The sequence below is a fragment of the Phodopus roborovskii genome, unplaced genomic scaffold (genome assembly GCF_943737965.1).
Source record: "Phodopus roborovskii unplaced genomic scaffold, PHOROB, whole genome shotgun sequence".
Classification (NCBI taxonomy): domain Eukaryota; kingdom Metazoa; phylum Chordata; class Mammalia; order Rodentia; family Cricetidae; genus Phodopus; species Phodopus roborovskii.
Window position 1 is genome coordinate 14,490,282 of NW_026126416.1, and position 288,358 is coordinate 14,778,639.

General features: G+C 38.7%; 1 protein-coding gene across 5 annotated transcripts; it reads left to right on the top strand.

The window, feature by feature from the left end:
* The first annotated feature begins 14,345 nt into the window (after positions 1-14,345).
* On the top strand, positions 14,346-215,907 carry Tasp1 (taspase 1). 5 transcript variants are annotated; one of them, XM_051183284.1, is made up of 14 exons: positions 14,346-14,402; positions 20,139-20,352; positions 24,729-24,796; positions 28,020-28,088; positions 50,633-50,753; positions 62,956-63,040; positions 72,016-72,095; positions 83,250-83,356; positions 115,009-115,128; positions 123,942-124,020; positions 157,664-157,774; positions 172,837-172,947; positions 190,284-190,357; positions 214,903-215,907. In XM_051183284.1, the coding sequence occupies exons 2-14, from the start codon at positions 20,208-20,210 to the stop codon at positions 214,993-214,995; spliced, it is 1,263 nt and encodes a 420-aa protein (XP_051039241.1). In that variant the 5' UTR covers positions 14,346-14,402; positions 20,139-20,207; the 3' UTR covers positions 214,996-215,907. The 5 variants fall into 5 exon arrangements, 4 of the variants coding, with proteins under 4 accessions (XP_051039241.1, XP_051039240.1, XP_051039239.1 ...); XM_051183283.1 differs by having other exon boundaries at positions 14,348-14,402; positions 20,134-20,352; XM_051183282.1 differs by lacking the exon at positions 14,346-14,402 and adding an exon at positions 14,839-14,903 and having other exon boundaries at positions 20,134-20,352.
* Positions 215,908-288,358: the final 72,451 nt, after the last annotated feature.

Sequence of the window (288,358 nt, forward strand, 5' to 3'; positions counted from 1 at the left end):
AATCAGTTGTAACTGATCTTTAAAAAGAATGATAGGTTTATGATTGCATACACAAATGGCTAAGCTGATGGACATGTTACAAAGCAAGTCAATTTCATTTATGTGAAAGGTATTACCATATGCTATGGTCTGATTGGAAACTTCATTCCTAGTGAACAAAATTGAAAGGTAGTTAGGTCATGGTGACTCAGTCTTAAGGGTGTCATTTTGGTAGTACATTAGTTACCGGGGGACTATGTTCCTGATAAAAACCATGAGTTCATTTTTTTCTTCTTCTTCTTCAATCTTCATATACAGTCTCATTATGTAGTCTGGCTAGTCTGGAACTCAATGTGTAGAGTAGCCTAGTCTAGAAGTTGTCATAATCTTCTTGCCTCTGCCTTCCAAGTGTTGGACTTACATGCTTGTAGCACCACTCTCAGAATCTTACTTTCAAGTGGTCTAGATGTTTGGAACTTTTTCAGCGTATAGAGCTAGGAAAAGAATAAAGGTAAGTGAACTAGCCTAGGAGTTAGGAATTCAATGACCGGGTCCCAGCTCTGCTACTCACTAAGTATTTAATCTTGCACAAATCTCAAATTCTGAACCATGTGAGAATAAATATCCTTAGAGTAAAATTTAAAAGGCTCACCCATAATCCCAGAACACGGGGGCCAAAATAGAAGGTAGTTCCAATTTAGGCTACATAGCAAGTTAAGGCTAGCCTGTGCTACGCAGGCTCTCACCACACAAAATGGCAGGGCTGGGGCTGGGGGTTGGCTAGCATAGAGGAGCTTCATAAGGCCATAGAAATATTGTTTTGTATGACACTTTTCCAGCAGGCCTAACTTCCTTGTGACTACTAGGTAAATCCTTTTGGAATATACAAACAGACTCCTAACTTCTACCAACCCAAAGTCTAAAAATGCCATCATATAGCATTTGAGGCCTATTAGAAAAGGTTTTCCCTACTTTTCTGTAATCCATATATCTCATGATGAAAAGTGCCCTTTTCATCATGTTATGACAGAGACATTATGAACCTGTTACCACACTGGAATGTGGTGCTTGAGGTAACCTGTTCTTGGGTAATAGGCATTCATACTTGGTTACAGAATAAACACTCCCTTTGAGATGAAAACTGTGTTGCTTTGTTTTTTTTTTTTGAATCAAGAACTTGATCCTTCATTTTACATATAAAGGAAAATGAGACCCAAAGATATGAAATGCTAGTTCAGAGAGGATGGTAGCTACTTCTAGAACTCAAGCATCCTGGCTTCTTGTTGCTCTTTCTACCTCCCAAGTGCTGAGATTACAGGCATGTACCACTATGACCAGTTTATATGTGGTATTGGGGTGGAGGGGTCAAACCCTGAGATCTCTTTAGTGCTTTCTGATTTCACATAGATTTCCTTTGCCCCAACTTTCAGTGGATTAAGCCTCTGCTAACTTTGCAGCAGTAACCCTGATGGTGAAGAAAATGCTAAAAATTACAAAGTAAATGAAAAGAGGTAGGGGGAATCTCTGTATAATTGTTATTCTTTTTTTCTTTCTTTTTTTATTTTATTTAATTTTATATAACAAAGTCCAATTAAATGAAAACAAACATTTATACACAATATTTGGGAATTTGGGCGTCGTTCTTTCCAAACTACTTCCTGCCGGTAAGGGGCGCTGTTTTGGGGGGATTCAAAGAAGATTCAGGTATCCTGGCTGTAGTCTGTAGGGCTGTTTTGTCCAGCTGTTTTGAATGTAGGATCAGCTTGTACTCTGTTTCAGGCGGTCTGGCGTGATCAAACCACATTAGTCTGGAAGGAATCCACATCTTTTCATTTTCTGTGGAAACAAAAATAGAAATCCTTTTCCCCAGTAACTTGTCCTTAAACTTAAATTTTGGAGTCAAAGCATTTTTTTTAATTTAATTTATTATTTTACATGTCGATCCCAGTTCCCTCTCCCTCCCTCCCTCCCTCCCTCCCTCCAGCCCTCCCTCCCTTCTTCCTTCCCTTTTACCCTCTCTGCCCTCTCACATGCACTCTAAACACCCTTCCCTCCCATCCCCCCACCCCAATTCCATATGTAGGGGAATGCCATCCAGTTGGGGTCATGTAGATTTGAAGTAGGGACTAGGGCTTCTCTCCTGTCTCTAGATTAAGGCAGTTATCCCTCCATGGGGGATATGTTCACAAAGTCCTTTTGTGCACCAGGGATACATCCTGGCTCCACTGTCTGAGGTCTCTTAGACTGCTCAGTCCTTCTGGCTGAGACCCATATTCAGGGGGGCCTGAGTCAGTCCCATGCTGGCTTCCCAGCTATCAGTCTAGTGGCTGTTAGCTCCTCCTATGGAGCCCTCAACTAATGCCTGTTGAAAATAGGAGCAAACACCCATAAACACTGAGTGGAACTAGAACCCAGAAGCAGATGGAGAGGACAAGACCATGCAGCAGATGTATAATTGTTATTCTAATGAGTTAAACTTTGAAGTCAACACAGCCTAGCTCTCCTAACAGAAAAGAAGACATCTGTTGGCTGCTCCCATAAGTGTATGGATAAAAGTTTGTTTATACAGCTGGATCGTCTGAAAGGAACCAGGGTTGAAAACATGAGGTGAGCAGGCAGATGGCAGGTGACAGTTGGAAGCATCTGGTTCCCATTAGAGATAGTAGGCTACAAAGGGCTGCCGTCTGACCTCTGAGTCCAGCTTCCCTGGGGACCTAGGTGTGCTCTCAAGTCTCAAGGTGCTGACAGCCAATTCACCCATAGCTAGAATGGTGGCCGAACAAGAACTTGGAAATAAGCTAGGAAATCAGGTAGGCTGGGTGAAGTTATTAACATTTAGTTCCTAAAGCACATGTTAATTCTTTAGTAATAGTTGTCAGAAAAACAGCCTACCCTTTTCCTTTCCCCATCTCCTCTACATTTTTAGATAATCAGTGTTCGACTAAAATTCCTATCTCTGAAATAAAAAGGGTTCATTATGTTATGGCAGACATTAGACAGAGAGAGAGAGAGAGAGAGAGAGAGAGAGAGAGAGAGAGAGAGAGAGGAGGAGGAGACCAGATTCTAGGATAAGTTTCAACAACTTAAAAACCAAAACAACAACAAAAGACCAAGGCTAGATAGCAGTTGGGAAATTATCCAAAGGTTCTAAAACTAAGAGGATTTGTTTGTTTTGGTTTTCTTCCTCTTTTTTTCTTCCTTCGTTCCTTTGTTCTTTCCTTCCTTCCTTCCTTCCTTCCTTCCTTCCTTTCTTTCTTCCAATGGAAATGCAGGAGGGAGGACACAGGTTACTTAAGCTGAGCCTATATTGTGATGGGCAACAATGATGGGAACTTACAGGAAGTGAGGAGAGCAGGCCAGAGATGAGTACCTATTTGGTTTGTGAGCTGGCTGGGATGAGCAGGATGCAAGGTTTATCTATAGACTGTCCCGTCAGTGCTGTGGCTGTCCTGAAGATGTGATGGCACTGAGTCAAGACAGTGGCATTGGAAGCTTTTTTGGGTTGTATTTGTTCTTTAGCTTTGTTTTGTGTGGTTATGGATCCTTACAAGGCCCCACAAGCCATGGCTTCATGCATGCTAGGTAAGTGTGTTATTACAGAGCCACCTCAGACCTGGAACAATCTTTTTCTTGGTTTGCTCTACAGCTATTAACTGTTTTCCCATATCCCCCCCCCCCATTCCATCATCTTGCTTTTGTAAATCAAATAATCAGAATGATTACCAGAAAGACCGTGCAGATTAAATCTCTACAACAGTAGTCACACTGGCCAGCAATCTCAAAATGTTTAGCCTTTGTCACTAAAAGCTATGACAGGACAAACAATGCCAGCATTAATTTGGGTCCTTTCTTGCAATACAGACACAGTAGGTGCAGGGAACATTTGGATAGGTTGTTTTAGGAAGGACATTTGAGAACTTTGAAATCCAAGGTAGGGAGGAAGTAAAAGCCTATATAAAGGATGTATCTTTACTGTGGGAAGTTTATATGAAACCTCTTGCAATTAGCTTAAAGGACAGACATTTCAACTCCTTGGACCATAGATCGCCTTTGGGGAAATGTTTACTTCCAAGTTCTTTAGCCTGTGCCTGGGCATTGAGGTTGAACAAGCTACTGCACACTGAGGATGGTGGGTGCTGAGCCAGGAAACAAAACTGCAGGCAAGCTGACTGTGCAAGTTAGAATGGCCTGGAATGCCTGGGAGCGGAGGGAGCCAAGATGAGATCTGGACACCAGAAGCTTCTGTTAACAAAGTGTGAGCAGCATAATAAACTCAGAGAAAGTGCGGATTAACTGGGGTCCAACATGCCAGAAAACTATCCCCACTGCTTTAGAAAATGTCTAGAATAAAAGGGGTTTTAAAAATTAGTTAAATATGAAAAGTATCCTTTCAATGACATCCCCACACTCAACAGAAACATTAAAATAAAATTTTATTTTTATCAGAACTCTTCCCTGTATTACAGAAAATGAACAAATGTTATTACTTTTTAAAAATAGCATAATTCTTTATTGATTCTTTGAGAATTTCACATCATGCACACTAATCTTGTTCAGGTCCCCATCCCTCCATATCATCCCCTCACCCTTGCAGCATCACCCCCAAAAAAAACCTCCCTCCAAATCAATTAAAAACAAAATAAAAACCCCACCTAACTCTTCTGTCTTTCCAACACCTCTTCATTCATCTTAGTGTCATTAGGTGTTGTAGTGTTGATTGTCCTCGAACTCAAGAGTTCTGCTTGCCTCTGCCTCCCTCTAGAGTGCCTAGATTAAAGGCACACTGCCTGCCTCAGACAACTTTATTGGCATTCAAAAAAAGAAAATAACAGGTCAGGCGTGTATGGTGTAAGGTTTTTCCACCTGCCACCGAGTCTTGTCCAGCCACCGCGCCAGCCCCAAATAACACACTGAGACTCTGTATTAGATATAATTCTGTAGGCCCGGTTACTAGTTTCTTATCAATCGGCTAGCTCTGTCTTCATTATTAACCCATTTCTATGTATTTCCACATGGTCTTACCAAGAGCTGAGGAATGGCAGTTCTGTTCTCTCTGGTCTCTCCATGCTGACTCCTCCTTACTACTTCCTATTTCCTCCTTGTCTCCTAGTCTCTCCTATCTTTCTTTCCTATTGGCCAACAATGCTTTATTTATTAACCAGTATGAGAAACATATACAGAATGACATCTCCCATCACAGGCGAGCTGAATTCTCTTAGCCAATGAGAGGAGCATGGAGATGGGAGAGGGAAAAATAGAGTCAGGTTTTCCCAGAGGTGAAGAAATCAGGTAGGGTGGGGTGGTGGCACATGCCTTTAATCCCAGTACTCCACAGGCACAGGCAATTGGATCTCTGAGAGTTCTAGGTCAGAGTAGTCTATGGAGCTAGTTCCAGAATAACCAAGACTACACAAAGAAACCCATCCTTCTGCTGCATACAAGAAACACACCTAAGCTTCAAAGATAGACATTACCTCAGGGTAAAGGGTTGGGAAAAGATTTTCCAATCAAATGGAAATAAGAAGCAAGCAGGCGTAGCTATCCTAATTTCTAACAAGTTAGACTTCAAACCAAAATTAGTCAAAAGAGATGAAGACAGTCATTTCATATTCATTGCAGGAGAAATCCATCAACACAAAGTCTCAGTTCTGAACATCTATGCCCCTAATACAAAGTCACCCACATTCGTAAAAGAAACACTACTAAACTCAAAGCTCATATAAAACCTCACACACTTAGAGTGGGAGACTTCAATACACCACTCTCAACACTAGACAGGACCACACATCAGAAACTCAACAAAGAAACAAAAGAATTAACAGAAGTTATGTCTCAACTGGGGTTAACAGACATCTATAGAACATTCCATCCAAAGACAAAAGAATATACCTTCTTCTCTGCTCCACATGGAACCTTCTCTAAAACTGACCACATACTAGGTGACATAACAAACCTCAACAGATACAAGAGAATAGGAATAGTCCCCTGTATCTTATCGGACCACCATACTTTAAAATTGGAATTCAACAACAACACAAATAGCAGAAAACCTGCAAACTCATGGAAACTGAACAATGTGCAATTGCACCACTCCTGGGTCAAAGAAGAAATAAAGAAGGAAATTAAGGACTTTCTAATATTCAACGAGAATGAGGATACAACATACCTGAACTTATGGGACACCTTGAAAGCAGTGCTACGAGGGAAGTTCATTGCACTAAGTGCCCATATGAAGAAAATAGAGGATAGTCACATAAGAGAATTAACAGCGCAACTGAAAGCCCTAGAACAGAGAGAAGCAAATTCACCCCGTAGGAGTAGATGCCAGGAAATAATCAACTTGAGGGCTGAAATCAACAAAATAGAAACCAGGAAAACAATACAAAAAAAATCAATGCCAACAAAGAGTTGTTTTTTTGAGAAAATCAACAAGATAGACAAACCTTTATCCAAATTAACGAAAAAGCAGAGAGAGAACATGCAAATTAACAAAATCAGAAATGAAAAGGGGAACATAACAACAGACACAGAGGAAATCCAGACAATTTTCAGGTCATACTTTGAAAATCTGTATTCCACAAAAATTGAAAATTCAAAGGAAATGGACAAGTTTCTGGATAACTATCACTTACCAAAATTAAATCAAGAACAGACAAACAACTTAAATAGACCTATAACCCGCAATGAAATGGAAGCAGTCATTGAAAGCCTTCCAACCAAAAAAAGTCCAGGGCCAGATGAATTCAGTGCAGAATTCTACCAGACATTCAAGGAAGAACTAATACCACTACTCCTCAAACTGTTCCACAAGATAGAAACAGAAGGTTCATTGCCAGACTCTTTTTATGAGGCCACAATAACTTTGGTACCCACGCCTCACAAAGACACAACTAAGAAAGAAAACTACATACCAATATCTCTGATGAACATCGTTGCAAAAATACTCAATAAAATACTGGCAAACCGAATTCAAGAATCCATCAGAGAAATCATCCACCACGACCAAGTAGGCTTCATCCCTGGAATGCAGGGATAGTTTAACATATGAAAATCTATCAACATGATCCACCATATAAACAAACAGAAAAAGAAAAACCATATGATTATCTCCCTAGAAGCGGAAAAAGCCTTCGGCAAAATTCAACACCCTTTCATGATAAAGGTCTTGGAGAGGTCAGGGATAACAGGAACATACCTAAACATAATAAGAGCAATATACAGCAAACCAACTGCCAACATCAAACTGAATGGAGAGAAACTTAAGCCAATTCCTCTAAAATCAGGAACAAGACAAGGCTGCCCTCTCTCTCCATATCTCTTCAATATCATACTAGAAGTTCTAGCTAATGCTATAAGACAACAAAAGGAGATCAAGGGGATCCAAATTGGAAAGGAAGAAGTCAAACTGTCTCTATTTGCAGATGATATGATAGTTTACATAAGTGACCCAATAAAGTCTACCAGGGAACTCCTACAGCTGATAAACACATTCAGCAAACTAGCAGGATACAAGATAAACTCAAAAAAATCAGTAGCCCTACTTTTTTCAGACGACAAAGAGACAGAGAAAGAAATCAGAGAAACATCACCTTTTACAATAGCCACAAGCAACATAAAGTATCTTGGTGTAATGCTTACCAAACAAGTAAAAGACCTATATAATAAGAACTTTGTGGCTCTAAAGAAAGAAATTAAAGAAGATACCAGAAAATGGAAAGATCTCCCATGCTCTTGGATAAGTAGGATAAACATAGTAAAAATGGCAATCTTGCCAAAAGCAATCTACAGATTCAATGCAATCCCCATTAAAATCCCCCACAGTTCTTTACTGACCTTGAAAGGATAATAATCAACTTTATATGAAGAAACCAAAGACCCAGGATAGCCAAAACAACCCTATACAATAAAAGAACTTCAGGAGGCATCACCATTCCTGACTTTAAGCTCTACTACAGAGCTATAGTTCTGAAAACAGCCTGGTATTGGTAGACAGGTAGACCAATGGAATCGAATGGAAAATCCTGATATAAACCCACATACCTATGAACACCTGATTTTCGACAAACAGCTAAAAGAATACAATGGGGCGAGGACAGCATCTTCTACAAATAGTGCTGCCACAATTGGATGATGGTGTGTAGAAGACTGCAGATAGACCCATGTCTGTTGCCATGCACAAAACTCAAGTCCAAATGGATCAAAGACCTCAACATCAATCCAGCCACATTGAACCTCTTAGAAGAGAAAGTAAGAGGTACCCTTGAACAAATTGGTATAGGAGACTGCTTCCTGAACATAACTCCAGGGCACAGACACTGAGAACAACAATTAATAAATGGACCTCTTCAAACTTAGAAGCTTCTGTAAGGCAAAGGACACAGTGGACAAGACCAAACGGCAGCCCACAGACTGGGAAAAGATTTTCACCAATTCTACATCTGACAAAGGGCTGATCTCCAAAATATACAAAGAACTCAAGAAATTAGTCAACAAAACACCAAATAACCCTATTAAAAATGGGGTACAGAACTGAAGAAAGAATTCTCAACAGAGGAAATCAAAAAGGCTGAAAGACACTGAAGAAAATGCTCAACATCCTTAGCTATCAGGGAAATGCAAATCAAAACAACTTTGAGATACCATCTTACCCCTGCCAGAATGGCTAAAATTAGAAACACCAGTGATGACTTATGTTGGAGAGGATGTGGAGAAAGTGGAACACTCCTCCACTGCTGGTGGGAATGCAAACTCATACAGCCATTTTGGAGATCAGTATGGCGGTTCCTCAGGAAAATGGGAATTAGTTTACCACAGGACCTGGCAATCCCCCTCTTAGGCATATACCCAAAGCATTCACATCCATGCAACAAAGACATCTGTTCAACTATGTTCATAGCAGCACTATTTGCAATAGCAAGAACCTGGAAGCAACCTAGATGCCCCTCAATTGAAGAATGGTTAATGAAGATGTGGCACATCTACACAATGGAATACTACTCTGCAGAAAAAAATAATGGTATCTTGAAATTCGCAGGCAAGTGGATGGCACTTGAAGAAACCATCCTGAATGAGGTAACCCAGTCACAAAAAGAGGAACATGGTATGTACTCACTCATATATGGATTTTAGACCTAGAGCAAAGGATCACCAGCCTATAATTCACACCACCAGAGGAACTAGGATACAAGGTGTATTCTAAGAGATTCATATAAAGTCCCTCACAGAACTGGGAAGGGACAAGTCCCTCAGAGCTCAGGGGAAGTGGGGGGGGGCAGCGAATGGAGAGAGAAGTAGGAGAAAACGAGGGGGAGGAAAGGAAAACATGTGCGACCAGGAAGATTGAGCCTGGTTAGGAATAGAAGACAGAGAGAGAGAGAGAGAGAGAGAGAGAGAGAGAGAGAGAGAGAGAGAGAGAGAGAGAGAGAGAGAGAGAGAGACGGAGAGAGAGAACATAAAAGAGGGAGCCAATATTGGTTTGAAGATAAAATTGAACACAAAGAAAGGTCTAGAGAACTACAAGACTAACAATTTGAGCTTCCGTGGAAAGGCTATCATAAATGCCCTTCCCGGAGAGTGAGATCAACAACTAACTTATCCATGGAGCCCTCAACTAATGCCTGTTGGAAACAGGATCAAATACCCATACATAAACACTGAGTCGAACTAGAACCCAGATGCAGATGGAGAGGACAAGACCATGTGGCAGAAACACATACAGACAGCTTACCTGAACAAGGAGGAGCTAATGGCCACTAGATTGATAGCTGGGAAGCCAGCATGGGACTGACTCAGGCCCCCTGAATATGGGTCTCAGCCAGAAGGACTGAGCAGTCTAAGAGACCTCAGACAGTGGAGCCAGGATGTATCCCTGGTGCACAAAAGGACTTTGTGAACATATCCCCCATGGAGGGATAACTGCCTTAATCTAGAGACAGGAGAGAAGCCCTAGTCCCTACTTCAAATGACCTTTCAGATCTACATGACCCCAACTGGATGGCATTCCCCTACATATGGAATTGGGGTGGAGGGTGGGAGGGGAGGGTGTTTAGAGTGCATGTGAGAGGGCAGAGAGGGTAAAAGGGAGGGAGGGAGGGAAGGAGGGAAGGAGAGAAGGAGGGAGGGTGGGAAGAAGGGAGGGAGGGAGGGAGGGAGAGGGAACTGGGATCGACATGTAAAATAACAAATTAAATTAAAAAAATGCTTTGACTCCAAAATTTAAGTTCAAGGACAAGTTACTGGGGAAAAGGATTTCTATTTTTGTTTCCACAGAAAATGAAAAGATGTGGATTCCTTCCAGACTAATGTGGTTTGATCAAGCCAGACTGCCTGAAACAGAGTACAAGGTGATCCTACATTCAAAACAGCTGGACAAAGCAGCCTTACAGACTACAGCCAGGATTTCTGAATCTTCTTCGAATCCCCCATGACAGCGCCCCTTACCAGCAGGAAGTAGTTTGGAAAGACGCCCAAATTCCCAAATATTGTCTATAGATGTTTGTTTTCATTTAAATGGACTTTGTTATATAAAATAAATTAATAAAAATAAAACCAGCCCTACTAAGTTATTTTGAGTCCCACATGAGGACCATTGCATGTGTGCATCATGTCCACACTCCCTTTTTGAGCATCTTTCATCCTGAATGAGAATGAAAAATATAAACAAATGTATGTTATCAGAACCAGTTTAAAATCAGTAAACATCCCACTAATGAAATGGCCTGGGGTTTCTAGCATGAACTCTGCCTAAACTTGAACTGCTGCAGTGTCTGTTTTTATATAAGCTGGTCTTTAGTCTTAAACTGTGCATTGTGTTGGTGTTCAGTGTGGTGGCTGATTTGTGGGACTGACTGGTTTGATCTCCAATTTCCCTTTCAAACCATCATTCTCCCAGCACTTTTGTTTTATGTAAAGCATAATTATCTGTTAAATAAATGAATCATCACTTTCCAGTTAGAAAGGAAGAATAATTTCTGTATCCCAGGTATCCCAGGAAGGAAAAGTCTAGCAAAACAAATGTAGCTTGGCAAGGCAATTCTCTCTCTCTCTCTCTCTCTCTCTCTCTCTCTCTGTCTTTGAGACAGGGTTTCTGTGTCTAGCCTTGGCTGTCCTGGAACTCACTCAGTAGACCAGGCTGGCCTTGAACTCACATAGTTATGCCTTCCTGTGCCTCCCAAGTGATTTCTGACATAGGTAGTGACTGTGTCTCAGCCTATCTGTCTGGCCCCACTTCACAATCTGAAGTAATTGTCTAATAATGTCAAAGAGGGAGGGGAAATATCCAGAAACATGAGTCCTTGCTAGGCTTTCTTTGATAGAGAAAAACAACAAAAATAAAAAAAAAAAAAAACTTTTCTCAGTTATACAATGCTTACTTATTTTCCCAGTTTTGATGATCACTTACAGACAATTTTGGTTTATTAAATGTTTGTATGCTAGTTGAGAAAGAAGTTTGGTTCTGTGCAAACTTCTTGGTAACAAGTATGTACTTAATGGATATTTTCTTTTCTTTTCTTTTTCTTTTTTGAGACAGAGTTTCTCTGTGTAGTCCTGGATTTCTTGGAACCTCACTCTGTCTGGCCTTGAACTCAGAGATCTATTTGCCTCTGCCTCCTTTGTGCTGGCATTAAAGGCATGCACCACCATCATACACATTATTTTATTATCTTACATTAATATGTCTGTGCACCATATGCATGCTTAGTACCCATGGAAGCCAGAAGAGAGCACTGAATCCACTCTAACTGGAGCTACTGGGTCTGGGACTCAATCTCGTTCTCTGGAAGAGCAGACAGTGCTCTTAATTGCTGAGTCATCTTTCCAGCTCAAGCTTTTCTTTCTTTTAAAATTACTGTTTATTGAGGTTGGTTCTATAGTTCAGTAGGTAAAGGTGGTTGCTACAAGCTTGATAAGTTTGAACTCTAGGATCCACACAGTAGAAAGAGAGATTGAACTCTCACAAGTTGTCATCTGACTAACACATGAGCATGCTGTGGCATGTGTGTTCCCATCACCGTGTGAGCTTGTGCAGGCATGGGTGAATAAACACACACAATGTGGAAAAAAAGGATATTTAAAAATTTTCACATTTATTAAATCAGGCATGGTGACACATGTAATCCCAACACTTGGGAAGGTGATGTAGGAACCAGTCAGGTCATTGGCTACATTTGAGACTCTGTTTCAAAAACAAAGAAATAAACAATTAGCATTTATAGATTACTCACTATGGGGCTGATATTTTCTAAAGTGCTTCTTATATTGTTGTAGGAATTTAGCAGAGTTCTGTATCTGGGTTTTAGATTTTAGAATTTAGATTTTAGAATGAACAACCATTTTTTTTAGAAGTACTTTGATTCTGAAGAATTATGTGGAAAACAGTGATTATTTCCTGTGAGTTGTAGAACTGTTTGGCTGAAGGGGCATTGTAGCCATCCCATGACTTTGATCACAAAACTCAGGCATACCTGAGATACTTGTATTATTGTGCATTGTAAATGATACACAATTAAGAACTGGAGTCTTGAAGGTATGTGGTGCTCTCCTTCAGTAAGACATGTAAGTTAGATTAGGGAACTTGGTATGAGTTAATGCTTTGTGTAACAATCAATAAATACACCTTTGTATGGCTGATCAGGTTCAGTCCACGGAGTGCTTTGTTTCTTCTACCAACCTTAGCTACACAGAGCACCTCATCATATATTTATTTTTTACACAATAATTTTTATTTTAATTTTACAAGTGTGGAAATTAATAGAAGGATTAATCAAATTGTTCAATGTGACAGTTAAGTAGTAGAACAGAGAGATAAGCACCGATTCTTTTGTTTCTAGAATCTTTGCTGTTAACCTTTACTGTATGGCCACCATTCACTGATGTAACCATTGAACACTTCCCCTCCCACTTATCCAAACAGCTCATTTTAATACTAGTCTCTACATTCCCTTTCCTATCTAATTTTTGCTTAAATTGATAAATTTTTAAAGCTGTCTCTTAATTTCTTCCCATAGAAGAAAATATTACAGAAAGGTATCCTGGACTGGGATGGAGAGATGGCTGGGCTCACAACCAAAAATATAAGATATCCTGGACAATATAAAAATTATTAATTATATATCTGGGATTGCCATCAGTTGAAAGAAAAAAAACACTTTTTCTTTACAATTCATATACTTTAATCTAGAATATCAGGATGGAAATCAAGACTTTGTTTCATCTTAGCCCTAGACTGCCTTCTTGTATCTCGTTCTTGATCACTCTAAAACCTTAAGTATTGGTTGTTCTCCTCTTCTGAGTGATTGGGCTTATCCTCCTTCCTGCTCTGAAAGGATGAAAATACACCTCTAAGATTCAGTCAAGAAATCCTACAGTCCAGACTCTCAAGCTCTAGGCACTAGAATTACCTAGTTAATTGTTAAAAGATGGATTTAGGTGGGTTCTAAGAATTTGTACTTTTAGAAGAGCTCTGGTGATCCTAAACTGGTTTGGGACCTCACATAGGAAAAAGTGCATGCTAACCTAAAAATCCCAAACCTCAACTGCTCCCACACCATGCACAAAATTATAAAATTCTTTACAAAATCACCTTTAGGCTCTGTGTGTAAAGTCTATATGAAATACAACTGAGTATTTCTTTTTGTAACTGGTGTCCCATCCCCAGGAAGTCTTATTATGAATAGCAAGTATTTTAAAATTTGAAAAAAAAATTGAAAAAACCCCAAATGTTTTTCATCCAAGTATTTCAGATGAGTGATACTTAACTTGCCCTGTTCTATTCTTTCCAGTATCTGCTTTCCTAAGCATGCTGTTAAAGGATTCGTGATATTATCTAGCTGCAAGGAAACAATGCAATTGCTACTGGATCTTGGTCTTTGATCCTGGACAATTAAATAAGGCTAACTGCATTTTCCTTCTTCCTAGGGTAAGGTTGACTCCCACTATACACAATCCAGGTAGAATCCTAGTTTTCCACAGAAGTCAGGTTGCAAGGATGACGGAAGAAGCAACCCCTTAATCAATGATGGCAAGTATTTTCATTTCCTGCCACTGCACCAGTCCCCTAAACACGTGGGTAAGAAGTAGACGCATCCTGCAAGCTAATAACAGGGCACAGTATAGCTGAGGTGGGTAACGGCGACTGCATAGCTACGACAACAAACAAGCCCAAATATGGCAAAAAATAAAAAATAAACAAATAAAAGCAATGCTCAAAGATCAGAAGCCAGAGAGAGACCAGTGTGCCCCGGCTCTTAAGCCATAAAACCCATTCCAGACTAGAGAGCAGAGACACAGCCTCACCGGGCGGCTACTTCCGGCCACGTGCGCTCCCTCAGCCAATGGAAAGGCTTCACTCCACTCCCGCTTCCTCACCCTGGCAACGGGCGAGCGACGATTTCCGGTGTAAGGAGTGCTCTGCGCTGACGCGGGTGAGTGTCCCTCGTTCTCACGCTGTCCGCGTCGCCGCCGCCGAGCCTCGGTCTCCGTGTGGCCCCGCAGGCCCGCGCGGCATCCTCTCCCGACCGCACGGGACGGCGCGCGCGGCGCCACCTGCCTGCCTGTCGTGGGTCAGGGGCCCACGGAGTCCCAGGCTCCGGGTCACGCTCACGCGTGGGGCCCGCCTGTTTCCTTGGCTGCAGAGTTCTCGTAGCGCTTCGCGCTCTGTGCAGTCACAGGCTGCAGGGAGCTCGCGGCCCCCGGGTTCGCGCAGGGCCGGGGATGTGTGTGCCCCATGCCGGTGTCGCGGTGGGGCCAGAGCTTCCCGCAGTATCTTACAGGCCTGGTTGGAGTCCCGAGGGACATTAGCATCCAGTGCAGAGCCCGAGGAGGCTAGGACTGAGTAGATGAATCCCAGGAGAGGCGGGCATTTTGAAGTAGAGGGCACAGTGATTCTGAGTTCAACGTAATTCTGCTGGGGAGAGGAAAGAAAGGTTTGTTGGGGGACGTTGGACTAAGATCTTTGGAAAAGAAACTAAGGAAGTTTAACTTACACACTTGGCGTTTAATAATTTCCCTTTTTGTTTGATGTAAATAAACTCCTTTCCTCTTGCTACTTCAGAAAGCAGTTGTCGTCAGAAAACGTTTGGGAACTGCAGAAATAATTAAGAGATTAACATAGGTGCCTCAACTAAGGATTCTGTTCTTTATTTCATAGGTGTTTTAAGCTATTACCTGTGTGTGTACAATATGGTTAACACTAAAAATTGCAGTTTGTGTATGTTGCACCCATTGCATGAATAGATAGGTTATGCTTTGTCTTTATTTTATTATTTTACGTGTGTGAGTGCTTGCTTTATAATGTCTGTGCACCACGCGTATATCCATGGAGGCCAGAAGAGGGCATCCTATTTCCCGGAACTGGAATTGTGGATGGTTATAAACCAGCATGTGGTGCTAGCAACAACTCAGGTCCCCTGCAAGAGAAGCAAGTGCTCTTTTCTGCTGAGCCATGGTTCCAGCCCAGGTTATGGTTTTTTTGTTTGTTTGTTTTTTTCTTATTGAGGTGTAATCATCACAGTACAAGAATCCATCCTTTTAAATTGTAAATTTCTCTCTCTGTGCATGTGTTTTAAGCATTCAGAAGTTTTATATTTTGCTGTCTAGTTCCTGAACATTTTTATCACCTTCACCAGAAATCTTGTACCCAGTATAGTTAACCCTCCTTCAGCTGCACCCTCCCCCATGTACAACTTCTGATCCATTGTTCAGTAAGCATCTTCCTGTTTTGTGCATTTTAAGTACATGGAATCATGTATCAAGTGTCCTTTTGTGTGTAGCCTCTTTGAGTTAGCATAATGTTTGCAGGGTTTGTTTATGACCATATAACAATACATTACTCTTTTTATTTATTTTCCATTGTTATGGGGATGGACCTCATGCATGCTAGCTAAGAATTCTACCATTGACCTACAAAACTACCTCCCCCCTTTTATGAATAATGTAGTTGTATTGTTTTGTATTTTGGGCTATTTGGAATAATTCTACACCTGTGATTTTTTGTGTGGATATTGTTTTTAGTTTTTCCTTCTGTTTTTTTTTTTTTTTTTTTTTTTTTTTGTATGTACCTAGAAGTGGAGCTTATGGGTCACGTGTTTTGAGAACTGAGCAGATATTTTATAAAGTGGGTATAGCATATTGAGTCCCAGATTATGAAGGTCAACCTACTTCTCTAACTCTTGGCAAAGACCTGTTGTTTTGATTATATACATCTTAGTTGTACTATTGCAATAATATCTCATTGTTGTTTTCATCTTTATGATTAGTAATCTTGAGCATGTTTTCATGTACTAATTGATCATTACATAGTTTTGGTGAAATGTCTAATGTTCAACTAGTTTATTTTATTTAATTTTATTTACCTTATGTCCTGTGTGCCTGTTATTAACAGAGGTCAGAGCTACATAATAGACTCCGTATCAAACAGAGAGATCCTGTTTTTAAAACCTAAACAAACAAACAAAAGCCACTACCACCACAGAAAATACTGCTGAATCTAGAGGCACAAATGTTTACCCCTTATAACTTCTGGTAACTCTGCATGTTTTTATAGTTTCCACTCTTGGTTTTGATGTGCTTAATTTTGGTGTATACTAGCAGAGAGGACCACAGCCTTACCTTTTGCCTTCTGGCTATCTAATTTTCATCACCTTTGGTGACTTTCCTTTTCCTACTAACTGGCTTAGGCATCCATCTTGAAAGTCAGTTGGCCACAATAATGTGAGTTATAACCATTCCTCTCAGTTGAACTCTTAGGTTGCAATATGTTTTTAAAGTTCTATATTTTATATCAAGCATAGCATAAAATATGTAAACTAACCAGGAGTGGTGGTATACGCATGGAATCTGAGAACTTGGGAAGTAAAGGGAGGAGCATCAGGAATTTAAGGTCAGCCTGGTCTCCATGAGACCCTGTCTCACAGAACAAAACAAATCATTCTCAACAACACAGACCAACCTAAGAAAGACTAAATCTTTTGTGTTTACAATTTAGATAGAAGATGTGCTCAGAAGTCTGATAATTACTGTCTCAGATGAATTTAAGTTTGTTCTGGAACTCATTCATTTAATGAAGCATTGCAGTCTCAGCATCTTGATACTAAAAGCCAGTATACTGTGTTTTGTCATTTAAAATGAGAGCTTCTCACCTCATATCTCAGAATGGCCTATAACCCATTATGTAGACCAGCCTGGCCTTAAGCTTGCAGTGATTTTCTCCTGTCAGTACCTTTCTTAAGAGCTAGTATTACAGTCATGTGCTATTATGGCTAACAACATATTTTGTTTGTTTGCTTTTCAAGACAGAGTTTCTCTGTGTTACAGCTGGGGCTATCATGGAACTTTGTGGAACAGGCTGGCCTCAAATTCACAGACATCTGTCTGCCTGTGCCTCCAGTGCTGGGATCCAAGGTGTGTGTTACCACTGCCTGGCTAACAATGTGGTTCTTTATTATCAATGGCAATAGCTTAAGGGCTAGATTTCTTCTATAAAGGAATCTTTTATTATCAGATAGATAAACGAATTGACTATCTTCCTGTACTGCTTTGGAAAGATTAAACAGGACACGTAATACTTTTCTGAATTGTATAATTAAAAAACAAGTGTCATTTTTTTTTTTTGAGAGATCCAAGGTCAAGATTTAGACCTTAAATTAGTACCTAGAAAGTAAAAGTTAATATTTTATTTTGAGAACCCCTTCTGGTTTTGATGATTAGTGAATTAGCATTCATCTCAGCCCCTAAAATGGTCAAATAAAGAGTCTCTTCAGTGGCTAGTACTGAATAAAACAAGTTCCAATATGAAGGGTAGAGAACACAGGATTTTCTCAGTTCTTTTCTCCAACAAGGCCACGCCTCCCAACAATGCCAGTCTCTATGGGTCTAGCATTCATACATGTGGAACTGTCAGGGCTATATTCCTATTCAAACCACCATATTGTATATATATGTAAATACATATGTATATTTTTATATATATTTAAAATGTGGATTTATTAGAGTGACTTGTAGCTTGTGGTCCCACTAGTACAACAGTGGCTGTCTCTTAAAGGCCAAAAATCTGTTAATTCTTTAGTCTAGGAGATGGATATCTCAGCTGCTCTTCAGTCTAAGCTGGAACCCTAAAGTAGGTTCTAATGTCAATGAAGGAATACCTCTGCACAATAGATGAACAACAGCAAGAGTAAGAGTAAGCAGGCAGAAAGGAAAAGCTTCCTTCTTCCATGTCCTTTTCTGGGGCCAGCTACCAGAAGGCATGTCTCAGATTTAGGGTGGGTCTTCCCACCTCAAATTGAGAAAATCCTTCACAGGCATGCCTGGCTGCTTAGGTTTTAGTTGATTAAGAGTGTAGTGAAGTTGACAAACGAGATTAGTTCCTGTGTGTGTGTGTGTGTGTGTGTGAGAGAGAGAGAGAGAGAGAGAGAGAGAGAGACAGACAGAGACAGAGAGAGACAGACAGAGAGGTGGAGAGATGTATTTAGATATGTAATTAGATGTTTTAAATTCACAATGGTTTTGGAACTCATTGTATAGCCAGGGATGGTCTCAAACGTCTGACTGAGTTGACTATTTGTATGTGCCTTACAATAATTTTTTAATGTTTGACTTCCATGTCTATATATGAAGAACTTCTTCATTCCTTCTAGTGGCTGCTTTTAATGTAACTGAATTAACTGATTTTTGACTCAGGTTTTAACTGTGTAGCCACTGTTGACCTTTAGTTTGTGATCCTTCTGTCTTAGCTTTATCAGTGCTAAACTGTAGACATGCCACCATGTCTGACCCCTTCTTTCTTCAGTTTCATATGAATTGAATGTTTTTACTTAACGCTGCCATTTAAGAAGTTTTGACCACCTCACTGTCATGTTTTCTCTAAATCTCTTTGTTGCTTTTAAAGTATGTTTATTCCTAATTTAGAATGTATTCTGACCTCTTTGTTGTTATTAAACCTGGATTGTGTAATGGTTTTCAGTGTTTAATGCATAGTGGGAAAAATTAAAAGTAGCATTGGCTGCTTGAAAATTGGTTTATTAAATTTTATGTCTCATTATTTACCTGTGGGTAACTTTATGCTTTTCATAATGACAGCTGTTTGGAGTGCTTCTTTAATTTTTGGGTTAGACATAATTTTGTTAGCATTTGTTTTTCATGGTTGATTCATGGTTTAGACATAACTTTGTTAACATTTATGCTTCACAATTGCTCTGAGCAGCATTGAACTGGTGATCTTGAGAATCCTAAGAATTTCTTTGTAAGTGGGAATAGTGGTGTTACACTCTGTAATCCCAGTACTCACTCAGGAGGCTGTGGCAGGATAGTTATGAGGTGGGGTTCAGGCCAGTTGAGCCACATAGTGAGAGCCTGTGCCAACAAACAAACATTCAAGCTGCTGAGATGGCTCAGCTGGTAATGGTGCTTGCTCTGTAAGTTTGATTCTCTGAACCCATGTAAAGGTGGAGGGAGAGAGCCGACTCCACAGTGTTGTCCTCTCTGTGTCCCCATCGTGTACACAATACAATAATACTAAATAAAAACTAGTAAGTTCTTCACTTGTAAGTGTGAACTTGTTGCATTAAACAGAAAGCTAGGATTTATATCAGTTTTGTGTGCCAGTGGTGCTTGTGATTTCAAATTGTTCCAGAGATCAGCTGGTGTGCAGGGAAAATAAAGTGATAGTTATACTATGTTGAGGTTTACTTCAGTATGGGTAATACAGAGACAAAATTTGGATTAGGTTGAGTTTTTTCCTTGTCTCCCTCCCTCCCTCCCTTTCTCTCTGTTTCTCTTTGTCTCTCTCTTTTTTTTTTTTTCCTAAGGATCTAACTATGTAGCCCTGGATAGGCTGGAACTGGCTATATAGATCAGGCTAGCCTCAAACTCTGATCCTCCTGCCTCTGACTCTCAAGAGCTGTAGTAAAGGTGTAGTAAAGGTGCCACACTCAGCCAAGTTGAAATCTTTTTATATATTAAGTTTTTTTGTTTATATGTCTTCAGACAAGTACTGTATGTCTCTGGACAAGACAGGAATTTAAATTTTAAACCTCTTGTGTTGTTCTGTTATTGCTATCCAGTTCAATAATTTTAGAAACACTTTAAAAAGACTTTGTAAGTGACGTGCATGTGGGTAGAAAGAAATGGAGGTAATCTCTTCCTGTTTTTCTCTAGGGTAGCTCCTCTTGTGCAGGTGTTTTTGAATGGAAGGATGCTCTTTTCCTGGTAGAAGATGATCACCCTGGAGAATGACCATGGAGAAGGGGATGAGTTCTGGAGAAGGACTGCCTTCCAGATCGCCTCAGGCGTCTGCTGCTAAAGGAACGGTCAAGGAATCAGAAACAAGGCAGCCCTGTGAGGAGAAACGAGGGGGCTTTGTGCTGGTGCATGCAGGTGAGACCTTGTGGGTGAGCTTCAATGGAAGCTGAAAAAAATGTTTTCCATTTCTTGCTTTGAAGCTGGGTGTTGGTGGCGCATGCCTTTAATCCCTTTAATCCCAGCACTCGGGAGGCAGAGGCAGGTGAATCTCTGTGAGTGTGGTCAGTGTGGTCTACAGAGTGAGTTCCAGGACAGGTTCCAAAGCTCCATAGAGAAACCCTGTCTTGGGGGGAGGGGAGGAGAAGGAGGAGGAGGAGGAAAAAAAAAAGAAATAAATTGTGAACAAATATCTTATTATGGAGAGATGATCTCCCAGGTTACAGTAATCAGAAGACTGTGTCATCCTGAGACAATATTTTGACAAGGATCATTTGATAGGATCTTTCCTAGATGTGAAGAAAACAGGTCAGGGGACTTCAGAATAATCTTGCTTACATAGTGATATAGATGTCTTGTGTAGTACAAATCTCCTTTCTTTAGTCTTCTGTCTGCAGTCCTCTTGAATGGGCCACCTTATATTATGCTAAAGAAGTATTTTTTAAATAATGGTGAACCGGTTTAGTGGGTAAAGGCACTTGCCATCAAGCTTTACAACCTGAGTTAGATCTTGGAATCCACATGTGTACCTCTGTGTGTGCTTGGGTGTACACATCCACATATCCACAAAATAATGTGGAAAACAAGTTTAGATAGATAGTTTGAGGTAAATCATTTTACTGGCTCTTACTTTCCTAGTGTTATAAGTGAAGAACCTCAGCACTCGACACCAAGTGGCTTAAATGACTCTAGTTGCACTGATAAGCTGGGCTGAGAAACCCTTAATTGACCCTAACTTCTGGCACTGTCTTATCCTATGATGTCTACTTAAAAGGACCATGAGTACAGATAGACTAAAGCTTAATTCCTAAATCCCCCCTTGAGGAGGCATGGCTTTGAGGTCAGGTCTACTCAGCAGGCTTTTTATATTTTGGCCATTTTCATTTTCTTGCATTTAGAATATAAACTCCATGACACCTGCAGAGAAAGAATGACAAGTCTCCTTTTAGCTTTGCCCAGAGTATCCCTATTTCTCATTAAACTTGTGTCTTGTCTGACCATTAACCTTTGGCTGTTTTTTAGACTGGACAATTTGGAAGTCCTTTAGAATGTAATCTAAAATAAAATATAGGCAATTTCTCTATCTCTTCTGGTCCCCTGTCACATCTATCATACCCTGTCTTTCTCCTGTGTGTGCCAGGTGAGTGCCTGGTCACAGAGGTGTATTGTCAGCCTTTGCCTTTTTTTGTTTTTAGTTGTAAAAATGGTTATTATTGGATGCTTGTGCTGTGGTGCATGTGTCAAAGGACAATTTTGTGAGATAGATGGTTATGTCCTTCCACCTTTACATGGCTTCTGGAGATTTAACTCAGATTGCTAGGCTTGCAATAGGTACTTATTTCTTGAGCCATCTAGGTGCACTTCCCCACATTCTTTTTTTTTTTTAAACACTGTCTCATTCTATAGCCCAGGCTGGCCCAGAACTGACTTTGTAGCCTAAGCTGGCCTGGACCTCAGGGCAGCTCTGCAGCTTAGCTTTCAGTGTTGAGACTGGGGACATGAGCTGCCATATGCAGTTATGTTGCTTATCTTCAAGACAGAGTCCTGTTAGACAGCACAGGCTTGCCACTATACTGGTTAATTCCCTTTTCTTTTGTCACATTCCCCTCTTTTACAACGAGAGATGAGGGGGCTGAAGAAATTGCTCAGTGGTTAAGAACTATTGCTGCTCCCAGAGAACCGAGTCCAGTTCCTAGCAACCACACGAGGCAGCTTAGAACTTCCTGTAGTTCTAGTTCCAGTTCCTTTGGTACTCCACACATGTGAGGCACACACTACACACATACACATGCAACATGCATACTCAAACCCACAAAGATGAAAAGGATCATTAAAAAGAAATGGTGAGATGAGGCAAATGTATGGAAATGTTTGTACTTTTACTTAGTTAAAAGTAGACCTGGGATTCTTATCCCACTTCTGAATCTCTGGTTCATCATCATTGTTACTGCACCATGCCAGCAGTGCATCCGTAATACCAGTGAGTAACTCTTTAAAGTTAGCAGTAAAACATACGAGAAACATCTCGGACTTGGACAGGTAGTAACAGGGTCAGGTTACTTTGGAAACATTGCTTGTTTTGACTGTCATGATTTCTGTTCTTCCTCTCTCAGACACACACTTGATGATAATGCCTCCCAGTTAAAGACTGCTAGAGCCCAGAATGAGTAGGGATCAGTCTGGGCTATGGCATGAAATGGTGTGATCATGGGCAACCTCTGCTTCTCCCTTCCAAGTACTGGCCAGGCCTGACCCTACTTAGCTTCTGAGATCAGCTGGGATTGGGTCAGTTGGGGGTGGCATGGCCATAGGCTCCTTTCCTTTCCTTTCCTTTCCTTTCCTTTCCTTTCCTTTCCTTCCCTTCCCTTCCCTTCCCTTCCCTTCCCTTCCCTTCCCTTCCCTTCCCTTCCCTTCCCCTTCCCCCTTCCCCTTCCCCTTCCCCTTCCCCTTCCCCTTCCCCTTCCCCTTCCCCTTCCCCTTCCCCTTCCCCTTCCCCTTCCCTTCCCCTTCCCCTTCCCCTTCCCCTTCCCCTTCCCCTTCCCCTTCCCCTTCCCCTTCCCCTTCCCCTTCCCCTTCCCCTTCCCCTTCCCTTCCCTTCCCTTCCCTTCCCTTCCCTTCCCTTCCCTTCCCTTCTTTTCTCTTTTCTGTAAAGCATGGTTTAAGAGAACTGTGAAGATAGATTTGACAAGGACTGATGGAAGCTCTTTGAACTTTTAGCTTCCTCTTGTGAAAGAGAATTACTTAGGGACTCCAGTTGCTTAGCATCATTTCTGTTGACTCAGGTTCCTGTAACATTGTGGATCAGGTTTCTCTCAGTCTTGAGAAAAGTTGTGTTCGGTTTCCACTAGATCCACAGGAGAGTTAGAGGCTTAGACATGTAACTTTAATCTTACTTAGCTTTGACCTATATGGAATCTAGTGAAAGGCCTTTAATAAGAACCTTATTTATCACGAGTTTAGCATTCTTGTCTCTCCTCCTCCTCTTGCTCCCCTTTCTCTTTCTACTCCCATCCCTAGCTCAATTAATTAAAAACAAGGGGCTGGAGAAATGGCTCAGTGTTTAAGAGCACTGCCTGCTCTTCTAGAGGACTGGAATCCAATTCCCGGCATCTATGTAGTGGTTAACAACTGCCTGTAACTCCAGTTCAAGGGGATCTAGTGCCCTCTTCTGGCCTCTTGGGACACTGCATGCAAGAGGTGCACAGACATTCTTTCAGGCAAAACACCCAAACATGTAAAATAAAAATATATAAATCTTAAAAGACATCAGAAAGCACTTGCTCTTGAATAGGACACAAGTTCACATTCCAGCACTGATGTTGGGCTGCTCAGAGTCAAATGTAACTCTACCTTCAAAGGATGGAACACTTTCTTCTGGTTTCCTTGGAAACTTATATGAATATACACATATTATACAGACAGATATCAATAGTAATAAAATAAATGTTTAAAATTTTCATATGTATTGTGTCTGTGTGTGTGACACATGTGTGCACTTGTGGAGACCAGAAGAAGATATTGGAGTTAGGTGGTTGGTTGTAAGCCACCTAATGTGGGTCCTGGGAACTGAGCTGGCTTTCTTTGGAAGAGCAGCAAGTGTTCTTAACCACTGAGCCATTTCTCTAGTTGTAAGAATAAATTTCCTTAAGGAAGCTAGTTTATTTGGAGCCAAATTTTTAAGTAACTTTCTGGGTACTTGTTTAAATGACAGGCCATCAGGATTTTTGGACAATTCTTTAGAATTTTAGATTTTTAATAATAATTTCCTAAATAGTGGGGCTTTTAAGAGATCACTAGAGAGGGACTTTAAAGTTCTTTAATCCTGGCACCACCTGCATTATCAACCATACCAGAGGAACTCCTGAGTTTACTATTCTTTAAAATAATAAATTAGAGTTATCAGTTACATCTCTCTGTCTGTCTGTCTGTCTGTCTGTCATGTGTGGTGGTGGTAAAGGGTCTGTGCCACAGGAAATTTATGGAGATCATTACACTTATGGAGATCAGAGAATAACTTGTGTGAGTGGGCATCTTTTGAAATAGAGCTTAAGTTGTCTGGTAGAGGTTCTTGAGGTGGGGAATGACCATGTGAAGGATCTTTGGAGGCATGAGCTATTCTTAGGAGCTCTGACAGGACACTTTTTTGAATGAGAAAAGCATTATATCAACTGTTAAATAGAGTCTAGAATCCCATACAGTCAAGGCACTAGAATTATGTGTGTAGACTACTTTTCTAGTTGGAGGGTCACTGGTATTTTAGCTATAACTAACATTTTTTTTTTTTTCCCCTGTAGGTGCAGGTTATCATTCTGAATCCAAAGCCAAGGAATATAAACATGTATGCAAACGAGCTTGTCAGAAGGTATGAGCAGAGTGGGTATAATGCTTGTGATTTTCCATATGAAACTTTACCTTGAGATTTAATGTTTTATGTTTCATTTTCCAGTGAAGTTTGGCTTGATCCCAGAGTTACTTTATTCATATTTGTAGGATCTTTATCCTCAGTTTTTAGTTTAATCTGTGTTTTTAATTCTTTGAATGATGTTTAACTTTTTCCTCTCCTTCCCCAGATTAAAGTGTGTGCTTTTATAGTAATGGGCACATATAACCATATCTTTTTAAACATTCCCACATTGATTGAACTCTTTGGAAAGGTGGGAAAAAGTGTTCATGTTAAGTAGTTTCTTCCTTTAAAATTTTTTTTTTTTTTTTAAATTTGGAGAACACACACACACACACACACACACACACACACACACACACACACACACACACTCTTACACTTGTTTTTTTGAGACAGGGTCTGACTTTGTAGCTCTGGCTGTCCTCAGACTCACCTGCCTTTGCCTTCTTGTGAATAAATGCTTAATGTTTTCTTTCTTGATGTGAAGTCATTAAAAAAAAAAAAAAGAGAGAGAGAGAGAGAGAGAGAGAGAGAAAGAAAGGAAAGAAAGAAAAGCCTGGCTGTGGTGGTGTACACCTTTAATCCTAGCACTTGGGAAGCAAAGGCAGGTGGATCTCTGTGAGTTTGAGGGTAGCCTGGTCTACAGAGCGACTTCCAGGACAACCAATGCTACAGAGAAAGCCTGTCTCAAACAACAACCAAAAAAAAAAAAAAAAAAAGAAAAGAAAGAGGTCAAATGCCAGTGTCTTCTCAAATGACTGTGGGCCCTGCACTGCTCTTTAGCACGGGCACAGCAGACACCTGTCTTCCTAGTGCCCTGAGCTCTGTCCTGTTCACTTGTGTGCCTTTGACTTCTGAGGTTTGCTAAATTGTTGAATAATTAGTTTGGGGGCAGGAATGATCTCAGAAAAAATATTGTTTGTTTTTATTTTGATTTGGACTATATAAGTCTTGTAGGCAAACTTTCTATTACTTTTTATGCAATTAGAAGCTGCCAATCAGGTAAACATGGATATTTTTCCTTTCATTCATATTTAAGTGCCATTTACAAGAAAGATACTGTATCAGAGTTAGGAGCTTTTTTTCTTATTAATAGATTACTTGCTGTTCTTAGAGAGAGGCCAGGTTCAGTTGCCAGCACCTACATGACAGCTCATAACTATCTGTTAACTGCAGTCCTGGGGGAATCTGACATCCTCTTATGACTTCTGAGGGCACCAGGCACATAAGTTGTACACATCCAGACGTGCAAGCAAAACATTCATACATACAATAAAATAATAAAACATTTAATTAGAAATAGATTATTAGTTTTTGGGCTTTGTCTTTGCTAATTGAATTAGAGTTTTAATAATGTATTTAAAAGCCATTTTTAAAGAAAGTAATTTATTTTTATTTCATTTATTTTGCCTGTATATGTCTGTGTGAGGGTGTCGGACTCCCTGGAACAGGAGTTATAAACAGCTGTGATCTTCCATGTGGGTGCTGGGAATTGAACCCAGGTCCTTTGGAAGAGCAGCCAGTGTTTTCAACTGCTGAGCTACCTCTCCAGCCCCTAAAAGCCATTTTTTTTTTTTTTTTTAAAAATAACATAATTCTTTATTGACTCTTTGGCACTTTCACATCATGCATACCGATCCCATTCACCTCCCATATCCTCTATATCCTCCCCATTACCCCTGCAGCATCCCTCCCCTAAAAGAATTTCCCCCTCAAAAATCAATTAAAAACAAAACAAAGCAAAACAAAATACCCCACTTCATGTCTTTTCAACACCTCTTTATTCATTCTAGAGGCATTCGGTACTGTGGTGTGTCTTGTAGTGTATCCTTTTGTTCAATCAGGTGCACTCAATTGTCTACTGCAATGAGCCATTGGTCTGGTTCAAGATTTGTGACACACCATCATTATTGGACTTTCACTGAAATTCCTCTTGGATATCCTGCTATTTCCTTGAGTCCTGGGGATCCTGCATTTATCGTACTGCAGGACCAATCCCTTCATGATCTTTAACAGGTCATAGATATGGTAAGTGTTAGGGTAGGCCAAACCAAGGCTCTGAGTGCTAGCTGAGCTGTTTGGTCTGGGTCACTGGTACTGTCCCTCTCAGGTTACCCATGCTATCAGTCAAGACCAGTTCTCCCTTGTCCACATTGAGGGGTGGGACCATCTATCACGAAGGCTGGGAGAGCCAGCTTTCCCATGGTGGGTGGAGGGACCAGTTCTCCCACTGCAGTGACTAGTGAGGGACAGGGTTAGCTATTCCAGGGCCAGTGAGGGGTGGGACCAGCTCAGCACATGGTTCCTGTGATCCCCTGAGGCAACACCAGCCATGGACATCTTCAGAGACCCCCTCTGCAGACATGGTCTAGACATTATTATGGCCCTGGCAGCCATAACTGGTTTATCAGAAGATTTTGTGAGTTAGAAACAATTAACTGTTTTTGATATGCATGTATGGGGAGAGTAGAAATAGTGGTAGTGTTAGCTGGGTCTGAGATGCAGTTCTCTATGTGAAATATAAATTGTCAGGGTATCTTTACTGAACTGACCCATCATTTCTGTGGCTCTTTTGAAGTACTCTGAACAATGAAGCTCTTTCACTTACTCAACTTCTTATACTTCACATTTAGCAGCTAATTTTTTTTTTTTTAAAAAGATGCATTTACTTATTATGTATGTAGTGTTATGCCTGCATGCCAGAAGAGAGCACCAGATCTCATTATAGATGGTTGTGAGTAACCCTGTGGTTGTTGGGAATGAACTCAGGTCCTCTGGAAGAGCAGCTGGTGCTCTTAACCTCTGAGCCATCTCCCCAGCTTCCTTAGTTGTTAATTTTCAGTCATTGTTTTAATTTGGATAATATTAAGAATGATAATTAGTCTGAGTAATGAATAGTACTTTTTTTTTTTTTTTTTTAAATCTGAGAAATGTATGTCTTAAAGTAGCCTTGTCCAACTTGCAGCCTACAGGTCACATGTATCCAGGAATGACACCCAACATTACCACATCTTAATGACATAGTGTCAGCAGGTCAGACGCTTTGCCTTCAAGTGTGAAATGGAAATGCTGACCAATTTTTACTAACTTGAGCTGTCATACTTTTTAAGTCTTTGACATGCCAATAATATGTTTGAGCAGCTAGTTTCACAGTGAGTAATTTCTTCTCTTCGCTTCACAGGCAATTGAGAAGCTACAGGCTGGTGCTCTTGCGACAGATGCAGTGACTGCTGCTCTGGTGGAACTTGAGGTATTTCTTTTCTCTTTTTATGTTTTATTTAAAATAATTGAATTTACATTCCTTATTTTTAAATGGCATGAAGATGCTGAATTAGTCAGCCACAAGTCATGTACCCAATGTTTTCCGACCAATATTACCAAAGCTATATAAAGATTTTGAGATTAAAACAACAATTTTTAAAAATATTTTCCTTGGTGACTTTTCCTGAGTAATAAAAAAGTTGGTCAGTCCCTTCTTCCTCTTGTTTTTGTAGGATTCATAGTTATAAAAGTCATTGGTGATAGATATTTTCAGTAGAACATTTTGAGATATGCCTTTAACAGACACATATTTTCAGTTCTCTAGAAGTGTCTAAAGTGGAAAGACAAGTTTTATCACAGATGTAACCGATGTAGGACCAGAAGCTATAGGTTGTTTGTTCCAGTGGGATTTCCAGGACAGCCAGAGGTTTACAGTGGGCACTCAGTTGAGTCGGGGAGGCTCTTGGTATTCCATAGTTTCTCTTACTCTGGAGTGTTGATGTGTTTGAGGCCTTGGAGAAGACTTAAATGTGGAGAGGATAGATTTGTTAGTGAGTTGACCAGGTTACTAGAGATGACTATTTTACTGGATATGAAGACTTCTTGGAGTGGAAAGTTAAAACATGGCGATGAGTAGCAATGAGTGTGAAGGAGGAGGTGTTAGGTAAAGTAGACATTCTCAAGCTGATATCAGGGCATCAGTCAAATACTGCCCCCTGGGAAAGTAGCTCTGGAGTTGACTGAAAGTCCTAGCCATGTTTTCTGTATATTCCCTCTCTTTTAACTATAGAGCTGTACTTTGATCTTTTAACTATAGAGCTGTACTTTGAATTAGATATAGACTAGGGACAGAAGTTAAAATTTAGAAACTTAAAGGCAAATACTACATTTTCAATTTCAGGCCCATAGTCCTAGTAGTTGGGGAAGGAGAGGAGCCAAGACCAGGAGAAGGGTGAGGGGGAGAGGGAGGATCATCCTCAGGAATAGACAGGTGGGGAAACTTAGGCTATACTTATCTGGAGTTCTTTGACCTGTGAAGTAGATCCAAATATTATGACTCACTTGATTTCTTTCTTTCTTCTTCTTTTTCTTTTTTGGTATTTCAAAATAGGGTTTTTCTGGGTAGCTTCGGAGCCTGTCCTGCAACTTGCTCTGTAGACTATGCTGGCCTGGAACTCACAGAGATCTCACTTGTCTCTGCCTCCTGAGTGATGGAATTAAAGGCATGTGCCACCACTGCCTGACTTAACATGATTTTTTTTTTTAGTTTACAAAAAGACATAAAAGGTTTTAGATACATTAGCATTACCAATCTGTAATGAAAACTACATTGTAGAATAGAAAGGCGATAGGTGTCTGTAAACAGTTGGAGTAGACTCACATCTTTAAGTTCTAGAAGATTATAGATTTGGGTTAAGAAGCATGAACATTTTTCCTCTGTCTAGAGAGCTAAATGTAGATTGGACAGAGAGATGTCTTTAGCCTGATGAAAAGTGCCTTTAAGTCTATACTTAGAATACAACCAAAGAAAATTTAAAATCTTGAACTTGTGACTAAACAAGTAGTCACTGCTCTACCAGCTTATCAGAACTCCATTGATTAGTGATAAAACTCTGAACTTTTAAATCTTCTTGTAACAATAGCATAGAAGGGGAAGGAAATCTGAAACATTTCCCATTTCCACATAGCATAAATCACTTATTTATACCTTTACCACTTGCATTTACATCTTAAATCACTTTCTGAGACCCTCAGAACTTACTTAAGCTTTCACATCTTCAGACCTTTATATATCTTAAACACTTTCTTAGACCCTCAAAACTTGCATAGATTTTAGTGCTTTTCCTTTTCATCTAATCATTTATCAGAGACGTAAGCAGTTATTACTGAGAATAGTCATTTCACATTACGTTCCTTTAGTTTAAAGTTACATCTTGAAACCTGTTTCTCTTTTAATACGAAGCTTGTTAGCAGGGCAAACCTGCCTACTTTTTTCTCAGAAGGATACTTAGTAGCTCTAGAAAAAAAGCAAGGCTGAATTTTTATATCTGAAATTAACTAAAAAGGCAAGGCTGAATTTTTATATCTGAAATTAAAAAGGTAGCTGCAGCCTTGGGGAAGAATTTGGTTGCCTGCTGCTGCTAAGCTATAGTTAGCCTAGCTGTCAATACCATCAGAGATCTGGGAAGAATACATTATAGCATGAAGATAATCCAAATGGTCTGTGTATCATTTAAAATGTAGAGACTAGTTCATTACCTAGATGCATCCCGGCCTCCTGTGGTAGGCATTGGGGGCAGAGGTATCAGGACAAAATCGGTCTTTGGCCACCAGGCCCAGAAGCTGAGAGGTTTTTCTGTGGAGGAGAAACATGGGGAAGACTGACCTTACTTTGTCTAGGCAAAGTGGGGCAGTCAACTCTCCAGTGTCCTGCTTGTTTGGGTAGGATCCTGATGTTAGGTGCAGCATTGAGGCATCGTTATCCAGTGGTTAGTGTTATCACAATCCAGGTGGAGTCGACTTGGTGTCCCATCATCTTCTTCGGAGACCTTGGAGTTACTGCTAGGGGCTGGGGCTCTCTGTCTTAGTAAACTTTTCTGTTAAATATTTTAAATGTCATATTCCTCAGATCACTGACAAGTTTGAGGACCATTGTTTATTAAGTATATCTGAGCTAGACAAATCTAGGCTTAACCTTGAAAACACATATAGGCTAAATAAATAAGTAATTAATCACATTAAAACTTAGCATGACTACAAGTACAGTTCTGAACACTTTCAAGAATTTGATCATTTATAAGGTGACTGACCATTAACTCGTATTTCTTAATTGTCTGTGAACTGAAAGTGGCCTTGGAGCCTTGGAATGTCTCAAGGCACTTGCCTCCTGAAGCGGCTCCTCAGCCCCAGAGTTCCCATGTGAAGGTCCAGCTTTAGAATTTGGGTGGGTGGTATGAACCTTGCTGGGACCTCCAGAAAATGTTAATCCCCCTAGTCAAGAATAAGACCACTACCACAATTTAAGCCAAATTTGTAGCAAGCTTTAATTTCATTTTGTCCATGGTGTTTATCACGTCAACAGTGAAGCAAACTAGGACTAGGTATATTATATCTTTTATTGAAATGTATGTTCATACTTTAAATTACAACTGGAAGGGTTTTTCCTGTATCTTAAGAATTATATGGTCATTTCCTTTACTGTCTCCTAAAGTCTCTGTCACCTAAGTGTTTGAAATGCATTACATTAAATCAAGGATAGATTTTCCTATGAAGAGTTTAGTTTGGGTCATTGGAAAGAATAAGAAAATTGGATTATGTTTTCCCTGCTTAGATGAATATGTCATTCTCAGTCCTTTGGGCCTATTGGAATGGGAAAAACCACAAAATCTGATTTATATAGTTTTACATTCAAGAGTAACATCCATCTTTAAGGTTAGTCATCTTTTTCACTTATCTCTCATCCTAGATGTACCTTATCCTTTGGACTTAGGAGGGTGCTTTTTTTTTTTTTTTTTTTTAGTGTGATGGGAGGAGATAAGGCCTCTCTAGAGTAGTTCAGGCTGTCCTTGAACTTGTGATTCTTCTGCTTCAGGCACCCAAGAACTAGAATCGCAGGTAATGTAGCATCAGGCCTGACTCATTGCAGAGAGGGCAAAAGGGCTTGTGCTGGTGTGTGTGTGTGTGTGTGTGTGTGTGTGTGTGTTTATATTTTGGTTTTTCTTTTTATGGTTTTTGAGGTCGTTTCTCTGTAGCTTTGGAGTCTGTCCTGGAACTCGCTCTGGAGACTAGGCTATTCTCAGACTCATAGAGATCTGCCTGCCTTTGCTCCCTGAGTGCTGGGTTTAAAGGTGTGTGCCAACACTGCCATTGGTTTTTCAATACAGGGTATATCTGTCTAGCCCTGGCTGTCCTGGAATTTGATTTGTAGACTGGGCTGGCCTTATAGAGATCTACCTGCCTCTGCCTTCTGGAGTGCTGGGATTAAAGGTGTGTGCTACCATATCCAGCTATGGTTATCTTGAAATCACTGTAGACCAGGTTGGCCTCAAACTCAAAGAGATCCTTCTGTGTCAGCCTAAAATTAAGTTTTTTAAAAAGTGATTTTTTTTTTTTATTTTAAAGATAAAGTCTTGTTATTGTAGTCCATGCTAGCTTGAATTTATAATTCTCCTGTTTCCATAGTCTTAGTGCTGGGATTATGCTTTTTTTTTTTTTTTAAATTTATTTTTATGGATATTTGAGGCAAGGTCTCACTATTTAGTCCTCACTGGCCTGGAACTTGCTATGTAGTCCAGGTTGGCCCCAAACTGGCAGAGTATGCCTCTCTCTGGGCTTACCTTTTCCTTCCCAGTGATGGGAATTAAAGACTTGTGTTATCACACCTGGGTAGGGATATACGTTTTGATTAAATAAATGATAAACTTGCCTGTTGTTTTTCTTTGCCAGTTATAGAATTGGTATGAATTCCTTGAGCACATTCCTAAACACAGACTGAAGTAATTGTTATGAAATGGTTTAATGGTTCTTACTGGCTAGAAAGATACCTAGCCGTGTGCTTAAGAAGGTGTGATCATTTGTGTTTTTCCAAATAGTATATATTTTAATACTAGTATCAAGTTTATATAGTAGAGGAGGAAAAGACAGGGTGACAAATGGGGTATTTCACACACACCTTTCTCACCTTGGTGTACACTCTTACACTTTAGTTTTTCTTTTCTTAAAAACTTTTTTTTTTTTTTGAGGTAGGGTCCTAATGTAACAGGGGCAGGATTCAGACTTGCTACTTAGCCATAGCTCCTTTTGAACCCTTAATCTGCTTGATTTTACTTACCCAGTACTAGGGTTCCAAGCATGTGCCATTGTGTTTGGCTCTTCTTTTAAGCTCCCCTGAAACTGTTTGGTTAGCACACAAGGAAGCAAGATTTATTGTGACATTTCTGTAATTACTTATGCAGTGGCCAGGTCTGGATCTGGTGTTTCTTGGTCTTGGACCTTTACACAAAGAAGCAAGATAATTTAATTTGGATTCAAGAGAGGTACAAGATTGACAAGGGCCGCATGAGTGATGATACCCAAGGGCTCTTTTTATAGGGTAAAAGGGGAGTGGCTGGTTACTAAGCTGCAGAATTTGGGTGGTTCTCTATTTTGATTGATAGCTTAGGTTATATAATCATTTTTTTACTGTGTGTGTTCCCCTGCACAGTGCGTTTGGTTTTAGTCCTATGCTTATCCATAGGAATAAGATGGCAAAATAAGGTTATCGAGGACACAGTTTTGCTTTACTTCTTAGGCACCCAAAACCACTTCAGGTTACATTGGTTCTTCTATTTTTCATACATGGATATATTGGGAGCATATCTAAATAGAAATTGTCTAACTTTGATAGTTACCAGAGGTTGCTAGGTGCATTGTTTGGAGAGAGATGTCTTTATACAGTACTGGCGGGTAGGCAAACTAGGCTTCCAAATGCATTATTACAAGAATGGAGGTGTGTGTGCATACCCAAAATCAAATATGTGTTCTAGGATTCTACACTGTATGCTGTGCTTGTCTGCCTCAAGTAATCATCCTTCCCCATTTCTTCTTAAACAAAACTAAAACAAAAAACAAAACAAAACAAAAAAACCAAAAACCGAAACAAAAAAAACCTATTGTATGACCGTTTCATACATGAGCATGTTGAATTTTGGTTATTTCCCCCCCCCCCCACTTCACTTTTTCATTTTATCCCTAAGATCCTTCCCAATAACTCCCCTTTGTTTTTGGTGTGTGTGTGTGTGTGTGTGTGTGTGTGTGTTAGATAAACCCACTAAATTTGGGTGTGGTTGTTTGCATGAACATGAGTGAGAAGTAATACTGTACTTTGTTCTTATTCATATACAGTTCACACAAGCCACCTAGACCCATAATTTTCCAGATTTTCTTAGAAATGGATGATTTAGTCTACTACAATTACAATCGTTGTCATCTTAAAATCACCAGTTTTGTTCACAAGAGGTGGTATTTTTCCTTTAAATAATGTTTGGGCAGTGGCATTCAGTCCTCACCTAGTATGCTGACCAGTTTCTCCCTCCCAGGTTTTGGTAGGGAAGGTGGCTCACTCCTGTGTGATGTGTCCTGTGATGTGAAAAGGCTGGTGCCTTCAAATACATTGTAGAGTGCAGGTTGATGTTGAATTTATGTGGCATGTTGTTTTATAGCTTTTCCTGATTTTCTGTAGAGCAAATGGGAAAATGGATTCTGTTTATTGGGTATTACATCTCTGATTCTGTTGTACCAGAGAAAATAATATTTGAAGCAATCTGGTGTTTACATCTGGGGTAATACATTTGGGTGTTAACTGTTTTTCTAGACTGCTTTAAATTTGTTTTGGTTCAGTAGATTAAAAATGCTAGACCATTACTTTGTACATTTTATATAGTGTAGCATCTGATAATATTTTTTCTTTGAGAAAATTGGATAGAGTTCTGAGTGATTCATAGGCTACCACTTTCTTAGAATTGTTCCCAAAGTAAAAAGTCATGTTTCATATGTTTTTGGGTGAAAATGAACTACTCATGAAACATTGTCATTCTGTTTTCATGGATTCATTATTATAAAAGTTAAGACCTGGTTTAAAAAGATTAATGAAGACTAATGGATGAACTATGAGTGATAAACTTTTGGGAGGCTACTTTCAGTTCTATGTGAAAAAAATTTCTCATGAATCTGACAAGAGATTTTCATTTTGTTAGAACCTATAGTGCATGTTGGTCAGTTCATTTGACTATGGACCCAGAACTATAGGCAACTAAATTGCTATGTGGGAGAACTAGTCTTCTCCAGGAATGAGTCCCCTAAGTGTTATCCAGTACCAGATATCAGCTTTGAAATCATATGCGTACAAGTAACACTAACAGGGCTGAGCAGGTTGTATGTATATATTTATTTGTTTATATATGTATAACAATAACAAAAAAAGAGTCTATGATATGAGAAGGGGGTGGACTTGAGTTGGAGGAAAGGGAAGGAGAAAATGATGTAATTATATCTTAATTAAAAGTAAAACTTAAGCTGGGTAGTAGTGGCACATGCCTTTAGTCCCAGCACTCTGGAGGCAGAGGCAGGCCGATCTCTGTGAGTTTGAGACCAGCCTGGTCTACAAGAGGTAGTTCCAGGACAGCCTTCAAAGCCACAGAGAAGCAAGACAAAACAAAACAAAAAAAGTAAAAATTAAATTAAAAAGTAGTGATAATACTAACTTAAATTCATGTAACAAAAGATAAGTTACATAGGTTCTTTTGTTTAAAGTATTCTGTTTGGCTGGGATGTTGATCAGTGCTAAAGCATATTTAATGTGCACGAATTCCTGAGTTCGATCCTTAGCACTGCAGAAAAACTAGAAACTAAATTGACCAACCAACCAAGAAAGCCAAACAATATAAGAAAATCTCCAGCCGGGCAGTGGTGGTTCATGCCTTTAATCCCAGCTCTCAAGAGGCAGAGGCTGCAGATCTCTGAGTTTGAGGCCAGTCTGACCTACAAGAGTTCTAGGACAGGCTCCAAAACTACAGAGAACCCTGTCTTCAAAACAAAACAAAACAAAATCTCCAAAATATTCTGCTTGAATTATGTGAACCTCTAGTTTTCTGGATGACTTGTTTATCCTTAAATGCTTCCTATGGGAAGGAAAAATCTTAATTTATGTCTGAAACTGATTTATTGTCTAAATCAGTGATTCTCAACCCCTCAGGGAGTGTCGAGTGATTCTTTTAGAGGGGTAAGACCTTTGGAAAACATAGATATGTACATTACAATTCATCATAACAGCAAAATTACAGTTATGAAGTGGCAATGAAAATAATTATATGGTTTGTGTGGGGGGGATCTCTGCAACATGAGGAACTTTATTAAAGGGTCACAGCATTAGGGAAGTTGAGAATCACTAAATCCTTTATGGAGAAGATAACATTTGGCATAGTTTCTTGCCCTTGAGTCTTTGTACATCCAGTGGATTGTGTGCTTATAAACTTGAAGTCCTTTATGAAATTTCTTATCCAGATGGTTGGCATTTTGTGGTAAAGAAGAAAGTAGATATTGTATTATTACTGTATATTGTTACTATATTTAATATTCTTATACATTTGTGTGTCTTTAGATCCTCTTGTGCCAGAAACGCATTGCATGCATCTGTAGGAACCTGAGAATGCCAGCACCTTTGAGTAGTCTGTTGTTGGGAGATCCCACTTCAGGCATCTGTTCACCTGGAGGAGATGGCTACACTCCTTTCCCTGGGCACTGTACATTTCTGACTGAAATTGTCTGTGTGCCTCAGGCAATGGGGAAATACAATTCCTGAAGAATACTCATGCTGGAAATGTGTAGTGATCATGAAGATGGTGTGGCTTGCAGTTAGCGGAAGGCATACCTGGATGGAAGAGCACATTGATAAGGGCTGATATATAATATGACAAGTTTGTGTGAGGGCTCCTCTGGGGTCAGATGTTTTCTGTAACCTGTTATATACATGACTTCAGTTGTTTGTTTGTTTATTTATTTATTTATTTATTTAGTTTTTAGTTTTTTGAGACAAGATTTCTCTGTGGCTTTGGAGCCTGTCCTGGAACTAGCTCTTGTAGACCAGGCTGGTCTCGAACTCACAAAGATCCATCTGCCTCTGCTTCTCAAGTGCTGGGATTAAAGGCGTGTGCTACCACTGCCCGGCTTATTTTTTATTTTTTAAAAATATTTTTCTTATGTATATGTGTGTTTTCTGTGTGTAGGTATGTGCATGTCAGGTGGCTGGAAGCTAGAAGTATATCTCCTGAGCTGGAGATAGTGGCAGTTATGATCTACCTGACGTTGGTGCTGGGAACTGAACTCTCCCCTCCCCCTCCCCTCCCCTCCCCTCCCCTCCCCTCCCCCTCCCCTCCCCCCCTCCCCTCCTCCCCCTCCCTTCTTCTCCTCACCCCAGCAGGGATGCTGGACACATTGCCAATCAGCTTGATGTAGTCAGGTCATGAATACATAAGCATTGCCAATCAGCTTGATGTAGTCAGGTCATGAATACATAAGCAACTATTAACTGTACTGTGGCTGGTGATGCATTTGCAACTCCTGCCCTTCAAAGTCCAAGTTTTTCTCTTTCACTGATGATGTCTTTTATGCTTTGTAATGCAGGAGGGGGAAATCAAGCTTTTTATTTATGTGGAATAAAAGATTTATCTTTAACAAATGATTGCTTTTTTACCTCATAGTGCTTGCAGTATATTCATTGAATGGGATTTTAGTTTTAACTTGAGGTGTTCTTCTCTTTCCTTTTAAAAAAGTTGTTATCTCTAGTGACTTCAGAGTCCCAATTGTGCCTGTCTCTCTAGCAGAATTTCCAGTGGTGCTTCATTATTTCTGTGTGTTCCAGCTGCTTATGGAGTCTTTATGTTTCTCTGCATTTTTTGTTTTATATTTTGAGGTGTGTACACACCGTTACACTTCATGGAGTTGCATCCAGCCAAGTCTCTAAGTTCTTCTTGTGAAGGGGCAGAAAATCACCTCTCCCAAGAATTTCCATCTTCTGGCCAAGGGAACTGTGTCCTGAAGAGCTGTACACAGACGGGAGGCACCTTGTTTGCTTGCTCTGCTGCTAGAGCATTGATTTAATTAGAAGACAGGCTGTGGGTGGCCATGTGCAGACAAAGAAGCACCAGACAGAGCCCACTTAGCCTGGGACGGTAAAAGTAAGTTACATTCGTTTAAACACTTCTTGGAGTACTAATGCTGATTCTTGCCTTTAGTACTGAGGACCAACTTGTAACTTACTGTGTTTACACATTAGGTAGGCACATCTGTTCTCTTTCCAAGACTCTAGAAATCATGTCTGCTTCCAGCACACAGTACATGCTTAGTGGAAAAGTAATATGTGTGTTTTTTTTTTTTTTTCTTTTCCCTCACAAGTGACAACACAACTACAGACCACGTCAGGATTTGCTCTGTACTGATGGTTACATGAAGACTTTCTTTAGCCTTTTGTAGCCATTCTTGATGAGCTCTGTGGACACTATCAGATGTGTTCTAAGATTAGACCTAGCAGTTTTTGAGAAGCATGTAACTTCATGTATGAGCTTTCATTTTTCTCTGGGCATTGTTAGTCTCAAGAATATGGTTCATTTGATATTCAGTTTTGAGATATCTAAAACAACCTAATGGTATGATGGTAGAGTTGGTATTTCTGTGTTTTAAGTATGTGGAAGTAATTTATTTGATCTTGAGTATTAAAACATATTGTAGCTCTCTATTCACGGATATAAGTAGATTTATTGGTTCTGAGAATTGCAGTTTTATCATTTTTGAACCATTGCATTTTTATTTGCAGATACTTGATTTATCATATCAGACATCAGTTTTATAAAATTTTTATAGTTTTACAACTTTTTCCCCCTTTTGTTAATGAAGGATTGAAGCTAAAACTTTTCTTGCATACTTCATTTCTTTGTAACCATAAAGTATATAATTTGAATGACCACCTTTCTTTTCTTCTTGGGGGAAGGGATGTGTTGGGTATCAAAACCAGGGCTAAGTTAGGGTTTCTTTTGCTGTGATAAAACACCGTGACCAAAAGCATCTGGGGTAGAAGGAGTTTATTTTAGCCTCTGGTTCTATAGCACAGTCTATTGTCATCTCAAAACAAGTCAGGGCAGGAACTCAAACAGGACAGGAACCTGGAGATAGGAGCTGATGCAGAAGCCATGGGGGATTGCTGCTTACTGGCTGTCTCCCCGTGGTTTGGTCAGCTTGTTTTCTTATAGTATCCTGACCATCAGCCCAGGGGGTGGCATTGCCCACAATGAGCTGGGCCTTCCAAATCAATCACCAATCAAGGAAATGCCCCTGAGGCTTGCCCACAAACCAGTGTGTCAGAACATTTTCTCAGTTGAGGTTAATTCTTCCAAAATGACTCTTATCTTGTATCATGTTGCTAAAATCCTAACTAGAACAGTTGATCTCTTATCAACTTGACACTTATCACTTATCGAGCTATAACTTTTTCTTTTTTGTCCCTAAGATGTCATGTTAATATTAATATGATGATATAAAACATTCCAACTTTTAAAAGTTCCACAGTCTTTAGAATTTAAACACTTTAAAAGTTCAGTGTCTTCAAAAATATTCAAGGTCTCTTTTAAAATTCAAAGTTTTTCTAAAACATCCAAAGTCTTTGTAAAATTCCTAAGTCTCTTAACTATAGGCTTCAGTAAAAGAATAAAACAAAACAAAACAAAAAAAAAACCCAAACAACTTATATATGTTCTTACTCCAAAAGGGAATAATCAAGGCATAGACACAATCAAATCAAAGTAAAACCAACTTCAAAGTGGAAATATCTCTGTCAGACTTCTGGGACCCATTCATGATCCTCTGGGCTCCAAAGGGCTACATTTCTCCATCTCTGTTGTCTGCTGCACACACAGCTTGTCTCCTAGGTTAAGTAAGACCAGTTCCACTTCACAGCTGCTGCTATCCTTGGTGGTAGTCCCATAGCACGGGAATCTCCAAAATGTTGAGATATCTGCAACTAGGATACACTTCCACCAATACTTTCTCCTGGGCTCTTTTCAGGCACTCTGACCTTGTCACACAGTACCAAGCTTTCCATGATTCCTCTAATCCCGGACCTTCTACATTATGAGTGTGTATTTTCACTAGTGGTCTGTCATCAAAGATTCCAGCCCTGCTGCACAGTGCCAGGCCTCAGCTGCTCTTTATACCTTCAAAACCAGTACTACTTTAGAAACTGGTAACATTAAAACAAATTTAGTTGCCAGCACAAGCTATAGCCTAGTTTCCTGGTGGAGTACAGCTTCAGTGTCTTGATTCCGTGGAAATACTTCCAAAGATTTCACTTCAGTCATACTGGTCTCTTCTTAAGTATGGCTGGCTCTTCAGCCCTAGCTGGCCAGTATCAGCTGACCCAGTGAAGCAAAGGTTTTACTTTAAAGGTTTACGTCTCTTCTTAATGACAGCTGATATTTCAGCCTCAGCTGACCAGAACCGTAGAATTTTAAAACTCAAAATGTCAAACAGCCCCAATGTAAGTCTTTAAGGACTCCCCAAACTTCCTCTGAAACTTCTTAAGCCAAGCTTCAGTTTTTGGACTGCTCTCAGCATTCTTATCTTCAAAGTTCTCACAGCATCCTACTAAGCTCCTAATACTCAATGAGCTCTTAGTTCAAAGTTCCAAAATCCTACTGTTCTCCTGTAAACATGACCAAGTCTATCATAGTAATACCCCGCTTCTGGTACCAGTTTTTGTCTTGATTAGGTTTTCTATTGTTGTGATAAAATGTTGTGACTGAAAGCAGCTTTTGGAGAAGTGTTTATTTCTTCATACAGTTATACATCATAGTCCATCATCAAAGGAAATCAGAGTGGGAACACAAACAGAGCAGGAACCTAGAGACAAGGACCATGGAGGACAAGACTGCTGTCTACTGGCTTGCTTTCCATGGCCTTTTGCATCATGCTTTCTTATAGTACTCAGGGCCACCAGCTCCCGTGTAGCACTGCCTAATCAAGAATCACCATAGAGCCTTACTTTTTTTTTTTTTTTAATATGTATGTATACCGTGTGTGTGTGTGTGTGTGTGTGTGTGTGTATGTGTATGTATGTATGTATGTATGTATGTATGTGCCTAGTCCATGCTTGTACATACTTGTAAAGGTCAGAATGCAACTCACATGTTTTCCTCTAATGTGCTCCACTATATATTTTGAGAAGGGTCTGTCACTTACTCTGGCTCACTAAGGATAGAGAATCTCAGCCTCTCAATGCTAGAGTTACAGACAAGTGTGGCAAGTTATGCCACACATATTTTGTTTTGCTTCAAAGATTTATTTTTAATTATGTGTGTCTACATGTTCATGTGAGTGCAGGTGTGATCTACCCAATGTGATTTCTGGTAGTGGAACTCAGGTCCTCTGGAAGAGTAGTATGTACCATCTTTCCAGCCTCTACATCTGTGTTTTTTTTTTTTTTTTTTTTTTTTTTTTTTTTTTTTTTTTATGTGGGTGCTGAAGATCTGAACTTCAGTCTTAATATTTGGGCAGTGATCACTTTACCCCCTTGAACCATCTCCCCAGTCCCAAATTACTTCCCTTTGATTTTCAGTTTTTGTGTATCCAAAACAAACAACACCAAAGATGGGTGTAGCAATGCATTTCTTTTAATCCCTTTACTCAGGAGGCAGAGACAAGCAGATCTCTGAGTTTGAGGTCAGCCTTGTCTACATGGTGAGTTCTAGGGCAGCTAGAACTCCATAGTGGGATTCTCTCTTTAAAAAAAAGAAAAAGTTTTTTTTTTTTTTTTGTGTGTCTCTTAAATTGTACAGCCACTGTGGAAATCAGTATGGTGATTCTCAGAAAATTAGGGATCAGCCTTTCTCAAGACCCTGCAATACCACTGTTGGGCATATACCCAAAGGAGGCAAATTCACACTACTAGGACATTTGCTCAACTATGTTCATAGCAACATTATTTGTAATAGCCAGATCTTGGAAATAGCCTACATGCTCCTTTGTTGAAGAATGAATAAAGAAAATGTGGTGTATCTACACAATGCAGTACTACTTATTGGTAAGAAACAATAACATCCTAAAATTCAAAGGCAAATGGGCAGAACTAGAAAAAAACATCCTAAGTGATGTAACCCAAAACCAGAAAGACAAAATAGTATGTACTCACTTGTAAGTAGATATCAGAAGTAAAGCAAAAGGTACCCAGCCTACAATCCATAACCCTAGAGAAGCTTGAACCCTCTTCCAGAAACAGATGGAAGCAGATGCAGAAATCCACAACTAACCAATGGGCCAAGCTCCTGAAGTATAATTAAAATGAGGGAGGAGCAAAAATATGAACAAAGAAGTCAAGATCATGATGGTCAAACCCATAGAGTCAGCTGACTAGCGCTAGTGAGAGACCACTGAGTCAGGTCTGACCTAAGGGAAATCTGCATAAGACCAAACTAGATTCCCTTAATACAGGTGACAATGGTGTGACTGGAACAATATATGAGGCCACTGGCAGTGGGTCCAAGACCTAACACTAATGCACAAACTGACTTAGTGGAGCCTGTTCTACATGGAGAGACACCATGCCCAGCCTAGACATAGGTGTGTGGGGGTGGAGATGTGCCGTGGTCCTGCCTCAACTAGATGATGGCACAGACTTAGTACTTACTTCCTAGGGGAGGCCTTACTTTCTCAGCGGAGCAGATAGAAGGAGGAGTGAGTGGAGGTAGTGGGAGGAAAGGAGGGAGATGGCGCTGGGATTGGGACTTAAGAAATAAATAAAAAAACTTTCAATCTTAATTCAGAATCTGGGAAAGAATGAAGAAATATGGCACATAATTTTTCAGGCTCTCGAGAATACCATATAATATTGCTTCAAAATTGTGCAAAATATTGACAAAAATTTCCTGTTTGTTTATCTTCTAATTTTTAGTGTGAGAACTTCAGTGAAGGATCGTATGTCACTATGAAAACCAACTTCAAATTGTGAACATTCTGGTTGACAAAAGTTCTTTGGTCATCTTTACTGCTAAAGTGTATTTACTGGCAATACTTTTCACTTCATATCTAGCCTCTCGCATGATTGATGTGTACATTTCCTGACAGTAGCATCCTATCTCTTGGCACAGGGCATCAACACTATATACAATGCACTACGCTTCTGACAGAATTCAGAATGGGAAGTTCGTTTATACTTCCCTCTTCTGGCATATATCTAGAGGTCAACAACATTTTGTAGTAGGCTAGAAATCTTTTTAATAAAAACAAATGTACTTAGTAGAGGACTTAAAAGTTAACCCTCCCACCCCCATTGTAAGTCTTGAAAGAAGGATGGTGTAAATACTATAATTCCATGATCTGTCATTAGAGTTCTATTTGAGTGATATTTCCGTATTATTGTCAACATGGCTAAAAGGTACAATGACTTAAGTTGAAGGGAAGTGTAGGTGGGCTGCCAAATCTGGCAGTGTTGGGGAAATAGCTGCATTTGTCTTTTTATTGTAGCTCATGTGGAAAGAACAGTTTCAGGTACTGTGTGTGTGTGCTAACTTCCTCCTGGACATCGTAATGAATCCAACTAAAACACTTTAAAACTATTTCAGATGTGCAAATCTTGAAGCCAGTATTTTAGTTTAGAGATGTTTGTTGTGTTTGACAAGTAACTCTTTGTACTGTAGCTTTGTGACTTTCAGTTAAAAATGTGGAAAAAACCTACCATGATGTCATTTTTTTCTGAATAATTATATTATTAGGCAAATTAATCATAAAGAGGTAAATACAATGATTTTTGTTAAATATTTTAACTAACAAAAATAAGACTATATTTTTGTCAGACTATGTCAGGTTAACAAATGCTCTAATGAACAAATATCAGGATTCCATTTTTTTTCTGACATTTTCAAAAGATCTTAGATAGTTTAGGATTCTAAGAGTTTTCTTAGTGCATATTGCTCCCAGCCAAAATATATTGTCTTTTGTATAGTTGGGCCGTTTTAACAAATGAACTGTCATTAATATTAAGCCTTAGTATTCACAGAGTGTGATGCAAACAAATGTTCTTTCAACTTAAATCCAGGACATCTAAGATATTACTTTAACACATGTTTAAGTAGAGCACTCTATTTGGCTGGATGCAATTCCAGACTGTCTAATTGAGTAATTTCCTCAGGCATTCCAACTTTGATCAACCACAGCAAGAACTTTTAGCATGTCTGTAAAGCAGCCAGTGCATCTGCAAGTATGTCCTGAGGAAGAGAGGAAAGAGAGAATGCCAAAAAAGAAAGACTACTCTGTCGTTAGGAGTTATGGAATGAAGATGGAAAGTTTTTGTAGTGCATTAAGAACCCTTCTAGATAATTGAATCTCTTCTTTAAAAGTATGTAGTGTTGTTTAGTATTAATGAATGAAAAAGACTTCAGTTAGGCCTAATTAAAATGTTTTCTGGCTAACTCTGGGGCTTTATCAAAATCCACTAATTTTTGAGCTTTCTACTCTTTAAAAATTGTACCTTAGTGTCTTCATTACTTCTAATTGGCTGTTTTTTTTTTTTTTTGTTTTTTTGTAGAAATGTTGGTATATAACTGAATATTCATGAATGTCTTGAAAACTAGAATAACTGAGAACAGGCATCATAGGAATACCTCAGGCCTCAGGTGCCTTTTCCATACATGCAGTAAAGCTGTTTGCTCTCTGACCTTGTTTTCTGTAGTCCTGTGATACTAGATAGGAGTTATTTAGTCCCAGTTCTTCAGTTATTTTGTTCTGTTGTTGTTTTGTTCCTTTTCCCTCCTGGTGCTGGGGATTAAACCCAAGGTATGTGAATGTATGATAGGCAAGTACTGAACACTTGATTAGTTTCAGTTTATTAATGTTTATGGGAAGTTCATATTCTTCTTGTGACTTGCCTATGTAGATTTTTGTCATTGCCTTCCTTCTCAATTATCATGGAAAGGAAGGTTAGCACAGTTAAATAAAGTTTATTTAAAACAGAAGTTTTGACATATTTTCACTGAATGTTTATTTAAAATTGAACAAAGGACAGTAAAATTTGCACACTTTCACCCATCAAGTCTACCTCCTGTACCCTAAAGAGTATGCAGAGAAATGGTAAATTGGCAAGCTGAAGAGAAGATGGAGGGCAAATCCCAGGTCCACTGTGATGTTTTGTATAGGAGTATAAGCAGACATCTGAGTTGATCACTGTGTTAGCCTTTTCCGATTGTAATGAAACGACACTTCTTAGAGAAACTATTAAAGTCAAGTGTTTGGAAGTTCAGTGGTATGGTACCTTAATTAGCTGAGTTCTGGTCATGGTGAGTGGCAGATAGTGGGAAGGTGTGTTGGAATAACTGACCACGTCTCAAACCAAGAAACAGAAACCTGAGCCAGGCCAAACTCAGAGTTTTATATACAGTTTTCTCTGAGAACTCCCAGAGAATCTTGTGAGATCTGCCTTTGAAGTCATGACCTCAGTTATCTAAGGTTCAAGGTACTACTTCTGCAAAAGCATGAGACTTAAACGTTTATAACATGTCAGAGGTTAAAAAAGAGACAGCACACAAATGTGTATGGGTGGGTCCATATGTTGGAGGGGGTAGAGAGGTGGCTTAGTCGTTAAGATCCCTTATTGCTCTTGCAGAAGACCCACATTAGGTTCCCATCACCATCATGACAGCTCATAATACCTGCCTGTAACTGCAGATCAAGTGGTTTGCTTGTCTCCCTGTTTGTATTATAGTTTTCTGATTATGACCTATTTTCTATTTTAGATTTGCATTATTATATTTACTATTGTCTAATATGCCATCCAATTTATCATCAGTAGTTGCAGATCAAAAATATTCCAACTGAAATTTGCATCTATATTGAACTTGTGCATTTTTTTCTTGTCAGTTCTTAAATGGTACAGTGCAACAACTATATTATATTGTGTAGCTAAGCTATCTTTGAACTCATGGAGATCTTTCTGCCTCACTTTCCAGTGGGCCACTATGCTTGATATTAGTTTTGATTTTTTTGAGACAGTTCACTGTGTAACCCAGTCTGGCTTTTTTTTTTTTTTTCCCTCCCTTTTTTCTTTTAACACACACACACACACACACACACACACACACACACACACACACACACACACACACACACACACACAGACTATTTGCCTGTATGTATATATGTGTATTATGTGCATATGGGATTCCCTGGAACTAGAGATACAGACGGTTTTGTGAACTGCCATGTGGGTGTTGAAACTCAACCCAAATCCTCTGCAAGAGCATCAATTTCTCTTAATTACTGAGCTGTTTCTCCAGCTCTCTCAGTCTGTTTTTAAATATGTGTGTGTCTCTGTCTCAGCCTTCTGAGTATTGCAAGCAGGAATCAACTTGACTAACAAATATGTTACCCAAGGTTCATAAACTTTTCCTTTTTTTCCTAATACTAGGTGATACTGGGGATTGAACCCAAGACCTCATGCATGCTAGGCACACATTTTACCACTGAATTTACCACGTTTCTATAAGGGTTTAGTGTAGTGGCGGTGTTCTGAAACTTATCCTATTTAGATACTAAAGGACATCTGTATTTCATTCCCTTCCCTGCCCTGCCAACTTCTTCCCTTTCTTGGTACTGGATATGGAATCCAGTGCCTTGATGGTGTTAAACGTATGCTCTGCTACTGAAGGCATCTGCCTCTTATAGCTGGAATTTAGGCTACTTTGTTGGGAAGACTATATTTTGTTTTGGGTATTGCTATAAGCCCCATGATTTACCTCACTGTTTAGCAAATTTGGGTCAAACACCAAATGGGCTTTCTGCTTATTTTTGATGGTCTGTAAACTTGTAATAGATTTTAGTTTTTAAGATGATTGAAATAAAATCAAAAGGAACCTAATATTTCATGATACTAGAAAATTATATGAAATTCAAATTTCAGGGTATAAAATGTAACTTGTTTGGGATACAGCCATGCTCACTCATTTGTGTATTTTTCCTGGCTGCTTTTGTACCTCAGTGGTAGAGTTGAGTAGCTGAAGCATTGTGTGGTCCACAAGTCTGAATCATTTAATATATTTGACCTTTTACAGGAAAAAAATGCCTGGCAATAGGTATCCAATAAATATTTGTTGAATGAATGAATCCTAACATATACTACCACCAAAGAATTTAAATGGGAAAACCTTCAGTCATTTAGCTCTTGGTCGTTGAGCTTTATTGGTGATAAATGTTAAATATGTCCCCAGATGTGTATGTGTGTTGATTGTTTTTTTGTCAGTTACTCAGTTTTGTTGGCCACCCTTCAACCTGTAGATACTATGGACCAATAAGTTAGTAATTCTTGGGACAGTGTTGGCTAAGATAGGCATACTTTATTTTTCCTTTTATGTTTTTGTTCATCCCCCAACCCCCTCCCTTGTGATTGGTTCTCACTATGTAGCTCAGGCTAATCTGGAGCTGCATTTTTCTTGTTTTAATTTGAACAAAGCAATGATGGAAAATGCACCTCCCCTTTTTTTTTCTTTACTTTTTTCTTTTTTCTGTCTTGGGGATCAAATCCAGGGTCTTCTACACACTAGGTAAGTTCTATGAAACTGAGCTACATTTATACACCCTATTACTCTTACCTAGAAGATTCATGAAAGTTTGTTTTAAGGCTATTTCCCACTTGTTCCTTTAATGTGAATAAAGCTACTTGTCAATGGAAGCAGTAATTAAAATAATTCCAACAGAATACTTAAGTATGGGTAAAAGTTATATATTCTCCCATGTTTCATTCATCTTATTGTTGAAGGAAAGAAATACCTTGATAGAGGGAGCCATTATGGGATTATCGAGAAACCTGGCCCTAGAGAAATTCTCTGGAATATATAAGGATAACCCCAGATAAAACTCTAAGCAGTAGTGGATATGGTGCCTGAACTGGCCTTTCCCTATAATCAGATTGAGGACTACCATATAGAGCCTTGAGCCAGTAACCAATGGAAGTTGATGTAGAGATCCACAACTAACCACTGGGCTGAGCTCCCAGAGTCTAGTCTAAAAGAGAGGGGAGTGATAATATGAGCAAACGTATCAAGACTATGATGGGAGAGACCCATAGAAACAGCTCACCTGAGCCAGTAGGAGCTCACAGACTCCAGACTAATGGCTGGAGAACCTGCATAGGACCAAACTAGAGCCCCTGGAATGCAGGTGGCAGTGGATGGTTTGGGCATTTGTGGAGCCACTGTCAGTGGGACTGGGATCTGTCCGTAGTTCATGAACTGGCTTTTTGGAGCCCATTTCTGTTATGAGCATGTTTTTCTGCCAGCCTGGTCCCACAGCCACACCAGCCCCAAATAACACACAGAGACTTAATTAGTTATAATGTTATTGGCCTGTTAATAACATTTCTTATTGGCCAGCTCTGTCTTAAATATTAACCCACTTCTGTTAATTCAGGTGGTCTTATTTTACGGAGAGAGGATCCAGAGTTTTACCCTGTTGGTCCTACATGTTGAAACTCCCTCCTACCTCTCCCCGAATCCTCCATGTCTCCTAGTCCCGCCTATCTTGCTTTCCTATTGGCCAACAGTGTTTTATTTATTAACCAATATAAGAAACATATTTACAGAATGCCATCTCCCATCACATTTTGATGGAGAGATACCTTGCTCAGCCTTGACACAGTTAGGAGGGCCTTGGTTATGCTTCAATGTGGCAATGGGACAGACTTTGTTGACTCCCCTTAACTCTCTCTGAGGATCTAATGGAGGTGTGGGTGGGGGAAGGTGCGGGTGTAGGAGGAGGGGAGAGGAGGGAATTGGAACTGGTATGTAAAATAAAATATAGGATGTGCTTATTGAATTTGCACTTGAGCCAGTGTGAACATTAATGCATTAGTGATTTATCAGTAGACATCTGACTTACTCAAAGGAATATTGGAGCTTGGAGAGAGAAAATAATTTTATATAAAATGATTGTATATTATGCTAGTTTGGTTTTCATGAGCAAGAGATGCTTATAGAGGTTCCATAATCCCCCAAGCTACAAGTAAACCTTGTAGCTGTGAAAACTGTCCTTACTTTATGCTTTTTATCAAACGACGCTAAGCGGGTAATGCAGCTTGTGATTTCTAGTGAAAAAGTAAAGCATGCAACTCTTTGCCTTGGCTGGATGCTCAGATTTTACTGTAGGAAAAGCTTCCATGTTATGGTAGTAGAGTAGATCCTGGATCAACACTTCTTCCATTTTTTCCTTTCAAAGGAATACTACTATTTGAAGACTTGGTTCCCCTCGCCCCCTGCAAGAATTAGTGTCTACATGGGGGAGGCCCCTAGGCCCTGCCCCAAATGATATGACAGACTTTGATGGTCCCTCATGGGAGGCCTCACCCTCCCTGGGGAGATGATGGGGGATGGGATGGGCAGTTGGTGGGGAGCATGGGAGGACAGGAGGGAGAGGGAACAGAGATTGGTGCATAAAATAAGATTGTTTTTTAATTTAAATAAAAAGAATTAGTATTTAGCTGGCTTAAGGGGCTGATAGTTTACAATAACAATTATTCTATTTTACCTAGTTATAATTAACTGCTGTTTAGTCATTTTACAAATATTTACCACATATGAATGAAACATTGCTTTCAACTGTGGGCTACAACATGTAAAAAGACAAAGGGGCTTATGTCCTGTGGGATAAATTGATAACAGAAATTAAGATGTAAGCTGAGTGTGGTGATGCACACTGGCTTAGTTAGGTTTGTCTTAGTCAGGGTTACTGTTGCTGGGATGAAACAACATGACCAAAGCAACTTGGGGAAGAAGGGGTTTATTTGGCTAACTGTTCATTACTGAAGGAGGTCAGGACAGGAACTCAAACATGAGAGGGACCTGGAGGCAGGAGGTGATTCAGAGGCCAGGGAAGGGTTCTTACCAGCTTGGTCTTTATGGCTTTGTTATCGTGCTTTCTCCCAGGACCAGCTGCCTCAGGAATGGCACCACCCACAAAGGGCTGAGTCCTCCCCCATTAATTATTAGTGAAGAAAATGCCTACAACCCTGTTTATGGAGGCATTTTCTCAATTGAGGCACCCTCCTTTCCAATGGCTGGAGTTAATAGTTGTGAACCAGTGTGTTGGGTCTAGGCATCTAACCTAGGTATTTTGGAAGAGCAACAAGTGCTCTTAACCACTGAGCCACCACTCCAGATTACCTATACTTATTTTCATTATGGCAGTATTTTAACATTTTTCTCACCCTTTAGAGACAGGGTTTCATGTAGCTCAAGATACATGCCCTTAGAGAACCCATTATTTTGTACAGGTAACTCATGCTAAAAAGATCATGTTTTCTTCTCCCTCCTCTCCCTCCCTCCTTCTCTCCCTCTCTCTGTCCCTTTAAAAGAGATGTTACTTGATTCTTTCTAGTACAGTTGCTCTTTCTTTTCCTTGTCTAATTGTCTTGGTATGGTTGTTCTGCACGTTGTTGATAAGAAGTATCTAGAATGGATATTCCTGTTGTGTTTTGACTTTAGGGAAAATTATTCAGTCTTTTCCCTTTGGACTTTTTGTAGGTTAACTTTATTATGGTAAGGATTTTTTTTTTTTTTCTAGGTTTCTAGTTACTTTGGTTTTTTGTTTTGGATTTCATGAAAGGGTGTTGTAGTTTGTCCAATGCCTTTACCCTATGTCTCTTGACAAGATTATTTTATTAGCATGGGGGTATTTTGATTGATGTTTTTCAGATATTAAACTAGCCTTGCTTTCCTGAGATCCCTTTTGTTCATGATATGAATCCTTGTTATATTCTATTGGATTTGTTTTGCTTTATTTTCTTCAATGATTTTAATGTTAGTATCTACAAACTAATTAGTATCTACAAACTGGTCTTTTTTTTTTGTCTTTTGTCATCAGAGAAGTATGATAATGCATGAGTCTTAGGAAGTGTTCTATTCTAGTTTTTAGATGGTTTATGAAGGATTGACTTTTTTTTTAAAGACTAATAGTATTTTTGTTTTTTAGGACTCTCCCTTTACAAATGCAGGAATGGGATCTAATCTGAATCTCTTAGGAGAAATTGAGTGTGATGCCAGCATAATGGATGGAAAATCTTTAAATTTTGGAGCAGTTGGAGCACTGAGTGGTATGTAGACATTATGATATAGTCCTATATGTTTTATTTTTAAAATATCTATTATGTATACAGTGTTCTGCCTGCATGTATACCTGCATACCAGAAAAGGGCACCAGATCTTGTTATAGATGGTTGTGAGCCACCACATGGTTGCTGTGACTTGAACTCAGGCCCTTTGGAAGAGCAGCTAGTGCACTTAACCTCTAAGCCATATCTCTAGCCCATTTGAAGAACTGAAGCTGTTACCATTTCATACCTTCTGAAAACTTATTCCCATATATTTAATCATTTTTGTTTGGAGGCATGCTGAAACAGTTATTATTCCTCCTTTACTAAATTAAGAACATATAATCTTACATATAAATAGTTTTAAAGAACACCTCCAATGCTAGAGATGTAGCTTTCTTGGTAGATCACTTGCTGGCTATGAACAAAAAAGCAAACATGAGAAAACTAAACAGAGCATTCTATTCCAAGTTGATTAGAAGTACATTACTCTTTTCTAGTCCTTAAAGAGATTATGGACATTTAACACTTATTTCAGAATAGTCTATTAACTTTGCAATTTGAAATATATTAACATTAATACATTTCAGGTGATATAAGTAAGCTTTACTTTCAATTCGTAAATCTCTCCTTTCCATTCCCCTTCCCCCCCCCCTCCAGGTTATTAACCATGAAAAATATGGGTTATTTATATAGCTGATAAGTATTCTGTAAATACGGCTATTTCTAAAAAGTGAACTAAACATGGAGTTTCTTTGATGCCTATCATCTTCTCTGAAGTAGATTGGTACTTCCAGCAGCAGCCATGTCTCATTATCATAAAAAGCTTTATATTATGAAAACATCTTAAATGCCAGATTCTGTAGATCTCTGAAGTGTTTGAAGACCACCCATCTGTCTAAAATATATCTGTTTGACCTTGAAAACACACCTAACATGACTGCCTGCATTTCTTTATTATTCTAAATGGTTTGTAATAGTAACTTCCAAGGACTAGATATTAATATTACATTGTTAAATGAGCTATATTGGTACAATACCTTAAAAAGGTAGAAACATATACAGTATGTTCTAACAAAAAATAACCTTTAATTTTTATCAATATACAAAACTATCTTAAAGAGTAGAAATGTATGTACATTATAACACAAATAACCTTAAATTTGCATCAACATACAAAAATCTATACCAATGTAAAATATTTAAGACTTATAGTTGTTCTTTTAGTTTAAAAGTAGATTCAGTAATCTACTCTTATCCTATCCCCCTCTTTCTTTTTAGAATGAGATCCCTTAATCTGATTTCATTTTTCAGTTTTTTCCTGACCATTTCCAGTACCAACTTGTAACCAACTCCCCTCAATGATGACATATATCCATAACCCTCTGAATGACCAAAAACCACCCACCCCATGTCTTAGGAATGTGTGTTTTCTGTTCTCTATATTGCTTTCTGCTGTCTGTGCTGTGGGGTGACTGCTTCTTTAGGGGACCCTGAGAAAAATGAGATAATGGTCAAGGCCTGGGAGAGCATGTGTATCATTTGCTGCCAGTCTCTGTGTAATGGGAAAGTGTAGGTTTTATCTGAAGTCCTGGATGGAGTAGTGCATGAGGCTGGACCTTCACATCTAGCTTCTTTGAAATTGCCCTGAGCAGTTTGTAGTCCAAAGCTGATCTTTGTGTGGTCTTTGTCATTCTAGTGTTGTTACCACAATCTAGGTGGGATTATTGTGAGACCCCATCATCTTTTTGAATACTCCTAAAGTCACTGTTAGGGATATGGGCATGGTTCACTGCAGAAAACTAAAACATTTTAAATGTCATATGCAGTAGATCTCGGAGAGAGCAAAGGACACTAATTTGTTAAGTAAGTGCATTTGGAGTACACAAACTTAATTTTTAGTCACGTGATTCATACTGAAGCCCAAAATCAGGTATAGGAAGCTAGATTAAACCTTTTTCTAGAATTGGTACTCTATATGACCATTAATATCATAACAGAAAGTTTAAAATACATATATGTATATGGTTGTATATTAATTTTCTAATTTTGAGATAATATACCTTATGAAAAGTTTCCAAAATTCAAAATAATACCAAAAGAATATGAGATTAGTGGCAATAGAACAGTGTCTTAATTTTGGATTTTCTGTCCCATACCAAGTGGCTCTTCTGACATGAGACAGAGATTTTGGGTTTCCTTTAACAAGCATGCTTGGGTTTAGAGAAGGAGAGAGCCACATTCCAACTACAAAGCCAGCTTTAATTTTTAATTGAACTGTGGCTACAAAAAGACCATTTGCCTTATATGTCTATAAAAACAGCACAGCAGAAAAAAACATGTTGGAAAATATGTGAAATTTTTCTTGTTGAAAACGTGGTATACTGTTAGGTCAATTTACTCCTTTTCTTGGGACATTTTTCTCTGGATGATTCATCCTTTTTCTTCAGATGTCTCATTTGTTCAGTGGTCTTCGGATTCATTAGTTGGATACTTTCATTCTCATGGAAAGAAAAAAATAAAACCCCATCCAACCCTAAGTTTGCAGAATTTCCATTTGGCAGGTTAAATCTGATCAAATGAAAGGCATTTGTTTATCTTATACATTAGTTTGGATTGAATGTTCACACAGTTTGATACATTATTGCCTGTTCTAATCAAGAGGTCTCTTGTTAAAATCTGATCTTCATCAATTTTGATAATTTCATAGCTTTTCTTCTCTGGAAAAAAAAAAGCAAAACCTCTTCCCCAATATTACACATATTCTGGTTTCCATTTTGAGGTCAACAACATCCTTAAAGTATACAGACTGATTCAATTAATCAGTTTCATGGTCTTTCTGCAGCTGTTAGTCTTTTGTCATAGTATTTAAAAATTTTAAAATTAGTAAAGCATTGTGCAATCTATCTCTTCGGGTCTTTATTACTTCTTTTGTTTACTAAGCATATCTTTTAGAGTGTGATTAGATCTTCTGTCACTGCTTGACCTATAGGATTATGTGGTGTGCTTGTAATATTATGCTGTAGTATATATAAAGACAAAACAAAACAAACAAAAACCTGTTTCATTTTATTAGAGACATATGTGGAGCATTGTCAGTTTTATTTTGTACAGGTATTCCCATGATGGCCATAACTTCTAATAAATGTTAATTACAGAATCATTCTTCAAAACTCAAAGCAGTTGCCCATTGAAATACTGAATATGCATCTGAAGTATGATGCACATATTTTAATTTTCCAAACTCTGCAAAATGAAACAGGCTTGGTAGACCTGTGTGGGATCTTATATGTGTTATATACAAGGGATGATTTCTATTTCTGATTATTTTAATTGAATAACAAATTTAATTCTGAATCAACTGGAAAAAAGTCCAGCAGTTTCAATATGTAAAACAACTCTTTTTTGCATATTGAAAGTATTCTGACTTTTGAACAGAATCATAAGAGCTTTGAGCTACCTTACTTAAATTTCCTGACTTATAACCTGCTTTTCCTGATTTGTTTATTTAAGTATAGGAAGGAGGGGTTATGGGTGTTCCCCATACAGTGTGAGAGAAGATCCAATTAGTTCTCTTCATAAACTGAAGTCTCTTGCTTTGGGGATCTTTGATGTTAATCTCTTTCAAAAATTACTGTAAGCTCTTTGCCAATGTTCACTTTCTACCCATAATGAAGAAATTTCATGATTAGTAAAAGGTATACAATTTCTGCTAGGTTTATTCCTGCTAGTTGACAAATTCTTAACTTTTCTTTCAGAATCAATTCAGAAACCTTTGCTATATAGGTCTTTAATTTTTTACTCTGTGCATTAAATATATCCATTCTAAGATATTATCTTATCTCTGCATTAGGATTCCAGTAGGAGAATACATAGAAGGTAAAATAACCAGAATACAATGAGGCTCTGGATGCAAGTGATCCATATGTGCACCTTGTAATTTCTTTTCTACAAAGCCAATTCTTTCTCAGCCTCAGTTGATAATTTTCTTGGACTATTTAAGTCTTTATTACCTTGTAAAGTTTGAAGTAAGTTGTTTAGTTTTTCAGTTGTCAATCCAGTTGTGGGCCATGGCCAGTTAATATCTCCCAGCAATTTTTAAAAATCGTTAATTATTTGTAATTGATCTCTCGTGATTTGTACTCGTGTTGAGTTTTTTGTAAACCTATCTTATATTCTAGGTAATTAGTAGAATCTCCTCTTTGTGTTTTTTCGGGAGCAATTTGTAATTCCCAACAAGACAAATTTTTCTTTACTTCAAACATTTTCTCTAAGGTATCTGCATCTGAATCAGCTAGTAAGATATCATCCATATAATGGTAAAATTATGGATTGAGGAAACTGATTATGAATTACTTCCAATGGCTGTTGTACAAAATGTTGACAGCTGTTTTACATTCTTTTGGAGGAATTCTCCATTGATATCTCTTAACAGGCTGGGAATTATTATAAGTAGGCAACGTGAAGGCAAATTTTTCTCTATCCTATTCTTGCAAAGGTATAGTAAAAAAGCAGCCTTTTAAAACAATCAGTATAATAGGCAATCCTTTTGATAATAGAGAAAGTAAGGGAATTCCAGGCTGTAATGAGCCCATTGGCAGAATCACCTTTTAATAGCTCTTAGATCTGTTTTCAGTCTTCCATTTTCCAGATTCCCTTTTAATGACAAATGTAGTAGAATTCCAAGGACTGTTCTATTCTTTTGGTGATATTTTGTTTGTGCTGTAACAAATAAAAGCCTGCTTGAAGATCAGAGTGGGGAGATAGCCTACAATCCCTTTTACTACAACTAAGATATCTAATCTTTTTATTTTTCTTGACATTTTTAGAAGTCATTTTTATCTAAGTATCATCATAAGCATGAGATCCAGTTCTAATTCATTCATCTATGGGTGCTGATCTTTATTTTAAAGGCCTGATTACTCTTTTATAGTCTGAATTAGCATTTTCAAAAGGCAAAGATTCAATTAACATTTGTCTAACTTCTGAATCTGATAACATTTTATTTACAGCTGAAGTCAATCTTTGTAAAAAAAAAAATCACTGAATGGTTTTTGGGGGCCTTGCATTATTTTTGTAAGTGGCTCAGTCCTCTTTCCTGGTTCTTCACTATTATCTCAAGCATTCAAAATTTTTGTACAAGGTGTAATCATCAAACGTAATCTGTTTTTCCAAATTGGCATTATGGCCCTCCCTGAGTATTTTGATCTTGGGAAATCTCATAACCTCTAGCCCTGCCTTGTTGTTCAATGACCCTAGCTTTGTCTCTCTACTAGGTTCTCCACTGTAATTGAGGAGCAGGTTCTAATACTGCTATAACTAAACTTTTACAGTCTTGGGGAATAATTCTGTTCTGAGTGGCCCATGAATTTGATATCTGCTTCACAAAAGGCACATGCATACCATATGAAATTATTGTTTCTGAAATCTCTTCAAATCTAATTCTTCTGTAGGATCCCAATTAACTTTTGAATAGCCTTGGGGATGCCTATCATCTGGTGGTCTTTCTTATATGGGTAACTGGCTAAATTAAGGTTGGTTTTCTAATAATCTTTGGCTGCTTCTCTTTATTTTCATAGTACAATGGTGCAGTACTTGCTGCTCTTAACTCCTCTGTCTGTGTATAAATATTTTTCTTAGTTTCATTATATCTTACCAGTCAAGGTTTGGTGTTTGGCACTGATAACAAACAATGTTTTTAGGGATAAAACATGAATTACCAAACTGATAATGAATATAATTGACATTATGTAAATCCCAGCTAAGTTAATTGTTCCATTTTCAGACCATCTATTGTGGAATCATATAGAGCTCTAACTCCCTCCGTTTTAATATTTCCCATTTTTCATGTGCGAAAAAAATTTTTTTTTAATAACCCTTCTAGTTGTCTCACCAGATCTGCTGAAGATGACAGTGAAGTCTGAGGCTGATTGTTTCTGTGTAGCATGTCTGGGCAAAGGACACAGGCAGTGTATAGCCTGTCCAAGGGTGGCTGCAGCTGCTTACCCGTAGCTGTGAGCTGAGTGTGTGTTGCAGTTGCAGCAACATTAGAAGCCTGAATGGGTGTCAAGGCAGATGACCTGGTGTGGCAGCAGCTGGAGGAGGGCGTCCAGGGGAAGCTGTCAGCACATGGGGAGAAGGAGCTAGTGTTCTGAAAAGTAGACAATTAATGTGTAGAAGAAGCATGTGTGGCATGGAAGTGATTTGCTGCGGCTTCCCGTGGGCGATGAAACACAAACTACTAAACTCAACAAACTCACATGGAGGAAAAGGGAGCAAAGGGAGAGGAGTAGGTGTTAACCGGTCATTAGCAGAAATGGAAAGAGAAAGTACAGGCAGGAGGTGCTTGCTTAAAAAGGGAAAGGGAGCAGTTTAGAACGAGGCTCAGCCATTTGGGCCTTTGAAATGCCTTTGGCCTCTGCGTGCAAAGTCCTTATGCAGTCACAAGCATGCAACCTTTGACAGCCTTTGAGCTGTCAGGGAGGAGCAATCACCCAGTGAAGACAGATTTCAGGGTGAGGGAAGGTCGCCTGGAAAAGAGTGATCCTGGTGTGGGAAGAGGACCCTAGGATTAGAGACCAGGAAAGGTTCCTTAAGAAGAAGGCCCAGGCCCAGGCAGATGCTGAAGAGAAACCACTGGAGCAGGAGAAGGAGAGGAGTTGGGAGCAGGAACAGGGCCAGGTTACCCAGGGCCCAGGAAGAGAGAGGGAGAAGCCAGGCTATCAACAGTGAGAGCATAGCTTTTCCTGAAGCCAGAGCAGGTGGCTAACCCTGGCATTTAGAGTTAGGCACTTGTGGAGTGAGTTTGGGAAGCAGCGGGAGACCCTTGTAGAGAGTCTGCAAAAGGAGACTCCCAGACTTGCTCAGAGGGTTTGGGTCAAAGAAGGAAAAGCCAGCCATCTTCAGTGGATGTAAAGCCAGGGGCGAGCAGCTTTCTTGTGATTTTTGTGTCCCAATTGATACCAGATGATGTGTTTATCTAATTATTCTTTATCAATAAAAATTAGAAGTCAAATATTGGGATAATAGCCTGAATGATTAGAGAAGCGATGGAGAGGCCACCAGTGACCTCCTGTCTCTTCCATTCCTCCTACCAAAAGGACAGATCCTAAGCCTTGCCTTACTACTCCTGTCTATCTGTCCTCAGTTCTCCAAAACCTCTATGGCTAATTTTCGTCAGCTAGTGATTAGTTCTGCCCTCTGATTCAAAGCAAGCTTTATTGTCAGAATGTGATCAATACCACACAGCATCCATGCATAGGGCATTTGCACGATTACTGCTAGTCCACACTTACTGTTCATTTCCCACCTTCATAGTTTAATTTTGGACTAATTTGTTTGCTCCTGAAGTTGCTGTTAGTGGAATGCGACAACTCTGTATCTGTTTTTGATTCTTCTTAACATTGTTTTTTCTATTGCTTATCATTTCATTGCTTAGACATTCTGTAATTTATTTCACCTACTATTCCTTGGGACATTTGCACCGTTTCTAGTTTTAGACTGTTCTCAATAAAGTTGTAATCAGTGTCCTTTTACATGTGATTTGGAAAAATATGTACTCATTTTTCTTGAATATATTCTAGGGGTTGCCATAAAGTGTTTAGGTATGATGGGAGATGCCATTATGTATATATGTTGCTCATACTGGTTAATGAATAAAGCACTGTTGGCCAATAGGAAAGGAAGATAGAAGGGACTAGGAGATGAGGAGGAAAGAGGAAGTAGTAAGCAGGGCCAAGATGGAGAATCTGGAGAGAATAGAACTACCAGCTGCCTCTCGCTGGTAAGACCACGTGGAAATACATAGAAATGGGTTAATAATTATGACAGAGCTAGCCAATAAGAAACTAGTAACTGGCCAACAGAATTATATCATATACAGAGTGTGTGTTAATTGGGGCTGGCGCGGTGGCGGGACAAGACCAGCGGCGGTGGGCAGAAAAACCGTACTCCTTAAATAGGTATGCTAATGATTTGCTAGTGTCTGCTGCTAGTTTTCAAAGTAGATGCTGCATTTATATTCCTATTAGTAGTGTATGAACATTTCAATAACTACATCTTTTGTGATTTTCTTAATTTTCCTTATTATTCTTCAGTAATTTTAATTAAAGTCATTTTAGTATTTCTATAAAATATTATTTTGTGTTTTCTTATGACTAGCAATACTAAGTGCCTTTTCGTCTATCCATTGAACCTTTAGAAATCCTTGTTGTAAAGTTTTCATTTATAACTTCTTAACATTTTTATTGGTTATTCTTTTTTATTGTTTTGTATATTTTGTATATTTAATTAAAAATCCCTTTTCAGATACATATATGATGGGTAATTTCCTTCTAAGCTGTTACTTTTTTTTCACTCCCTTAGTGCTATCTTTGAGTCAGCAGGTTTTCTATGATAATGCATCTAAGCTGTCAACTTTTTTTTTAAGTTTTATTTTTATTTTATGTGTATGGGTATTTTGACTGCCCATATGTGTGTGTGTGTGTGTGTGTGTGATGTGTGCAATGCCTACAGTGGCCAGAAGAGGGCATTCCTGTGATTGGAATTAAAGATGGTTATGAGTTATATGGGATGGAACCCAGGTCCACAGAAAGATCAGTGTTCTTACCTGCTGAGCCATCTCTCAGCCCCTACTTCTTTCTTCCCCTTCCCTCCCCTCCTCTCCCCTCCCCTCCCCTCCCTCCCCTCATTCCCTCCCTCCCTCTCTCTGTCTTACCACTATTACTTATATTTTTAAGAAGAAGTACTTGATGGGTGGTGGTGGTATATACCTTTAATCCCAGCACTCAGGAGGGAAAGGCAGGTGGATCTTTGTGAGTTCCAGGCCAGCCTGGCTTCTAGAGCAAGTTCCAGGACAGGCTCCAAAGCTGCAGAGAAACCTTATCTGGGGAAAACAAAACAAAACAAAACAAAAAAAAAAAAAAAAAAAAAAAAAAAGTTGTACTTATCCAACGTTAGGAAGCCAGTCTCCCTTAGTTTTCTTACTTTTTGTTGTTTTTACCTTGAGCATTTAGTTTTCTTACCAAGTTCACAATAACTTTTGTATGTGTTAGGGGTTAACATTTACTTTTTTTTTTTTTTTTTTTTTTGGTGTGTGTGTGGGAGGGGATTGAAATGGCTTATTGCCCTTTATTAAAAAGATATTCCCTTCCTTACAAGATTTTATTGGCAGATTCAGTGTAGTTCATGAGAAATGTCTTTTTAATGTCTTTTTAGTGTATCCGGTCATAGCTGGCCTCATACTCCAGACTAGCGACTGTTTTCTGTATTTGAAAGTGTTTGCATATCATTGAAATAATTTTGTTGGGATTACTCCACAATATTAACTTTTTCCCTCTGAGTGTCTCATTATGTAGGCCTAGCTATCTTAGAACTTACTATGTAGACTTGACATTCTTGGTTGGCAGTTTTTTGATTTCAGGGCTTGATGAATATCATTCTTTGAATTCCTGTCAGAACTATTAGGAGATCCAGCATTCATATATGTTTGTTTTTGTGAGTCTCTTATAACTGCTTTTAATATTATTTCTTTGTTTTTGTAGTTTTGACAATTGTAATAAATTTCAGAGAAGACAATAATAATCAAAAAGAGAAAGGGAATGAGGATAGGGACCAAGAAGGAATAAAGTATGAAAAACGGGAAAGTGTATGAATTAGAGATATGAGAATAATAGAGAAAATGTCATAGAATAGTTGCAAAGATCAGCTTTGAATGCTATGAAGCAAGATGAATGCTAAATGTATAAACAAATTCAAATATAAAAGTTAAAATTTTTAAAAAATTTAGGATTATGAAATAAGAGAGAATAATATTTCATGATGAATAGGATTTTCCCTGGCCCATTATCATCTTTTTGTGTACATGAGTGCATGTTCATATATGTATTAAACACCTGTGTGTGAATGTGTGGGTTCATATATGGAACTCAGAGCTTTAACTTGGGTATCATTTCTCAGGTACCCTCTAACATCTTTTTGAGACAAGGTCTTGTACTGGCTTGGAACTTGCTGGGGATACTAGGGTATGGCCATGGAACTCTTGAGTATTTGCCTGCCTAGACCTCCCAGTACTACCATGACAGGCATTTTAAAAGTGTGGGTTCTAGAAATTGAGTTCAGGTTCTTGTTCAGGGTGGCAAACATGATATGGTCTGAACTAGTTCCTAAGTTACTTCTTACAACTGATATAACTTAGGAAGAGGATTGTAAATATTTAAGCATATGAAAAATAAATGGCTCCAGAATGTCTTTCCTTTTGGTTAAGGTTCCTGCACAAGGATCAGCTCTCTCTAAGAGTTTCTCAGTCCTAGATGTGGATTGCTACACCTCCCCTGTACAGAAATGTTTTTATTTCATGCAGTCCCATTTCTTGAGACTTGGGGTCAGTTTCCATGTAGCTAAGTGTTTACTACTCTAAAGGTGGTGGGACCTGGGAGAATGCAGCCTAAATTGAGGTGGACTAAGTCTCAGGAAATAACCAACTTTATTTAGAGCCTTAGACAATTTATACTCTGAAGCTTAAAAATCCCATGAGTAAAGTGTATAATCACCAGGACAAGCTGAATGTGGAAAAAATGTTTTTCCATAGAGGCTTATAAGCAATAACAATAGCCAGTTGTAATGAATAATCAGTTTAAAGAAAACTCATTTCTATCTGCTGCACCTGGGAGGGACATGAAGGCATATTCCAAGAACAATTATGTGTTTTTGAAAAACTGAGGTCACAAGACTGTCTTAGGGTTTTTGTTGCTATGAAGAGACACCGTAACCATAGCAGCTTTTACAAAGGAAAACATTTAATTGCGTGGCTTACAGTCCAGAGGTTCTGTCCATTAGGACCATGGCAGGAGATGGCAGTGTGCAGGTGGGCATGTGCTGCTGAAGGAGCTGAGAGCTAATACAACTTGACTTGAATGCAGCAGGAACTGGTGTTAGACATTGGATATTGCTGGAACACATATGAAACCTCAGAGTCTGCCTCTATAATAACTCACTTCCTCCATCAAGGCCACACCTCCTAATGGGGGCCATTTTTTTTTAAACCACCACACAAGACTTTTGTTTAGTTTTCACAGAGTTTTCTAACAAGCATTCAGCATTCTTTTTACATGACTCCATTCTTGGACTTTGTTGAATAGCTTTAACAGCCCACAGAATGATAATGTTTTTTTTTTTTCTTCCTCCCTCCTCTTTTTTTTTTTTTTTTTTAAATATGAGACAGGGTTTCTCTTTGTAGCCCTGGCTGTCCTGGAACTCATTCTGTCGCTCTGTAGACCACAGAGATCTGCTTGCCATTGCCTCCCAAGTGCTGGGATCAAAGGCATTCTGCTGATTAGCAGAATGGTTAAAAAAGTCTTTATCTGCTGCACTTTGACACTGGGCTAATCTCAGCATATACAAAGAATTGAAGAATTTAAATAAAGGAATAAAGTCACTGTCAACAAATGAACCAAAGAGACAGTTTTCAAAAAAGAAATACAAATGCCCAATAGCTTTCTGTTCAATATCCCTAGCCATGAGGGAAATGCAAAATTAAATGCCTTTAAGATATTACCTCACTACAACCAACACGACTATCGTCCAAATTATTACAGTAAATGTTGGAGAGGACGTGGAGAGAAAGAAACCCTTAATCACAGTAGGTGTGCAAACTAATACAACCATTGTAGAAATCAATATGGAGAGCTCTCAAATGACCCAGCAATTCTTGCCTGAATGTATGTTAGATGTATACCATATCACCAGTGTGTTTAAAAATTAAAACACTTCTTAGTTTCAGGTCAGAGTTCCCCAAGACCAGTGATTCTCAATCTTTCTAATGCTGCAAGTCTTTAATAGTGTCCCTCCTGTTGTGGCGACCCCCCCCCCCAGCATAACATTATTTTTGTTGCTGCCTCATAACTGTAATTTTGCTATTGTTAATGAATTGTTATGTAAGTATCTGACATGCAGATGGTCTTAGGTGACCACTGTGGAAGACTCATTTAACACCCAAAGGGATCATGACCCACAGGTTGCAAACTGCTGCTATAGACTACTTCATAAGTTTTTATTGTGTATATGTTAAATTTGTGTTGATACATTTGGTGTCTGTAAAGAATTTCCAAGGTCTTTTAAAGTTGTCTTATTGAAACAGCACAAAACAAACAATGGAGAAGTGTGAATACATTTTTGATTTCTTTTTTATGCCAATTTTATTTTGTAGGAATCAAGAATCCAGTCTCAGTTGCAAACAGACTCTTGTGTGAAGGGCAGAAGGGCAAGCTCTCTGCAGGCAGAATTCCTCCCTGGTAACCACTTTGTTCCTCTACTTCTGTCTTGGGTTGTTAGTGTTGAAGGCTGCTTTAATCCTTAGGGGGCTAGATTGATACTATTGGTTCTGTACCATTGGGTCACATATCTTTAGACTAAGAGGTACTTTGTTTTGTAATGGTAGAACACTCTACAGTTTATCAGCTCCAGATAGAATAGAATCTCATGGATCAAAGGAGATCAGAGTTAACTTCTGTGCATGTCGTTAATTCTTGAGAGGATTTTTGTGTCACTGAATGATCAGTTAGGGTTATTTTGTTGTGAAATTCATAACCGGTCATATGTACTGGAGCCCAGTTTTTAAAGTGATTACTCTTGGGACATTCTTAGAAAAATATACATTGCATATTGTAAATAGTCATGATGCAACTATTATCTAGTACTAATAATTAACAATGTCTTTTAACTTATTCACTGAGAGGAGATAAAAAGGATAAAAAGGTCAGTAGGACAGACCTGCAAGTTAAGGGGATTCAGTCTTTGAATGTTTTTATGTTTTAGTAGACAGGATATAGCTAAATTATTTAAAAAGTTTGGTCCTTTTCAAGTCTTTCTTTAGATTTTCTCAAGCCTAGAGAATACATTAGCCTGGAGCTAATTTTGCCTTATTATAAGGCAAAAGTCTTACGAATACTATAGCAGATAGTGAGAGTGAGGAAGTTACCTCTGGTTGGTGGGAGCCTAAGGTGTTCATGGCTCTGTCTGAACTTGGGTTGTTTCCTTTACAATTGGCAGGTTGTATGTTTCAGGGCTTTGGATAATTTCCTTCCTTAGGCTGTGATCTCCATTCAGCAAACTACTACAGAGGTGCTTTCTTCAGCTCTCTGGAGCCTTCTCTCTGCAGTTGTTTTCTCTGTTGAACTTTGCCTTTTGACCTCTGGCCACTTTGGCTTCGGGTGGTCCTGTTCCTTGCATCTCTTTGCTTTACAGACTGCTGGGCCACTGGACTGTTGGCCTAGAACTCTGGAACTCATACAAGTGAGCTCTCTGAGTCCAGTAAGGTGGTTTTTATGTTTTTCTTTCCTTTTCTACAGGGTAACAGTACTTTGTTGCCTGGTATCTAATAAAACTATTATTTTCTTATTTGCTTCTTTTCCTCATTGATTCAGACAAGATGGTAAGTTTATTCTGTTACTCTATTTTGCCTAGTAGTGAAAAATCTTTAGCTACTGGGAAGCTTACCTGTATAACTATAATAGTTTAAAAATAGATTCTTCCAATCCCCTATGTTAATTTAACCAGATTTATCTTATATTTTGTTATTTTGAATTTCATTCTTTTAAAGGAAAGGTGCTTCTAAGATTTTTTTTTTAAAATTATTCTTATCCCATTTACATCTTTACCACAGTTTTCCCTTCCTCTCCCCATCATCTCCCCTGTCCCCCTGATCCACACAACCTCTCACTCCCCTAAGAGAAGAGCAGGCCTCCCAGGGACATCAAATACGGCATAATATAAGACCAGGTACACACCATCACATCAAGGGTGGATAAGGCAACCCAGTAGGAGGAAAAGGGTCCCATAAGTAGTCAAGAGAGTTTGTGACTGCCCCTGCTTCCACTGTAAGGAATCCTACAAGACCACCAAGCTACTCAACCATAACATATATGCAGAGGACCTAGGTCAGACCTATACCGGCTCCCAGGTCTATGCGAGCCCCCATGAATCCTGGCCAGTTAATTCTGTGTACCCTGTTCTTGTGGTGTCCCTGATACCTTAGATTTCTCTGATCCTTCCTGCCTCTCCTCCACAAGATTCCCAAGTTCCACCTAATGTTTGGCTGTGGGACTCTGCATCTGCTCACATTGGCTGCTGGATTAAGTCTCTCTGGTCTCTTTGAGGACACTTCTGCTAGGCTTTGGTCCCAGAACACTGCAGGCAGGACAGACTGTAGGTAGGTCGAAGTTTTTGTGACTGGATTGGTGTCCCAGTCCCTCCACTTGAGACCTTGCCTGGTTACAGAATATGGCTGGTTCAAACTTGTGTCCTCCTTTACTAGGAGTCTTTGCTACGGTTACTCTGATAGATTCTATTGCACTCGGTTCTACTTCATCCCCCAAATGTTTCCCAATTCAGTAATTTCTCTCAGTATTCTGTCTACTCCCCATGTTGAGCCTTCCTGTCTGTTCCCAACCCCATCTATCCCTAGTTAATCCACAATTGCACCATAGCATGATTAACCTTTACTGTACATCTAATGAACACTTATAAGTGAGTACATACTTTGTGTTTCTAGGTCTGGGTTACCTCACACAGAATGATTTTCTTTTCAAGTTCCATCCATTTTCCTGCAAATCTCATAATGTCATTGCTTTTAACAGCTGAGTAATACTCCATTGTGTACATGTACCACATTTTCTTTATTGATTGTTTGGTTGAGGGACATTTAGGTTATTTTCCATTTTTTGGTTATTATGAGTAATGCTACTGTGAGTATAGTTAAGGAAGTGTCCTTGTGATAGGATGGAGCATCCTTTGAGAATATGCCTATGAGTGGTATAGCTGGGTCGTGAAGTATATGAATTCCCAATTTTCTGAGAATTTCCCAATTTTCTTTGTTGAATTTTTCTGTCTTTAGCCATCAGAGTGTCTGTGGCCTTATAAAATGAATTTGGAATGTTCCTTTTGTTTCTATTTTGTAGAATAATTGAGGAATATTGGTATTGGTTTTCTTTGAAAGTCTGGTAGGACTCTGTGCTAAAATCATCTATCTAGGCTTTTTTTTTGGGGGGGGGGTTTACTGCACTTTTAATGGATGCTTCTATTTCCTGAGGTTTTCTAGCTTTATTTAATTAATTTATCTGATTTTGATTTAACTTTCATAAGTGGAATCTATCCAAAAAGCTGTCCATTTCTTTTAGTTTTTCCAATTCTGTGGAGTACAAATTATTCTCTGGGTTTATTCTGTATCTGCTGTTATATCCCACTTTTTGTTTAGGATTTTTTTTTTTTTAAAATTTGGATATTCTCTCTTTGTCTTTTAGTTAGTTTGGATAAGGGTTTGTCTATCTTGTTGATTCTCTCAAAGAACCAACTCCTTGTTTCATTGATTCTTTGTATTGTTCTCTGTTTCTACTTTATTGATTTCACCCTCAGGTTATTTTCTCCAGTCTACTTCTCTTGGATTTATTTTGCTTCTTTTGTTCAGGAGCTTTTAGGAGTGCTGTTAAGTTGCCAGTATGAGATCTCTGATTTCTTTATGAAGACACTATATCTTTTTTGGGGGGGCATTCTTTAAGTGATTAATTGATTTCCTCTAACTTTTTGTCTTGTCCTTGACTGCTTTAAGGACCTCTGTCATCTTCATAGAGTTGAATTTAAGGTCTTTTTCTTGTGCTTCAGCTGTGTTGGAATATTCAGGTCTTGCTGGACTCTGTCTTATTGGACTCTGCTGTTGCCATATCGTTCTGACTTTTGTTTATTGTGTTCTTACACTGGCATTTAGGCATCTGGGTTTGGGATGATAATAGGTATAGGTGCTGACTTGAGTTTGTCCTTGTGGGATGGGTGTTTTGTTCCTCAGTTTCTGTTTCCTCTTTGGTCTTCTGGTCTTTGTACCTGAATTTCTGGTGATCGAGTCAGAAATCTCTGAGTTGGGAGTGAGCCTTCTGGCAGTTAGCTTGGCCTTTGGTGCAGCTGTGGGTCTCTGTTCTTCTGAATGCTGTGGCCTGCATCTGTTTTTCCATCTGGTGTAGCCAGCTGTCTGGTAGGTCACTAGCACTTCTGACTGCTGTGGCCTGCACCCATGTAGGGGAAGTACAAAAAGGTGCATTCTATTAATTTGATCCATAGAAATCCATTCACTCTCACCTAGTCCCCATAATATTTTATAGTATGATTTATATCTTCTTACATACTGATGTGACACTTCCCAGTCATGCAATATGCTCCTTAGTGAAAGAGTTAGGACCTCAAGTTTAGTACTTAATCTGTGTAATGATAATTGGCTGATACTACATGTTCCTGCATTCTTGCATGTGACATAAAGACTAGGGGTCAATGGCAGGTGTCTCCCTCTATCACTTTTTTTTCTTCATTTTTGAGTCAAGGTCTTTCAGTGAACTACCACCTCATCATTTAAAAATGACTAATCATCCAGCCAGGAATTAATTTGTTTCTGTGCCCTTCCCCCAGAGTAAGGATTACAGGCATGTAGTACCATACTGGCCTTTCACTTGAATGTTCTGACTCAAAACTTTACTTACTGAGCTAACTGCTGAGGATGCTTCATTATTTTTTAAAAATAACAAAAATTTTCAAAATTATGTGATCAATTTGATTTGAAATTTTATGTCCTCCAAATCTGAAAAAAAATTATATTCTGAAATCCAATTCTGAACAGTTTTAGGATGGTGTTAGGAGGTGTGGCCTATGAAGGGATGATTAGGTGATTAGGCCCAGAGAGCACCCTAGGAGGGTCCAATGGACTGCTTTGCCCTCTCATCATACAATACAGCCAACAGGTTCTACACCAGAAAACTAAACCCTTACTACACACTACAAATTCTAACTTCTTGACCTTAAATTCTTTAGCTTTAAAACTGTAAGAAATACATTATTGTTTTAAGCTACGTACTCTATGACATTTTATTATAGCACTGAAATTAATAAATCACTGTATGCTTTAGTAATTATGAATATATTGCCATTTTTACTCATGTACAACACTTACACATTTACCTTGAAAGAAACCCAAGATATTATTATATAATTTCAACTATAAATATCTTAGTATGTATCTCAAAAAAGTTAATACAGGATCTCTCCATGTACCCTAGGCTGGCCTTAACTCACAACCCTATTGACCTAGTCTCCCAAGTGATGAACATATTACAACATTTCACATTTCACACATACCTAACACATTACATACCACGTAGACATAATAGATATTACATTCACATTACACACATCGCATGCATTATATGTACATCACATATATACTACACACACATTACATATACACATTACATATACATTATATATACACATCACATACATTACATACACATTGTGCACACTACGTACATTATACATGTATTACACATATATACATCACCCTCTTACACAAGTTCAGTTTTTGTTAGGTTAGTGCATGTTCCTAGTGCAGTGAGCTCTTTCACTTTATGTTCCTGAGCTTTAACTAGTTAGTAGCCTAATTTATCTTCAATTACTTGTATTTATAATGCACAATGAAATGATAGAAATCATTTTTTAAATTCAATGCCTAGTATTTTCTCTTGTCCCTTTATTTTATTATTGAGAATTTCATATATGACTAATGTGTTTTAATCTATTTCTCCTTCTATTCCCTTCCCTTCATCCCACTCTCCCCCATTTCCTCCCAATCTCATGTGTTTTCTTTAAACTCACGGAGTCCACATCTACTAGAACATAGATAGCCTCCCAGGGACCATAACCCTTTACAGAACTGATTTGCCCTTTCAAGTAGCTATGAGTTGCCAGTAGCTTCTCAGCTAGGGGTGGGATTTCCTGATTATCTCCCTCCTTCGTGCTTGAATTTTGTCTGGCTTGCTTTTGTGAAGATCCCATGCATGCTGTCACAGTTGCTGTCATTTCATATGTACAACTGCTATACTACTGTCCAGAAAACAGTTTCACTGTAGTCATCCATCCCATCTGGCTCCTTATACTCCTTCCATTCCCTCTTCTGAGATAATGCCTGATCCTTAAAACAAAAGAGTATGACATAGATGTTGCATTTAGGGATGAACACCTTGCTATCTTGTAGTAGCTGCATGGTGACCAGTGTGGGTTATTGCATTAATTGCTATCTATTGCAAAAAGAAGCTTTTCTGATGAGGGTTGAGAGGTGCACTTGTCTGTGGGTGTAGTGATAAGTCCTTGCCTATTAGTTTAATACTATATTCATCTAGCAGAATAATAAATAGTGGTAGGTTTTCTCTTAGGTCCTGTAAACTACCTCATTTCAGGTTCTTGGCCTTGTTAACAGTGCTAGATATGAGTTATGATTTGTGTTTTGCAAGGACTTTAATGTCTGGTTTGTTTGAGAATTGACTGGAATGGGCTTGGGGTGGGTGCAGCCACAGCAGTGCAAGCAAAACAAACAAAACGAATACAAAACAGTTCCAGTGATATCAGTGCAACTCTAGGAAAGTTGAGGTTTAGTGGAAGAAATAACAGTAGTGGGCATGTTTTGCTCTGGTAGTATTAATGGGTTTACATGAATCTCCTTTAAAGTTTTCTCTTTGGAGATTCAGAAAAAAATCTCAAAGGAAATGTATGTTGGTACTTACTATTCTAGGAAGTGATATTTTTCTTTCTACATGTCATTATATATGTATATGTATTGCATATGTAATGATATACATAAATATTTTGCAAAAGTTTTACATTGAGATATCAAGCGCATTAATATGACATTTCATGTGATGGTGAATTCCTAGACAGCTTTGCTGGTAAGCAAAGACTACCATTTAGTATGCTTATAAATCTACAAATGAATTCTATATATTAATATTTTAAAAGGTCTAAAATATTTAAGAATTACATAAGTTATGTCAAAGTTTGAGACAAGTTCTCATGCATTCCATGCTGGCCTCATGTGGATCAAGGAATCAAACTCAGAACTTCATGCATGCTAGGTATACTATTTAGGGTTACTACTGCTGTGAAACACCACGACCAAAAGCAGCTTGGTGAAAAAGGCTTATATTTCAACATCATAGTCTGTAATATAGGAAGTCAGGACAGGAACTCAAACAGGGCAGGGACCTGGAGGCAGGAGCTGATGCAGAAGACATGGAGGAGTGCTTCTTACTTGCTTACTCTCTCCATGGCTTGCTCAGCCTACTTTCTTATTAGAATCCAGGACTAGTAGCCCAGGGATGGCATCATCCACGATGAGGAGGGCCCTTCCCCATTAATTACTAATTAAGAAAATGCCCTCCAGGTTTGTCTATAGCCTGATCTAATGGGGGCATTTTCTCAGTGGTGGTTCCCTCCTCTCAGGTGGCTATAGCTTGACATAAAACTATCCGGCATTGTCGGTAAGCACTTTACCAACTGAGTCACATTCCCATGTTCTATCTAGATTGGTTTTATTTGTCAAAATTATGAATGGTGACAGAATGAAAAGTTAAGAACTGTATACAAATGACAGTGATTTTAGACACTGAGATTGAATCCTAGATGACTATCTGAAGTGTTGAAAACTTACTAGGTTCAGCCCAAAACTTCTGCTTAATTGCTTAATATTTCACCATCTGGTTTACATTTTAACATTAGTAGAAGGACTTAAACAAATCAAGTTCTTTTTTTCCTGTAGAAGAAGGAAGAGCTTAAGGTGGCATAATGATAGCTCAAATCTTAATCTAAGTTTTTGTTTTAGTTACTCTGAATTTTATGTGACAGCTTTTATTTCCAGTGACGACTGTGGCACAAATTTGATAATTTCAGTTGGCTCTCTTCTCTTTTTCTTCAGTGTTGTCTCCAGTGTAGTCTCATTGTAAAGAAAATAGCTACTGGAATTAATCACTTAATTTTTTCTTTGACACCATTTGTTGTATTTCTGGGTTCCTACTGATATTTCTTATCATTTTAATCTCTGTAGATTTTTAAGTATCTCAGGCATTTAAAAGTATTTATAGCAAAATGAGTATTTGGATCATTTTTGTGGATACCATAAGTTTTCTAAATGTGACCTTTTTATATTATCAGACATTGCTTGCATGCTCAATATATTTATTTATTTATTTTAATTTTTTGTTTTGGCTTGTTGAGAGATGGTTTATCTGTGTGTTACCCTGGCTGTCCTAGAACTTGTTTTGTAGACCAGGTTGGCCTCAAACTCATAGATGCTCCTGTCTCTGCTTCCTGAGTCACCACTGCCTAGCACAGAAGTTGCTTTCTGATAGTTATCATTGCATGGAAATGCTGAATTTCTTACTAGTGTTAAGTAATAACTGAAAACAAAGACTTCAATAATCACTATTCTTGATGCTTGTTTTAATATTTTTTTAAAAATTATATTTATATATGTCTGTTTGTGTGGAAGTGTGTGCACATGAATTCAGGTGCATATAAAGGTCAGAAGATAGAGTTAGAACTCTTGGAAGTGGAGTTATAGGTAGTTGTAAGACTCTGGGCATAGATTCTGGGAAATGAGCATGGGTCATTTGCAAGAGCAGTAGGTGCTTGTCAACATTGATTTCTCCAGCCCCTGCTCTTGAGTTTTAATGTGGGAACGATTAGAAACAAAAAAATAGAGAATAGGAGACTAACAACCAGGCATATATTCAAGGGCTTCGTTACTAGCTGGCTGGGATCTTTAAGTAGTTGGCTATGGAAGAAAATGAAGTGGTTGTTACAGTTTGCAGCTTACAATTACTGTTTACCCCATGCCATACTTAAGAGAATAGGGTTGTTCCTTGTGTTGGCATGCTTTTTGAAGTCAGTGGAAATTAGTCTTCCATAAATCAAAAGTGCCCTGTCCCTTTTTAATATTAAAAATTGCAGTATAGGGCTGAAAAACCCCTTTGGGATGTATTTCAGTATTTACTAACCAGAGTGAAAGTGATTCTGAGCATTCTGTGTGCCTTCTTGCTGTAGTATGTGAGCATGCCAATGAGTTTGTACAGATCTAGTTCTAGACTAGAATAATAAGTCTGAAGACATTCATTTAGACTCTCAACCTGGTTGAATAGATTATATAAAATAAACTTTACAACATGTGAATCGAAGAGAAATCTTATTTCTATTAGGAAGTTACTTTCACTTTTTATTGTGTTAATCTTTCCCAATTTCTACATCAGTTACTTCTAATGAGGAAAAATTTAAAAGAAACTTTGATTTTGCGTCAACTCTAGATTTACTTGTATTTATCAGACTTTGTCATATGATATACTTCTATAACTTACTGACTGTAGAAGATGCCACTGTATTTTTAAAAGAATAACTTTTTTGTTGTTAGCTTTTTAGTTGGAGAAGGAGCCTACAGATGGGCAGTGGATCATGGGATACCCTCTTGCCCTCCTAGCATCATGACCACAAGTGAGTAAATCCTTCATGAGTTAAGCTGTATAAACAACAAGCCTAAAGTGTTACATTACTTTCTGATGCATAGGTAGAACACTTTTATGTTGAAATACTTCTAGGTAAAAGATAGGTCAAGTTTACTGACTTTTTTTTTTTAAATCAATTTTTAATTCTGGAGGTTTCCTCTTTGCATTTTGTATTGAGGCAGTCTTATTCTGTAACCCAGGTTAGTCTGGAACTTCCTATGTAGCTTTGACTGGCCCTGTGCTTGTGGAAGTCCTACTAAGTGCTAGGGTTGCAGGTGTGAATCACTGTCAGGTTTGTAAAAGTATTCCTGAAGTACCATTTTTAGGTTACTTCAAGTAATTGTGAATAGTAAAACCATAGCGCTTTCTCTGGAGGACATTGGGAGGAAGGAGGGGGAGGGTGTTTAACTGCTTTTGAGCTGAGGAGGGATTTCTTGTTTTTTACTTTTAAAGACTAGTTTGTTGTTGTTGTTGTTGTTATTATTATTATTATTGTGTGTGAATGGGTGTTTTGCCTGCATTTGTATGTGCAGTGGGCCAGAACTGGAATTACAGCTGGTTGTAAGCTATCACTTGGGTGCTGGACATGGAAACTGGGCCCACAGGAAGATCAGCAAAGGCTCTCTCTTAACCTCTGAGCTATCTCTTCAGCCCCTTGCTTTGTATTTTAGTCAGAAATTCATTCACTTTTTTTTATGAAGATGGCCTGAAACTTACTATGGAACTTTGGTATTTGCAGTGAGAAGGGCCCCGTAGGTGCATATATTTAGACATTTGTTTTAGGGGTGTGGCCTTATTGGTGGAAGTCTGTCACTAGGAGTGGGTTTTGAGTATTCAGAAATCCCTTCCAGGCTCAGTCTTGCTGTCTCTTGGCTTCCGTCGTGTTGAGCAGATGTAAGCAATCAGCTCCTGCTCCAGTGCCATGCATGCTTGCTGCCATATTCCCACCGTGATGGCCATGGACTAAGAACCCCCTGAAACTGGAGGAAAGCCCCCAATAATATTCTTTCTTCTGAGCTGGGTGTGGTGGCACACACCTTTGATCCCAGCACTCGGGAGGCAGAGACAGGTGGATCTCTGTGAATTCAAGTCCAGCCTGGTCTACAGAGCAAGCTCCAGGACACCAGGTATATATAAACAGAGAAACCCTGTCTTGAAAAACTGGAAAAAAAATTTCTTCTGTTAAGTTGCTTTGGTTATAGTGTCTATAGCTAAAGCAGTAACCCACACTGGCCCCAAACTTGATTCTTCTACCTTTGCTGCCTAATTGCTCAGATTATAGGTATAGGGGTACCATGCCTGACCCCGAGTAATCAGCAACAATGAAAAAGCCACATGAGAAACTGAGAAATATAAGTAAGATAGAGGGCTGTTCTGCTAACTTCAGAACCATAGTATACAAGTAATACCCTAGTAGAAAAATGGTCAAGTCATGGTAGGTAATAGGAAAACTGAAATTAAATGAGTACCTGCTTAATTTATTCTCTTAATTTATGGAAAAGTTAAAAGAGACTACAGTACTCCTGGTGAGTTCATGCAGTGAACAGAAATCACAGGCAGAGATTTTGGAGGATGGCTAAATCATGGAGCTCACAAGTCTTAAACTCATATTCTAATAATCTTTCATTGTAGAGAGAGAGAGACGGATGGATGGATACACACACAAACGTGGGGGGTGCCGGATGGAGATACAGAGACAGACAGATCGTGGTGGGCAAGAGATGGAGATAAATGAGTGTGTGTGTGTGTGTGTGTGTGTGTGTGTGTGTGTGTGTGAGAGAGAGAGAGAGAGAGAGATGTAGATTGAATCTTAGTGAATATTCAAACCATAAAAACAACCAGAGAAACATTCTATGTCCAACCCAGAGGACATAGTATATTCTTATAGTAACAATGTTACAAAATACCTAGAAATCCTATGAAAACTCCTTTCTGATAGTACATTTTATGATTTTGAAGGGAGTGAAAAATGGAGTTACAAATTAAAAACAAACTTGTTATTCTTTTTTTTTTTTTAAAACATTTCTGATAGTGTGTGTGGGTATCACTGTGTAGTTCTGGCTGTCCTGGAACTGTAGTTTGGGCTGGCCTTGTTCCCCTTTCTTCTGCTTCCCAGTGCTGGGATTTAAGGAGAGTGTCTCTATGCTCTCGCATGTGCAAAAGTTCCCATTTTTTATTTTCTCAAAAAGATTTCATGTTTACTTTAAAAATATATTATTAATTAGCTAAAGACTTCTAGGTTTATTTTTAAAAATGTTTTTCCCATTTATTACTTAAAATATCTGTATCACAAATTATTAAACGTTTTATTTTGTCTACTTATTTACTTACTGTGTATATGACTGTATGTATGTATGTGTATGTATGTATGTATGGGAATTTGCTTGCTGTGGAGCATATGTGGAATGCAGAGGACAACTTGGAGGAGTTGGCTGTCTGCTTCAACCTTGTTAATCCTGGGCATTAAACTCAGCTGCACTGAGCTCCACTCCCCTCTTTCATTATTCCAAACAGAACTTTTCAACTGTTTGCTTGCTCCCTTCTTGCTAGTTGCTTGTGGTCCTGCTTTTTCTTCCTGTCTTTATGAACTTGCCTTACCTTATATAATTGGAGTAAAACTTATCCTTTATGTATGCCTTATCTCATTTAATATAATTTCTTCACAGTTTAACCATGTTGTTGAGTAGCTCAGAAATTTGTTTCTGTTTCATGGCTGGATAATATTCCATTGTGTTCTTTTGTAATTTTTTTCTGTGGTGCTGGTAACAAGTACAGGACCTTGTGCATGTTGTCAGGCATTCTTCCCCTGCGCTAAATACTTCTAGCTTTTTTGTGTTCCCTTATCATTTAAAAAATGTTACATTGTCTCGGGATTGCATTATTTCCTGAAGAAATTCAATTCCTGTTTATTATTTTTTTTTAACACTTTCCTGTAAAAATGTAACTTCTTTCTCTGATTTTGAATAAACTTTATACTTGCTTTCCTCAGTGGAACCATGCTATGCCAGGTGTGGTGTTCTTTGTGCATAGTCTGCTAGAGCTGTGGATTCGTTTTACTTTATTTTAAAACATTTATTTGTGGTTTGTAATATTATTGGCATGTAGGTTGTTACCACTGTAGAGGCGGTGGGCCCTGGGAGAATGGATCTGATAAACGAAGCTGATTAAAGTCTTGTGAAATAGCCAACTCTTCTCAGAGCCAGAGGGTTAAGAGAGGTCATGTAACAGATTCTCATGTGTTTAAGCTGTATACCATCACAAGCACAAAGCACACATGACAAAAGCTTTTTTTTTATAGAGGCATATAAAAGATAATGTAAGCATTTAATTGAGTAGCAACAGTGAGTAAGTGGAAGGAAACTCACTCCTATCCTTTATACCTAGGAGGAACGTGGAAACAGTTCAAGTACAATTCTGCATTTTGAGGAAACTGAGGTCATAAGGCTATTGTCTTTCTTTCTTTATGTTTTCACAAGCCCTCAGAATTCTCCCTTGACTCCATTCCTGGACCTCTTCTGACACATGGGTTGTTTTAGTGTAATTGCCTTCTTCATTACCAGGAGGTAGAAGCTCAGCTTTCTTAGTATATGGTCTTAATAAATACAGTGTGAATAATAAGATGTTGATAATAACAATTATAATGCATCAGTTATTTGTTTCATTACTGTGGAAAAATACTTGCTAAAGCACATTTTGAAGGGGAAGGTTTATTTTGGTGTATAGTTCTATGGTTCATAGTTCGTTATGGCAGGGAAGTTATGATGGCGTGAACAGAAGGTGTCTGGTCATATTGTCACCCAGGTTGGAAGCAGAGAGTAATGAGCTTATATTTAAGTTGCTTTTTCCTTTTTATTCAGTCCATGATTCCAGTTCATGGAATGGTGCCACCCAAATCTAGTCTGGGTCTTTCTATTTCATTTAACCTAATCTACACGGCCCCTCATAGACATGCTTTTGAAGTGTTTTTATAGTGATTCTAAGTTCCATCAAGTTGACAATACAGATTAATCACAAATAATAGTAATAATTTATATTAATTTATATGATAGGAAACATTAGCAAATACAGCAAATGTATATTATAAAATTATATTATTTAAACATTTATTATTTTTAAAGTTAAAAAGTGTGACACATCTTTATATATTTATGGTACATTGTAATGCTTTGATTCTGTATGCTTTGTGTGATGATGAGATCAGGCTAATTAGCTTTTATGTGTTGCATGTGTGTGTGTGTGTATGAGTGCACATGCAGTACTTCCAGCTTTCAGTGTTTTCTAGCAATGTATCAGTTAGGATGTTACTGTTAGTTCTAGCAATGTTTCTGTTAGGATGCTGCTATTAGAGCTGAGATTCAAGAATACTGTTGTATTCAAATAGGCCTTTCATCTTGACTTTTTATGTTGTCACTTACTTTCTTCTGCTTTCACTCCTAGTATACTATTCATTTGTATAATTTTGTCATCTGAAAAATGCTATCAAGTAAAGCCACTTGCTGCCAAAGCTGATGACCTGAGTTTGATTACATGGACTCACATGGTAGAAAGAGAGAACCAACTTCTGGAATTTGTCCTCTGACCTCAATACACATGCCATAACATGTACATGCTATTGTGTATACATTGATTGTTACATTTAGACTAGCTCTTGCTATTAATTTTTATGTTTTCTAGTGTATGCTCCTCATTTCTTTTATGTATTTGGGTTTTGTTTTCTTCGATAGTGAAATGATTTTAATCTCATCTTAAACTATACAGATAGTTTTTGCTATTTTCTTTGTGGTTGTTGATACTGTGGAGATTAAATTTAATACTTTTAAGATTATGGCTTAATTAGAATTTATGCTATCTTAGTGGGACCATATTAAGAAGAAGCTTTTTGTTAGGCACCTCTGTCATCATTTCCTTTCAGTTAATATGCCACAAAATTTCATACTAGTCAGAGATAGTTTAGCATATATAGTGGCTGTCACCAAGTCTGACAGCTTCATGACCCAAGTTCTGTCTTAGATACACATGTTGCAAGGAAAGAATTGTTCCTGAATGTTGTCTTTTGACCTCTATATGTGTCATGCCATGTGCACAAACAAACACATACTTGATTAAATGTAAAAAACATGCATATATAGACTAACCTTTTCCATTTCTTGGTTCTAAAATTATGCGTAAATAAGCAATTAGAAATAAAGATTAGAATAGTAATAGGTTTTATAATTGTGCATTTACCTTATAATTAGATCTTTATTGTTGGGTGTATCTTTTATGTTTTTGCTTGGCATCCTTTTGTTTTTGACTCATGATTTCCTTTAGTCTCTCTTGTAGGTAGATCTGGTGGTGATCATCTGTATGTTTTCCATATTCTGACACTATCTTAATCCTGTCCTCAGTTTTGAAACATAGCTAGTCAGTTTTGGGGTTTATGACTCACATTCCTTTTTCAGTGCTGTGAACATGTGAATCCATAACTTGTGGCTTCAAAGATTTGGATGAGAAATCTGTTCATAATCCTTTGTTGATCCTTAGTGTTTGACTATTGACTTTTAACATCATTGTCTTTGGTTGCTAAAAAGGGAAATCAAAGCATTATAAATTGACATAATGTTTGTATGTATTCATGATTCAGAATTTTATGCATGTTTGCACTTTGTGAGGATGAAATTAGGGTGAGCATTGTGCCGGTCTCTGAAGGCCTTAAACTTGTCAGAGCTGCTGATTTCCCATTATTGTGCTTCATGTTTTCAGTTCCAAGCTGCAGGCTCCCTATTGTGCTATAAAGCACCACAACTGCTGCCTGCTTCCCGTCTTATCCAGATTCTCTTCCTTCTTACCCCTCTGAGTCTCTACTGACTACTACTGTTTTTATTGATGACTTGTTTAGCTTCCACAAAGAGCAAGAAAGAAAACATGTTGAATTTGTCTTTCTTCGCTTGCCTTATTTCATTAGACTGAATGTCTCCCATATCTACCCATGGTGCAAATGACAAACTGTCTTTTTCATGACTCAGTAATATTCCACCTTTTCTTACCTTCTTTTATCCACTGATGAGTACCTTGGTTAATTTTATGCCTTGGGATCTATGGCTGATGCTACAGTAAAGACTGCATTGCATTTATTCCTATGATGTAATAGTTCCTTTCTTTTAGACATATACTGTTTTATAAAGGGTTTGCTAGGCTATGTGGTATTTTTAAAGGGAAATTTGTATTATTTTCACAATGACTGTTAATTTATGTTCTCACTGATAAGCATTGGAGCTCTTCTCTCCTCTTCCTATTGACATTTGCTATTTCTGTTTCTTTGATAATGGCCATTCTACTATTCTACTTGGATGAAGTGACAGCTCATTGTACTTCTGATTTGCTTTATCCTAATGGTTAGATATGGTTAGCTATGCATTGTTTCATGTACTTGTGGGCCATTTGTATGTTTTCTTTGAGAAATGCATATTTAAGTAATTTTTCCTACATCCTTTGTCCTTTGTAACTTCTGGATTCCTTTTCTTTCTTTCTTCTTCTTTCTTTCTTTATTTTTTTTTGTTGAACTTTTGAATTTATTGCTTGCTCGCTCTACATAACATTCTTCTTGTTATCTACCCTGTTGTTTACCTTCCCCTGTATATGCATCTAAGTTTGAAGTTTGACATAATAATGGCTATTTAATTCTCCTTTATATGATTACCTTCTGTGTGTGTGTTGCTGGGGGGGTTGAATACTAGTGTTTTGAAGGGTTTCATTGTTTTAATGCTAGTGTATCAGTTTCAGGTCTTTCCCTACCCTTTTATTGAGAATAGTTGTTTTTTTTTTTCCTCACATAATATATTCTGATGATGGCTTTCCCTTCTTCTGCTCCTTCTAGTTCCTTCTTAATTCTCCTCTTAACCAGATCCATTCCCTTTCTGTCTCATTAGAAAACAAACAGGCTTCTAAGGGAAAATAATAATAAAATAGAGTATAATAAGATAAAACAACAACTAACACATTGGAATAGGACAAAACAAACAGAAGGAAAAGAGTTCAAGAAAAGGCAGAAGAAACAGATATCTACACAGAGACCAACTTATTAACATACTCAGGAATTTCATAAAAACACACACTGGAAGCCATAACATATATGCAAAGGACTATATTTGTCTTTCTGGGTTTGGGTTACCTCACTTAGGACAATTTTTCAAGTTCTATCTATTTACCTGCAAATTTCATGTTGTCATTGCTTTTTACAGCTGAGTACTGATCCATTGTGTAAATGCGCCACGTTTCTTTATCCATTCTTGAAGCGAGGGACATCTAGGTTGTGGGTTCTCTTATCTGCTTCTTTGGTGCGCGCACATGCGTGCTTGCTCTTTGTTTTGGACATTAGCATCCTATTCTGGTTATTGTGGTTTTGTGATGTGTTTTTCAGGTGAGGTTTTTCAGGCAAAACTGTATGCCTACAGTTTTATTTTTGCCAAAGATTACTAGAACAGATCTTGAGGATCTGTCAATAGTTATAGATGAATTTTATAATTGTTTTCTCTATTTATGTGAAAAATGTTTTTGGTTTTTTTCATGCAGATTGTTGAAATCTATGGAGTTGTTTTATGTAGTGTAGATATTTTGAAAATATTGGCATGTGGATTTCCATTTCTTGTGTATGTATGTGTCCTTTGAAATTTCTTTTCAGTGTTTTGTAATTGTCACTATAGCAATCACTCATTCCCTTCCTCAAATAGATATTTGACTTTTATGGTAATTGTAAATATAATTATTTTTATTTTATTTATTCCTTGATATGATTAAAATAAATATTTATTCTTTATAACTTGCTTTAATAATTCTGTCATGGTACAAAAAGCCCAAGACTGTAGTTAACAAATAACATATAGAATGTGTGTGTGTGTGTGTGTGTGTGTGTGTGTGTTTGTGTGTGTGATTTAAAAATGTTTTTCTTATATTTTTGTTTGTGAGCCTAGCCATTACAACTGAGCCATCTTTCCAGCCCCAAAATATGTTTTTTATTATCTTTTTTAGAATAAGACTTAATTAATAAAATAGATAATTTATTAGTTCCTGAGACTTCACTTAGTTATTACAGAAGAGATTGACTTTTGTTACACAGAAACTTCCTTTCACTTATGAATTCTACTATTCCCATATGGCTTTCTCACTTCTTTCTGTTCAGTATGCTCACTGGTAAGCTGGGCAGCATAAAACACACATCTCACTTGATGCTCACTAACTTTTCAAAGACAAACAAACAAGGCCCTTCTAAAGGCACTAAACATCCTAGATCATGAAGATATCGTGTCACAGTACATTATGATATAATCAAAAAGGACAATTACTAGATGAGAGTGATGGAGAGCTATCTCAGTTGTTAAGAGTGCTTGATGCTCTTGTGGGCGACCTGGGTTTTGTTCCAGGCTGCCTTGGGATATAACATTTTTTTCTTAAAAGAAAGTTATTTGTACACAGCATACTTGGTGTTATTACTTTTTTAAAAATCTGTCTGTCTGTATGTCTGTCCATAGGTACCAGTGTGTCTGCATGCATGCATTCATATCATTGTCTGACCATGGTGTGTATGTAGAGGTCAGAGGACCTGTGCTTCCACCATGTGGGGCCTGGGAATGGGACTCAGTTCATCAGGGTTAGTGGCAAAAAGTCTAAGACATCTTGCTGGCTTTGGTACTGTTCATTTTATACCAAACTCTGCTCTAGATCTCATCATTTCTAGTGGTTGGAACCTTTCTGTATAAAGTTTTGCTATCTTTGCTGCAGGTGATCTGACTTCCTTCTTTTGAATTTGGTACATTTTATTCGTTTAATGTTTTAATTTCTCTGTCCCAAATAGTGTGGTGATAAGACAGGTGTAAGGAGACATATATCCAGATCTTTTCATGCACTAGATATGAAATTGACACTCATTACAGCCCTTATTTGGTTGAGGCATGTTGATGCTATATCTAATCTTGTCAGGGTATTTGTCATGAAGGGGTGCTGAATGTTTTCTTTCAAAGATCACGTTTTTGTTTTTCTCTTGATGTGATGTTGGTATGTTTGGTTTGTTCTTGCATCATTGGGGTAAATTTTACTTGACATTTTGGAGCTGTGGCAGTTGACATTTTACTGTTAGGTTGATAATTTTGCTATCTGTTCATCAGGGATGTTAATGTGTAGGTTGTAGTTGTATATGATTCATGTTTCAGGGTATGGTGACCTAGTTGAATAAGCTTAGTAGACTTTCTTCTTTTATTTTAAGTTTCTATTTAGAATAGTTTGAGAAGAATTAAAGTTTAGTTTTTCTTGTAATACTTTATAGAATTCATCAGTGAAACTCAAGTTATGGATCTTTCTTTGGTGAGAGACTCCTCCATATGTTTGTATGTTAAGGAACAAATTCAGATCTCATGCATGCTGTACAAGTGCTTCATCACAAATCTGCATCTATTTTCAGACCATTAAGGAGTACTGATCAACCACCTCTATTTCATTACTTGTTTTAGACTGCTTTATATTTTTCCATTGTCTTGAACCAGTCTGGTGTATTGCCCAGGGCTTATCTGCATCATATAGATTTTTCAGTTTGCAGCCATGTGATCATCATGGCAGTTTTTCTGGTTGTTTGTATTACCACTTTGTAAGTTTCTCCTTTTTCATATCTAATTTTCTTCCTTTAATTGTCAATAGGTTTGTTGGTTTTTATCTTTCAAAAAATCAGCTATCAATTTGATTATTAGTAGTTTATTTCTAGTCTCTATTTTACTTATTTCTGCTCTGATTTTCACTATTTCCTTGAGTTTGGATATTTTCCTAGACCCACTCTTTGACAAAGGAATTAGCTATTTCCAGTTGCTTTTATTGTACTACGTTTGGTGAATAAACAGTCTTTGAGAACTTGCTGTGGAACTCTGAGATCTGCCTGCCTCTGCCTCCTGAGTGCTGGGATTAAAGGCATGTGCAGCCACCTATTGGCTGTTCCTGAGCATATTGCTCAATTTTCATGAATTAGTTTATTTTGTTTTTGTTTGTTGATTTCTAAATTTTGCCCTGACATTTTATAGATTTGTGATAAGATTCTAGTTTTTAAAATATTGAGACTTATTTTGGTGCCTAATATATATATATATATATTCTAGGTTGGAAAGTATCCTAGTGAGTGTTGATGGGTATAAAGTTCCAGGGAATCTTTTTTTTGAGGACGTTTCATTCCATAGTTCAGGTTGGTCTTGAACCCATAAAAGTTCTTTTTCTCAGCTTCTTGAGTGCTGTAATGATAGTGTGAGCCACTATACCAGGTTTCCTCAGTGTTTTTTTTTTTAATTGCCTTCTTTCTCTCTGAATAGTCTTTGGCCAAACAGTGAAGAAGAAACTTAAAAGAGGAGTGTGTTTTGGCTACAGTTTGAGAGGCAATGTCCACTGATCCATAGTTAAGAAACAGAGAGACACGAAGATTGGTGCTCAGCTTGCTTTCTTATTTTTAGTGAGTTCAGTACCCCATACCATGGAATGGTCTACCAGCATTTCAGGCGAGTCTCAGTTAAACCTCTCCAGAAGTCCCTGTAAAGACTCAGACAGGGGCATTTCCCTGGTGACTCCAAATCCAGTCCAGTTGGCAGTGAAGATTAAGCTTGCTGAGGTCACCTTTTCTTCCCTTAGATGATACAGATAATATGGACTCTTCCCTACTCACCCATCAGTGCCCCTTTTTAGAATTTCCTGTGAAAACTTTCCTTTCCATCCAGGGACAAGGTTGAAACTTGCAGCCTTATTTGTTAGTTTGTGACAGCTTGTTTTGCCTTTCCTAGGGGTCTATCAACCACTGGGATGCCCTTCTTTTCTTGTAGCTCATCTCTAGTATGCTTTCTAGTACTTTGTTACAAAATTTCATCTCTTCTGCCAATGTATGAGCTGACCATGGGTCACCTGGTGCCCCTGGGCCCTGTCTACCTTAAGAACTTAATTGTTTCCTTGATTTGATCTTTTCCTAAAGTTTATAAACTTTTTGTTTCATTTTCCTATTTTGTCAGGGTACATTGAAAAACTTTAAAACCAACAGTTCAACAGTCTTAAGTGCTTTTTTTCTGGGAAGACTAATCAAGATAATCTCACTTGCCTTCTTGCTTCATTAATTCTCAAGTAGTATTTTTGCTCTTCCCTTTTGTAGGATTCAGCTTAGCTGCATTTAAAAGGAACAAGAGGAAACTAGAACTGGCAGAAAGGGTGGAAACAGACTTCATTCAGCTAAAGAAAAGACGACAATCAAGTGCAAAGGTCAGGAGGTGTCTCCACTATTTGATGATGTGTGACAGCGATACTGCTGACCTGCCTTTAGAACAGTACAGTCCATTTGAAATACAACACATGCTATAAATGTATTTTAAAACAAAGTGGAGCTGGTGGGGTTCATTAAGCAAATACCTATCTCCAACTCTGACAACCCCAGTTCCTTCCCTAAAACCCACGTGCAAGGAGAGAGCTGACTCCTGTAAGTTGTCCTCTGACTTTCACACATGTAACATTCACTTGAGCATGTGCATACATGCATACATAATACATGTATAAAAATGTAACTTAAAAAGTAAAATTTGAGTTCGGTGTGGTGGTGCACACCTTTAATCCCAGGACTCAGGAGGCAGAGGCAGGTAGATATCTGAGTTCAAGGACAACCTGGTCTGTAGAGAGAATTCTATGACAGCCAGAGCTACACAGAGAAAGTCTGTCTCAAAGTAAAAACAAACAACAACAAAAACAAAAGTAGAGTTTGATTGTGAAAAGAAACAGTTGAAATTAATTTTAAAATGTAAACAACTAAAATTGATTTTGGTAATATATTTTGTTATTCAAGTGAAATATCTTTTGAAATACAATCAGTGGGAAAATTAACAGCGAGCTATTTTGATGTTTTGTTGAGGGATGGTAGTTTGGTTCAGTGTAAAGGCACTTGTTGCCAAACATGGTGACCTGAGCTTGATCCCCAAGGTCTACATGGTAGAAGGGCAGAGTAGACTTGTGAAAGTTGTCCTTTGATATTAGAATCATACTTTGCATTGCCTGAAAATGTTTTAAAATGAAACTTAATTCAAATTGAGTAAAATAAGAAATTCAACTTCTCATTTGCTCATTCTTTGTTTCACTCCCTCAGTGGACACAAAATGCTGCATGACTGTTGTATTGTTTTGGTCCTGCTGTACTTGCTTTTGAGTGTAGAGTGAAATTGGAAGGTATAGCATTCTTCTTCAGCCTATGGCTTCAGCTCATGGTTGGTGTGTCAGGTCACATATTCCTTTGGGGTACCTTATCTGTATCTAGCTGTTCTTTAATGCCTCATGAACTGGTTCATGTTTTCTATCAAAGTTTTGTTTGGTTACAGTAAATGAAAAATAAACCATTTTTCATAGTGATGGGCATTTTCTCTATGTTTCCTCATGGGATAATGCATTAACTATTTTGGTTCAATTCTCCTTGTATGTGCCTCACAATAATGGGTTTTAGGAAGCAAATGAACAAATTATTATGTAAATTTTGATGAAAACGGGTATAGGCTGGTTCTCTTATTTTGTGTTCCTGCATCCTTTGAGATACCTAGGTAGACAATTAGGGGTATCTGACTTGTCTGTCTGTAAGCCAAGTTAAGTATTTGGGAGGTTGAGTAGATAGGTCACAGGGCATAGAGTATATTACCTTTTTTCAAAAACAAAATGCATGTAGTAGACAGTTTCATTTGTTTTAATAACTGTATATACTCTTGCAGCCCAAGTCATTTCAAGACATAGAACATTTCAGGTTTTGTTGGCCTGCAGTTAACATATAACCTAAATAGTAGGCATTATTCCATTTTTGTCCTGCCATAGATGTTTTGTGTTGTTTTGTGTTGCTGCTATGTGGAATGCATTCTCTTCTGTTGACCTTCTTTCACAGAATATTTTTAGATGTCCTGTTATTGGTTCCTTAAAACAAATAGATAAAAACAAAAATCGTACTAAGTAATATTTCCTAATGTGCATATACTATAATTTATTTGCTTATACATTTCTCCTGTTGGAGATTGGCTGTTTTGGATGTTTACTATTAAGAGTAATACTACTGTGAAATTTTTACAGTTCTTTTTGTGGTTATTAGTTGAGAATTTTATGCATAGAAATATCAATATTTTACAGAGGCTATTTTTAGCTGGGTATTACCAATTCAGATCATTCATATTTTTTCCTCAGAAAATGATTGTATGCTAGCTTATAAGAAATCAGTGGTGAAACTGTGGTCAGGTTATAAAATAAATGAAAAGAAGTAGTGGTGAAAAAAATGTTCTAGTGAGACTTTGTTTTAGTGAAGAGACATAAAAGTGTGTGTGTGTAATTACAATTATTATTTTATAATATTAATTAATTAATTCCCCCACTCCCCTCCTCTCATTCCTCCTCCTTTCCCTCCCCCTAAACCCATTCCTCCTCTTTTTCTGTTCAGAAAGGGACAGGCCTTCCATGGGTATCAGTAAAGCAAGGTCTATCAAGTTGCCCCAAGACTAGGCACTTCCTCTTGTATTTAGGTTGGACAAAGCAATCCAGTTTGAGGAATAGGTTCCCAAGAGCCAGCCAAAGCATTAGGCACAGCTCCTGCTTCCATTGTTAGGAGTCCCACAAAAATGTAAGCTATACAAGTGTCACATATGTCACATGCAGGCTCACTGGTGTGTTGGTTCAGACTCAGTGAGTTCCTATGAGCCAGGTTAGTTATTTCTGTGGGTTTTTTTGTAACATCCTTGATCCTCTGGTTCCTATAATCCTTCCTCCTTCTCTTCAGCAGGATTCCCTGAGCTTGGCCAAATGTTTGACTATGGATCTCTGTATCTGTTTCTCTCTGATGACAATTATGCAGTCACCAGTCTGATCACAGGGGATGGCCAGTTCATGCTATGTATCCACTATTGCTAAAAGTCATCCTTATAGATTTGTGTGAGTTTTCCTTGCACTAGGTTTCTACTTGACCTGAAATGACACCCCCTTCCAGTCATCTCTTTCACTACTCTCACACTCCTCCTATCCCCCAACCCAATCCCTCAAGTTTCCATACCCACATACCCCCAGCCTACCAAGGAGATCTCTTCTGTTTCTCCTTCCCAGAAAGATCCATGTATCTCCTCCTCCCCCTTGGTCCCTCCTTATCACCTAGCCTCTCTGGGTCTGTAGATTGTTTCCTGTTTATCTTTTACAGTCAATATACACTTATGAGTGAGTACATACCATGTCTGTCTTTCTGGGTCTGGGTTACCTCACTCAGCGTGTTTTTTTTTCTTTTTTTTCTAGTTCCATTAGTTGGCCCTCAGATTTCCTGATGTCATTATTTTTTAATAGTTGAGTAATGTAGTGATATATTGTTTATGATTTATTAAAGCTTTACTGAGGATTCAGAAATGCAGAGTCAGCCTCAAGCTATAGGAATCAGGCAGAGGTGGTGGTACACATCTTTAATCCTAGCACTCAGGATTAAGATATAGACAGATCTCTGAGTTCAAGGCCACCCATATCTACACAAGAGTAAATCAGTCTAAAAGAGAATTGTAGCTCATACCTTTAATCCCAGGACTCATGAGAGGTATATAAATCAGTATCAGGAGTCAGCATGAGGCCTTCATTCTCCAGCCACACTAAGGAGAGGTTACATTCTGAGACTTGGTGAGAGCTAGTGGAGACAGGATCAGTCCATTCAGCCTGAGGCAGAGGTAAGAATATGGTGGCCAACTTGAAGTTTGAACTCCAATATTAGTCTCTGGGTTATTTATTAATTCATATTACAGAGTAATACTTCACTGTGTAATGTACCATATTTTCTTTATTCATTCTTTAGTTGTTTCCAGGTTCTGGCTATTACAAATAAAGGTACTAAGAACATATGTGAGCAAGGGTCCTTGAGCATCCTTTGGGTATATGCTCAAGAATGGTATAGCCGGGTCTTGAGGTAGATTGATTCCCAGTTTTCTGAGAAATTGCTATATTGATTTCCAAAGTGGCTGTACAAGTTTTCACTGCCCCCCCCCAGCATTGGAGGACTGTTCTTGCTTCATATCCTCCCCAGCATAAGTTGGCATTTGTGTATTTGATCTTAGCCATTTTGACAGGTGTAAGATGAAATCTCATAGTCATTTTGATTTGCATTTTTCCAGTGGTTAAGGTTGATGAACATTTCTTTAAGTGTTTCCCTGTCATTTGAGATTCTTCTGTTGAGGAGTCTCTATTTAGGTCTGTACCCCATTTTTAAATTGGTTTATTTTTGATGTCTAGTTTCTTGAGTTCTTTATATATTTTGGAGACCAGCCCTCTGTTAGATGTGGGGTATGTTTTATAATTGTTAAGGAGGATTTAAAAAAAGCACACAATGATATGCTCTAGTAGCCTAGATGTGAGAATCTGAAGATAAGATTCTCTTCATTAGGATGCTAGTAGAGTCTCACTTGAGTTGACATGTGAGAAATATAATCAGTCAGCAGAAGAATGTAATACTCAGAACCAAGTGGGTATCCAGAGCCATTGGGAGAATGAAGAAGAGAGGCATTGTGGACAGGGGAGAGTGGTATGTGATGAAGCTGAAGAGGCAGGAGAGGACTAGATCTTTCTGGATGGAATGCATGTGGAAAGGAATTTCAGCTTTATTTCAAGAGCTACCTTGTAGTGTGCTATGCTCCTTTGTTCCTTTTAGCTGAATGCATCAATATCCTCATTGTGCTCATTACTTTTTATTATTAAAGTTACATAATGTATTGTTTCATGTTAAACAAGAATAATGAGTTTAAAAAGAGAATTGTCTATTTGAAACCTAATAATTGAATATTGAGTGCTCTTCTGGAAAAATAAATTGAAAAAACAGAACTGGTTTCTAAAAAATTTTTATAATTATGGGTAAGTGGGCTAGAAAGATTGATTAAAAACCAAAAAATCTATACATTATTCAGAGTGTTTTGTTATAATCTATTTAATATTCTCTTTTACATAATGTGAAACTCAAAATCATAAGGCATTTTTTTTCTGTTTATTAAGAAAAACAGTATAGAACATTGTCTTCAGACCTGCATTCAAAGAAAAGACTTTGGTTCTATCAAAAAGTCAGGGCTATGCATGACTATCAGTGGTAGAACCTTTGCTTAAAGTGTAGAAGAACCTGGGTTCAATCCTTAGCAGTATGGAAAACAAAAACAAAAACAAAAAACAAGAAGACATAAAGATATTTTTGTTAAGTTTTTCATCACCGGCAAAATACCTGAAATGATTTGCTTACAAGGAGGAGTGTAGTGAGGTAGTCCTTCTGTAGCACTGACCACGCCCATTGGGGGGTGGAGTGATGGGCGGAGGTGACCTGAGGAAGGAGGTCGGAGGGGGCCAGGAAGGCGCTCTCTCTTGCTGGCGTGACTCGGACAGGAGAGGATCGGGTTGAATTTCCTGGTGTTCATCTGTCTAGGTTGTAAGTTATTTCTCCCTGAATAAACATCTATTCGGCCTATTTGTTTATCCTGATCCTTATTTACCGCAATATCTGGTGTCAGAAGTGGGATTTACATGTAGGTATATGTAAATAGTTATATTGTTTAAGTATTTGTTCCTGCTTTACTCAGGAAAGTTTTAATCAGTCTTTTTAGCTAAGTTCCCGAGTATTACAGATTATCTTCACTCACATTTCCTGTACCCATGAGATTAGTCAGATATAGATGCTTAATCTTCAATCACTTCATAGACATGCAGAACATGGCATTTAAATGTTTTAATATTAGTACTCCATTGACATGAGACACTGTTGCTCCTGACAGCACCGTGCACCTTCCCGAAAATATGTTGGACACTGTTGTTGCTCCTGCTGGAGTTCAATCTTGCCTCAGCTAATGGCCTGTTGGGCATAGAATTGCCCCCACCTTGACCACTGATTTGGATATGCAGTCCTATGTGCTTGCAGGAGACAAATATAGAAGACTGCTTGACCTTGCCAAGTCAGGGTAAGACAGCCATTCTATTTCCCTGCTGTTGTTGTGGTCTGTCAAGTTCTCTTGGCCTTAGCCAAATCTGGGTGTACCAACGTCGCTGTGAGACCTAGGGTGACTGTTCAGGTGGCTTGCTGTTTCTGTCCTTGCTGCACCTTTTGGAAGTTGTCCATCCACATTTCCTGTCTACTCTAGTATTGTTATTTTCCTTCTCAGGTCTTGATGAGTTTGAAGATTAAACTATCACAACTATTATTCTCTCTTCCTAGTTAGATATATTAGGTACTAGACTTACGTTTTCCAGCTTTGGACAACTCTATTGTAAACTCCATTATGCCCTCACCCTAGGACTAGATATGTAGGTCATTTTGTTCTCGATTTTCCTTTTCTTAGAGCACACTTGTTATTCACTGTTTTGTATATAGTTTTGTATTAAGCCTAAATCTTTTCTTTAGACTAAAAGGGGAATTGTAGTGAGGTAGTCCTTCTGTAGCACTGACCACGCCCATTGGGGGGTGGAGCGATGGGCGGAGGTGACCTGAGGAAGGAGGTCGGAGGGGGCCAGGAAGGCGCTCTCTCTTGCTGGCGTGACTCGGACAGGAGAGGATCGGGTTGAATTTCCTGGTGTTCATCTGTCTAGGTTGTAAGTTATTTCTCCCTGAATAAACATCTATTCGGCCTATTTGTTTATCCTGATCCTTATTTACCGCGATAGAGGAGAGCTTCATTTTGGCTTTCAAAGGTTTCATGTGGCCATTTGGGCTATTGCTGCCATGCCTTGGATGAAGCAGTATATTCTGGCTGTGGCCAAGATAAAGGAAACCTGCCCACTTCATGGCAGGCAAGAAGCAAAAATAGTGGGCTAGGGTCTCCATATCTCTTTCCGGTGTACTCTGCAGAGACCTAGTTTCCTCAGTTTTCTTCCCATCTTTTAATGGTTCCACAGCCTTCCCAGTAGTGTGCCAGGCTCTCAACCAAGCATGTGACACCAAAAGACATTATAGCAAATACACATTTAAAAATATGCACATCTGCTTTTCCTAGAGTATTTTCAACTTTTGAAAATTTGAACCAACCCGTCCTCATTATTATTGGAAAGCTTGCTGTGATAGGGAGAAATATTAGCTGTGAAGTTGGTTATATGAGCACATACATGTTCATGGACAGGAGCTTTGTTCCACATGAGCAAGGTGGGAGGATGATATCTATGATGAAATTGGTGACGTTAAAGGGAATATGTGTCCACATTGATGCATTCCCTGGAGAGTAAGGCTACAGGAGAGATTTGCATCTGACTCTCAAGCCAGGTTAAGATGTAGAAACTGGGAGAACAAGGAACTACCTGAAGAAAAAGGAGACAAAGGTACCTGGACTCACATGTGTTCATGCATGCATTCGTATGAGAGAGGGGGTGGGATAGTGCTAAGGGAGGAACATTTATTTCAAGGAAAGTCTTTGCTCGGTCACATGCTCCCGAGGAGTGGCTGTTGGGTTTGGCATCTGGAGACTGTTGTGGATGGATTGTATTTGTGACATAATGGATGGCAGATGGGCATGGCATGGGTTGGTCAGCGAGAAGAAGGGTCATTGTAGCTCTTGAGAGGTTTTGTCATGGAGGTGAAAGAGACCACAAGGAAGAGTTGATGGCATGCTCATTAATTTCTGTGAACCAACTCAGTCTTATGAACTTATTTTCTAGATATAGAGTTTGTAGGTTTTAAGCTGTAATATTTTAAAGTCAGAAATACAGGTTTTTGGTAATTATCTATTTTTAGATATTGGTATTTCTGGTTTTTTATCGTTGCTTAATTTTTTTGTGACTTATATGGTAGAGACAGGAAAGATTACTATTTAACTGTTGTATTTTTGTTATTTGTTGTTGTATTATAGTTTAATATAAAAATAGTAGTAAACACTTGGCTCTGTTCTCTCTAGGTGGGCTTAGCTCTTGGTTTTTCTTCAATCTCTAATTGTGTATAGGTATCTGTGCTTGCTGTGTTCTGAGACAAAAAGCAAAAGGTAATTTAGTCAGTACTAATCTTTATCACATCTGGGAGAAGAAACAATCCTCTTGGAAGGACACAATCAGCTGATTGGTCTGGTGCTATACGTGCTTGTGCCACAGGAAGACTGAGTTCATGGTGAAGAGAAGACCTTTATTCTTAGAAAATAGACATGGTGCACACCATAGTTTAGATTTCATAAATATCACTTTCAAGCAGCAAGTCTTGGATATGATTGGAAAGGACTCGTATTCTTAGAGTATTAAAAGAAGTTGGGGATATTGTTTGATCTCAACATTTTTGATGTTTCAAATCCCCCCTTTTCCTTTTTGTTCTTCACAAGCATATTGCCTAAATAGTTTCCATCTCCTTTTTTTGTAGTTGAATGTGTATTGTTATCCTCATCCCACCACGTGCATAAAGTAATTTAAGCTCTTGGTTAATTCTATTGGCTTTTACGTAAAGCAACTCTTATGTAGGACAGTGTGGCAAATGCTCGTTAGACCTTGTCCATTGTGCAAGTGTGTTTTCGTCAGTGTCTAAGAAACAAAATCAGAAAATAAGCACTGCTTTTTGTGCTTTCATACCATGTTGTGTGTTCAAAACCACTCTAAAGAGATGCTACAACTTTTAATTTTGGTTCTTTAGCCACCACACAGGGACATTAAATTGGCCACATGTTTCAGAAAGGAAATGTTGGGACTTGCTTTGTGTGCTTCATATAAATATATTCTATTCTTTTGAAGTATATTGTGGGTAATGTTTTCCCCTTTTCCCCTCCATCTTGAAGTTATTATGTAAGCGCTTAACTGCATCATACTAAATCACTGTATTTTTTTGGGTGAGAGGTAGGTTAACATCAAAGAAAATGAGTGCCCCCCAAACAACATATTTTCTTCAGATTGTTCCCTTTGTACACACGTCTGCATTTTGTGTGCAAGAAAGAGTATCATTATTATTTTCTTGAACTTTACTTTGCTTCATCTGATGCTTTGTTTTTCTGAGTTAATAGAAATGTGGCCTTCTATCACTTTTGAAAAGAGACATATATTACGTATTAGCTCTGTAAAATAGGAAATTCCCCCAGTAAAGTGATTACCTTCCTTTTGAAACCATTGCTGTGAATGCCAGATATTAAAAATTGCAACAACCCCATCTAAGAAAATCTTTATTACTTGATGAGCCTACTCTACAGGGTTTTCCATGTTAACTGGCATTAGGTTGGTCCGTCATTAAATCTGTTCCTATGTCATATGTTTATTTACATGGGTTTTGGACCTGATGATCAGTATTTTTCATTTTAACTTCATAGTGATGCTTTTATTTTTATTACATTTATGTATTCATTTTGTGTGCATGTGCATGGGCTTATGTATGCCATGCCATGCTTGTGGAGACCAGACACAACTTGTGTTTTTCTGTTTTTTTTCCTTCTACCTCGTGGGCCCTGGGGCTAGACTCAGGTAGTCAGGTTTAGTGGCAAGCACCTTTACCCACTGAGCCATCTCTCACTGATCGGATGGTGATCCTTTAGTCTATAGTTTGTGCTGTTTTATGGTAATTCATTCATATTTAAAACCTTTAACGATAGATGGTGGAGTAGCTTTTACTGTACTAGCTTTTACTCATTTCAGGAAAAGCTTCTAAGTACATGTATTCAGTTGTTATGGAGATTGGGCTTCTAACTAGAGCTAAGTTTTAAAACTATAGTTATCTAATTATATACACTTGAAAATTATGGATAAAGCAAAATTCCTGCAAAAGCAGTGTTAATAAATTTAACTGTTCATTTATTTTGTAATGGAAGTAACCAGTGGTATTCTTGAATACTTATTAAAAGTTAACATCAGATATCATCAGCCTTGTAAATTTTTCTTAGTTTTGTATGAGAAACCAAGAATTTTTTTATACACTGCTAATTAACTCAGAAACTAAATGTGAAACCACTTTCAACTTTACTTTCCTCTGTGATAAAGTGGCATGTTGAACCACATGGTTACTGTGCTGTAGATAATTTTGTTAAGTTTTTGTTGGTAACAGTTTGTTCATGTTCACCTGTTTCTCTCATGAAAGTTTTTGTTTGTTTGTTTTTTTTTTAATTATTCTAGTGAATCTTAAATCTGACTGACATTAGATACAGCTGAGGAGCTAAACACTGTAGATTGTTAGAGGCTCTGCTACTGTTGGGTAAGCTAGTGGGCCAACACTTGAGGTCATTGCTTCTGTTTTTTTTTTTTTTTTTTTTTTTTTTTTTAACATTTAAGTTAGCGTGTAAAGCAGTGGGTTTTGTTATGGCGTATTCCGTATTCATATCTATATAATCATTAAAACAATTACTTATTGATTCTCTGTGTGTGGGTGGGGTGGGGTGCACATGCCATGGTGCACATATGTGTGGAGGTTGGAGAACAACTGTGAGAGTTGGTTCTCTCCTAGCATGTGGATTCTGGGGATCAAATTTTAGGATGTCTGGCTTAGTTGTATTTTTACCTTCTGGCCATCTCAAAGACCCTACTGTTACTTTATACCCTGTTCTTAGTCATTCCTCAATTCTAGTGCTCCTCCTGTCCTCTCATTGTGCTGGTCGCATACCTTTTCAGTCACATGCACCCCATTGTTCTCGGTTTAACCCCCTCCTGAGATCTCTTCCCCTTCTCATTGTCTCCTTTCTGTTTTCAGAACCCCCCCCCCTTATAAATTTAAACCTAGACTCCTCAGCTGAAAGAAAACATGCCATAGTTGCCTTTTGTGAGTATGAGCTACTTAATTTGAATATAATCTTCATTTGCATATATTTTCCAACAAATTTCATCTTTCTTTCCTGCTTAGTAAAATTTTATGTGTGACTGTAGGGGATAGCTTAGGTGATAGAGCGCTTGCTATACAAAATTTGTGGACCTGCCTTTGATCCTCAGAACTCCTATAAAAGGTGGGGATTTGGTGATCAGGCACTTGCAGTTTCACTGCTGGGAAGCAGAGACAGGCAGATCTTTACAACTTTTTGGTCAGCAAACTCTTAAGTCAATGAGAGACTCTCATTTAAAAAAAAAATAAAAAAATAAAAAAGGTGGATAGCACTGGAAATCAACTTCTGGCTTCCACCCATGTTTGTACCATGTAAGCACGTACACTCCATTGTAAATATAATCTCTTTATTCACTTGTTGATTGGCATCTAATCTAGACTTGATTACATTGTTTTCTTTATTCCTTCCTCCTTCCCTTCCTCCCTCCCTCCCTTTCCTTTTTCCCTCTGTGATAGGTCTCTCTGTAGCTCAGGCTGTCAATTAGGCTGGCCTTAAATTTAAGAAGAATCCATGAATCATCCTGCCCCAGTCTCCTGATCTGCCATGCTCAGTATTGGCTTCTCTCTCTCTCAGCTTTTATAAGTAGTACAGCAACAATATTTTTGTCTGGTTGACCTGGTCTTTTGAGTGTATACCCAGGAGGTTCTAGTTAGCTTCATTTGTTAGCACCATTTCTAGCTTTTTTAGGAACTTCTATGCTGACATCCTTAGTTACATTCTCACCAGTAGCAAATATAGGTTCCCCTTTGCTCTCATCCTCACTAGCATTTGTTGCTTGTCATTCTTTGGTAATGGTTCTGATTAGGATGAAATGCAATCTTAAAGCAGATGTAGTTCACATTTCCTTGCTGGCCAAGAATGTTAACACTTTTCCAGACTTTTATTGGCCATTTGAACATCTTTTGAGAACTCTCCATTTCATTAGGCCACTTATTGATAGGGTGAGCTGGGTATTTATAGATTCTAGATATTAATTTCCTGTCTATTATATGATTGGTAAAGATATTGCTAGGGTATCTTCACTGTGGTGATTGCTTGCTGTGCAGAAACTTAAAACATTATTTCCTTTGAGACTTATTCAGAAAACCCTTGTATTGAGGCTATGCCCTCAATGGTTGCCTGCAGCAGTTTTAAGTTTTAGGTCTTCCCTTTGGGTCTCAGATTCATTTTGAATTGAGGTTTTTTTTTTTTTTTTTTTTTTTTTTTTTTTTTTTTGTATTCGTGTACCATTTAGAAACACACACACACACACCTTGTTTTGTTTTTCTAAAGGTGCATAATCTAGTTTTGCAAGCACCATGTATTGAAGAGGCTTTTCCCCCTCCCCACAGTGTGAATTTTGACACTTTTGTTGAGCATTGGTGGTAGCTATGAGCTGATGTCTGCATCTTTTATTTTGCTTTGTTTCTGTTATGTGTTTATCACTATGGTTCTGTAGTATAGTTTGAGACCAGGTTCTTTCCCCCTGGGAATTGAATCTAGAGTCTCTCACATGCTCTTCGCCACTGGGCTACAATCCTAGTTCTTTATCATGGGAGAGTATGTTACATTTAGGTGGCAAGGGCCCTTACCCCAGGAGCTATCTGCCCAGTTCAAGATCAGGTATCTTTTAAAAAGAGTATTTATGACTCATATATTATTGTCATTTTTAAAAAAACTTTGATTCTTTACAGCTTTCATATTGTGCATCCCTATCTCACTCATCTCCTTGTCCCATGTTGCCCTCTGCCCTTGCAACCTCTCCTCCAGCTTTCTCAATAGCTTCAGGTTGCAAGGGTTATTGGCCCCTGCAGTGAATCTAGCCAGTCCTGTGCTTTCTTTGTGGGGTGAATGTTTTCAGATAGGATTTCTCTCTGTGGGCTTGGGGGCTCTGGAACTTGATGTGTAGATCATAGAAGTACCTGGTTATGCCTCCCAAGTGCTGGCATCAAAGCCTTGTGCTACCATGCTCATCATGGCAACATTTTTTTTTTTTTTTTTTTTTTTTTTTTGTAAATGGTTTTAGTGTCATTTTTGTTGTGAATCTGTTAAAGATAAAATTTTTTTTTGTTTGTTTGTTTTTGGAGACAGATTTTCTCTATGTAGCTTTGGAGCCTGTCCTGGCACTCGCTCTGTAGACCAGACTGGCCTTGAACTCACAGAGATCTGCCTGCCTTTGCCTCCCCAGTGCTGGGATTAAAGGCATGCAGTACCACTGCCTGCCTGGCAAGATAGTATCTTTTAAATGTGATTTGGTAGGCCATGTGTGCCTAAGAATTTATCCATTTCTGTTAAACATCCCAGTTTTTAAGATTAGAAGTTTAAAAATATTCCCTGATCTCCTTTAGGTTTTATAGGAGTATTGTGGTTTAATAAAGATCTGGAAAAACAAATAGGCTGAATAGATGCTTATTCAGGGAAATAACTTACAACAGAGACAGATGAACAACAGTAGGTTCCTCATTCCAAGAATGCCTCAGGATGCTATTCTGTCCCAGTACTACAAGCAAGAGAGAGCTCTGGGTGGGTGGGGAGCTTCCTCAGACCTAGTTCCCCCAGGTAACATCTGCCCCTGACCCCACCCCTAATAGTCGTGGTCAGTGCCACAGGTGCGGACAAAGTGTATATTTCAGTACAATTCCCCTTTTAGTCTAAAGAAAAGATTTAGGCTTGATACAAAACTATATACAAAATAGTGAATAACAAGTGTGCTCTAAGAAAAGGAAATTTGAGAACATACAAACTTAAAACCTACATATCTAGTCCTAGGGTGAAGGCATAATGGAGTTTACAATAGAGTTGTCCTAAGCTGGAAAGCTTAATTCTAGTACCTAATATATCTAACTAAGAAGACAGCATCTCTGTATATTGTTTGAGGCTGAATTGGCTCTGGGACTAGGCTGAGGGAAAACTGCTCGTAACATAGGAGTCTGTTAATTTATCTTTTGTTCATCCCTAATTTTGTTAAGTTTATTTGGATAGGAGTTTGTTAATCTTGTTTACCTTTTCCAAGAATCAACATATCAACATTTTTTTTTTTTTTTTTGGTTTTGATCTATACATTTTTTCCCCCTACTCACCTTCCTTCCTTTCCTTTCCCACCCTCTTCCTCCTGACCCCACTCTCCCAATTTACTCAGGAGATCTTGTCTTTTTCCCTTTCCTAGGCAGATCCATGTATGTCTCTCTTAGGGTCCTCTTTGTTACCTAGGTTCTTTGGGGTTTGGGGTTGTGGCCTGTAGGCTGGTTGTCCTTTGCTTTATGTCTAATGTCCATTTATGAGTGAGTACATATTATATTTGTCTGTCTGGGTCTGGGTTACCTCACTCAGAATGGCTTTTTCTAGTTCCATCCCATTTGCCTGCAAATTTTAAGATTTCATTGTTTTTGTTTTTTTACTGCTGAGAAGTACTCTTGTGTAAAATGTACCACATTTTCCTTATCCATTCAAGAATCAACTTTTTTAAAAGATTAATTCTATGTTGGTTTTTTAAGCTTCCATTTAATTAATTTTGATCTTTATTATTTTCATCTGCCACCATTTAGTGTGGCTTGTTCTTATCTTTCTAACATGGTATGCTGTATATAATGGTATGCTTTTATATAATCCTTTAGCACTACACAGAATTTTCTCTTAGTACTGTCTTCTCTGTATCCTAAAAGTTCACCTAAGCTTTTCCTTCATTATCATTGTTTCTATAAGTTTTTCATTTTCTCGATGATGAATTAAGACATTTAAGTGTATTTTTTCAATTTTCCAAATACATGTTCTTTATTTTTGTGCACTGTTGATTTCTATTATGCTGTGATACAAGGATTCATGAATTTATATAGATTCTTTTGTGTTAAGACTTGCTTGGTGACCTAAAATGTGTTCTATTTTTGAGCAGGTTCCATGGGGTATTGTGAAGATTGTATATCCCATTTATGGTAGATGGAGTATTCTGTAGATATTTGTTATGTCTATTTGATAGTAGTTGTTTAACTATGAAAGCTTTTTTGCTGTTGTTAATTTTTAATTCTGGGATAGTGAAGTCTCCCAATATTATTGCTCTATTATCATATAAGGACCAATTGGACTTTGATGCCCATTAGTGTTTGTTTTCAGTATTAACCTATTACAGCTGTTATATGTTGTTGGTGAAATGTCATTTTGTTAATATGTAATAGCCTTTTAAAAATATATTTATTTATGTGTTTGGGTATTTTGCCTGCATATTTATCTGTTCCATTTGTATGCCTGATGCTTGAGGAGACTAGAAGAGATTGTTGGGTCCCCTGGGACTGGATTTATAGCCATCATGTAGGTCCTGGGAAAATGAAAGAGCAGCCCTTCCCAATGATTAGTATTGCCCTTCTTATGCTATAGTGTTCCTTCAAGAATCTTCTGCAGTTTAATTTGGTTTCTACAACCTGCCTTAGTGTGTATTCATCTTGAAATGCCCTTATTTGATTGGTGATTAAAAAAAAAGTTTTGTTGGATATACCAATGTTGGTTAGCATTGTATTGTTGTTATATACTTTCTTGGCTTTTTATCATGGTAAAATTTTATCTCATATCTTTCTTTTTTAAAAGTCAGTTAGAAATGTCTCCATCCATACATACATACATCCATCCACCCACCCACCCACCCACCCATTTAAATATAAGCCTTGCAGCTCTGATGGAAAGGTATCTTGGCAGCTGGGAGCCAAGGAATACCACGAAGTATTTTAAGTGTAGCAGCTTACAGCTCTGCTCCAGGGAAAGGCTAAGGCAGGGGAAGGTTTCCCCAGAGAAGTTGTTACAACTCTGCTCCAGCTCTGCTCTGGAGAAGTGTCATGGCTCTGCTTAGGACTGGCAAAATGTTAGCTAGGGGAAAGTTTTTCCAGGGAAAGTGTTACAGCTCTGCTCAAGTCATATTTACCCCCTACCCCTCTATGATACAAATGTCATGGGACATGTGGAGGTCAATTCTCTGCCATATGAGTCTTGGGCTCCAACTTAAGTTATCTCTGATTTGACAGCAAGCATCTTCAGCCTGCTGAGCTATATCACTGGCTCTTATTTCTTGCATCTTTTGGTATTATTTGTTTTGTATTTTTGACATTTGACTATGTTGTAAGTATCTTCTCTGGTTATGTCTTTTTAGGGATTCAAATGTCTTGCATTTGAATATCCTTTTATTACTCTAGATTTGGGAAATTTTATGCTACAATTTTAGTGGATATATTCTCCGTGACTTTATAATCTCAGTTTTCAATTCCATGATTTCTTAGGTTAGTTTCTTGATGATAACCCAGAGTATCCTATTGTAGTGATAGATGCCCAGTTATTTTTTCTTGATTTTTAATTACAATATTTCCTTAACTATGTTATCTATCCCTAATAAAGTTTTCATTTCTGTTTGATAGTGATCTATTGATCATATTGTCCAGTATAATTTAAAACATTTTTAAAATGTCATCAGTGAGCTTTTAAATTTCTAACATTTAATTTGTCTCTCTTCTTAAAAATTTAAATTTTCTTGGTTTAACTTTTCTTCTATGTTAGTAACTTTTTCATCCATGTTTCTGATTTTCTCATATGGATTCGTACAGAAGTAATTGGAAGTTTTGCATTGTTGACATTTGACATGATATTGGAATGTATTATTAATAAATGTGGTTATGTTATACATCATTTTAATATACATTTCTCATTTTTTTATCTTTTTGCTAATGACTTATTTGCTATTTATTTTATGGGGATTATTTTAGACCGATACCAAATTGAAGCAGTTTTCCTGTCTGAGTTAAAGTAAGGTGTAAAGCAGTTTGGACAACTTGGTATGCCACTAATGTATGGGTCTTAGGAGGTGCTAATGAATATATAGTGCAGTGGTCCAGGGAGCCTGTGTCCTAGAGGAAATGGTAAGAGCCCTGCTTAATACAAACAAACTCAGGGCATTGGCATTATAAAGAGAGAAAAAAAAAAGTGAGAGAAAATTTGCATACAACAGCAGAAGAGACATCAAGTAATCTCATAACTCAACTGGAAGAATTGAAATTTGGCATTAAAAATAGTGACACCAGTTTCCCCTGCCTTGCTGAATTGTTGCTTGGTAATCCCAGATTCTTCATGAATTATATATAATCTTAGGAAACTCAAAGCAAGTGTCACAGGACTATATACTGAAAGCTGGCCAGCAGAATATATGTAGACTGCAAGGAAGAATCTTTGAATCTGAACTATTCAGTAGTTAGAAAGATGGATACTTTGTTGGAGTTAGAATATGAAAAGTGATGTAGGTGATATTAAGCAGTGCACTAATATCAAGTGAATTGCCTAGTGATGGAACTAGCATTGTTAACCATTCTCACTGTCCTGGTTACCTTCAGTTGTCAGTTTGACATTATCTGAGAAGATTGACATTAGCTGAGGATTTGTCTATATCAGATTAGGCTGTTGGTATGTCTGTGAGGTATTATTTGATTGCCACTTCTTGTAGGATGGTCCGTCCCATTGAGGGTGCTACCCACTGGATATAGCATTGTTTGTTAGTGGAACATAACTTTACCAGGTGTGTGTGGGTTTGTTTTGTGTTTCTTTGTTTTTGTTTGCTTTTGGTGCACTTCTTTGGCTGTGAAGTGATTTCATTTGTCAGAGGTAATGCTGTGTGGGATGGCATGTAGATTCTGTCTCAGCTTTCTGCCTTGATGTCTCAGTTATTTGGTAACCTAAGTTCCATCCTCAGGACCCATATGGTAGAAGGAGAGAACTGAAACTTGCAAGTTTCAGTGCCCCTGGTGTGCATTGACTCCAGCATGTATGATACCCCACCCGTAAATAAATGTAATTTTTAGAGTTCAAACAAAGAATGACCTGATAAGTGAATATTAAGTCGTGAAAAGAGTATTCTAGATTTGTAGGGTACTGTGAAAAGACCAAATCTACAAATTATGGATGTAGAAGAATTCCATGCTTACGATAGAAAATAGTTGGAATAAAATCATAGCAATATTTCCTAAATCTAGGAAAAGAAATATTTATATAGCTATCGGAGGCATTTAAACACCAGTCAAGACCAGAAAAGAAGTTTCCCTTACTGAAGTTAAAATACAGTGAGCACAGTGAAGTACCAGATTACATACAAAGGCTTTGAGAACAGTCACACCTTAACAGAACAGTAACAGTCAAGAGGACTTAGAATGCTGTACTTATTTTTCTATCTAGCTTTTTTTATGACTTTGTTTCAGTATCTCAATTCTGTTTTTGCTCATGGTTCTGTATATATAGAATAATAATTAGTGACAAAGCTAATCTGCTATTTCTTTGCCTCTTAACATTTCAGATCTAGCCCTACTTTAAGGACTAGTTTCAGTTCCTCTGCAATCAGAATACATCTTTTTTTTTTTTTTTTAGTTTTTTCTACTAAATAGATGAATTAAGCAGGAAGTACTTGTCAGATTGGATTAGTGATATATTTTATACCTGTCACTTTGAGATTTCTGTATATGGTTATTTTATCATACTTGTGTTAACTCATGAATGGATGAGTCTTCAACTTATTTTTATGCTTTTTATAGTCCTAGAAAGTGCCATTGAATTCAGTTAGCACTAATAATCTGTAATTGATCCTTATATTAACCTCAAAGGGAAAAAACATGTCTAGTTTTGTAGTCTCATAAAAAGGTTTGAATTTGTAAGACTGTTAAATATACACTAGTTCAAAATCCATACTTAGATAATAATAATTGTAATAATGTTTAATATCTATATAAACTTGTATATAGGGATTAACAACAAAAGGTGTAATTTAGGTTAATTGAAATATTAAATAATATTATTATTTCTTCAGTGTTATAGCTGTTAAGGGGGGTGATATTAAAAAATAAATAAGCAGATGAGGGAAATGAGTATTAGGAAAGACTTGAGGTGTCTAAAAAGGTAACTGTGGAAATGCCCACAAGGGGGCGTGCTCATCCAGAGAAATTTGAGCAAGTAACTTTCCTGTTACTCAGGGTGAAAAATGCCTTTTTTTTTTTTTTTTTTTTTTTTGCATATGTACTTCCAGGCCATGTCCCCCACATCCTGGGAAAGAATTCTTAACACAGCAAGAATTCCCATTCATTTCCTGGAGCATATTTATTTTGATATGTCATTTTCCAAGTGTGAACAAAGGTCTTATAGAATGAAAATGTGAATTCCCTTGTAAACATAGGCAAATTTATAATTGTCTGAGCATCTGTAAAATTATAAGTTGTGAATGTGCCTTTCTTTGGGGATATTATTAGTAGCTTAGTTTTATAGGCACCATCACCTTTTCTGTGAAGAAGTGTTAAGGTTCATAAAATACTTAATGAATCATTAGCCCTTTTAAAATACAGGTGCTGCTGCTATGTTTGTTTTCTGTCCATCTGTTTGTTTGAGGGTTTCATCAGGAGTTTATATTGAGAAATGCAGAGGCCTTGAGTACATGGCCTCTTGTGATCTGTAATTTTTTTTTTTTTTTGTTCAATGCATTTTATTTTTACTTTTGCACTTAGTATTATAGCCAGCAAGAAACTGTTGAATATTTTTCTAAAGTTTGAAAGGTAGGTTTTAGTTATAGGCTCTGAGGTATTAAGCAAATATCATTTGATGTGTGTCACAACGATGAAATACCAGCGAGAGCTACAGGACTGAATGGAGAAGTCTTATTGAGTTCTGCTGAGTTCCTCTTGGCAAGGTTATGGAAAGAGAGGAATTTAAGCAGAATCAAAGATGGAAAAGTTCTAGGGTCAGCCGCCTACAGGTGAAGAGCTTGATTGAACCATAGGATCTGCACAGGAACAAGGTGCAAGGCTGATTGGCAGGGTTGCTCCATTTCAGTATTAACCAGAACTGTAAAGTGCTGTCTATCAAAACTCTGCTGCTTAACATTTGTCTTCAGTCGGGAATGTTAGTTCACTAAGTTAAATTGTCTCCAGAATTTAGCAAAATACAAAGGCCCTAGAGAAAATAAGCCCACATCCAGAGGTGTTTCCCCACCTTCAGTGCCTCTCTAATTTGTTCTAACTGTGCTTATCACCAAATGAGGAAAATGTTTCAAAATATGTATGAATTGGACCTATTCGAGGAATTATTTGCTTTAATGTCAGTTTTTTAGTGTTATAAGCCTCTGGAAACATCATTGAGCTTAAGTTGAAAGACATTTGACCCTAGAATATACTTTGTTCTTTGGTCATTTCTTGAGTTCTTTTGACTTATCTTTATTTTCTAATAGGATTTTAATCTATTGGTGTACAAAAAGAGAAAGAGCAATGAACAGTTTGCTTTTTTACTTTTTAATATGCTTGCTTTTAAGTTGTTAAATTCTTGTGAGTTTGAATAATTTTTGTTTTTCTCATAATTAACTGGCCAAACAGATAGTGGTATGCTTTTAAAATCTCATGGCATATAAAGCAACTTATTAGTGTTTTATAAGTCAGTGTAAATATTATTCTTCAATGTGGAGAGGGTCCCACTTAAAGCCAGGTTAAGTGGCCCATCCTAATTATTACAGTGTTTCTCTGGCAAGAATAAAATCCAGATTGTCTGTGTTACTTTCTAGTCCTTTATCTGTTATTCCCCACTGCTTTAAGACTCAGTTCAAAGGCCAGTGGAGTTCTGGCATTTAAAAGTGTAATTTTATCCAGAGAAAGTGAGGGTATGCCTAAAATGAAAGGAAGTCCTATGTTCCAGGCTGCGGCCAGGTGTTCCTTAAAAGAGCTAAATTGAACACCTAAATTGAAAAGCATTTCCCACCCTTATAAAGATTTTGTTGCCATTTATTTAATTAACAAAGCTTCAGCTTGCTTATTTATGTGTCTTTTAATCTTTCCGGGTATTGAATTCATATCCCATTAGTATGTTGTACTGTGGCTGTCAGGGAAGGGTATGATGCATGTGCCTCTATGAAATGAATGTCCCTTTCTCCTTTATGTCTCATATTGACTATAGTGAAAGATAACTATCTTTTCAGTGGAGAAAATACAGTTGAAGCAAAACTGGTATGACTGTTATTTTTTAGGGTTTTTAGGAACTAAGAAATTTTGGAGTTAAAGAAATGGACTCAAAAATGATAAGAGTATGATCCAGTGTCAGATGATCTCACAGGGTAAAAAGGGAGTAAAGAGGACAAATACAACGTTGAATATAGGACTGTATGGTCAAAATCATGACATCATTTCTTGATAAAGTGAGAGGAATAATGCTTAATGGGCAAATCTTTAGACATATTTTGAACTGTAGACTAAAGGGCATGTAAAATGTCCTGAAATAAAGACCACCCTCATGTTGTGAGAAATGGATCTGGACTTGAGTGTAGTGAGTATGAAGGCAGCCTAAGAGTCGGGGCAGTCACATGTAAGGCTGTGCTTTGGGGACAGGCCCCATGGAGACGGTGTGCAGAAACCTTACATTTGGGGAAGATCTACATGTACCTTAACTAGAAAATGCACCTCAGTCTGTAACAAGGAAACAGCTTTAGGTATGCTGAGCTTTCATTGTGCTTTTTCAGAGGGTTATTGGTGAGGTTCCATTAAAATTGTCATTTCATAGTATTTGTTTTCTTTTGCTTATAGGTACACTAGGGGCACAATAACCCCCAAACTAGCCTAGAATAAACTAAGGTATAGTGTTCTTGGAGTAGGAAGAGTACGTGTTTACTGAGTTTAAAAGTGGAGACTTATCTGGGAAATGACTGAGGAAACCTTTTCTGGAGAGTGTTGAGTCTGCAGGATTTTAAGACAGAGTGGAGGGTAGGGGTATTTGCATTTATGATTGGAAAAAACTCTGGTTGATGTTGGAGAAGCTGAAGGGTGGGGTGGGCTTTTGATGAGATTTCAGTGGTAGAGAAAACGGTTCATTCAGTTTACTTAACAAATGTTTGTCATCCCCCTCCCCCCCCACATCCTGCTCAAGAACCAACTTTATTTGTTTTGATCTCTATATAGTGTTAATTTCTTTTTTCATCTTATCTCCAACTTCTTTTTCTAGGTAATTTGTTTAACCTGTTCTTTTTCTGACTTCTTCAATTGGCCATTTAATATTAGTTTTCCAAAATAATATTTTGTATATAAATTTCCTCCCTTCTGGTATTACACAGTTTTGAAAGTATTCTATTATTATCATTCATTGTGTTTTGTTTCCATTTAGTTTTATATGATCTACAAATTCTTCAGAAGTGTTCTACTTTTATTTTTCAAATTTTATTGATTCCTGTGTTGTTTTATAGTCAGTGTGTATTCTTTTTGATGTTGCTTCTTGAAATTTGTTGTGATTTATAGTTTAATGAATGATAACTTGTAAACATGCATGTATGTTTTAAGGTTGTGTTTCTTGTGTAATTGCTGAGCACAGCTCATGGACACCTGTTGAATCCTGCTTTTAATGTGCTGTTCATGTCTGTGCTTTACTGACTTTTTTTTTTTCTTATTTGATCTACTTATGAATGTAGGAAATGTGTTAAAATATCTCATGGATTATGGTTTATTGATTTTTCCTTTGTGATTTTTTTTATTTTACATAAGATTTAAAAGTACACATGAATTGAGAATTATTTTCTCTTCTCAGTGGAGCTTGATTTTAAGTATTTATATATTATCTTTCTTTCTGTTGATGCTCTTTGTATGAAAAGCATGGTATTAAAATACCTTCACTGTTTAGGTTGATATTTGCCCAGTATATCTAAATCCCCTACCCATTGTTTTATTTTTAACTTGTCTGTATCTTTAATTTTTACATATATTCTTATAACTAACATATACCCAGGTCTGAGGCCAGAACACACTGGTGTAGCACCTGCATAACATATAGGAAGCCCTTGGTTTAGAACTCATCACTGCAAACAAAAACAAAATAAATAAATAAAAAAAAAAACTCAAAAAAAAAAGAACAGCAAGATTTTAAAAAACACATCCTTAATAAAAAATATTTAAGGATAGTATTACTTTTATTCAATATGTAGATTTTCAAATTTTATTTACTTCTTCATTTTAAGTTCATGATGACCCTTCTTGGATTTTTTAAAAATTTAAAAAAAATTTTTTTTTTTTTCTTAGTGGGTGCTGTGCTAGGGATTGGGTCCTAAGACCTCATTCATACTAGGCACATATTCTGTCACTGGGCTATATGGCAACCTCTTTTGAAATCTTTCATCTGTTTATTTATTCATTCATCCATTCATTCAGGAAATACCTTAGAGATATCAACTGCTCTTTTGAGTATTAACATGCATTAATGAAATACATAAAAGTTCCTGCCCTCATAAGACTTATAGTCTTGTGGTAGATATAGGCAATTTAGGGGCTGGAGATATAGCTCAGCAGGCTTTAAGAACATTTGACTGCCTTTCCAGATGACCCAGATTTGATTCACAGCACCCACATGGTTCCTTACAACCATCTTGTATCTTCAGTCTTTGGGGACCTAACTTTCTCTAGAGGCACTAGGTGTGCACACAGTGCACAGGCATATTAGCAGGCAAAACACATATACACATAAAATAGATAAATTAAAAGATTTAAAAGAAATAGTTTACATTAAAAATAGTTTAAATAATTGAATATAATATTATGCAGCTTAAATCTGTTAAAGGTTAATATTTGAGACAATAGTATTATAGAAAGAAGATGAAATAGAGCAAAGAAAGTGAAACAATGGCTGGGTGAGTGTGTGGGGGAGGGGATGTGTGAGTACTTAAGATGGACTGCAGTTTTATAGAGAATGACTTCTCAGGGTCCCTTTATGGGAAGATTGCCTATTTGTATATTCACACGTATATTTATTTAGTTTTGCTTTTTAAAATATAGTTTTATTGGTTATCTATTTAGATTTGCTTCTTATTTGGGGAAGACACCATACCAACCAGTAATTAAGTTCCTAGACTTCATTTGAGTCATATTCTCATTAAATATTTTCCTCTTTACTACACTGTTGTTCTGAGTTAGATGTAGATTAGACATTGTTTTATCTGTATCTCCTCCTTTATTTTTAAAAATTCCATGGTATCTTTACAATTTTGCTTACAATTGCTATGAAATGGAAAAGTTGGATCTAATTTTAAGATGGTACATCTAAAGTGTGTAATTCAATGAATCTTGACATACGTGTATAATCATGTAGCCCATAAAGAATATTCCCATTACTTGATAACATTTCCTCATGCTTCTAGAAGTTCATGTGACTTTGACCTAAGGCACTTCTCAGTTGCTTTCCTCATATTCTGACCGGTTCCCAAAACTTCACACAATGGAGACATCATTGCTGTTTTGTATCTTGTAGCTCTTTCTCTGCCTTTGTCTGAAGCATATTTGTATGTGTCTTATTAATTACAGTTGCTGAGTTTTCTGCTAATGATGGCATCATAATTTGTCTAATATTCTTTTGTTGATAGACAATTGAGTCATTTGCAGCTTTTGGTTCTTGCAGATCAAAACAGTCTGAATAGCAGGGTTCAAACTACACAGTCTTCCTTTCTCAGTCTATTGAGTGCTGGGATTACAGGTGCTTCCACATTCAGCTGTGCACTAATATGTCTTTGAGATATACTTTATCATTGTTTTATAAGTATAATTTATGATCTAATTTGTATCATCCTCGATAACTCATCAAAATTAACATTTACTAGATATTTTTTCAACTCTCAGTATTTTAGGTCTACTGCCTATGCATATATATTAAGTATTATTAAATAGCACATGAGTAAGAATACAAGTGATTTAAAATTGTATTAAATGATTTTTTAGTGAGAGAGAAAGCTATAAAATGTCAAGAGAAAAACCACTCCTAAGCATTTTCCTTTGACCTCCATACTGGCATTAGTTCATTTCTGCATGTGCATATGTGTACACACACACACACACACACACACACACACACACACACACACACATTCACACATTGAGTGAGGCAACTTTACTAGTGTTTTCTGCAGTTACTTGTTTAGTAATTTACGCCCTGTTTTATGAATATAGTCCTTGGTTCTACCGTAATCTCCACATGCTCATTGGACATATACAGTGAGGCTCATGAATTGCTTAATTTTACAGAGGAAAGAAAAGCCCACAGAATTCATTATTTCAAAGATGTTTTCCAATACCAAGACTAAGACCATCACTTTTCTACTTTAATATGTTTAACATTTTTATTAGTTTTTTGAAAATTTCATTCAACATATTTTGATCATATCCATCCTCCTTCCTACTCCCTTCAGATCTACTCTCCCCTTCCTTTCCCACCCAACTCTGTGAGTGTGTTTAACCCATCAAGGTCAGTTTGTGCTGCCTCTATACTCTCTTGTGTGTGTGGTCATCCATTGAAATCTGGTTCATTTATTAGGGGTTTTCAGCAGCTATCAATTGTTAGTAGCTCCTCTTAGGAGTGGGGATTTCATGATCACCTTCCCTCTTTGTGGGATTCTGCCTGTCTTGAGCTTGTGTAGGTCATATGCCTACTGTTACAGTGGCTATGGCACATATGTGCAACTGCCCTCCTGTGTTCAGAAGATACTATTTCCTTGTAGTCATCTACTGCTTCTGGCTCATCCATTCTTTCTGTCCCCTCTTATGAAATGGTCCCTGAGCCTTGGTTGCAGGATTGGTACATATGTCTCATTTAGTTCTGAGCATTTCATACCGTCTTTTTCTGCATATTGACCAGTTGTAGGTTTCTGTGTTGATCATCATCTGCTACAAACAGAAGCTTCTGATAAGGGTTGAGAGATGCACTGATCTGTGTATTTAAGACAAGTAATTAGGGGTCAGCTTAATATTGTGCTCATTTAGGAGAATAGCAGGTTTTACTCTAGGGCCTTTGTATATGACCTGTCTAATCCTAATATCTCAGCTCTGATAATAGTGCCGTGTATGGGTTCAACTTGTGTAGCAGACTTTAAATTCAATCAAAAAGTGATTGGTTACTCTCATGGTATTCATGCCGCTATTGCACCTTTGGTCTTACCTTGCCAGGACAGTTACTGTTGTAGGTTATGGGGTTTACATCTGGGTGAGATTGATTACTTTTCTTCTCTGGTAGTGTAACAAGTAATTTTCAGCACTATAAAAGCTGGCCAACAGTGATGAGGTTTCCAGGTCAGTACCAGGTTGATAACCTCCATAGTCTATGTCTCAAACATATAGTGTCTTCAGCAGAAGAGGTCTATGGGACCTCACTGGCCAACAGTTTCAAAAGTTGTTAATCCATTCTTGACTGTAGGCTTTTTATTTGTTAGCCTGTGGTGTCTAGTAGGGACAACAATTTTGCCCCATCTACTCATTCATGTTCATTACTATTCTATTTACAATAGCCAGGCAATGGTAGCAATATAGGTGTCCCTCAACTGATGGATAGATAGTAAAAATGGCATTCTTTTGCACAATGGAGAATTATTCAGCTCTTAAGAAAAAATGGAAATATGAAATTTCCAGGTAAATAGATGAATATGGAAACAGTTATTTTCAGTGAGGTAACCCAAACCCAGAAAGACAGATGTTGCATGTTTTCCTCATTTGTGAATGTTAGCTTTGAATTTCCAGGTATGTGTATTCCATTTGGAATCTCCATGGAAGTCAGGAAGGGCTAGTAAGGGGCCATAGGGGCAAGGGCTTTCAAGAGAGGACAGTTTGAATGCAGAGGTATAAAGGGTTCCAGTGAGAATAGTGGAACATGAAGGCTTAAATGGGGTTAGTTATGGAAGGAAGGAGAGGGAGAGGAGGGAATTCATAGAGTGATAACCAGCAGTGGAAACCTTTAAAAAAGCATCACAAGGAAATCTGCTAAGGTTCCTAAAATATATAACGTGTGTATGAAAGAAGTTTAAAGTGAGTTAGTTTTATTTTAATATTTTTTTTTGTTTTTTGAGAATTTCATAAAATACAATGTAATTTTATTATATTCACCCCACCATTCTTTTATACAGCTCCTTTTGTACCCACCTCCCCATCTTAATGTCTGTCTTTCTGTAACCCACCCAGTTCAACTTGTACTGCTCTTACAGGTATTTGTGTAGGGCCAGCCATTGGAGCACGGTAGACCTCCAAGGGACCACATCCCTATAGAAAACTCATTTCCTCCTCTTTCATAGCAGCCATCATTGGTTACTTAGTAGCCTGTTACTTAGTTCTAATTTTCCAACCCCAGAGCATTCTACAGAGATCCTACCTTTGTGAAAACATTGTCCTTTGCACCTTTCAGAATTTGTAATTCTCAGGATAATCTTGTGGAGCTTCCCTGTGATATGAACTTATAATTAGCATAATCCCTGTCATATTAAATTTCCTTAAAAATTCACTTTACCTAATATATTTTAAGTTGAAAATTTCCAACTTCTGTTGATTAATTTTTAGTTTTGTATACTACACAACTCTTTGTGTGTCCTAAATGTTTATATGAATTCACTTGGTACTGCGGAGACATGTAATGCATCTCAGTTAGAGGGAAGAAGGGAGCACAAGAGTTCCTGTCTACAATTTATAAGAATCATTATTTAGTTTTTGCAGCAAAAGATAGTTTTCTTTTCTTCTCTATCCCTCTCCTTTCATGTTTGGATCAAACCCAGTGCCCTAAGCAGGTGCTGTTCCACTGAGCTATACCCAGCTCAGAGGATGGCTTCTGCAGAGAAAGATCATTGGATATTCTGTGCCTAGACTTTTCCTTGGTTGTGGCCTGTCTTCATATGTGCAGGTAGCTAATATGGACTTTGTTCATGTGAACTTAAACTTACAGTACCTGCTCCACAGTGGCAACTGTTAGAGGATGATTTGTGGGGGGGGGGCAATATTGAATGAGGTTTAGATCCCCTGTGGCCAGAGCCATCTTTCCCAGATACTCAAAGATGGTAATGCTAATGGTGATGAGGCTCAATAGCAGTTAAGGGCATTTGCTGCTCTTTCAGAGGACCCAGGTTTGGTCCCCTTACTCTCATGGTAGCACACAACCATTTGTAACTCTACTTCTAAGGGATGCCTTCTGACATACTTGACAAATGCATTCTTGCAGAAAAAAATTCTTATACACATAATTAAATCTAATAAAAAAGACCTTATGATGGCATTGCTTTATTGTTTTGTAGGACATAGAGACTTTTCATTAAGGGGAAGTTTTTACTGGCCAAGATGATGTTCTTAGATCTAATAATTATTGTTGGGAGGGTTTAATGTTTTTAATGCTACCTTGATTGCCTATCACCTTCATCCTTACTATTAGGCTAATTCCATGGTATACCAACTTCCAGATACACACATATACATAAGACTTATTTTTGAATCTAGCTGGTTGATATTTGAGTAATTTTGTTCACATGTAAGACAGCATTATTGCTAATGATATTAAGTTATGATAAGTGATGTCTTTAAGAGGGTTTCAGAACTAGAAAACTAGGCTAGAGGTATAATTTTCTGGTGAGAAACACCTCTCTCTCCTCAAGAGATTTATTACCTTTCAAGTAGTTTACACATGTCACTTCCATTAATTCTTGTGATAACTATGTAAAAGCTGTCTCCATCTTGGAGCAGGGAAAACTAAAATTACTGCCAGAAAGTTGATTTTAGTCATTTTCATAATACTGGTATGCTTTCCCTGCCAAATTCATATACATTCTGGAAAAAAAGACAACAAAAAACCTACAGTTTACATAGTTGTCTTCTAGTCACAGTTTTATCAGAAAAGTAATGTGAATAGCCTGCTTCAGTCAGGGACAATAGGTGCATGCGTATCTGTGTGGTGCATTCATTTTTAAGTATTTATGGGGTGTAAGAATGTAATGGTAACCCTGTATAGTAACAGTGATTGTGTGTTTTAAACCGAGATTTCATTCCCATACAAATGAGCTCTGTGAGATTATTATGCTAAAAATAACAGTATTTGTCTTTCACTCAATTTATCTACACTTCATAAAATTCTTCAAATATTACTTCATTATCTTAAAATTTGGTTTGCAGTATGTGAAGTCTGTGGAATGGTTTTTAAATATTTATGAAGTAGTTCTGATTTTTGCAGGTGGTGTAGACTCTTAGGAATATAGAGCTTAATTTAGAACAGAATCCTCTTTGCTGCATTTTTCATTTTTAAAACCACATTACAATAAATCTATCTGTGTCAGCTATACTGACATTGGTTTATATATCTCTCTATAGTGCTTTCATTAGGTAGAAAATTTCTCTTAGTTTATAGTATCCCAATTGTGATCCAAGGACTGCTACTGCAGATAATACTTGTATGTTTCTCTCTTCAAAATTCTTATCATGTAGAATGTGTAGGTCAGATCAGTACTCCAGTTTATTTAAAACAAACACATCAAAATGCAAACAATTAATAAATATCCTAACAAAATAGATTTTAAGGCCTGAAAGTTTAGCTACGTAGTAGAATATTGCCTTATATGATGAGAAAATTATTAATCTTCTGTCTTCAGGAAGATTGGAATTAAGAAAAATTTTAAGCAGTCTTGCCAATCTGTACCCATTTTTGCACACTGCATAACAGATGTTCACCAATGCTTACTTGCACACATCAGACAGACACACATGGTATGTGTAGATCTAATACATATATTAATTATCTGGATTCTGCCATACATGCTACAACATATATTTGTGTTAAAAGATCATGTTATATACTGTAAATATATGATTTTTGTCAGTTTTAAGTGAAGGGAAAAAAGGGTGGGCAGTGGTGGCACATGCCTTTAATCCCAGCACTTGGCAGCAGAGGCAGGTGGATCTTTGTGAGTTTGAGGCCAGCCTAGTCTACAAAGAAAGCTACACAGAGAAATCCTATTGTGAAAAAAAAAAAAAAAAAACCACACACACACACACAAAGAAAAGGGAGGCTGTCTTCAAATGTTAGAGTGTAATAGGAAAACTGTAATTCATTTATTTATCAGAAGTTGTCTTTATCAAGCTGACAAAGCCTTACCTGATGTTGTATATGGGCTGGGAACCAAACAAAGTATTTGTAATTTTCCAGATCTGTACAACAATGGCACAGAGTGCTGCTATAGATCCCTCTAAAAATAGTACTGCCAAGGAATCTCATACTAAACGTATTCTTGATTTTATGTCAACTTAACTGTTAAGGAAAGTTGAGTCTATTTATTTAAGAGTTGTCTGTTTTAAAAAAGAACTAAAAGCACTTATATAGGTTGGTATTTGAATATACTTGGTAGTATGCCTGTTATAGCATGTAAGTGATGATATGCTTCCAGCTGGATAAGCAGGGTAGAATACACATCTTATTGTAGTAGCAAATTAGTCTCAGCTGGTTTGAGTACTGTACTTGATAGTCCTGTGGAATGCTATCAGATCTTGGTTTTCAAAGTCACGTCTATGGACCATCAGTGTTACCTCTGAGACAGACATAGTCTTGGCTAGTTCCTGGGTTACTCCACAGGAATCATCACTTAAACAGATTCTCTTAGTGATTTGTATGTCCATTAAAGCTTGAGAAGTCCTGCTATAGAACACAAAAAGCTTATAATTTGGACACTTTTGTAATTAAGGTTACAAAGTTAAAAAATTTAGAGATCATTTATATGAATACTAAACATGCTCACCTTAAAAACTCCTTTCTTGTTTGGCTGATGATAGCCCATAGAATGCTACTGGATCTTGTTTTTCAAATGCATTTTGGTGCATTTCTGTACTTTGATTCTCAATCTTATGTAGCAAAGAAGATAAAGGGTGAAAAGAAGCAAAACCATTGCTGTAAATCTACTTAGTGGCAGCCTCTGTCATGACATAAAACCAGCTTTTCAGAGGAGAAAGACTTGCTCAGACACTGGGGTGTATAATCACTACGGGCTTGTTGTGCACATAAATAGATGCTGAGTGAAGTGGTGTATAGGGATTAGATGCCCTACTCAAGGGGTTGGTAATCGAGCCTGAAACTGTCCTTGCAAGGCATACCCATGAGCAAAACTATAGTATTCTGGGATGTGACCATGCGATTCCATTGGCTACCTTTCCTTCAAGTGTGCACTTCAAGTGTTACACTTCCTTCATCCCCAAGAATCTTTCCTGCCAATGTCAGAATTGTCTGCCATTGTTTCATTACACTTGAGGCTGTTAGAACTCTGAATAAGAAGTAGAAACATGTGACTGCTTCCTGTTACTATATTTAAATAAAAATGTTGTGACACACTCTACCTTTTCCTTCCAATTTAATTTAGAGAAGAAAGCTTTTGTTTGCATTCTCCTTGTAATGTTTGAAAGCCCCCTTCAGCTACTTAGCTGAGATGACTCCAGGAGCTCACAGACTTTTTGTGATGAACTTTTGTTTTCTTTCACCTCTTGGGGCACCAAGTGTACAAATGAAGTTTTGCTCAATAGTGTGAGACAATCAAGCTGTAGTGGTTGGTTGGCTAGTTACTTTTGTGAACCTGGGCTCTTGCTTGCTTCTTTCATTCATGCCAGGGGTTTGGCATACAGTTTGACAACCTTTTCTAGCCTAAAGAATACTACCATGACTGCTAATGTACACTAACCTTTCTTTTTAATATGTGGTAAGGAAATTTTATCCATACCACTTTCAATTCTGTTCTTAACTAGTAGTTTGTCTTTTTGTCATGGATGTCCAGGAAACCTTTGTGGTAGGAGACAGTTGCTATTAATTATTAAAATTTAAATGTCTTAAACATGTAGGACTGGTGAGAACACTCAGAGACAGAAAGTTGTCTTCTAGTAATACCCAGTTTTCTGTCACCAGTTACTAAGCATATTAATAATAGCAGAAAAGGGTCCATGCCATAGCATTTCTCTTAAACAAGGGATTGATGGGAAAATGATAGTGTCTCTCGCTACAAGATGGTGAATGCCATTCTCTTTCCTTTCTGAATGCATTATTCACTCTTGAAAGTCTGCATGAAACCTACTTAAAAACAGAAATGGAAGCATTTGTTGGCTCCTTCTGGTCACAGGTCTTTTCACCCACACATTCTTAGCCACTTATTTAATCATTGAGATTGAGAGAAAAACAATAAAATAATAAAGAAGTGCACTATAAATGTCCCATTTAAGAATTAATTAAGGGATTTTTTTTATATTACACCAGGCCTGCTAAATACTGTGCCCACTGTGCAGTCATATTTAGATTCCTCACACCAGACTTGGTGAACACCATGCCTACCTACTGTGCAGTCATATCTTGGTGGCTTATGTCAGGCTTGGTGGACACTCATATCCCTTTTGTTCCACAGGAAAATGACTCAGGCCCTTTGGACACAGTGGGTGCTGTGGTCGTCGATCATGAAGGGAATGTGGCTGCTGCTGTCTCTAGTGGAGGCTTGGCCCTGAAACATCCAGGGAGAGTTGGACAGGTAAGGATTTGTGGGTTACTTAATCTCCTTCTCAAAACAAAATCCAGTCTTGTCTAAGCACAACCAGCAAACTACTAGGGATATTTTTTCCTTTGGAAAAATAAAACTCCTTGTTCTTGAACATTTACGTTTTTATAGATCAAGAACAAAATTCCTTTTCAGTCTTATTCCTTTAAAGAACTATCTCATGGTGACAGGACTCTTGCTGATGTTTGTAACCAATAATCCCAGCTTTCCTGCTCAGCAGCCTGGGATGCACTGGCCTTTGTTTGTAGTAGACATTTAATAATTGTGTATTGATTTACCTCTTCCTTAGTAAATATCACTGTAGGAGCAAGCACTCCCTGACTGTATTGCCCATTGCTTTTGAAATGTGAACATGGTTTTAGACTAACACGTTTTATTCCTTTCATTCAGGTCGTAGTGATATTCTGGCACTCTATGTCACTTCTGATTTTAAACATTTTACAGAGTAGCTAAGATTTCTGGTCACCCTGCATCACAGACAAAAGACTCTATTCATTATGAAGCTTTCTTACTCTTGGTTCTCTTGCAGAGCTTATTTTCAACATGCCTTCCCCATCTTCAATCTTTAATTTTGTATTGAAAATGAAAACTAAGAATGATTCGATTCCATTGGTCTACTTGTCTATTTTTGTGCCAATACCAGGCTGTTTTCAGGAGTATAGCTCTGTAGTAGAGCTTAAAGTCAGGAATGGTGATGCCTCCTGAAGTTATTTTATTGTACAGGGTTGTTTTGGCTATCCTGGGTCTTTTGTTTCTCCATGTAAAGTTGATATTATCCTTTCAAGGTCAGTGAAGTATTGTGCTGGGATTTTAATGGGGATTGCATTGAATCTGTAGATTTCTTTTGGCAAGATTGCCATTAACCCACATACCTACAAACACCTGCATTTTGACAAAACAGCTAAAAGTATACAATGGAGGGAGGAAAGCATCTTCAACAAATGGTGCTGGCACAAGTGGATGATGGTGTATAGAAGATTGCAGATAGACCCATGTCTATCGCCATGCACAAAACTCAAGTCCAAATGGATCAAAGACCTGAACATAAATCCAGCCACACTAAACCTTTTAGAAGAGAAAGTGGGAGATAACATTGAACAAATTGATATAGGAGACCACTTCCTGAATATAACTCCAGTAGCACAGACACTGAGATGTACAATTAATAAATGGGACCTCCTCAAACTTAGAAGCTTCTATAAGGGAAAGGACACAGTTGACAAGACCAAACAGCAGCCCACAGACTGGGAAAAGATTTTTGCCAATCCTACATCTGACAAGGGCTGATCTCCAAAATATACAAAGAACTCAAGAAATTAGTCAACAAAACACCAAACAACTCTATTAAAAAATGGGGTACAGAACTGAAGAGAGAATTCTCAATAGAGGAAATCAAAAAGGCTGAAAGACACTTAAGAAAGTGCTCAACATACTTAGCTATCAGGGAAATGAAAATCAAAACAACTTTGAGATACCATCTTACTCCTGCCAGAATGACTAATATTAGAAACACCAATGACAACTTATGCTGGAGAGGATGTGGAGAAAGGGGAACACTCTTCTACTGCTGGTGGGAGTGCAAACTCGTATAGCCATTTTGGAGGTCAGTATGGCGGATCCTCAGGAAAATCGGAATCAGTTTACCACAGGACCCGGCAATCCCCCTCTGAGGCATATACCCAAATGATCCATATCCATACAACAAAGAAATGTGCTCAACTATGTTCATAGCAGTACTATTTGTAATAGCAAGAACCTGGAAGCAACCTAGATGCCCCTCAATTGAAGAATGGTTAATGAAGATGTGGCACATCTACACAATGGAATACTACTCTGCAGAAAAAAAACAATGGAATCTTGAAATTCACAGACAAGTGGATGGAACTTGAAGAAACCATCCTGAGTGAGGTAACCCAGTCACAAAAAGAGGAAGATGGTATGTACTCTCTCATATATGGATTTTAGACCCAGAGCAAAGGATCACCAGCCTATAATTTACACCATCAGAGGAACTAGGATAAAAAGTGGATTCTAAGATAATCATATAAGTAAGGTCCCTCACAGAGGGGAGAAGGGTCAAGTTCTCCAGAGCACATGGGGAGTGGGGGGGCAGTTAGTGGAGGGAGAACTAGGAGAAAGAGTAGGGGAGGAGAGGTAAGTACATGGGACTAGGAAGATTGAGTCAGGGGAGGAATAGAAGACAGAAAAGACACACACACACACACACACACACACACACACACACACAGAGAGAGAGAGAGAGAGAGAGAGAGAACACAAACATAAAAGAGGTAGCCATTATAGGATTGAAGAGAAAACTGAACCTAAAGAAATGTCTAGTGACCTATAAGACTGACTCCAACTAACACTTTGAGCAACAATGGAAAGGCTACCCTAAATGCCCTTCCCTGATAATGAGATAAATGACTAACTTATCCACCATCATGGAGCCCTCATCTGGTAACTGATGGAAACAGAAGCAAACAACCACAATAAAACACTGAGCCGAACTGGAATCCACATGCAGAGAGGGAGGTAAAGACCATGTTACAGAAACACATAGAGACAGTGGACCTGAACAAGGAGGTGCTAATCGGCCCTCAGACTGATAGCTGGGAATCCAGCATGGGACTGACTCAGAACCCTGAACATGGGTCTTAGCTAGAAGGCCTGGGAAGTCTAAGGGACCTCAGACAGTGGAACCAGGATGTATTCCTGGTGCACAAAAGGACTTTGCGGACACATCCCCCATGGAGGGATACTGCCTTAATCTAGAGACAGAGAGAAGTCCTAGTCCCTACTTCAAATGACTTGACAGATTTAGATGACCCCTCCTGGAGGGCATCACCTTACATGTGGAGTTGGGGTGGGTGGGTGGGTAGGAGGGGAGGGTGGTGGGGGGCATGTGAGGTGGGGGAGAGAGGGAAAGAGGAAGGGAGGGAGAGGGAACTTTGATCGATATGTAAAATAAGAAAATTAAATTAAATTAAAAAAACTAAGAATGAATTTGATATACCAAGTACAATGGGTTTTATGACCTGATTTTACTCATTTCTTATGACCTTAGTAAATATTTGTGACTCAAGATTCGCTCCTTTAGGTTATGAAGATTGTATTTAAAACTCAGTCTGGATCTTGTCCTATATGTGAAATGAAGCTCATTGTGTTTTATGCTCTCAACATTTGAAGTCAATGTCACTGTTGGTTTGGTCATGGTTGTTACTGATTGCTTGGAGCAGTGCTTTTCTCCAGTCATCCCTTGGTATGGACAGGTTTCTACACTATACTTCTATATGCCTGTGATGTGAATGGTAATAGTAACTGATTTCATGTAGAAAACTTATGGGGAGTGATTACTTACCATTTGTATGGTATGCTTGCTTGAATTATAAAAGCCTTTGTTCACGCATGTTTTTCTGTATTATGCAACTACATATCTGTCAATTTTGGAATAAGACAATCAAATTTTCTAAGTCATACGTAGATGTCCTGGTAAAGATGATAAAGAAAGCCAACAGAGTTGCCTCTTTTACTTTGTAATCCCTTGACTTTCTCCACTTTTTTGGGGGGGGGGGTTATAAAATAATAGCAGTAGCAGGGTTGATGGGGGATGTTACCAGGGTGCTGCATCCAAAAGTCTTGAAGCCATTCTGCCACCACAAATGGAATGTCTGTGAAATTTATACATTGATTTGTTTCACTTGGCTTGTTTAAAAAGTTACTATTGTGAAAGCTACAAACTCATCAAAACCTGAGTCAAAGTGCTTAGAGGAAAACACAGTTGCTTGCTTGTATTAAGTTGCTGGAGATACGAAGGTTCAAATGAGAGATAAAACTAGGAAGCATAAAAGCATGGTCTTTCAAAGACTAAGTAAAAATGTGTAGAAAGAGATGCGTTTCAATGTATTGTAAATGCTCAAAGAAATGATTTTTGAAAATTAGCATACCTGCTATAGATACTTAATAGGAGCATAGATTGTAAACTTTTTTTAAAGCAGAGTTTACTTGTTTTAGTGTAAACCATGACAGTTTATAGCTGGAATGTGAGCAAGGAATTATTAGTCTTTATTAGTTACCAAGTTCTGAAGATGAAATACTGTAGTGCTTACTAATTTGTGGAAGATTAGCACAACACATTTAAGTTGCACATCACAGTTCCTAGTAATGAGCTATAGCTGTCATTGGTTATACACTTGCAGTGTTCAACATGTGCATTCATTCACGTGATCCTTTGGCAACAACATGAAGTGTCTATTATTCTTTGTTGTTTTGTGGCATGAGGTATTGAACTCAGGGCCTGTGCATGCTAGGCAAGCACTCAGAACTGTATTCTTTGCCATTACTTTTTTCTTTCTTGAGACAGCCTTACTAACTTGTCTATGCTGACCTTGAACTTCCTGTGTATCCCTGGCTTGCCTTACACTTGTGATCCTCTTGCCTAAGCTGCCAAGCAGCTGGGATTATAGGTCTTTCACTACAATCGCTTGCCACTTTATTATACTCCTTTCATAGAAAACACTAGTTCTGAGACAGTTAAGGCATGTATCATTTATAGAAGCTATTTTTACTAAATAACATTTTCAATACAATTTTACTTCCAAAATCATAGGAAACTGTTAATCATTTTTCAAGGTGGGCATTTTAGTAACAGAAGTGAATAATAGAGGTTCAAGCTCTATATTATTATTATTATTATTATTATTATTATTATTATTATTATTATTATTGTATTTTTGTTAGTAGCTCCTCTTGACCAATTTCAGAAGGTTGAGAAGTAAGACAGCTTTGAAGCTATGGAATTAAGGGTAGATATTATGAAAGGACTTTTCGAAAAGGGTGAACGATACTGTGAATCCTTTTTTAAGAAGGTGTCTTCTCTTGGCTTTCTGAAGGGTTTGGATATATATGGTCAGGATAATAGTGGAGGATAGACTGGATACAGGAAAGGCAGATTCAGCTCTGCCACAGGAAGGCAAGTTGAATGGCTTATCATGCATACCTGCTGGTTTTCTGTTGTGCTAGGAGGGAAACAAAGCCTCTGTGCCATTGGGAAGAATTATTGTTTTGGGATTTTTATTTATTTATTTTTTTTGAGACAAGATCTCATGTACCCAGGCTGGCCCCAAACTGAATATGTAGCTGAACTTGATCCTTGAACTGCTGATCTTGTTGTCTTTACCTCTGGTACTGGGTCATCTGTGCATTACCATGCCCAGAAGCTGTTGTAATGATAGTTGGGAATGGCAACTGTGGTTCACTGTGGTATAGGAGATTTCATTCTGATAGTCCCTGGATTACTGCTTACGGAAGATGATTAGGGGGATGCTTTGTTTTAAATAAAAAAAAAAAAATAGTTGCTGTGCAACTTTCAGGGTGCTGTAGAAGGAAATTATGTTGTCTCCAGAGAGCAGAACCAGCACTATAGATAGAAGTTCTAATAAACAGGTATTTGGCCATCTAATGAAGAACATTGTAGCAGTTAGAAGGATAACATGTTCCTATAAGGCAGTGAGTTTTGGTAACAGAAGCAGGTGGGTGCTGCATGGAGACTCCTACTGGGTAGAATTTTGGCTATTTTAAAAAGTAAAAATGTCAGAAAACCTGAAGTTTTATTTGGGCCCGCTGTTCTTTGCCTGTCAGCTAAGTGAGCCCCTAGAATAGTGTTGGGGGTACCTTTATCAATAGTGGTGAGTACTACATGTATTATAAGTTCTAGAAAATCAACAAGGTATTTTAGACCATTTTAATTTTTGTATTGTGTTTGTTTTTGGTTTGAGACAGGGCTATGTAGCTCTGGCTGGAATTTACTGTGTGGGATTAGGTTTAACCTCAGATCTCCCTGCCTCTGCCTTTTGAGTTCTGGGATTAAACTTAAACACCTAGTTTAAGTTTTATTTATTTATTTTTTTTAAGCAACTTAATTCTTTCAGTGTTAGCCTTTGCTATGAATTCTGTGTGTTGCTCCAGCAAAGTTTATCCAGGTTACTGACTGGCAGGTTAGCCCATAGTAATTTTTCATTACTAATAGTGGTGTAAAGCATTTGCCTAATTTTTCTAGTACTAATAAAAACCAGGAGTCAGAAAATGAGGTTAAAAATCGAAAGCGCTGAGGAATGATTTTTTTCCCAGATCAAAAAAACCTGCCAATCTTTTCCAAGCTCTTCCTTCTCTTTTCTCTTTTCTTTGTCCCTCTATCTTTCTCTGAGTTGGCCAGAAAACTCTATGGTTCATTCCAGCCAGCTGTACCTGTACCCCATCCTCCAAACCAAGGTCCAATTGCATTGGTGGTCTTGGAGACAACAAAAGCAAATCTCCCAAGTAGTGTGGCGATGAACTCTCTGAGTAGCATGCCTCATACTTTCTTAGAGTTTTAAAATTCTACTGGTAAGGGCAAGATAAGTTGTTAGTTATGAATCCCCTCTCAAAGGTAGAAATGTCATTGTAGATGTTGGGGAATGTGGTAATTTGAATGTAATTGGCTGACATAAACCCCAAAGGGAGTGGTACTATTAGGATTTCTGGCCTTGTTGAAGTAGGTATGGCCTTGTTGGTGGAAGTGTGTCAGTGTGGTGGCAGGCTTTGAGGTCTTTTTTTGCTCAAGATTCCCTCAGTGTGACACTAAGCCCACTTCCTGTTGCCTTCTGATCCAGTTGTAGCCAGACACCTACGCACCACCATATTGCACCATGATACAAGTGGACCGAACCTCTGAAACTGTAGGGGAGCCACCACAATTGAATGTTTTCCTTTATAAGATTTACCATGGTCATGGTGTCTTTTCTCAGTAATAGAAACCTTAACTAAGACAGGGAGATAAAAGTAGGCATTCAGAGTGGAATCATTGGAAACAAAATAGGAAGGATTTTCATAATTGTTTATAAGAAGACCACAGTAGTTTATCATGTTGTCAGTGGTTTTGGAAATACAAATCTGCCTTATCCCTGAGTGAAGTGATGAACTGAACAGGTCTTTCAGCCCTCCTTCTTTTCATCTGGCAGTATCGCATACTGGTTAGTATGTGTGTTCTGGGCGCTTTGGCCCAAAGCTGTTTGCAGTTCCTCCTGATTCTGCCTGAAACAGAAGTCCTCAGAGGCTGGGAGCAGCTCCAAGGCCTGGGTAGTGGTCCTACTTCCAGGGCTTCACCAGATGCTGAGGCAGGGGCTCCAGAAGCCAGAATTCTTATCTGTACATCCCTCAAGAAATTCAGTGTTTCTCTTGTTTGAGAATCCTTAGTTTTTAAATCTTTTTTTCTATTTTATTGAAAATAGATTTTTTTTTTTCTCTACTCCTCCCAATACCTCCTCACCTCCCATCAGGATCCACTATCTTTCTGTCATTAGATAACAAACAGGCTTCTCGGGGTAATAATAAAATACAATAAAACAAAAACTAATACTTTGGAATTGAGTAAAACCAACAGAAGAAAGAGAGCCTAAGAGAAGGCAAGAGAAACAGAGATCAACTTGTTCACACTTTCAGAAATCACGTAAAAAAACACTAAATTGGAAGTCGTGTTATATATGCAGAGGATCTGGTGCAGGCTCGTGCATGTCCTGTCCATGCTGTCTCAGTCTCTGTGAGTTCATATGTGCTTTGATCATGTTGATTTAGAGGGCCTTCTATCCTCTCTGCATCTTCTATTGTTATTTCCTCTTCTTCTGAAGGGTTCCTTGAGCTTGAGGAGAGGGATTTGATGGGGCCATCCCATTTAGGACTGATTTCAAGAGCCAGCAGAGTGACTATGAAAGGGAAAGGTTTTTAAGGATGGGAAAATTTGCTGAAGGAAGTAAAGCAACTTTCTTTTGCTGTTTTCTAAGAGCTTTTAGATTATTAGAATAGCAGAACACATTTGCTAATGTGTTGTGTGTGTGTATATGTCTGCATTTGTGTGGGTATGTGTGTATAGATTTGAAATTGATGTTTTCCTTGATTGTTCACTTTATTTGCTGAGGCAGCATCTCTTACTAAACTTGGAGCATCTTGATTCTGGCTGGTCAAGCTATCAGCTTGCCCCATGGATGCTGTATTTCTGCCTCTATTTCTGGGATTACAGGTCACTGCCATGCCTGCCTGGCTTTCTATGTAGGTTTGGGAATCCAAATTCTGGTCATTATAATTACATAGCAAGTACTTTAAATATTAAGCCTTCTCTGAGGCTTTAATAGTTTTTTTGAATGACATATATTATCAATACATATTTTGAGATATAATTTGTCTAATTTATATACATATTGATTTATTAATGTTCTTAGCTCCTAGAGAAAACAGAGTGAAGGAAACAGGGAAAGGTTAGTCAAAGACACAGTTAGGAAGGAAAAATAAATTCTGGTGTTCTTAGAGCCGAGTGAGAGTATGGTTAACAGTAATGGATCGTATATCTAGACACAGAAGATACTGCCTTGAGAATTTGTGTAGTTTTTATAATTTTTAGAACTTTCTTAACTTCTGCTGTTATGAACTAGTTTTTACTGTTATTTCTGTGTGTGCATGCACGTGTACATATGTGTGCACAAGAAGACATCTGGTGTGGCTCTGCAGTCATCCTCTTGTTTTCAGTCCACCCTGTTTTCTTGGGGTGGGGATTCTCTTATTTTCACTTTAATTAGCAGATAGTGTAGTAGGCTTCATTATGACACTTTATACTTAATTTGTTTTGTTTTCTATTTTGTGTTTTGTTAAGAAACTGAGTTTTATTTGATTGATATGACTTTTATCTCATATTGAAAACTGAAAATTACATATAGTATCCACTAAGTATTACATGTGTCTATTTTCTGTTTTTCTAGGCTGCTCTTTATGGATGTGGCTGCTGGGCTGAAAATACGGGAGCTCATAACCCCTACTCCACAGCTGTGAGTACCTCAGGTATTTGCTGCTTTCATGGCCATTTTTCATAGCTACAATCCTATCGGTCATTTAGTAATTAAAATCAGTATTTGGGGGGAACATTTATGAGAGGGTTGATGCATGAAAACCATCATTTGGGAGGTTTAAAAGATTGTTTAGTTTCCTATTATAAATGCTTTACAAACTTTATTAATAAAACTCTGATATTAATGGTAACTTATGTTTTATTATCTAATTATCAATAGATATGGCCCCCATTGTAAAGGGCAAGGGTTTTTTTCGCCCGCCGCCTGGTCTTGTCCCGCCGCCGCGCCAGCCCCAAATAATGCACAGAGACTCTGTATTTGATACAATGTTATTGGCCAGGTACTAGTTTTTTATTGGCTAGCTCTGCCTTAGTTATTAACCCATTTGGTTAATCTATGTATGTCCACGTGTTCTTCTTACCGGAGCCGGCGGCCACGTCCTGCTCTCTCCAGACTCTCCATCCTGACTCCTCCTTACTACTTCCTCCTTGTCTCCTAGTCCCTCCTATCTTCCTTTCCTATTGGCCAACAGTGCTTTATTTATTAAACAGTATGAGAAACATATACAGAATGACATCTCCCATCACCCCATTTACACAATAACATTAATTTTGAAACATCCTTTAAGGGGGGGAAAAAGGTTGGATAAAAGCAGCCATGGGGAAAATTACAAACATAAAACTCACAGGGGAATACTCAGCAAAAAGACAGAAAGGATGTATGTGGACTTCCAGAGAAAACCCAGAGCAGACACAGATGTAGAAGTAATAGGCAAAGAGAAAAAAGTTGAAATCAGGAAGATAGCAAAGACAACAAATCAGCTAGAGAAAACATGTAGAGAACTGAAGAGAAAGAATCCAACACAACTGTTTTCAGGAGGAAGGAAATCCTGTGAAGGGAGCTGAGATAAAGCAGGTCAGAAAAGAAAGGAAAACAAACAAAAACAAACAAACAAACAAACAAACAAAAAAACAAAAAAAAATCAAGTGAGCACCTAGTTCTATGTTATACTGGGCATAGAACTGTATTATAGATGCTTTGTACAGAAATGTCCACAATAGCCATGCTTTTGATTTGAAGAACTGAGTTTGTTAATTGTGCAGCAAACAGAAAAGACAAGAAACAAAAGCAAACCAAAAAATGAATGTGATGACAAGCAGCAGAAGGACAGTGGAGCACACGATCAGGCAGTTAATTGAAGACACAGCGGAAAGCAATGGGCTGGGGCGAGTGGGGGGGACTGTAACAGTCAGAGGGCTATGCTATGCAATGTGTCACTTTGTTAAAGAGATTCACTCCCTTTGGGATTACCTAATTCACCAATAAACCCAGTTTTTAAAAACTGGTGGTGTGGAAATTAGAATAGGGGCATACTTCATAAATTTGATACTGTTAAGTAGAATGCAATGACAAGTAAAGCTAGAACTGCACGACTAAGGTCTTTACAAACTCCCCTTTCCTCTCTCTTCCCACTTTGTCTCCCCTGTACCAATTCTTTCCAGTTCATGGTACCCAGAATTGCATTTGAATGTGGATATGAGTCATGTCATCATGTTACAACCCTTCAAATTAAAGGATGAAATGCCAGAACTGGAGGATGATAGAATAGATACCCTGTGTCTCCTTTCTGTAGGACCGTGTTTGCTCTTTTCTTGTTTTTCCTGAGACTGTTGTTGTAAGGTTGATGATGGAAACTCATGTCAAAGTTGGGTATTCAAGTCATAAGAAAGGTGGGACATAGAATTTTGCAATTATTTGTCCAGAATAAAAAGACTTGTGCCTTGGGCTGTTGTAGAAAATCCAGAAACCTGGCCACTGTTTTGGTTTATATATCTTGGAAGGTGATAATTGAAAAGCAGATAAAAAATAGTTAGTTATGGTCAGAATAGGGCTCTCCCAAGGCTAGACAAGCAATTTGGTCATTAGCCTGAGGAATAAACTCCAGCATCTTGTTCTCATCATTGGCTGGAGATGAACGAGTAGGGGTGTGTGTGTGACAGGAACTGCTCTTTCAAACTCTGACAAATATTCTGGAATCATGGGACTTTGCAACACTAGGGAAGGAACAGAGCAGTCACCTTGCTTCTTGTCCAGACTTGTTAGTTGTGCTTGCTAGTCGTTGCTAACAACAGGAATAATTGGCCATTGCTGTAAGTATGCAGTCAGTTGACAAATGGGAGGTCCCCAGTGCACATCTTTCACTATTTATGTTCTATTGACTATATGTCACATCTTTATAAAATACACAATATTTAATACTATTAATGAAAACAAAAATATTACCAGTAGAACACCGAGAAAGCATTTTCACTTCACTTAGCACATGGATGTTACTTTATGAGAAAATAAGGAACTGAGCGGGCGTGTTCCTTCAGTGATGTGTTTGCTTCACTGGTAATACACTCACTTCCCATTCTGTGCCTAACATTTATAATGGTATATAAACCCTAATCCTTTGAACACAGTGTGAATAGTAAGCAAAACGAACATACCTAATTTCCACATGGTGTGTAACAGAGAACAAATTAGAACAGCTTGCTTTGAGAAACAGCTCTGTCACTACCATAGTGTGGGAGGATATCATACCTTCTGATTCTAGAACATTCCTCTCATTTCCCCTCCTCACTATGTTTTAGATGGCTGAAACTTTCAATGGCTAGATTTGAACTTTGGTCTGTGCTTCTCCTCTTGAGTGCTAGATGACAGTTTTGTCTAATCAGAATTGTTTAAATACAAATACAAAAAAGGCATATTTTAGAATTGGTGAATTATTCAAAGTTTTTATTATTGCCTTTTTTTAAAAAATGAAAATAAGTCACTTGTAAGTTTTTGAAGTAAGGCAGACTTATGAGAAAAGGAGGGCTGTGGGTTTATTCGTATCTCTTGAGAACCTGTCATAGAGTTTTACACATGGTAAGAAACTAACATTTAAAGAAAAGAATTGCACATGTGCCTCCAACAACTTTTAGAGTGATGCTACCTTTTCTAAAGGTTGTGTTCATCACATAATTTTCTTAAGTAACATTTTAAAATATAGTTTAATTATTTGCTGAATTTGGATTTGCACATAATTTTCCAGTTGAAATTAAATGTATACTATAAGATACATTTTTGTTGGTCTCTGTCCATATAAAGGAAGAACATGTGAAGGATTAGAAGATCAGAGGGGGAAAACAGCTGGAGATTGAGTATATGTTCTGGTTGGCCATAAGGTTATCTTCTGTTACTTTTCCTCCTTATCTTCCTCCTCTTTTCCATCCTTCTCCTCTTCTTTCCCTTTTGTTGAAAAATGGATCTTTTTGTCAGATAATATATTCAGATTTTAGTTTTCCTCCCTCTACTCCCAGTTACTCCCCACATCCCCTTCTATCCAGATTCACCCCCTTTCTATCTCCCATTATAAAACAAACAGGCTTCTCAAGGATAACATCTATTTGTCTGTATGTGCATCTATATCTGCCTGCCTGTCTGCCTGCCTGCCTCTATCTATCTATCTATCTATCTATCTATCTATCTATCTCTATCTATCTATCTATCTATCTATCTATCTATCTATCTATCTACCTACCTACCTACCTACCTACCTACCTACCTACCTACCTAGATTAAGCATATATACAAAGAACACAGAATAGTACAAAACAAGCAAACAGAAGGAAATGAGCCCAAGGAAGAGATACATATTCAGAGACTGACTCATTTGCACCTTCAGGAATCTCATAAAAACTCTAAATATAGACATAAAGAACCCGTAGACTAAAAAGATATTTAAAAATAAATAAATACGACAGGCCACACCAGTCAGAAGAACAGATAAGTGATCCACATGCCAGCCAAACTGCCCCACTCCCTAGATTCTGTTCCCTAAGATCTTTCCCATGGCCCACCTTCCCAGCTTACTGCTGCCCTGCTGCCTGGCCCTATCCCCAACACCAGGGGACCTCTGTCTCTTAGAATCAGACAATACCAGTCAGAAAAACAGCGCATTGGCCACCATCCTGTTGGGTCCTTCCCCCAATCCCAGTGTACCTTTGACACTGAGGCTGCTTAGGTGCAGGCCACATCACTAAGAAGAACAGAGACACCCTGCTGCACCAAAGGCCAAGCTAACTGTTAGAAGGCCAGCTCCCAACTTGGACAGATACTCCCTACCAGATCAGAGGACGTGCTGGCCTCCAGAAATCCAGGCCAGAAAGACTAGAAAATCAAAGTGGAAACAAGGGCCAAGGAAGAAAACACCAACAAAGACAAACTCAGAAATTAGACCTAAATCATACCAAACCCAGATACTAAATGCCAGTGTGAAAATACTGGCACCACCAGAGCCTACGTGACCATCCTAATACTCAAGACCTGCATACTCCAACACAGCTGAAGCATGAGAAAAAGACCTTAAAAACAAATTCATGAAAAGGAAGAGGTTCTTAAAGAGGAAGTGAAAAACTCTCTTAAAGAAATCCAAGAAAAGACAACTAAACTTTGGAGGGAATCAACAAATCCCTTAAAGAATGTTAAGAAAGTCAAGGAAAACAAACAGGTGAAGGAAATGATTCAAGATAGGAAAATCGAAACAGAAGCAACCAAGAAAACACAAACTGAGGGAATTATGGAAATGGAAAATCTGAGTACATGGAAAGGAACTACAGATGCAAGCATCACCATCAGAATACAAGAGATGGAAGAGACATTCTTAGGCATTGAAGATGCAACAGAAGAAATAGATTCATCAGTCAAAGAAAACATTAACTCTAAAAAGTCCTAACACAAAACATCCAGGAAATCTGGGGCACTATGAAAAGACCAATCCTAAGAATAATAGGAATAGAAGAAGGAGAAGGATACCAGCTCAAAAACTCAGAAAAATATATATAATAAAACCATAGAAGAACATTTCCTAACCTAAAGGAGAACATGCTCATAAAGGTACAAAAAGCTTACAGAACACCAAACAGATCAGATCAGAAAAGAAAGTTCCCATGCCACACAATAATCAAAAATACTAAACACACAGAACAAAGAAAGAATTTTAAAGACTGCAAGGGAAATATATGTGTGTGTGTGTGTGTGTGTGTGTGTGTGTGTGTGTGTGTGTGTGTGTGTCTTCTCAACAGTGACTCTAAAAGCCAGAAAGTCTTGAACAGATATCTTGTATACACTAAGATACAATGGATGCCAGCCTAGACTAATATATTCAACAAAACTTTCAGTTACCATCGATGGAGAAAACAAGGTATTTCGTGACAAAGTCAAACTGAAAAAAACATCTATCCACAAATCCAGGTCTGCCAGAGAAGGAAAATGCCAACCCAAGGAAGTTAAACATCCCTTTGAAAATATCAAGTAGTAGTTAATATCAAACCAGCAAATTCCAAAGAAGGTAATCACACACACACACACACACACACACACACACACACACACACACACACACACACTTGAACATAACACACAAACACACATATATTACCACCAGGGACAAAATCACAACAATTAAGAATCATTGGTCATTAATGCTTCTCAGTATCAATGGAATCAATACACCAATAAGAAGACACATGCTAACAGAATGGATGTGAAAACAGGATCCATCCTTCTGCCACATACAAGAAACACCTCAACATCAATGGCAGATATTACCTCAGAGTAAAGGACTGAAAAAAAGATTTTTCCAAGCAAACTTAAGTCCAAGGGACTTAAGAAGCAAACTGATATAGCTATTCTAATATCTCACACAATACATTTCAAGCTGAAATTAAGCAAAAGAAGGACATTTCATACTCATCAAAGGAAAAACGCACCAGGATAACATCCTATTTCTGAATATGTATGCCCCACATGAAAGGGCACTAAATCTTTACTCACATGTTTACTAAAGCTTAAAGCACATATCGAACCTCACTTTTACCAATGAACAGGTCGACCAGACAGAAACTAAACAGGGAAATAATAGTACTAACAGGCATTATGATGCAAATGGACCTAGCATATATCTCCAGAACATTTCATCCAAATACAAAAGGATGTACCTGTTTCTTAGCACCTCATAGAACCTTCTCTAAAATTGACCATTTTAGAGATTTAGATACAACTCAAGTCTCAACAGTTACAAGAAAATTGAAATAACCCCCTGTATATCATCAGACTACCATGGCTTTAAAAGCTAGGTTTCAACAAGAAAGAACAGAAAGCATACAAACTCATGGAAACTGAACACTCTCAGTATAATTACGGACATTATTACTGGGTGAAGGAAGAAATAAAGACTTCTTAGAATTCAGTGAAAATGAATGTACAACAATACCCAACTTAAGGGATACAATGACAGTGGTGCTAAGAGGAAGGTTCATAGCCTTAAGTACCTACATAAAGAGATTAGAGATCTTATACCAGCAGCTTAACAGCACACCTGAAAGCCCTAGAACAAAAAGAAGTAAATGCACCCAAGAGGAGTGAGTGGCAGGAAATAATCAAACTGAGGGCTGGAATGAAAAAAAAAAATACAATAACAATAATCATTACAGAAGAGAGTTTTTTTTTCTAACTAAAAGGCAGAGAGAGAATATCCAAATTAACTAAATCATAAATGAAAAGAGGTCTATAACAACAGACATCAAGAAAATCCAAAGAATCATTAGGCCATACTTCAAAAACATGTACTCTTGAAATTGAAAAATATAGCAGAAATGGACAGTTTTCTCAATAGATTCCACCTACCAAAGTTAAATCAAGATCAGATAAACAATTTAAATAAACCTATAATTCCCAAGGAAATAGAAGCACTTCTCTGTGTTCAATGAGTAGTGTTTGGTAGTATTTGTGCTGTTTTCAGCAATAGGGCCTTACTGTCAGTTGTGGAGAGCAACCTATAGTCTTGAGAAAAGCATGGGTTGTTTGGTTGTCCCCATGGGACCCCTATGACCATCAGCTCAATTAGATTTAACCAATTCCTGGAACCAGAAGCTTCATTTGGTGACAGGAGATGTCTAATGAGTCCCTGTCTCCTCCTTTTTGGCTATTCATTTTGATTGCCCTTATATATGTATCTATTTTAGGAAGCTTCTGTATTATTTCATATTGTCCCTCAAATGCCCCTTCATTTTTAGCTCTTTCTATCATATTCCCTCTTACCTCCAATTTCATACTTGTTTTTCCCGTTTCAACACCCCATCATGCAAACACAGCTATCTATTCTATTTCCCTTTCCTAAGGAGATCTTTCTGGCCCTGTCCCCACCCCCAGTTCCTTATTCTATATCTAACCTCTATGGTTCTATGGACTGTGGCTAATATACAAGTGAATACATACCATTTTTGTCTTTCTGAGTCTGGGTTACCTTACTGAGCATGATTTTTTGTTGTTGTTGTTGTAGCCATCCATTTATCTGTGAATTTCACATTTGTTTGTTTTTTCTTCTAATGGCTGAGTCATATTCCAATGTAATTTTACCACATTTTTCTTATCTATTCTTCTACTTATGGGCATCTAGGCTATTTCCAATCTTTAGCTGTTATGAAAAAAGCAACAATAAACATGGTTGAGAAATTGTCCCTGTGGTAGGATGAAACATCCTTTGGGTATATACCAAAGAGTGGCTGAGGTGGATATGGAGGTAGATTATTCTTGTCTTCCAGATGAACTGCCACACTAATTTCAATAGTGGCTGTACAAATTTGCACTCTCAGCAGCAATTGATGAGTGTTCACATTATTATATATCCTTGCCTACATGAGCCATCAGTTTACTGTTCTTAGACATTTTGATGGGTCTAAGATGAAATTTCAAAAGTAGTTTTGATTTGCATTTCCATGATGACTAAGAATGTTGAACATTCCCTTAAGTGTTTCTCATCCATTTGAGTTTCCTTTTTGAGAATTCTCTGTTTAGATCTGTATCTCACTTTTTATTTGGGTTTGCTTTCTTTATCTAGTTTTTATGTGTGTTATGTTTTGACTATTAGCCCTCTATCAGATGTGAAGCTAGTAAAAATCTTTTCCTGTTCTGTAGACTGCTACCTGATGATGGTGTCCTTTGCAGTGCATAAGCTTCTGTTTCATGAGGTCCTATTTATTAATTGTAGATCTTCTTATTCCTTGTGCTAACAGTGTCTGTTCAGAAACTTTTTCTGTGCCAGTGTGTTCAAGGCTATTCTTGACTTTCTTTTCTATCAGGTTCAGTGTGTCTGATTTTATGCTGACATCTCTGATCCATCTGAGATTGATATTTGTGAAGGGTGATAAGTATGAATGTATTTGTACTCTTTGACATGTAGCCATCCAGTTTGACAAGCACCTTTTTGTGAGGATACTGTCTTTATTCCACTGTGTATTTCTGGCTTCCTTATAAAAAAGAATCAGGTGTTCATAGGTATGTAGAGAATGACTGTGTCTTCAGCTTGATTCCATTGAACAACATGTTTGTTCTTTTTTGCTGATATTATAGCTCTGTAGTACAATTTCAGGTCAAGGATGATAATATCTCCATCAATTCTTTTATTATTTAAGATTGTTTTAGCTCTCCCTCCCCCCTCTGTCTCTGTCTCTGTCTCTCTCTCTCTCTCTCTCTCTCTCTCTCTCTCTCTCTCTCTCTCTCTCTGTGTGTGTGTGTGTGTATGGGGTTTCATCTGAATCTGAAGATTGTCCTTTCCAAGATCTATGAGGAATTGTTTTGGAATTTTGAATTGGCAATTGTATTGAATCTATAGATTGCTTTTTGGTAGGATGGCCATTTTACTGTATTCATCCTACTGATCATGAGCATGGGATATCTATCTTCTGATAGCTTCTTCAATTTCTTTCTTAATGACTTACAGTTTTTATCATGTAAATTTTTGACTTTCTTAGTTATAATTACTCTAAGATATTTTAATTATTTGAGATTGTTGTGAAGGTGTTGTTTCCTTTCTTTTTTTTTCTTTCATTTCTTTCCTCTTTGTGGTTTCATAGATTTAAGGAATTTATTCATATACTCTTTAAGTACTGTGTTTGAGTTCCTATTGCTACAATGAAACACCATATCCAAAAAGCAATTTTAGGACGCAAGGGTTTATTTGGCTTATAGTTCTACACTGTTCATCATGAAGGTAGTTAAGACATGGACTCAAACAGGACAGGCATCTGGAGACAGGAGCTGGAGCAGAGGTTATGAAGGAGTGCTGCTTACTGGTTTGCTTCACATGGCTTGTTCAACCAGCTTTCTTATAGAACACAGTGCCATGAGCCCTGTGTCACCACTCACAATGGGCCCCCCTTCCCCCCATCAATCACCAATTTAAAAGATTCTCTACAGGCTGGTCTATAGCTCGATCTTATGGAGGTATTTGTTTTATTAAGTTCCTCCTCTCAGATGACTTAGTTTGTTTCAAGTTGATACAACTCTAGTCAGAACAAGGACTTCTGTCATATTCATAGACTATTAAGGTCGTTCATTGCCTTGTTTTAGCCATATTGCATTTCTGAGAGCTTATTGTGGTTGCTGGGCTTTAGTAGAGACATATTGTCCTAGGTGTTATTGATTGTGTTTCTAAGCTGGTGTGTAGGTGTCTAGGTTTGGGATGATTGTAGATCAAGGTGCTGATATCTGGTCTTTGTTGGGTGAGTGTTTTGTTCCTTGGCTTCTGGTGCCTTCTCTGGTAGGGAATGCCTCAGGGTTCCTGATAGGTATGGCCACTGGGGTTTCTGTGTAGAATGTGTTTCTAGGTATTGGGAGCCTACACTTAGGAATGGGGATGGGCTAGGAAGAGGGTTGAGGAGGTTCACTGGAGTAAAAACAGGGTCTTCCCCTAGGATCTGCTTAGTCCCTTGGAGATGGGGGCAGAAACCTCGGTGAGGGCAGGAAGTCTGCTGCACTGCTGGGGATAAGACTGGGGATTGGATTGGAAGAGAGGAAGGAAGATCTGAAGCTAGCTAGCCTACCTGCTTTGCTGGCTTGCTTGCTTCTTTGACAGGGTTGTCTGGCAGGTTTCTGAGTATGACTTCTAAATGTGGGGGGTGGGATAATGGGATGAGTGGGGAGGAAGCTTGGAGGAGATCTTCGTGTTTCTAAAGAGCTTTGAGGTGAAGAAAAAACTGCTCCCTGGTTTCTGCTTTGGAGCCCAGTGCTTTCTGATTGGCTAGGTTCTTTGCTTTTATGGCCTGGAGAGCTGTTCTGTGATTTGTCTGAGTAAGTAAAAAGGTAGATGGGATTTTAAAAACAATGTCCATTGAAAACATTGTATGCTTTAAATTGAGCTACTTACTTACTGACTGGAATCTGTTCCTTATGAGCTTTGGAGAATTTGTCACTTTTTTCCTGGTTTCTCAACCATCCCTGCCCTCTCCTCTTCCCACCTTAGGGATGTTTGAGGGTTTGTGCTCAAAAACTACTCATGGCATCATCGTCAAGAGTGGACAAGTAGACCTACAGCAGGAGCAGTAGTGGACTGATGCTGAAGTGTGGTGTTGGCTAGTGCCACAACTGCTCTTTCGGTGATGTGGCAAATCAGGAAATCATGCTGCAACTTTCCTGTTAGCAGCCATCATTCTTTATATTTTGTTTTCTGTGTGTCATAGGCACTTTTAGCAGCAATTACCCCAGTTGTCCTCTAAATGTTTTATGCAAATAAACTTGGGATTTAATCTTTCTAGTTCTTTCTTCATTTCATAGCAACCCTGCAAGGTGAAATATCAAGGAATTGTTGAGACTTGTTCATTATTTTAGTTCTTTTTCTTGCTCTGTTTTATTTAGTTTTTTCAGACAGGATCTCTGTAGCCCTAGCTGTCCTGGAGCTTTCCATGTAGACCAGACTGGCACTCATCCCACAGAGATACCTCTTCTGTGCCTCCCAAGTGCTGGGATTATTTGCTCTTGAATGTATTTCAGGCAAGCCTTCTTCTCTGTCACTCCTTCATCTTCTCATTTCAAGACTATTAGCAACTTCACTAGGTGATTAACCCTGTGAGCAGTGCTGACACAGCTATTAGAGGGGTCTGTTCCTTCTGGAACTCCTGCCCTTGTCAGATGCTCAGGGACTCATTCTGCTATTGTCCCTCTTACCTCATGAACTGCAATTTCTCATTTTGCTATCTTTATACCTCCTGTCTTTCTACTTCTCAGCATCTGAACATCAAAGGCTTAACTTTTAGCTTCTTCTCACCTTCTTTGTACACACATTCCTTGAGTGTTCTGTCCAGTCTGATGGCAATCTATCATCCATCTTGATCCCTCACACTCATCTGTCCCCAACTTGGGTCCTCCTAGAACTCATTTATAATCCACAGGTTTGTTAAACATTGCTGCTCATGTTTCTAACAAGCATTTTAAAGTTAGCATGTTCAAATATGGGCTCTTAATTTTGCCCTTAACTCACATCATGTTCTCTTGAAATCTTTTTTATACACCAAATGGCAAATTCATCTTCCCAGTGGCTCAGGTCAAAATCAGGGCACTATCCTTTGACCTTTCCTCCACTGCCCACCTCTCGTTTTTCTTTTCTTTAAATACATTTAAATGTGACCATTTATTAGCCAATTGGTACTGCCAGTCTACCCCAGATCCATCATTTCTAATCCAGTTTATGGCAAAAGCTTTCTAGCTTGTCTCTTGGATTTTACTCTTTATCCTTTTAGTGAGTTCTCAGCATTGAAGTTCCCATTTAAAGCTAACTCCATACCTCCCTCTTTTCTCTCTTCTCTCCCTTTCCTTTCTTACCTCCCACCTTTGACTTCCCATTTGCTTTTAGTCTTAAAAGAAAAGGTGAAAACTTCTAGCTTTTGTCGAGACAGTACTCATCTTCCTCCCCTTGACTACCCAGCCACAGCTGCCATGGCTGTCACTATCCTTCACAAATCCTTAGGACCTACACTTGAGTTGTCTTTTCACTTTCCACTTTCAGGATTCAAGCCCCCATCTTCACCATCAATTTATCAATCAACATGGTCATCTTCTTCTGCCTTTTTTTTTTTAATAATAAACTTGCATTTATTTCTCACAGTAGGCTTAAAATTCCAAAATCCAGTGTCTGCTTAGAGCTTATTTTCTGGTTCATAGATGGGGTCTTCTAATTGTCTTTACTATTGTAGAAGCAGGAAAGGCATCTTTTTGTGGTTGCTATAATATTGGTCATAATCTAATCACTTCCCCTTATCCCTCTCTCCTAATACTGGCATACTGGCAATTAGATTTTGACATATTGCATGGTTTTCTTTCTCACTCAGATCTCTTGACCAAACTATGCAAACATGAAATTCTTGCTATTTTCATTCATATTTTAATTTCTCATTGTTTGCATCATTTAACATTTTATTATATTAGTTATGTCTTCTAAGCATTATGAAGGTTGGGTCACCAACATCTTTGTTAACTGATATATAATTATACATCATAGAACATCTAATGCTTGTTAAATGAATGAATGTAAATGAATATGAATGGCAAATCAAGACAGTAGGCTGAATGAGGGAGGCCACTTCTAGTAAGGACCAAGAGGCAGATAAATTTGGATTGGGAGTCATTTATTTTGTTGATAGTAGAGGGTGGCTGAGCAAGATGGGTGAGGGTAAGGTTCTTTGAAGTGTTAGTTATGTTGTGATCTGTAGAAAGCTTTGAATAAGCAAGAGGTTTTTTGAGTAGGGATATGCTCATACTTTTGGAAGTTACAGAAAGATAGCTTTTTTTTTTTTTTTTTTTTTTTTTTAAATCTATGAAGTTGTTTCAGGAGAGAGGAGCATTGATTCAGACATGTAAGAAGTTAAATGCATAGCTTTTGATTCTGCTGATGGATCCAGTGCTCTAACCCACTCTGATTCTTTAATCTTCTTGATTAGCCAGTGCTATTTCTTACTACTTGGCCAATTCTGGCTTCTCAAAACTCTCTTATTCCTATGGAGCAATAAACTTTCATAAGATTGCCACACTCAGTAAGATTTTAGATTGTTCAATGTAACAAACAACCATGTAAGCTGAAATAATTTGAGGCATGACATGCAGATGTGGGATTAATGCCACAAGAAAATGTTTTATGAATTGTGACTCTTGGATGTGAGTGTAGCTAGAGCCTTAACGTTTGTAAGTGTCATTGTCTTAAAAAGCCCTGACTTGGACAGTTTGGTTGTTGGAATGGAGGAATTCCACTCATCCACAGATATATCGTGGTGTTTAAAGTCCAGCACACTTCCAGCCACTAAAATAATGATATAGCTTAGGAATTCTATTCTGAGACTCTTGCATACTCTTACTGGGTCACTTCATATGTGATGAATTATTAATATGTTATTTTCTGCTTTTTACATAGGTAAGTCACTGATCAAGATAAAGTAGAAGTCTGAATTATACTGTACCATTTTCTCAGAAAGCTAAAAGTGACAGCTTTATTATTATTATTATTATTATTATGATGATGATGATGATGATGATGATGATGATGTATTCTCTCATATATTACATCACTTCGCTCCTCTCCTCCCTCTTCCTCCCCTCTCCTCTAGGGCCACTCCTCCATTTCCCTTCAGAAAAGAGGAGGTCTCCCAGGGATATCAATCAAACATGGCATGATAACTTTTGTATTGTAGTGGTATTAAGTGAGTTGCTATTTTTCTAATTGTGGAGTAATGCATACTAATTAGAAATAATTTGAAAAATAAAATGGGAAATTTTACGTCTTGTGATAGGTTTTTTTTTTTGGTGGATTTTTTTTTTGGGGGGTAATTTTTTTTTTTTTTTTTAGTGTAAGGTATACTTTATTTGTTATTGTGTAATGAACATTTAAAATGTTCTTCCAAAGAAAACTTAACATAGAGCTGGACTTTTTTGGGCATGCATGAGCTCAGGTATTTTATTCTCTGGCAGGAAGACTTGTAATTTCCTTCATGTAATTAAGCAATAGCTACTTTAGAGTCACTTAACTTATGCTTTGGTATGTATAAGATAGAGAACTGTCTTTCAGGGGATGAAAGCTCTGGCATTAGTTGGTAATGAAAGAAAGTTTCTTGTCAGTATGGAAATATGCCAAAAGAATGAGGCTCTGCTGGATTCATTTATCTGGGAACATACACTGCAGCACTTGTAGACCTCCTTTGTGGACATGGTGACTTGGATTTTACCTGTGCTGTAGCCATTAGTGTTCTGTTCTTCCCCCAGTCCTGAATAAACCATTGTCTTGCAGTTCAGTACTGCACATCTCATTCACACTAAGGTTGTGTACTTCAGGCTCCAGGAGAACTCAGGACTTCATGAGGCAGTCTTTCTCTGAGATTCTAGACCTGGATTATCGTAGATCAAATGGGCCCCAAGTTGTTCTTTGATGTTTATAATTTCTCAATTATTTTTTCCTCCTAGCTAGATAGTTTGCATTGCTTTGTTATTTTGCTTTGTTGTTATTTTGTGAAAGAACAGACTTCTCATTTTAAAACATGAGGTGAAGAAATGGTAAAAACAGAGAAATGAGATAGATCAAGTGGTGGGTTAAAATGCCAAGGCTGTGATCCTTAATGTACTTCTCTCTTTGATTGTCCTCACTTGAAAGAATGCTTCTTCCTTCCTATTGTCAAGTACTACCTGCTGTCAGTTAGAGAGGGACTATGTTGAGCAACTTGTCAAAGACCTTCTGAGCTCCCTTCATATGGTTAGCAGAAACAGAACTGGGTTTTCATTTCTTCTTTCATTCAACAGGAGTCCCTTTCATGTTTGAAAATTGAAAACGCGTGTTTTTCAGTGTGGAGCGAGGATGTGTGTGCCCTCTGGCACACCTGTTTCTAATTTCCTGACTTGAAAGCATAACCCATCAAAAGGAGCAGAAAAACAATTTCTTTCTGACACGCTGCTTCGTGGCCCTTACTGGACTGGTGGACGTGGTGGCTTAGCCTTCTTGGTTCGTCTGTACAAGGTTCTTGTTAGAGACAGAATTTCACTCAGTACAACCAGAGCCTTTTTTGGTATTGTTCTTTTGTGGTGGTGGTAGATTTTTCTAGTTCAGGAAATCTACTTAAAATAAGTTGTGCTTTAAAAAATACACAGAAAAAAATCTTTAAGTTTTTAAGTACTAAATTTAGCCAGCGGTATATGTTGGAAAGTTATATATAAGCTAATCAGTGAGCTGATTGGCCAGGGGTTGGGCTTGGTTGAGCTTGTTTGAATTCCATAGTGGTGTTTAACATAAGTCAAATATTTCCAGTATGTTACTTCAGATTTCTCTATACTTTGTACTCCTGCCAGTTTAAATGGCTGTGAGGCACAATGTGTTGATTTTGAGTTTTGTAAATTGATAATTTGTTGCTGTGAAATCTCTACATGGTATAACTCATCAGTTTCTGAATATGTCTGATGTTAGCAATCTGTTATGAGAAATTGATATCTGGGGAGTAGTTTTCAGATGCTTAGTGTATGGATCTTCAGTTATGGGTTTTCTGTTTTTAAGTTCTTTGGGGTAACCATCTTTTTGTTTTGTTTTGATCTTTTTTGAGACAGAGTTTCACTATGTAGAGTATGTTGGCCTTGAACTTGTGATCTTCCTGCCTCAACCTCTTAATGATGGCATTGAATGTGGTGTGCCATCATGGCTTGGAACAGATTAAAGTGTGGAAAATTTATTTTATTTTATCTTTTTTTTGTGCTACATTGTGTGTGCAAGTCAAAGGACAACCTGTAGGAGCTGGCTCTCTTCTTCTTTATGGGTCCTCGCGGGGAACAAACTTATCTTGTCAGTATTGGTGGCAGTTGCCCCTAACCCACTAACCACTCTCTCTGGCCTTATTTATTATTATCATGTAATACACATAGATTGTGTGTGTGTGTGTGCGGGTGTTCGTGTGTTCATTCTGGAGTCAAGTATTTCTTCCTATCATGGACTATAGGGATCAAACTCAGGTTGTCAGGCATATGATACAAGCACTTTTAGCTGATGAGCCACCTCAGGGATAGTAATCTTTTTTTACTAATTTTTTTTTCTCTCTGAGACAGGGTTTCTCTGTATTGCTTTGGAGTTAGATAGTAATCTTAATTATATAGTTTCTTGGTTATTATTTTTAATTTTAACACCATCGCCTCTCTTTATGAACTTAAATATGTTTGAGTCACCTGAAAGTCTAATTTAAGATATAGAATATGATCTGGCAAGTATGGGATGAGTTGGAAAGATATAATGATGATTCAAATGTCTTTCATATATACCAGCTGTATATAGGATAGCTGTTAATTGAATGAAAAGATTCACTGGTAAATTGGAGAAAAATTGGGGATACATAAATGTAAAATGCCTTTTGTACACCAGGAATCCATCCTGGTTCCACTGTCTGAGGTCCCTTAGACTGCTCTGTCCTTCTAGCTGAATCCCATATTCAGGATACTGCCTTAACCTAGAGACAGGAGAGAAGTCCTAGTCCCTACTTCAAATGACTTGACAGATTTACATGACCCCACCTGGATTGCATTGCCCTACATGTGGAATTGGGGTAGGGAGATGGGAGGGGAGGGTGGTCAGGGTGCATGTGAGGGGGCAGAGAGGGTAAGAGGGAGGGAGGGAGAGGGAACTGGGATCGACATGTAAAATAAAAATAAATTAAAAAAAAGAAGAAAAATAAATGTAAAATGCCAAAAGAGCTTGCATTTTTATTACCTTTATATTGATGTGTCCTGTTTCCCTCCCATTTGTGAATTATATTGTGACCTAGTCTACTATACACCAATCCATAACCCAAAGGTTCCTTGTACTTTCAGGATCTGTTCATATCTGGTGGAGTATATTTGTTTGCATATTGTACTAGTTTCTACTGATGAAAATGTCTGCAGTGAGCTGGCTGGTAGAAAGCACACATAGCTACTCATAACACGTATGAGCTAGCTTTTGTGTTGGAGACTTTAAATCGAATCACTAGTGTTTTTTAGCTCTGTGTGTCTACTTTGATTATGACTTTTTGGGAAGCATGTTGTGCTGGGTTATTAGGAGATTTGCAGTGAGACTTGAGATTGAATCCTAATGTAAAGAATGGATTGGGAGAAATGCATTTACCTGTTCAGGACATCTTCCCTTATGGAGGAGAGACTTGTAGGTATGTGCTAATTATTACTGATAATCCTTTGATAATTTATTATTATTATATGTATAGTATATTGTCATTTTCAGCCCCATTTTTTTTACCCTTAAACCTTTGTTTTACATATTTTTACTTGTCTGATTTGTTTTCTTGCTTGATTTTGTTTGAAATTTTAGGATCAGTTTCTTTGTTGGAGCTTTTTTCATCAGAATTATAATCAATTTCAATCTGGAGTAAGTATAAAGAACAAGGTGCTGGAGCAGCTCACAGTGTCTCTTTCTGCTCTATTCCAAAATCTCTTCTCTTTTAATCCACTGCTAAAGTCTGGTTTAAATTTCAGTAGCCCAGAAGATAAGTAACTTCTTCTCTGCAGTTCTGTCTATTTCCTTCTTTCTGTCTCCTTTTCTGTTTCCCTTTCTACATTCTTCTAACCCTGCTGTCTTCTGCCCACTCCTTCTTACCATGCTCAATTCCAAAATTGATTTCCCTTAGGGTTGTTGGTGCCACACTGTAGCGCATACACAATTTGTGTCATGTTCTGGAGTTTCTTGAGGAAGGAGATGGTGGGTGGAAAATATAGATGGTACATAGAAAATAATTGTTGAGTTGTATTCAGAAATTCTTTTGTATATTTTGAGACCTGTCAAACAGATTCTGATTGGTAAATGAATTACTTGCTTTACATTGAGTTCCATGTAACAAAAATGACAACTGGCCTACAATGATAAAGACATAAATGTTTTTTCATGTAAGAAGTAATTCAGAGATGGACTGGCTGCAGGCAACCGAATCTGAATCTCCCTAGTGAGCGCAGGTGCCTACTTTTCCTTCCCTTGCTTGTTCTGTTGTTTTCCTGTTTTGCTTCTGTCTTTGGAATACATTAGAGTTGTGCATTAACAGAAAAAGAAATTGTAGTTCTTTTTTTTTGTAAGATGATTCTGGCTGACCTCCAGTTCCCAACCTCTCTCAGCCTTCTGAATGTTGGGATTACAGGTATGTGCCACCTTGCCCACCTGTAGACTTTTTATTATTATTATTATTATTATTATTATTATTATTATTTGTTTATTTATTTAAAGAAATGGTGAACATTTTCATTGAAGATCTCCAACCCACTTTTCATATTTTGTTGATTGCTTAATGTTTCTTTGTTTATAAAACAATTACCCAAGAACAAATGATGGGCATAGGGCTTGTTTGCAGTTTGTGTACGTTGTCATGGATTAGGGAGTAGAAAACAATACTGAACCAGGCTTTTCTTAGGACAGAACAGAGTGTAAGAATAAATACATATAAGTATCCTACACTTGAGACTGGCCATCCTTTTGTAATCACTGACAATGACACCAATAATCATCATCTGTCAGGCATCTTCCTCCTTGTCAGGTGAGAAATGTGAAGTTCAGAAAGGTTAAGTATTTTACCTAAGTACCTAAAGAATGTAAGGTCTCTCTACTTCAAGTAGTAGAAAAAAATGTGAGAAAGTAGGGAATAAAATAGCTAAATTTGTTAAATCTTTTTAAAAATTATAAATACTATAGGCTATATATTTAGGTAGTTTAAAAAAAATGCACTTTTCATCTAAGTTTGTTCTTAACAAAGCCATGCCTTTTACTATGATTTTTGGGTAACAGAGAACTGGCTGTGGAAAATGGATGTTTTTGTTTTGAACAATCAAGTGCAGTAGATGAAAACAATGCCACCACAAAGTTTGTTTATATCTTCATTTCACTTAAATTGAATGGATGAAATGAGGTCTGGCTTTTCTCATATTGTTTATGTTCTGCTATGCTTCTTGGTTCTGGGGCAGGGTTCCCAGTTCTGCGTGGCTTTATTTCCACTCAAATAGCATTTGCAAGATTATTTTGAAAATCAATAAAAATAGTCCTATTCAGTAAGCATTATAATTGTGCTAATATGATATAATGCAATCTGGTTTCAGCACACTGTAAATATCTTTCAACTGTGTTCCCTTAGCTTCAGTCTACTTTTCTTAAAGACTAGAGCGGAAGAAGGTATTAGTCATAACTAACCACTAATATTTTAAATGAAGGGTCATTTGAATGTCTGACTCTGTTTCATTTCTGTTAATATAAGGACATAATTAAATGTCTGATCTATATTTCACCTCTTTGTAATATAAACAGCATATGTAAATAAAATACATTAAATCTAAGTGACTAATTTGGTTTTGTTTTGTTTGGTTTTTGAGATAGGATTTCACTATATTGCCTAGACAGGTCTTAAAGTAGTGATCGTCTTGCTTCAGCCTCTTGAGTGCTGTCTGTCAGATTTCTACAGCTTGCACAGTAGTCATTTTCTTATTTCTCATGATGTGTATTTTCATGTGGGCAGTTCCTTTGTTGTGATTGAATTTCAGTGGCAGCCTAGCTACATTACATGTGTGATAGTTCTCTTATTGCTGGCACCCTTGTGGAACAGCTAGAAGGCCGAATTCAACTGATACAAGAAGGTGCTTTATCCTGGCCTTCTTCCCATGAAGCCTTAGGTTATTTGTGTTTGATGTAGCCTCTGAAGGAGCTTGCAGGAATTTCAATATGGTGGTTTAGAGTTCTTCAGATGTAAAAAGTGAAAGCCCTTAGGCTTCTGAAGAGTTTGCTCCCGAGACTGACACTGAATTTATTAAGAATAAATCAGAGGATTACACCAGAATATAATTACTGTTATAGCAGCTTGGTTCATTGAAGGGACAAACTATAGTTGTTGTTTTGTTTTGACTTGGTTGGGGCTGGGTAACCATTCTCCATTTGAGAATCTGAAAATGTGTTCTATTCTTTTCCTAGAAATGTGATGCTTTGTTACACAGATGATTAACATATGCATCATATGCTTACCTTTTTGTGGTGAGAATAATATTATGAACCACCATCTTAGCAATAAGCAGATTTATAATATATTATTAGTAATAACATTAGTAAGTATGGTGTTCAGTGTGTCTCTGGGACTTACTTTTACCATGTTTCTTCCTTTTATCTTTGGCAGTACTGGGGATTGACGCCTAGAACTTCACACCTGCTCAGCAAGAGCTCAACCACTAAGCTACGTTCCTGGCTCTTTATTCATACTTTTTTTTTTTTTTTTTTTTTTTTCACAAATTCATACCATTTGACAAAAAAGTTCCCAGTTCTGTGTTTTAGCCCTGCTAGGCACTCTTCTCTTTCTGCGAGCTTGGTTTGCTTCTTGCATTGTTTCTTCCCTGTGTCTGATTACACTGTTTAGCATAATATCCTTCCAGTCATCCATACTGGCATAGGTGGCTATGTTTCCTTGATTTTAAAGTTTAATAATTTTCCACTCTGTATTTATAAAATGACATTTTAATTATTCTTTAATTTGTTGGTACATATCAAAAGTATATTGAATCATATGGTAGTTCAGGATTTTTTTTTTTTTTTTAATTTAGGGGGAACTGCTGCTGCAGTTTGCATGATGGCTAATCAATTTATATTCTTATCAAATATGTAAAAGGTTTCCCCTTTCTGACATCCTTACCAACACTTGTTGTCTTTGATTCTTTAATACTAGACACCCTGGAAGGTATTAGCTGATACCTCGTTATGGTTTTGATTTGTATTTTTCTGACAATTGAGTACTATGGCTGTTCTGTTTGAGAGAATGTTGTGTTGAGGTACTAAACTGCAGGTTTTTTTTTTTTTTTTTTTTTCCTTCTTCTTCTTCTATGGAGTTGTGTGTGTATGTGTCTTTGTGTATGTTTTGCATAGTAACCCTTTTATCATGTTGTTTGTTTTCCCTTTTTTGTGTAACAGTGTCTTAATGGGATATGGCTCTGCTTGCTTAGTTTTGCTGTTGTTATCTCTGTTTTCGTTGTCATTTAAAAACATTTCTAAGAACATTGACTTAGAACTTTACCCCTCCATTTTCATTTAGGGGTCCTTCAACTTAAGTCTTTGAAGTGAATTTGGGTAAATGATACCAAGAGCAATTGCAAATACATTTTAAAAGCATTGGTGTGTCTAGTTTTCCCAACTGCATTTGTTACCCTTGTAACAATTCAGTGGATCAGTAGTTTTAATGGTGCCTACCTGCAGCCCTTGCTGTTGGAGAGATTGAGGCAAGTGCGTTCTTGAGCTCAGCATGTAGAGACCATCCTGAAAATAGTGAGACTGAGTTTCAGAAATCAGCATGAGTGGTCATTTAGATGTGGGCTTATATTTTACTGCTCTGTGTATCCACAAGCACTGCACTATCATAATCGTTATCTCTTATAATACTTGAAATTAGGGAATAGTTCAGTTCTTGCTCAAGACTGTTTAGCTAATTAGGGCATTTTGGTTAACTTTTTAAATTTTCTGTGAAAAATATCATTTGAACTTTGATAGGGACTGCATTCTGTCTGTAGCTTGCTTTGGGTAGTTATGGATGTTGTTATAATGTTTTTTTCCAGTTTATGAATATAGATATTTTTACATGTGCCTTTGTATTTTACCAATGTTTGTTAATTTTTATTATTTGGGTTGTGATGGCTAAATGTCTTTATAGGTTTGTTCTTGGAATTTCTGTTCTAATCAGTTCTATATGTAACTATAGCTTTTGATTTTGTACTCTACAACTTTTTTGAGTTTATTAGTTGTAACATTTTCTTGGTATAATCTTTGGGATTTTTCTCTTTAGAAGATATTTTCATCTGAAAACAGAATAATCACTTCTTTGCCTAGCTGGGATTTTACATGCTGTGTTGCATAGGAAGTGAGGAGAATGGGCATTCTTGTTTTGTTCCTACCTTTTCTTGTTTCCCATCTTATAGTCAAAGTTTTCCGTTTTCCTAGTGGTTAAATATGAGATGAGAGTTTATCATCGATAGCATCTGCTGTTTCACCTTCCCTCTTTTGAGATAGGGTCTCAGGTAGCTCAGATTGGTCCATTTGCAGTTAGTAGCACCTGTAAAACTTCTTTCATCAACCTCTTCTGAATATTTGACTACTTCCAGCATTTTATGTTCTCAGAGGGGCATAGCTTCTTGGGCTACATCCCACTCATCTGAGGAGCCAAGGGCATGTTCACTCTGACTTCCCTTTGTACCCTAGGAGCAATAGGGTGTGAGGACATCTTTTGGCATAGAACTTGAAGATCTAGATAATTTAATGTGATTTCCGTTTCTTCCACTATCGGCACATTTGTGTCCTTCTGTCCCCTCAAATTGCCCCAGTGAGGGAGTTAAATAGAGAAAGTGGCAAGCAGTGGCTGGTCAGTAGATTTAAGACTTTCTGTGACTTATAAATACTTAATGTTGTCTTAAGCTTTAGTGCAATTTAAAAAATGATGAAATGATTTATATTGCCTTTCTATTGTAAGAGGAATAATTGGGAAATAACATCAGCTCAAATTTCTCTTTTTAGTTTTTAAAAGGCCTGGAAATTGAAATCAACCTCATAAATCACATCAGAATTTTAACTCATTAAGAAAGGTATTAATGGTACTATTTAATATATATAGTTCTTGGTAGTTGTAAGTTAAATTTAAGGTATAGCATAAGGATCTTGCTCACATTCTTTTGTTTGTAGATCTTATTCCACACATTTACATTACATCTATACATTAGATATTAATAACTGTCCCTTAGCCTTTTTGGCTAATGAAATATATACTATGGCTCTGTGATAAAATGTACACTGTGGCTTTGGGGTAAAAATAAAATCTCATTTTTTCATTTGGTGTTTACCTGAGGGACTCACGGTTTTCAGTACATTGTACCATCTGGGACTTAGTGCCCAAAGTGCCTGCTGAGCTTCTTGTTTTCAGGTTATTCTTACTTTGATTTTGATGAGGGACTAGGGTTTTTCTTTCTTCAAAGATTTATTCTTATTTTATGTGTATTTGTATTTGTGTCTGTGTGAGTGAATGCCACATATGTGCAAGTGTCTGCGGAGACCGGTAGAGGGCACCGGGGATTTCTTGGGAGTTAGAGTTACAGTGGTTGTGAGCCCCGATAAGGGTGCTGGGAACCAAACTTGGGTCCTCAAGGAGAGCAGCCATCTCTCTGGCCCCAAGGCTCAGGGTTTTCAAGGCTTTGAGGATTTATTTGTTTGTTTGTTTTGCTTGCATTTCCTTAATTCATGTGTTGAAGCAATAACTATAAGATTTTAGAAACAGCAATTAATTCCCTTGTCTTATTTGTCAGTTAGAAATGATATTTGCCTTCTCTAAGTCAGTTGTGAACATCCAATGAAATGTTTGTGAAAGCCCTAGATAGAACATAATTGGGCATTTAATGGTAAATCAGTGTGACTTTTTCCCTTCTATTGTAAGGATTCTTGTAAGAAGTATGGGTTTTTCCGCCTGCCGCCCGGTCTTGTCCCACTGCCGCGCCGCCAGCCCCAAATAATACACAGAGATTCTGTATTTGATACAATGCTGTTGGCCCGGTTACTTGTTTCTTATCGGCTAGCTCTGTCTTAAGTATTAACCCATTTCTGCGTATTTCCACATGGTCTCCTTACCGGGGAGTGAGGAAAGCGTCTGGTCTCCCTGGTCTGTCCATGCTGACCCTTCTTACTACTTCCTATTTCCTCCTTATCTCCTAGTCCCTCCTATCTTCCTTTCCTATTGGCCAACAGTGCTTTATTATTAACCAGTATGAGAAACATATATACAGAATGACATCTCCCATCAGATTCTCGATAGTTGAAGTTAGAAATCTAAGTGTGCTTTTTATTAATTAACAGTGTTTGAAAGCAAGTTGTCTATTGTAAGCACTTTAACTAAAATATTAATAACAATAATGACAACATCAATAGTTACTATTATGATTGCTATTGAGGCAGCATTTACTTTGTATCCCAGTCTGGCCTGGAATGCACTCTTTAGTCCAGACTGCCTCAGTCTCAGTATAAAGCTCCATCCTTTGTCTCCTTCCTAGTGCTGGCATTACATACATGAACTTTGACATCTTGTGTGAAACTGAAAGTTCAGCACCGATGTACTTGTATTCTAAAAGTATTTGTAGGTATAAATATTTTGTCTTGTTGGAACTTTAATGTCATTTACATGAAGCCATTTAGGTTTTCAAATGAGGAAGAAATGGCATGGAGATCCCAAGTGATTCACCTCAGGTTTGACATCTGGAGCTGCCTTTGTCTGTGGTCCACTCTCTAACAGAATAGGAATCTAGGTAAGAGTTTGGCAAAGAACATCAATGGAGTGTAACAGTGTTACTTTTTAACTGGCCATTGTCCTAATAAGAGTTCTCAGGTATGGATAAGCCTAGTGCTTTTACACATAATATGCTTCTCAACTTGAGTGCCATAGTACTGATCCACGCTTAGGGACAGTAACAATTGGAAACACACTTCTGCTGCAGGCAACTGCTTCTCTCATGAAGAAAAAAATCTCCCCTTGTCCATTTGTCCCTGACTCTCTAATTACAGTGTTGTGATTTAGGTAACTAAGTTTAAATGAATAGCAGCAGAAAGAAAGACTTTTATTGTCAGCCTTTGGTGTCAACACTTGAGTAAATTTTCACACTGTGATGTCATTTTTACAAAGGGACAATGGATGGAGGCTGGGTAGGAGGACAGCTGTGTGTGAGTCGTAGACATTCTGATGTGGCACTACTTTCTTTAGTGGAAAGTCTTGCTTATATTTTAGTTTCTTTAAGTATGTTCTAATTTATGACAGTATCGCATTCCCCCAAACCAAAGATTTCCCTGTGGCTAATTGTTAGACTGTTAAACTGGTTATATCTTTTCAGTAAAAGTGCTAATAGTGATAAACATTAGTTAGGTATTGTATGTCTCAGATCAGACATTCCTCTGTGCTGAATTAGAACTGTTGGGCATATTTTTTCTTTTATGAATATTTCTTTTATGAAACATATTAATCATACCCCAATCTTTAAGAGATAGTACCTTTGTATCATAATCAAAATGTTTTTTATTTGGTTACTTAATATTAATCAAAGAATATATGAGAAGACCTTAGTTGTTTTTGATTATTATTGCTATAAATACTCAAAAGTATGATGAGAATTATGTAATAGAACTGAAAAGCACTGTGTATGTTGGTGAGCTAACTGTTGGACTTGACTGTTTTAGACATCTTCATTATTTATTCCATCTCTTTATAAAACTCCTCATGTTTTCCTCTTGTATATAATAGATTCCAGGTTTGATAGCCAAGAGGACACTCTGAAGACTGAACTCATGTGTGTTCTATCACTTTTAAGACAGCCCTCTTTGTAATTTCACAAGACAGGCTCAAAAACCAGAAGTAACCCAACTCCAAAATTGGCAGTAAATCCTCTGACAGGGAGAAGGTGACGTACTATGTAATAAATTCCTTTGTTGAAAAAAAGAGATGTCGCAATACTGGAAAGTGAAGTACCAAATGTTTCCTTTTAAATTTAGAAAGGCCTTTACTTATTACTTATCTGTCCCTGTGGACTTCTAACAGGCCTGTGTTGAAAGGCTTTTTCTCATGTCCAATACTTTCAGTGAGAGTGAATGGCGGCATTTATACGATGACATATGTACTTCAAAATCATCAGTGTTGCTTGGAGATGTGTGGTATGCCAGTAGTACCTACTGAATGTGGGTGTTTGCTGCTGCTGGTCCTGTGTCCCAATGTGCTGGTTTCCCAGAAATGTCAGATGTGTCTCTGTTATACATGCATCTTTAATTTCTTACCCCTTTGGGGGTTCATGATATCAAAAGTGATAGAATAAAAACAGTCTGCCAAAGCAAAATTTCATGAGCTAATGAGTTACGTTTTAAAATGCTAATCTCATTTTGAAGCTCTATGGGAGGCTTATATTATATAGTGGCTCTTACCAAGAAAAAAAAAATGGCTCTTGCTTACCCAGAAGCCATCAACTGCAGATAGCTGCTAAGGTAGGGGTGGAGTTTATGAGACCTCACTCAACCCTTATTGGATTGTTGATTTTCTTGGTCTTGTTCAGGAATTTTTCAGGTAACCATAACTGCTCTGAATTCATGAGTGCAGGTATCATTTCATGTATGGAAAATGGCATTTCACAGAATTTCTCCTCTACTTCCAGAAATTCTATTCTTTATTCTCTGCTCTCCATGATACTTAGACAGGCTTGATGTGCATGCCCTTTTTAGGACTGAGCACCATTTCTTGAAGGTATTGTCTTCTCCAATGTTTATTTTTGACACTTTTGTAAAAAATCAGGTGGCCATGCATATGGATTCTATATTCTGTCAGTTTGTCTCTCTATGTGCCAGTACTATGCTGGTTTTAGTACTATAGTTCTCTAGTACAAATTGAAATCACTTTTTGTGATATCTCCAATAAATACTCTTATAGTGGGGGACAGAGATTATTTTTGGAATCTAGGATGTTTTGTCAGTGTGTGTTATGTATCCATATGAATTTTAAGTTTTTTTCCCTTCCTATTTCTGTGAATGATGTTACTAGAACTTTGTGATTATATTAGATTGATTTTGATAGGATAGCCATTTTAAAATTTTTTATTATTTAATTCTTGAGCATTAGAGGTGTTTCCTCCTAGTGTTTTTAAAGTTTTAATTGTGCAAGTGTTTGCTTCTGCATCCTTTGTTAAGTTTATTCCAAGGTGGACTTTTCTTATTTTCTTAGTTGGTTGGTTAGTTGACTGGTTGGTTGGTTTGAGGCTCTTGTGAATAGAGTTCGTTCCTTGTTTTCTTTCTCAGGATATTTTCATTAGTATATTGGAAGGCCACTGATTTTTTTTAAATGTTAATTTTATATCCTACCTACTACCACTTTGAAGACATGGATTGTCAGTTCTGAGAGTTGTTTGGTGCAGTTTTGTTTAGGGTCTCATATATATGATCATACCATCTGTGAATAGAGACGTTCACTTTGTCCTTTTCTATTTGTGTCCCTGTTATTTGCTCCTCTTGTCTTATTGTTCTGGCTAAGACTTCTAGTATATTATTGAGAATTTGTACACCTTTTTCATGATCTTGATTTCTGTGTAAATGTTTGGAGTTTCCCCCCATTTACTGTTGGCTATAGGTTTGTTATATACATACCCTTTATTAGATTACGGTATGTTCTTCCTAATATGAATTTCTTAAGAATTTTAACAATGAAAGGACATTGGATCTTATCAAAAGCCTTGTCTGTTTCTGTTTCAAGGTGAACATGTGATTTCTGTCTCTGAGTCCATTCATATAATGTATAACACTTACTGGTTTATATATAGTGAACTATCTTCACATCCCTGGCTTAAGTCCAACTTAATTGTGGTGTTATCTTTTTGATGTATTCTCGAATTTAGTTTCTAAGCATTTTGTTGAGTATTATATCTTAAGTTCTTTGGATATTGATCTATGATTTCTTTTTCTGTATCTATCCTTGATGTCTCTGTCTTGCTGCCTTTGTAAAAAGAGTGTAGTAGTGTTCCTTTCTATTTCATGAACTAGTTTGAGGAACATTAATATTCTTCTAAAGTGTTGAAATCACTGGTGAATCCATTTGGGCCCGGACTATTTATAGTTGGGAGGTTTTTTCATTTCTTTGTTTTTGAATGGTGTGTGTGTGTGTGTGTGTGTGTGAGAGAGAGAGAGAGAGAGGGGGGGGGGAGGTTGTTTAAGTGTGTAGATGTGAGTTATGGTGTTCTTGGCGAAATTCTGGAGCTGGAGTTATAGACAGGTGTGAACTGCCTGCATAGGTTTTAGGAACTAAACTTGACAAGAACAGTGTGTGTTTTCAACCTGTAAAAGCCATTTTTCTAGCCTCAGGTAGGGAGATTTTTAATTATTGCTTCAATCTCAGTGCTTGTTATAGAATCTATTTGAATTGTTTATTTCATCTTGGCTTGATCTTTCTGTGTCATATACATCTAGAAAGTTGTCCATTTCTTTACACTTTTCCAATTTAGTGGAGTGTATATTTTAAAGGTATGATAAACTTATTTACTGAGTTCTATTTGTATTTGCTTTAATGGCTCTTTCTTCATTTGTAATTTTATTACTTGGGGTCTTTTCCTTTGGTTTATTCACGTAAGGGTTTGTCAATCTTACCTTTTAAAAGAATCAAGTGTTTGTTTGTTTTTTTTTTTTTTTGTTCTGTGTATTGTTTGCACTATTATCTTTTCTAAATTAAATAATGATTTTGGATGTATATATGGTATATGCATGTATGTGAGTGAGTATTCAATTGTGTAGGGTTCATACAATAGGCAGAGGTTGATACTCGAATATCTTCCTTAGTCACTTAACCAATTTGTGCTACCCACCCTCCCCAAACAGGATATCTTACTGAACCAGAGGCTGTGTGTTTCAGTTGGATTGGTTGGCCAATGAGCCCCTAAGGGTCATCCTAGCATGCCTTGCCCTGCCATTGCTAGTTCTGCATATATAATATACACCACCATGCCTGGATTTTATGTAGATTCTGGGTATCTGAACTTAGGTCCACGTGATTGCCCAATAAACACTTTAACATTTAAAAGAGAGCATACAATTTTTTGTCTTTCTGAGTTTGAATCACCTTGCTTAGTATTATATTTTCCAGACCCATCCTAGATATATGCAACACCAAAGGGTATTTATAAGGGTATGGGTTATCTGGCTGAGTATTAGGGTATGGGAGATGAGGGTGAAGGAGAATCTGTTAATATAGTCTTTGTTCAAAAATGTTCTAAAGTGTAATACTTTATATGTTAATTAAATGTTTTTATTATAAGAAAAATGTATTGTGAATGTAAGAATGGCATACTGTAAGGAGTACGGTTTTTCCGCCCTCTGCCTGGTCTGGTTCCGCCACCGCGCCAGCCCCAAATAAAGCACAGAGACTCTGTATTTGATATAATTCTGTTGGCTCATTACTTGTTTCTTATCGGCTAGCTCTGTCTTAAGTATTAACCCATTTTTGTTAATCTAATATTTCCATGTGGTTTCTCTTAACGGGGAGCCAGCCGGCATTCTGCTTTCTCCTGACTCTCCATCTTCACCCTCCTTCCTCCTTCCTCTTTCCTCCTTGTTTCCTAGTCCCTCCTATCTTCCTTTCCTATTGGCCAACAGTGCTTTATTCATTAACCAGTATGAGAAACATATATATATATATATATATATATATATATATATATATATATATGCATCTCCCATCAGCATATTGAAGTTATTTAGTATGTCCATTGGAGATAAATGTATTTATTATAGAAACTGGGGGAAATTGCAACAGAAGTAAACATAAAGTAGAAACTATTATACAGTCTCTGGTACATGGGGACAGTATTATTTCTTCTTTTCTGAACTTTATATTTTGTTTTTGGGGTTGGTTATTTGAAACAGGGTCTTATAGCCTGGGATGACTTGTATTTGCTAAGAAGTGAGGTGTCTTTGAATTCCTGATCCTCCTGATTCCACCTCCCAAATGCCACCATGCCCAGCTTTCTGTCTTTATTTCTCTTTCTTATTTGTATTTTACTTCCCCCCTTTTTCATTTCATTGCCTTGTCTTGTTGCAATGCCTTGGATCTTTAGCATGCTGCTGAACAAAAGTTATGAACACAGACAGTAGTTGGACTTTTGTCATTGACTGGCATATTGACTGTAGGTTTTTGTAGGTGTTCTCACTTTCTATAAATTGCTAATAGAATTTATAAGTTTATTCATACATTCATTTTCAAATGTAATTGTTTTGTTCATGATACTGAAGGGCCTGGTATTGATTCAAGACACGCCAAGGCCAAGGTCTCAGCATAGAGAAAATTTATTTGACCCAGTGAGATAAAAGGCATGGAACAAGAGAAAAAGATTGGAGATAGAGGGTGAGGGAGAAGAGAATGGGGGAAAGGGAGAGGGGAGAAAAGGGACAAGAAAGAAGGAAAGGGGTATTTGTCCCAGAGGGACAAAGGACTGCCTCTGGATAGAGAGGAGACAGATATATAGACGAATGTTGACTTTTAAAGGAAGAAACGGAAACCCTGTGTTAGAATGAGGTGTTTAATTTAAATTGACTGTGTTAATTATGTGAGCTTAAGAGAGTTTTTGATTGCTAGATTTCAGTATTTTGATAGCTAGACCTTGGTAGTCAGCCTCAGGAGGAAGAGGAGGAAGTGGCCAAATAAATAAGGGAATAGATCTTGGTGGTTAGCTTTAGGAATGTAATTCTAATGGATTTTAGCAAGGCATAGGGAATGGGGGGAGAAAGATGAGGCCTGCCAGAGCCATGTTTACCATGCTCCTTGGGCTGGGTAGATCCCTTGAGATATAACTGTGTCTAATTTATTAAGAGACAAATAGAACTGGGTTATATCTTTTTGTGATATTAGCAGTTAAGTTTTATTACCTTATAAATATTTTATATGTTATATAAGTACATGTAGTCTTATTCTGTTATAACCCCTTCATATATTATTTAGGATACTTCAAATCTATTGAAAATAATTTTTTTCCACAAACCCTTTATGTGTTCCTATAGGAAAGGCAGAAAAATGCTTGATTTTTTTCCCTTCAGTTATCATATTAAAACTAGCAAATCAAAAACAGCTAATGCTTTTTTAAAAAAAATGTATTTGTTTAATTCATGAAAGTGCATCAAAAACAGATGTGTTGAGGTCAAAGGATAGTTTGGGGGTAGTTAGTTTGCTCCTTTTATCAGGTAGATCCCTGGGATCAAACACCCACCCCCAGTTTCCCTTATTTCATTTATTTTAAAATAGTCTCATGTAGGCAGGCTGGCCTGTGGCTCCCTATGTAGCTGGGCATCACCACACACACACACACACACACACACACACACACACACACACACACACACACACACCTTTCCCAATTGCTATTTGCTTTGTTTGTTTTCAAGTCTTCGTTGTATTCATAGTTTTTTTTTTTTTTTATTAAGTTCTGAGATCTTGCCATAGTTTTCCTTGTATAAGCAATGACAAAAAGAAGATGTAGTAGCTGGGTAGTCATGGCACATACATGTGATTCCAGCACTTGGGAGGCAAAGGCAGGGTGATCTCTGCGAGTTTGGGGTCAGCCTGGTCTACAGAGCAAGTTCCAGGACAGGTCCCAAGCTACACAGAGAAACCCTGCCTTGAAAAACTACAAATAAATAAATGAGAAGACGTAGTGGAAAATGTGTTTCTCATGTGTATGAGTAAAAAAAAATGAAATTCAAATAACATGTGAGTCATGCTTCAATTCTATTGCGGTGTGTTCTGAGGAACTTTGGTATATAGTAGATAACAACTCCAATTTTCTTTCTTGGACTCCATGGTAGAAAAAGCTGTGGTGTCCTAACCCTTATGTTAAAGGTAATAATATCCCAGAATATAAATCAAAATTTTAATAGTTTCTTAGTAAAACTCAGTTATTGGGAAACCCTTTATACACTACTGTAATAAGAAAGAAAAACATCTTCCTGACTCATGTGAATTTTTGATGTAATGTTATAACTTCATGTGGTTTAGCTGTTTTACTTGAGGTGTGCATATAACCTTCTGAACATTGATTTAGCATATAGTATGTTTATTTTTTATGTCACTATTGTCTTAAAGTATAACATTACATTATTCAACATCAAATATATGCACAAAAGGAATTAAAATGTATGGAGTTTTGTGACCTTAACACAATGTCCTTATACAGTGTCAAACATGTTTTTAACTATTAGTTTTATTTTTTCTGTTATGAAATGAATAGTAGTGAACAAAATGAGGATTGACATAATCCTGCCCACAAAGTTCTGTGTTAAATTCCATGGGGAGTTTTGTCTAACTATAGATATTTACAAAGAGATCTTAAAAGGTGACATTTCTGTAAGACATCAGACAGTTTGAGAGTTGGGCTCACACATGAACTGTTGACATCTTGGCATGAATATACATAGTATACTTCATGTATACATGAAGAGGACTTTCCTGACATGAAATCAGGCAGCAACATGGTTTAATGGTTATTAGAGATATTGTTTCTTAAGATCTCTCAGCAGTACTTGATTCTGCTCACACTACTACTACTCAGGAGAGATCTAAGTATCATTTAGTTTTCATTTATTTCACAGACTGAAGGTTTCTCTCCATCAAAAGAAGAAGTTGTTGCTGTTATTTAGAAGTGGTTTCTGGCTGGAGAAATAGCTCAGTGGTTAAGACCACGTAACTTCCCTTTCAGAGGACATGAGTTTGATTCTCAGCACCTCCAGGCAGTTCTGTACTGTTTGTCTGCAACTCCAGTTCCAAGGAATCTAACAGCCTCTCTGGCCTTTCAGCACCATGCATGCATGTGATGCACAGACATTTATTCACACATTTAAAATGAATATAACTGTTTAAACAAACAAAAATAAAAGTGGTTGCTTAATTTAGCCATTTTACACCAAGGTTCATTATAATTGTTGTGATCCTCCTTTGTTCTGCTTTTCCCCAATGTGTATGAGTATTTTGTGGTGTGCATGTGTGTGTGTGTATGTAAATTGCAGACATGTTAAATTGTGCCTTGTCCTGCCAGGAATCTGACTGGATACTAGACACTCCTTTATGGAGCTCCTTTTGAAGGTAGCTGAAAGATTCTTGTCTTTTAGGTTCCCAGAAACTTAGATCATGATACCAGATTTAAATACTTTAAATTTTTTTTCTTGTAGAAAAGATCCTCTTCCTTTCCAAGAAATGTTGTACTAGAACTCACCAATCCTTAAATTGAGTTTCCATTGACTATACATTTGCAGTGTCTACTACCATACATACTCTGTTCACTACTCTTAATCAGTACAAACCTGCCTTAGCCTACTCTGTCTCTGAGTGGTCCAAGTTTATTTGAAGTTAAAAATCCTCACCTCTCTCTCTCCCCCTCCTTCCCTTCTTCCCTCCTCATTCCTTCGCAGTCTCCTCCCTTGCTTCCCTTCCTTCCCCTTTCTCCCTCACCCCTTTCTTCCTTCTCTGCCTTTTTTATGTGTATGAGTTTTTGCCTTTGTGAATGTATGTACATCATGTGTGTGCCCAGTAACCCACATCAGTCTGGAATTACAGACAGTTGTGGGTGCTGGGAACTGGACCAAGGTCCTCTGTAATAACAAGTATTTTTAACTGGTGAACCATCTCTTGAGTCCCAAAATTTACATTTTCTTTAAAACTACAGAGACAATTACTTCTAAAAGCTATGTAGTATGGAAGAATGTAAGACAGTTGTTTTATTATGTCCCCCTCAAATTGTTGGTATATGATTTTCTTGAGCAACAGGTAGGGAGAGATTTAGGCTGACCCTGAAGATGCCTACATTTCTCTCTAACCATCCAGGCAAGTGGAGTGTCAAAAAAGAAAATGGTTGACAGCTGCAGGAACCTCTTATTAAGTGGGAGAGTAAGACCACCCAACAGAATGGTTTGTAGTTACTCATTAGTGGGAATGAGATAGAACCCTAGGTACAGAATCTGAATTCCCATGTTACACAATTATTCCTCTGAAAGAGGGGTTTTATTTTAACTATTTTCTTTTGAGATTAAATTGTCCCTTGTTTCTTGATATTGTATCAAATGCCATTACTAAAATTACCAGACTGTTCTTAGAGGTCATTTCATTCCCTTGATGAGTTGTCATGTTACATAAATACTTAGTAAGTTGTGTGCAAGGGTGTTTTGTGTTAATGAGATAAGCAAAGCATTCAGTATTGCTTTTCCTCAACTGTTGTTTTTCTTGGACTTGTAGGATGTGGAGAGCATCTTGTGCGCACCATACTGGCTAGAGAATGTTCACATGCTTTACAAGCTGAAGATGCTCACCAAGCTCTGTTGGAAACTATGCAAAACAAGTTTATCAGTAAGTGGAACTTTGAGAAAAGGATGCCTTCTATTTAGAAAACTTCCCTGAGCTGTATACATAAGGAATCAATTTTCCCACATAAGCCTCTAGATTTTTCTTCACTGCCTATCATGAAGTTAGACCTTCAGTTAATATTGTTTATGAGCAGAAATTCTATCATAGTAGCTACTACAGCATGATATCAGCTATTTAACTAATTTAATGTCTAGATTCTGAGACTTTATCGAGCATTTAAGTAACAAATACTCAAATGAAATTCTGTAAAAGAAGTTCAAAGGACAATGTTCTGTAACATGTTTGAAATGCAGTTGGGGCATTGTATTATTCTCACCTTATTGCCACGTGCACTGCACAGGCCAAGATGGAACCCTGTTTGGCCATTTGCCTAGTTCTCTAACTAGATATGTATACATGTATGTGTTGGGGAATAATCTGAGGATGGAGGAGGAAAATTTCCTTGTTTGTTTGAATTGTAATTAAAACAATGAATTGAATTGAATTGAAAAAGTGGTCTGCTTAGGTAGATGTGGCACTCCTGTTCTAACCAGGACTTAGAAACCATACAATAGATTAAATGGGTGAAGTCTAAAAAGAAGACTTTCTAACGATGATAAACAGTAGCTATAAGGTAAATGGAGAGTGTTTGCTACTGTGCTGATTAGTGTTTATGTCTAGATAGACAATATCTGAGGGTCATCTGAGTAAAAGAAACCTCAACTGAGAAAATGGCTCCATTAGGTAAGTGTGGTGCATTTTCTTGGTCAATAATTGATGTACCCCACTGCAGACAATGCTACCCTTGGGCAGGCAGTTCTGAGTTGTATAAGAAAGTAGGCTTAGCAAGTCAGTCAGTAAAAAATGGTGCTCCTTCATTGCCTCTGCTTCAGTTCCTGATTGAGTGCCTGCCCTGTTGTCCCTGAGTGATAGAGTGTGACTGAATAGTTGTAAGCTGAAATAAACCCTCTTCTCCCCAAGTTGCTTTTGGTCATGGTGCTTTGTCATAGCAGTGGAAACCCTAGACAGGTACCCTAGGATGAAAGTTTCCCTACTTAGATTTTAAATCCCATCAGAGATGATGTAGATTGGTTATCAGGCAGCTGACCGTTGCTCATTGGGTCAAGATTAAATGGATCTGGAATCAAATGAATTAGGTCATCCTGCAGAGTTTAGAAAGGCCACAGATGCTGAGCTCTGGGTGACTTATGTGCAGTGGGTGCCAGGTTTTCAGAGCATACAGGTTGCAGGGAACATAGAGAAGGAATGACTTGCTTGACAGATGACCCTGTGGGATGCAGGGGTTTGTTGAAAAATTCATGGATGACAGTTGTGTTCAGTCTGCTGAGCTCTAGTTTCTATGTTGAGGGCTGTAGAAGAGTTATCACTGGGCCTGGCTGCACGGTTCTGGATGAACACTTTGTGGACCTGTAGCTGAGGCAGACTCTATTAGGTAGCTTTGTGTCCATTCTGCCAAGTCCACCACTCTTCCCCAGTCTGTGCTGGAAGTTATAAAGGCGACTATATTGTAGCTGTGCTTAACTTCTCAAACTTTAATTGTTGACTCACCTTGCTGCTTTTATTTATTTAAATATTCCTATATATACACTTACTCTTTTGTTCTGTTTTATTTCTGTTTTGGTGGCACTTGGACTTCAGGGAGCATCTGAGTTCTGGGGTCCTATGTGGAGGGACACTGATCCTGCAATTCATTTCCTTAACTTTTGGCTTCTGCCAGGATATGACTTGCCCTCCATCTATTTGTAGGCAATCAGCCTTTGTTACCGTTGAATTCACTGTAGCTTCTGGCTTCCTTAGCCCACATATCACTGACCACAGATACTCAAATGACAGACAGCTCAGCTTCTGAGCTACATGTTCCCTCTCAGCTTTTACAGTGAACCTTAGTGGTTCTTAGTGTAGAACCTTAGTGTAGACTGATACTTCTGGATATTTTATGGTAGTCATGTCACATCAGATTTTTGTCCCTCACTTGTAGAGCATCTTGCTGTTCTGAGTGTGCCTTGGAGTGGGGAACTTCACCATCAGTTTCTCTCTTTCTACATCTTGCTGGGAAAGGGAACATACGTCTCTTCTGTTCTTTGATTTTTTTTTTTTTTTTTTTTTTTTGCCCACATCTACCTGGAGCTGTTTTTTGTTGTGCGGCCCCCCCCCCACTTCTGTTGGCTCTGGAAGAGAAACAGAAACTCTTACTTTAGTTTTCCCATAAATCATAAATCTAATTTAACAATTCTTATGGAGACCAGGCTAAACAAAGTATTTCTCCAAATCATTGTTTTCCCAATAATTTTGGCCATACCTATTCCAAGTTCTTTGTCTTCTGAAATTGTTACAATGTGGAATTTGCAAAAGCCCTCAAAGAAGTCCAGAGAATGAAACAAAATTCATCTGGGTTCATTGATAGGGAAATGAAGGGATCGCAGTGTGAGACTAAATCCTGAAAGACTCATCAAAATCCTAAGTTGTCACCTTGATCTTTTAAAAGCAGCATGCTCTGTTAGAAAGGAAGTTTTCAGACAGACAGACAGACAGACAGACAGACAGACAGACACACACACACACACACACACACACACACACACACAGAGAGAGAGAGAGAGAGAGAGAGAGAGAGAGAGAGAGAGAGAGAATTAATAAGAAATTATTCTCAGAAACATATTTATGAGAAAATAGAATGGCTGACCAAAGGGGAATTTATTTCACGAGGAAGGGATTTTGAACAAGTGTTTTCTTATGTTCTTCTTCTTATGGGTATATTGCCTGTATATATGTCTGTGCACTTCATCTGTGCATGGTGCATGCAGAAGCCAGGAGAATGTCTTGAATCATTTGAAACTGGAGTTGTAAATGGTTATAGGCCACTGTAGTGTTCTAGAAATTGAGCCCAGGTCTTTTTGGAAGAGCACCAAGTGTTCTTGATCACTGAGACATCTTTTTAGTCTGCTTTCTCAGATTCCTTATGCTAAGGTTATGAAGGATTCAAAAAAGATCCAAGGTTCTAAATCATCTGGATGGTTGTCCTCCCTCCCTCCTCCCTCCCTCCCTCCCTCTCTCCCCCTCTCTCTGTCTCTCTGTGTCTCTCCTTTTTTCCCTCTTTTCCCCTCCCTCTTTCTTGTCTCTCTCTCTGTGTGTGTGTGTGCTAATAAGTGCTATTTGATATTGACATACAATCAGGAATGAATTATGAATAGGCCTTGAGGTCTACCAATAGTGAATTTCAGAAAAGATTGGTTGCACTCTTGTTGAGTTCTCAGATCTCTCAGTAAGATTCAGATCTTATTCTTTTATTTCATTAATAGTGTTGAATGCTGTTTTTAAATAAACATGACTCTTGCCTTAATAACATTTGATTTATATGATTCACCGTCATTGTATATAAACGGCATTTGTAGTCTCAGGACATCAAAAATTGAAAAATAGAGGTTCATGATAGCTAACTTTAGAAATCCTGTGACAAGTCAGGTGACGATAGCATGCACTTTAATTCCAACACTGAGGAGGAAGAGGCAGGCTGGTCTCTGTGAGTGTGAGGCCAGCCTGGTCTACAAAGCAATTATCAGGATAGCCATGATTGTAACACAGAGAAACCCTGTCTTGGACACCCAGCCACCCAGGAAATCCTGTGACATATAATTATAGTGTATGATCACTTTGTATCTACCAATACAAAGGACTCTACTGAATCTAAAGCCACTGAGTTACTGTTAATTCCACTCCAAATTTGGGTCTAGGGACTCCCTAAATGTTACTCTCTTCTGGCGCTTTGCTCTTTTGTGTAGCTTTGAAAACTTGGTAATGACATTGAGCAGTCTTGCCTCTGGTAGTCTATTATTTAGAGCCTTTTGAACCCTCTTAAGAACTCCTTGCTTTAGAGAGGAGCAGGGTTCTTTACAGAGCTCAGCTAATTGGTCCTGCTTATTTAATAGTTAAAAGTTAAAATTCAGGGATTTGCCTTTAAAGCCATCTTGTTAGCCAGTGAGTATTGATTTGTTCTGTAACTTTGTGTAAAATATAGAAGAATGTCCTAAGACTCGGGGCAGCTGGTCCTCTTTAGTTTTGTCCCATCCCTTGGTTGGAGCAAGTCACTTAAATGCTTTTCTCTCTTTTAAGATCAGGAATATTAGGTAAGGGGAAATTTAAAAATTCCTTGGCTGTGCTAAATTTTCTTGGTTCTCTACTGGAGTCAGTCCATAAATCTGAATTTCTTTTTAATCAGATGATTTGGACATGGGATTAGGAAATAAAAAAATTTAGGAAGTTCATGTGGCCATTACAAAGTACTTGGAATGAGATAAATTGGATTTAGTGGAGGCCTGGACTAAAAGCAAGGAGGTTGAGTTCTCCTTTTAGTGCACTGATAATTAGCTATCTAAAAAAGACAGGTCTCTTTGTTCTCTTTCTTCACTGTAGAATGAGGAGGCAGATTTGCATGCCCCCAAAACTCCTTCAAGTTCCAAAACTTTACTAGATCCTTAGATTAGTTCATGGGTGCATCTAAACTACCTCTAAAAGTACAGTTATACATCAAATAATACATCAGTTAAAATTCTGTATTAAGACTGAGTTAGTGGCATCAGGTTCCCTCATAGAATGAAATGGTAGAAATCTTCTCAGGCAGTGATTGAAGGAAGGTAATGACTACTTACTTCATCTTGTGGAAATAATGAAATTCTTCCACTTTTTGCTTTTTATTTGTTTTTACACAAAATGTAAAAACCAATATAAAGATTATCTTGCAATATTGATAGAGAAGTTTTATATAATAACCAAGTCAAGTAACTCTGTATTGCTCATCTGAATCTCATTCCATTTGTCAGAAAGAATCATTGCTAAAGGTTTATGATTTCATACTCTTTTATCAGCTATTTTTTGAGCGCTTTAATAAGTATGTAGACAAAATTTCATAATTTTCAATTTCACTTAATGGCCCTCCTTCCTTTCTCTGTTTTCTCTTGCTTTTTTTTTTTTTTTTTTTTTAAAAGACAGGGTCTCATATAGCCAATCCTGACCTTGAACTTCAAATCCTCTTTCTTAGCCTCTCAACCACCAGATTATAGTGCACGGCTATACCTGTTTACTTAACATATCTTGATGCTCTTTTTATGTTAGTATAGTTAATCTAATAGCTGAGTTAGTCCATAATTCTATGATGTATTAAGTTTTACTGGAAAGGATTTAAATTAACTGTATCATTTTATCCTGATTGAACTTTCACCTCTTCATATTCCTCTAAGTCATCTATCTGCTATCTACCATATTTCTTATTTTTAAAATATATTTAATTGATTTTATTAATTCTTAATGTATTATTAACTTATGAATTTTAATAATTCATAAATATATTTGGATCACATTCATCTCCTTCCCCAGCTTCTCCCATATTCACCATCTATACATTGGAGCCTGCCCTGGAGTGTGGTGGGTCAACTGTGCTCTGCAAAAGGAGCCATGTAAATAGGCCTTTAGTGAATAATGGTGCAGCCTAGGAGAAGTGTTTTATAGCTCCATGTTCAAGAGGGATATGATAGTTAATGGGGCCTCAGTTGGGTTTTCTTCTTCCTCTCAGCTGTTTAGGCTTAGATTAAACCTCACAAATTGAAGTTCTGATTAAAGAGTTTAATAACAGAATAAAGAGTTAATAACAGAATGCTTCATATTGAAGCGAATGCATAGCTTACTGCCTAATAATTGTCTGATAATTATTTATTAAAATTTCACACACTGATTGACTGTGTATGTCTTTATTTTGATATATATCTTAGGGCTATTGTTTGTTTTTAAAATCAGATTATCTTGTGAGGCCTGGTAGTGCAGGTATCAGTTTTGCTTCTTGGGAGGTTTAGGCATGATAATCACAAGCTAAAGGACAGCTTGAGCAAATTGTTGATAGTTTGTCCCAAAATAAGAATCAAAAAGGTGTGGATGCAGATCATTAATAGCATGCCTGGCCAGCATGTGCAAGATGGTTGGTTAAATCTCCATTACTGTTTTAAAATATAGTGTCTGTATACCAGTGTGAGGACCAGGTCTCATTTCTGGAGGTAGAGCCCATGAAAGTGTAGGTATCCTCCTGTGACTGGAGGCTGACTTGTGTCATACTTTTCACAATGAGTCTCCAGCAACTGGAACTCCTTGGTCATCAGGTAGTTCAAGTTTTCCCATTTTGGCACTGATTCCACTGGTGGACAAACAATTCTATGATATCATTTCTGTCATAAATCCCATGGATGAGCTTTTATATTGATATTGATTGTTCACCTGGCAGGGTCTTTAATTATGCAGGAGACAAGTCTCTGCTCCTGTCTTTGGGGTATTATCTACATGAGCTTAATTGAAATGGGGAGATCCACTTTAACTGTGGTGTCACCATTCTATGAGCTGCAGCCCTGAACTGACTGAACAAAAACGAGTGAGTGATTGGACTAGTGGCATTCATCTTTGCCTTTGTCTGAGTCCACACCGTAGCCTACTGCCTCAAACTCCTGTTTCTGTGACTTTTCTTTACTGAGGACCACCACACTATTAGGCAAAATAAGCACGTTCTTCCTTAAGTTACTTTTGATGGGCATTTTATCCCAACAATGTGGAAGGTAACTTATCCATTCAGCTTTTCAGTATTTGTTAAGACACAGTGGCTGCTTCCATGTTCCTGAGGTGCCAGACTGCGCTGTTCATACTCTTATTTCAATAATGATCAACATTTTCAAACATAGAAAATTATAGCTAAAAATAACCACTTTAGTTTTGTCTCTTTTACGACTAATGGTTTTATTCATTCTGTAAGAATTTCATATAATGTATTTCCCTTCTCATAAGTCTTCCCAAATCTTCCTTCATTTCTTTCTACCCTTTCTCTGAAGAAACAATGCCAAAAACATGGAGTCCTTTTTATGTTGCCCAGTCAGTATTCCTCAGCATGGGTGGTTAATATACTCAGTGTCATGTCATTGAAGAAAACTCTCCCAGAACCTGTCAATTCTGAATAACTTCTTGTCTTGGGTTAGGATTTAGTACTCATTTCTCCTCCTCCATGCTGGAGTTTTGTCTGGCATTTGTCTTATTAATTTTGGCCATTCCAATCAGGGCAAGATGCAGCAGCTTTAACTTTGCATTTCCTTGATGACTAAGGATGTTGAGCAAAAGTATTTAATATTTTAAGAACTCTTTTTAATTCTATACTCCACTTGTAAAGTGGGTTGTTTTGTTTCAAAGTTATTATTATCATTATTATTATTTTTAGTTCTTTGTGTATTCTAGATACTAACTCTGTCAGATGTATAATTGATAAAGTTGGTCCCCCCCCCCAATTCTGTAGGATGTCTCTTCTCTTGAATTATGGTGTCATTTGTTACACAGAAGCCTTTTAGTTTATAGGACCCCATTTAGCTATTGTTCTTAATGCCTGAGCTGTTTGGAGTCCTACTTTAAAAGTTCTTTCCTGTGGCAATTAGTTTTTCTATTCCTTAGTTTACCTACTGTCAGATTCAGGATGTGAGGTCTTAATGTTGAGGTCCTTGATATATTTGGAGTCAAGTTTTAACTTTTAAGCTTTATACAGGCTGAAAATATGCATCTATTATTATTCTTTTATGTGCAGTCATCTAATTTGACCAGTTGTAGAAGATACTCTCTTTTCCCAGTTATATTTTTGGTTTCTTTGTCATGTATTTCTAAGTATGTGGACTTAATGCTTGGTTGGCTCTTCTATTTCTTTCTGTTGATCAATGTGTCTGTTTTTATTACTGCAAGCTCTATAGTATAACTACAAATCAGAATGATGGTATTTCCAGTGCTTCCTTTATTATTCAGGACTGTGTTAGCTATCCTGTTTGGTTGTGTTTGGGGGATATGTGTGGTATGGTCTGCATGTAGGTGTGTATTTCCATATGAAGTTTAGGGTGATTTTTTTTTTTTTTCAGTTTCTGTGAAGAATTGTGTTGGAGTTGTTGTAGGGATTGTAGTAAATCTGTAGATTGCTTTTGATAGAATGGCCATTTTCACACTATATGTCTTACCAATTTATGAGCATGAGAGAGCTTATGTCTTCTTCAGTTTCTTTCTTGAATATTTTAAAGGTTTTTACTACACAAATTTTTCATTTGTTTGGTTAGATTTTTTTCTAAGATTTTTTCTTTGGGGGGGGGTGAGGTTGTTGTGAATGGTTTGGTTTCCTGGTTTCTTTCTCAGCCATATTTGTCATTTGTATATAGGAAAGCTACTCACTATTATGTGTTTATTTTGTATCCTGCCACTTTGCTGAAAGTGTTGATCAACTATAGGAGTTTCCTGGTGGAGCTTTTAGGGTCTTTTGTGTAATAGCTCACAATCTGCAAATAAGGATACGTGTGTTTTAAAAAAAATCCTGTATAAATGTTTAGTGCCTCTGACTTTTTTTAAATTAATTTATTTTTTTACATTCCAATCCCAGTTTCCCCTCTCTCCTTTCCTCCTGCCTCTCCCACTGCCCCCTCCCATCTGCTCCTAGGAGAGGGTAAGACCTCCCTAGGAAGTTTACTAATTCTGTCTCATCATCTCCTTGAGGCAGGACCAAGGCATCTCTCCACCCCTACACAAACCCCTGTGTCTAGACTGGGCAAGGTATCTCTCCATATAGAATGGGCTCCTGAGTCAGTTTGTGCATTAGAGTTAGATCTTGGACCCACTGCCAGTGACCTCATATATTGCCCCAGTGACACCATTGTCACCTGTATTAAGGGAGTCGAGCAGCTTCCCCATTGTCAGACCTAAGTCAGTGATCTCTCACTAGCTTGGGTCAGCTGGCTCTGTGGGTTTCCCATCATGGTTTTCTTTTGACTCCTTTGTTCATATTATCTCTCTTCTTTCCTTTAATATTTTTTAAATCATGACTCATTTTCCATCACTGCCAGTTTTAAGAAATTTATCATTTAATTCTTCAGTTTCTTCTTTTATTTATTAGACATAATAAAAGGTTTCCCACTGCCTAAGGCTTCTAGGCATGTATGAACTGTATGAAATAGGCCATTAAATCAAGCAGAGCCACAAAAATTCCATAACCAAGGTGGAGAAAAAGTTTAGCGCTTTATTTAGCAAAAATAATAATTAAAAAAAAAAGCCAAAAATATATCCTAGCTCTAAGGCCAACAATTCAAGCTTTGTTAAATTAGGTCACAGAGAATTCCAGAGATAAATGGGGCTTGGGGGACTGGTAAGAAGAGTCTTAGATCAGAGAAGGAATTTCACAGCAGTCTGCTGCGAGATGTCCTGAATTCTGACATCCATCCTCAGTCACTGCACTGACATTGTTTCATGATAAGGGAACATATAAATGATGGAATTTAAAGGGGAGACTGAAGTCCATACCCGCCTGCCCTCATTCTAGGGTCACACATGGGCCCCAGCTGAGGAGGAGCGGCCACTGCCCTTCTCAGTGTCCATCTGAGTCAAATATCTCCTTGCCTCACTTTTAAGCAGCATCTTCCTTATGGTAGGAACAGTGTGCCTCCAGCCATCCTGCCATATTGTGTTAGACCCCCGTGGAAGGGGAGCTGTCCAGAGAACATGGAGGCATCTCCAGACTCCCTAATAAACTCACCTAGACCTCTACAAAAACCTTGTTGGCAGTCTTCCTATTCCTCCTAACAGCTGGTTGACCCACCTGTTCTCCTCAGAACAGCCTGTTTGAGTTTCTTCTCTAAAGACTTTGTTCTTCAAATATTCTCACCCCTTTGATGCCTTTCCACTATGAAAACAGATGCAAATGTAGGCAAGTACTCCATGGTCTATGAGATATCATTACTTCTTGACCCCTCAACTTCATTCCAGGTCTTGCTCATTATGTAGGGCTTTTTCATCTTATTTTTGTTTTTATAAATTCCCATGTCTTTAACTCTTCAGTACCTTGGCATGTCCTATTTCCTTAGCTTGTTGTATCCTCCTTTATAATGTTTGTCTTGTTCCTTCTTTACCTTTTATTAAAATTTCAAACACTATCCTTTCAGAAAGTATCATTAGCAGTGGATTCTTCATCTTAAGTCTCCATCTTAGCCCTTGATTTGAGTTTCTATGGAGCTATTTTAAGTAATTCTGTGTTGTGTATCATTGCTTTCTTGGCTGTTTTCAACATCAGCACGTAGCCAGGGATCCAGGACTTTATGTGTTTGTTTGTTTCTATTGATCTATACAATGCAATGTGTAGAGTAAGTAATACCCAGATAGGGTAAGTAACTAGTAATAATAAATACCTTAAGAATAAATGAAGAAATAAGAATGCTATCCATACACTCTTTGAGGTAATGTATCATCTTCTGGTAACCCCTTTCCTTTTATTATATAAAACAAGAACAGTTTAAGTATGTGATACTTCCAGTGGGAAGGAGATACTCATAGTGAAGAGCTCCTTATTGTGAGAACTGTGTTCATCAGCCAGACTTTTGGAAATAATGAAAATGTGTTTGGAATTCCATTAGACAAAGATGTCCCTTAGTGATTTATTTACTGTGTCCTCAGCTTGCCAAGCAAAAGATTTTGGCAAGTGGTATTACCCTCTTGACCTTCTGAATCATCAGTCTTTCAAAGCTTCTCTTATACCATAGATTTCTATTTATTTTTTATTCATTTGATTTCAGCAAAGTACTGTGACCTACTATATCCTAGCTATTGCCCTCTGACTTTTTCACTTCAGTGTGTGTGTGTGTGTGTGTGTGTGTGTGTGTGTGTGTGTGTGTGTGTGTGTGTGTGTGTTCCTCTTCTTTTCTTCATAGGGCCGTGTTCCTCCCACCCCCCTTTTTGGGTGAACTAGTTCTGAAATTATTGATATGAAAACCCTACTCTGTACCCAGGACTAGTTGTCTCTGAGTGCTATTTATACCAGGTACGTGGTGCTTTCCTGCCTGTGGTTGATCTGCTTTTCAGTAATTCTATGGTACCCTGTAGGGGATACTGAGAACCTATGATGTTCTAAATTTCATCTTCTCTAAACCCAAAGAGCAATGTTATGGGCATATGTTTAAACAGGTTACAGAGGGAAGGTGAGTAGAGTGTGTACTCTGGGCAAATGGGTATAAAGGAAAACAACTCAAAAAGGGAAAACATACAGACCAGAGCCCCAGAAGGTGTGTGGTGCTCTTGATAGCCTAATGCCCTTTAAGATCTTTGTGCAGAGATTGGCACAGACACTTTCAGGTGTTTATCTGCATTATTTGAGTATTTGGACATTATTTGCCAAGTCTATGATAAAACAAAACACATCAGCTGGGTCCTGAAGCAAAAGACACTGCTTAAAAATATAGAGTTCTGGGAGACACCTTGAACTATATTATAGAGGGCATAAGATTTAGCACACACATGGGATCTTGACCGTAATAAGCAAAGACTCTGTTTCTTCAGAATTATTTAAAATGTTTTACATGTTTTAAATACTGAATAGGAAAGTCTTTCATGTGCTTTTGAGTAGTTAAATTAAACCTTTTCCAATTCAGAGTGTTTTAACCTCACACAGACAATGTGACATCCAGCCTCTCTTGGAAACATGAGGGCTTTTATTTCATTGTGTTTGAGTTTTGTTCTGTTTTGTGAGACCAAGTTGAAGATCACGTGCCATGAATTTTTTGTTTTAGAAAAATGGATAGTGGTAAATGAGGGTAGATTGAAAGGCCAAGAACTGAGAAAAAGTTTGTATTAAGTATATCAGAGGACATTCTACAGTTACACCTATTTGATTAAAAGCTTAAGAGAAGTATCAAGTATTTACCAAAGGAAATTTTATCAGTATATTTGACTCATAGGCACAAATTTATTTAAATTTGTTTAATTAAAATTTATTTCAATTATGTCCAGATAAAATGTATAATAAGAACTAAAGGTAAGACTTTTAAGGAATGCTTAAAAAAATGAGAAAACAGAAAATATTATTTTATGATAAAATATTGAGGAGAAACTGATCCAATCAAGTAGAATATGCTGTAAGACGGTAAGTAAATTCATGAACTATTTATATGAGAGTATTTTTTCATTTTAAAAATTATGGGTTCAAATTCATATGAAAATTAATATATGATAAAACATATTTTATAAGTCAGTAGAAAGAGGACATTTTTATGTCAGACAAGGAATGAATGTTTCACCAAAGTTTTATTATGCAATTGATTGACTATTTAGGGGGAGTAAGCCCACCACAAGTTCTCCACAGCAATCTTTATCCCCAAATTAATTCCAGAAGTTTGACGTCTTAAAATTAAAGACTGTAATTGTAAAAGTACTAGTAGAAAACATGGGCATGGGAAAAATATTTTCATAATTTCCCACTAGCAAAGGCTTCCCTGTAAAACTTACAACACAGAAGCCTTAAACAAAAAGATTGACAGATCAGCTACATAAACATCAAAATATGTAATCCAGAAATGAAGAATCATAAGTAAAATAAAAGTAATTGTTAAATTGGGGAAGACACTTGCATCACACAGCTTGCTATAGAATGTAGCAAATTAGGAAATTAAAAAAAAAATTAGTCTGGTATTTTTTTTTACACTTGTGCATACCAGCATTTTTGTTTTGTTTCTTTATTAATTTATCTTTCCAAGTAAAAGTACATTTTAAGCTGAGATTGTTTTATTTTCCTGATAGAAATGTGGCACGAAGGTTTGAACTTTCAGCCAAAGCAAGCCCTCCTTCCTTAAACAACTTTGGCCAGATGTTCTGTCACCACTAGAAGACAAGTAGTTAATACAGAGATGGAGGGCAGAGGGTCATTTCCCCTATCTCCCTCTTCATAGGTTCCCTAACCCTCTTTGCCTTCTCCCTTGCCATAAAGCAAGGATAAGTTATTTTTTAGTGCCTCTCAAATAGGTTTCTCCTCTTATGTCTGTTGGTTTGCAGAAAGGGATTATCCAGTCTCTGCAGGCTTAGGGGTCCATCTCTTCTCTAGTATGAATCATGGATCATACATCAGGGATTGAAAAGTGTGCTAGCTAGTTTTATGTCAGCTTGATACAGCTAGAGTCATCTGAGAGAAGGGAATGTCAATTACGAAAATACCTCCAGAAGTTCAGGCTGTCAGCAGACTACCCTGGAGTACATTTTATTAATTAATGATCCTTGGGGGAAGGCCCAGTCAGGGCTGATGTTCCTGGGTTCTGTAAGAAAGCAGGCTGAGCAAACCCTGGGTAACAATCCGCTAAGCAGCACCCCTCCATGGCCTCTGTATCCGCTCCTGCCTCCACGTTCCTGCCCTGTTTGAGTTCCTGTCCTAACTTCTGTTGATGATGAACAGTAATGTAGAAGCATAAACCAAATAAACAGTTTCCTCCTCAGGTAGGATTGGTCATGTATTTCATCACAGCAAGCTTTCTGTAAAAGGCAGAGATTGAAGATCAGTGGCTTCACAAACTTCCTCGTGGCCCCTGCCACATATTTGCTCCTGCCTTGTTTTTTTCCTCTCCTATTTTTTTTTTTTTTTTTTTTTTACTTTTTACATGTAAACCATTAAAATTTTTTGTTTGTTTGTTTTAATCCTTAGCCAGTCATAGTTTGCTGACCACTTTTCTGGGGGATTTTTTCAGACATTGAACCAGTTACCTTTGTTTCATCTCTGGTTTGTACATTTGCCTTCAGAGAGTTAAGCCTCTGAGTTCTGATCCTTTCCATTTTTCTAGCTAAACTAGATGGCTTTTTGAAGGTTCCTTCTGCTACAATGTTCTCTACTTCCTGGAAATTTGAGATTTAGCTTTCATGGGTGTCTTAGTTAGTCTTTCTATTGCTGTGATAAAACACCATGAGCAAAAGCTACTTGGGGAGTAAAGGTCTTTCATCAACTATAGTTCTGCATCACAGCCCCTCATTGAAGGAATCTGGAGGCAGGAGCTGATGCAGAGGTCATGGAGGAGTGCTGCTTACTGGCTTGCCCCTCATGGCTTGCTCAGCCTGCTTTTTTATAGTATCCAGGACCACCACCCACAGTGATCTGGACCCTCCCACATCACTCACCAATCAAGAAAATGCCCTACAGACCTCCCTACAAGCTAATCCCATGAATGCATTTTTTAAACTTAAGATTACTTCTTCATAGCTTGTGTTAACTTGACATAAGAACTAGCTTGCACACCAGGTCTGCGAGGGAAATAACTGCTTCTCTCTCCATTTCTTCTTTACCAAATATCTCACCCCCCACCTCTTTTATTTAACTTTTTGAGTCATTTTTATCCCTGAGTTCTTTTCCACCCAACATTCCCTGGGATTTGAGGAGGGCGTGGAGATAAATGCATGTATTTAATCTACTAAATTTAACCAGAAGTTTCCCCCAAATCCAATTTGGTTGGTTTTATTTTTACTACTTTCTTTGATAGTTGTTGGGTTAATTTTACATTTGTTCTCCACGTGCCCACTTGTTATGCCAGATGTTTAAGAAGATGTCCTTGGGGAAGAAAAATGAGGGGATTTAAAACGTAATGTTCTTGAAATGTTCACAATGGTTAAGTGTGTGAGATCTCAAGGAGGCTGGGCTGTTTCTGACCACCAGATTCACATAATAGAAATTCAGCTTCACCCTTATTTGTGTAAACCATCAGGACCATTTTTAAATGTTTGTAATAAACTTTGTGGCTTATTGTTTAAAATTGAATTTAAGGTAGTAAATCAAAGTGCTTGGTGGTATGCCTCTGGCAGCAGGGAGAGTCTTGTGCAGGATCTCTGAGAGCTGATCAAAGGCTGATGCTGAAGTGTGTGTGTGTGTGTGTGTGTGTGTGTGTGTGTGTGTGTGTGTGTGTGTGTGGTTGTTTGGTCCTTTAATCTGGTGGTGTTTCCAGTTCTATTCCAAATACAGTACTGCACATGCTCTCCCTCACTCTTGTCATCTTGGCAATATTCGGCACTGCCTTTGCCAAATGGCTCCCGTTCAGGCATAAGACTGCCTTTGCCATGAAGTGTATATAAGGTATGAACATTGCTTGTCAGAAACTGGGCATCTTCCAAGTTCTCATTCATGCCACATTTGTTCTAGTAATCAAATGGAAATTGAAAATGAAAAAACAAAAGTGACAGAAAGGTGACTGCCAGTCTTCTCTGCCCAGGTTCACCTTTCCTTGCCAGTGAAGATGGTGTGCTTGGTGGTGTGATTGTTCTCCGGTCATGCAGATGTTCTTCAGAGTCAGACTCCTCCCCAAATAAGCAGACACTTCTGGGTAAGTGGAGTATTCATCTATTATAAAGTTCCTTCCTTCCTTCCTTCCTTCCTTCCTTCCTTCCTTCCTTCCTTCCTTCCTTCCTTTTTTTTAAGACATGAAAGACTGATGTCGTTAAGTCAGCAATTGTCCTTGTGATATCTGTCACATCCCACTGCTTGCACTCTTGCCTCTCTGTAGATAAATTTACAAAACATCACAGTTTATTTTTAAGACTGTGCTTAAAGAGTATTTTAAAATGAGCTTCAGTAAAGTCTTATAGCATGTCTCACTCTCCTGTCTTATTCCATGAAACATTAGAGGTGACAGTTCATATAATAACATGGGAACAGGATTCTTTCTGTTCCCCTTCCTCTAAAGGAAGAAGACTGTATGAGGAGCTACTGGTGTAGACCTTAGTCCTGATTCCCTGGCCAATTAGCTTTGCTACTGTCATGTATCACTTTACTGTCCTCTGGCACATCTTCATCTGTAAAATGACATGCTTGCCAACTTTCCTCTTAAAACAGTTTTCAGGAAGGGATGGTCAGTGAGTGATTTTGCAGATTGCAGCTGTGCATCCAGATGTGTAGCCTTGGGTCTAGCCAAGAAGGTCTAGCTTCATACCTGTAGGATGAAGCCACCTCCCTTCCATCTATCAAGACTGGTAGGGTTGCCATGGCCCACTGTCTGCTTTTTACTCATCTATTTATCTAGATAGAAACTTCTTTAAAAAGTCTGTGTAGCGGGACTCTAGATGTGTCATTTAAATAAATTTGTAAAGTGTACATATATCCAGAAAACACAAATCATAGCTGCTTTCTTGATAAATTATTCCCGAGTGAGCCTACCTTATGTAATCTGTACTCAGATTTAAAAGATTGAACTTTATAGCCTCATGGTCTCTGTCTTCGTCTGAGTTATCCACTACCCTACTAACACAAGAGTTTTATACAAATGGAATTTATAGATTATATACTGTTATATGTGGCTTTCAGTGAACTCTGGCCATAGTTTGTCTTAAGAACTTCAGTGGTGACAATGAAGGTGCATTTGTGTCTTTGGGTAGCTCTGCTAGTCTTTAGTTCTCATTTGGGCATCTTGGTTCTCATCTTTGGGAGACCTGGGACAATTGTCCCAGGTACCCCCCTCCCCTCACTCTACCTTGGATTTTTGTCTGTTTATTTATCTTGGTTTTTTTTTTTTTTTTTTTCAAGACAGGGTTTTTATATGTAGCTCAGGTTGTCTTGGAACTTCCTCTGTAGACTAGGCTGGCCACGAACTCAGAGATCTACTTACTTCTGCCTCCTGAGTGCTGGGTTTAAAAGCATGTGCCTTGTGAACTGTGGTCTTTCCCCCTTCACATTCCCATCCCCTGCCCCAGTCTTCCCCAGTTTAGGCTTCCCTTTTCTATTAGCTCATAGACAGTTCACACTTGTTTATTATCAGTTTCTCTGTAACATACCTGCAGCTGGGTTGATAGCCTAACCAAGGGCAATTAGAAAAGAAGACAATGGCCTGTAAAAAAGGGCAAAGATGAAAATGTGACCAAAAGAACTAGATCAACCCCAGTGTCAGAGTAGCCTAAATAAGAGTGATAGATGTTTTTGTGACTAATTTATTGTATGTTTAAGCTGAAGGTTGACTATCTTTCTAAAATATGCTGAAATAAAACCAGGATATGTATCTCTTAACATTATTTCCATGTTCTCTATTATTATTTCATTACTTTCTTGTTGTCTAGGCTAGCTTCAAATCTCTATCCTTGTATCTAGCCTCTCCAATGCTGGAATTACAGGTGTATTCCACCATGTCTGGCTTTACTTTTGATTGACATGTAATTATACACACGGATAGTATGCAATGTGATGATTCATTTTATCTGTGAATTGTATATTGATCAAATCTGGCCAGTTAGCATATCTGTCACTTAAGCTTAGTATTTCTTTATTCATAGCACATCTAAAATACTCTCTTGCAGCTACTTTGAAATATGTAGTATATTATGGGTAGCTACATTCACTCTGGTGGCCAACAGAACTTATTCCTGCTATCTGCCTGCAGTATGTGTCCCTAAGTGACAATTACACTCCTCTCCCCAGACTTAGGAAGCTTTTCAGATTTTGTATATGTTATGGTCATTTTTACCCTTTTATTGAGGAGGCACGTGCGCGCACACACACACACACACACACACACACACCACCACCACCACCACCACCACCACCACCACCACCACCACACCACACCACTACCTCTGGGTTACTTTTGGGTTTCAGGATGGATACCAGTTACCTAACCTAGTGGGAAGAGTTCTCACTCGCTTTCTAACAGTTTAGAGAGCATGCTCTCAAGTATTATTTTCAACTTATTCTTTATTACATATACTCGTTGCCAATGTCCCAAGTCCTTGTCTTTCAAATAGCATTTTCAAGGGAACATCCTCTCCCCACCCCCACTTGACCTCACTGTTGCATTTTTCTTGGAAATTCACTGTCCTGGTAACCAATTTTTAATGCCTTGCTCAAATGTGAATTCTCTGGAAGAGTTTCCAACATATTTCCTCCTTCCTTGTGCTCTGCTAGTACCATGCAGTTTACATATTTCTGACACTTAACAGGAAACTCCCTATCAGATACTAAAGTGCTTTCCTGCTTTTCTAGCATGGGTATTTTTTCCCCCTCCAGTTATCTGATAAACAACTGGATAAATCACAGGTCATTGAGAACCAGAGAGAGGATTAGGTATTTGATAACACTTTTTTATGGATTAGAGCATTCTTCTTTCTGAGAGACATCCTGCACATTGTAAGCAATGTGGGCAGCTACTGTGTCACTGAAATTTGTGGCCATGTTCATAATAGGTTTTCAGGAATTCTTAGATACACGAATTTAAGTGCCAAATGCAGTTTTTGTATTATCTTATCAGGGCTCTCTCTTTCTCCACCCCTCCCCCAACATGAACATGGATGTGATTGCAGGTGCATATGTGTGAAGATTAGAAAACAGCGTCAGGTGTCCTCTTCCTCCTCCTCACTTGACAGGGCTTGTCTAGTTCTTCATACTGCTTCATACTCAAGGCTAGCTATCTTCTGAGCATCTCCTGAGTTCTTCTGTGTCTTCTTATCACTGAATCTAGCTTTTATGTAGATTCTGGGAATTGAAACTCAATAGCAAGTGCTTTACGCACTGAGCCATTTCTCTAACCCAGAACTAATCTTTTTGAGATGACTACTCTCCAGCGAAATGAAATATCACATAAAATATCCTTATATGTTCTAAAAAGAAGACACCATAGGTTGGAAATTTGTCTAATGAATGTCCACGAACAAGATTTAGAGATAGTTTAAATGGCTCCCAGAAAACAGCTTCTGTACCTAGTCATGTATAGGGATAGTGTGGCCACAAACATGTTTGCAACACTTGTCTGCCATGTCCTACTCTCCAGATCAAGAGATGCTGTCAAATCCCAGCCTACAGACTGCACATTTAGCACAAAGCAAATTTTTGTCTCTGGATGAGACAGCTGAAAAGAATTAATTTTCTATATGCTTTTAGAGGGAGGGAAAAGGCCAGTATATTTTTACCTGCTAAAGTATAATCGCATGTTTTGCAGGCCTTGTAGGAGTGCTTTCTTGAGGCTGATGGACATAGTATGGTTAGGAAATGTGCAAACAGGCTGGCAAGATGGCTCAGCAGTTAAAAGCACTGGCTGCTTTTCCAGATCTCTTAAGTTTGATAGCTAGCACTCACATGGTGGCTCAGTACCCTTCTGGCCTTGCTGGGCATCAGACATGCACATGGTAAACATACATACTTGTAGGCAAAATATTCGTACATGTTAAAATAAAAGGTTTTAAATTGTGCAGACAAAGGCACATCAATCAGGCTCTCCAATGGGGACAGTGAGTATGTTGCTTTTTAAAACTTGTGATTGAAAGGCAATTAGCATACATGCAAACATTTCCATAAACAACCAATCCTGCTATGTGGAACATTTTGTCCTTTGTATTCTATATCCCATCTCTTGATTGGAGCCTATGAAGTTAAAGATTTTCTCTCTTAAGTGCCACAGGCCAGTGTGCAATAGGCACCATATAGTTCAGGAAAATCTTTTTTTTTTTTTTTAAGTTTTATTTTATATTTTTTCTTATTTTTACATATCAATCCCAGTTCCCTTTCCCTCCTATCCTCCCATGTCTCTCCCCACCCCAAGGAAGGTGAGGCCTTCCAGGAGGGATCATCAAAATCTGTCAAGCCATTTGGGATAGGGCCTGGTCCCTCCCCATGTCTCTAGGCTAAGGGAGTATCCCTTCTTGGGGAATGGGTTCCCTAGGTCCTTTCATGCACCAGGTATACATCCTGTTTCCACTGTAAGAGGTCCCATAGACTGTCCAGGCCTTCTAACAGAGTTCAGGAGGTCTGGAAAGCAATCCAGAGTAGATGTGTATATTTGGCAGTTACCTTTGGTTCAAGGCTCTTTTGTAGTTCTTCATATTAGATTGGATTTCAGACTCACATTCACTGAGAGTCTGATCATCTCTTGAGTACACATGGTGATTGTTACTTTACTGTTAGGTTAATCCCACTTTACTTAGGGAATAAGTTCTTTCTATCTGGAAATGTGTTTATGTTGCTGATAATTAAATTTTGAGTATGATACGCTTCCATTTCACTAGCTACCCCTTGTGGTTTTCATCTTTTACTGTGCAATGTTTCATATATGTTTTAAAGAAGGACATAATAAATTTGTGAGTTATAAAGGGTAATAATAAAATGAACACCTGTGGGCCTGACGCCCAGCCCAAGAAATTGCCCATTACCCATATCTTTGAAAGCCCCATGTGGGCCTCTCTGATCTTACAGCCTTCTTTTCCTGAGCTTTTATTTCACGGTTCCCTTTGAGTTTTCCTTAAACCCTTTTCATATTTCTATGTTTCCGAAAGGTATGTTGTGTGCTAGTGCTTGATCTTGAACTTTTATGAGAATTTCTTTGGTCTCTTTCCTACCTGAAAGGAAAATGAGTTCCTTTATCATTTTCAGCTTAACTCTATCAAATCAAACTGCTCTGCAGTTGCCAATTAGAACTTCAGTGTGATTCCTCCCTCTCCCAGCCAGTTCCAGAACACACAGTTCTTTATTGAATACTTTTTGTTGTGTTGTTGCTTCTCCTGTTACCAAAACATGCTGTAGTTTTTAAATTATTATTATATTGACTTGATGCTTCCTGGAATATTCAAAAGATAAAAGGTCATTTTACTGCAACTTAAAATTCCTCCGAATTTTTGGTTTTCCTGGTATTAAACTTTTGGCAAGCTTCTAAATGGATGTGTTCAAAGGAGCTTTCTTCTGGCACACCAGCAACATCCCTTTTTTTCATTACATGGTGCTGGCCTCTGTGAGCACCTATGACAAGACACTTCTGGGAGGTACTCATGGCCGTGAAGCCAAAGAGAAAGCAAATTCATGTCTAGGACAGGAGAAGGAGAGTGGCCCTGTGGATATTTGTCTGATGTTGCCAAATTGCCTGCAAAATGCAATTAAAACTTCCTTTCCCATGAGGACCTCTGTGGTCTCCCGTGGCAGGAAGCTCATTTCTTTTGTGCCACAGCAGTGCTTTGGAGGAGTCCCATCTCTGCTGCTGACCACATGAGAGATGGGATGGCGTTTTAATTCTTATTGAAGTCGAGAGGAAACACACACTGATAAAGTAACCGAGCTGTTCAGCAATAAGCAGATATATTATTAAACGTTTTAGCGACTGAGAGTAGCATTAACAAATTCGGGAAGTGCTCTGTGATTTGTGTTTTTGGAAATATTTTTAGTTACTTTATAACAGAACATTTCTTCCTTTAAATGTCACTCACATATTATTTTAAAACTAGCAATAGACTTTTAGGCTATAATTTTCTTCTCTTTATAAGAAATATAGTTCTAGCTATTAGCTAGCCAGAAGTGTTTTTTTTTTTTTTTTTTTATTTGTTTTGTTTTGTTTGTTTGGTTGGTTGGTTTAGTTTTCTGTCTAAAAATACGAAGATTTCTAGGTCAAATTCTGGCAGTTATGTACTTCTGGTAGCTCTTCTAAAACTCAGGAAACAATTTTGCCAAATTTTATAGTTAACTTTGGTCTGTTTCAAGGGTAGTAGGTGTCACTGGACCATGAGGTAAATCCTAAAAGGAAAGGTAATTGCTGAATGAATAAAATCACATCTCCATTAACATAGTATTACTATTGCCTTTCTGTTTAGTAGGGATCACCCAGATCTCAGCCAGTGGCCTGACTTCAGCAGTTTCTAATTCAGTAAGAGGTTAAAATAGGAAGAGGATCGAAATGTCCTGAGGGCTTGTATTTCTGTTTGACACATATCCCTTCCTTTTTTAGTAAAATTGGCATCTTTTTAGTCTTTAACAAAGCAGAATGAGCCCTGGAAAGAAGGAATGTTTATATCCTCAACTTGGTGTAAGTGGCATCTATGGAACTCAGCCTCCATTGCTCCCCAGACTGTTTGCTAATGAAGTTTTATAGGGAGGCATGCTAACTCAGCTACCTCATGGGCGTAATGAGACATGCCGTGTTTGATTCATACTGAGTGTGTCAATACAGTGAAGCATTTTTGTATATTATTATTATTATTGATTCATACTGAGTGTGTCAATACAGTGAAGCATGTTTGTATATTATTATTATTATTGATTCATATTGAATGTGTCAATACAGTGAAGCATTTTTGTATATTATTATTATTGATTCATACTGAGTGTGTCAATACAGTGAAGCATTTTTGTATATTATTATTATTATTATTGATTCATACTGAGTGTGTCAATACAGTGAAGCATTTTTATATATTATTATTATTATTATTATTAATTATTCTTTTAACAAATGTGAGCCACCTACTGGGTTAAAGTACTTAACATCCAGAAGCAGATAAGAGGAAGCTATTGTATTTACAGTTCTCATTCTTCCCATTGAAAAGGGAAGTTTTCTTTATTTAGTAAGTAGTTACTTATATGGTGTCTGAAGCATCCTCTAATATGCTGTCCCACCCAAGGAAGGCGAAGGAACAGCAGCTGACTTGGCAACTGCCCAGCCAAGACTATTCTGAGTTTAGGGTTCTGTGTTCCTCCAGGGAACTCTGGGATGGAAAGCCAAGTGGAGAGGTTTTAAATGGTTGTGGGAGTCAGGGCAGCTGGGGATTGTTAACAACAATGGGAAAATGTATGTGAGTGCCTGTCTGCGTGTGTATCTGTCTATTCGGTGTGTGTGTGTGTGTCTGCCTGCATATGTGTTTCTCTGTGGTTTATGTATGCTTATGTGTAACTGTATGTGCCTGTGTATCTGTACATGTAATTTTAGTGGGGTGGCCAAGTGCTTTTTTTGTTTGTTTTTTTGTTTAGAAGGAGAATTCCTTTGAATGGAAATACCTTGCTCACAGCCTGGTAAGGGCACTTTGTTTTATAGAATGTAATTTAATTGGGATGGTATGTGAATGATGGAGAAAGAGAAACATTCAATGGGTAACTTGTAGCTCTAATAGTAAATAGGGGAGGTGGTGACTTAAATGACACAGGAAGGCCAAGCTTTGCATTGGGCCTTCTGGCTGGTTCATATAGCAGAAGTCACCAAGACTTACATAGAGCCTTCCTGAGCATTAGGCTCCACTTGTTCAAATCATCAAACAGCACTGTCTCTGTTCTGCCATTAACCTAGCATTTAAAACTTTATTATTTAATGATGTATTTGTGTATGAGATCATTATTGATGTAGTCATTATTGAGATCAGACACTTGTTGAATACTCTGGAGTTGTGAGCTCCCTGATGTTGGATCTGGAAATAAAACTTTTGTCCTTTTCAAGAACAACAGGTGTGTTTAACTGCTGAGCGATCTCTCCAGCCCTTACTTTGTCATTCTCAAGGAGCACACATATGGCTATTTTGTCCCCACATAACTCTGGCACAGAAACCTTATCATAGCATGAGCCTTTCCCTATCACACTTGATACAATGTGCTGAGAAGTCATCTCACAGAGAAGACTACTTACTGCCAAGGTCCTGTGTCCATTTTTCACATGTTAAACCTATGTGGGACTACTGGGTTCTTAATATTTTCTGATTGGAATTTTTTCCATGGTGTAGGTATTCCTAGTAACCTTGCAACCCCTAGGACTTTGGTCTAACAAATATAAGGCTTTTTGAATCAGTATTGAAGTTATAAATAGTCACTAGCTGCTACCAAAGGAAAATAGTCATTACTGAAAGGCTGAGAGCGTCTCTCAATGGCAATAAGCTTGAGTCTGACCACAACAAAGATCACCATAGTCATTACTTTCACAGGCTCAGGCATGTTACTCCAAGCCATTCGTTAGTCCTGTATAGTGCCAGAATTCACAGTCTCCTACATGTAATAATTGTGCACAAAAAGATTCAGTACAAGGAAGTAGCATCTCTTATGCATTTTTTATAGCTAAAATAATTTTAATGTTTTTTAAATGTGGAATAATTAAAACCTTCAAATCAAGAAGCAGGTCATAGACATCTAGAAAACATGGGCCCTCTTTCATAAAGATGACAAATAATCAGGATCAGGGCCTAACAATTCTTAGGATTTGGAGAAAAGTCAGGCAGAAGCTGGTTCCTAATAGAATATCAAAGGATCACCACATTGTTTGATCACTTTCATTCCAGCATTCCAGGTGACCAGGTGTCATTCATTTGCTTCAATGGAAGGAAATAGACCTGTGTGCTTAACAATCCAGGTTTCTCAATACTTACTCTAAGTTGTGTTTCCTACAGGGTTCCATGTGATTTTTTTTTTTAGATGTTTCTACTGTTAGTGAACCCTCCCAATATTTCCTTTTCTATGCATCACTTCCATCCTCTCCCATCCCTCACCTCATTTATCTTACCTGTTTTGTTAATTTCTTTTTTTTATTTATTTTATTTAATTTTATATAACATAGTCCAATTAAATGAAAACAAACATTTATACACAATATTTGGGAATTTGGGCGTCGTTCTTTCCAAACTACTTCCTGCTGGTAAGGGGCGCTGTCTTGGGGGATTCGAAGAAGATTTAGATATCCTGGCTGTAGTCTGTAGGGCTGTTTTGTCCAGCTTGTAGGATCAGCTTGTACTCTGTTTCAGGCGGTCTGGCGTGATCAAACCACATTAGTCTGGAAGGAATCCACATCTTTTCATTTTCTGTGGAAACAAAAATAGAAATCCTTTTCCCCAGTAACTTGTCCTTCAACTTAAATTTTGGAGCCCAAGCATTTTTTTTAGTTTAATATATTATTTTACATGTCGATCCCAGTTCCCTCTCCCTCCCTCCCTCCCTCCATTTTGCCCTCTCTGCCCTCTCACATGCACTCTAAACACCCTCCCCTCCCATTTGCCCACCACAATTCCATATGTAGGGGAATGCCATCCAGTTGGGGTCATGTAGCTCTGACAGGTCATGTGAAGTAGGGACTAGGGCTTCTCTCCTGTCTCTAGATTAAGGCAGTTATCCCTCCATGGGGGATATGTTTGCAAAGTCCTTTTGTGCACCAGGGATACATCCTGGCTCCACTGTCTGAGGTCTCTTAGACTGCTCAGTCCTTCTGGCTGAGACCCATAATCAGGGGGGCCTGAATCAGTCCCATGCTGGCTTCCCAGCTCTCAGTCTGGTGGCCTGTTAGCTCCTCCTTGTTCAGGTAAGCTGTCTCTATGTGCTTCTGCCTCATGGTCTTGTCCTCTCCATCTGCTTCTGGGTTCTAGTTCAACTCAGTGTTTATGTATGAGTGTTTGCTCCTATTTTCAACAGGCATTAGTTAAGAGGGCTCCATGGAGAAGTTAGTTGTTGATCTCACTCTCCGGGAAGGGCATTTATGATAGACTTTCCACGGAAGCTGAGATTGTTAGATGGGAGCAGTCTTGTAGTTCTCTCGACCTTTCTTTGTGTTCAGTTTTATCTTCAAACCAATATTGGCTCCCTCTTTTATGTTCTCTCTCTCTGTCTCTCTCTCTCTCTTTTTCCTATCTTCTATTCCTAACCAGGCTCAATCTTCCTGGTCGCACATGTTTTCCTGTTTGTTAATTTCTTTCCCTTCTTTATACCTCTATATCCTATACCCCTCCCTTGAATGATCCCCTCTTCCCCTATGGTCCTTTACTCATTTCCTAACCTCTATAAACATTCTAATTAAACACAAAGTATTTACTTTTTGAAGAATATTATGAATGGGATTTATTCCCAGTATGCTTGTCACTGGCATATATGACAACTACTGACTTTTTCTGTCTGCCCTAGTACTTTGCTTAAAGTGTTTTCAGTTCTAAGAATCTGGTGGAATCTTTAGGGCCTTTTATTTATAGAATCATGTCATCTGTACATAAGGATACTTAGACTTCTTCCCTACCTATTTGTATTCATTTTATTTGCTTGTCTTATTACTTTCGCTAATGATTCAAGTACTATATTGAATATGAGTGCAGAGAATAGAATGTCTTCTCTCTTATGCTCTTAGTAGAAATACTTTTAATTCATTTATCATGCTGTTGGCTTTAGTTTTATCATACCTTCTATTATATTGATATGTTTCCCTCCACTCCTAGTCTCTACAGTTTTTCCCTTTTTAAAAAAATTTAAATCTGAAACAAGGTTGTTTTACATGTCTATCCCAGTTCCCTCACCTTCTTCCCCTATTACCCCCAACAAACCCCAGCCCAGCCTCTTTCTGCTACCCAGAGAGGGTGAGGCTTTCCACAGGGAGTCTTCAAAGTCCTAGGCCCTCCCCCATGTGTCTAGGCTGAGAAAGTGTCCCTGTATGTGGGATGAGCTCCCAGAGTTTATTCATATACTAGGTATAAATACTGATCCATTACTAGAGGCCCCGTAGACTACCCAGTCCTCCTAACACCCACATTCAGGGGGTCTGGATCAGTCCTATGCTGGTTTCCCAGCTATCAGACTGAGGTGCATGAGTTCCCCCTTGTTCAGGTCAGTTGATTCCATGTGTTTCTCCAGCCTTATCTTGGCCACTTTGCTCACCACTCCTCCCTCTCTGTAACTGGATTCCAGAAGTTCGGCTCAGTGTTTAGCTGTGGGTGTCTGCTTCTGCTTCCATCAGCTCTAGGATGGCATGTAAGGTAGTTGTCAATCTCATTATCATGGAAGGGAATTAAATCTTTAGTTGGGTTCATCCTTGTAGATCTCTGGGCATTTCCCTAGTGCCAGATTTCTTCTTAAATCTGTAATGGCTCCCTCTATTATGATATCTGTTTTCTTGTTCTCTCTATTCTTTCCTTGTCTCAATCTTCCTGTTCTCTCATGCCCACCTCTCCCCTCCTCTTCTCCCCTTTTCTTTTTTCTAACTCCCTCTTCCTTCCCTTCATGCTCCCAATTTGCTTGGAAGATCTTGTCCCTTTCCCCTTCTCCATGGAAGCATGTATGTACCTCTTAGGGTCCTCCTTGTTTCCTAGCTTTTCTGGTGGTGTGAATTGTAGGCTGATAATCCTTTGCTCTATGTCTAAAATCCATATATGAGTGAGTACATACTGTGTTTGTCTTTTTGTGACTGGCTATCTCACTCCGGATGGTATGTGTTTTTAACAAATTAGATCCAATTATAATTGGTATTTATGTTTCAAATTAAATGTCCTTTGAATGGATTGTTCCCTTAATAATCAAGTGACTTTCTTTTTTTTTCTACAGTTACCTTTACTTTGAGGTCTGTTTTGTCTTATGATACTTGGGATACCACTTTCTATCCTTTTATTCTAAGATAGTGCAGGAATGGACTTCGGGAGCCCATTCCCCATGGAGAATACTCCCTTAGCCTAGAGACACTGGGGAGGGTCTAGGCCCTATCCCAAATGAGTTCACTGACATTGATGATCCCTCATTGAAGGCCTCACCTTCCTTTGGGAGTGGATGAGGATGGTTGTGGGGGCATGGGAGGTAGAGGAAACTGGAATTGATATGTAAAATAAGAAAAAAAAATACTTTAAAAAAAAGAACTTAGAATCTGGATAGTTTCACTTGAAGCTTATAGTGGTTTGAGTGAAATGGTATTTCATAAACTCACAGAGTATGGCACTGCTTGAAAGCATTAGTCTGTGTGGCCTTCTTGGAGTAGGTGTGGCCTTGTGCCTGCAGTCCTGCAGGGAGGGTGAAGAACTAACCCAAAGCCAACCTTTCTTAAATTATTCCATAAAACAGAAAGAAAAAAAGAAAAATGAAAAGAAAAGAAAGCACAGATGGATTCACTGCTGAATTTTTTAGACCTCCAAAGAAGAATTAAAGCCAACCTTTCTTTGAAAAAAAAAAAAATGTTTTTAGTGAATCAGTATTGTTTGTTATAGATCTGCTTAAATTTTTTTATCTCACATTGGTTGTTTATATGCATAAAATTCATCCATTTTACCTTTTTAATTTAGTAGTACATAAGCTTTAAAGGAATACTATAATTTTCTGAATTTTACTGGTAATTATTGTAATCTTTCCGTTTTTACCTTTTATTTTATAATTTGGCTAAGGGCTTATCAATCTTCTTAATCTTTTGAAAGAGCCAATTCATTTAGTTGATTGAGTTTTTTTTTTTTTTTTTTTTTTTTTTTTTTTTTTGTTAGTTTGTTTCATTAATTTCCACCCTTATTTCAGTTTCTTTTTATGTCTACTGCTTTTGTAATTGACTTGGTCTTGTTTTTCCAAAGCCATAGGGAGTATCATTAAGTTAATCTGTTTATGACATCTGCTTTCTTTCATGTAGAGCAGTAAGCTCCCTTAAGAGTGCTTTCCTTGCATTCCATACGATTTGGTATTTTGTATCTTCATTTAGATTCAAATACAGAAATTTTTATTTCTTTAGTATCTACTCAGCATTGAACAATAATATGTTGTTAAATCTTCCTGAGTTTTTGCATTGTCTGTATTTTTCTTGCTCTATTCTCTTGTGTCCTGTTTTTGGTGAAACTTGTTTTGTTTCCTATCATGTTATCTGTTGTGGAGAAAGTTCAGTGGGCACAGTATTTTTGTCGTTTGTTTATTTTATTTAGAAGCAATCTTATTTTACATATCAATCCTCCCTCTCCCTCTCATTCTTCCCTGTTCCCCACCAAGCTCCCTAAGCCAACCCCCACCCACTCCTCAAGGATAGTGAGGCCTTCCATGGGGTATCCTCAAAGTCTTGTCACATCATTTCCAGTAACTGATGGAAGCAGAAGCAGACACTCATAGCTAAGCACTGAATCATACTCCTGGAGAGAGGGAGGATGAGCAAAGCAGTCAAGATGGTGGTGTTTGTTTGAGACTGTATTTGTTATATTTCTCTCTCGTCTTTCTTCCTTGTAGACCTTCCCATATACCCCTCCCAATTCTCTTTCCATCACTTGTTTTTGCATGCATATATGTATTTTTATATTTATAAAGATTCTCAAATAGAACCTAATTCCATGCAATGTTTCTTACATGTCTATTTTTAGGCCTGACTGTTTGGCACTGTATTTGGTGTGCTCATACCTGTAGTGAGGGGCATCTCTCCCATTCACAGCTTTACTCAGTTGCCTATAATTTTTCCTGTAGAGATGACGGGTCATGGCTTTTCTCTATGAAGTTTACCATTTCTTTGTTGTCTTCCTTGTTCAGCTCACATTTGGACACAATCTCACAGGAAAGTCTCTGGTCCTCTGGTTCTTAACAATCTTTCCACCCCGTGTTCTGTAGTATTCCCCGATCCTTTGGTGTGGGACTGTTTATAGTTTATAGATGTATCCATTGGGACTTAGCTCCAAGACTTTGCATATTTATTGTTTGTAGTTTTCTGTAGTGGTTGCCATCTGCTGCAAGTTTCCTTACTTACTTGTGGATATAAGGACAAGTGTTTATATATTGTTGTAAGGGATTATGCTGGTTCAGTAAATTAATGATGGTAGATTCTCTTCTACTAACCATGATTTCACACTGAGTAGTTAGCTAGGTTTCCAGTACCAAGCATGTTCTCTTGCTGAGCAGGTCAAAAATCTAATCAGAAAGTGCTACTACTACACCCATATGGTTATTGAGGTGCAGTGTTTTGGCAGAATGTTTAATAGATGTCTGTTTAGTCCATTTGACATATCATGCCGTTTAACTACTATGCTCCTTTTTTTTTTTTTTTTCTTTTACACAGGATGACCTATTTATCATTCATTGTGTGATATTCAAGTTATTCCCTATTACTGTGTTGAGGTTAATTTGTAACTTTATATCTAGAGTATTTGTTTTTAACAAATTAGATCCAATTATTATTGGTATTTATATTTCAAATTAAATGTCCTTTGAATGGATTGTTCCCTTAATAATCAAGTGACTTTTTTTTTTCTACAGTTATACCTTTACTTTGAGGTCTGTTTTGTCTTATGATATATAAATACCTGCTTGTTTCCTAGTTTGTTTACTTGGGATACCATTTTCTATCCTTTTATTCTAAGATAGTGCAGGAATGGACTTTAGGAGCCCATTCCCCATGGAGAATACTCCCTTAGCCTAGAGACACTGGGGAGGGCCTAGGCCCCCAAATGACTTTGACTGACATTGATGATCCCTCATTGAAGGCCTCACCTTCCTTTGGGAGTGGATAAGGATGGTTGTGGGGGCATGGGAGGTAGAGGAAACTGGAATTGATATGTAAAATAAGAAAAAAACTTAGAATCTGGACAGTTTCACTTGAAGCTTATTGTGGTTTGAGTGAAAATGGTATTTCATAAACTCAGAGTATGGCACTATTTGAAAGCATTAGTCTGTGTGGCCTTCTTGGAGTAGGTGTGGCCTTGTTGAAGGAAGTGTGTCATTGGGGGTGGGCTCTGAGATTTCAGATGCTCAAGCCAGGCCCAAAGTCTCTCCCTTCACGTTGCCTGTGGATCCAAATATGGAACTGTCACCTGCTTATGCAGCACCATGTCTGCCTGGGTGCCACCATGCTTCCCACCACGACAATAACAGACTAAGCTTCTGAACCTGTAAACCTGCCCCAGTTAAATATTTTCCTTTCACAGTAATAGAAATTTTTTGTGTATATTTTTGTATGTTTCAATTCTTTTGTTGTTGTTGTTTTTCAAATCAGGGGGTTCTCTGTGTAGCCCTGGCTATCTTGGAACTCTCTGTAGACCATGTTGGCCTCAATCTCAGAGATTCATGTGCTGCCTCTGCCTCCTGAGTGCTGGAATTAAAGGTGCCCCGTTTGAATTCTTGTTGTTAACATTTTATTTAGATATGATTTCACATATGTGGAAAAGTTTTAAAAACTTGTACAATAGGTCCCATGAATTCATTGTTGCATCTTCCCCTTCCTCCACACATACTTTCCTCTCCCATCCACATTCCCTTTCTGACTCTCATTAGAAAACAATTGTTATCTAAGAGGTAACAACAAAATGTAACAAAATAAAATAGCCTAAGATAAAATATTGAAGCTGGAGAAGCCAAGACAACACAAAAATAAAAGAGCCCCAAGAGAAGGCACAAGACTCTGAGGCCCACTTGTTTACACATTCAGGAGTCCCATAAAAGTACTAAACGGAGAGTTTAGTATATATTCAGAGGACTTAGTGATGTAGTGATATTTGGTTTATGATTTAACAAATAAAGCTTGCCTGAAGATTGGAGTACAAAGCTAGTCATACTATGTAGCCATAGGGGCCAGGCAGTGATTGTACATATCTTTAATCCCAGCACTTAGGAGATTGAGGCAGACAGATCTCTGTTAGTTCAAGGCTACCCTGAGCTTCATGAAATTGATTCACTCTGAAAGAGAAATAGAGCTCACATAAAGGTGATCTCAGCACTTGGGATCACACACCTTTAAACACTAGAGAGGATTAAAAGGGTGGAGGAGCAGTGCAGTGGGAGGTTTGGTGGAGAACATTCCAATTGAAGATGCAGTGTGGGGACAGGATATCTCCCCTTTGGTCTGAACATTGGTAGAGGTGAGAACTTTCTAGTGGCTTGCTGCTTTGCTTCTCTGATCTTCATCTTTAACCCCAATATCCGTCTCTGGGTTTTTATTAGTAGTACCAACTAGAATTCATGGTATATGGTGCAAACCTGTGTAGGCACTGTGATTTCTGCTTCAGTCTTTGTGAGTTCATATGAGGTATGTTGTTTTAGAGGACTTTGTTTTTCTGGTGTCGTCTGTCCCTTGTGTCTCCCTAACTCCTTCTGACTCCTCTTGTATGGGGTTCCCTGAGCCCTAAGGGGAAGGATTTTATGGAGACATTTTGTTTAGAACTGTATATTCCAGGGTATCTTTCTCTGTGTAATGTCTGCTTGTGGGTCTCTATTTGTTCTGTCAGCTGCAGGAGGAAGTCTCTTGGATGATGCTGAATAAGACACTGATCATGATCATAATTATTATGTCTTGATTGAAGATAGCACTTTGCAGCCTTTCTCCCTGTCTTCCATTCTTTCTGCCTCTTTTTCCTTACTATTCCCCAAGCCTCAGAAGGATGGTACAATGTCTTATCTAAGAGTGTAATTATATATATATATATATATAGTTATATAGTTATTGTGTATGTATATACTGTGGGAAACATACAGGTATCACAGAACTCATATCCAGGTAAATTGACAACTTTGGGAGAATCAGTTCTCTCCCTCCACTGTGAATTTCAGGTTTTGAACTCATGTCTTCCAGCTTAGGTGACAAGCATTCAGTAGACATCTTCTCTATTTATTCATTGACTCTGCTGCAAGGAAGAAGGAGCTTGTCCCCTCTCTTCTCTCTTTACTTGTTCCCATCAATATGACTACTTTGGTTCTTAATTTGCTCAGTGGTTATATTATAATTCATCATTGTCGCTTTGTTGAGAGCAGATTTGGCTAGTAAGAGACCTTCAAGCCGACCCCGGGATCTTTTTGCTAAGTTCCTTCCATTCTTCGAGCATTTCCCTACTTTCTGTAACAAGCTAGTTCAGATTCTTTGACATTTCATCTCTCTTGGCTTGTGTCTTTAAGTAGAGACTAAGGCATGCGTGCACATGTGCATGTGTGTCTGTTGAAAGAAACTATACTGTGGAATATTGCATTTACTAAATCATTATATACAGTATTATGAATGTATACGTGTTTAATGTTCTAAGTTCAAACACAAGAGCATTCATTTTACATGTAATAATCATGAGTTTTGACAAGAAAGAAATACATTTTTCATTTCACAGTAAATGGCATTACAGTTTTGAGCACTAAATCACTTTGACATTTATGAAGGAGCAAATGGAAACTCGGGAATGACCATTAAATATAAAGCTATCTTTAACTGTTCTATTAAAAACGTGAAGATTTATTTTCCATCTGTGGATGTGAATGTACCTATTTGTGTTCTTGTTCACACAGTGGAATTTCTGTGGAGCCACACTACAGAGAGCATGTGCGTGGGATATATGTCAGCCCAGGATGGAAAAGCTAAGGTAAGTGGGAAAACTGGGTCATAACCTGAAAACCTTGCAGCCAGGGCATAAGCTTCGAACCAGTCTGTTGAAGCAGATGTCTTTCCCACCTCTTGAGCAGTAGCCAGTGAGCTTCATTTAAAAAAGCCCATTTCACAGTTCCAAAGAAAAATCAGTGGACTTCCAAAATGCTTCTCATATGGAACAAAGTGAATTAGGAAACCCCTTTCTTCTTTCATCACGATTTGTAAGAGAAAATGAGAATAAAGCTGACCAGCGGACCAAGATTTGTGATCCCTCCAGAAAGTTTGAAAAACATAAAGGAAATGGGGATGTAAAGGTGGCTCTGGTTCTGTCTCCATCTTTCATAACAGAAACGGCTGGCACGCTTACGGATCTCACTCATGCTTTGCCTCTCTGTGCCACATGACTTGCCATGAGTCACAGCAGTCATAGTCATCTAGGTATCAGTTCTTGAGATGCTGGGTCTCCATGAACTTACAATTCTTGATCTTGGGAGTAAAAAAGCACGATTTATGGATTTTTTTTTTTTTATATTCAACTCCTAATCCTCTTCATGAAAGTTTTAGTTATATGACATTTATTTGGCATTAAAGCACTTAAGCTGCATATTCGTGAAGTTCTGCAACCTCTTTTTAAAAAAGAAAAGTCTTTATATATTTGGAAATAGCAAATAAAGAAATTTCTGATATATGTTGTCTACTCCACATTGAGTAGTTTAGTTACCTTTCTCTGCTTTTTTTCTAAAGAGTGCAGTGAAATATCGTATTGCCATTTTGAACAACACAAACCATGTATATGACGGTGGTCACATAGTATTACATTGCCTAGTGACCTCATAAATAAGATGCTTACTCAGTGATAAATTGACCTACTGACAGATGTTTAGTTATATAATAGAAGACTATGGTTGATGCTCATTTCTTATACAATACTCATCCATAAGTATATTATCTAGTAAATCAGTAGGTTAACAGAACGTGTGTGAATGTAGTAGATAGGAACATTTTCAGAGTAAGAGGTTGACTGATACTTGAAAAATGTTACTGATTTTTAAAAAAAATTTTAGATGCTAAAGAACATTTTTTTATCATTTAATTTATAACCTCTGACATAAAATAAAGACTTATTTTTATGGAACAAACATTAGAGAATTGATACTAGTTGGTTTAAAAATTGTACTGTAGTGACTGGACAGTTAATGAGCAGTTTTTCATAAATACTCAGTGCACATAGTCTAGTGCAATAAAACATATTTAAACTGGCATGGAATTGAGTCGGGCACGTAACTCTCACCCTAAATGAATTAGGCTTCTTTTCTATATAGAGGTTACTTTTTATAACATTATAAATACTGTTATAAAATTTATCCTTCAGGAGGAATGGGCTATTTTATAGTTTGAATATCTCTCTAGAGATTTATTATTAGTTGCAGAAGAAATAGTAATTGCATAGTGGAGAAACAAGCAACACTGCAAATGTGTGTTCAGAATTAGGGCCACCATTGAGGAACAGGTAGACAGTGTGTGTGCCTCTGGATGTGATGGTCTGAGAAGGACATGCCATTTGTTTAGTATTTCATTTGGAAGTACATAATATGAACTTAATGACAGAGAAACAGACAAATCAAAAATGAAGAGCATGTTGGGAAGAAAGTAAGAGGGGGTGATGGTATATAAATAAACTGTTAAATGACATAAAAGGTAAGAACTGAGAAAATGTTCCAGATTGAATACTACTAAAGATATGTTGCCAGTAAATGTTTTAACTCACCTTAAAGTGGCTTCTGTATATAAGACCAAAATGCTGTAGTATGTTTTAGGTCAATTTGCAAGATATGGCTTTGAAGTTTGAAATAAGGCTAGCAAAAAGAGTTATATTGTTAAATTCACTAACATTATATCTGACTTATAGGGACATACCCACATGTTTAGTCAATACACCCTGAAGTGTGTCTAGGCAAGTGGGGACCTTTATGTCCAATCTTGTGATTTCAGAAAAACATTATGTAAATTAATATGTGGGTAGTAAATTACCAAGTAAGTGGAACAAAATGTTTAGAACAGGTAAACACTGGTAAATGTTACATGATACTTAAGCAACTTGGTAAATTTTTTTTGTTTGTTATTTTGAGATAAAATGCTTCAAAATATACCACTTGCATATAAGTCATATCTAATCATTTGCGAGCCTTGCACTTAAATTATACAGTTCAAAAACATTAGCCTTGGTTTATAACTTGTTCTGCATTGGATGAGTGGTTACATTCCTCAAAAATGCCTGTTTTTGTTTTCTGGCTGAAGCTGAGAGGTGAGACTTTGTCATAACCAACATGCCAGTCATGGACTATTACCCAGCTGTTGGCTTTAAAAGTTTAGCTACTTAGGAAATATTTACTTGCACTATCTTTCTGCTCTATCTATGTGTTAGGCTGTGTTCATATTTAGACACATGTTGTCTATGCCATTCTTTCCCTTGGATTAGGCAATGATTTTTTTTTCCCTGATTCCTAAAGCACATGCAAAAAAAGGGTTGGGGGTATAAATTATCAAATCAGTCCAACCTTTGCTGCAAAAGTCTTATTACGGAAGTGAAAAACAGCTATAGAATAGGAAAACATATTTATTAACATCAGCTGATGGATGAACAAATGTTTTATTTTCGTGCAATGAATTTTAAATTTTTTTTTTTTCATCCACAAAAAGATAGGATAGTTCCAGTGACTCTTGAAAACATGATGCTAAGTATCAGAAGCCAGGCAAAAAAGGCCAGGTATTACATGATTCCATTTGCAGTAAATGTCTAGAATTGGAAAACCTGTAGAAGTAAATGTAAGAGATTAGTGGTTGTTGAGGGCTGAAAAGGGGAGTGTGGATACTGAGTTTTTTTTTTTTTTTTTTTTTTTGCAAGGACATGAAAATGTTCTGGAATTAGAAAGGTATCCAGCTTTACAAACACATGGCAAACCACTGGCCTGAATGTTTATTTAAATGGTGGATTTTATGGTATATGTGTTTTTCCACAAAGCTGTAAAAATATCAACAAGTGTAATTACTACATTATCAAAATAAAAGAGAAGAAATATATGTTTATTTGAATACCACACAATCTTTTTAGCTTCTACTTGTTATATACCTTCCAAAATATTGGAAGAACTTCCTTAGATGGACTTAAAAAAAAAAAAAAAAAACACCAAAAAAAAAAAAAAAAAAAAAAGAAATCTATTGCTGGGAATCATAATAGTCAGTGAAGCTGGAGCACTTTTTAATTCCAGGAATGCACAAAAAGGAGGTTCACTTTTGTCACTCATTATTTCTGTTCCTGAAAATCCTAATCAGTACAGTGAAGCAAGAAAAAGAAGTCAGAGATGAGAATTAGGAAAGATGTTGTCTGGCTTGCCTTGTGCATGCAGGCACAGTTGTTTTGGGCCCATATGTACAATTGTCATATTTTGTTTGGAGAGTATTTGAATTGTCCCAGGCAAGCCTTGAACTTATGATCTTCCTCAGCATCTCAAGTAGCTGCATAATAGGCCTGAGCCACCAGGCCATGCTTTTATTCTTTTCTGATAATCCATTAAGTTCAATTAATGCTGCTCATAGGTATATAGGTGTGTAAGACTATGCACTAGAGCAGAGGAAATTGCCAGTAGTCACACCCTGAGGAGCCATTAATTGCGAGTTGCTCCTCAATAAAGGATGAGGCCTGGAGGGCACTTTTCCCCATTTTTGCTAGGACTTTGGCTGGCTTTATCTCCTGCAGGTCTTCTGCAGGTAACCACTACTACATTGAGTTTAAGAGTATAGAAGCCCTGTCATGTCCAGAAAATGGCATTTCATGGTGTTTCATTTCATGTATGAAATGAGTTCTGTCTCCTTTTTCTACGGTGCTTCCTGAGCCTTCATTGGGGAAGAGATGTGTTGATAAAAATTCCCATTTCAGGCTGAGCACTCAGTCTCTTATTCTTAGTATTTGGTCCCTTTATTGTAGTTTGATAGTTCTGTGGCACTGACCACGCCCATTGGGGGGTGGAGCCATGGGCGGAAGTGACCTGTGGAAGGAGGTGGGAGGGGGCCAGGAAAGGCGCTCTCTTTCTGGTGTGACTCGGACAGGAGAGGATCGGTTGAATTTCCTGGTGTTCATCTGTCTAGGTTGTAAGTTATTTCTCCCTGAATAAACATCTATTCGGCCTATTTGTTTATCCTGATCCTTATTTACCGCGATACTTTATATATCTCTGCTTTGAGTCCTGCCCATTGCAAAAGAAGCTTCTCTAACCATGATTGAGAGCAGCCTATGTATGTGGTATAATACCAAATATTGATAAAATAATTAGACAAAATGAAGTATTGAGCAAAGCAGATTCTACTCTAGGGCCTATGATCTCCTGGCCAAGAGCTTTTGACTAGGACTACTGTCCCAGTCATGAAGTTCTCTCTTGTTGAGCAATTCTTATACCCAATCTGAAAGCACTACCCCATGGCAACAGTGCCATTGTTACACTGGTAGAGTTTGCCTGGCAGACTGATATTGCAGCACGCATGGTCCAGTGTTGAGGCCGTTGCTGTCTTTTCTCACAGTCAGTGTGCATAACACTTTTGGGCACTATGAAAACCAGGATGTGTAGAGGAAGTTTTCGGTGGTTTTGATACTGATTTCTCTGTCCAGAGAAGTGCATGCTGTCTTCAACAGAATCTTATTCTGTAGTTGTGGTGGACAGCAGTGGGGGAGTTGCCTGTGCTGTTTCAGAGCCCTCTGGGGCCTCCCTGACTTAATAACAGGAGGGAAGTGTCTGACGCCTTGCACTGTTTTTTATTCAGTAATGTGTGTTTTCTGGAAATGGCATTGTTCACTCATTATTAAGCAACTAAAAACAATTTTCTAGTAAACTAACATAGTTTTCCTCTATTTTCATGATTTCATGTTTAAGAATGAAAATAATTCCTCAGGCAGAGTTTTTGATTTATGGAATGGTTTTTCTAAAATTGAATGAGAACCAGTGAAATAATAATCTCATCTATTTTTAATTCTCTAACCTTTTAAAAACATTTTAAGGCTATTTAGTATATAATTAACTTAATGAGTGTTTTCTGCTGTTAAAGAGTAAAAATACAATAAATGACTTTGATAGTGAGACACAGGAACTTAAACTCAGAAAATTTATTTAAAGATCAAAAAGAATATAAACTAGGAAACCAAGTAAAAATGGATTTATTCTGTTTGGTGGTACTTTGTTTTTGTTCTTTTTTTATTTATTTCATAATATTGATAGTGATTACATATATAAATCTTTTTTGCCTATGTTTCAGGGTCTGGGACCCAGAGCCTTAGACATGCTAAGCATGCAGCACTCTACCACTAAGCTGTACCCAGCCTCATAAAACCTAGATGCCATTAATTTTTCCTGGCCTCATAAAGTTGTCCTAAGTAGAGTTTACAAAACTTGAGTAAGGTATTTCTTATGCCGAGGATAATGCCCCAGAAAACTAAGTAAATTCTCTTCTACATCTTAAAAAAGGGGAATGGGACTTATGCTGTGTAACCAAGCTAAGCACAAAAAGGGTACGTGGTTTTTCCATTTATATGAAATATGAACAAAATTAAAACAGGGTTTTTTCTAGAAATCCAAAATGCTGAAAAATAGGGCTGAGGGAATTTGTTCCATGCTTAAAGTTTTCTATTTATATTTTGGATTAGAAGTCATCCAATCCTTTACTTAGCATATATGCACTTTATGGCATATAAATTATGAAAACCATAATAAGTAAGAATATTATATGAGGAGTGACACTAGAGTTAGATTTGGGTTTCTATATGAGCCCCTGTTTATAACCTGGGACAGGTTACAGTCTGATCCCCACATTCTATTTGTTTGTTTGTTTAAGTTGACCCTCCCTAGGTAGCTCAAGTTGGCCTTGATTGCAAGCTCTTCCTGCCTCAGTCTCCTTAGTAGGTGTATGCCACTGTTCTCTATATTCTATAGAATACTCTTTAGTTTTAATTTTGTTTTAATTTTGAATGAGCAAACAAAATAAAAGGATAAATATCAAGTGGTTGATAGAGAGAAGCAGCAAACAGATTACAAACTGTCATCAAATCAGGCACTTTAGATATCAATCAGGGATGACTGAGGTAGCCCAACTGAGTGAGCAAACAATTGCTTGAGGAGAAGCATCTCCTGTGCTGAGATCTGAAAGTAGTACAAGTAATATGTCGGTGAGTCTTCACCCATTCTGTGTGGGCTTTCCAGTGATGAAGTTTATTTCATCATCCATGTTCCTGTATGAAATCTCTTATGCTACTGTAAGTAACTCCACACCAGTTCAATAAGCTACCTACATTGGGAGTAATCATTTCTTTAGGCTATTGTCTGTGCCCTATTTGAGAGAAATCACATCTCAGGGGATAATGATTACATAATGTTCTTTCTTTTGCTTGCAAAGTAACAAATTGTTTAACAAAATTTTATGATCTTGGCCATGTCATTCTGTTTTTGATAACTTTCTAACTTGAAATAAAGTATTGGTTTCTGTAATCACAAATATTCAGGGCCCCCTGTATTGATTTTTCTGTGTTCTAACTTTTATTGGACCATATTGTTCAATATGTGGCAAGAATGAAGTCTGTGCAATGACATATGGAAGTTTCACTAGCCATAGAATAGGTGTAGATACCTCTTAGCTGTGAGCCTATGTTGAACTTAAGGTTAGATTTTCAAGGCAGGATGGAATTTTGAGACACAAGGCTTTGTCCTTTCCATTCTTCCTGATGATATCTAGATTTTAGATTGAAAGCTAGATTATAGCCTAATTGGGTTTTTAATTCCTTGAAGAATACATAGAATATTAAATTTTACATTAAAAACCATAAAAGTACACATCTTAAATTTTTTGTAAGGTAAAGGGTTTGTTTGGTTTTTTTCCTTCTACCATTTCCTCCTATAAGAACAGAAGATATGATGATACTGATACTGGCTTAATATGAGTTAGCAGTTGGTTGGAGCCATATGGTAGCCATTCTTGTTTGGTAAGGCCCAGGCATTTTTGAAAGCCTTACACGTGGCCTTTTTCACAGACATTTAAGATTGGTTGTAGATTTTGAGCCTCAAATATTATCTAGAATACTATTTAATTAATATCTTATTAATTCCTTCATAGGTTCATGTGATTATTTTTATTATATTCATTCCACATACGTCTTTCAAATTCTCCTCTCTACCTTTACATTATTACTCAACCAATTTCAAATTTTTTTGCTTAAAAAAAAAAAAATCTTTTTTCCAGACCAAATGAAACATTCCTTTTAACATCTTCTGTAGAGTTCCTTCAGTGAGTTTTTACCATGGAAAGTGGGTGTTTCTCTCTGCTTCTGAAAACAAAGAATTTTGTGGATATAGTAGCTTGGACTGGTCTAATCCTTCTGTCTTGCTGTTCTGGACATTTAGTGTTTTGATTCGTATGTGATGTGGGGAATTTCTTTTTGGTCCTATTTGGTATTCTGTATGTCTCTTAGACTTTTTTCCTTAGCTTTGAACATTTTTCTTTATGATGTTGTTGAAAATACTTTTGTACCTTTGACTTAATTTTTTCTCTTCTATGTATATTATTCATAGGTACAGTCTTTTAGTGTCACGGGTTACTTTTAAGTCTTGTACCTAGTATTTTTTAGATTTAATGTTTTCTTCGACTGAATGATGTATTTCCTCTGCTTTGTCTTTGAGACATGATATTCTCTATTCTACTTTATCCAACCATGAAACTTTATTCTTTTTTATTTTTTTATTTAAATAATGTTTATTCATTGATTTTTACATACCAACCAGATTCTCTCTTTTCTCCCCAACTCCTCCCCTTTCCCACTTACCCCCTCCACCCATCAGAAAGGAACAGGTCTCCCCTGGGCTTTCACAGAGCATGGCACATTCAAGATGAGGTAGGACTGAGCTCCTTCTCTTATGTTAAAGTGTTGGAAGTGAGGCCAAGTAGTCCAGCATGGGGGAACAGGTTACAAAAAGCCAGCTAAATGCCAGAGAGAGGTCCTGCTCTCACTGTTAGAAGCCTTACTAAGATACCAAGCTATACAATTGTAACACACATGCAGAGGGCCTAGGTTGGTTCCTGACTGTTGGTCCAGTATCCATGAGCTCAGGTGAGCTATCTCTGTGGGTTCCTCCTTCATGATCCACCTGACTGGTACATTCCTTCCTCTTGGAGCTCAGCACAGTGCTTTTTTTTTTTTTTTTTGGGATCTCTGCCTCTGCTTCCATCAGTTACTGGAGAGTGTATCTTTGATGGCAATTAGAGAAGTCACCAATTTGCTTACCATTGATGGCCAGTACAGGCACCCTCTCCAGCATTGCTAGGATTCTTAATTGGGGTTATCCTTGTGTGTTCCTAGGGGTTTCCTTGGCACAAGGTTTCTCCCTAACCCCAAAATAGCTCCCTCTATCAAGCCATTTCTTTTGCTATCCCCCACCCTCCATCCTGTCTCCAACCTGCCTCACACATCCAGCCTGCCCAACCTGCCCCCTTTTAGTTCCCATCTCTCCAGCCCCCGTTCCCAGTTTACCCAGAAGATCCATGCATCCCTTTGGTTCCTTCTTCTTATCTAGGCTTTCTGGGGCTATGGATTATGTGATGGTTATACTTTACTCCTAATAACCATTTATGAATGAGTACATACATACAATGTTTGTCTTTCTGGGTCTGGGTTCCCTTACTCAGATTTTTTTTCTAGTTCCATCCATTTACCTGCAAATTCTATGAAGTCATTATTTTTTACAGCTGAGTAGTACTTTATTGTATAAATGTTTTCCTTGTTCATTCTTCAGTTGAGGGACATCTAGGTCGTTTCTAGGTTCTGGCTATTACAAATAAACTGCTGTGAACATTAGTTGAACAGGTGTCCTTGTGGTATGATTGTGCATCCTTTGGGTATATGCCTATAATTGGTACAACTAGGTCTTGAAGTAAACTGATTCCCAATTTTCTAAGAAATTGCCATACCGATTTCCAAAATGGCTGTACAAGTTTGCACTCCTACCAGCAGCAGAGGAATGTTCCTTTAATTCCATATTTTCTCCAACAGTGTTTTGATCTTAGCCATTTTGACAGGTGTAAGATGGTATCTCAGATGACTAAGGATATTGAGCAATTCTTTAAGTGTCTTTGGCCATTTGAGATTCTTCTGTTGAGAATTTTCTGTTTAGATCTGTATCCCATGTTTTTCATTGGAATGTTTGGTATTTTGATATTTAGCTTCTTGAGTTCTTTATATATTTTGGAGATCTGTCAGATATGGGATTGGTGGGATCTTTTTTCCACTCTGTAGGCTGCCACAGTGTCCTTTGCCTTACAGAAGCTTTCGGTTTCAGGAGGTCCCGTTTATTAATTGTTGATCTCAGTTTCTGCTACTGGTATTTTATTCAGGAAGTAGTCTCTTGTGCCAATGCATTCGAGACTACTTACCATTTTCTGTCACATTCAGTGTAACTGGATTTATGTTAAGGTCTTTGATCCACTTGGATGTTAGTTTTGTGCATGGTGATAGGTATAGATGGACCTATTTGAATTCTTCCACATGTTGATATCCAGTTATGCTAGCACCATTTGTTGAAGATACTTTCTTTTTTTCCATTGTATAATTTTGGCTTTGTCAAAAGTCAGTTGTTCTTCTATGTGATTCCATTGATCCATGTGTCTGTTTTTATGCCAGTACCAAGCTTTTTTTTATTACTGTAGCTCTATAGTAAGTAGAGCTTGAAATAAGGGATGGTGATGCCTCTGGAAGTTCCTTTATTGTATAGAATTATTTTAACTATCCTGGATTGTTTTAAAGTTTTCCCATATGAAGTTAAGTATTGTTTTTTGGGGAGGGTCTGTGAAGAATTGTGCTGGAATTTTGATGGGGATTGCATTGAATTTGTAGATTGCTTTTTGGTAAGATTGCCATTTTTTTCTATGTTAATCCTACCTATCCATGAGCATGGGAGATCTTTCCATTTTCTGATATCTTCTTCTGTTTCTCTTTTTAAAAACTTAAAATACATGTCTTTCACTATTTTGGTTAGAGTTACCCCAAGATATTTTATCTTACTTGTGACTATTGTAAAGGTTGTTGTCTCTGATTTCATTCTTGGCCCGCTTATCAATTGTATACAGGAGGGCTACTGATTTTTTTTTAATTAATCTTTTATTTCGCCAAATTACTGTAGGACTTCCCTGGTAGAAATTTTGGCATCACTTATGTATACTATCATATCATCTGCAAATAGCTCAAGTTACTTCTTCCTTTCTAATTTGTATCCCTTTGATCTCCATTTGTTGTCTTAATGCTCTAGCTAGAACTTTGAGTACTATATTGAGTAAGTGGACAGTCTTGTATTGTTCCTGATTATATTGGAATTGTTTTGAGTGTCTCTCCATTTAAATTGATGTTGGCTGCTGGCTTGCTGTATATTGCTTTTTATTATATTTAATATGTTCCTTGTATACCTGATCTCTTCAAGACCTTTATCATGAAGGAGTGTTGGATTTTGTCAGACTTTCTCAGCATCTAATAAAATGATCATGTGTGTTTTTGTTTTTGTTTTTGGTTTGTTTTTGTTTTTTTCTTTTAGGTTGTTTTATGATGGATTATATTGATAGATTTTCATATGTTGAGTCAACCCTGTGTAGTTGAAAGCTTATGTGCATTCTGTCCAGTCCCCCTGGATCAGTTCCTCTCCACTCACTTAGTCCCCCACAGTCACTTATAGGAGTAACCATTCAGACACACACACACACACACACATACACACAATATATATATATATATGTATATATATATATATATTTGTTTGGCCAGTGATTGAGGCTTATTACTGGCTAGCTCCCTCTCTCTCTCATTTATAAATTAACCAATTACTCTTAATCTGTGTATCATCACATGGCTGTGGCTTACTGGTGGCTTACCTGGCATCTTGCCTCCCCTGAGGCTATATGATGCCTCTCTGTTCCTTCTTCTCTCTTCAGATTTCCTGCCTGGCTTTACTTATTGGCCAAACAGGTTTATTCATCAACCATAAAAGCAATACATATTCATAGCATACAGAAAGATTTCCCACATCAACCTTACATCTCTGGGATGAAACCTTCTTGGTCATGGTAGATAATTTTTTTTTTATGTGTTCTTAGATTTGGTTTGCTGGTATTCTATTATTTTTGCATCAATGTTTATGAAGGAGATTGGTCTGTAATTCCCTTTCTTAGTTGCATGTTTATGTGGTTTGAATATCAGGGTAACTGGACTCATAAAAAGAGTTTGACAATGATCCTTCTGTTTTTATTGTGTGGAACAATTTGAGACATATTGGTATTGGTTCTTCTTTGAAATTCTGGTAGAATTCTGTGCTGTAACCATCTGGCCCAGGGTTTTGTTTGTTTGTTTGTTTGTTTTGGTTAGACTTTTGATGACTCCTTCTACTTCCTTATGGGTAATAGGTCTATTTAGATTGTTTATCTCGTCTTGAGTTTATTTTGGTATATAGTGCCAACCCAGAAAGTTATCCATTTCTTTTCGATTTTTCCAATTTTGTAGAGTATGGGTTTTTGAAGTATGATCTGATTATTCTCTGGATTTCCTTGATGTCTTTTGTTATGTCCTCCTTTTCATTTTTGATTTTGTTAATTTGAATATTATCTTTCTGCTTTTTGGTTAGTTTGGATAAGAGTTTGTCAGTCTCAAAGATCCAACTCTTTGTTTCATTGATTCTCTGTATTGTTCTTTTTGTTTCTATTTTATTGAATTCATTCCTGAGTTTATTCCCTACTGTCTACTCCTTCTGGGTCAATTTGCTTCTTTTTGTGGTAGAGCTTTCAGGTGTGCTGTTAGCACTAGCGTGAGATTTCTCCAAATTCATTATGTGGGCTTTTAGTGTTATGAACTTTCCTTTTGGTGCTTCTTTAATAGTGTGTCATAAATTTGGCTATTAATTTCTTCATTTCTTCCCTGACCCAGTGGTAATTCAGATGAGAATTTTTCAGTTTCCATGGGTTTGTAGGTTTTCTATAGTTTGTGTTGTTGTTGAATTCTACATGTAAACCATTTTGATCCAATAGTATACAGGGTTTTATTCCAATTTTTTTGTTATCTTTTCATATCTTCTCTGTGACTGAGTATGTGGTCAGTTTTAGAGAAGGTTCCATGAGGTGCTGAGAAGAAGGTATATTCTTTTGTATTTGGGTAAAATGGTCTATAGACGTCTATGAAGTCCAATTGAGTCCTAACATCTGTTAGTTCCCTTATTTCTCTATTAGTTTTCTGTCTGGCAGACCTGTTCATTGGTGAGGGTGGGATATTGGAGTCTCCCCCACTATTAGTATGGGGGCTTTGATATGTCTTTTACAAGTGTGGGTACCCTTGTATTTGGGGCATAAATGTCTAATACTGAGAATTCATGTTGATGAATTTTTCTTGTGATGAGTATTAAAAGTCCTTCTCCATCTCTCTTGCTTAATTTTAATTTGAAATTTATTTTGTTAAGATACTTGGATAGCTACATCAGCTTGTTTTTTAGGTCCATTTGACTGGAAAATTTTTTCTCAACCCTTTACTCTGAGGTAATGTCTATTTTTGAAGTTGAGGTGTGTTTCTTATATGCAGCAGAAGGTTGGATCCTGTTTTCACATCCATTCTCTTACAGTCTGTGTCTTTTTATAGGTGAATTGAGTCCATTGATATTAAGAGAGATTAATGACCAGTGATTGTTCCTGTTATTTTTTGGTTTTTAGTTTTGGTGGTGGTAGGTGTGTGTGTGTGTCTGTGCGTCTGTGTGTATTTCCCTTCTTTGGGATTTCCTGGTGTGGTATTATCTATTGCCTGTGTTTTCATGGGTACTAACTTCGTTTGGTTGTTGGAGTTTTCCTTCTAGTACTTTCTGTAGGGCCTGATTTGTGGATAGATATTGTTTAAATCTGGTTTCATCATGGAATATCTTGTTTTCTCCATCTATGGTGATTGATGGCTTTGCTGGGTATAGTAGTCTGGGCTGGCATTTGTGGTCTCTTAGTGTCTCTAAAATGTCTGCCTACGACCTTCTGGTATTTATAGTCTCCATTGAGAAGTTGTGTGTAATTCTGATAGGCGTGTCTTTATATGTTACTTGACTTTTTTACTTTGTAGCTCTTAGTTGTTTAGTGTTTTGATTATTGTGTGTCGAGGGAACATTTTTTTTTTTTGTCCAGTCTATTTAGTGTTCTGTATACTTCATTGTCATGCCTTTCTTTAGGTTGGGAAAGTTTTCTTCTATGATTTTGTTGAATGTATTTTCTTTGTCTTTGAGTTGGAACTCTTCTCCTTCTATCCCTATTATTCTTAGGTTTGATATTTTCATGGTGTCCCTTATTTCCTGGATGTTTTGTGTTAAGAATTTGTTGGATTTAACCTTTTCTTTGACTAATGAATCTATTTTTTCTGTTGTATCTTCAATGCCTGATATTCTCTATTCCATCTCTTGTATTCTGTTGGTTATGCTTGCATCTATAGTTCCTGTTCATTTACCCAAATTTTCCAGTTCAAGCATTACCTCAGTTTGTGTTTTCTTTATTGCCTCTATTTCAATAATTTTCAAGTCTTGACCTATTTCCTTCACCTATTTGTCTTTAATTTTCATAAAGTTTTTTTTTTAAGGTATTTTCTTCTGCTTCATCTGTGTTGGGATGTTCCAGTCTTGCTGTTGTAGACCCACTGAGTTCTGGTGGTGTCATATTGCTTATATTGCTCTTGTTGTTACCATCTCTTCTAATTGGTACAAGTGATGCTTGTTTCTCTAGGGGCTGCTGATCTTGGGCAGGATGTTTGGTCAGGGGAGAGTGAAGGGTTCAATGTGTTTGGGCAGTAGCGAGGGTATTGTAGGTTACAGTGTCCAGTGGGTGGGGACAATGATAGCAGGACTGTTACCTGCTGCCTATCTCCTGGGAGTGATATGGGGGAGGGCAGGTAGTGTGCCCTGGGGCTTAGGGCCTAGGACTTGGGATGGTTTACCTGGGAGACTAATCACTCACCTCTTCTTCCAATTGGTACAGATGGTGCTTGTGTCTCAAGGGGCTGCTGCTCTTGTGGGGGATGTTTGGCCAGGAGGAGGGTGATGGGTTCAGTAGGTTTGGGTGGTGGAGTGGGTCTTGCAGTTTACAGTGTCCAGTGGGTGGAGAAAGTGGTAGAGTAGCCTGTCAGGAGGACACTTATCTGTTAGCTGGCTGCTGGGAGTAGAAACTTTATTCTTAGTCATTTTTTCTTTTCCCTTATTTGATTGTTTTTTGTTTGTTTGTTTTTGCTTTTTTAAAGTTTGTTTCTTTTTTTTTCTTCAAAGATTTTATTTTGTTACCACATTCCACTCTCGTATCTTGAATTGCTTCCACTAATTCATTGAACTGTTTTTATTTTCAAAATCCTCATTCAGGGATTTGATCATATCCTCCTTGACTTCACTGAACATATTATAATTATATTTTAAAATCATTGTCCTTTGCAGTAGCTACGTGGTGTTTCTCAGGTAATAATAAAATGGGGTGCTAATTTCTATAGGAGATGCATTGTGTTGGTTATTTGTGTTGATTGTAGTTTTGTTATCTGGTCTTGTCCCGTTGAGTGGTTGTTTGGATCCTTATTTGCTAAGATTCCAACTTGTCAGGTTGTAATCTAGCTGAATGCTGCTTGGTTTTCAGTCTTGAAACCACTCAGTGCTGGTATGTGAATGGGATGCTAGCAGGCAGTCTGCTATAGGCTTAGAAGATTCTCTCTGCTGATGGTCACAAGTTTGTAGAGGACTTGCCAGGCTCTGCTGCTGGTCCTTGGATAGCTGGGCCTAGGTTCTGAGTCATGGTGCACATGGTGCTGGTGCTACAGTTCCAGTCAGACTCCTGAAAGTACTCTTCTGGGTCAGAGTACAGGATGCATTGTCTGATAAACAAGCAGCTCTAGGTTCCTAGGTTCTACATGGTACTGGTGCTGGCTGGTGGATGGAGTGACCGATAGACAGGGTGATGGACTAGAATATGTTTTAATTCTAGAATTCATTTAAAAAATGCAGTCTGTGAGTGAAAAGGAAGGAGACTAGAAGGGAAGAAACTGGAGTGGAGTGAGTACAGTCAACGTGCACAATATATTTGAAAGAAGATACCTTTAAGAAACCAGATACTTTGTACAGTGAATACATACCATTTTAAAAAGGAAGCAATGGATAATCTGTGTCCTGAATATATGCAGCTGGGCATCCTGTAAATTTTTAGTGGAGCTATAAGAAAACATAGTTTCTTTCTACTTTAGAAATTCCAAGTGTGTCTATTCTGTTTAATTCTTCGGATTAAAATTCCTTTATGCTAGCTTAATACTCTTATGTGCCACTTTGTAAGACAATACTATATGGTGAAGTGTGGGCATTTTCATATTGACTAATTGATACATTTGGCCATGGTTGAGCTCTTCTCTCTATTTACATTCCTCTCAAATATTACTGGCTGCAGTAAATAGTAGGCTTTGTTACTTTGCTTTATGTTCTCAAGCTGTCACCACTATGCTTGTGTATGTTTGGACTGTACTGTCTGCTGCAGTGTTGAAATGGTAAAAGAAACTTAATTTAGGATGAAGATGAACACTTAGCTGTTAGGGGGATACTGAGAAAATGCTGAGACAGCTTTTACTTGACAATAATATCACTGGGAAGTGATATTATTTTAAATATGTCTAGTTCTCTAATTTCTACCACTGATGGTTCCTTTGAATATTAAATTTGAACAGTTAGAACCTGCTCACCACACTGCTCCTTTTAAATGTCTATGATGCATATCTTAAGGACAAAAAGAAAAGACATTGGCAAGACTATATTTATAATCAATTTGTGAAGAACTCTAGACTCTGAATAAAACATTACAAATTTCTACAGCTTTACAAAAAGCTCATGGTCTGACAGCTTAATTCCTCTGTGGAGTGATGGTGTTTGTGTGTGTGTGTGTGTGTGTGTGTGTGTGTGTGTGTGTGTGTGTGTGTACATATGTTGAATATGACCATTTCTGAGATATAAGTTCCTAGAGTTAACAACTCATATTTTAGCTGTTGTATATCATTTGTAACATTTCCACCATCAAAGATGACAAAATGCATTTTTTTTTAGATTCAGATAGCTAATGTAGACTAATGGGGATTTATTTCAGTCATTAGCATTGACAGACTACAAGGACACTTTGTTTTGCTTTGAGATGTCTGCTAAGAAGAACAGAGGAATACAGAGTAGCAGGTTAGAAGGATTTCCCTGACATGTGCCATGTTCCCTTTTTTCAGAGTGGAACCCAGCAAAAGTCAGATTTACCACACAGAAGAGCATAACTAATATTTTGGATTTTTACCTACTAGAAATGCTTAGGATATCAAGACATTCCCACAAAGATTATTGAAAAAGGATACTTGACTGTTGTTTTTACTATGGAAAAGATGAGTCAGATGAGCCTTTATAAACCTAAGAGGAACCTCCAATATCTATGCGAGGGTTGGGGTTAATTGTACCTTAATCTGTAGGGTGGGTACCATCCTTAGGGTTCTATTGCTGTGAACAGACACAATAACCACAGCAGCTCTCATAAAGGAAAACAGTTAAATGAGTTAGCAGCCTACAATCTAGAGGTTCAGTCCATTGTCATCATGATGGGGAACATGGCATGGTGCTAGCTACGTCTTGATTAGAAGGCAACAGGAAGTGGACTGTAACTCTGGGGGAGGGTATCTTGAGCATACATGAGACCTTAAAGTCCACCTCCACAGTGACACAGTCCAACAAGGCCACTCCTATTCCAGCAGGATCACACTTCCTTATAGTGCCACCCCCTACGAACTTGTGATGGTGGTGGTGTCTATGCATTCAATCTATCACAGTGGGCTTTCTTCTTAACACAATACCTCCTGTGGCTAGAGGAGATGTGCCTGAGATATCAAGTTCCTTACTATCAGCTATAGAGTAGTGCAGCTCAGATTTAGACCACAGTCTCCGGACTCCAGAGCTCAGACTTTTAACTACTTAGGTACTGTTATAGTTGGGGATTATATTGCTGCAACAAAACACCATGACCAAAAATCAAGTTGGAAAGGGTTTATTCTGTTGACACTTCTATAGCACTATTCATTATAAAGGGAGTTAGGACAGGAACTCTAAACAGGGTAGCATCCTGGGGGCAGTACATGATGCAGAGGACATGCTGCCTACTGGCTTGCTTCCTCTGCCTTGCTCAGCCTGCTTTCTTATAGAACCCAGAACCACCAGCCCAGGGATGAAACAATCACAATGGGCTGCACCCTACCCTGTCAGTCACTAATTAAGAAAATACCTAACAGCCAGATCGTATAAAGGTATTTTCTCAATTGAAGTTCACTCCTTTAGATAACTCTAGTTTGTGTGTCATGTTGACATAAAACTAGCCAGCACAACTGACCACATGTCTACTTGATACACAAACACATCATTTAAGCCACATCTTCCTTTTCTTATTCATCCCCAGGCCTCCATCCTCTTCACTGTTCTTAACATTCTTATTTTCCAAGATTCCACAGAACATCCCACTGAGCTCTGAGTACTCCATGGCTTTTCTTGCCCAAAGTTCCAAAGTCCCTCTACAATCTTCCCCAAAACATGGTCAGGTCTGTCATATCTATACCCCACTATGCTGGTACTAAGTTGTCTTAGTTAATGTTTCTACTGCTGCAGCAAAACAACATGGCCAAAAGGCAGGTTGGGGAAGAAGTGTGTATTCAGATTAAACTTCCACAGCTATGTTCATCACTGAAGGAAGCCAGGACACTGTGGCAGTTTGAAAGAAAATGTCTCATAAAGGGAATGGCACTATTAGATTTGACCTTGTTGAAGTAGGTGTGTTGGAGGAAGTGTGTCACTGTGGGGGTGGGCTTTGAGGTCTGTTGCTCAAGCTTCTCTCAGTGTTACAAAGAGACTACTTCCTATTGCCTGCATGTCAAGATGTAGGACTTGGCTACTTCCTGGAGGTAGGAGGTCATGGAGGAGTGCTGTTTACTGGCTTGCTCACCTGACTTGTTCAACCTGCTATCTTGTAGAAAACCAAGGCCCACTAGCCTGGGGATGGCACCTCTCACAATGGACTAGGCCCTACCCCATCAATCACTAATTAAGAAAATGCCTTACAGCCAGGTATTATGGAGACATTTCCTCATTTGAGGTTCCCTCTTTTCAAATAACTCTAGTTTGTGTGTTCAGTAAACAAATACTAGCCGGCACAGTTATTATAGGTGTGCATTTGTGAATTTCAGATTTAAAATGCATTATAAAGAGAAAAAAAGCTTAGTTAAGATTACCGAGAGAGTGAATACAAACAAAAAGGAAGAGACCTGACTCCTGGATCTTTCACATTTATATAAAGCACTCACACACATGCATATACACAGAGAGACACAACCACTAAACAAGTGTAATACAATATTGATCAGAGTAAAGATCCCAGAACTTACCATTAGTGTGACATCAGGTTATGTGTCTCCACAAAGCCTGTATAATATACCCACTGACTGAGTCCTATCTCTCCTGCCTGAGACAGTGACAGCTTTGCTCCTCTGTGGCAGTCTAAGTCCATGTCCTGAAAAGCCTGCTGCCTACATCAGACATTGGTGCTTCAGGTGTTGGTAGATCTTGAGATTATTCTAAGAGCATTTCTTCCAAAGCTGAGGTTTTGCCCAAGGAGAAGGGGAAACAAACTTCTAGAACTGATTGTGATTTTAATTGGTTCTTATCAGGGCTAATAAAAAAATCTAGAACACAGAGTCAAAAAGATTTCATTGATGCAAAACATGTAGATTTGGACATATGGGATTTAAAATTCTTTTAAATTATATTTACAAGATCATCTTAATGCATGCCAGAATCAACTCAATATTGTTGAGTTAGTTTAAAAACATTTTTTCAACCTATAAGAAAGTTGAATCCTAGAGAACTAGTACCTAAAGATTATCCAACCTGTTAGCGGTAGCTCATAACTTGTTGCAGAATCATTTTAAACAGTTAAAGTTTGTGGCAGTAACTTTCTAAGCAAGCTGTATTTCACTCTGGAAAACTTTTGTGCATATGCCACTTAGTAAAGGTGTGCCTCTAAGTTAGATTTAGAACCCTTTGGGCTAGGGCATTGTGGGAATAGAAAGCCCTAAATTTGGAGTCCAGACACATTCATTCATGATTCAATTTTTCCACTTCCTCTCTGACCATAAGTAAACCACAGTACCATTCTATCTTTTTCATTTCTCTATTTTTTTTCTCAAAAAAAAAAAAAAAAAAAAAAAAAAAATAGGTGTAGTATTGTCTGTCTACCAGTAGTGGTATTTTGAGATTTCATTGATTCCAAAGGAACATAGACTCTATAACATTATATAATTATAGGGATCTCTTATTTCTAGTAGGGATTTTTTAAATCCTATAAAGATAAATTGCCCTAGAGCAAGGTCCATGTGTGCTTTATTCCACTGTCCCTTATTAAGAGTTCAGAATAAATATTTGCTAAATGGTGGAGAGCTTTTTATCACTTCTAACAAAGGGAATATTCAGGGTAAATCTCCATATGAATGGATAGTTTACTATAGTGTTTGCCACATTTTGTGGGCTGTCTCATAGGGCTTTCAAGTGAAAACTGGGAGGGAATTCTTGTGTGAGTTTGCCTCTAATAGGAGTGTGGTGTCAGCAGGCCTGGTAAGAGAAGAAACCAGAGCAGCTCTGGGGCTGGGACATGCTGTTCTCATCAAGCAGCATCTTCATCTTATTTTAAGATTCTGTGAACATGATTTTGTATGTGAGAACAATAGAACGCATTACCCTTTCTGTAGCCTTGTTTCAGTGCTAACAATGGACTTTACCATAATACTGTCTTTGTGCTTCATCCACATTTGCCAGTGCATCTTTTATGTCATGGATATTTTGCATGTAGCAAATGAGGTAGGGAGAACATACAGCAAAATAAATAATGTATGGTGTCAATTCCTCATTTTATTTCTAATTTGTTGAGTATAGGAGTAATATCTTCATATTGCTCTGTCCTATTTTTTTACTTTTAATTTAGGACAATGATGCAATTTCTGTTTATTCATTAACAGGATAAATAAAAGCTTGATGAAGCTAGCATCTTAGTATGTTAAAACCCTGAGTACTGGGGCTGGAGAGAAGGCTTAGTGGTTAAGAATGCTAGTTGTTCTTCTGGAGAAACCAGATTCAATTCCCAGCACCCACATGTCAGCTCACAACTATCTAAAACTCCAGTGCTTGGGGATCTGGTGCCGTCTTCTAGTTTCCATGGGCTCCAGGCATGCACATGATACATAAACATACATGCAGGCAAAATAAAATTAAAAATAAAAACAAGAACTGTAGAGACCATTGCTCTGTCTTTGTTTTATATTGCTTAGTATCTACCACAAATGTTCAGAGTCAAGTGAACACCTTCATCTTTCAGCTTATTCTATAAGATACACATACCATTTTAGACTATATTAAGAAAGTTCATGTGCAGTTGTCAGCTAGTAGAATACATCTGCTTTCATGATGAGGTATGAAGTCCAAACTATTTTTAGTTAACTACATTCTGTGGTTTAATGCCGCACACAAAGAATGCTCAGAATATACTTATTCACAAGTCATGTCTCCTTGAAAGACAGCTCTTGAAAGAGATGGGCAGGACCTTCTGGGAAACCAATGGGAGGAAAGAGTGTCTCTTGATTCAAGTCATTAAGAGACAGTGAGGCAGGGGGTTGGGGGGGGAGCTCACAATAGAAGCATGCTAACCAGATACAACTTCACCAAGACACAACTTCTCTCTGCAGATGCTTTTTAAATGTCTATAATGTTGCCAGCAAAAGAATACTGAGAGTTACCATTACTGTGTTAAGTATGAATTGACTGTGGTGGACGTGGAGACATGACTCAACAGGTCAAGGCACTTGTCACACAGACTGGCAACCTAAGTTCAATCCCCAGAGCCCATGTGTAGGTGGAAAGAGAAGATGAGTACAGAAGTTGCTCTCTGACTTGTATGTATATGTGTGTGTGCAGTGACTTACCCTCTCCCCACCCACAGTAATTTTTTTTTCTTTAACACACTGTTTAGCCCATAGTGCAGTCTCAGTGAACCAAATTCATGTTGCCCAAGTAGCAAAGTAGAAAATTAAGAAGAGAAGTTTTACTTAGATTTACTTACTTTATAAACATACACATTGTTCCAGGTTATATTTTGAAAGCTCATGTGGCACTATCATTACATGAAAAAAAATAGAAGTCCTGGGGCACAATGAATTAAAAAATACAGCAGATTTTAGCAGCACATGATAAAATGGTAGAGGAAAGGAGTTGTCTTTCTCTACAGAAGCATATGCTAATGAAAGAGTGAGCTTGTTATATGCCCACATCTTATCAAGCCAGAGTCCTGCTTTCCAGAAGGAAAACACATATGCAAACAATTTAGTCCTAGTGTTTTCCAAATTTCTCCTGCTGTTGAATTCATTAAAATTTCACAAAGGTAACAACCCAACAGATATACAAGGCATATAGCCTCTACTTAATCATGACTTTGGCTACTGATGTGTCTCTAGTACTGTCTGGAACATACAGTTCAAGAGAGAACAACTGTACGATAAATGAATGGGTGAGGTCAGATAATACCATTTCTATATTTTATATCAATATTGAGAAATACATAGACTTATATTTTTATTGAGTGTCCACACTTTAATATCTTGATTATTACATCTATATAAACATCCTCAAAATGAAGTACTCTTATTACTCTAAAACAATAAATTATAAAAATTAGTAAGTTTTAAATGTAAAATTTGCAATTATCATTCAGCCATTCTTGCCCTCCATCTCCCCCCCCCCCCCCCGACACACTCTTTAAAGGAATTCATCATTCCCTTAACATGTTTGCTGAGCTTCTATCATGTACAGGCTATTTTTTAGGTGCCAATGAGAAAAGAATGTACAGATTCCCTTTGCTTGTGGAACTTGTATTCCAGAAGACACAGGTGATGAATGGGTAAGCAATCATGATTGGTTAGATGATGGTAAGGCTGCTGGAACTACTGAAGTAGAAAAGTTGGTGACAGTGACACTCAGAAGGGTGGCCTGAGTGAACTTTTTAGAGAAGGTATCTTTTTTTTAGAGAAGGTAGCAGAAATGAGTAAGTGATGTATACTAATGCTAGAAGGAAAAACTTAGCAGTGACAACACCACATGCAGCTGTGTACTGTGTGGCTGAAGACCAGTAAGAAAGCAGGGGAGGAATGGATAGAGGAGAGAACAGGAGATGTTTGAGCTTAGGGAGACACTGAAGCCTATGGAACATGGCTGGCCTTAACCTTGTCATTTTGAAGTCTCTGTAGATTATGGTCTGAAATCTCTCCCCCAGAGTTTGTATTTTTTGATCACTTGTGTTGACTTAATATTGTATTCTGTCTTTTCAACAATGTTTCATGCTGTGAGAAGATGATTTGTCAGCATTCTCCCACTACAATTTAGCAGATAGACTTCAAATTGTGCTAGGTTGAATGTTTATTTGAACAGTAATATTTAATATTTATTGATACATACTTTCTTTATATTCACTATGCCATATAGTCCTTACGAGCTTGATGATGAATGTTATGCTTATATTCATTAGTATGGAAGTCCAGGAAGATAAGTAACCAACAGAGTTCATATAGTATGTGCAGAGGCCTGACTTGTGTTAGTTAAGATAACAGGAGCTACTATAACAAGCAAACTTCCTAGTGCATGGTTACTTAAACATAATGGAAGTATATTTCTCATTTATATAAGATGAAAACTTGATGTTTCTGATTGGTGAAGGCTTTTCTAATGGTGACACAAAGTCCCAGGCTCCTCTTGTCTTCACAAACAACAAGATCATCAAAAGCTGATAGAGCTGGGACACAAGAAGATTTTTGCTAGCCTTGTGATGATGCATTTCTCCACAGTCCACTGACCTTTCTGTCACATAACCATAGCTAACTGCAAAGGAGGCTGTGTTATCCAGAAGGAAAAAGACCCATCCAGGAAGCCAAGGCAGTCTGAGTCTGTACATAGCCATTATGATACCTGTGTAGATTTTGTGAAGTTTGTGTACTTGTGTGTGATGAGTACATCTACATTTTGAAATGCTAGATTGTGAGTTTCTCTTCTGCCAAGTCTATTTCATGTGTCCTTTTTTTTTTCTGTTTGTAAATGCCTGCCTCACTTTGACTGTAGTGTCTTAACTCAAGTTTCCTACATTAAGAAGAAAAGGCAGACCTAGCCCCAGAATTGCAAAACCAGTGAACAAAATATTTCTGAGAGATCCTTTTTATTGTGTCTGCTTTGATACGTTTTCCTAACTCCACCAAAGTAGGGTAATAACTTAACGACTATTATGGAGGATCTGCAAGTCTAAAAGAGGAAGCATAGCTGTGTGGAGGCGGAGGATCGAAATATAGTGACTAAATAAAGGCTTTCTAACTTTTAAAACTAAACTGTTTAAAATTAAATCATGTGCTTGTAGCTTTCCTAGAAACTACAAAGAACAGGTATTCCTAAAAGATTTAAAAATGAATGCATAATAGGAAGTAATTCGGTTCTCTTTAGATTAGATATCAAGTAATAGCTGAAAATTATGCACTCTCCCACACTCTTCACTGAAAATCCTGACATTTATTTGTCCCCCTTGATTATGTAAAAGAAGAATACTTTTCCTAACGCCTTTGGAGCAGTATTTACTGTCTTTCTTGGGTCCCAGCTTCCTTTAAGTGGTGTTGCAATGCGCAACCTGTACAAATCCCTACAGATTTGTACACAGATGTCTTCTCTTAGTCAGTGACCTATTTACGATAGTTCCCAGGAGAAATGCCTCCTAGCTTCAGTGCCAAAAATAGATGTTCTCAACCTGAGCAATTGATAGGTGGTGATCCAGTACACCACACAAACCACAAGGAAGCTATGGAGCACAGCCACAGGCAGACTCCAGGACAGACCCCTTTAGTCTCAATTTTGTATTGTCAGTAATCCTGTTTTTCCCTTACTAAATTTTCAGTTATATTATTTCCTTATTTGCTTTTGATTATCTAAGCTTTTGTAAGCTACTTTAGTCATTGAAAGAATAAATGACATCTGAAAATCAATCCTCATTTTATTACTACTACTACTACTACTATTTTGTGGTGAACTTAGAGGACAAAATGTATGCAGTTGAGGTGCCATTAGGCAGCTGGAGTGTGTAGTTGTCATCAGCACCACTCTTGGGGAATCCAGAATGGCCTGTGCTGTTGAGGTGTTGGTGTCTCTATCTGCTTTGCATCCCTATGACCTGGTGCTGTGCTCGCCTGTAACAGATGCCCAGTGAACAGGGGCTGCCACTCCTAAATGTTCCCACCTTCACATCCAGTGGGCACTGCGAAGCAAAGGGAAGACATGGAGTTCCCCAGTTGGCTTCACATTTGTCAGCTGTGGGACCTTTGCTTGCACCTCTGACTTTCTTTCTCTTTCTTTGCAGACTCACATTTCAAGACTCCCTCCTGGTGCTGTGGCAGGACAGTCAGTTGCAATCGAAGGCGGAGTTTGCCGCCTGGAGAGCCCAGTGAACTGACTTCAGGCTGAATAAGAAGTGTCTGAGAGGCATTTCAAAACCTTAGCTTTGGGCTATTTAATTGAAATGGGGTGTTTTATCTTCTTTGTTTGTAATTCCTATTGTAACCTCGGGCACTGCTCTGGATACAAAGTGCTGCTATACTTAGTGCTGGTTGACACTCGAGTCTTTGATGGGTGAGCAGGAGCATGTGTGGGTGTGTATCCATGTGTGGTTTGTGTGCTTGTTCTCCCTGGTGGGCTAGGATCTCCTCAAGTGTAACCTATGACAGAGACTGATCAAATCTTTACAAAAATGTGTGCTTTAACTGTTTACAAGTAAAGCCTAAAGTTGTAGAAAACTTTAATTTCATAAAAAGGTACCAACTATGGTTGACATAATGTGTCTGAACTGAAGAGTGAATCTGCTTATTTAAATGACTTGACCTTCCTTGCAATCCATTTAATAACAGTAATAAGTAGTATGGTGTCAGTTTAAGTGGATGGTGTAGTAACTTAAACTATTGTTGTCATCCCTCATACAGGGCATTTTTCCTTTAACAAAGAATGGTTTCAGTGAAACAGTCTAGTGGAGAAATAAGGTCAGAACCTTTAAAGTAATAGTCTTATTGATAAAGTTTGTACTCCTTTCCTCAGCTATTTGAAGCTTAAGTATTGCATAGCTTTGCGCCGTGTGTACTGTATTATGGAAGAGTATATAAAGAGAGTGTTCAGTGATGCACAGTTTTAATTTGTGTATAATGGAATGTTATTTACAATGTAACACTGTAAATAAGAAAGCAAAGTTTATGGGAAAATTCAATATTATCTTTGTTTCTTGTTTAAATATATTTTTAAGATAAAGGTACAAAAATAAAAGAAGCATATTGCTGGCTCTAGTGTGTGACTGGTTGTCACAGACTAATCTTCTGAATTCTAGACTGATGACTTGTGTTTTATTTCCTTTGCAAAAAAAAAAAAAAAAAAAAGAATATAATCACTACCCATCTTGCTAGCCTAGCCCCATGAAGCTTCAGTCGACACTAGAAAGAAGGAAGTCGATCTCAAGATGTTCTCAATGTAGAAGCACCTACATTTTCCATTGCAACTTGATAAAAATAACAAAGGGAATGAACAGAAACACTTTGCTTTGAACAGTTGGAGTGGCAGCTGAAAGCTCAATGGTGGTGGTTGATAAATTGCTCCTAAATGTTCTATTTAGAGACTCTGAAGCCACATAAGAAAACCCAGACTTTCCTTTTATTTCTTCTTCTTCTTCTTTTTTTTTTTTTTTTCTTTTAATGTAAGAAGTGGTTATCAAGAAGATACTAAAGATAGACTGACTTGCTCAGGGGGAGGAAGTTTCCCTGTAACATATAATCATGGCTCTGGGCGGTAGCTGATAAAGCCTCAGATGAAATTATATCCTTGGCATGGATGTATGTGCAAATTATAAAGGAAAGACAACCAAAATGAAGAGGGTGTAAATATGAGTGATTGGAGAGTTGCTGATTTATATTCCTTGTACAGGCAATTACATTTGTCTCGCTATGTTCTTGTAGACAGGTTGGTGCCATAGTATCTGTTTCTCATTCTTAACGAGGCCGAGAACTTAGTGAGAGATGGACTGGCTGGTGAGGAGCCTTTGGTTTCAAATGCTTTCAGAGACCTGTTACCTGTTGGCAGTTTTTTTTTAGAAGCTGGACTGGATCACATAAAACTATCAAGACATGTGGAGTCTGAAAATCCTTTGACCGATTTCACCAAGAATGCCAGTTCTTTCATCTCCTCCTGACTTACTCTATTCATATTCAATTGTCTGAGTTTAAGTTCCCTTTTATGAAGAGTAAAAACTGGCCAGCACAATAGGATACCAACCCTTTAAGAACCCTTCAAGACTATTCTCCAGGATTCTAAATACTTCTTTGTAAGAGATAATGTGGAGTTTGGAGGGGGAAAAATGCAGAATCTTGGAGGCAAAAATGAATTGCACTTATAAATTCTTTCATTATACAGTCATGTTCAGTTTCAGGTACTGAACCCAAAAGATATCAACAGATGTAAAATCAACTTCACACACAAGTAGGAAGAAAGGTAGAAGCAGATAAGAAAATAACTTTATTCTCCAATTTTAAGAAGCCTGTTTTTAATGTAGGTGACCTTGACTATTATGCCTATATGCAATTTTTTTTTTAAGAGCCAAGAATTAGATGCTTTAATCTCTTAGTACAATAAAACCTGATCTGGATTCCTTAATGCCTTCACTGTAACCCTGGTCTGAGTTTGAAAGTGAAAGACCCGTGGAGGGCTCGAACTCTCACGCCCCGACTCAGGAAAGGCAACCCCCCCAAATCACTCACGAGCAAAAGCATGAGGTCTTTTATATTCCAGCATACTGGGGTCTGCAGCCATACTCCACGTGGGGTAGAGGACTGGGAACCCTTTGGTACAGGGTTCAGACAGCTTTTATAGGGTTACAACAAAGCCCGTGCATCCAATCATTTCATAGCATCCAGTGTGGACCAATCAATTTGAACTATCCAAGCCCGTGCTTTGCCCAGGAAGTCTGCTTTCGCTAGGGCTTCTGGGTAGTGTGGCACGGCTCATTTCCTGTTCTCATTCACTCACTGGTGCTGTCAGTAAACTGCCCTGTTGTAAACAGTCAAGTATGACCTTTTTCCTACTCACTGCTAGGGGGCAGAGTCTAGGGAAAATTAGGCTAAATTTTTCCATCCTTACAAAAGTAGTACATCTACAGGGCTTGGTGAGAGCCAGGACGAAAACACTCTCCATGCAGGTTGGTGCACTATGCTCTCCAGGACAGGGGTGACCATGTGACTTTGTCATCCTTGCTTGTCTTCTCAGTGGGTCTGCCAGTGGCAGGTCCCTTCTAATATTTTGATCTCTGCTTCTGAATGTGAACTTGACCTGGAATATCTCCTTATACACCTGTTGGAATTGTATCTGCAGTATGCATAAGTAAGTTCCAAAATATTAATTTACAGCGTTTCTTAAGAGAAAGGGGATTTAATTTTGGTTTACATATATGATGGCATCTCTTGGGCTGTTCACAATCCCTATAACATGATTGTTCTTTTGACAGTGGGTGAAGGGAAAGGATATCCTGTCTTGTGCCTGATTTTAATGAAAATGCTTTGAATTTTTCTCTATTTAGGATGATGTTGGCTGTGGGTTTCCTGTATATACTTTGTATTATATTGAGATATGTCCCTGCATTTCCATTTTCTCAGAACATTTGTTATTGAAGGAAATTTTGTTGACACTTTTTTCCCTTTTTTACTTAAATTTTAAACAAGGTTGTTTTACATGTCAATCCCAGTTCTCTCACCCTCCCATCCTCCTCTATCACCCCCTCCAAACCCCAGCACATCCCCTTTCTGCTCCCCAGAGAGGGTGGGACCTTCCATGGGGAGTCTTCAAAGTCTGTCATATCATTTGGGGCAGTGCTTAGGCCCTCTCCCCCCCCCCCCCAGGCTGAGAGAACATCCTCTATGTGGGATGGGCTCACAAAGTCTATTCATATACTAGGGATAAATACTGATCCATTACCAGAGGCCCCATAGACTGCCCATTCCTCCTAACACCCACATTCAGGGAGCCTGGGTCAGTCCTATGCTGGTTTCCCAGCTTTCCCAGCTATTGTTCAGGTCAGCTGATTCTGTGTGTTTCTCCAGCCTTATCTTGACCCCTTTGCTCATCACTCCTCCCTCTCTGTAACTGGATTCCAGGAGTTCAGCTAGTGTTTAGCTGTGGGTGTCTGCTTCTGCTTCCATCAGCTACTAGATGAAGGCTCTAGGATGGCATAACTCTTAATATTGGGGAAGGGCATTAAAGGTAGCCTCTCCAACTATTGCTTAGATTGTTAATTAGGGTCATCCTTGTAGATCTCTGGGCATTTCCTAGTGCCAGATTTCTCTTTAAACCTATAATGGCTTCCTCTATTATGGTATCTCTTTTCTTTCAACCTTCCTGCTTCCTCATGCCCACCTCTCCCCTCCTCCCTTTCTCTTTCTTCTGTCTCCCTCTGTCTCCCTTCCCTCCATGCTCCCAATTTGCTCAGGAGATCTTGTCCCTTTCCCCTTCTCCAGGGGACCATGTATGTCTCTTAGGTCCCTCTTTGTTTCCTAGCTTTTCTGGTGGTGTGAATTATGGGCTGGTAATCCTTTGTTCTATGTTTAAAATCCATATATGAGTGAGTACATACCGTGTTTGTCTTTTTGTGACTGGGTTACCTCACTCAGTGTTGATAATGTTTTATGTAGCTGATGAGATGGACTTGTGTGTTCTGTCCTTTAGTCTACTTATACCATGAGTTGTTTATTCAGGTTCAAGTACAGTTTCAGGTTTGTTTAATCTGAATACAATGTTCAATATACAGTATTGAACCATCCTGCATCTCTGGGATGAAGTGGATTTGATCACAGTGCATAAATTTTCTATGTATTCTTGATTTTTTTTGTTTTTTGTTTGTTAATTCCATAGATGTATACTTCTTAAATGCACAAAAGCTAAATCAACATAGTATTAAAATGACTCCTGATGACTTACTGTTTTCTCATAGATTAATACAACCCAGCCCTCATCAGGAAAACTTCTGTTTGTAGTAGATGGTAATCAACATAGAGACCCACAACTGACCTAGGTGTGACAATAAGAGACTCAGCATCCTTAGCCCCAAATGCAGCCTCTCAGGAAGATCATTGTCTTTGTCTTTAGACTATATTTTTCAGTGTGCCTCAAACAATTAATGGTGAATGTCTGCACCTCTGTGTCAGGGGATATCTCTGGGAAGCATAGAAACTTGTCCTTTCTGTATGCACAGTAGGCTGTTGGTATCAGAAAATTAGCACCTTCCCAAAGCAATTCCAGTTTTGCCATCAAAGTTGAGGTAAACCTGCATCTGAGACAGTTGGCAGGCCCTGTACTGCTGACATGCAAACATTTTTAAGGAGATAGTGGGTATGTGGACTCTGAAGAACATCTTATCCAGGACTTCCACATAGGGAGACTTTCCAGGGAGTTTTGTAAGAACTTGTTGTGTTTAACTCTTGGATAGAAGACCTTGAAGGCAATCTAGATGATAGCTGTTCTTCCTTCCTAGGAACATGGGCACAAGAGAAGATTGAGCTCAGAATAAGTAAACCCTTGTGTATATTATAAACCTTTTATAGAATCCTATTAAGAGGAAAAGCCTATGATTGGGCGGATGTTATGGGCTATTAGTGAGAGTGAATGGCAGATTGGCAGTGTAAAATTATTCCTTTTAAGTTCACGTTTGCTCTGGGATATTAAGAACTCCTAAGTAATGCACAGCCTTTTCTCAACATAGTTTGGGTTCTGGTTCTTCAAGGTATGAGCCCAGATGTCTATGATCAGAGAGACTGACCAGACAGTTTTTCTTTTCCCACAAGCAGCTGCCCAAAGGAAGGATTAAATCTAACATTGGCCCGGGCTTTTCTCCAAGCAGCCCCACTTAGCCTCCAGAAGCCCATCAGCCAAGCCCTAGGTGGTTTACCATGACTAGTTGTGGAAAGTGTGGAGGGAACGTGAGCTCAGTCACAGGATGCTGTTACCAAAACCTTAAAACCACAGCAAGCAAAACCAGGGACAGGGGAGAGATCCTGCCATGCACAGCCATTAGGGCTTCTTTGATTAAGTCTCAGAAGTTGGAAAGAAAAACTGAAATAACATCGGTATCCAAAGAGTAACTCTTCGAGTGGCCTCTTGAATCTTGGAAGAGCCATCATTACTTAAGAGATAAGAGGATTTATTAAGAAAAACTTGGCATCTACCTGCCTCATGTAGAAGTGATAAGATGTTAATTTTGTCCCCAAACATTTTAGCCATGCCCTCCTCTCAAGTTAGTGCAGAGTCCATTCTCTAGATACTTGGGCTGAAACTCTTGGGCCATCTGTATGACAGTCCCATGGGTGAATAAGTTACCGTAGACTCTAGTAGCTTTAAACAGTTTGTTCTGTAATTGGCCTTGGCCTCTCTGTGTGTTTTTTCTGCTGTTTTTGCTGGTAGTCCCTGGTATGCTATACACAGTCGAAGGGTGGTCTAGAGACTGGACCCATCCAGCATACTGGTGTTTCATTCTTCCTGCATGTTCAGGGCTCCTCTTTGTAATCTATGTATGTCACCTACTTGAAAGATCACTAGACTTTCAAGAGTACAAAAGAAGAAGTTGCTTAGGACTAAGGTTTGGGTACAGACTGCCACAGCATCACTTTTGTTATATTTACATTACGTTGCCTGGGACAGCTCAGGTTCAAAAGAAAGGAAGTAGAGAATGGCATTAATACCAGAAGCCAAGTTCAGTAGGGCCACTGAGTTGACATCCTTAAATTTTTACCTTCTTTCCTATTCCATAATCAATCCATCAATCCACCAGTGAGTCTCATTGTCTCTGCTTTAAAGTACATCCTGAATCCCACTACTTACATTTCTACTGATAACATCCGGGTCATCATTTGCCCTGAGTAATTACAAGGGACTCTTCACTGTCCTCCAACAGTCAGTTGTCCTCTGGAGCCCAAAGCAGTAAGATCACAGTGTGCTGTTATTCAGCATTTTCAGTGCACCTTGCAATTTAGTCCTTCAAAATCCTGGGATTAGCTTTCCCTTGTTCTATAAGCTGCTTCCTTCTGCTCCCGTGGTTACTCCACTCTGACCACTCTGGCCTTCTTGCCTTTTTTTTTTTCTTTCTTTCTTTTTTGGTCTTGTAGTCTTTAAATTTAAAACTGAAGCAGTCTTGTTTCGCATGTCAATCTTGGTTGTTTCTCTCCTCCTCCCCATTTTGACTTAAGTTTTCATAGTGATAGATATGCATCCAGTTATGCCAGCACCATTTGTTGAAGATGCTTTCCTTCCTCCTTTGTATAGTTTTAGCTTCTTTGTCAAAAATCAGATGTCCATAGATGTTTGGGTAATATCAGGGTTTTCAGTTCAATTCCATTGGTCTACATGTCTTATGTTTGTGCCGATTCCATAGCTCTGTAATAGTTTATTGTACAGAGTTGTTTTGGCTATCCTGGGTCTTTTGTTATTCCATATAAAGTTGGAAATTGTTCTTTCAAGGTCTGTGAAGAATTGTGCTGGGGTTTTGATGGAGTTTGCATTAAATCTGTAGATTGCTTTTGGTAAGATTGCCATTTTTACTATGTTGAATCTCCCTATCCAAGAGCATGGGAGATCTTTCCATTTTATGGTATCTTCTTTAATTTCTTTCTTTAAAGACACTTAAGTTCTTATTATATAGGTGTTGTTCTTTTGTTATAGTTATAAGAATAAAAGTTGGAGGGGGGCGATTGGTGAGTGGTGGTCCCAAGTGAGTGGGGTCCCAAGGTAAGGAACCACGTGGGAGAGCATAGCAGGTTGCATAGCTGGTTAGGCTGACCGAGGCTGCGAGGCGCAGGGAATAACACGCCAGGCAGATAGAGCTTAAATGAGTTTATTTAGAAAGGGGAGTGAGGGAGAAGGGAAGGGACATAGAGGCACCAGGAACAGAAGAGGAGAGGGGTAGAGAAAACTAGGGGCATAGCTGGTGGCTGACCAAAAGCAGCAGAGAGAGAGAGAGAAAGCAAAAGAGAGCATAAGTGGGCAGGGGTCTGACTTTTAATGGGTCCTTTACACCTTCCTGCAGACTAGTACTCACGGAACCCTGGGCTGACCAGAATACTGCCTGAGTGCATTCTGCCAGGTGACAGGGGACTTGTTTGGTTAGCGATATCCCAAGATATTTTATGTTGTTCGTGGCTGTTGTAAAGGATGATGTTTGTCTTATTTCTCAGCCCCTTTATTGTCTTTATATAGTAGGGCCACTGATTTTTTTTTAAGGTAATCTTGTATCCTGACAATTTGCTGAAGGTGTTTGTCAACTGTAAGAGTTCCATGTTAGAGTTTTTCAGGTTACGTGTGTAAACTATCATATCATCTGCAAATAGTGAAAGTTTGACTTCTTCCTTTCCAATTTGTATCCCCTTGATTTTCTTTTGTTGTCGTATTGCTCTATCTAGAATTTCAAGTACAGTATTGAAGAGATATTGAGAGAGTGGACAGCCTTGTCTTGTTCCTGATTTTAGAGGAATTATATTGAATTTCTCTCCATTTAGTTTGATGTTGACTTGCTATATATTGTTTTTATTATGTTTAGGTATGCTCCTCTTATCCCTGATTTATCCAAGACCTTTATCATGAAGGCATGTTGGATTTTTATCAAAGGCTTTTTCAGTATCTGGTGAGATGATCAGGTAGTTTTTCTTTTTCAGTTTGTTTATATGGTGGGTTTCATTGATGGATTTTTGTATGTTGAACCATCCCTGCATCCTAGGGATGAAAACTACTTGATCATGGTGGATGATTTCTCTGATATGTTCTTGGATTTGATTTGCCAGTATTTTATTATTTTTGCATCAATATTCATGAGGGATATTAGTCTGTAGTTCTCTTTCTTAGTTACATCTTTGTGTGTCTGGGGTACCAAGGTAATTGTAGCCTCGTAAAAAGAGTTTGACAATAACCCTTCTGCTTCTGTTGTGTGGAACACTTTGAGTATTGGTATTAGCTGTTCTTTGAATTTCTGGTAGAACTCTACACTGAAACCATCTGGCCCTGGGCTTCTTTTGGTTGGGAGATTTTTGATTCTATTTCATTAGGGGTTATAGGTCTATTTAAATTGCATATCTGTTCTTGATTTAATTTTGGTAAGTGATATCTATCCATAAAATTGTCAGTTTCCTTTAAATTTTTAAATTTTGGGGAGTACAGGTTTTCAAAGTATGACCTGAAGATTCTCCAGATTTTCTCTGTGTCTGCTGTTATGTCCCCTTTTCATTTCTGCCTTTTTTTTTTTTTTTTTTTTTTTTTTTTTTTTTTTCCTTTTCTTTTGGGCATGGTCTCTCTCTGGGTTTTGGTTAGTTTGGATAAAGGTTTGTCTTTCTTGTTGATTTTTCTCAAAGAACCAACTCTTTGTTACATTGATTCTTTGTATTATTTTCTATTATTTTCCTAGTTTCTACTTTATTGATTCCGGCCTTCAATTTGATTATTTCCTGGCGTCTACTCCTCTGGGGTAATTTTGCTTCTTTTTTTTGTAGAGCTTTCAGTTGTGCTGTTAACTCTCTAATGTGACTTATCTCCACTTTCTTCATGTGGGCTCTTAATGCTGTGAAATTTCTTCTTAGTAGTACTTTCAAAGTGTCCCATAAGTTCAGGTATGTTGTGTCTTCTCATTGAATTCTAGGAAATTTTTAATTTCTTTCTTTATGTCTTCCTTGACCCAGAAATGGTGCAATTGTGCATTGTTCAATTTCCATGAGTTTGTAGGGTTTCTGCAATTTGTGGTGTTGTTGAATTCCAACTTTGAAGCATGGTGTTCTGATAAGATACAGGGGGTTATTTCTTTCTTTCTTTCTTTCTTTTTTTTTTTCTTTTTTTTTTTTTTTTTTTTTTTTTTTTGTATCTGTTGAGGTTTGTTATGTTGCCTAGTATGTGGTCGATTTTAGAGAAGGTTCCATGTGGAGCTGAGAAAGTATATTCTTTTGTGTTTGGATGGAATGTTCAGTAGATGTCTCTTAAACCCAATTGGGTCGTAACTTCTGTTAGTTTCTTTATTAAGTTTCTATCTGGTGGCTCTGTCTAGTGCTGAGAGTGGGGTGTTCAAATCTCCCACTATTAGTTTGTGATATTTTAATGTGCAATTTGAGTTTCAGTAATGTTTCTTTTATGAATGTTGGTGCCTTTGTATTTGGGGCATAAATGTTCATAATTGATACTTCATCTTGATGGTTTTCTCCTGTAATGATTAAGAAATGTCCTCCTTCATCTCTTTTGATTAATTTTAGTTTAAAGTCTAATTTGTTAGATAATTAGGATTGCTACATGTGCTTGTTTCTTGGGTCCGTTTGATTGAAAAATCTTTTCCCAACCCTTACACTGAGGTAATATCTGTCTTTGAAGTTAAGGTGCATTTCTTGCATGCCCCAGAAGGATGGATTCTGTCTTTATCTCCGTACTGTTAGCCTGTGTCTTTTTATAAGTGAGTTAAGACCTTTAATATTGAGGGATATTAATGACCATTGATTGTTAATTCTTGTTTGTTTTTGATTTGTTGTTGGTGGTGGTAATGTGTGTGGATTTCTCCCCATTTTTCTGTTGACTGTTGGTAAAGTGGGATTATCTATTGCCAATGTTTTTGTGGGTGTAGGTTTCCTTCCTTGGGTTGGAGTTTTCCTTCCAGAACTTTCTGTAGGGTTGGTTTAGTTGATATGCATTGTTTAAATCTGGTTTTATCATCTATAGTGATGTTTCCATGGAGAAGTCAGGTGTAATTCTGATAGGTTTGTCTTTATAAGGGTTGGCCTTTTTCCTTCGCTGCTCTTAATATTCTTTCTTTATTCTGTATGTTTGGTGTTTTGATTATTTTGTGGCAAGGGGACTTTGTGTGTGTGTGTGTGTGTGTGTGTGGCCCACTCTATTTGGTGTTCTGTAAGCTTCTTGTACTTTCATTGGTATGTCATTCTTTAGGTTGGAAAAGTTTTCTTCTGAGGTTTTGTTGAATATGTTTTCTGCACTTTTGAGGTGGGTTTCTTAACTTTCTTCTATACCTATTATTCTTAGGTTTTGTCTTTTCAGGGTGTTCCATATTGCCTGGGTATTTTGTGTTAGGGATTTGTTGGACTTAAGATTTTCTTTGGTTCATGAATCTGTTTCTCCAAGTGTATCTTCAATGCCTGAGATTCTCTCTTCTGTCTTTTGTATTCTGTTGGTTATTCTTGCATCTGTAGTTCCTGATCATTTGCATAGCTTTTCTATTTCCATCATCCCCTCAGACTTTTTTGTTTTGTTTTGTTTTTGTTTATTTGTTTGTTTGTTTGTTTGTATTTCAGCTTTTAAGCCTTGCACTGTTTGAATTGTTTCTTGCAATTTTAGAGTTGTCTTTTCCTCTATTTTATGAATTTTTTTTTGTTTTTCTTCCATTTCCATAAGGGATTTTCTCATTACCTCTTTGAGGGTGTCTATCATCATCTTGAAGTTGTTTTTAGGGTCATTCTCTTCTGCTTCATCTGTGTTGGGATGTTCAGGTCTTGCTGGTATGGAGTACCTAGATTCTGGTGTCATATTGATCTTTCTGATGTTGGCTATGTTCTTATGCTGTCTACCCATTCCTTCTTCCAGTGTACCAGCAAGTCTCTTCCTCTCCTGGTGGGTATGTGACCAAGGTTCTCTTCCAGTGGGTGCAAGCTTGTCCAGTACTCCGATGGCTCTCCTCTTTCAGAGTGTGGAGGTCAACTAGGATGCTGGCAAACTCTGGATAGGCTGGTCTACCAGGACGGGTTCCCCTGTGCATGTCTAGTCCCCAGTACTCAGAAGGCTCCAAGCAGGGCGCCAGAAGGCCCCTTCTTGCCATTCTTGTAGCATGTCAGAACCATTACACATAATTATACTTAGAAAATGCTTATTTTTGAGTCAGGGTCTTTCTACAGTAGCCCAGGCTAGCCCCAAACTTGCAATCATTTGCCTTAGTTCCCAGTATGCTGATGTTATAATAAAGTGTTATAGATGAATCCATGTGGGTGCTTTTCCTTCAAGTTGTTGTTGAATATCACTGTATTTGTTAGTTTTTCTTTCTGTGACAAAGCACCTGAGAAGCAACTTAAGGGAATAGGATATGTTATTTAATATTGTCAACTTGGGAGGGTCTAGATCAACTAGGACATAGGCCTCCCCTCATGCTTCTCAGGGGTTATCCATGTTAGGTTATCCTATGGGCAGACCTGTGAGCACCTATCTAGATTAGGTTAGCTGAGGCAGGAAGGTCCACTTTAAAAAGTGAGCATCTACTAGATTAGGTTACTGAAGTAGGGAGATCCACCTTAGCTATGAAACTATTAATAGTTAAAAGTTGCTTCCAGACTGAATGCAGTGTGGCCAGTGCCCTGGAGATCCTGCCACCATGACATCTGGAAGCCAAAATAAACTCTTTCCCACTTAAGTTGGGTTTGCCCAGGCATTTTTCAGCACAGTGTTGTATAGAAAGTACTTCTAAATTGAAATACTCCGTACTGGAGAGAAACATATTATGACTTGGAAACTTCTGAAAGGAGGCTGCTAAGACTTGGGAAGTATCTCCGTGAGTTCGAGGCCAGCCTGTTCTACAAAGCAAGTTCCATGACAGCCAGAATAGTTACACAGGGAAATGCTGTCTTCAAAAAAAAAAAAAAAAAAAAAAAAAAAACCTTTAGGAGTAATCTCTGAAACTGACTGAATTCATAAGCGTTTTCACTTTTTCACTTCCTAAGGTTAGGACTGCTTAGAAGAGATTCGAATGTGTTCATCTGCCCGATAAACATTCAGGGAGATCTGGAGTCCCCTATACCATGTATTATCACTCATGCTGGAAAAGGCATTCAGTGCTGCAGCTTCCTTTTGAGTAACCACTCGAACATACTCCTAGGAGTAATTTCAATACACTCATTGGTTCACCAAGTTGAACTTTGGTGTCATCATTACTTTGGTCTGTTTTGTTTCCCTGTCTATGGTAAGTATCTGTGTCATATCTCCTCAGGTAAGGTATAGTGCAACACACAGCAAAAGGAGAAGTAACTAATAAAAAGTTGTGTTGTAGAATTTATTTTAAGATTTTTTTTTGCATTTGTTTATGATGTGGCACATTTGTTTAATGATGCAGAGATGTGTTGAATTTTTTGTTGTTGTTGCATTTAACTCTATAAAGCTGTGTTGCTTTGCCTGTCTAAAACACCTGCTTGGTCTAATAACTAGCTGAATGGCCAATAGCAAGGCAGGACGAAGGATAGATGGGGCTGGCAGGCAGAGAAAAAAATAGGAGAAGTCCAGGTAGAAAAAAGATCAAGGAATGAGAGAGGAAAGAGGAGGACTTCAGGGGCCAGCCACCCAGCTATACAACCAGATATGAAATAAGAAGAGGAAAAAAAGATATACAGAAATAGAGAAAGGGAAAAGCCAGAGGCAAAAGATAGATGGGATAATTTAAGAAAAGCTAGCTAGAAACAAACCAAACAAAGGCCAGGTATTCATAAGTAAGAATAAGCAAAAACAATCAACAACAGAGTTTATTTTGGCTTACAGTTTGAGATGATATAGTCCATTGTGATGAGGATGGGGGATGGCCTGGTTACAGGAACTTGAGGTGCTTGTACCATTGTATCCACAGTCAAGAAGCAGAGCCATATGAATACTTGTGCAAGTCTTGCTTGCTCCCTAGTCCAGGCCCCACAGTGGCTCTTCTCAGTTAAACCCAGAGGTCTATTTCCATGGTGATTCTAAATCTGATTCCATTGACAATGAAGATTCACTATCACAGTGGCCTTCTTCATATGTCATCGCTGACCATCTTCCTTATTGCCCTCCTTCCAGCAATCTGTACCACTTTCTAACCTACCATAGAACAGTAACACACGGCTGGTTTGTGTGCCTCCCTTTGGAAGTATTCTCCCTGAAAACAGATTTTTGTGTTATATATGCTAATTCTGTAATATTTATGTGCCCTAAGTGCCTAACACTCACTAGGTTCTCAGTAATTGCTTGTATACATGAAGGTTCTTCAAGGTGACGTGGAAGAAACAGAGTGGAGATGTTTATTCGTTGCCCTTTGCAGCAATAGCAAGTTGCTACAAATCCATCTGCTAAGAACAACATCATTTTTTTTTTTCTTAAAATCAGCCAATAAGAAGTTTGATCACCCTAGATGGTTTCATTGCTTACAACTCCCATGGTCAAAAATGACAGACCTTCATTCCTTTTAGGAAATTCTAGTGATTTGCTTCCAAACTGATGGAAGAATTGTGTTGCATTGGATTGTAACTGAGATGTCCATTTCTTTTCTGTGTGTTGGCTGAGGGTTGCATTCAGTCTTCACCCACATTCCCTAAGTACTGACTTCAAAATGTTCACAACTGGACAGGACAGAACTCCTTTAGTGCTTCAGATGCCTGTCCTTTGCCTTATCTTTGCCATGCATCTCTTCTACCTACAACTGGGAAGAGTTATCCACTCTTATGGGCCCACAGCGAGCAGCTAAGAGATTTTTCCTTCTCACCAGATCCACCTATATCTGCAAAGTCCTTTCACTTGTACAGAACATACCCAGAGTAAGTGTTTCTGTAAGGGTTGGTCTTCTGCCTTCAAGATCAAGTGGGAGGTGAGTGAACTGAAAAGAAGGATCAAGGGCTGGCTTTGGGTCTGCCACTATGCTTCTGTGGACTTAAATATGTCTCCCATGTTCTTGGGGGCACACCTTCCACATTTGTCAGATTAAGGGTGTAGGATGAGGTTACAGTCCTTAGGACCAAGATATATTTAAATATATTGTGCTGCATACACCATGTACAAAAGTGATGCATATGCAAGGGTATTTGTTGTGGAATATTTTGATAGATTACTGGAGGAAATAAAAAATTACTACAGGGTATGGAATTAACTGCTTTATCCACATCAGAATAGTATGCAGTGTGAAAATGGAGGTGTGTTTCTGTTTACTTTTTAATGGGAATAACTCCAGGATATATTAAGTGCAAGAAACAAAGGTTAGTGTGCACATCGTGGAGTCTTCAAGGTAAGAGTTGGTACAAAGACTGCATTTTAAAATACTTTTATAATCCAAAAGGAAATAGGAAGAAAGGTGGGGTTGGGGGATGTAGCTCAATGGCTGAGCAGGGTACTTGCTTAGCAGGTTCAAGGCCCCTGGTTTGATCTTTAGAATTGGGGAATGAAAAAAAAAAAATCAGTATTTTTAAGAGATTCTTAGGAATGTGGGAGGTAGTGAAGAAGGATAGGAACAAACTCACCAATGGGTTCGATTATCTGCTATTTTCTCTGGAATGCCTCTTTGTCTTACAAACTTTCTCATCCTCCTAATAGCTGCCAAAACAGAATCTGTACCAGATGTGAGTGTCTTTGAAAACTGACAAATTATTCTAAAACGTATATGGAGATACAAAGACTGGTAGTAGCCAAGCCCTCCATGACCAGAACAATAGTGACAAGCACTACAAGATGTCAACACTTACTATAAAAGCATACTCATCCGGACTGCATCTTGGTATTGCCACAAACATTAAGAAAAAGGAACAATTGAAAAAAAACATAGGACCCAGAAACAACTGCAAGTATATGATCAATTGCCTTTCAACAAATACAGCATAGCAAAGCAATAGGGGGCTGGGAGGGTCTTAGTAGGAAGTGTTTTGAGGCAATTAGCTGTACAAATGGGAGACATGAGCTATACCTCACACTGTGCATACAAGTAACAGCAAATGAAGAAACAGTGTCTAAGAAACAGCTGGAGTCTGACATTTCAACCATTGCCCCACTCTCTTTACCAGTATCCATCTTAGCTTGATAGAAGATTTACTCTGGGTATGTGACATCAAGGAATCAGGGCTACCTCTTCCCTCATTATCCCACAAGGCATTTGGTGAAGGAGGGTTGTTAGATGGTTTTTGGTCCTTGGAGGGAGCATTGTCAGCCTACATGGGAAATTGTCCTTTAAAGTTACATGTATTATACACTGATTTGCACTTATTATAGGTAAATATAGGTAGTTTTTTTCTTTTCTTTCTTTTTTAATTAATTAAATAATCTTATATAACCAAGTTCATTTAAATGAAAACACACATTTATAGACAATATTTGGGAATTTGGGCGTGGTTCTTTCCAAACTACTTCCTGCTGGTAAGGGGCGCTGTCATGGGGGATTCAAAGAAGATTCAGAAATCCTGGCTGTAGTCTGTCAGGCTGCTTTGTCCAGCTGTTTTGAATGTAGGATCATCTGGTACTCTGTTTCAGGTGGTCTGGCTTGATCAAACCACATTAGTCTGGAAGGAATCCACATCTTTTCATTTTCTGTGGAAACAAAAATAGAAATCCTTTTCCCCAGTAACTTGTCCTTCAACTTAAATTTTGGAGTCAAAGCATTTTTTTTAATTTAATTTATTATTTTACATGTCAATCCCAGTTCCCTCTCCTTCCCTCCCTCCCAACCTCCCTCACTCCCTTCTTCCCTCCCTCCTTCCCTCCCTTTTACCTTCTCTGCCCTTTCACATGCACTCTAACCACCCTCCCCTCCCATTTGCCCACCACAATTCCATATGTAGGGAAATGCCATCCAGTTGGGGTCATGTAGATCTGACAGGTCATGTGAAGTAGGGACTAGGGCTTCTCTCCTGTCTCTAGCTTAAGGCAGTTATCCATGGGCGAAGGGGAGCCCTTTGGGGGCCCGGGGCCCCGGGCCCCCGGCCGGGGGGGTTGGGCGGCCCGCCCCCCCGGGCGGGGGCCCCCCCGGGGGGGGGGCCGGGCCCCCCCCGGCCCCCCCCCCCCCCCCCCGGGGGGCGCGGGCCCCCCCCCCCCCCGGGGGGCCCCCGCCCGCCCCCCCCCCCCCCCCCCCGGGCGATATGTTCCCAAAGCCCTTTTGTGCCCCAAGGATACATCCTGGATCCCCTGTCTGAGGTTTCTTAGACTGCCCCGTCCTTCTGGCTGAGCCCCATAATCAGGGGGCCCCCACCCCCCCCTTCCTTCCCCCCCCCCCCCCCTGTTCCCTGGTCCCCTCCCCCCTCCTCCTTTTCTTTCTCTCTTTCTTTTTCTCCCCCCCCCCCCCTCCTCTCCCCCCCCCCCTCTTTGTTTGTGTCTACTTCGACTCAGTGTTTATGTATGGGTGTTTGATCCTGTTTCCAACAGGCATTAGTTGAGGGCTCCATGGAGAAGTTAGTTGTTGATCTCACTCTCCGGGAAGGGCATTTATGATAGCCTTTCCACGGAAGCTGAGATTGTTAGTTGGGAGCAGTCTTGTAGTTCTCTAGACTTTTCTTTGTGTTCAATTTTATCTTCAAAAAGCAAATATTGGCTCCCTCTTTTATGTTCTCTCTCTCTGTCTCTGTCTCTCTCTCTCTTTCCTATTTTCCATTCCTAACCAGGCTCAATCCTCCTGGTCGCACATGCCTTCCTCTCCTCCCTCTCATTTTCTCCTACTTCTCTCTCCATTAGCTGTCCTCCCCCACTATACCTGAGGTCTGGGGGACTTGTCCCTTCCCAGTTCTGTGAGGGACTTTATATGAATCTCTTAGAATACAACTTGTATCCTGGTTCCTCTGGTGATGTGAATTATAGGCTGGTGATCATTTGATCTAGGTCTAAAATCCATATATGAGTGAGTACATACTGTGTTCCTCTTTTTGTGACTGGGTTACCTCATTCAGGATGGTTTCTTCAAGTGCCATCCACTTGCCTGCGAATTTCAAGATACCATTGTTTTTTTCTGCAGAGTAGTATTCCATTGTGTAGATGTGCCACATCTTCATTAACCATTCTTCAATTGAAGGGCATCTAGGTTGCCTCCAGGTTCTTGCTATTACAAATAGTGCTGCTATGAACATAGTTGAACAGATGTCTTTGTTGCATTGATGTGAATCCTTTGGGTATATGCCTAAGAGGGGGATTGCCGGGTCCTGTGGTAAACTAATTCCCATTTTCCTGAGGAACCGCCATACTGATCTCCAAAGTGGCTGTATGAGTTTGCACTCTCACCAGCAGTGGAGGAATGTTCCACTTTCTCCACATCCTCTCCAACATAAGTCATCACTGGTGTTTCTAATTTTAGCCATTCTGGCAGGGGTAAGATGGTATCTCAAAGTTGTTTTGATTTGCATTTCCCTGATAGCTAAGGATGTGGAGCATTTTCTTAAGTGTCTGTCAGCCTTTTTGATTTCCTCCATTGAGAATTCTTTCTTCAGTTCTGTACCCCATTTTTTAATAGGGTTATTTGTTGTTTTGTTGACTAGTTTCTTGAGTTCTTTGTATATTTTGGAGATCAGCCCTTTGTCGGATATAGGATTAGTGAAAATCTTTTCCCAGTCAGTGGGCTGCCGTTTGGTCTTGTCAACTGTGTCCTTTGCCTTACAGAAGCTTCTAAGTTTGAAGAGGTCCCATTTATTAATTGTTTCTTTCAGTGTCTGTGCCCCTGGAGTTATGTTCAAGAAGCGGTCTCCTATACCAATTTGTTCAAGGGTACCTCCTACTTTCTCTTCTAAGAGGTTCAATGTGGCTGGATTGATGTTGAGGTCTTTGATCCATTTGGACTTGAGTTTTGTGCATGGCGACAGACATGGTTCTATCTGCAGTCTTCTACACACCCTCATCCAATTGTGCCAGCACCATTTGTTGAAGATGCTGTCTTTGCCCCATTGTATAATTTTAGCTGTTTTGTCGAAAATCAGGTATTCTTAGGTGCGTGGATTAATATCAGGATTTTCAATTCGATTCCATTGGTCTACCTGCCTATTTTTATGCCAATACCAGGCTGTTTTCAGAACTATAGCTCTGTAGTAGAGCTTAAAGTCAGGAATGGTGATGCCTCCTGATGTTCTTTTATTGTATAGGGTTGTTTTGGCTATCCTGGGTCTTTTGTTTTTCCATATAAAGTTGATTATTATCCTTTCAAGGTCGGTGAAGAATTGTGGTGGGATTTTAATGGGGATTGCATTGAATCTGTAGATTGCTTTTGGTAAGATTGCCATTTTTACTATGTTTATCCTACCTATCCAAGAGCATGGGAGGTCTTTCCATTTTCTGGTATCTTCTTTAATTTCTTTCTTTAGAGTCACAAAGTTCTTATTATATAGATCTTTTACTTGTTTGGTAAGCGTTACACCAAGATACTTTATGTTGCTTGTGGCTATTGTAAAGGGTGATGTTTCTCTGATTTCTTTCTCTGCCTCTTTGTCGTCTGAAAAAAATAGGGCTACTGATTTTTTTGAGTTTATCTTGTATCCTGCTAGTTTGCTGAAGGTGTTTATCAGCTGTAGGAGTTCCCTGGTAGAGTTTATTGGGTCGCTTATGTAAACTATCATATCATCTGCAAATAGAGACAGTTTGACTTCTTCCTTTCCAATTTGGATGCCCTTGATCTCCTTTTGTTGTCTTATAGCATTAGCTAGAACTTCTAGTACGATATTGAAGAGATATGGAGAGAGAGGACAGCCTTGTCTTGTTCCTGATTTTAGAGGAATTGGCTTAAGTTTCTCTCCATTCAGTTTGATGTTGGCAGTTGGTTTGCTGTATATTGCTCTTATTATGTTTAGGTATGTTCCTGTTATCCCTGACCTCTCTAATACCTTTATCATGAAAGGGTGTTGAATTTTATCGAAGGCTTTTTCTGCATCTAGGGAGATAATCATATGGTTTTTCTTTTTCCGTTTGTTTATATGGTGGATCACGTTGATAGATTTTCGTATGTTAAACCATCCCTGCAATCCAGGTATGAAGCCTACTTGATCATGGTGGATGATTTCTCTGATGTATTTTTGAATTCGGTTTGCCATTATTTTATTGAGTATTTTTGCATCGATGTTCATCAGGGATATTGGTCTGTAGTTTTCTTTCTTAGTTGTGTCTTTGTGAGGTTTGGGTACCAAAGTTATTGTGGCCTCATAAAAAGAGATTGGCAATAAACCTTCTGTTTCTATCTTGTGGAACAGTTTGAGGAGTAGTGGTATTAGTTCTTCCTTGAATGTCTGGTAGAATTCTGCACTGAATCCATCTGGCCCTGGACTTTTTTTTTGTTGGAAGGCTTTCGATGACTGCTTCTATTTCATTTCGGGTTATAGGTCTATTTAAGTTGTTTGTCTGTTCTTGATTTAATTTTGGTAAGTGATAGTTATCCAGAAACTTGTCCATTTCCTTTGAATTTTCAATTTTTGTGGAATACAGATTTTCGAAGTATGACCTGAAAATTGTCTGGATTTCCTCTGTGTCTGTTGTTATGTTCCCCATTTCGTTTCTGATTTTGTTAATTTGCATGTTCTGTCTCTGCTTTTTCGTTAATTTGGATAAAGGTTTATCAATCTTGTTGATTTTCTCAAAAAACCAACTCTTTGTTGCATTGATTTTTTGTATTGTTTTCCTGGTTTCTATTTTGTTGATTTCAGCCCTCAAGTTGATTATTTCCTGGCGTCTGCTCCTGCGGGGTGAATTCGCTTCTCTCTGTTCTAAGGTTTTCAGTTGCGCTGTTAATTCATTTATGTGACTATCCTCTGTTTTCTTCATATGGGCACTTAGTGCAATGAACTTCCCTCGTAGCACTGCTTTCAAGGTGTCCCATAAGTTCGGGTATGTTGTATCCTCATTCTCGTTGAATATTAGAAAGTCTTTAATTTCTTTCTTTATTTCTTCTTTGACCCAGGAGTGGTGCAATTGCACATTGTTAAGTTTCCATGAGTTTGCAGGTTTTCTGCTATTTGTATTGTTGTTGAATTCCAATTTTAAAGCATGGTGGTCCGATAAGATACAGGGGACTATTTCTATTCTCTTGTATCTGTTGAGGTTTGTTATGTCTCCTAGTATGTGGTCGATTTTAGAGAAGGTTCCATGTGGAGCAGAGAAGAAGGTATATGCTTTTGTCTTTGGATGGAATGTTCTATAGATGTCTGTTAGCCCCAGTTGAGACATAACTTCTGTTAATTCTTTTGTTTCTTTGTTGAGTTTCTGATTTGTGGTCCTGTCTAGTGTTGAGAGTGGTGTATTGAAGTCTCCCACTATAAGTGTGTGAGGTTTTATATGAGCTTTGAGTTTTAGTAGTGTTTCTTTTACGAATGTGGGTGGCTTTGTATTAGGGGCATAGATGTTCAGAATTGAGACTTTGTGTTGATGGATTTCTCCTGAGATGAATATGAAATGACCGTCTTCATCTCTTTTGACTAGTTTTGGTTTGAAGTCTAGCTTGTTAGATATTAGGATAGCTACGCCTGCTTGCTTCTTATTTCCATTTGATTGGAAAATCTTTTCCCAACCCTTTACCCTGAGGTAATGTCTATCTTTGGAGCTAAGATGTGTTTCTTGTATGCAGCAGAAGGATGGATTCTGTCTTCGTATCCATTCTGTTAATCTGTGTCTTTTTATAGGTGAGTTAAGACCATTAATGTTGAGGGTGAGTAAGGACCATTGATTGTTGATGGTTGTTTGATTTAGGTTTGTTGTTGGCAGTGGTATTGTGAATATATTTGTTCTGCTTCACCCTAGGTTTCTGGTGTAGTTGGATTATCTGTTGCCTACATTTTTGTGGGCGTAGTTACCTTCCTTGGGTTGGAATTTTCCTTCCAATACTTTCTGTAGGGCTGGATTTGTAGATACATATTGGGAAAATCTGGTTTTGTCTTTGAATATTTTTTTCCCCCCCTCTTTTTTGGCTGGGGGGTTTGGGGGGGGAAGGGGCGGCGGGGGCGCCCCCCCCCCCCTCTAAATTTTTTAAAAACCCCCCCCCCGCCCCCCCCGCCCTGGGGGGTTTCCCTGGGGAGGGCGGTAATATTTATAAACGGCCCTCTTTTATTAACTCCCCCCCCTTTTCCCCCCCCCCCCTTTTTATTTTTTTTTTTTTATATTTTTTTTTTTTTTTTTTTTTATATGTCGAGGGGTCTTTTTTCTTTGGTCCAGCCTATTTGGGGTTCGGTATGCTTCTTGTACTTTCATGGGCATGTCCTTCTTCAGATTTGGAAAGTTTTCCTCGATGATTTTGTTGAATATGTTTTCAGCACCTTTGAGCTGGGCTTCCTCACCTTCCTCTATGCCTATTATTCTTAGGTTTGGCCTTTTCATGGTGTCCCACATTTCCTGGATATTGTGTATTAAGGATTTGTTGGATTTATGGTTTTCTTTGGTCGATGAATCTATTTCTTCTAGTTTATCTTCTGCGCCTGAGATTCTCTCTTCCATCTCTTGAATTCTATTGGTTATGCTTGTGTCCGTGGTTTCCGATTTTTTGCCCAGCTTTTCAATTTCCAGCTTTCCTTCCATTTGTGTTGCCTTTATTTTCTCAATTTCGGTTTTCAAATCTTGAACCGTTTCCTTCACCTGGTTAATTGTTTTTTCTTGGCTTTCTGTACTTTCCTTAAGGAATTTGTTCATTTCTTCCACTTTTTTGTTTGTTTTTTCCTCTATTTCTTTAAGGGATTTTCTCATATCTTCTTTGAGGGCCTCTATCATTTTTATGATGGTGATTTTTAAGTCGTACCCTTCTGCTTCCTCTGCTTTGTTGTTGTGTTCCATTCTAGTTGGTGTAGATTCCCTAGATTCTGGTGGTGTCATGTTTGTCTTTCTGTTGTTAGGTGTTCTCTTGTATTGCCTTCTTCCCATAGTTTCTTCCTGTAGGTGTTGGTGGTGTCTCTTCCCCCCCCCTTGGGCCCCCCCCAGGGGGGGTTGTGGTGAAAAAAAAAATTTTTTTTTTTTTTTTTGGTGTGCCTACCTTTTTGAGGGGCTTCCCCCTGTGACGGGGGGGGAGGGGGGGGGGGGGGGGGGAAATGGAAAGGAGATGTTGTTTTGTGGGGTCGTTGTAATTGAAACGTGCCCCCTCTCACCCCTCGCTCTTTTTTTTGTCGGGGGGGGGGCGGATTTGTGGGTCAAGGATCTTGCCTGCAGGAACTCCAAGTGGACCCGCAGAGATAGGCGGATCTCTGGGAGGGGCCTGGGACTCCAGCAGAGGACTGGAGGCGGGGTCAGGGACCAAGCCGGTGGAAATTACAGGTGGTCCCACGTGGATATTCAGGTCTCCTTTGTTCGGAGTTGCTCCGAGAGGTCTCCGAAGTCGATGTACCACATCTTCATTAACCATTCTTCAATTGAGAGGCATCTAGGTTGCTTCCAGGTTCTTGCTATTACAAATAGTGCTGCTATAAACATAGTTGAATAGATGTCTTTGTTGCATGGATGTGAATCCTTTGGGTATATGCCTAAGAGGGGGATTGCCAGGTCCTGTGGTAAACTAATTCCCATTTTCCTGAGAAACCGCCATACTGATCTCCAAAGTGGCTGTATGAGTTTGCACTCCCACCAGCAGTGGAGGAGTGGTGGGAGATGTCATGATGGGAGATGCCATTAGAGGAGTGTTGCCCTCTCCCCACATCCTCTTCAACATGAGTCATCATTGGTGTTTCTAATTTTAGCCATTCTGGCAGGAGTAAGATGGTATCTCAAAGTTGCTTTGATCTGCATTTCCCTGATAGGTAGGGATGTGGAGCATTTTCTTAAGTGTCTTTCAGCCTTTTTGATTTCCTCTATTGACAATTCTTTCTTCAGTTCTGTACCCCATTTTTTAATAGGGTTATTTGGTGTTGTTGACTAGTTTCTTGAGTTCTTTGTATATTTTGGAGATCAGCCCTTTGTCGGATATAGGATTGGTGAAAATTTTTTCCCAGTCTGTGGGCTGCCATTTGTTCTTGTCTACTGTGTCCTTTGCCTTACAGAAGCTTCTAAGTTTGAAGAGGTCCCATTTATTAATTGTTTCTCTCAGTGTCTGTGCCCCTGGAGTTATGTTCAGGAAGCGTTCTCCTATACCAATTTGTTCAAGGGTACCTCCTACTTTCTCTTCTAAGAGGTTCAATGTGGCTGGATTGATGTTGAGGTCTTTGATCCATTTGGATTTGAGTTTTGTGCATGGCGACAGACATGGGTCTATCTGCAGTCTTCTACACACCCTCATCTAATTGTGCCAGATCCATTTGTTGAAGATGCTGTCCTTGCCCCATTGTATAATTTTAGCTGTTTTGTCGAAAATCAGGTGTTCATAGGTGTGTGGGTTAATATCATGATTTTCAATTCGATTCCATTGGTGGTAGGTTTTTTTTTTTAATAGCATGTTTCCTTATGACATTATTCAGACATCACTGGTGTTATCATACCCTCCTTACTCCTCCTGTATTTATCTCTCTCCCTCTCCCTAACTAGAGTCCCCTGCTTCCCCATCAGATCACTCTGCTAATCCTCTTCTCTTGCTTCCAGAAACTCCTACCTTGGCAATGATTCTGATTCCTTTGTACTGACCTGGTTTTTGCAGTTACTCCAGGATGAACAGTCACATCTGAAGATTTGGAACTAGGAGCCTCTCTAATGAGAGAAAGCATGTGATATTTGTCTCTTTGGGTCTGGATAACCTTACTCAGTATGATCCTTTCTAGTTCCATTTACCCGTAAAGTTCATGGGTTTTGTTGTTAGTGGTGGTTTTTTTTAAAAGGACATTTAGGTTGTTTCTATTTCCTAACAATTGTGAATAGAGCAGCTGAATGTGTTTCTGTGGTATAGGATGTCAAATCCTTTGGGCTTATGTCAAGTATGGTATAGCTGGTTCATATGGCCGACTTATTTTTGGCATTTTGCTTTCCACAGTGATTGTAGCAGTCTGAAATCCCATCAACAGTGAGTAAGGGCTCCCCTTTCCTTACTCCCCTCTTGCATTTGTTGTTTTTGTCATTATGACTTTGATAACATAAAACCTCAGAGTTGTTTTGATATGCAATTCTATAATTTCTAGGGACAATAAAGCAATCCCACTGAAGTCAGGAAGGAGACAAAGTTGTCCCCACTCTTTCATTGTTATGCCTGTAGCACTGACTAGAACAATAAGGTAGAAGAAAAGTAAAGGGATACAAATAGGAAAAGAAGTTCAAGCTATCCCTACTTGCAGATGGCAAGATATACATGAGAGATCCCCAAAATTCGACTAGAAAAATTATGGAAATGATTAAAAATGCAGCAATGTGGAAGGATACAGAATCAACTTGTACAAATGAATAGCTGTTCTGCATGCCAACAACAAGCATACACAGAGAAAAATGAGCATACACAGAAAAAAATAGCCTCAAAGAAAATGAAAATTGTAAAGCACTGAAGAAAGAGATAGAGGAAAGCCACTAGAAAATTGAATTATCTCCCACACTTGTACTGGTAGAATTAATACTGAAACACACACACACATTTTCCCTTGTGCTAATTTTAACATAATAAATCTGAAAATTCAAGATAGAAAGGAATGAATACCTAAAAAGGTAACATTTTGCTTTTGAATTTATTAGGTGGCAAACAAATTCATACATGGGCAAATGGCTATAAAGTTCAGACTACCGGTACTATGAGATGGCCATTTTCTTTCAAAACCACTCAAGTCTGTCACTGTTCACAGTGGTTGAAATGGTGGAAAGGACCATTCTACCAAAACTATTTACAATTCCAATCAGAATCCCCATCTCATTCTTCACAGAAATAAAAGAGAAAAAAAATACCCTCCTAAAATTCAAATGGAACCACAAAAGATCCTAGAAAGACAAAGCCATGTTGATCACAAAGAACAATGCTGGAGGAATTACCATTGCAGATCATAAGATATATTACAGAGCCGTAGAAATAAAAACAATATGGTACTGGCACAGAAACAGACATGTGACCAATGGAACAAAAATCAAAAACGTACACATATGTACACATAACTTCAGCCATTTAATGTTTGATAAAGATGCCAAGAACATACTCCAGAGAAAAGAAAGCATTTTCAACAATTGATGCTTGGAAAACTGGATGTCTACATGCAGAAGAATGAAATTAGACCACCCACATCTATCACTTGTACAAAACCTAACTCTTAAGTGGATCGAGAAACTAAATATGAAACACTGAAACTGCTAGAAGACATAGGCAGTACCATAAATGATACAGGTGTGGGAAAGGACTTTATGAATAGGACTTTATTTGCCCAAGAATGAAGGCCAACAATTGGCAAGTAGGATTTCTTAAGACTAAAAAGTTTCTGCACAGCTAAAGAAACACCAGGTGAAGTGGCTGAATGTGAGAGAAGCTTTGTCAGCTACACATCTGACAGGAGATTAATATCCAGAATATATAAAGAAATTTTAAAAAGCCAAAAAACCTAATTGACCCATTTAACAAAAAAAAAAAAAAAGGGGGGGGCTGTGGATCAGAACAGATAGTTCTCAGAAGAAGAAGAAGAAGAAGAAGAAGAAGAAGAAGAAGAAGAAGAAGAAGAAGAAAAGGCTAAGATATTTTACTTTTATTGTGTCTTACCAGTAGAGGCAGGCTGCTAGTATTATCCCTCAGATTCCAAGATGAAAGTTGAAATTTCTGCCAAGAACATCTGGGAAAGCATGCAAACTGAACCAACTGATATGCTAATATTGATGCATGCTAAGGAAGTGGGGGGGGGCAACAAAACCAGGAAGGAAGCCTCACAGAAATATGGGACATCCAGTGTACTATCAAGGAAGTTATATAACTATAGTAGTCGTTACAGGTTTATTGGTCAAGCCCTTGAGACTCAGGAGAGGTGAGTGTCAAGGCAGCCCACTGAAGAATGCCCTCATGCTCAGAGACTTGTTCTATCCTACTTGAACTGTGAACTCACTTTTTTCAGAAATGTGTTATTTTCATCTAGTTCTTGAGATGTGGAGGTTGTACCTACAGACACACAGGAGTATACACAAACTGTAGTTTGGAAAACTCGGGGTTAGATCCAAGCCATTTAATGAGAAGATTTGCTGATGTCCTGCCGGTGACCACTGGGCCACATGGGTTTGGGAAGGCTGGTGGAGTAGTGATGAGAGCTGTGAATGTGTCCTTTGTGCTGCGTCACTCATTGGCAGTCTATAAGCCCTTGAACCCCACTACACCTAGAACCCTGTAGTCTATTCCCAAGGATGCTTATCTGTATCTCTGCCTGAGGAGTCTACCCAAGCTGTCCTCAGGGGACTGCTCTGCCTCTGGAAGGCCAGGAGTAACATTCCAAGACCCTCAATTCATGGCTCCCAAAAGTTGTATCTCATTTGATCCATAAAGCTGTTCTGGAAGGAAGGAGTCATATTAGACAAAAAGCTGCGATGGAATAAATCCCTTTTATCTGTTTTTTTCCCATACATCCCAAAAATATCACTTGTCTCATTATACCTCCTGAATAAATATTTGACAAGGGAGAAATGGATATTCCTGTTAGAAACTTGATAAAACTGGTAGTGGTATAGCGGTATAGCCAGAAATTTAAAGATGCCCATAAGTCCCCTCTCTCTCTCTCTCTCTCTCTCTCTCTCTCTCTCTCTCTCTCTCTCTCTCTCTCTCCCTCCCCTCTCTCTCTCTCTCTCTCGTGTGTGTGTGTGTGTGTGTGTGTGTGTGTGTGTCTGTCTGTCTGTCTGTCTGTCTGTCTTTCTCTCTCTTCCTGACCCTGTGGTCTTGGTAATACTTGTAGGTGAACTTAGAAATTATACTTATAGGGATTGAACTTAAGAACATTGACTGCTCTTCCAGAAGATCTGACCTTAGTTCCTGTCACCTAGATCAGGCAGATCACAAAGATCACAAACTACTTGTAACTCCAGCCCCAGGAGTGCCAATGTCCTTTTTCATCTTTGCAGGAGCCTGTGTTTGTATGCACATACAAGCAAAGGCACTGATTTAACATTTTAAAATATCTTATTTATATTTTATGTGTTTTAAAATTTTGATGGCACTGGTAGTTGAGCTCAGGACTACATCCATTCTGTGGAAGTACTCTACTACTGTGCTGTGTGCTTGCCTTAAAGATTTTTAAAGTATGCTGCCAATATCATCCGTTAGTTCTAGTGTGGAGCAATGACAATGGTTTCAGTCTGTGGACTCAAGGCATCTGTAGGACCGAATGCCACATGTGTTTGCTTGTGTTACAGACATGAGCCTTTTTCTCTTTCAGGAGCCACTTGGAGATACAGGGAGATGCAACATGTTTTTCTTTACTCTGAAGTGGCTGGAATGTAAGCTAACCATGACTTTAAAATTTTTTTTTCCCTCTCCATAAGCTGATGTGAGCATTTGAAAATCAATTTGGGGAAAGTCTCATTCTTTGATATCTGAGTTGAGTTTTAAAAAATCATTTTATAAGAATTCATTAGAATTCATTAGGGTTACTAGTTACTAGACAAAATTATATTTAACAGTATGAACAAAGAAATAATATCCATTGCAGTTAGCTAACAGAGTAGGTACTAACATCTCACCGCAATGGACAGTTGTTCTGAGAAGCCATTTTGAGGCTGCAATGTTTTCCCCAAACTCCTTACAGCCATCAAGCACATTAAAGGATATCCAATTTCATTGGTTTAAGCTGAATGATCGCAATTTATCAAGGCATGAAAAGTCTGTCCAGTCTTCTGGAATATCATTAAATGGTTCAGGGACATTTCTAATCTTAATGATGGCCCAGGGAGAACAACTATTATGATGATGAATGGGAATGAATATCTGGAGAAAGTTCAAGGCATGTTATACTTCCAAAGACTAATACATGTTGTTTATCTAAATCATCCAACTGATTAAAGAAACACACAAAGCCTAAGACAGTTAAAAGCAAAGAACCAAATAGGGTTTGACCTACCCTGGTATATTTATCGCTGACCATGTCATGCATGTAAAATGTATTGCTCTACCAAAATACTGTGTATATAAATCGGGAGGTCCTTTTGAGGCTGCTGTTGAGTAATATAGGCTGTCCAGTTTATTGCCTGGCTAAATATTTATATAAAATGAGTTCATTGATTGTGGGAGAAGCCTCCATAAAAGGAGTCTTTCAGTGTTACTAACTGATTAGCTACAACCCCCAAGGTCTAGCAAGATCTGGGAGGTGGTAACATGTAGTACTCCTTTCTTACAATCAGTTTCTTAGTTGCTCAGTGTTCTCAATAGCTGATTTGAATTATATGTGGGTGTGTAGCCAAGAAAGTGAACCCTCTTGGTTTTAAGAGCAAGGCAAAGTTTGCAAGAAAAGCAGGGGATGCTGTTCAGTACACACTTACAAATCTTCTCCCTTTAGTCCACCTCTCTTCTGGGAGCAATGTCCATCAAATACTCACTGTACTTAGCTCAGGGAAATCAATGCTAGGTGGATGAAACAGTGAAAGCATTTTATTTTGGAAAATCCAGAAAAACAGATTCTTTATATAAGGAAGATTTGTTTTTGGCTGACCTTTCCCTGGACAAGTTGAGGGCCAGGGGGTAGGGGGTGTCACCTCCATAGGTGTCTGGGAAGACAGTTCAAAGACACAGTAAAATAACTTTTCAGCATATTTTAGAGTGGTACATTGTTGGGGCAAAGTAATGCCAACACTGTTTAAATTGTTGCTTATAGATGAGAAGTAGGAGTACTCGTAGTAAAGTTTATGAGAAGATAGGATCACAGACTTAATTTACTTTGATTCTTGAACTCCTGCTTCTGGTTTCCTCACACCTCTGTGGCTTCCTGGTCAGTGTCCTTTGACCCTTACTTCTGAACCTTAGTAGTCTCTGGGCGTGGTTCTTGGCCCTCTCATCTCTAGAGATGACCTGATAGTTAATAGTTTATGCCTCCTAAAACTCCAGCCTGGACTGGAACCTAAATTCCTCAAGTTACTGTGTCCAAAGTAGAATACAGAATTTCTCTCATCTCCTACCCCTATGTTTCTCTTAACCCCGAATTCCCCATTTAAATTTGTTTTCATTTAACTTGTCTGGAAGTTGTCTCTGAGTCCTTTCACCTTATGGACATACATTCTAAAGCTTAGACTTTATCAACATATCCATCCACCCATGCTTCTTTAATATAATAGTATACACCATGCTACCCAAACTTGCCCTCTACCTGGTTTATGTGTCCTCCTCATCTCTAACCGCCCCAGGCACAAAGATCTTTTAAGATATGAAAATCATCATATCTCTCCTTCTTCAATCAAAGTAATGGAAAGTTCTCACCATGACTTGCAGTGTTCTCCATATCTTTGTAGATCATATCTTTCAAAAGCCAACTCCTTTTCCCCTTCTTGTTTTGTCTACCCTACTACAATGACCCTGCCTATGTTCTCTCCACACACTAAGCTTATTGCTGGTTTAGGGTTTTCACTAGTGTTCCATCTACTTAGACTGATGTTCCCATCTCTTTTCAGTGACCCAGGCCTTTGCTCACTTATCCCTACTCTGAACAGTCTTCAAAACACAAGAACCTAAAATATATCCCACACATACTATACTTGCTCTGTTCCATTACCCTCTTTAATTTCTTATCACAGCACCTATGCCTTTTTGACATTTTTATTAGCCTTCCCATTTTCTGTTCTTTACAATATAAATTTGGTGAAATTAGAAACGGCCCTATCTTGTCCCTAGTCATATCTAGAATAGTGTTTGGCACGGAATAGGGATTAAGCAAATATTTATTTATTGAATAAAGTTAGGCAAGTGTAAAATCTCACTACAATAACTGGAAAAAAATCTGAAGATTTGCCACTGAAATGACTATAGGTTTATAGAGATGGAGTATGGGAAAGCCTATAGCAAAAACTAATACAAAAGCAAGGGGTAAAGCTTTTATTTGATCAACCTGCATTTTCAACCACTGATTATGCTTAATGAAATGAAATTAATCTGATGGGTTGGAAAAGTGCCAGTCAAAAATATGCCTTTTTACTTGCTCACTCGGATAAGATTGAAAAACTCAACATATTAATTTAGGAGAAACAAAGTAAAAAATACAATAAAGACGTATGCAACAGTAGCTCCGTGATTCCTGACAGAAACACTCCTTGTTAGTAAGGCTCTCCCCAGCTCAAGGGGACCATAAAAGTAGACCAACACAGAAACATCTAGGCAATGGCTATGTGGAGGACCACTGACATGTTCTCATGTATACTGGGAACTGGGGGTAAACCCATGTTATCTAGAAGAAAACCTGCCTCCTGCCCACCCCCTGAGTGAGCCAATCCTTGGGATGTTGAGCGTGCAAGCGCAGAACACATTGTCACTGTGCCTGTACTTTAAATTCTTAAGAGCACCACAAAGGAGAGGAGGGGTTTTAATCTAGCTGATGGTCTGGGATCTCAGCAGTGCTGTGGAAGTGGCATGGTTCCAGCTCCCAGCAAGGTTTCTGTCAACCACACCCAGATGCATAGCCTCTGGACATTCAGCCTAGTTAGTGTTTCTCTCTCCCATTAGCTTCCTTGTTAGGAAGTTTCAATAAACCTTGTGGCTCACACACTCCCTCCAGGGAGTGGGGGTGTTCTTCAGGCTCTTGCCAATCTATCCCAATTATCCTTGTAGTGCTGGGATTCAGGCCTACTAGCCTGAGTGACAAGGAGAAGAAAGATCTAATACAACACTCTCCCTTCATCGTATTTTTACTTCCTTTCTTTAAAAGTTACCCACAGTCAACCATAGTCCAAGAATATTCAATGGAAACTGACAGAAATGCGTAACTCATAATTTTTAAACAATGTGGTACATTAGAAATTGTCCTATTTAATAATTATTGTGTCACTATTTTATTGTGCATAATTTATAAGTTAAATTTCATCATGGGCATGTATGCATGGGAATCAGCTGCATCCAGTTCAGTGTTATCTATAGCTTGAGACATCCACTGGGATTTTTGAAATGTCCCCACTGATAAAACAGGACTAGTGTCCACATGCACAGAACAGTGCTGTGTGGCAAAGGCATGAATATTTCATTTTGAACAGAACAACCTGATGTCTGCATCATGACTTAACAGTTCCCCAGGGGGTTGCAGAGTGTCCACCTCAGCAGTGTAGCGCTGGGGTTTGTTTTCTACACAAACACAGGCAGGAGTTTGGGGATATGGAGGGGTCACAAGAGGAGTATAGCTCAACCTTTTCTCAAAGAAAAGGCAGTAGAACACTCTGGGTCACTGAATGTCTGTAAAAATGGGGCTGCTTAAATAAACACTGTACTATGAGCTCTTACTTAGGAAAGAGCAACAGAACAACATCAATAAATAAAGGAACGTCCTTGAAGCAGGGGTTGAGAAGAAGGCTTACCGTTTAGAGTGCCCTCAGCCCTAAGTCCAGCTGATATTCAAACGGAATCTTTCTGTTCAAAAAGGAAGGCTAGAACCTCTGGAGCTAGACCATGAAAAGCCTGCTCACTGCTGAGCCCTTAATCCGTGTGCCAGAGCATGTTAATAGGCGAAACTAATGTCAAAGGCTTGGCTGACATTTAGTACTGATAAAGCCAAATGACTAGGAAGACAATAGATCACAGGCCTGCTAAGAGGACCGACCCTAACAGAGGCTAGGGCGGGAGTCCCAGAGCATCCTCAGCTGAGGCATAGCACGTAAAGGAAGTCCGAAAGGAAACCCCCAGAACTTAATTTCAATGGTATAATTAAAAAGAGAAATAGGATCAAATGTTGGGTACCTGTCACAGTAAATACCATGCCGTTTATGGTCACCTGAGAGTGTACAAAGTTGCTCAACTTTTTCCAGCTAAACAATAGATCTCACTAGGAGGTGCTTGTGCACGCAGGAAAAGGCCGGAGGGTTTAGCACAGCTGACATCCAACATGATTCCTAGGGAAGCAAAAGGGGACCTGGCCCTGGCCTAAATGACTGGTGGAGAATGACTGCAGCTTTTCGGTAACCTGCTTTGACCTAAGGAAGAGGAGCCAGACTCTCACTGTAGAGAGGGCAGGAAGCCAGACCTAACCCTGACCACATGCAGTAGTCCAGGTCATCCTACAGTTAGCTGGGCAACTTGCACCAGGTAGTGAAAGTAAGCTGCTGAAGGAAGAAGGGGTCACTTTTCATCCTTTAATTTCATTTTTATTTTAATTTCAAATGTATTTTCAGTGCCTTCATTACAGTTTAATCTTAAGGGCCCTTGAAACAAAATTATAACTTATTATTAATTAAGCTTCCTTATTTTCTTATAGTTAGTTTCCCTCAATCTCCCATTTTACCCTGACTTTAGAGGGTGCGAACTTCATCATGGACTTGGGCTCTGCTCTGAGTTGTGCCAGCACACCCAAGTGCCCTTGACACTCTAGACAGGACTTTGTAATCATCTCCAACATGCCATAGTACAGGAGCAGCACCCCACTGGGAGCAGCTATGTTGGGGCAAGGATTCTTGGCCTTCCCTTGCTCTAAGAGGACATTGGGCACAATCTTGGACAGCTGAACAACCATCTCTGACATGGTGTCATTAGACAGATGTTTCAGAGCAACCTCTCTCTCCCTGACAGTAGCTAGGTAGGAAGAGGTTAGGTGACTTCTAAGCAGAGAAAGAGGAAGGGGAGATGAATCTTGGTGAGGGGAAAATGCCAGAGGACATGGAGAGGAAACAGGAGGTCCAAGATGGAAGGTAAAAAGCCATGAGACAAAACATAGATTAATGTAAGTAGTAAGTTTAAGTTATAAGAGCTAATGGGACAAGCCTAAGCTATAGGCTGAGCTTTCATAATTAAAATTCTCTGTGTCATTTTTTTTTTTTTTTTGTGAGCTGGTGACCCAAAGCAAAATCTCTATACATAAATCCTTGGAATGGGCCTGCTGTAGTTCTTGTACCAACATCAAAACTGTTAAAAAATTTGATGTGTGCTCACAATTTTATTCAAAAAAGTTTCCTTTTTAAGTTGAAAAAGAAATACTTATTATATTAAGGATAATTTTAGTGCTAAGTATGTATTCTCTGAATTATTTTCTTAAAAATCTAGATGCCCTATGAATGGGAGAGGCTCTATTAAATTGGAGAAGGCTTAGGCAATGTTTACTGAGAATGATATAGGAAGTATATTTCCTGAAAGTAGCATGTGATTATATTGCATTTTCATTCCAGAGAAACATCTGAATATCCACTGGGAAGTCAACAGTTGGGGACTGTGACCAGTCACTGCATTGCCAGAAGCAGGGTAACCAAATTGGTAGAATATAATACCTAACACATACTTCTAAGTATGCTACAGAGCACTTGTCATGGTTTAATCTCACAGTAACCCTATGGTTGTAGGCCCTATCTCTCTCTCTCTTTGTTTTTGGATACAAAAACAGGTGCCTAAAGATTCCATGGCTTTCTTACAATCAAGTAGTTGATGGCAGAGATGGCAGAGCAGTAATTTGAGCCCAGCCAGCTGAGCGATGTGTTCAGACCTTAGGCTGACTCTTCTCATCAACCCAGGTGAAGGCCAACAGGTCACATCCTTGTTCTGACTTCACTCTCTGAGTGGCTGTGAACACCAGAGATGCCACCATCTCTTCATTCCACAAGTGTCTATTGAGTACCTCTGCAGTTGGTAGTTTCTATATGGCTATACTCTATGCATTCCTCATTGTGACTGTCGTCAGCACGTATGACTTCCATTTCCCTGTTTTTAAATCATATCTGTCTTCTTACAACTTTAAAAAAATATTTTATTGATAATCATGATGCTCTCTGATCCCACTTACGTCTCTGTCCCCTCTCATCGATTGTCCTCTGCCCTTGCAACCCCCAAAACCAAAACCAAATTTAAAAGAAAACAAGAGAGATAAGAGGAGAGAGACAGAGAGAGAGAGAGAGAGAGAGAGAGAGAGAGAGAGAGAGAGAGAGAGAGAGTATTGATCTGGAAGCTGCAATGTGGCTCTTTGAGTCACACACACAATTTACCTTTTTAGTCATTCATCTTTACTTGTAAGTGTTCGTTGCCGTGAGTCATCAGTCTGGCTCGAGATCTCTAGCTTCTGCCAAGCCACCAGTAATGGGCTCTCACTGGGGATATCCTGTTGTTGTCCTGTGTGTGACATGGACATCCTGCTGTTTTAGATCTGTAGGTTCATTCCCTTCTCATGCTCCAATAGTTCATTGATTCAGTGGATGTTCTGGTGGGCCAACTTATAGTCCTGGTTCTGGGCCTGGGTGGTAGCTGTGTTGGTTAGCTTGCTAGCTTCCCCTCATTGTCACTACCAGATGAGCTCTCCAGCACTGCTTCAGCTAGCTCGCCCAGTGCAACCTGTACCAAGAACTGTGGCCAGTTCTGCTCTCAGGTCCTCAGATCCCAGTCTGCTACACTCAGAGCCAGCTTTACTGTTTTGCCCAGGAGAGGTGCAGAACCCTCTCTCCTGATTGCTACAGGGGGTATACCAGGGAGGGGTGGGGTCAGCTCTCCTGCTTTCATGACCTCAGTGCTATCTCATCTGGGACACCCCCACTATAGTGTGCTATTGGGTGGGGTGCAGGGCCCAGTCTCCTGTGTGCTGTGGGTGGTGTGGGGCAGGGATAGGTCTCTCTCTGTCACCCTTGTAACCCCAGGGTAGTAAGGAGTTAAGTGGGTAGGGCATCTTTCTCTCAAACATGCCACTGCATGGGGTCAGGGATAGCTCTCATGCCCTAAGGACTGGCTCACCTGTGTTGTCCCAGGGTCAGCTCTAGTGTGTTACCCAGATGAGGTGCGGAACCTGCTTGCTGTCTTGTGGGCTGCAGCCAGTGAGGGTCAGGGCTAGCTCTCCCACACTTGTGACCCTGCTGCAGGTGGTAATGCTTTGTGGGTGACCTTGTTGGAACCCCCCTTGCAGGAGTAGGTGAGAAGATTAGGTGCCTATGACCCAGACACCAGGAATGGAGTGAGTAGCAGAGCCTGCTGCAGACTCCTTTATTAAGGAAGTTAGTTCCGCCTTTATATCCCTCCCAAGGTCCCATTGGCTCAGGCGGCTGACTCTGCTCCCTTGTCCTTTCCTCACTGGCACCTCCAGTCAGGTGTCTGCTGTCTGGAGCAGAAGTCTCTGGGCATATCACAGACCTTTGCTTGGCTCAAGGAGGAAGTGCCTGCTGAACGTTCTCATGCAGGCTGGTTTGGGGAAGGTGACTTGGGTAGGTTGGCTGGCAGTTTCTCCTACAGTAATGGATGCTGGATGCAGTGTGTGTGTGTGTGTGTGTGTGTGTGTGTGTGTGTGTGTGTGTGTGTGTGTGTTTCACTCATGCCACAACATGGCATACAAGGAGGGGCAGGGTCAGCTCTGCTGCTCACACATGTGCAAGGTTGGCTCACCTCTTAAAGCTTTGACCAGTTGGATGTTGCATACCTGGGACTTCTAAAGCCAGGATTAAAGGACATTGGAAGTTTTTGTTTCGTTCCTCTTGGAATGTTCCCTCTCCAGACCCACTTACCTGATGTGAGGAAACACAAGCGGCTATGTGAAGGCAGCCTTAGTCAGGCTATTGGCCAGCAACCAACACCAACTATTATTCCTGTGGACAAGTTCATGTTGAACCTTCCAGTTTTCAAATTATCCCAGCCAATTTCTATATGAAACAGAAAGCCTAGATGGCAAACCCAAAGAATCGTAAACACTAATACAAAATTTGTGTAACTAAGCTTGAGGTGAGGAATAATTCACTGTGGGTTCTGGGGATTAGAACCCCAGTCCTCAGGTTTGCACACGAATCACTTTAACCACTGAGCCATCTCCTCAGCTCTTGTTAATATTTTTATTTTCTACTTTGCCTGGACAAGAATCTCTAATTATACTTAGGAACAGCCATAGACTGGTTGTTGTTATTATTCACTAACATTAAATTGAAGGCAAGAAGTTGAACCATTTTTCCAGGAGTGTAATTTAACTCATTCTGTCTAAGAACAGATAATTGGTCTTGAAGAGATGTTTGCCTTATCATAGACTTATACTAGAGGTCTTGCTGTTGACCTGCTTAAAACAGTATTATAAGCCAGCATTACATCATTGTTATATGGCTTTTCCTGGGCAAATATGAACAATGTCTATTTGAATACTGAGAAGGCCTCAGCGTAGGCCAAGGAAATAATTTCATGCTAGTCCAGTTAGGTAAAGTTCATTGGTCCTACTTAAAGGAGTATGGGTGAGAGAGGTTACTTACAAGAGTGTGGGTGACCTTCAAACAGCTGAATCATTGAAAATCCCACCCAAGAGAAGTACATGTTGTGTCATAGATAACAACTTCCAGAATTCTGTATGAATTTGGGTTTTGCCCTCAGTTAATCTTCTACGTCCTGTATAATCTAGCACCACCCTAAAGTACACACAACTAGATTATAGTCATATACAACATGAGCCAAAAGTAGTGGGAATCTCAGTGAAAGTCTAATGATCCTCTCCATCTTCTCCTATGGGGGAAAAAGTGTAACTGGCTTTATCTTGTGAGGGTCTCCTGTAGTAATCACAGTTGCTCTGATTTCAATATGGGAACGAGCCATGAAATGTCCAGAGGGCAGTGTTCCAGGATTCATTTTTGTTGTTGTTTGTTTTCTATTTCTAGTTGCTGAGATCAAATACCTGACAGGAAGCAACTTAAAGATTTATTGGAAAGGCATGGAGGTAGAAGTATGGGACATTCCATATACAGTCAGGAAGGGATGGGAAATAAACATGAGCTATCAAACCATGACCCACCTCAAGCTGCGCACCAAATATTCAGTCACTTGAGCCTATTGGGGACATTATGCCCCTGACCTCAATGGACTCATGGCCATCTCCTTATGCAACATGCTTTCAGTTCAGCTTTACAAGTCCCCTCATCTTTTTAGCATCAACACCATTTAAAGGAATCAAGTTTCCTCTGGAACTCAAGGATATCTTTTAATTACAAGTACCTATAAAGTCAAAAAATCAATTTTCATACTTCCAATTTGCAGTGGCTCTCTAAGCTTCTCTAGTGCTGTGGTAAAAGCCATACCTAAAAGAAACATGGGGAGGAAAGTCTTTATTCCATCTTGCACTTTAAAGTAACAGTCCATCACTGAAAGGAAGGGCAGAATCCTGGAGGCAGGAACTGGAGCAGAAGCCATGGAGAAGTGTTGCTTATTATCTGCTCACATCTTTCTCAGTCTGCTTTCTTACACCATTGCACCTGCCTGGAGGGGTCACCAGAATCTGGGCTCTCCCACATCAATCATTAACCAAGAAAATGCCCTACAGACTTGCCTACAGGCCATCCTATGGAAACATTCTCAATTGACTACTTGACATAAATACAAGCCAGCACAATGGCATAAGGTAAAAATTCCATTCCCAGAAGGAGGAATGGGCACATAGCAAGGAAACATTGAATTAAAATAAAGCCAAAACTCAGCAGAACAAGCACCAAGTCTTGAAGCTCCATGCATATAGAGCTCATGGTGGAATAGTCTGGGCTCCAAAGGGCGTGGGTAGCTCAGCCTCCATCTCTGTAATCTTCAGAGCAGATAGCCTCTCTTTGGGGCCAGATCCAATCTGTGCCAGCAGTGTTCCTTAATGGTCATCCCATAATCTATGCATCCCCAACATCTTCAGGTCTCCATTGAAATGTCAGCTTTACAGCTTCAAGAATTAGCCTCTGACAAACTCCAATACTGGCATATTACCTAGCCTCAGTGGCTCTCTGGAACTGTAGCATAAGACTCAATGACCCCCTCCTCCCCATCATGCATCTTTTGTGCTTGCAAAACCAGAACCTTGTGTGATAGGAGCACAGCCTGAAGGTCCTTGTGTCCACAGATCTCCAGGAATATTGAGCAAACAGGTAGTCAAAGGAATGGGCATAAAACCTCTTCTTCCATCTTAAAATATGGGAATTGGAATAATTAATAGCCAGATGATCTCTGTTATCTGTTGGGCCAGGCTTTATCAAGCTCTTACAACTAGGACCAGAGGTAGCTAATAGTTCAAATAACCTCTATGCTATCTGTATGACTGAGACCAGGCCAGATCTTTCCCTAGACCATTAAACTAATGCAGGTAGCTTATCTCTAGAATGTAGCACAAGAAATAAAAGATCCAGAGACTGATATTGGGGCTCAAACATTAAAATCAGAAAAGCAAAGTTAAGAGGCTGCTAGCTCTTCCCACTATCTCAGGCTGAATAGGTTGATCCTGCTGCCTCTCCTTAGGGTGGCTGAAGAATGAATGCCTCTTATTTCAATGTGGCAGGAGAATCCTCAATGTGGCTGGTCTCAAACTCACTGAGATCTGCTTGCTTTTGCCTCCCAAGTGGTTGTGTTAAAGGCACGTGAGACTTGCACCAAGATTGGACAGTCTTCTTTTTGAAGACTTCAGAGATTTAAGTAAGTCAGATTATTTCTTTCCTTGGCAAAATTTTCCAGGTAGTTCTCCCTGCTTCTTTGAATGCTTATTTGTCCAAATGATTTAAATTCCTCAACAAAGTTGTTTTACTTTCCTGGAAATGCAAAAATAAAACCCTTCCCCCACCCTAACTTTTGGGAGAGGTTCCTAATGTAATTCTTAACAAATTTTATCTATGGTTTCTCCTAAATTTTTTGTTTTGGCTTCTAAAGCTCTTCTACCCTTCTAAAGCTCTTCTATCCTCCAGAGCAATATGTTTTCTTTCAATAGGCATTAGGTTTTTTAATTGTTCTGGGAAGGAGTTTCATCTGCAGTGGCATAGGGGTTTTCAATAGGTCCTTCAAGGCATTTCCCAAAAGCAAAGGATTACCTTGATAATCCCTTGTCAACCTACATTCTTTTGTCCAGTGTTTGCCTTTGTCATAATGTCTGCAAACCCAGAAGGGAGGATTAGAATTTTTTTCTAGAAATGCCCTGTTTACAATCCCTTTTAAGGTGATCTTATCTTCCACAATGAAAACATTTGATACTTTGATTTTTCTTTAAACCTCTTAAAAATCACTTCTCCTATTGAAGTACTGTCATCATGGTCATGAGTTTCAATATTAATTGTATCTCGAATCCAGTCCTCTATAGGTGATGATTTTGCTTTTAAAGGCCTAATTATCCTTTTGTATTGGACATTAGCATTTTCAAAAACCATTTTTTCAATTACATTTTTGTAGTGTCTGTCGACTGTTAATGACAGTCTTTGCAAGAAGTCCATGAATGCTTCCTTTGGGACCTGTATGACTTTTGTAAATGACTCAGTTTTCTTTCCTGCTTCTTTAATACTGTCCCAAACATTCAAAGCTGCTGTATGGATTAAATCCACGAGATGATCATCATTTTGACATTGCCTTCCTAAAGTAGCACTATAACCCATCTTCTTGGAAAAAATGATATGTACCCTAAGTTGATCTTCAATGTAATTATGCTCCCCTTGGGCACCTAGGATTATATTCTATCAGCCAACCTTTTCCTAAATTACACTGTTTCAGTGTTCTGAGAATAGATGCCTGGTATTAGACTCTCTAGAAGATTTGATTCAGGTTGAAGAAGTCTAGCAAGATTTCAGTCTCACCTCTTTGTGTGGTCTGTTTTCCTCCCTGACACTGGCAGAAAATCCCTCACTTATGGATGATGATGCCAAGTTATGTCAGAGTGATATGTGGCCAGGCTCCCTTGGACTGCCTCAATGGCTCTTTTCTCTCTCTCTCTCTCTCTCTCTCTCTCTCTCTCTCTCTCTCTCTCTCTCTCTGTCTGTCTTTGTTTTGTTTTGAGACAGAGTTTCATTGCTTTTCTATAACTTACTTTGTAGACCAGGCTGGTTTTAAACTCAGAGAGATCCACCTGCCTCTGCCTCCTGAATGCTGGGATTAAAAATGTGTCTTTCCACCACCGCTTTGATGGTTGTTTTCAAATAGGGATTTCCTTCTGTGACATTCTCAGTTTCTATTTTACTGCCTAGTCAGTGAGCGCCAGGGATTCCTCTGGCTTTACCATCAGCATTCTTTCCTACACTTGGCTTTTTTGTGGGTACTGGGGACATATTCTCAGGTCCTCACACTTATGTGAACCATCTTTTCGGCCTTATGGATCTCTCTTACTTTGACTTGGATAAAAGCAGTAAGTAGTAACTATGACAACCTGAATGCTCTCTTCTGTTGAAATTTCATTGTTCAACAAAGAGATCTATCACTTTTGAATTCAGCCTCAAGTTCACAGGGTATGGACAGAATGCAGCTAGATTATCTTCCGGAATGTGACATAAATATCTTCTATTCCTGTTCCTGCTAGGGGTTTTATTTCCCTCTTAATTCCCAGGAGTATTGCTCTCTCTGTCCACATTTCTTGGTACCCTGGCCTTCCCATACGATAAGACTGCCCTATTAAACTCAGTTCACAATATTCTAAGACTTCTAGTTCACCCATCCAAACTCTCCCACATTCTTCCTGGGCCTCTGCTATCTAATGTCAAGACCTGCCCCCAGTGACCAACTTCTTCCAGCTAGTCCCACCTTATAGCTCACTTTTAGATGGGAACAAGTATGCATGAGCTTATGGAGGATATTCCACATTCAGTCATACCAATTTGTCAACCTGAATTTTATGTTTGTTATGTTTTAAGACAGTGTCGTCCTACATAATTCAGGCTGGCCTCGATCTTGGAATCTTCCTGCTTCTAAACTATCAAAAGCCAGAATTACAGATGTTTATCATTACACCTGGATTCTTACTGAATTTTGTTGTTATTGTTATGAGGAAAAAGTTGTCTATAATGGACTTTAGGTAAAAGTGTTCTCTCTCTCTCTTTTTTTTTAAATAGGCAAGCTGTTATAGCCATTTTATTTTTTCCATAATTTTTTTTATTTATTTTATATAGCCAAATCCATTTAAATGAAAACAAATTAGGGAGTGCAAACTCATACAGCCATTTTGGAGATCAGTATGGTGGTTCCTCAGGAAAATGGTAATTAGTTTACCACAGGACCCGGCAATCCCCCTCTTAGGCATATACCCAAAGGATTCACATCCATGCAACAAAGACATCTGTTCAACTATGTTCATAGCAGCACTATTTGTAATAGCAAGAACCTGGAAGCAACCTAGATGCCTCTCAATTGAAGAATGGATAATGAAAATGTGGCACATTTACACAATGGAAAACTACTCTGCAGAAAAAAATAATGATATCTTGAAATTCACAGGCAAGTGGATGGCACTTGAAGAAACCATCCTGAATGAGGTAACCCAGTCACAAAAAGAGGAACATAGTATGTACTCACTCATATATGGATTTTAGACCTAGATCAAAGGATCACCAGCCTATAATTCATACCACGAGAAGAACTGGGATACAAGATGTATTCTAAAAGTGTTCTCTTAAACTTATTTTTATTTTATTTTATGTGGGTCAGTATTTTGCTAGTGTCTCTGTCTCTCTGTGTGCTATGCATAGCATATGCTTGTGGAGGCCAGAAGAGGGTATTAGATCCCTTAGGAATGGAATTATAGAAGGTTATAAGCCACAATGTGGGTGCTATGAATCAAACCCTGGTCCCTCAAAGAACAAGTAATCTTACAATGAACCATCTCTCTAGCCTCACAAGATGCCTTTGTGAAAGAATGTGGCTGTGTGTCTGGCAGATTCATTCTTTTAAAGGCCTACTGTTTACAATGGGTCCATTCCTTCCCACCAGTGCTGCTCTGTCAGCACCTTCCTCATCCCTTGGGCCTATTGAATTGCAGTTCCCACTATCCATCCACCCCACCCTATGCCAGTACAATTAGCTACATGATCCCTTTCAGGTCTGCAACAAATACATCTATTACACCCTGCAAGTTCATTTCTCCCTCTACAAAATGGTGGTAGTAACATGTGTCTAGAAAGATGGTAGTACTACTTTGGAGCAGAATTTCTTGCAGTTTTAAAAGCAAATTCTATGTAAGTGAATAATATAAAACCGTGTTAATAGATTCTAAGCCTCTGAAACCTGAATTTGGTGCTTTTGTAAGCAGCCTTGGTTATGATCTTTTATGACAGCAATAGAAAAGCAATGAAGACACGACAATATGGGAACAAAAATCAACCCCCTCCCACTCTTACATGCCATTCATTGCAGTTCTTCTAATAGCAGATGTTTATGGATGCCCCCTTCATACACAACAAAGCAACTGGGTGTTCTGTAATTTAACATAATTGTGACATGTCTACCTAGAGACAGTGTCAGATCCCATGGGTTGAGGGTTACACCCCTTTTCTTCATTCAGATCCTATTGCAAGTATTATGCTGTTACCAATGCATCTGGCTGACTGGCTATGATTCAGGGTCTCCATGACCTCCTCTTCCTGGTGGATTAATTTGCTAGAGTGGCTTGTTAATAAGAGACACAATGAGATGCAGATGAGCAGCCACATGAAGAGATCCACAGAGCAGGGTCTAAAGGATTTCTAAGCACAGGAGCTTTTATCCCCACAGAGTTGGGGTGTGCCAGCCACTCTCCTGGCAGGGGACATGTTTCCCAATTCAGAACCCATGGATCAGGGATGCTTTTTTTCATGGAGATGTCATCACATAGCATGACTGATTACTAACTCAAGTTACAGTCTTTCTCTCTCTGGAAAGTGTGTGTGTGTGTGTGTGTGTGTGTGTGTGTGTGTGTGTGTGTGTGTGTGAAAACTCCAGGCTTTTGGTTGTGGTTCATTTCTAGTGAGCTGCTCCACCTACAGCATCATCTAGAGTCACCTCATTAGAAAAAAAGCTTGTTCCAGCCAAGCAGAAAATTCTAAGGTATTTGAGCACTCCCATCTTTTAAGAAACTATGAAGGTTTTAGAAGTTTTAAGTTAGGAGTCAAGGTCAAAGGACTATTAGAAGGAAAGATATTCCACTTGAGTCTCCAGGAAATTGCAAGGGTTTTAGAAACCCTACAACAGGAACTAGAGGCACAGAGTAACATATACATTTCTTATTATTTTTACCTGTTGCAGTCAGCCCCTTTTACCTCAAATTCTAGGCAGTCACTCATTATTTTGTTTTCATGATCTTTTTCTAGAATCTCATATGAATAGAATCATATAATATGTATTACTTGTATTTGGATTTTTGTGTTTGTAAATTTGTGAATACACACACACACACACACACACACACGAGTCAGTGGTTCTCAACCTGTAGGTCACAACTCCTTTTGGGGTTGAATGACCTTTTCATGGAGGTCACTTAAGACCACCAGAAAACACAGATATTTACATTATGATTCATAAAAATAGCAAGATTAGAGTTATAAATAGCAATGAAAATAATTTTATGCTTGGGGTTTACCACAACAGGAGGAAAACTATGTTAAAGGATTACAGCATTAGGAAATTTGAGAACCACTGCAATAGACCATTAATTTTCTTAGTTGCAGAGTCTCCAATTGGATAACTTATTTATCTGTTCTACTATTGATAGACCCTGTGTTGTCTTCTGCTTGAGCTAGAAGGACCAACACACACACACATACACACACACACACACACACACACACACACACACCTAGGACTGAAAATTCTGGGCCTGATGCTATTTTGTAGCTGTAGAAGAACTTGTGTAGCTGTCCTCCAATGCTTTATCCTCTTTCATTCCATCACAACTGTTTCTTACCATGAGTATAAAAGAGCTCAGAGAAAAAGAAAGGGCTTAACAATGGGAGACATTACTTTGTTTTTCTCTTTAGTGCACTTCTTATTTGAAACACATTTAGCTTTCTTTTTCCTTTCTGAGAGAGACATAGCTGGGAGAAACAAAATAGTTATCTGATCCTGAAGCAAGAGGAATAGAAGAATATGTTAATGGCTTTCTAGGCTAATGGGTGAGTTTTTTCCACTGAAGAAGTCCTCCTGTTTATTCCTTTACCCAGAGATTTGGATTCATTCTAGTTCAGCCTTAATGGCCCAATCCTTTGTAGACTTCTCAAAGTAGGGCCAACAATTATTCCTTTGACCTCATTCATCTTTCTTTTTTTTGGCACTGCGTAGTTTATAGCCATTTATATTTTCATGATTGAGTATCTCCCATTCTACACAAGAGGAACCAAAACTCTTTCATCCCTGCTTCACAGTAGAATTCAAAAGCATTCGCATGAATATGCAAATGAATAACTGAGAACAGGGCTGCCAAGCCAACAGTTGAGGTTCTATGAGTGAAGTGAAAGCCTGCATGTGTTTGTCATTTGCCAGCTCCTCCAAAGGACCAGGGCAGGCAGACTCATTCAAATAAAGCTGAGATCATTAACTTGCTGCAAAGAAAGCACCATTTGGAAGACTCTTGGGCTTTTAGAAGGAAAGGGCCAAGGGAAGATAGGATTAGAGATTCAGATCTGGTTTTGGGCAGACCTTTCAATGTGGTGAGTCACATGGCAAAAATTCACAAGCTAATGGCTTAGATGAAAACCCCACTAGGTGTCCAAGGAGCTCCTGAAGAAAATATACAAATTATTTACTGAATAAAAATTATCTGAAACAAACTGTAAAGCCATACTGATAAACAGTTCTCTAGTTAGACTGAAGATTAATATCTAAACCCAACTCCCTAAAATTATAGAATTGCTGATTTTTATTGTTAAATCTGAGAAGCTGTAGACATGATAACACTATCAACTGCTGTACTCCCATCTTCTCATAAGAGAAAATAATAACATCTCAAGGGTACATTCAAGAATCAAGATACAGAATTTGCTGGGGTTTTTTGTTTGTTTGTTTTGTTTTGTTTTTTGTTTTTGTTTTTTGAGATAGGATCTTACTCTACCCCTCATTGGCTTGGAACTCGCTCTATGTCTTAGTTGGGGTTTCTGTGGTTGTGAAGAGACACCATGACCATAGCAACTCTCATAAAGGAAAACATTTAATTGGGCTAGTTTATAGTTCAGAGGTATAGTCCATTATCATCATGGCAGGAAGCATGACAGTATGTAGGCAGACATGATACAACAGGAAATGAACTGTGTCCCATACTAGGTGTAACTTGAGCATATGAGACCTCAAAGCCTTACGCCACAGTGATATACTTCCTCCAACAAGACCATTCCTAATCCAACAAGGTCACCTCCTAATAGTGCTACTCCCTATAGACCACACATTCAAACATGAGTCTTTGGCGCCATTCCTATTCAACCACCACACTATATAACCCAGTCAAGCCTCAAACTCACAGCAATCTAGCTACCTACCTATGTTTTCCAAGAGCCAGGATCAAAAGCATGTGCCAACATGCCTAGCAGAATTTTTTGTTATTTTAAAAAATATCTCACTATGTAGCCCAAGGTCTCTTGGGATTTATGCTCCTCTTGTTCCCCTTCCCCCCAAGTGCTTGGAGACTGCAGGAGCATGACACTTCATGTAGCAAGATATGCAATTGTGAGTTCCTACCCTTTGACTTCAGTTTCTTTTTCTTTTTTTTTCTTATTTTACATATTGATCCCAGTTCCCTCTCCCTCCCTCCCTCCCTCCTTCCCTCCCTTCCTCCCTGGTTCTCTCCCTCTATCCCTTCCTTCCTCCCTCCCTCCCATGTCCCCACCACCACCACCCTCCCATCCCATTCCCCTCACACTCCACAGGGAGGGTGATTGATGCCTTCCAGGAGGGATCAACAAAATCTGTCAAGTCATTTGGAGTAGGGACTAGGCCCTCCTGCCTCTAGGTTAAGAGAGTATCCCTCCATGGGAGTGTGCTCCCAAAGTCCTTTTGTGAATCAGGGATACATCCTGGTTCCACTGCCCAGGCCTTCTAACTGAGACCCATGTTCAGGGGGTCTGAGTCGGTCCAATGCTGGTTTCCCAGCTATCAGTCTGGGGGGGGGGTCCATTAGGTCCCCTTGTTCAAGTCAACTTTGACTTCAGTTTCTTAAAAAATCCTCTGCTAGACAAAACTTTAGCTCTCCATCCCCAAATCTACTAGGAACAAAACTGGAAGGAAAAACTGGTAGTGAGCCACAGTGCTAGCAGAAGTTTCTGTTTTAAAGTTCTATTAGCAGTAGGGGTTGAATCACAATTAAGGTTGCCCAAGTAGTCAGCATAGCTATTTTGTTACCAGTGTGAGGACAGGTGAGATCTTTACAGGACTTCCTGGGCTTGGGGGACATTCAATCTAAGTTAAACAGGATTTGAGAGAAAGGAAAGCATAATGAATTATACAGAGACGGTTAAATGCAATGAAATAAACTTGTTTCCCTACCTGTTGGTTGCCCATCCACACTCATCTGGCTGAAATAGAACACAGAACCAGTTAATAAAGCATTCCAAAGCCTTCGTTGCCTGCATGCTATGCTTGATGGGCACTCAAGACTTGCCACACCAGCCGTGGAGGGAGCATGCTGAGGCTTGTGCAATTTCTGACAGCACTTGTATGGTGAGTAGGGACGTAGGAAACATTCTAACCATGGAAAATAAACATCTCACCTCCCAGTGGCTACACTTCTGCTAACACCATGGAACAAAGACTCAGTATTGTGAACAGAGCCAAGAATTTCCCAAAAGGGAGGGTGGAGCTTGGCATGGATTTTCTTCTCTTCCCTTGCATAATATCGTCATATCATCTGGGGTTAGTGTGTGTGTGGAAAGGAGCCTTTAGAAAGATGGTTGTGTCACAATTTATGGCTTCCCTCACCAACTAAATCTTTGCTGTATGAGGAACAGCCCAGCAAGCATGGTTTCTCTTTCCCTTTCAAAACCTTTCCTTTTCTGTTCATAAAATATTTGGCCATAACATTTAGATTTAATAAATCTCCTAAACACAGAGGACTTATCTCTTTGACCCTTCAATCCTTACTGTCCATGGCCCACTTTGATCCCTTCAAACCCTTTCTTCTGATTATTTACATTCATTTGCTTGAGTTCTCCTTGGATGTATCCATTTTAAATCCTGCTTGTCAACCCCCTAGAGCATTGTGTAAGGATGCCACAACACTGTAGGCCTCTTTCTGTTTTCATTTCTGCCTGTTCTGATATGTGCCACAGTTCTGTCGCAGTTCTCATCTAAATTGTGACACACAAGAGTCACATAAGGGCAATGGTTATCCTCCTTGTGCATTGCCTCATTTTGTTTCTCAGTTGCAGTTTTGTGAGCTTACCTTAGTTTCCTCCCACCAGATCTGACAAAGCATCTCCTACATCCTGTAATTTGATCTTTCAATTTTCTCCTTTAATGGCCTCCCTGCCAGGGCCCTCCACCTTCCTGTTTTCTTGCAGTTTTGAGAAATGTTGTATGGTTGTCCCTCTACCATTTCCGGTGACCTTTCCTTTTCTGGAATGTTGTCTTCTCTTTTCTCTTATTCTCACCTGCTTAGTTTCCATGAGAAAGAGTACATGGAAGCATTATGTTTCAATTTAAGGAATACACACACACACACACACACACACACACACACACACACACACACTCACTCACTCACTCACTCACTCACTCACTCACTCACTCACTCACCTGACTGAAGTTCAGCAGCTCATATCTTTCAGCATATTAAGTTGTGACTAGTCTCATATCCATTACTTTTCTAACCATGTCACCTCCCTTTCTCTCCTTTTGAGTGATTTTAGGATATCCTCTGTTTCAGCGAGCATCAGGATGCTAGTTATTCAGTAGACCCTTTGGATCTTGGCATGCTTGTTAACTACAGAAATTTTCTTTTGTTTTTTCTTTCTCCCTCTCTCGTAACTATCTGAAATAACCATCATTTGGATTTTGACTTACCTCTGCTGTTCAAGATGATATTTTTTTTTCTTTTGAGAATATTTTTTATCTATTTGTTGTTTTTTTTTTTTTTAACTCTGAGATTTCATCCATTTTCTTTACCAAGACTCCTACTGATGCTTTAAAATTGGCCATTCTTTTAAAAAATGCAGAGAGATGGTAGAGATCTCTCAGTGGTTCAGAGCACTTGTTGCTCTTGCAGCGGTAGGGGGTCCCAGCACCCATAAGGTGGCTCACAACAACCCATAATTCCAGTTCTCCGGAATTCAGTGCTTCCTTCTGTCCCCTGTGAGCACCAGGCGTGCTTGTGGTACACACACAGGCAAACCATTTGAAAATTAAATAAATCTTAAAAAAAAAAAAAAAAAAAGAAAGAAAGGAAGGAAGGAAGGAAGGAAGAAACCTAATTAGAAATGTATAGGGATGGAGAGCCTGAGACCCTGGCCAGCAGTTAAGAGAACTTGTTCTTTCAGGGGACCTGAGTTCATTTCCTAGCAACTACATGGTAGCTACAACCATGTATGACTCTAGTTCCAGATGACCTGACACCATTTTTCTGACCCCTGAGGGCACAAGGCTTGCACTAATTGTGACTCATAAACAAAAAATGAAATGAATAAATCTAAAAAAGATTTTTTAAACAAATTTAAGTCCTTAATCTCAACTAGTATTTTCATAGTATTTCATTCTTTTCTTTCTTTGTTCTATTTGGTTTTTGACAATCTGCATTTGGAACTTAGTGTTAACAAAATATTACTAACACATTAAATCTACAATGTCATGGAGACTTTGCTGAATACAAACTATACATATGAAGTGAGTTAGGTAAAAAACATATTAAGATGTGATGGCTTAAATGTAAGGATCTCTCACAGGTTTGTATTCTGAAGGTTTGGGTTCCAGCAAGCGATGCTATGTGGGGAGGAAAGTAAGAGGTGAAACCTAATTGAAAAAAGTAAATAGTCCAATGGTAGTGTGCCTTGAAAAGATACACATCTTGTTTCCTTCTGATTCTTGCCCCTACACTCCCTCCTCCTCTCCTCATTGAGGTAGGCTATTTTGCTTCACCATACGCTCTACACACCATGCTCTACCTTATTGTGCACAGGCTGATATGCAACAGAACTGAATGAAATCATGAGGCAAAATAAGTTCTTTATCCTTTAAATTATTTTGTCAAGTATTTTTGATCTCTTACTCTATTGGGAGCTCACTAATGATCTAGACTGGCTGACAAATGAGCTCATGGATTCACCTGTTCCTGCTATCCTCCTCCCCACTGTTGGGAGTTACAAAAGCTTGACTTTTACTTAGGTGTGGGTATCCAAATGCAGATCTTTATGCTTGTGTGCTAGGAATTTTATCAGTGGCACTATCTCCTCAGCCTGGGAAAATCTCAGAAAATCCTCATTGAGCCTATTAATCTGCTATAACTTTTAAATTACTGCATTCTTAGTGAGCACACACACACACACAGTGGGTTTTAATTTTCCCTCATTTTAGATACTATAACCTGTGTGTCAGCACATTTCAGATAAGCTCTGAGACACAATATAGACAGGCTAATACCATGTGGTTGCACTGACCAGCTGCTAGCTATAGGAACTATTTGAAATGAGATTCATTAAAATGAAACAAGACACTCAGTTTTGCAGCCATATCTCAAGTGTGTGTGGATCCTATGCAGCTACTAACTACAGTGTTAGAGATAAAAAATATGGGATATATTATCACCAAAAGTTACAATGGTAACACAACAGCACATGAAGCCAAAGTTTACTTTGAAATGAAGAAAAAAAAAAAAAACACTAAACATTTAAATACACCAACCCTGACTTTTTTCCAACTGTAAGCAGTTAAATTGTAACACAAATATAGATGAAAATAGACGTCATGTCAATCATGATACAAAAGGGCCTCATTGGTTCCTCCTCTTCCCTCAAATTCAATAGAGCCAATCCTTTTTCAAAATTCTGCATAAGTGGGATCATGTGATGTGTTTCCTAATTGATGGACACCTATTATTTCTAGAGGTACTTTGAAGACTTTTTGCATATTTCTACATTGATTATCATGTTGTATATGCAGGGGCTTCTTTCCAATGTCAATGACAGTCTATTGAGCTATCAGAGGTGTAGTCGTGTTTAACAAAGGTACAATTCTGCTCTTTCCTGTTTTCATTTCTATATCCATGCTTTCTGTCTCATGCCACTATCCATAAATTATGTCCTGATGAAATGTCACATCACAGGATGGTCTTAGTGACCCCTTGCGAGATATTAACTGTCCTAAATTAAAAGTGATGCGTCAGACTTCTTTTTAAAAGTTGTTATAAAAGATGTCATAGCCAGCAAGCCCATGCATTACTTACTCCATATACTCGGGTGTGCATGTTGCTCCTTTAGCACTCAGGCAATGATGAGATGAACCTAGAACTAGAGGCCCTGTAGGGCATCTGACAACAGCATGAAGAATATCAGCCCAGCAGTGAGACAGCTGTGCAACCAAGGAAGAAGGGGACTGACTCTGTGCCCCTTGAAAGGCTTCAGGAAACAAACCACAGCTGCTGTCTTCTAGACACTGAGGGTCTATCATCTGTTTATGGGAAACCACCCTCCCTCCGTTGGCTGTTCCCTCAAGGAGCTGAGCCCACACAAATGACAGGCTGAAGTTAACCCTGTTTTATCTAATTGTGGACTGTCAAAAATACCAACATGCAGGAGGTGGCTGGACACGGGTGTTTTGCACATCGGGGTTGCTGGCTCTCATATGATACTCTTAATTTGCAATGGCTCCAGAATTGTCCTGGAGAACATGAAGGTGGTTGAGGGATATAATTCCTCTGGGCTATCCTAAGTCACATGTTAGATACCATTAAACTGGCTAGAAAACAGGAAGCAACAAAGATGCTCAGAGCCAAAAATAAAGCCCTGGTGCCAGGTCAGGACACAAAGGGAGTCTTTTAATTAGGATTGAGTAGCCATAAAGCACCAGCGAAGCAGACCTGGGAGTTCTTGGCATGTGCTCCACTCCCCCCTGGTCTCAGGAGCCTCCCAACATCACATCTGGGTGAACAGGGAAAAATAAGCCAAGACAAAACCTTCATCGTATTTTCTCTCTCTCTGTCTCTCTCTTTCTCTTTCTTTTCCCCCTCCCTCCCTTCATCTCTCTCCTCTCCCCCTCCTAGTAATGCATGTCTATGAATGGATTCTTCCAAACCCACCTCTCTTCTGCATGTCCAGTCTATGGAGGCTTCTGAAGACTGCCAGAAGTTGTTGGTAGGGACCTGGTTTATTATTTTGTTCATCCATCAATATGAACATTTGGCCACAGCAGAACTTTTGACATGCTAGTCATTTCAGTTTAAAATGTAAAGTAATTTTTATCTTATTTTTTTTTTATGAGTAAATCAGCATGTCAATGTTGTATAAAAGGTAGAGAAAAAAGGAAGTACATTAGTGTGTATCCTGAAGACCAGGGGCCCCTCAGCAATGTCAGTGCCCTGACATTTGGGGCTAAGTGAGTCTTTGCTGAGGAGGTATTCTTGGGCATGTGTGTGTGCTCACCAGCATCTTTGGTCCCTACCCATCAACTGCGGGGTACAACTCCCTCTCCACTCACTGCTCCAGCTGGGACAACCAAAGATAGTTTCAGGCATTTCCCATCATCTCCTAGGATGGGGGCAAGTTCTCAGAACCACTGCCTTTGTCATACTGGGTTCAGAAGGGATTTGTTAACTGAGGTCCCCACTTACCCTTTTTCCCTGCAGGAGACTAGATGATGCTTATAAGGTACTGAAGGAAATAGAATAAAAGTTGTCTCCTTCATCAATCCCTTAGGTGGAGGCAACTGGAGCTCAGGGTAAGCTGGGTTGCTTTTATTCACCCAAGGCCATCTGAGAAGCTAGAAATGAGAGGCATAGTTGAACCTGGGTTATCAGGAAGAGGGGCTACTGCACTTAGAGTAGGGGTGAGTGGCCAGGAAAGGGTAAGACTCTGTCTTAGGTTTTAAACAGAATGACTCCTGTTTACAAGTGTACCAATATAATGGGGTAAGACAGGTGACCCTCTTGGTGGGTATCAACATCACTGGTGGGTACTTCAGCCACAGTAGACCCTCAGAGAATCAGGAAGTTAGAAGAAGCTCCTAGTCCATGAGTCAAAACACAAATGTGATGGACAGGAAAAGACACACGTACGCACGCATGCATACACACACTTCATTTCTCACTTTTGTAAACACACTTGGATGTCTAAGTGGTTTAGACTGCAAGGTAGTTTCAATAAGGCAGAGCTCACAAAACCAGTAGAAATACTGGGTTAAATGATATTGCAAAGCCTTCCTGGAATGGCTCCCACTCCCAAACTATGTAGTTTAAGGTAGTTTAGTTAATCATGGCAGAAATCACAGAAGGGTGACATGACAGGTATTGTGTACATTTTCCCAGGCTTTACCGAAGCTCAGGTGTCTGTTGAGGTCAGTGGCTCCCAGTTTCAAAAGCTCCATTCTCCTGAAAGCTGGCTGCCTGCAGCAACTGACAAGTCTGGAGTCCCTGAGATGGCTTTGCTTTTTTCCATCCTCAGAACATTTAGCTCCTGGCATGACACATGTACCTTGCCTCTGTCATGGTATAATGCACAGACCCTCTGTGCTTCTTGGCTAGGATTTCACCTGGGAGAAGGCCACGATGCAGAATGGTCTTCCAGTTCTGTCCCTAACCTCTCAAAGCGTCCAATCTTGAGCTGTGGAGGTTAGAGGTCCACTCAGGTGTTTTGCCATTTTACTCAAAATCCAGACACTGGTGTTTTTTATTTTTGTGTTTCCAGCATGAGGACCCGGAAGTTGCTGGGATTTGAATCATATATAGAAAAACAGGTTTGAAGGACTAGTACCAGTTAAAGACCAATGAGAATTAAACCTCACTTTGTTCCAGGGAACATTGTATCTTTTTCCTCTTCTTCATCTCTTTCTTCCTACTTTAACTTAAACATGATCCCCAAAAGCATTGTCTAAGTCATGAAGAAGGAGACAGCCAGATAATACTTATGTTTGAAGCAAGGCTTCTATCAGAGAAGCAGTAGCCCTGAGCTGCCTCCAAGATCTCAGAGCCAGTGTGCTGGCCAAATGATCTGTTACTCACTCACTTTTCATAGCTTAGTGTAGAGAAATGACCACTAACACATGAAGGAGCTGTAATGGTAGTGTGTTTGTTGGGGGGTCAGTGCCATGGGCCCTATTCAACATCTTCAAGTACTCCCTCCTTCAATCTAAGGCTGATGGGGAAAATGCACTGGGCTTGAGGAAGTAATTGGGTAGGTGGGATGGGTTCAGCTCTCGAGCCCATGCTATCCTACATGCTCCTAACTTCGGGAGCATCTTCCACAGACATTGGTGACTCTATAATGTGAAACCTAGGGTTCTGTTACTCATCTTCAGAAACATGTGTGCCAGACCAATCTCTCTTTTACAAGGTTGCAAAGCCAGAGAGCCCATAGCTAAGCTGTTAGATCCATGCAAGGGCACTCAGAGAAGAGAGCCACTTTTCTTTGGCATCTTTCAGAGGTCAAGAATGCTTGGACGGGAAGAGCGACAGTGAAGAAACTGCGGTATCAGCATTCTGACATTGCCTCCTATGTCAGCCCATGAGGCCTTTCTTGTTCATTGGTGGACCCCAGTGCCTGAAGGCCTGTGAGTCAGAAAACATCTGATATGGAGAAAAAAGGCCAGCCCTCCCCCAGTGCAATCTGATTGTTGCTACCTAAAGAAATCAGTGTGTGTGGCCTTAGGGGCTATTACTGAAGCAACTTGGGGAGGGAAGGGTTTATTTGGTTTTTGCTTCTGCATCACAGTCTATCATCATGAAGACATGAGCAGAAGCAGAGATCATGGAGGAGTGCTACTTACTGTCTTGCTTCTCCTGGCTTGCTCAGTCACTGTCTTTTCCTTCTTTATCTTTTTCTTTTTTAAATTTTATTATTAATGTACCTGTGTCCAAGATTGAACAAAAGTGTCTGAGTTTATAACACAAGTGCCCCATCTCACTGAACTTATTTGTATTTTTATGGATAATTGTAATTTTTAAATTGAAAATAGATTTACGCTTATACAATACATCCTGACCACAGTTTTGTCTCCCTCCACTCCTCCTACATCTCCTTCCACAACTGCCCCCACACTTCCCCTCTCCCCAGGTTCAGTCCTCCTCTATGTTAGAAAAGTAGACAAGGCTACCAGACACGAGGAAACGTCCTAAGAGCAGGCAAAAGAATAAAAGATATACTCACCTCCACAGTTAGGAGTACACAAAAACACCACAGTAACAGCTATCACAAACATACAGAGGACATGGTGCTGACCTCTGTAGGCCTCATGCTTGCTGCTTCAGAGTTGCTTAGTTGTATGGACTTGCTTAGTTGATTCAATGGGCAATGTTTTCTGTCCCCTCTGACTCCTACAGTCTTTCTTCCACAGGATTCCCTGAGCTCCAAGGTGAGGGAGACCTCCTGTTTGGACTCTCGGCATAATGTCAGTCAGCCTGTTTTCGCAAAGAACCCAGGACCACCAGCCCAGGGATGGCCCCACCCAATCACCATTTAAGAAAATGCCCTACAGGCTTGCCTGCAGCCCAATCTTTTGGAAACATTTTCTCAACTGAAGGTTCCTCTTCTCAAATGACTTTAGCTTATATCAAATTGACATAAAACAGGCCAGTGTATGTACAATTAAGTACTAAAGAGTACTAAAAATAACAGATATAGGTAGATAAGCTGGAAATGAAGTCTTCACGTCAGTTTGCTCATTTTCTATAATGTGGCTTCTTTGACTTTCTAATTAAAAAGAAAAGAAATGAAGAAAAGGCTGGGGATGTAGCTCTGTGCTAGAGCACTTGCCTATCATGAGCAAAGCCAGGCCTTGAGTTTGATCCCTACTGCCACGGGATTGGGGGGGGGGGGCTAAGAGTGGGGTAAGAGGAGGGGAAACAGAAGAAGCCTTTCCTCAGTTCTCAGAAGTGAACTTGGCATAGGGGAGTTAATGGTTGTAGCTGCCTAGTTTACCTGTGTGACAATGATTTTCTTACATGGAGTTGAGCTTAAAAGAACCTTAGGGGTCAGGGCCTCCATTTGTTTAAAGACAAAGAAAACTTGAAGTCTATAGGGTCTGTAATAGCCACTTACCACACTTGAGTGAGCTCATTGAAGACTGAAAACATAGAGTCCACAAATAGAGAAGGGCTAGGAGACAGGCCTAAGCATAGAGGTATGTAGGGAATACAGGCCCTGGGGAACAGGAAGATGCAAAGCATGCTGGAGAACTTGACCTCAGGAGCCTTCTCCCTTATACTTTGCAGCAGTCCTATTGGTAATATCAGATTTTCTCTTCAAGAAGTTGGATGCCACTCAGGAGAGGCAGGAGATCTTTGAGAGTATATTCAGATCATTCCAGGAAAAAAAAAAAAAAACTACTCCAGGTACAGCTGCCTCTACAGATGGATTTCTCAGCTAGAGTTTAAGAGTCACTGACTTTGGATCTCTTTCCTGTGAAGAAAGAGACTTCACTGTTTCTTCCCTCCCAACTCCTCTCCCATAATAAACTCATCAGTTCCTTTATCTTCATTTACTTAAACAAGTTGCTCCATTTTATCAAGACCTTGGAAATCTTATTCTATATAGTATATTGAGGAAATCCTTGGGCACAAAAATCTAGTCTGAGCTGGTTTGTGTGTGTGTGTGTGTGTGTGTGTGTGTGTGTGTGTGTGTGTGTGTGTGTGTGTATACTTAGGATTATTGCAGACACTCCATATGCTTTAAAGCATCCTGATATTTGACTCCCAGAGCCTAGAGGTCAAGATCAAGGGTCTTTCTGGACTTCTGTAAGTCACACTTCTCCTCTGCCTAGAATGAATTTCATGCTGGTGTGGTGCAATCAAAAAGTCATTTGAATATTAGAGAATATTCTTAAAAACAATTCAACAACAAAATCCAACAGCAATAAAAAGCAAACAAATAGAATTCATCTAGGATGGAGATGTCAAGATAATAAAGAGTTTTGATATCTACAAATGTTTTGAGAACGTTCTGTAGTGGAGTCCCCACATAGAACTTGCAGAGTAAGATGGGAAGATGGAGGGGTATACTGGCTAATAGTTTTGTCAACAGGATAGTATTTTAGGATCACAAAGGAGACAAATCTGTGGGAGTGTGTGTGCATACAAGCCCAGTGTGTTCAAGGAATGAAGACTCACTCTGAATGTAAATGGCATCACCCTACAGTCAAGTCCCAAGATCAGTACAATGAGAAAAAGCCAAGCACCAGCTTTCACCTCTTTCAGCTTCTAGAGAATGGACACAATGTGACCATTCGCCTCACATGCTTGCTGTCATGCTTTCCCACCATGGCGGACTCTATATCTTCTCTAACCATGATCCAAAATAAACCTTCCTTTTGTTGTTGTTGTTGTTGGTAGGCATTGTGGCATAGGAACAAGAAAAGTGAGTAGCACATGGGGCTTGGCAATGTGGCTTCTGGTTAGGCTTGGGATTACAGCCAGATGCTGGGTTCTGCAGGACCAGACTCTGTTGGTTGGGGTTCTAAAGGGCTGGACACAGTCATCTGCTGGGATACCCAGAGCAGATACTTTGCCAACAGCAATAGGGTGGTAGAGTGCAATTCTCGGAGGCCCGAGGCTGAGACTCGCATCTCAGGACCTGTGTGAGCCACCTTTGAATGAGAACTTTCCTGCAAGAAAAGTGGGAGCCACGATGTTTGGTCCCACCCTGTTGCTCCTGACCAAAGAACTGAGCCTGCAGGGAGAAGTGTGGAGTTGGAAAGTATGTGCATTTCTTTTGCTTGTTTCCAGGTCCAGGTATGGTTTGGGGAGTCTCCTTGGCTTTTAAATCTGGAAACTTTATAAGGATCTGAACTCGGCATTGTCTCTAGAGCCAAAAACAAGAATGTGGGGAACGAGGCCCAGTAGGACCCTTTTCATTGAGCCAAACTCTGTTTCCCCGAGGCTTTGCTGAGTCTGCTCTCATGGAGAATGGTGGGTGAGCTGGCCATGGCTTGTTTGGGTGGAGGCTCTGGCATTCCCATGGGGGCCTCTAGGCATATCAGATACTGGCCTCCTGCCGGACTTTACTTAATACCTCTGTGTAGGTGGGGACTATTGGATAAGGACTTGCTCATTTGCCCACTCACACAGGAATGCTGTTGCTGGGGCTATGTCTGAGGCAAGGGCCGGTGAAGGAACACTTGCCACAGCTGGTCAGGACCCTTCCCTGACCCTTTTGCAGTTGAGCCATGTTACAACATCTCCTCAAGAGAAGGTTCTGTTCCCAGAGGCTTTGCCAGCAGAGCACACGGGGGCCAGCTTTGTTCCTTTTGAGACATTCCTCCTTGTATCTCTGGCAGCTGCATCCCCTGGTTTCTCATTGTCCTGATCCCATGTGACTTCTTGTAAAGGGCAGAAGTGATTAAAACAGAACCTGTTCCTGTACCCTGCCTCCAACACACATATCCTAAGGAAGCACACTGTTGGGACATGTGACTCCTCCTTATTTCTGTCCAGAGGGGACAAAATGGTTCTAAAAACCAGACATTCCAAGCCCCTTGACAGTCTTTTACAATCTGTCAAACCTTCAGCCACATAAGTGTGGGCCAGATATTGTCATGTGTGGGCCAGGACTTCCACTTTTCCCAGTCCAGGATGCTCTCCTGTTAGAGGGTAAGGTGAAATTACTTTGTCACTCCCAACCAGCTAGACAATATGGATCACTGTGTCTTGTACAACCTTGGCAATTGATGGGTTCCCACCTAAGGAGGAAGGGTGGCCTCCAATGCCTCAAATGCCCATCATAGTCACTGCTGACTGTCCCCCAGCAGATTCCAAGGTCTCTGACAAGGCAATGCTCCCCAACTAGTCTTAATACACATGACAGACAGCTCTGAGCTATTTATTCTCTCCAAAAGAAAGACACACATAGGAAATAGCTAAAAGTCAAAACAAACAGCAAAACAAATAACCCATACAGACCCACAGTATCTGCCTTGATAGAAAAATAAACTTTGTTTGGGTTTGGGGCAAAGATTATTTGGGGAGGCCAACCCATGTGTGTATCTCTAGAAAACTGTCTGGATACTACTAATTATTGTTAACATTTTTCTTAGCCCATTGTGAAACTTTGCAGCTCTTTGGTCAAGAGATAAGCCTATTTCCCCATGCATTAGATCTTGCTTTAGCTGCTGGAGAATGGATAAGTTTTGAGCCTGAGCCTCAAGGAGCATTGCACACTTTCTTTTACTCTTTCATGACCACTAAGTGAACAAGCTCAAAATAGCCAGCTGGAAGGTGATAGGTATGTGCCTAATCATCCTGCTTCAGAGACTGACAGCCAACCAACCACTGAAGATGGTCATCCCAGAACAGCTGGGTACCAGGTGACCCCTGGTTTGATCACAGGCATGCTAGCCTAGCCGAGCACTTTCAGTGAGAAGACCAATCTTACCCAGCCGCCACAGGATGTCAAAGAGAAATGAATATTCCACCTCTTTAGGGTTACTGTGGGGATCATTCAAGATGATGCAGCATTGTAACCTAGCAGAAAATGCTGTATGATTCCTACCATGGAGTTATGGAACTGGAAGAGACCACAGACATCTCTAAGAATATGTGTGAAGCCATGTGACAGAGACTTCAGTTCCTAAGCTCCCATTATCTCATTTAATTCTAAAAACCCATTTTCAATGTTTTGAGAAAGCCACTGCTATATGAGACTAGGGCTGAAATCCAAGAGTTATCTGGCCACGATTCATATTAATAATAGTGTAGCAAGACTGAACTTTGCTCTTTGGAAAGCTAAAGGTTACATCTCTAACGTCATTTAAAAACTTTGGTTCATATATTTAAAGACTACCATTGAGACTTGCTCACTGAAAGGGGTGAATGATAATACAAAAAGAAAGATTAACACACACGTCCTGTGTGTAGAAGACCAAAGAAAAGCCAATGGCTTTAGTCTGCTGCAGAGATAAGACAGAAAGTCTATTTGCAGCAGTTACGAGCTGTAGGGCAACCAGGTTCAGGCAGATCTGCTTCAGAAATAGCCTTGGTTAATAGCATAGCTGGATTGGAGATGAGGGTGCTGTTGGTGCATTCACCAACCTATAGGTTTTCATAGATATGTATCTCTTGTGGGTGAAGTCCCAGTTCCATAATGGGTGAATGAGGAAAGTAGTTATAAACACAGTGTTTGAGTTACAGTCCTGATGTCTTCCTGGGCAACTTTTGACCTCTTAGCACTTCTATTTCTTTATTTTCAGAATGGAGATGAATGAGATAATCAAAATTGAACCACCACAGGAATATCAGTTATTGTTATTATTATAAAAGCAAAACCATTATTGAAATTGAAGAGGCTTTGTGTTAAACAAAGCCATGTATTTGACTTGGTTCTAGAGCCAAAGCTCCTGGGAAAAGGCTCACTGATATTACAGAGATTTTTGTGGTTGACTGGAGCTATCAACAATACCGAACGTGACAGAAAAACCTAGTTAACTCTGCTAGGTGTAGCCTGGCATTTCTTCCTCCACTTGGAAGGAAGAAGTTGCTGGCATGGATCTAGTTGTGCAGTAACCCCTCTTCCCACTCTATACTCTCATAATTTTGACTTTTGGCCTCATGGTCTCAAGAGCTACTGCAGTTCTAGTCAAGAAAAGGAAATGGTAGAACCTTGAGTTTTCTCAGATATGTTTTCCTCCTTTATTTGCATTCTGTTGCTTAGGAATGTGTTCTTCCTCCCTCCCTCCCTCCCTTCCTTCCTTCCTTCCTTTCTTCCTTTTTTTCTTACTGCCTTCCTTTCTTTCTTTTGTGGTAGTGATGGGGAGATCAAGGACCATATCTTCGTGGATTTTTTTCTGTGTTATACCTATAGCCATCATTTTTCTCATTGCTAAGACATGATATTTGACAAAAGCAACTGAAGGAGGGAGAAATCTAATTTGGCTCATGGTTTGAAGCCTGTCAAGGAGAGGGAGTTGTGGAATCAGAAAGTGTGGTGTCAGTCCTGTGAGGCAGTCCTTACTTAGGGAGTCAGGAAGCAGGAAGGGATACGAATGCTCAGCTCACTTTCTTCTTTCTATTCAGCTTTAGATCCCTGTGGGTGGTTATGGCACCCACATTCAGCGTGGGTCCTCCTTCCTTGGTTAAGACTCTGTTGAAACACCCATAGGCACACCCAAAGGTGTGTATCCTAGGTGATTCTAAATCCTGTCAAGTTATCAATCAAGATATACCACTACAATACACTGAGTCAATCAGTTTTGAGGTTGTTGGTCTCTGTGTGTGAGTGGCTTCTTGTCTGTATGTGTCCCATGTGCATACAGATGCCTGCAGAGGCCAGAAGATGGAACTAGATTCCATGGATCCCATGGAACTGGCATTATAGTTCATTATGTGGGCACTGGGAACCCAATCTAAGTCTTCTGCAATAACAGCAAATGCTTCCAATCACTGAATCATCTGTGAGTTCAATGGTCTGTATTTTTTTAAAATCACAGATAAGCAAGAAAAAAATCACTTCAAAATTAATAATGATATAACATCAAACTTTGAGACAAAGTTTACAATCAAAATTTCAATCTTCTATGCTTTGAGTCTAAAAGAAAAGCCAACAGCTGCTATTGACAAAGTGGCTGCTAAGTAAATAAAGAAGGTAAAAATGACGTACTTGGTGTCACAATCTGCAACATGTTAGGGATTAGCTGCTCTTGTCCTCACCAAGGAGGCTAGTTTGGAAGAAAGAGTAAAAATGTGGCTTGACTTAGAGCTGATGATATCGTGTGTCTAGTCAGCCGAGATCAAAAGCATGTTGGCCTGTAAAACACTGCTAATGAAATGAGAGCATAGGCCAGGCTCCTCTTGGGTGTGTCAAAGGGAAGCGTTGTTGGGTAGTGGGCCAAGGGCATGTGAGTCATCATATGGTCTATGGGTGTAGCTATGGCCATGTGGCCTTACATTCAACCTCATGAGCCTTACAAATTAAAGATCCTTACCCTTTATACCTGGGACATGGTGATTAAGTAGCTCTATTTATTCCCCATAGTATGTGACTAGAGACCTTAGTTTTATGCTTTCTTTAAACACTGACTTCATGTATGTGTGCTTTTGAATGTGTATATAGGCATGTATGTCCATGTGTATGTGTATGCCATCACGGTGCTGAAGTATGGACTGAAATTAATTTCAGATTCTCATTCTGTAAAATTAGATTTTGAACAGCCTACCTGTAATAATTATGCATCTTCTGTTCTGAGACTGGAAACCAACATGTGGATAGTAAGATATATCCTCTTGGGATAACTCTGAGGAATTCTGAGAGTGTTGTGAATCTACGAAAATCACAGAAGTGAATGCCACACTCTTTGCAATGAAGAATTTGTATGAAGACAAGAAAAGCATCCGTAGTATGAAAACTCACTGAAAGAAAATTCTTACAGACTATGGTATTTGGCAGGCTGGAAAGAACTTCGTCACGGTAGGCCTTGTTATCCTGTGTCAGGACACATTCTTTTGTAAGTACAATGGAAACCACTGGCCTTGCCCAGCTCCCTTCTGCAAATTCCATGTGTACTGAATTTCCATGGAATTCCTATTTATAACGCAACAGAGGTGCTGTAGTCCTGTCAGAGCCACGCTCAAAGCTTAACTGAAGCACTCTCGTTTCCTTTCCTCCCGGCCTTTGGTTACTGAAAACATTTGCTGAAAATTGCTGTCCCACTCAAGAACTGTCAAAGGTAATTGTGTTGCACAGAAGTTACCAAGAAGCATGAAATAATATGGTTACCACCTGGCAACCAAGTTAATAGAACCTGTCTGATGAGCCGCCAGCCCTGCCACATGTGAACACACCAGTTTCTGTCTGAAAGACAGGGCAGCATGAATTGGTAAGGAAGATGTGGATCAGGGGCCTCTTAGTGGGAATTTATGATACAAATCCCCATGTAAGGGCAGCTGTCAGGTCACCAAATCCAGTGAGGTCTATGGTTCTGTGAATGGCAACCTGAGGAAGACGGAGGAGGGAAAAACTTCTTAGGGGATGTGGACCTGAGTGAAACAAGAAGCAGCACTTCAAAAGTCAAGGTCTAGACTTGGCTGCTTTCACAGCTGGCAGTGACCTTGGTGTCTGCTAAAATAAAGCTCAGACTCATGCATCAGAAGGGGCTCTCATACGGAGTCCTCCCTGCCCCCATCCTTTGGCTTCTGGCTGGTCTCTGCCCTTCCAGAGCGGCTAATGTCTCCTTTTCTGTGCAAGTTCCCCACAGAAGAAAAGGCTGCCCATTCCCAGAATCCACTTTCAGGGTCTTATATCTTCCAGAGGTGTTGCTCTAACTTGAACTTAGATATAGGTGCCTGGCCCAAAGTCCACTAAGCCTCCAAATACACCCATGAAGCTGTCTACATGAGATTGTTTTTCCCTGTGGTCAGAAACTGTCCGGTCTGGGTAGGTGTGAATCCAATGCTGTCTCATCCAGCAGACAAGGTGTGGTTCAGAAATGAAAGCACTGGGACCTGAACCTGTAGCTGTGGGTTCCCAGGCTCAAATCTCAACCACCCAGATGGAGTTCTGAATGCAGTCAGCTTATATGTGAGCTTATGTAGAGTTCCTGCATCTAAAAAAGAAACTTTTTGTTAGTCATAGCCGAGTATTTGATATTTGGAAAATAAGTCTCACTTCTTAAGCTGTAATTAAGTTGAAATAGAGGCTTGCTATATAATGTATACAAATGAAAATATGGGGCCTTTTTTATTTTTTTCAAAAAGCAGGCAACTAAAGCCCCCCTCCCTTTCTGTTATACCTCATCATTTCATAAGAGTTTGTTGCTTCTGGGATCAAACTCAAGGCCTCATGCATGCTAGACAAGTGCCCTATCCTGAGATGCCTCTCTTGAGGAGTAAGTGTAACCTTTTATCAGTACTTTCTCAATCAAGTCATGTCACAGGGATGGTGGGCAGGAGGACAGAGGCATACCAGCACCATCTAGACAGCTTAGAGTTGCAGATAGTTTAGGACCCAAGAGATGGCAGGGTTAGAACTGTACAGGAGCCAGCACTGCCTGGTTCATGTACCACTGTTCTATTGACTTACAAAACACAAAGACAAAGGCAAAATGGTTAAGAATTTCAAAATGGTAACCATAGCATTGAACCCTAACTAAACTCCTAATTATGAGAGTTGAAATGAATTCTTTCTGGGATGGTGAGATGGCTCAACAGTTGAAAGTGCTTGCCACTCCTGCAGAGAATTGAGGTACAGTTCCTGGCACACACATGACAACTCAAATCCATTCAACCACCTATAACTCTGGTTCTAAGGGATCATATATTCTCTTTTAGCATCCATAGGCACTGTGCATGTGTGGTACACTTAAATACATTCAGGTAAGACACTCACATGCATTAAATAAAATAAAATCTTCAAAAATAATTCTCTCTCACCATGTGGCCATACTCAATGGCTACCAGGAATTTTCTTGGTGGCTTTTGGATTTCTGTACTGTCTTTTGTAGTCTGGTTTTAATCCCTGGATATAGTAATGATCTTCCTGTTACTCCTGATATTCTGAAAGTTCTCAGTCATGCACCTTGGCATGAATTTCTTATTACTCACAATCTTGGGCCCTTAGGGAAAAACAAAAAGCAAACCTTTAAACCTGTAAAGTCATTCTCTCAGTTTTGGGAAATGGTCTTGCATGATTTCTTTGATGGGTTTTCTTCCTTCCTTCCTTTTTTTCTCTTCCTTTGTTTTCTCTTACCACTTTTTAACAGATGTTGACTCAATCTTCTAATTTGCTTTTTTGTGTTGGTCAACTTTCCATTGCTATAACAAAGTACTTAAGACGATCAGCTTACAAACAGAAGAGATTTATTTTCCACCCTTTTTGTTGGCTCCAGCCATGAAGTTGGCCTCATTGCTTTTAGGACTGTGGTGAGGCAGAGTGGTGAAGGGATCATGTGACAGGGCATGTTAGGGTCTACTCGTGTTATGGTCAGGCAACAAAGGAGTGAAGAGGGAACCAACAGTCCTCTCCCCCAAGACCTCCCATAGGCTTCATGGCTTAAAGGCCTGAGCAGCTCCCACATAGGGCAGTCTAGAAAACAAATGGAAATTACTTTATATTGTCTAATGTGAGCTTTTTCTCTGCCTTTGGAGAGTTTTCTTCAACTTTGTCAATGTTCTACTGAATAAAAAGAAATTGAGACTTGTGTGTTTGATTCTTAACAGTTCTGTTTTTCTTTGTTCATTTTATGACAACCTGTTCTTATATGGATACAATATCATTTTATTTTTATTTTTGGTAGTGCTGGAGGTTGAACTTAGTACCTCACATATGCTAGGTCAATGCCCTATCACTAAGCTACATCACCAGCCCTAATGGTGTTATTGGTTCTGTTGTTAACACTAATCTTTTCCTCTTGTATTTCATTCATTCATGTTGGAATTCTTTGCAGTATCGGATACTTGCTATGATTGAGTACTCTAAGATCATGTATAGGAACTTTTATAAACTTGACCACTTGGTGAACAATGTGTCAATCAATGATCTATTGAAGACCTCTCACATCTCATTATCTCTAAGTTTTTACTGCATTATTTAGAAGAGAAGTGCAATCTCTTTCTGGTGTGTGTGTGTGTGTGTGTGTGTGTGTGTGTGTGTGTGTGTGTGTGTGCATGAACGTGGCTTTCTACTATGGTAGACTTTAGCTTCCCTTTGTTTTAGTTCTGCTTTTTTTCTGGTCTTGATTCATAAACACACTAACTCCATGATGCTCAACATGAGTGAAGAGACTTCCTGGCCTTAACTAGTAAGGGTGGACTTTCAACAAAAACCCTTTCCACAGAAGCCCTTATCTACCTTCCTTCTGAAATATTCCCCACTTACACACAACTAAGCAACTCAGTCCTTCTTCAGGGAAAATTGCCTGTGTTTCTACTTGTCTGAAAGCATCTGGCTTTCCCATTTCTGCATTCTGCCAGGATAATTAGCATTCTTTCTCTCACTTATCACTTTCCAAAAATGTGTTGGATGTATTTGTGGCAAATGGACTCTAATTCTCTTGGACAGCGTTTATTAATTTGTTTTCAAAAGATTACATGACAGTCACTTTAAATGGGTTTGGAGTAGGAAGAAATTATAGTTATGGCCAGGTATATTTGCAACCTGAAATCCTGTAGGGATTTTAATCTCTGGTGCAATGCAGATCAGTTCACTGTTAAGTGAAGCCTTGCTTTGTAGTTAGTGAAACCAGAAAGTTCTAGAGAAATACCATCTTTTACTCTGTTTCTCATTGCCAAGTTCTGGTCCAATAGAATTCTAGTAATCCTGGTTACTTAATTTCCAAGAGCAGAATTTTAGTAGACAGTTGGATGTGGGTGTGGCTTGATTCCTGAGACTATCAAGAGATCAATGGCAGACCAAATGAGAGGCTGCTGCAGAACACACAATAACACAAGAGTTTCTTGGGGACATAGTCTTCCACATTCTAAAAGCGCTGTTCCATGGGAGAAAACCAGGCCTCCACATCCTCTTGTAAAGCCTGCTGTGCCTCCTCAGTGTTTGAACACTGAAACTCCATTATCTCTCCCCATTCCTTTGTTAGCAGACATGAGGCCTGTGGTTCCAATGGGGCATCCCATGCTATTTTACACTCATGAATTTCTCCTGTTAACCTATGAATTGATCATCCCAAACCTTTTTTAATTCTTGAAATCCCATTTGAATTCCCACCATGTACTTTCCCTCCTCTTCCTCTGTGTTTCTATAGAACTTTAGACTCACTGAATAGAACTTGCTACTTTTCACTAGGAATTTTGAACTTGCAGATTGGCAGTTGGATCGTGAATATCCAGGAGAAAATGTCATTACTCCTGGAATAATGTCCTGCTTGTAACCACTCCTGAGTAGATACGGGTGGTGGAATCTGACTGAAAGTGTAACTGATCAGCAACCTGAGAAGCCTTAGTTCCCAGGAAAAATTGGATAGGAAGCTGTGCATTAGGTTAAAGGTTACAAGAGCGATGTGTTTTTTTTTTAAGTGAAATAAATTTTTATTGTATGCAATTTATCTTAAACATACATGTTGACAGAATGATGAGGTGTTGTTTTTCTCATGGACCTTGGTCAGCCACAAAAATTGTTTTAAGTTTGAGCATCATAGCTTAAGTGTTAGCTATCAGCTGCATTTCTTAAAAAAGAAACAGCGGTGACAGATTGTGGGAGGTGAAATATGTGTCTTTACTGACCTGTGTTTGGGAGTCTGTGTTCCTTGACATAACTGACCCACTCCCCAAATATCTGGGCTCAAATCCTATCTTGCTATGGATTCATGTTGCAGTTTCCAAAGTGCTTTTATCTTTGCTCCAGATTGATCTTTAATCAGGTGTGACTTCTGACACATTTGCTTTAAATCTCTCTCTACTCCCCTGTCAAGTAGTTAATGATCTCAAAATGTCACAGTGGACTCTTCAAATTTCCCAGGGAGTCCAATGTGGATAGAATGACAAAACAAATGGGAAACAGAGGATCACCTGCTTGGTTTCTGTGCATGTACACCGTACACTATGTATACACAACACTCTGACTTCATAGGCATGTGAGCCATGAGCAAGCAGTAGCATAGGGTCAGCTCAGGAGGTCACTGTGCTTGGTCAAATACTCCTCCACTATCTTGGCATTTTTAATCATTTTATCTTTTAATTTGTGATGTGTAACTAGAGTCCAATGGGTCAATGGAGCATGAACACAAACAAGATATACAGACAGTTTATGTGTCTGTCTGCAGTTCTTTGAGGTACATTTGTAGTGTTTACATTGGCCCAAATACACAGAGTTTTGGTGGATTTCCAATGCATGGGAACTCATCAAGACTCAACTCACATTATGTCTACAGCATACAAAGCAAGCTAGAACCTTAGTACCTTTCAGAGTATCCACATTTATATTCACATCAGATCCTTCTGTGAATGTAAGACAAAAAAATGATATTGAATGAAAGTGAATGATCAAGAAAGCTTGTCATGTCTCACAAGTCAACCAGCACAGAGGCTGAACATGACACAGAAGGGAAAATAGGGTAATCCATAGTTCTTTTCCCTTTCAGACTTCATTATTCACCCCTAAGCTAAAAATAGAGTGTCAGTAGAAGTAAAAAAGTTCTGTTAGTTTTGTATAGTATTTCCATAGTCTTAGCAAAAATGAAATACATCTATATGAATAAAATACAATAATTATAGTAATGCGATCAAAAATTAAATTCCCTTAAGGTTTTATTTAAAACTGGAATTGCACAATATAAAGTCAATGATAAAATCCAAGCTAACAAGTTAAACTTGTAATTTCATCTTTCTAGACTTAATATTAATATCAAATTAAAAATTCATCCTGACAAAATTGGAAGAAGAACATGGAAAAGAGATTAAAAAGACTTTCTGTTTTAGTAACCTTAATAGCATTTCACCCAGCAGAAAAACATTGCATGTTGGTATAGTTTGAAATAAGTAGTCTTTACTGTAGTGCTACACATCAGTGTCAGACTTGTCCATAAGTGTATAAATGCTGTAGTGGTCTCTAAGGACAAGGATTGTGATAATCTAGTATGGACATGGACCAGGGGAAGAATCATGTAGATGATTATATAAGGATCAGACCACATATGATCATTTGTCCAACAGTACTGGAACACTAAAACCTTTTCCAGTCTCACTATACTCAAGGAGTGAGCCAACACATAGTCTATTCTAAGAGAGGTCTCCACTTAAATTAAGGTTCAGCCTTAAATCAATTAAAAAGAAAAGGGAGAGCAAAAGAAACTCAAACAAAAGAGATGGCTAAGAGAGTGTGTTGCTCTGTTTTTGGCATTTATGTGGGTGTCTCTTACTACCTGTAACTTTAACTCTTGGATATCCACTGTCCTCTCTTAGGCCTCTACTCATGCACACATAGCCACACATACACCTTGTCCCCCCCCCCCAGGTTTAAACACACAGAAGTAAGGAAGTCATGAGTCAAAATATGGGCAGAAATTATGAAATTGGAAAGAGGAAAACAGTGGAGCAAATCCAACCAATCAGAGTAGGTTTTTTAGAAAGACCAATGCAAATTGTAAGTCTAGCGAAACTGACAAAAAAAAAAAAAAAAAAAAAAAAAAAAAAAAAACCCAAAAAAAAAGCAAGACATGAGAAGTAGTCTGGGAAAATAGCTCATCAGTACAAGTGCTTGCTGAACCAGCCAAAGGACCTGAGTTTGAACCCCTAAATTTTCATAAATGCTCAAGGAATGAAGCTATGTGCCTGTAATTCTATCCTCTGATGACATGGACAGACTTCTGAGACATCCTGGCTAACCAGACGAGGCAGATCTGAGAGCTCTGGGCTTGACAGAGAGATCCTGCCTCAGTGAATAAGATGGGGGGAAGTTTTGCAACCTCACTCTCTGGCCTCTATACTTACCTGCACACATGTGAGTATGAATTGGCACACGTGTTTTCCCCACTCACATACATGTACATGTGTACCACATGCACATACACAAGAGAAGCTAAAACAAATCTGTAAAGAACTGGAGAAAACTTTTCAAGCGAGAGCCACCTCCACACAGTTATCCTCTGACCTCCACCAGTGTACCTATACACATAAATACAACAAGAACTAATTCAATGAAACTTCATAAAAGGGAGAAGACAAAATTTACCAACTTTAGGAATAAGATATGTAGACGAGGATTTAAAAATGATAGATGAACATTTGAATGCATGCAAACTCTATAGCTGAGATGGAATGAAGCAATTTCTTGAAAAACAAAACAGCATCCTGAAACCCTCTTCAGTCATATTTTTTTAAATGCTAAGCACAAAGCCAAGAATGCAGCTCAGTGGTAGAGAACTTGACTAGCCTATCAAAAGCCTAGCTATCCTACTCCTAGATAATTAGAGAAATAAAATCCTATGTGCACACAATTTTGTATGTAAATATTTATAGCACAGTTGCCCATAGTTCACAATTTCAATGTCATTTAGTGAGTTAATGGATTAAAAACCCCTCTAGTAAGTATATCAATATAATGGAATACTATGTATCAATAAAAAAAGTATGGTAGGATATAATTCTAGTTAGATTACATCTCAAAAAGATAAAATTGTGGTGATGAAAATAGATCAGTGGTTTCCAAAAGTTAAGTCGGTAGAGAACATGACTATAATAATAATAAACCAGGGCCATCCCTTTGTAGGTATCTCTTTTAGGGAGGATTTGATACAATAGTTCTGTATCCAGAGGGAAGCTTCTAAAGTGTGTGTGTGTGTGTGTGTGTGTGTGTGTGTTTGTGTACGGGCTGTTTTGTGAGGCAACTTGACACAAGTTGGAGTCCTTTAAAAAGGAAGGAGCCTCAGTAGAGGAAATACCTCTATGAGATCCAACTGTAATGAATTTTCTCAATTAGTGATCAGTGGGCAGGGCCCAGACCATGGTGGATGGTGCCAAGACTGGGTTGGTGGTGGTCCTAGCTTGTGTAAGAAAGCAGGCTGAGTAAGCCATGTGAAACAAGCCAGAAAGCAGCACTCCTCCAAAGGCTCTGTATCAGCTCCTGTCTCTAGGATCCTGCCCTGTTTGAGTTCCTGTCCTGACTTCCTTTGATAATGAACATCAACATGGAAGTGTAAGACAAATAATCCAACTTTGTGTTTGGCCATGGTGTGTCATCACAGCAATAGAAACCCTAACTAAGACAGTGTGTTTAGGCATCTTCCTCTATGATGCTCCATCTTATTTTTTTTTTTTTTTTTGATACAACATCTCTTAATTGTACCTGGAGCTTTCCATTTCAGGTAGGCTGCCTGGCAGGTGACCTCTGGGATCTGCCTGTTTATCCCAGACAAACATTTGGGGTACATACATGTGGGTACCATGTCTGTGCTGAACTCAGGTCCTCGAGCTTGAACCATCTCCTCACCCCAAGGAAGCTTCCAATTTTAACTGTTGTATGTAACCAACATGGCTTTCTGGCAATATGGATGCTACATATTTGCCTTATGAGAGTTTCTTCCAATAAGCTACTCTTAGAGTAGTTGATTGGAGGTATAAGAAAAATCAAATCCAAACTGGCGAGCCTCATTCACCAAATGGGAATTGTGAACAGATGGACATGGCCCTTATTACACAATTTTGAGGCAGGTAGACTACTGGAAGAACTAACCTTATCTTGAATCTTGCTTTCTGTTAAAGTGTGGGGTTTTTCTAACCTTGTGATCAAATTTCCGAGGACAATCAGGTAACGTTACGGATGAGGTTGGGCACAGGGTGGCTACTCTCGTCCCTTTATTCTCTTTCCTGCAACAGAAATTCCCAGTGTCTTGTAACACCAAGCCACAGCTCTCTTTTCTACGTCGTTTGGGCATCACATTATTTATGGGGACCCACAGAACAGCAAGAAAGCAAGAAAGCGTATTGTTAGCACAAGGCCAGCCCATGTTGGAGCTTTTCCTGCTCAGGACAGATGTGCGACCAAGCTTTGCAGAGGGGACCAGAGACCTCTAACCTGTCACTTAAGAACAAAAGATAACAGTCTGGGTTGTTGCTACCCCATGTGTTTCCCATGAGAGGGGCCACTGGCCAGGGCCACCCCCATGTGTCAGCTTGTCCTCTGAGCCCCCCCTGGTGGTCATTTATGTTGAGTGGCTGGCTCTCTGTTCCTTGTGTCCAGGAGTGCGGTGGCCCACAGGAGTATTGTGTATAAAATAAACAGAAATGTTCTGGTACATTTCTTTGGAGCGTCTACAAAGAAATAGCTTATGACTAAGAGAAGGGGCAGAAGATAAACAGCATCTTCTGACAGAGTGGTGTGAAAATGTGATCATTTGAGCTAGGAATCCTTGGAAGATTTTTTTGTTCAGCGCTGTGGAGAGCCCCTGCCAGCGCCTCTTTGTGCTTTGATTTCCTCGTCTGAAACATAAAAGCCTGAAACTCGGTTGTTGCACAGTGTGCTTCTGGCTTTAATCTTTTAAATATCTAACAGTATATGTAACCAGCATTTTCTGTGGTGGTGCTTTTGCCATTTCTGCCACCTGACTTGACACCAGTCTTGGAGAATTAATTCATTTTCTGTTGCTGTAACACAATCACCAGAAGCTAGGTAGTATATAAAGGTGATCTACCTGGTTCACCGTTCTCAAAGTTCAAAAACATGGCACCGGCACTGAGTTCAGCTTAGAGCCTCTCTGGATATGGCAGAACACAGCGACTGGTGTCTCAGTATTGGTGCCTATGAGAGACAGGAACTGCATTAATTTCCATGTTCCTGCCCATCTGGGCCCTGCCTTTCCTTCCCACCATCAATAGTAACAGAGCAATTCCCTGCCTGTTCCCTGTAGCCCTGCAGGGTCTTAGAAGTGTCCTCTTCCATTTGGATATGTCTTCAAGCCCTGTCTTTTCTTTGACATGTTTCTTCAGCGTGTGTCTCCTGCTTGACATGAATACCCTGTGCTGACCCTGGTCACTTTAGCACCCTTTTTAACAAGGAGTTTCTGGGGATTGTAGCCCTGATCCATGGGGAGATCTGAATGCTTCCCCCAGGTTCTGCTTTCCTACCAGTTGTCCTGACCCATCTTCTGGAAAGTTGGGGAAAATACTTGTGACAAATGTCACTAACACACACACACACACACACACACACACACACACACACACACACAGAGAGAGAGAGAGAGAGAGAGAGAGAGAGAGAGAGAGAGAGAGAGAGTCACGCATGCACACTCCCTCCCTTTGCTCTCTGGTGAATCTGCCTAGAGATGTACAGAGAATGCTGCCTCCTCTGGAGTGTCCAACTAATTGCTCTGAGGTCTGGAAACCAGGGAGGAGCTAGGTATTTTCTGTCTTGTCCTGTCCAGCATTGTTACTTCCTTCAGGAATCTCAGGGCTCTTTCATCCCAGGGTTTTATTCCAAATGGAAGGTTAAGAAGGTTCAGATGCAGAGGAACAGGTCAGGGAGGTGAGGTGGGGGTGGGGTAGGGAGAGGTGTGAGTCTGTCCAGATCTGTGGCTTTGCCGGGCTGTTTTTAAGTTGACACAGTGCTAAATAAAAAGCCTGATGCTTTGATGTCAGGGACTTCCTGGACAGACTGTCTGATTAGATAAAGATCGTGTATCCCTGCCCCCACTGTTTGGGAAGTAATCTAAGCTTTGCCATCTTCCTTGTCCTGTGTTCCTGTCTCCTTAAAGATTGACACCATCTCATTGGGTGCCTTTGGGGGAATCCTGGGTTCTTATTCCTGTTTCAGGAAGACAGGGGAGCCTGAGAAAATGGGACACCTCTTCTCCCTTGAATTCAGTTCAAGTGTTTAGAGATAAAGCAAAACTGCTTTGAGACTCATCTGGACCTCGTCTGGCCCTGGGCATCAAAGGGAATTGATCTCTGTTTGCAACGTTGTCAGCTGTAAGGACTGTGAAGCAGGCGAGCTGGCAGGTGGATCGTTTGGAGAGAGAACAGTGCCTGCACTGGGTCATTAGCTAAGAATATGGGTGGGGTATCTTTTCTCATAGGGTGACCTGAAACTCTTACTTAAGCCATATTCAGACACCTAAGAGATAGATGAACCACAAGATGTCTTCAATGACAATGAGCTGACTTGCTCAGAGCAGTTACATTCATTGCTTCAATATAAAGAGCTGCCCAGTTGAAAACTGGACTAGGTTGTAGCTTCCTGCTCAGTTCAGGGTTTGGGTTGAGAAAGAATGGTATTACAAATAGGTATTGTCTTCTGATATTTAATTTCATGCTCTGTAGCCATTACTATTTAAGGTGCAGCACAATCACCATTTGTACCAGGTAAGATGACCAGATAAGCAACAAACAACATGCTTATTAATACTTCCTTGTAACGAGAAAAGTAAAAAGACCCCAACTAAGCAAGGGACCTCTGACTCTAGGCTGCGTGACAGGAAATCACAAGCAGTGCCCACAAGAAGAGGGGAGCCTGCACACCAGGGGACAGAAGCCAAGGAGCACCTTTCTCAGAGTTCCACAGTGAGCGTGTCACACAGGGAATGTATGGCTAATTTCCAGAGCCCATTCAAACAGGCTAGCTGAAGAGTCTTCCTCTTCTGCTGCCTGAGCACCCTCCACACACACTCAGACAGTCAGCAAAAAAGCATCCAGAATATGAAGGTAGGAATTCAATATTTTTAGAAAACATCTAGGAACACATGAAAATAGTCACGTACTTACGTGGAAGGTCGTGGCTTATTCATCGGTTTCACAAAGGTTTCTTTGAGAACTGGCAGTGTGTGCCAGGCCTGGGTTGGTGCTGGGCACTGAGTGGTGGAGTAAACACACCAAATGTCTGTCTTCCAGCTGAGAGGCAAACACCATTCTTGCACGGAACTGTAG

What these genes read in the sequence shown, in the direction of transcription:
- Tasp1 (XM_051183284.1), top strand. Translation starts at nt 20,208, where the DNA reads ATGACCATGGAGAAGGGGATGAGTTCTGGAGAAGGACTGCCTTCCAGA. An exon ending in TCCTAGCATCATGACCACAA is followed by an intron (nt 72,096 to 83,249) that starts GTGAGTAAATCC and finishes TCCCTTTTGTAG; the next exon opens with GATTCAGCTTAGCTGCATTT. An exon ending in CACAGCTGTGAGTACCTCAG is followed by an intron (nt 124,021 to 157,663) that starts GTATTTGCTGCT and finishes TTGGACTTGTAG; the next exon opens with GATGTGGAGAGCATCTTGTG.